Here is a 288,358-nt window from a genome sequence, read left to right as displayed (position 1 = left end):
AAGGGCCTGAGGAAGGAAAATCGTATAACGGAAGAGTGGTTTTAGCTTGCTTTATGTGGTTTTACTGGTGTGGATTTTATCATTGATTTTACCTTTGGTTTTATCCAGCGGTGTGTAGCCACTGGTGGTTTTAATTTACTCTTTCTGTCGCATGAGCATCAGGTCGGCTAATACGATCAGAGCAAAAACAAGAGACGGCTGGTGACCTTTCGGTCAATTTTAGAAACCCCTTTTATTTTGGCAAATTGGCAATTATGTCGAGCGCCAACATTTCCGGTTGGGTGGGAGACCGGGAAAATACCCTCCCCGCATGGTTGTTATTGGCGGCACCATGTGCCAAATGCATTAGCCAAATAAGGACTCGACCATCCGTTTCTACGCAAACGGAAGAGACCATCATTGTTACTCCAGTACGACTGCCCTCAGGCAGGCATGAGGGAGACAGTGAAAGTGCCGAGAAATGTCATGATTAAATTAAAGGATTCATAGAGAAGGCCCCTCTAGAATCTAGTTCTTTTAATAGTTGGACAATTTATAATTTGAATTTTAAAGGGCCCTTTAATTTTAGTCAAAACAGAATCAGAGAGCGAGAGAGAGAGAAGCGTTACCGAGAAAGATGAAATAGAAATAATAATAGAGTACCTGATAAATAATTTCATTTGTAAATTTCGTAACAACATTTATAATACAACAGGACTGTTTAGAAAACACTTAAATCAGTGTCAGGGGATAAAAGCACAAAGAGTTAAGTGTAGTCAATGCGGTTGGGAGGGGAGTCACCACTCAGTCACTTGTCACTATCCCAAATGTAACAGTAATGAAAGTAGGAATGAAGTAGATAAACTATTCCAATGTGAAATTTGGCCACTGAGATTTACAACAGCCATAGGTTTAGGGCAGCACGAGAGGCATGTGCACCCACATTTAAGGAATATTAAAATAAAGAAAGAAAAGAAAGGTAATTTGGAAAAGGTAGAGAATGGTAGTTAGTTCAACTCTGAAATAGAAATGTTAAAACGGTTAGAGCAGGAACTCACAGACTGTAAAAATATTCATAAACTTATTGCAGAAAAACTAAGAACTAAAACACCAAAACAAATCTCCAATAAAAGATTACTCAAAACGAAATCGGATTAGCGATAAGGAAGTGGGCACTAAGTCAAGAAATAGTCCCCATGAATGATAATAGAAATGAGGAGAATAGGGACATGGATTTCGATACTCCAATGGAAGGTGTAGTAATAGAAGGGAATAGTCATCAAGGAAATATTAATACTAAGGGGGAGTTCAGAATCTATAACTCGGCCACTAACAGAATTATTAGAGATGATGGAGGACAAGATAAGTAAAAGCAAACGTACAACAATAACTGACTATGATAGCATTATGGATATGGTAATTGGTAGATTAATGTGTAATAAAGCAAATAAAATGAAACAAAAAGGATTTAATTACTAAGCATATTAGACAAAGAGATAATACAAGATTAAACAATGCTAAGAGAAGATATAGTAGGAAAGAAGGAAAATTAAAGAGATTCAGGTTTTACACAAAAATAAAAGACAGTACCTCGCTAGAACTATGATGGGAGCTCCATCCAAATGTCAATGCCCACTCAGCAAGGAGGAGCTAGAAGATCATTTTTAAAATAGATTGTCTATTCCTAATGATAAAAGTTACTTAAGAGGCTTTGCCAAGTATAAAGGTCAACTTGTGGGGTCTGTGTGATATTCTGACCAGCCCAGTCACTGTGGAAGACGTCAATCAGGCCTTAAAGGTGATGGATGTTAAAACCACGGCCGGGCAGGATCAATGACACTCAGATGGGATTAAAATATTTAACAAAGATAATACGGTAATCCCCAGAATTTATACAATCTGTCTTAAAATAGGCAGTATCCCAGATGTATTAAAGATAAGCAGAACTGTATTAATCCCTAAAGTCAGTGATGAGGTCGGTTTAAAAGATATTAATAATTGGAGACCCATCACAATAGGCCCAATTTTGCTGAGAGTTTTTACAAAATATTTATAGCAAATAGGTTAAGTGATAAATTTAAATAAATGGCAAAAAGGTTTTTTGGCAGGGGTCGCAGGTTGTGAAGAAAACATCAACATACTTGAGAACATTATCAATGGAGCTGAGGAAAAGAAAATTGATTTAGCTGTGGTATTTGTCGACGTGGCGAAAGCTATGATACTTTTGGGCACAAATTGATAAGTAATGCCCTTAAAAGAATTCAACTTCCTCTAGATTTTACTAAATTAATTATAAGTTTATACAATAATCATTTTAATAGAATTCAAGGTTTTAATTGCAAAAGAAGGTTGATCAAAGTTTTAAAAGGAGTTAAACAGGATGACTCCTTGTCACGGATTCTTTTTAATAAAGTTATGGACCCCCCTCAAAAACACTATTGAAAATGGTTAAAAAGGAATTTCTTTAGGTCAGGATAGGGAGAGTTATTATTGTGTAACCCTAGCATTTGCGATGATACACCATTTATCAGCCAATCCTACGAAGGAATGGCTTACAATTTAAAACTGACAAAGATTTTGCAATAATACTGGCATGGAGGTTAACGTCAGAAAAACTAAAGGATTTTACTTTGCTTATAAAAATAAAACATTTATTTATAATAATAGGGCTAACTGGAAATTTAATGAGGGAGAGAGATATAGAACCTGGAAGCGCAAGTAAATACCTAGGTGCAAAAATTGATCCGTGGATTAGGAAAAACCAATCGCATTGGGAAGACCTGCTAGGAGACTGGATCGATAATCTTAAAAGATCTCTTAAAACCCATACAGAAATTGGAACTCTTGAAAGTATATTTTATCCCTAGACTTTATTATTATTAATTTTATCAGAAGCATCACTAAATAATCTTTATAGACTTGATAATATAATTGAAAGTGCGGTTAAAGAATTATTACGTCTCCCACAATCTATCGCAGATGGGTTTTTATATACTAGGACACGCGAGGGAGGCCTTGCACTAAATAAACTATCTACATTTATTCCAATTGCCATGTTAAGGAAATACGAAAAGTTATACAGATCAGAGGATGAAATTTTACATGCCTCATTTTCATTCGAGGGTTCGAGTATAAATGACAAAAATGCAAAAATTTAGTAAATTGAAACGTTAAAGGAAATCTGGAATCCAAATATAAATGGGCAATTGGAAGAAATGGTTCTTACTGATGAGGAGAACAATGGTATCGAAGAGTTTAGTAACAAGAACTATACCAACTGGAGGAATATAGAACATCAGAAATGGATGGCCTTGCCCTGTCAAGGGGGGGGACACCCTTCACTTCAAGAACAATACCATCTCCAATAACTGGTTGACAAAAATTCAGCATACGAAGACATCCAAAGTAATAAACTCTATTTTATTACAAACAAATTTATATCCTTCAAGGGCGTCGTTAACCTATGGAGGGCCATTTGACATCAATTGTCACCATTGTAATGAGACCTCAGCCAAGATCGCGCACATTTCAGGATAGTGTCCCTACGTAAAAAGTGAGAATTAAGAGACAATAGAATAGCGCAAGAATTAACAAAGTTTGTTAAGATGAGAGAATGGGTAATATATGTGGAACCACGCACTAAAGACAAAAAAGGGATATTATGGATCCCGGAATTAGTCTTTAAAAAGGAAAATCACATTTTGGTGGTAGACGTAACAATCAGAATGAACATGTAACCTAACTCACTTGAACAGGCTTGGGAGGAAAAGAAAAATATAAACATCTAGAGAGTGAAACTATTGCCCTCACAAAAGGAACAAGAGTATCCTTTTATGGATTCATGATGGGATCCCGAGGAAAATGGTTTGAGAAGAATAATGAATTAATGAAAGACCTCGGGATCGAGAAATTTAAAACCTTTGCCCAAATCATCACTAATCTAGTTTTATCTTTAACTCTTGAGCTTTTAAGAATTTTTATGGACTCATAGGATTCTCTATTTGACACAATTTAATAACATTAGAATATTTAAATGTTTAATTTTAATTGGGGTCATAGGTTAAATTTTATTTAGTGTTTTAACATTTTAATGTTTTAATAATAAAAGTAAATTATTTTAATTCACTAATTAAGGGTGGTGGGTAATACAGGTGTAATTTAATTAAAGTGCACTAAACACACAACAAATGATGAGCGGGAATATAACCGCACGGTTGAAAAGCCCAGCTCATTCCTCGCTTTAATCAGTGATTCTGGTTTACAATATTTTATCCCGTTCCCTTACGATCATCTGGCTGTGGTTAGCTCGATAGGGGTACACCTACGTCAACAAGCGACGATAAAACTCGGAAAGGACACGATCCATTCACATGGTGAGTGCATGAAATTAGCCGGGCTGGAAGGACATTCCAAAACGAGAAACCAGATGATGAGGGAAATTGGAAGATGACAGCATGGAACAGGGTGTATTTATTGTGGTCTAATAACAGCCTAAAGCTGAAGGCTTTCAACAAATGAAGCCATCTTTATGAATGGATGAGTGTGTTTTTTGTTTAAAAAGAGGGGAGGTGTGACAACACTAGGCCTGAAAATCAGTCCCCCAAAAAAATAACAAAATGCACCTCTTAAAACCAGAGGGAACAAGGTTTCTATTTGAATCCAATTAAATAAACAACTTGGTTGGCTTTATAAAGTTTGGAACAATAAAAGCAGCCTGAATGGGTGGGGTCAAGCTCCCCCACAGCCAGGATTGTTAAATTCAGTTCCTCGGTAGCAGTTGTTGCAGGGGTCTTGAAGCTGAGCTTGGAAGCTGCAGTTCATCTTTCCATCACCCAAATTTGTTTTCCTCCAGGACTGGAGAATTGCATATGAGATAATCTCTTACTGAATTTGCCTGTCAAAAGTATGTGATGTTACTATATTGGAACAGTTACAGTTTATTAATTAAAATTATAGTGTTAAGTTTTCCAATAGAATTATATACTCCACTTTCTTGTTTCTTTTGTTACATTTGAACGATGGAGAATGAATAAAGTTTGTTTTCCTTCAAGTCTGGCAGGTTGGCCATTTGGGGTCTAGTGTATCTTCACAATGTATGTTCAAGGGGTTTGGTCTGGTTCCTAACAGCGGTGTAAGAACTGTATGACTCAACTGCCTTTGTAAAAGGATGTGTTTATGGGATGCTGCCATTGCAGCAGCCTTTAACTGCTCAAGTGAAATAAAAGACAGGCAGGAGGCTGGAAGAACACATCGAGCCAGGTAGTGTCTGGGGGAGTCTACGTTTCAGGGGGTAACCCTTCTTGGGAGAGAACTTCTTCAAAGTGGGCATTCTTTGAAGAGACTTCACAGTGGAACAAACTTGGTTAGACACTAAAAAGACTGCAGATACTGGAAATACAACCCGTCAGGGAGGGAGGCTGGAAATATAGGCACAGCAACTGGAATAAACAGGGCATCAAAACTGGCCAAAATACAAAGCATGCTGGGAATACGTGAACCAAGACAAAAGACAATTCAGCCTCAGGGAAAAGTCAGTGCAAGATCTCAGCCCAGACAATTGCCAACTAGAGGCATCAGAACACATGAGGATGTGTGAAAGGGCAATTCAGCCCTTCCTGATGAACAAACACTCGACAGACCAGCTCCCAGTATCTGGGAAGGAGCTTCCGTTTCTAAAGAATCAGATCGTTCAAAATGAATAGTTAACAGTCTGAAGGTGAACTCTAAACCTTTGTTCAAATAAAGTTGTGACCTGGTTCCCTGCCTGTAGACTGGTGCAGTGTAGCCCCTTCCGAGCACACCCCATGGTGCCTGGGGAAGTTAATACTGTGTACATTGGTTAAGGTGTCCACAGGGTCTTTGAGACCCCCCCCCCCCCCACCCCGTTCCAGGTAATATTTTGGCTTCAGTACAAAGTGACCCTTTACGTCCTTTTAACCTGAACTGCCTTCCTTGCCAGTATCTTGCACGTTCAGCCTGAGCTGGTCTTGAAGGGAGCAGCTGCCCCACGTGAAGGCCAGGGTATAAACTGAACATGAGAAACACTGGCACTGACCATCCATGGAGCCTTAAACTGGGAAAGGCAAAGCACGGGCCGGGGGACTACACCGGATCCTCATTTTCCTTTTAACCGGATTGATTAAAGGATGACATAAACCTGTTAAAATGACAAGGGATCCCAATGGCACAAACAGCAGGACACCCTGAAGCAATATCTGTGTGAAATGGCCCAAAGGGGCAGCATGTGCCAGGGAGCCAGCCTGGCGTTGGGGTGAAGGTTCCCTGGTCCAGGAGCTGTGGGGAGAAGCCCATTGGGAAGTGGGGAAAAAAGCTATAAAGCTTATCCCAGTGATTGCTGCTGCCTGCAGCTGGGACAGACTCCCCAGGGGAAGGCAGCATGGGATCCAGGCATTCCCGAAATCAACTCCACTCTAGAACAGAGCAGAATGACAGGCTCAAGCTCTTCAACAAAGCAACAAGACTGAAAGTGACAGGAAAGCTTGATCCATGTGGAACAGTTCCAGCCACCATTTGGAAATGTTTATTCTAGTGAGGGGAGGGTCACTGGGGACCAAGAGACAGCCTTACTCTACATTGACAGATTGAAACAACATTACAGTCAGCTCCAAGGGACTGTACCGGTCTCCTCCAAGTCTGTAACATGGAGCGATACACATCTGACTCTAACACAGAACAAAGTCCCAGGAACAAATCCAGGCCCCAGGAGAAACCAGTCTCAGCCCAGAGCGGGCTAACGGGCACCTTTGGGGTTCTACCTGCCCATGGAGATAAGTGAGAGGTTCAACACTGACCCAGCCTCACCTGATCCACCTCTGCCCCATAGACAGGGAGCCCCACCATCTTTCCCCAGGGTGACTATGCCCCCAGCACCCACCCCCTGACCCATGTACCCAGAAGGAAAGACCCATGTCTGTTATTTGATGAAATCTATCTCCAGGCTGTCACACACTGATTGGACACTGAGGGTCACCTGCCTCAGGCCAGCAGGCCATTCAGACCCACCCTGAGAACCAGCAACTCAGGAGGGAGACCCTTGACACCAGGAACGGGGGTCCTCCCTGACATCGGGCAAGATAAGGCAGACCCCATCGAGGCTGCATTTGTCTAGCACCAATCAGGTGAACTCTCCAGCAACTTTGCCTGGAGACTGTGTCCAATATGTCTGTGATTTCAGGGATATGACCCACACCACACTAACCCACCAAGGCAGAAGCTGGGTCCACAGCTTTGTCTCCCATTACCTCAGAAAGGGTGAGGGAGGGGTCTGTGGAATTGTGGGTCATCCACAAATTGATCACTGTAGGAGGGAGGGACTTGACAACCGCCATCCAGGAAAGTAAGTGTAAGTGTGGTCCAGACTTCCTACCGCTCACCCCTCCAACTGGCAGGAATGGGAGAAGGGGCAGGAATATACCACAAAGCCCCTGATAGACCTCCCTCACCTCCAGAAAGAGACAGCACCTGCTCCCTTCCTCTGGACCTACCCCATGCGGCTGAATTGGAGACTTTGCCTGCGACTGTAGGGCGCCCAAAACCCAGTCATGGTCACGAGGAAGTTGGCAGCACCCTCTGTACCCAGGGCTTCCCCCTGGAAGGAGCTGTGTGGGTGACAGTCACAGTGACTGCCCCCCACCCCCCGCGTAGTGATTGGGACCAGGTGGATCTGGTGGACTATGAGCTCCTTGATGAGGGATGTTAATCTGGGCCAAATCAGGAAGCCCTGGCTGACCAGGATTACGTGGGTATTGAGAATCTCCTCAGTTCAGGAATCTGACTCGGAGCTGGCTGGTCACAGCCAGTGTACTCTGTCCAAGTAAATCAAGGGGAACATGGTGATAGGGTCTGGGGGCTCAGGTCCCAGATCGGGATGGATTTGGATCGATTTAAACAGACTTGGGGATTACTGTCAGAGACCTCAAAATAAATCTTTGGTGGAAAGAAACGGTTAGTTTTGGTTACTTGTGGTTGGTCAAATCAAAATCTGGGGGAAAATGGCTTTTAACATTGCAAAAACGTTCTGGGTTTGAACAAGCTTCCCAAATTTGCCGAGGAAGTTTAGAAAGATGGAAATAAAGAGAAACTTTCAGGATTAGCAGACAGGCTATTATTTCCAAATTACCAAAATTCAACAATAAAGACGTCAAAGGCTTTTTGAATTATTTTGAATAACTGGTGAGGCAGATGACTGGGCCAGAGACTGTGGGGGTAATGGTCGTTCCCCCCCAATGCTAGTTGGTAGGTGGGGCGAGTGAGGTGTTTGCAGTGCTGTCAGGTGGGGGTGTGAAGAGATTGTGAAGATGGTAAACAGGCTCTCGAGTGGCTACAAATGGATTTCAGAAACATAAAGGCAGGTCAGCAACAAAGGAAACAGGTCAGACATGTATCCGGTTTGAAAGAATTAAACATAACAATGTCCATAGGTAGGGGAGGGCATTAAAGATAGAAAAGACACAGGGATCGGAGAGAAATTATTTTGGAATTTAAAAACTCACTTCCAGAAATGGTAAGAACTCCGAGGAACAGAAAATTCAAACATTGGCGCAGTCATTTCTGTGGCCATGGGAGATCCTGCTGTCGAAGACTGGGCCCAGCATGCACAAAGAATGCAATATTTTTTCTGGGCAACTTGACACTGGGGCAGGTGAAAAGCAATGAGCAATCCTTCAGAATGCTTGCAGACCCACAGTATTTTCAGTCACAAGGGATTTAACTGTTCCCAGAGGCACCAGATACCAGAACCTTCCGAGAATTGACAGTTGTTTAAGGAATATTACGACCACAAACTATTTCTACTCTTAAGATGCCATTGGTTTTCTTCAGTTGTTAGAGGACCGGGGAATCCGTCGAGATTTTTGATGAGGTTGAGACGACTGGCAGAGGCATGTGGTTTTGGGTTAATACTGAAGGAGATCCTGAGAGACCGTTCTGAGGCATGGGAGACAAGGGGGTGGAGCCAGCTTTCCCATTGTTAGTCAGTACGTGGGGATGGGGGATTAATGACATAACCACACAGAAGGATCTAACGGCTGAAGCCCAACTGGACTTCAAACAGCTACTACACCTGGCTTTGTCATTAGAAACTGCAGCAAGTGCATCATGGGAGCTGTCAGGCCATCCCAATGGAAGGGGACACTCACCTGTCTGACTGAGCTTGGGCAGCACCATTTGAGTGTAGACAATCAGCCTCAAGCTGGGCATGTCCTGAACAGAGGGCCCTAAGGCCAGCCCTCAGCAGGACCTCAGAAAAGCCCAGCCTCGGCCATTGGCTGAGTGTGGAGTCAAGACAGCAAAGGATCCCACAAGGTCTGACCTGAGTAACAAACTTGTCGGCTGGTAACCAGGAGAGTGCCCATCTTGCAAAGCCCCCCTCCACGTGGGTTGGGACAATCCAATTGCTTAGCAATATCCATATCAGATGGTATTAAAAAGACTGTTTGGGTCAATGGTCTCCCAGTTCCCATGGAAGGGTCTGTTCTGGTATAAAACATCCTGGACACCCTTGCGGTCTCTCCTGACAATATCCGACTGTGGGCACAAAGATCCTGTCCTGGTGAAACAAACAGCTGGTGGGAATGGGGGAAAGGAGAAGGGCCATCACAACCAGGATTGAAACCTTTCCGATCCCAGCAAGACCAGATCACCGTCGAGGACGGCAGATTACTGTGTGGAGCAAGCGGGATTGTCCGAGTAAAGGTCATCACCAGATACTGACTGAACCCCACCAGGGTCATCCAGGGGTTTCCAAGATGAAGATACAAACAAGGAATTATGTCTGGTGGCTGGGATTGGATGCTAACACAGCTGTATTGGTGGGCAGTGCCCAGAGGGCCAACAAGGATAAAAATTACCACCAGCTGAGCTCCCAGATTTCTGGGAATGGCTCGGTTACACATCGACTATGCAGGTCCTTCCATGGGCACAATGGGCATTGACAATGACCAGGAACAAAGTGGTTGGATGCACAAAGTTAGTTCAGCAAACTCAGGGATGATAATGGATAAGCTGTGAGCATCCTTCACAATACACAGAGTCCAGGAAGCATCAGTCGTAGACAGTGGAGCATCATTGACTTCAGGAAATACTCACATTCTGTGGGAAAATGGCATAAGGACAGCTCCATGCCAACCATCGTCCAATGGTCTGGTGGAAAGAGTGTTCCAAATGTTGAAGGCAGGCTTAAAGCAGCAGCCTACAGCGTCACGTGATACCAAACTATCCCGGTTCCTGATCGATTCTGGGCCCAGCCCAGACACAACAACAGGATAGTTCCAGCAGAGTTGGTGATGGGGAGCAGACACTGCACCAGGTTAAACCTGATATTTCCCCAAACTGGGGGAGGGTTGTTGGGGTGAAACAGCAGCAGGATCACCAATGCCAGCCACATGCCTCCTCGAAGCGAGGGAGACCATTTCATTGAGGGGATGACGTTTGGTGCCAGAACCATGGAAATGGCTCTGTATGGGTACGAGGTGAGGTCGACGTGAGATCAGGTCCCGTGACTTACAAAGTTTGGGGAAAGTGAGACAGTCCTGAACCAACACGTGGATCACCTGAAAGCTGTTCCCTCACAAACAGGGCAGGAGCAAAACATACTAGGCCCCTGTCAACAACCAGAAGGTCTGTCAGAAACCATGGGCTCTCCCCTCTGGCTAGTGTTGAGGAAACCTCAGGGTCCAAGATGGATGCAGCCTCGATACCATTACCACTGGAAGGAGGAGGAAACTCTCGAGATGCTCCAGATACAGGGAGAGGAACTACAGTCCGGTACGGGCCGTGTCAGAGTCCGCATCAGAGGGACCGGAGCTGGGGTGGACACGTCACAGGAAAAAGGTACAAGAGGAGCTGACCCACACTCCCGGGCCAGTGGGGAGGGTGGGGGGATGCGTTTGCTACAAGATCCTTGATTGGCCTGGGCTTGAAAACCCCAATCAGGAGGCTCTGGTTAACAAATATAACCAGGACATTAGGAGTCCGGGTGTCCTTGGAGAAGGAGCACGCGGGTGTCCACTGACACCCTGGAGTTGTGACTGGCCACTTGAGTGTTTCCTTCCCTTCTGGAGAGATTGGACCATTTCTGTAAAAAAAAAGAAAAAAGAAAAAAAATAACCAGGACATTTTGAAGACCTCCTCGTGGGTCTGCTCCTGGGCCTGGCCAAACTGGCCATCAACAGGTCCAGGCAGCGGGCCATGGAGGGGGTCGTTAGGGCCGACTGCCTGCCCCTCTTCCGGGGTTACGTTAGAGCCCGGGTGTCCTTGGAGAAGGAGCACGCGGTGTCCACCAACACCCTGGAGTCGTTCAGGGAGAGGTGGGCGCCGCAGGGAGTAGAGCGTATTATTTCCCCCTCCAACTCTATTTTGATTTAGTCCCTACCTCCCCTTCACTGTTTTGATCACACAGCGTTGCCCTTTGATGTGAAGGGAACTGCTTGTCACTGGCCGCTCAGGTGTAAAAGAATAACCAGGAGATTGTAAGACCAGCCAGAATTAAGTCTCCTCAGTTTAGCGACTGACTCTGTCAGTATGTTAGTCTTGGTTTCTGTTTCCCTTCTTTTTTTGGATGGGGAAAGCCTGATTCCTGAACTGGCTGAATTATTTCGCCAGTTTGTTAACTGGCATTCCTTTTAGTGAGGACGGATTACTTGCATCAGGAGTCTAACAATGTGTTTCAGGTGTAACATAGTTCTCATTAGGGGGTTGTTATTTCACTGGCTGGTTACAGCCCATGTTTATCCTTTTCTCTTTTTGTGAAAAGGATAATGTTAATTTTGTGGTAGGGCTTAGCCCTTGGATTCTAGTTTCCTTGGTTTTTTTTTTAAATGTCTCCTCACTTTTTTGGTGTTTGGACTGAGCCCTTGTGAAAGACATGCATTTGACCAGAGGAGCTGTTCCTGTGGGGAGGCCTAGCCCTGGGACTGGGCCTCTGGGGACTGGGTGTGTCAGTGAGCACTTGCTGTATCCTGGAGTTTGTGAGAAGACCTTTCCTTCAGGAGTGGATCAAACCCCTGAGTTAACTGCACCTTTACAATATACTGTGTTCCTGTGAGTAGGCCTGGTTTTCCAAGGCTGGGCCAGGACTCCATGGAGACTGAACACCTGTGTGCTGTGCATTTGCTGCCTTTGGGAGCGGACTCTGCAATTTGGAGTTGACTCCACTTCTGACTATGCATGCTGTCAACTGGAGTGGACTCTGTTCCTGAGAATGGACTCCATATTTTTAAAGACACTATACCTGGACTGTGTGTACACCAGAAAGGACTCGTGTTTTTTGGTAATTAACTGTATTGTGTTGTTCGTTGATGTTATCACCTGCACTGTCTTGCATATCGCTGGGAGGCTCATGGGTCGTCCTGAAAGCTGTCACCCTGAGAGCCAGGAGGGTGGGTAGATCATCCTGTCAACCTGGAGGTGGGTAGGCCGCTCTGAGCGCTGTCGCTCCAAGAAGGGGTAATCGGGACAGGCTGTCCTAGAGGCGGTCAGAACGTGTCAGAGTAGCAGAGAGCCAGAAGCTGCGTGGGGGCAGGCTGAGATCCGGAAGGCTTGTGGGCTACCCTGCACACTCTCGTACCACGGAAGGGTTCGGGCTGTCAGAGGTGGCCGGAAAGTGTGCCAGGATAGCCCACTGGCCAGATGGCACATCGGGGGTGGGTGAGAGCCCAATGGTACTCAGGGGCAGACAGAGCCAGAAGGTGGGTAACCGTCCTGACTGCTGTCACCCCAGGCAGGTACCACTGCAGGCTGTCCTAGAGGTGGGCGAGAGGTGTGTCAGGGTGGACTGAGAGCCGGAAGGTGGGAGTTGCTGGGTCTGTATTGTCTGCACTGTTTTTATGTAACTGGATTGGCTTTTTATGTACAAATGTCATTGTCGCTGTCTTTTATGAGGAACTGGGATTTGAGGTTTATCCTCATCTCTCTGTAAACTGGTTGAACGGTAGAGTTTGGGGCCTGTCTTTGCTGCTCCTCTCCCTTGTTACATTGCTGTTGTATACAGCTGTAAAGGTTAATTTTGTAAACAGTTTTGTAATCGCTTAATAAAATAATAACCAGGAGATTTACGTTAGAGCCAGAGTATCTCTAGAGAAGGAGCACGCGGTGTCCACCACCACCCTGGAGTTGTTCAGGGAGAGGTGGGCGCCGCAGGGAGTGGAGTGCATTATTTCTCCCTCCATTTTGATTTAATCCCTGCACTGTTTGATGACTCCACATGACCCTGTGTTGAGAAGATCTCTGCTTGTCACTGGCCACTTGGGGTGTTTTCCTTTCAAGAGTTGGATCAGTGTGAGTGTTCAAGGACTCTTCTCCTTGACTGTCTGAGAGGAAGGGGACTGTCCCTGAACTAGCTGCCCCACCGAGAGCTAAAGGAAGGAAGGAGGAGGCAGAGGCAGAGGCAGAAGGTGGTGAGAGTTCTTTAACCTGGGCCTCCCCCAGGTCAAGGGAGTGTTGCTGCTGACCTGGGGCCGACTCCCACTGCTGGTCTCTGGGACCCTGCCCAGACCTGCCTCAGCTGTTGCAGCTTGGGGCCTGCCTCCCTGCTGCTGCCTGGGACTGGAGTTGGGGACACTCCCCAACAGGTCTGCCCCCACCGTTGCAACCAAAGGGCCTCCGTGAGACTTGCCAGAGGCCTACCTCAATGCTGCTGCTGCCTGAGGACCCACCCTGTGGAAAACAGCAAAGCATGGCGAGCCCAAAGGTCACAGGGCTCAGCCGTACCTACACCGGGGTAGCCACTGCCTTAGGCTTGGCTGCTCCAACCCCAGCAGCAACCACGATCCCCTTCAGGCCAACTGCCTGCCCCTCTGCGATTGTGTTAGAGCCTGGGTGCCTCTGGAGAAGGAGCACGCTGTGTCCACCAACACCCTGGAGTTGGTCAGGGAGAGGTGGGTGCCGCAGGGAGTGGAGTGCATTATTTCCCCCTCCGACTATTTTGATTTAATCCCTACCTTCCCCTTCACTGTTTGATCATTCAGCATTGCCCTTTGTGAAGGACAGGGCTCGTCACTGACCACGCGGGTGTTTTTCTTCCTGGTGGTGGAAACAGAATAAAGATTAGTGCCCCTTATGGTGTCTCACTGTCTCACACCTACACACACACCATAGGGGCTGGGAAATAAACAGGATTGTCAGATATCCTGTTCATTCGGAGAGCTGTCGCGGGGGGAACTGGATCAGTGTCCAGGACTATCCCTTTGTATCAGGGAGGGGACTGACTCAGATGGCTGCCCACATCCAGGGTGGACTGATGCTGTTGTTTACTGTGATTTTTGGGGTAAGCCCGATTCATGAACTGGCTGGTTTACAAAGACAGTTTTGTAAACTCATTCCTTTTTTTAAAATCGAGGACTGATTTCTAAACTGCCTGATCCACACAGCCAGTGTTTCAGGTGTAACTCAGGCTTCATTAGGGGATTGTTGTGGCACTGGCTGGTTCCAGCCTGTCTTACTCTTTTCTCTTTTACTTTGAGAAAAGGACAATGTTGATTTTGTGGCAGGGCTTAGCCCTTGCCCTCTAGTTTTCTTGGTTTTTTGTTTGTTTTTCACTTTTCTTTTTGGTGTTTGGACTGAGCCCTTGTGAGAAAATACATTTGAGCAGAGGAGCTGTTCCTGTGGGTAGGCCTAGCCCTGGGACTGGGCCTCAAGACTGAACATGTGTGTGTGTTGGGAGGTGAGTACTTGCTGTATCCTGGAGTTTGGGGGAAGACCTTTCCTTCAGGAGTGGACCAAACCCCTGAGTTAACTGCACCTTTACAGTATATTATGTTCCTGTGAGTGGGCCCAGTTCTCCAAGGCTGGGCCAGGACTCCATGGAGACTGAACACGTGTGTGCTGTGGGGTGTGCATTTGCTGCCTTCAGGAGTGGACCCCATTTCTGACAAGGTACTCTATACTGGAACAGTCTCTGATCCTTGGAATGGACTCTGTACCAGGAAGGACTCCTGTTTGGTGGTTGATAAGTGACTCATGTTGCCTGTTGTGTTTAGCACCTGCACAGTCTTGTGTCCATGGGTCTAGTCGGCCTCATCGAGCGCCGGAAGGTTCATAGGTCACCCCGAGAGCTGGAGGGTGGGTAGGCTTGTGTGTGAACCTGAAAGTTCACAGAAAAATAACCCAGGGGGAAAAAATAACCAAGGGACTGACCTGCACAGAGAATGTGCACTCGGGGAAATAAACACTACCGCAGTTAAACAGGAGGGTCAGAGGTTCTGTTCTGAGCTGGCTCTGAGGGAGCTGGACCAGTGACAGAGAAGGGAAGGACTCTGCTCTTTCAAGAGGAGACTGATTTTTGTTGTTGGCTCCTTTGCAGTAAGGAGGAGTTTATTTTGTGGGTGGGTGGTTGTTTTCTGGCTTTTTCTCTTTTTTGCTTATTTGAAGCAGTACTCAGCTGCACAGGCAGCTATTACTATCATTGCCGCTACTACAGTTTGGGCCTGCTCCCACTAATTGAGCCTGGACCTTGCCTGGCCTACCGATACCTGGGGCCTGCTCTGACCACTACTGCCTGGGCCTCACCCACACCCAGGCCTGCATCCACTGCTTTTCATTGGGGCCCCTTTCTGCTGCTGCTGGCTGGGTCCCACCTGCACCCAGGCCTACTTCTGCTGCTGGCTGGGCCCTATCTGTATCTGAGACTGCTGCTGATACCTGAGCCACAGGCACACCCAGGCCTACCTACATTGTTGCTGCCTGACCCCAAATCCTCTGCTGTCGCAAGGGCCCACTGGGACTCTGGACTGCCTCAGCCTCCTAGTCTCAAGATTACCATTGCCTGAGGCTCACGCAGAGGAAGAAAACCTGGGGTCACACAGGAAAACTCATGGAGAGACCAAGCACAACAGGCCCCAGCTGTACCTACACCAGGATAGCCGCTGCCTTAGACCAGCCCCAGCTACAACCCCGACCACCTTCAGCACCTCACCAAACGCTCCGTTGTCAAGGCCTACCTGCCACCTGGACATGACTATCGAGGCCTGCAGTAAGGCCATGGTTTGTGTGGGTCAGCCCACTGGCCATAGTTGCTGTAGCCAGGATGTACGGGAAGGCAGTATTCTTCCTAAAGAAAGAGCGGGTGGCTCACCTGGCGATGGAGAGGGGGCTCACTGTGGGCAGGACACAGCTGCCCTTTGGAGGTTACAGCCCAGAGGGTCGTGATTTCCAATGTCCTGCTCTTCATTCCCAGTGAGCAGCTTCTTCCCCACCTCAACACCTTGGGGGAGATCTGGTCAGGGATCCAACCGCACCTGCTCTGATCAGTGCCTGATCCCTGCCCTGCACATCCTGACCCCAGGCCCAACCCCTGCCCCTCCTGACCCCAGGCCCAACCCCTGCCCCATTACAGAATCCCCTGGGACATAGATGCCTGGTCCTGGTCCGGGGGGGGGGGGGGGGGAAAGAGAGGGAATGTGTGGGGCCAGGCAGCATGGAGACACAGGGTAATGGGTGTAAGATGCTGCTGGGGAAAAGATGTTGATCGTTCAGTGAGACCAACAGATCAATGGTGTGTCTTCTGCCAGCCTGGAAAGGACAGTAAGTGGGATGTGGGAGGGGAGATGATAAGCTAGAGGCAAGGGAAGGTTCACAATTTTTTAAAAAAAGGTGTTGAACTTCATATGAAGACCAGAAGATGAATGAGATAACCCCAGGAACTGGCCAATGGGCTGAACAGTCTCCTGTTCCAGTGGATTCCTCTACACATCAGTCTTATTCCAGGTAAAATATCGATGCGTTCCAACTCTTCACTGGACAGATACCAACATGTTCTAACACCATCCCACCACCCACCCAAATCCTGCTCCCCCTCCCCTCCCCTCCCCTCCCCCATTTAGTTTGCTTGCAGCCAGTTTGAGACATTCCAACATTAAGTCAGTTCACGTTCCTTTCACTGAGCAGTTGTAAATCGGGCTTTGACCCACAGCGAGAGCCTTTACTGAAATGTTAACATGTCTCTTGACTATCTTCATTCATTTAAAAATCAGAGACTTCATTCATTGGCTGAGATCTTCATATTTCAGTGAGATGTGTGTCAGAGAGAGTCTGGGCGGAGTTAGAAATTGGAACAAACAGAATGAGCATTAAGCTCAGGCTGGAGCCACACAGGCCTGTTCTGCCATTCACCAGGATAATGGCTGATCTGGTCACTCCACACTGCCATCATTACAAACCAACTCTTCATGATCAAAAACCTACCTCCACCTTCAAACAAAGACTCTGCTTCCCTTTTTTGATAAAGGCAGCTCCAGACCAATCTTCTGAACAACAAAATTCTCATCTATCTTCAATTGATGACTGTTTTAAAACAAACAGCAAATTCTGGTTTGAGGTTGTCCCAAACGAGAACAGCCTTTCCACATCCACAATGTCTTCCATTTCAGTTCAGCTTCCACTTACTTTCAACTCCCATGGACACTAAACCCTCACCTCGTTTGGATTTGGGGTTGTAATTGTGATGGGCAGTTGGTATTCAGGAGTTTGAAGAGCTGTCTGAATAAGGCATGACACTGGGACACATCCATTATACGTTAGAAACTGTCCACAGAAACCAAGTTGGAAATTCGAGAAGTTATTGAAACCCTCCAAGATGAAACTTGTTGCAGTGCCGTGTGAGGGGAGAGATTTGAAGAGCTTGGCAGACAATGGGATAGTAATCAGTGCAGGAAGTAGATGCAGTTCATCAATTTGACAGCCATTTTGAAGAGAAAGTGGACAAGCAGGAGGCTGGAGGAACACAGTAAGCCAGGGAGCATCAGGAGGGGGAGAGGTCAATGATTCAGGTAGGAGCCTTCTTCATTTTGAAGGGGAGTCAATTAGATACAGGCAAGGGGAGGGCAGGGTGGTGGGGAAGATGCTGATACAATGGCAGCGTCACTGGACTCTCAATCCAGCAGGCTCAGCTACTGCTCTAGGAACATGGGTTCAAATACTGTGTCCTGGCAGGCCAAGGGATTTTCAGCTGACCAGTCTGGAATGTAAAGCTAGTCTGAGGACCGGGGACTGAGACAACAATTGTTCAGCAAGCCTCTAGTTTACACACAGCTTTTCAGGGAAAACAATCTGCTGTCTCTACCTGGTCTGGGAGGTATGTGACTCCAGATCAAGAACAACATGGCTGACTCTGAACAGACTTCAACAGTGAACTGAGCAGCTTATTGGACAAGGGATATTAGGAGTGGTAACACACACACACACACACACACGTGTTCTCAATAATACCCACATCCCAGAAAAAGCAAACATTATTGATTACAAGAAATTAATTTGAAATTCAATCAAATCCTTCCACGAGGAAAGGCATTAAATGCAGATTGTTATAAAGTGGAATTGGTCTACAGACACCGTCACAAAACCCCATCCTGCACGGTCACTACTGAAGACCCCAGTGGCCCTGAATTAAGTACTTGGCCTCTCTCCACTCACTTTGAAGGCAGTCCCACTGGAGAGCAGACGACAGGATTTTAAACATGGTCACACTTGGCAGTCAGTGTGTATCTAATATTGTGATAGCTTAGAGGATGCTTTATTCAGAAAGCCATCTGCTTTGTATAACACAGGAGTGTTCCGTCAGTTTAATGAAATGAAGAGCAATGTTCCACCTGCATCTCCGTTATTTTCAGAGGGTGGTGCACTGATGGAATGAGCTGCCAGAGGGAGTGGGAGAGGCAGATACATCATTTAAAGACAGGTCCATGAATAGGGAACGCTCACAGGGATATGGGCCAAATGCAGGCCCGTGGGACAAGTTCAGATCGGGAAACCTGGTCAGTATGGACGGGTTAGACCGAAGGGTCAGTTTCTGTGCTGTCGGACTCAGACTGGAAACGACTCAGCAGCATCTCAGTGGTACATGAGAATTTACCCAGCATGCCGATCCCAGGGAATGGCCATCTCCTTGTCCTAGACTGACAGGTGAGGTGATGGTGGTATAATGGTAGTGTCACTGAACCAGTAATTCACAACTCCATGGAGCTCAAGCCCCTTCCCCATCCCAGGAGAAGGACCTTTGGAAAATATTGAAGAAAATTTAGGTACGGAATCAGTTCAGCAAATCAAACCCCTTGAGGGTGGTAGGGAGATTATTCAATGACCTACCTATACTCCAATATAGAAATTTAGAACAATTAACTCAGGCAGAAGAATTACTCAGTTAAAAAGGATCCAGAAACAAGAGAGCAGGGGCTGGGGCTCAGAACACGGAATCATTGACTCAAGGAGAAACAACTTCAGGGAAAGGGAGGAAAGCAGATCATGGAAGGAGGTCACAGAGGACTAGTAAGAGAAGGCAGAAAGAGGACACCAATAGTGTTGCCTGGAAACATTTGTCTAAAGCAATCCCATTAAAAAGAGATTCAAATACTGAACAACAATAGGAGATAATGTACCCAGTAAACTCTGGGGCACTGACTGTTCCCCCCTGTCCTCTCCCCAGTGAGGAGCTGGAAAGGGTATACAGTGGGGAATGATCCATTCCCAATCATGAAGCTGAGACATTAGTTCTAGCCACATACCATCAGGGGGAATGTCAAGCTCCTGATGAACCCCACAGAATGAAGTGAAATCAATACAGCGATTGAGGAGACCAATCGGAAACGTGTCCCAGGACTCAATGGGATGAACCTTGAGGACATTAACATTCAAAGAGTTACTACTCACCTCAAGGTTCTCTCTGGATCAGGAGCGGTACCCGATTCATTGAAATTAAAACAGTTCTATTTGTCAAAGACTGGATGACAAGGTCAGCCTTAAAGTAATTGATAACCAGAGACCTATTGATATTGGCCTGATTTTAGCAAGTCTTTTCCCTAAGAGTTTAAGCGATGAGACTCAAATCAGGCTGTTAGTTTGAATTTTAGACAGAATGGTTGTCATGTGACAACACTGGGCTGTAATGGAAATACAGCCTTCTTGCAAGAGATTATTCAAAAAGGAGCTCCGAGAAATAGAAAGGATCTTTCAGTTGTCTTGGAATTGGCTCCAGCCTTCAACTCCATCACAAACTGTACCTCATAATTCCTCTGGTAATGGCAGTGGGAGAGTGTACCTGTTTAACTCATGTCACTGGTTTTTAAGTTGGTTTTACTAGTCTTTGGACCAGAGTACTGGCTTTAGGTTTGTGGAACAGCCTGTTGGCTTGGTCTGGCTCGATCCACTGTTGACCCGTGTGGACTGTGGGCACTGCCATTGGACAGTGCTATTAAATAAATAATGGGAGATTTAATCAATCTCCCGAGTTCCGGATGGACAGATGCCTGGCCACACCCTGTAAGCTCACTTGTGCTGGGGGATTGTGACAAATATTAACCACACCAGAAAAATGACAACCATCTCAACACTAACTGACCGCTGGAGACCCCCAGATTTGTGTCTGTTGCTGATACCAGGTTGCAAGCCCATCGGGTCAGTGAATAGATCAGAGAGGGACATTAACCTCCAATAAAGGCTCATGATGTGATTGAAGTCTAATGGAGGTATTACTTCCACTGATCACCTGATGGAGCCAGTGAGTAGAGGAAATGGATGATCATTCGTGGGGTGGATCCCAGAACAGCAGCAGGACCCAATGGTATTGGGTTAAAGGAGAGAGTCCATTCCTAAGGATGATAGTACACGTCTGCCCAGGCTGGTTTCATTGTGGCTCCAAACTGGTGTTCTACCAGAAATGCTCGAGAATGGGAGGACAGTGCTAATCCCCAAGACCACCACTAACTGGCGACCAGTGACTATAGGGCCACTTCGGCTTCGTATATTTACAAAACGTATTGCAAAACGATTCAGCGAAGCAGTTGTACTTCCCCTGAGACAGGAAGGTTTCCTTGGGACAACCCAGGGTTGCAGTCTCAATGCTTTCACCGTCAGTAATGTTATTAATGGGACAAAGGGAAATGGGAGAGATTGGGCAGCTTTCATGGACTGAGCTCAGGCCTTTGATTTGATCAGGCACAAATTACTTTTAAATCATTACAGGGTAGCTGGAGGATTTTATACAATGATAAATCTTTGGACAAATAATATGACAGTGATGGAGACATTAATTTTGTGTTTATAAAGATAGCTTGTGGTGCTAAGTTGTTTGTTTAATATTGCTATGGATTGTTTTAGTACGTTGGGAGGGAAGTCAGGTGTTTTTATGAATTTTAAAGATGATCTTATCCACCGTGTGCCCCTGGCGTTTGCTGATGATACACCACTTCAGTGAAACTCACCTCAGGTAGGGGGTGTAATTTGAAGATTGTCCAAAATGGAGAATGCCAGACTGTCAATTAACAAAAACTGGAGGGTTCCATTTCTTTCATAAAATGAGACCTTACACCTACAGGTCAAAGGAACTGGAAGATTGACAAGAATCAGATCCAATCCATTGTCCTGGTGGAATTGACGAAGTATTTTAACACAACCATATCCATGAATTGGCACTGGGCGGGGTCAAGTCAGACAATAAGTTGCAAGAATAGACAAAGAATCTTACCATCAGCCTTATTCCTGACAAAGAATTGACATTCAGAAAAAAAAACTTGGATTACACTTATTCCAAAATTTCAGAAAGAAATTTTACATTTGCCACATTTTACCACCAATAGGGTTTTATACATACATTGGAGGGGCAAAGGATTAGGGATTCCTAAATTGGAAATACAAATCTCACAATAAATGAAGAAAACGTGAAAAACCAACTGATGATGTAATCCACGTTTCCTTTCAGTACAGCAAAGAAAGCAATACCAATGTTCTAAGGATGCTGGCAAAATGAAAGGTTCCTCAAGAAATATGACCAGAAGATGGTGTAGATGAGGTAGAACAAGATAATGGTGAGCCTATTTAGTAATAGCTCTAGACTATGGAGGCAAGTGAGATACTTCAAGGACAATGGAATCTCCAACATATGGAAAAAGACAGCAATCATAAGGAAGACCTCCAGATTTATATCCACTGGAACAACCCTTAGCCATGAAAGATCTATCCAAAGACAGGCTCGTCAGAGATGTTCTACCCCATATCAAACACTTGCACATACCCCCAGCTGGTGCCCTGCAGTTACAAATGAGAATTAAAATGGCATTAAAAGATAGTTGAGAAATTGTATGAACATGTCAGTAAATATGGTTGGAAAATATGTAGAAGCTTGGATAAGAGTGGAGGATGGAAGTCGGACATTATGTTCCAGGAAAGGTTTGGTGGTCATTGTCGATGTCACGGGTGTGTTGGAGAAGGTGTGCGATGAAAGTGTGGACAAACAAATATCTTCCCACACAGCTAATGGGATTAACAAGAGGAGTGACTCCATCTTTTTATGGGTCTGTGATGGGTCCTGGAGAAAAGTGGGTGAAGACAAAATGTTAGCAGTTTTGAATCCCCAAATGATTCACCAGTTTAAAGTTTTCTGCCAGCATGCATCTCAATTGGTTAGATCTTTGACTCTTGAACTTTTGCACATCTTTAATGATAGTTAATAATTTGTGTAGTGATTTGTTGATATTAATAAAGTTGATTTTAATTTAGTTCACTCGTCAGGGTGATGGGTAATTGGTGTCTTCTCAATTTCACACAACACAAATGACAGCTTTAGGTATGAGAACTAACCGAGCAGCTTATTGGACCCAGCTCAACGTCCCTCACTTGGCCAATTGTCATGTCAGTTATTATTTTGCCGTCTTGAACATCTAGCTGGCTTCACGATAGAAGTATCCAGAAAAGGTGTTGATGAGCAACAGTAAAACTCCATGATGGCACTATTTTGTCGTGTTTTAGTACAGAAAGAAGGGAGTGAAGCAGGGAGATTTCTCTCCAACAGTGTTGGATCCCTTGCTTTGCCGCCTTGGAGGAAGCTGATCATGGAGTTATACCTTTCCATGAGGATTAGATTAACTGCTCCACTTTGACCTTCAACAATAAAGCACTAAAGCAACTCAACAAGGGATAACCAGAAACCTGGAAACAGGTCAATGTTGAGATTGTACTGGCTTGGTCATTAAACATTAAAGACCAAGGAGTTCATTTGACCCCATGTGGAGAAAACATTTCTGGATGAGAGTTTGCTCGCTGAGCTGGGACGTTCGTTTTCATTCAGCTCAGTGAGCTAACTTACATCCAGATCCTCAACCTGAGTGAGGAATCTTCTCAAAACTCACCAAACATTAGTACAATTACTGAGATAATTGGTCATTCAGCTGGACTCCTGTTAATTCCATCCCCCAGTAGAGACAGAACTATTCAGGGGTATGGGTGGACCCTTGGGCAGGTCCACAGGAAGCAGGATGGGAAGAAACATTGCAAAAATCTGGGCTAATTTAAGATCAGCCGCAATGACACCAAAAAGGGGAGATTTTTATTTTAAACAATGGCACCCGACAGGTGTACCATCTGATATTAAATAGAAGCATCTCAAAATATTCAAATTATTGGTAATTTCACAAAAAACATCTATCATCTTGACCATTATACAACAGATGGGATCATCTGCAAAAGGAACAGGGATGGTGGACTTGGGGTGCTGAAACTGAATGACACATTCCCATTGCAATCATTAACCAGGAGAACCTGGAATCTCCCACGACCAGACTGGGCCAGGCCTCCTCTCATTTCTGTATAGAAAGGAATTTGGGAAAGTTAGAAGAGCTTCTTCAGGTGAAGGTTTTCAAAGAAGTTGGAATATGAGAGAAATCCCAGCACAACCCTCATACATCAGAGCAACAGGAATCCCTGGAACCCTGTACAGATTTGAACATCTGCTATTAACCATAAGATGTAGGAGGAAGTTAGAATCTGCCAAATGGGTTAATTTTAAAAGGCAGGGCTTTGGAATTGGTTACTTTAACAGAGACAAGATCTCCAAATCATCGACTGAAACAGCTTTTAAAGGGATATCCCAATTAAATCTCAAAAGCCTCTATTTATACCCCATGAGAACCACTGACTCAAGGCAGACCATGTTTGAAAGAGTAATGTTGACATCAAACACCAGTGGAGACTGTCCTACCTCTCTCAAAATGGAGTTTGTTTAAAAAAAGTGCACACAAGATCAAGAAACTACAGCATCACATTGGGAAGTACGGGGTAGCCCATCTTGGTCAAACCCCAGAGAAAGGGCAAAGAACAGAATGCCAGCTGGGTGGCACTAGAGTTCATCTACAAGGGAGCTATGGAACCATGAACACCCATCAGTTCCCCAATATCCTCCAAAGGGTATATTCCATCTCTGTCCAGTCTGGTAAAGACCGACTCCATTCTCACATCAAAATCACGAGCAGTCTGATATTGTTGAGATCAGTTAATGGTCTGAGAAACATGACTCAACATGAACTCATTAAGGGTCATCATGACAATATATAATTAGATAGACAGATGTCATTCTCCACATAATACACAACTAGATGTGATCACTGAGCAGTTTGAGCTGAGACTTCGAGGACAAACAGAATCCTCAGGTATTGTGGAAAGTGTTGCTTTATTTTTGTGGTCAAAGGGAGATCAATTAGTTCCGGCTTGTAGGTGGGTTACTGATGGGTGGTGGAGGACACAATGTGCAACATGACCCATGGAGGGCAATTACTGAAACTGCATTTAATAAACTTGGATATTCATGATCTTCAGCTTCCAACTGAGCCAAGACCACAAAGTCGAGCTGTCACAATCTTCATTTGTGTGGGTTATTATCCCAAGCTCATTGTTCACATGGAATTAATTGGTGCAGAGGTGATCAAGGGATTAAGCTCAGATGTGCATTTGTCAATCACTTTCATTAAGTGGGACTCATCAGGAGAGTCATAACCAGAGTGGACGAGTTCAACCTCCATGTCTCCGTGTTCAGACTGAATTAAGGAGCTTCACTGTAGATTGCACTATTCTAAATGGAGCCAACATTATGGAGCTGAGCGTTTGGGTATCGATAGCTTTAACTAAACACTGGCTTCAAGCAGAAAGCCAGTCCTAGTTCTGCTTTGTCTCAGTGAGACAGTGTGTCTCAATATAATTAACAGACACCTGGAGTAGTGGGGATCCATGATTAAGGCAGGGACGATCATTGAAGGGTTAACTGCTCAAATCAGAGCAAAAAACTCTAGGAGGAGATAGAACACCCTGGAGGTTTCAGGCTTGCTCTCACCACCTCTTTACCATCCCTTCCTCAGTCTCCTGCAGGTCTTGGGTGACTGGATCTATTCATCTCAAATCATTGATCATGGGACAGTGGTTAACACCACATTATGCAGTTACAATTCTGTGGTTTAATAAACCAGTGTAGCTGTTTAACAGTCACCGTATTGGCAGGGACAGCAAGTGAAGAGAGAATATCATGCAATTTCCCTGCTCTTCATGATAAACAACATGGTGAAATAATCCAGAGTGTTGGAATTCTGCATCAATCCAGCTCCCTATCCCAGTCATCGTACTCCCTGCTGTTTAATCCAGCTCCCTGTCCCAGTCACCGTACTCCCCCCTGTTTAATCCAGCTCCCTGTCCCAGTCACCGTACTCCCCCCTGTTTAATCCAGCTCCCTGTCCCAGTCACCGTACTCCCCCCTGTTTAATCCAGCTCCCTGTCCCAGTCACCGTACTCCCCCCTGTTTAATCCAGCTCCCTGTCCCAGTCACCGTACTCCCCCCTGTTTAATCCAGCTCCCTGTCCCAGTCACCGTACTCCCCCCTGTTTAATCCAGCTCCCTATCCCAGTCACCGTACTCCCCCCTGTTTAATCCAGCTCCCTATCCCAGTCACCGTACTCCCCCCTGTTTAATCCAGCTCCCTATCCCAGTCACCGTACTCCCCCCTGTTTAATCCAGCTCCCTGTCCCAGTCACCGTACTCCCCCCTGTTTAATCCAGCTCCCTATCCCAGTCACCGTACTCCCCCCTGTTTAATCCAGCTCCCTATCCCAGTCACCGTACTCCCCCCTGTTTAATCCAGCTCCCTGTCCCAGTCACCGTACTCCCCCCTGTTTAATCCAGCTCCCTATCCCAGTCACCGTACTCCCCGCTATTTAATCCAGCTCCCTGTCCCAGTCACCGTACTCCCCCCTGTTTAATCCAGCTCCCTGTCCCAGTCACCGTACTCCCCCCTGTTTAATCCAGCTCCCTGTCCCAGTCACCGTACTCCCCCCTGTTTAATCCAGCTCCCTGTCCCAGTCACCGTACTCCCCCCTGTTTAATCCAGCTCCCTATCCCAATCACCGTACTCCCCCCTGTTTAATCCAGCTCCCTGTCCCAGTCACCGTACTCCCCCCTGTTTAATCCAGCTCCCTATCCCAGTCACCGTACTCCCCCCTGTTTAATCCAGCTCCCTGTCCCAGTTACTCCACCCCCTGCTTTTCCAGCTCCACTCTAATCTAGACTCTGTTTCAGTGAAGGAGCCTCTGATCAATTCCTTCTGGAGCCTGGAGCCAGGCTGGTCGTGGTTTCCATCCCCACCCTCTCAGATGGTGCACACTCCAGAATCAGTTTAGTGCTGATTGTCAATTGTGGGTCAGTTTGTGTTTGGTTCCAGTGAGGGACAAGTCGGTGGTAACGACCATTTCTCAGAAATTAGCAGCTCTTCCCTACAATCCTGACTCCATCTTACAGTACAGTCTTTTACTTTCATAAAGCAATTCCTTTCCTCTCCCGATGGAGAGGGCTTTTTTCACTGGGAATTGGAGGATTGTTCAGAATGCAGAGGGACAGGAAAGGAGAAACATGTTTTGGAGTAGACCCCAGCTGTTGGCCAAGAACAAGCTGCTCCAACACCTTCCACTGGTTTCCCAGACTGAGGAAGGGCCTGAACATTTTCTTTGATGCTCAAACCCACATTGAGAAGGTTTCTCTTCTCACTGATCCCAGAGCAAGTTAGACTTGTATCTGTTAGCAATCCCCCTTCTCTGTATTAGTTGTCCTTATCCCTCACAGCTACAGAGAGGTATCTCTCCACACAGCCTCCCAAACTGAAAGGGCAGCTCCTGACCCACAGGATCTTTTAATAAGCTGCTAATCAGCCCCTTAGCTGCTTCAGCTGAGCAATCACTCAGTGAGAGATTGAGAACAAAGTGACCCTGAGGAGATGGAACAGACACAAAGAAACTATTTAAAGAGACAGCCTTGTAAAAATGGAAATTCCAGACTATAGAAGATAGCTGAGATACTGGGTGTGTGTTTATATATTAATGATCTATATTTTGTTAATGGGACAAGAACATTGTAATTTCTCATATCCTTGTTTTAATTTTGAGGAATTTTTGAAAGTGATAGTGTATAAGCTAAAACTTCCAATTGCAGAGCTTATATTTGAGATGAGACACAATCTCATGTGAGAGACTCAGAACAAGTCATTGGGTGGGGGGGGGAGAGAGAGAGAGAGAGAGAGAGAGAGAAATCTTTTCTTACTGAGTTCTGGATGGAATGTTTTTCTCTGTGAATATGAGCTGGTGTGTTTCTGTAGATTGCAACCAAGTGTATTTTGGAATTGTTTCCTGAAACAAGCTGTTGCTGTGAATAGAATCACAGTCTGGTTGTAGCACAGAAGGAGACCATTTGGCCCATCATGTGCACACAGCCCTCTGCGACATGAAGTTAGCCAGTCCCACTGGCCTATTCTTTGCCTGTAGTTTTCAAATGTTTTTCTCTTCAGGTAATGATCCCGTTCCCAATTGAATGTGATAATTGACTCTGCCTTCACTGCTCTATCACAGACAGGCTGGAGGCTGGAAGAACACAGCAAGCCAGGCAGCATCAGCAGCTACAGATAGGGCCCCCTTTGTTGGCCAGTACCTCCCAGGAGCTGAAAAACTACACCATGTTCTTCACAGCCTGCAGCACATTATTGGTGAGGATGAGCACCTTGCTAAGACCGTCCCCACGCCTCCATGTCTTGCCTTTAAACAACCACCAAACCTTAAACAGATCATTGCTCGCAGCAAACTGCCTGGTTTTCAGGACAGCACCATACTCCCTTGTCACACCTTGCTGCATGGTGTGTCAGAGTGTTGACACGATACCACCATGACAAGTCGGGACATCTCCCACCGTGTACACGGCAGGTACTCATGTGACTCGGCCAACAGTGTCTATCTCATACGCTGCAGGCGAGGATACCCTGAGACACGGTACGTTAGTGAGACCGAGCAGAGGCTACGACAATGAACAAATAGACACCGCACAACAATCAACAGACAGAGGGGTTCCCTCCCAGTCGGGGAACACTCCAGCGGTGAGGGACATTCGGCCTCGGACCTTCGGGTGACCATCCTCCAAGGTGGGCTTCAGGAGAGGCAACAACACAGAGTGGCCGAGCAGAGGCTGATAGCCAAGTTTGGTATCCATGGGGATGGTCTCAACCGGGACCTTGGGTTCATGTCACACGACAGGTCACCCACTGCACCACTCACACTCACACTCACACTCACAGTCACACTCTCTCACTCACACCTACAGAGCCATACACTCACGCAGACCCTCTCTCATCCATAAGATCTCTCTCATTCACTCACACATACAAACCCCCCCACACTCACACCCACACACGCACCCTCCCACAGACTTATACCCCATTACACTCCCACACGTACACACACACACACATCCCCCTGACACACCCACCCCTCTCCACCCCCCCTGCTACACACATACGTACACACATGTGCACACATACACATACATATGCGCACACACATGCGTGCACACGCATACACGCACGCACACACACATATAAATTTGGGGTTAAATTTGTTCTTGTACAATTACAATGATTTTGCTCAAAAACCATGTAAGATTCAGTAAATTGTTTTGTTTTTAAATAGTGTCAATCTGAACATTGGAACACAGACAGACAGACACCCTTTACCCCCACACCCTCGATGCACTATCTGAGCTGACATGACACCTATTGTATTAGTTCACTTGAGAATGTGACTTTTTAAAAAAAAGGTTCTGGGCTCTTCAATCTGAACGAACTGAAACCGAGGAGATCATTCTAAAAGATGAGAGACTGAACAAACAGCCCCAGGGCTTTCTCATCATATCATTCCTGTTACATCACACCGTAAACAGTTGTTATAAATTCTGGGTCTTACAATCTTGTTCTCCACAACCACCTGATGAAGGGGCAATGCTCCGAAAGCTAGTGCTTCCAAATAAACCTGTTGGACTGTAACCTGGTGTTGTGTGATTTTTAAATACAGCCGGGAGAGAGAGAAGACTGAATATTCAAATTTCAAAGTAGCACCAGGAGAATACAGCAGCAGTAGGGAGTATTTTAACGGGATCAGTGAGGCCCCGGGACGCCGGGAGGGGTGAGGCCCCGGGACGCCGGGAGGGGTGAGGCCCCGGGACGCCGGGAGCGGTGAGCCCCGGGACACCGGGAGCGGTGAGGCCCGGGACACCGGGAGCGGTGAGCCCCGGGTGGAGTCTGGTGTGAGGGAGACAATCCTGGCACTTACCTGGGAGCAGCTGAGTGCTGGTACAGAGCGGTCTGAGGCTTGGAGCGGGGGCAGGGATGGCTGTTGGACTGGGCTCTGGTGGGGATGGTCAGATCTCTTGTTTATTTCAAAAATAATCTTTATTCATAAAGTATTTTGATGATTTGTACAATTGGTCATGCCATACATACATAAACATTCCATTTCTTTGCAGACAGAGATCAGAATTGATCATTTGTATATACAGGTCTGTGTATTGATCAATCATATATCCATATATTTAGCTGAGGTGTCAGTGGGGCCCGATTACTGCGTGGGCCCCTGTTCTTCTTTAGGCAGGCAGATGTTACACGGTGGTCTTTCCCCACCGCGCCTTGGCAGCAGCTGCCCCAAGCTTCAGCGAGTCCCTCAATACGTAGTCTTGGAGCTTGGAATGTGCCAGTCCGCAAAACTCAGTTGGGATCAATTCCTTCAGCTGGAAGATCAACAGGTTTCGGGCCGCCCAGAGAGCGTCCTTCACCGAGTTGATGATCCTCCAGGCACAGTTGATGTTCGTCTCGGTGTGTGTCCCGGGGAACAGGCCGTAGAGCATGGAGTCCTGCGTCACGGCGCTGCTCAGGACGAACCTCGACAAACATCACTGCATTCCTCTCCAGACTTCTTCTGCGTAGGCACATTCCAGAAGGAGGTGTGTGACAGTCTCGTCCCCCCCGCAGCCGCTTCGAGGGCGGCGTGTGGTGCGGCTGAGAATCCAGGCGTGCATTAAGGATCTCACTGGCAGAGCCCTTCTCACCACCAGCCAGGCCATGTCTTGGTGCTTGTTGGAAAGTTCTGGTGATGAGGCATTCTGCCAAATGACTTTGACTGTCTGCTCAGGGAACCGCTCAACAGGATCCGCCCTCTCCTTTTCCCGAAGGGTCTCAAGGACACTACATGCTGACCACTTCCTGATGGACTTGTGGTCAAAGGTGTTTTTCTTCATAAACATCTCCACGAAGGACAGGTGATACGGAACGGTCCAACTACTCAGAGCATTCCGCGGCAGTGAGGCCAGGCCCATCCTTCACAACACCGGGGACAGGTATAACCTCAATACGTAGTGACACTTGGTGTTTGCATACCGGGGATCCACACACAGCTTGATGCAGCCACACACAAAGGTGGCCATCAGGGTGAGGGTGCCACTGGGTATTTTTTACCCTGTTGCCCAGATATTTATACATCGGGTCCCTTCGGATCCGGTCCATCTTTGACCTCCATATAAAATGGAAGATGGTCCGGGTGACTGCAGCGGCACAGGTTCTGGGAATAGGTCAGACCTGTGCCATGTACAACAGCAATGACAGTGCCTCACACCTAATGACCAGGTTTTTTCCCACGATGGAGAGCGACCTTAGCTTCCATCTGCTCAATTTCTGCCTCACTTTGCTGATACTGTCCTCCCAAGATTTGGCGCACGCCCCAGCTCCCCCCGAACCAAATACCCAGCACCTTCAGGTGGTCGGTCCTGACGGTGAAGGGGATCGAGGATTAGTCGGCCCAGTTCCCGAAGAGCATGGCCTCGCTCTTGCCTCGGTTTACCTTGGCCCCCGAGGCCTGCTCGAACTGGTCACATATACACATGAGTCTGTGCACGGACAGTGGATCCGAGCAGAAAACGGTGACATCATCCATGTACAGGGAGGCCTTAACCTGTAGGCCTCCGCTGCCAGGAATAGTCACCCCCCTCAGGCTCGCATCCTTCCTGATGGATTCGGCAAATGGCTCCATGCAACACACAAACAAGGCAGGAGAGAGAGGGCAGCCCTGCCTGACTCCAGATCTGACTGGGAAGCTATCTGATTCCCACCCATTGATTGAGACTGCACTGACAATGTTGGTGTAGAGCAGTCTGATCCAATTGCAGATTTCCTCCCCAAAGCCCATTTTGGAGAGAACATCTCTCATATACCTGTGTGATATCCTGTCAAAGGCTTTCTCCTGGTCCAGGCTGATGAGGCAGGTGTCCAACCCTCTGTCCTGCACGTAGGCGATCGTATCCCTGAGGAGTGCGAGACTCTCAGCGATCTTCCTGCCCGGTACAGCACAGGTTTGGTCAGGGTGAATCACTGACCCCAGAGCAGACCTGACCCGGTTGGCAATTACCTTTGACAGAATTTCGTAATCCGCATTCAACAGTGAGATTGGTCTCCAATGGCTGAGTTCCTCCCTCTCCCCCTTCCGCTTGTAGGTGAGGGTGATGATGCCTTCCCTCATGGATTCACTCATGGTACCTGCCCGAAACATACTGACATACACCTCCAGCAGGTCCTGGCCAATCAAGTCCCACAGAGCAGAACAGAGCTCGACCGGTAAGCCGTCGCTTCTGGAAGTTTTATTCTTTTCGAAGGACTCGAGGGTCTTGGTCAGTTCGTCCAGAGATAGCGGCTGGTCCAGCCTCTCCCGTGTTCTGTCGTCTAAGACCTCCGTGATAGAGGACAGGAACGACTGGGAGGCCGCGCTGTCGGTCGGCTTCGTGTCATACAGACTGGCATCGAAGGATTTACTGATCCTCATGATGTCAGCCTGAGATGACGTTATCGAGTCATCTTCCTCCTTCAGGCTGCTTTATTTCATTTCAAAAATCTACTTTATTCATAAAATAATTTGATCGTCTGTACAGTTGGTCATGCCATACATACATAAACATTTGCATAGAGAGATCAGAATTTATCATTCATATATACAGGTCTGTACATTTATCAATCATATATCCATATATTTAGCTGAGGTGTCAGCGGGGCCCGATTACTGCGTGGGCCCCCTGTTCTTCTTTAGGCTGGCAGATGTTACACGGTGGTCTTTCCCCACCACGCCTTGGCGGCAGCTGCCCTGAGTTTCAGCGCGTCCCTCAACACACAGTCCTGGACCTTGGAATGTTCCAGTCTGCAACACTCAGTTGGGGTCCACTCCTTCAACTGGAAAATCACCAGGTTTCAGCCCGCCCAGAGAGCGTCCTTCACCGAGTTGATGATCCTCCAGACACAGTTGATGTTAGTCTCAGTGTGCGTCCTGGGGAACAGACCGTCTGTTCCAGGAGTTTTATTCTTTTCGAAGGACTCGAGAGCCTTGGACAGCTTGTCCAGAGATAGCGGCTGGTCCAGCCCCTCCCATGGTCTTCTCACAGCCAGAGCCCTTCTCACCACCAGCTACAGAAAGAACTTCTGGAGCTTTTTGTTATAATTACTCAGGTTTGTGTTTCTTCTTCTTTCAGTTTGTACCAACAACCTTTCTGTGCAGCTGAACCAGTGCAAGTGCAGTTTCTCCATCCCTGGGACTGACTTGTCGCCTCTTCCTTCTACATTGTCCTCATTGTTTATTTTCTTTCCCTGAGGTCGCATTATCAGTTCAATCTGACAAATTACCTTTTGATAGCTTTGCTGACCAGACTGTGATAAGAGACCAGAGAATTACTGAACATTGATGACCAAGAAAGCAGATACTTGGTCAGTAAAGTTAAACGTATTCACTGCTGAAGCACAGGAGAGAACCAAGGGACCTTTAAATGTTCAGTCGATTGCTCTCCCAACTGAGCAAGGTGTGTGGTTCAGTGTGTGTCCCTGCCTGTGTTTCTGTGTGTGTGTGTGTGTGTGTCTGTCTGTGTGTCTGTGTGTGAGCCAATGTCTGTGTTTGTGTGTTTACATTTAACGTGTGCATATCTGTGTGTCTGGATTGCTGTGTATTTGGGGTTCTCTGCTGTTTCGGAGACGAATCCATTGAAAGGGGGAGGAGCCAAAGCCTGTACCCCACCCCAGCCCCACGAAGCGCCCACCCCCCTCCTCATCCCACCCCCCACCCCATTCCCTCAAAGCCCAAGCCCCAGCCCCAGCCCCAGCCCCAGCCCCAGCCCCACCCCCACCCAGCTCCCTACACAGCTCCCACCCCAGCTCCCATCCAAGCCCCACACAATCCCAACCCAGCTCCCCCCCCAGTCCCTCACAACCCCCACCCCTGTCCCTTACAGTCCCCAACCCACCCCCACCCCAGCCTCCACCCCAGTCCACACCCCAGTCCCTCACAGCCCCCACACCAGCCCCACGCAGTCCCCAATTCAGCTTCAACCCAGCCCCTACCCCTCACCCCTCACCCCTCACCCCTCACCCCTGTCCCTCACAGCCCCCACCCCAGTCCCCACCCCATCCCCCACCCCAGTCCCTCACAGCTCCCACCCCAGTCCCCACCCCAGCCCCCACCCCAGTCACTCACAGCCCCCACCCCAGTCCCTCACAGCCCCCACCCCAGTCCCTCACAGCCCCCACCCCAGCTCCCATCCCAGCCCCCACCCCAGCGAAGTCATTGCTAACTGCTGTTTAAGAAAAAACCATCTGCCTCACGAGGGTCCTCCAGGGAAGGAAATCTGCCATATTTACCCGGTCTGGCCTTTATGTGACTTCAGACCCACAGAAATGTGGTTTGCTCTTAACTACCGTTGTGGTTCTGTTCGCCGAGCTGGGAATTTGTGTTGCAGACGTTTCGTCTCCTGTCTAGGTGACATCCTCAGTGCTTGGGAGCCTCCTGTGAAGCGCTTCTGTGATGTTTCCTCCGGCATTTATAGTGGTTTGAATCTGCCGCTTCCGGTTGTCAGTTCCAGCTGTCCGCTGCAGTGGCCGGTATATTGGGTCCAGGTCGATGTGTTTGTTGATAGAGGCATGGCACTCATCCACAAAGTCTAAGAATTCCCTGACTGTTCTCTGTTTGGCTTGTCCTATAATAGTAGTGTTGTCCCAGTCGAACTCATGTTGCTTATCATCTGCGTGTGGCTACTTAGGATAGCTGGTCGTGTCGTTTTGTGGCTAGTTGGTGTTCGTGGAAACGGATCGATAGCTATCTTCCTGTGTGTCCTATGTAGTGTTTTGTGCAGTCCTTGCATGGGATTTTGTACACTAAAAAACTGCATGGGGTAATGTACAAAATCCCATGGGGTACTGCACAAAACACTACATAGGACACACAGGAAGACAGCTAACGATCCGCATCCATGAACACCAACTAGCCACAAAACGACATGACCAGCTATCCTTAGTAGCCACACACTCAGATGATAAGCAAAATGAATTCGACTGGGACAACACGACTATTATAGGACAAGCCAAACAGAGAACAGCCAGGGAATTCCTCGAGGCATGGCACTCATCCACAGATTCAATCAATAAGCACATCGACCTGGACCCAATATACCGGCCACTGCAGCGGACAGCTGGAACTGACAACCGGAAGCGACAGATTCAAACCACTATAAATGCCAGAGGAAAGATCACAGAAGCACTTCACAGGAGGCTCCCAAGCACTGAGGATGTCACCTAGACAGGGGACGAAACGTCTGCAACACAAATTCTCAGCTCGGCGAACACAACCACAACAACGAGCACCCAAGCTACAAATTTTCTCACAAACTTTGAGCTCTTAACTACCCCTCGAGATGACTTGGCAAACAGTTTAAGGGCAGCTAGGGAAAGGCAATAAATCCTGGCAAGCTAGTGATTTCCACCTCCCACAGGAGATTAAAACCAGTCGCTCCAAGTCAGAATACTGTGTGACTGAGAGGTAAGAACATAGAACATAGAACATAGAAGAATACAGCGCAGTACAGGCCCTTTGGCTCTTGATGTTGCGCCGATCCCAGCCCACCTAACCTACACTAGCCCACTATCCTCCATATGCCTATCCAATGCCCGTTTAAATGCCCATAAAGAGGGAGAGTCCACCACTGCTACTGGCAGGGCATTCCATGAACTCACGACTCGCTGAGTAAAGAATCAACCCCTAACATCTGTCCTATACCTACCCCCCCTTAATTTAAAGCTATGCCCCCTTGTAATAGCTGACTCCATACGTGGAAAAAGGTTCTCATGGTCAACCCTATCTAAACCCCTAATCATCTTGTACACCTCTATCAAGTCACCCCTAAACCTTCTTTTCTCCAATGAAAACAGCCCCAAGTGCCTCAGCCTTTCCTCATACGATCTTCCTACCATACCAGGCAACATCCTGGTAAACTTCCTCTGCACCCGTTCCAGTGCCTCCACATCCTTCCTATAGTATGGCGACCCAAACTGCACACAATACTCCAGATGCAGCTGCATCAGAGTCTTATACAACTGCAACATGACCTCAGGACTCCAGAACTCAATTCCTCTACCAATAAAAGCCAGTACGCCATATGCCTTCATCACCGCACTATTTACCTGGGTGGCAACTTTCAAAGATCTGTGTATATGGACACCAAGATCCCTCTGCTCATTCACACTACCAAGTATCCGACCATTAGCCCAGTACCCCATCTTTTTGTTACTCTTACCAAAGTGAATCACCTCACACTTAGCTACATTGAACTGCATTTGCCACCTTTCTGCCGAGCTCTGCAGCTTATCTATATCCCGCTGTAACCTGCCACATCCTTCCTCACTGTCAACAACTCCACCAACTTTTGTATCATCCACAAACTTGCTCACCCAACCATCTAGCCCCTCCTCCAGGTCATTTATAAAAATGACAAACAGCGGTGGTCCCAAAACAGATCCTTGCCGAACACCGCTAGTAACGGCACTCCAAGATGAACCTTTACCATCAACTACTACCCTCTGTCTTCTTAAGGGGCACTTGTAAGTGGCCGTATGCCTGTGATTCTGTGCCCATGTCCTTCTCGATGGTAGAATTTGAAGGTATGGAACATGCTGTCAAAGGAACGTTGGTGAGTTACTGGAGTAGATCCTGTAAATGGGACACACTGAGCTTCAGGAGTGAAGGGATTGAATGTTGAAGCTGGTGAGTGGGATACCATTCCAGAAAACGGTGTTACCCTGGATGGCTTTGAGTGTCTTGAATGTTGTTGAATACTGTCATCATTAAGGCAGGGACACAATCTTCCACTGCCCTTCTAACCTTTGCTGTGTCGATGCCTGATGGGATTCTGGAAAACACTTTCTGAAAGCCTTGACATCTTTTCTAACATCTGGTGCTCAGAATTGAAGGCAACCTTTCAGCTGAAGAAGTCAGTAATGTCGAAGGATTCCGGATAATCCCTTGATTTGCTGCTCCATGTCTCCATGAGTGAAGTTTTTTATAAGCAGCCTCATTAAAGTGCCCAGCTACATACAAAGATTTGTGTTCATGCACCCCCTGGTCATTCTGTTCCAAACTGTACAATGACGATTATTCTGTCTTATCTCATTCTTCCTTCCATGATTGCTGCTTGCCTGTGAATTACTGTTGGATGTTTTGAGGGTAGAACAGATTAGAGACCAGAATGAGAAAAGGACAGATTTTTTTCCAGGATACTATGTGTCGCAGGGAGATAAAATAGTGAAGAAGGCGTTTAGTATGCTTGCCTTAATTGGTCAGAGCATTCAGTACAGGAGTTGGGAGGTCATGTTGTGGCTGTACAGGACATTGGTCAGGCCACTTTTGGAATATTGTGTTCAATTCTGGTCTCCCTCCTATTGGAAAGATGTTGTGAAACTTGAAAGCATTCTGAAAAGATGTACAAGAATGTTGCCAGGGTTGGAGGATTTGAGCTATGGGGAGAGGCTGAACAGGCTGGGGTTGTTTTCCTTGAAGAGTTGGAGGCTGAGGGGTGACCTTATAGAGGTTTATAAAATCATGAAGGGCATGTATAGGATAAATAGATAAAGTCTTTTCCCTGGGTTTGGGAGTCCAGAACTAGAGGGCATAGGATCAGGGTGAGAGGGGAAAGATATAAAAGGGACATAAAGGGCAAGTTTTTTCACACAGAGGGCGATTTGAATTGAACTGAATGTATTGTCATGGGTACCGAGGCACAGTAAAAAGCTTTGTCTTGCGAGCAATACAGGCAGATCACAGAGTTAAGTAGCATAGATAGTAAATAATAGGTAAACAGCAGCAAAAACAAAAACACAGGTACAGGCGAATGTCAAGAGTTTGTGAGCCCATTCAGTATTCTAACAACAGTAGGATAGAAACTGTTTTGAAACCAGCTGGTGCGTGTGTTCAGACATCTGTACCTTCTCCCCGATGGTAGAGGTTGTAGAAAAACATTGCCAGGGTTGGATGGATCTTTGAGAATGCTGGCGGCCTTTCCTTGACAGTGGGCCTGGTAGACGGATTCTATAGATGGGAGGTTGGACTTTGTGATTGTCTGGGCCGGGTTCACCACTCTCTGTAACCATCTCCGATCTGGAATGGTACAGTTGCCATACCAGGTAGTGATACATCCAGACAGAATGCTCTCGATGGCGCATCTATAAAAGTTGACAAGGATATTCGGAGTCATGCCAAATTTCCTCAGCTGCCTGAGGAAGAGGAGACGTTGTTGGGCCTTTGTAACCAGTGCATCCACATGGAGAGTCCAAGAAAGCTTGTTGTGGATGACCACTCCCAGGAGCTTGACACTCTCCACTCGCTCCACCTCTGTGCTGTTAATGTGTAGGAGGGGGCATGAGTAACATCCTGCTGAAAGTCAGTAATGAGTTCCTTGGTTTTGCCGGTATGGAGAGCTAGGTTGTTCTCAGTACACCATGTTTCTAGGTCTTCCACCTCCCGTCTGTAGTCTGTTTCATCACCATCTGAGATTCGACCGACTATGGTGGTGTCATCAGTGAACTTGTAAATGGCATTAGTCTGGTATATGGCGATGCAGCCATGGGTATACAGTGAGTACAGTAGGGGGCTGAGTACACACCCTGGGGGGCTCCAGTGTTGAGTGTTAGTGAGGATGAAATATTGTCCCCAATCTTCACGGATTGTGGCCTGTGGGTCAGGAAACTGAGGATCCAGTTGCAGAGAGTGGGGCTTAGTCCGAGATCACTAAGTTTAGTAATCAGTCTCGAGGGGATCATAGTGTTGAAGGCTGGACTGTAGGCAATGAGTAGGATTCTTACTTGGCTGTTCTTGGTGTCAAGATGTTCTGGGGAGGAATGAAGGGCAAGTGATACGGCATCTGACATGGATCTGTTGGTCTGACAGGCAAATTAGAGTGGGTCAAGAGTAGTGGGGAGGCTGGGTTGATTAATGCCATGACCAGCCTTTCAAAGCACTTCATGATGACCGAAGTTAGGGCCACTGGGCGGGAGTCATTGAGACAGGCTGCATGAGCCTTCTTCGGCACAGGGATGATGTTGTCCCTCTTGGAACAGGCAGGGAGAGTGGCCTGCTGCAGGGAGAGGTTGGAGATGTCTGAGAGGACCTCTGACAGTTGATCTGCACATGCTCTGAGAGGACAGCCTGGTATTCCATCTGGTCCCATCACTTTCCTTGGATTCACACAAAGGAAAACTGATCTGACCTCTGATCCAGTGATTGTTGGGATAGGTTTGTCAGTAACCTTTATCCACTAAGCTGGCTTTGAGGATCAGAGGAGCTTCAAACCTGAGAGTTCAGATAAACCAGTTATTGGTAATTCTTTAAAAGGATACCATTATGTTTAAAGACTGTAGAACGATTGTCGAAAATAGGAAATTTAGATCTGCGCGTCGGAGTTCGCAAGGAATATCCCGGCGAAATATTCTTTAATCCACTCAGCACAGTCACTGCTCCCAGAACCACGGCTGCAGTTTTCTTGGGGCAATATTTGCTTTTCAGCTTCTGGCAACTAATGGCCACAAAAGGTGAAAGTGACGGTGAACCAGACGGAACAGTCAGTGGTTGCATAAAGCAGGATGGCGTGGATATTACACACTGGGATGGTCTCCAGGAAAACAAACTGCTCCTCATAAACAATTGGAATGTGTCTCAATATCAGATCAAGGATGATAACCAGGAGATCAGCTACTGCCAAGGCCACAGGTTGTATGGAACACATTGAGAGACCGCACTTACCCTGAGACAGTATCACAATCGTCACCATGTTAACTGTAACAAAGGGAATTAAACAAGGGTTATTCATCAGTTTGGATCAAAGATATTGATTTGGCTCATGATTTACTGTCTTTTTTTAATCTCTGTTACTCTGCCTGGTGATGTATTGAAACGATTGTACCTGCCACAGGATTATCTGCTTGAGACAGATTAACATTCAAAGAAAGCAATTATAAAATGCAAATTATAATTAGGGACAGAATGAAACATGAGGATGTTATAGAATATTGGATAAAAGTCACCGCGAAGCTGATATTTTCATTCCAGCTGTAGTAAAGAGATGAATGGGGGTAAAGAGCAGCAACAGAGCTGGTCTGAGAACACCAATGAGATTAGAGTAGAGAGTGTGGCAGAATAAAACCAAGACCAGCCACCAGAGTGAGAGGAAGCCTAATGGGGCAATTGAAGAGCACAGACAGAACAGGTTAGAGACCAGCAAATATGTCAATGTATCTAAAAAACTGTCAACGTGTCAATCTTGGAATGGATCACAATTTCTGTGTCTGTCCCATCAAAACCCTTGATCTTCCAAATGTCAATGTTTGAATGACCCAAGCTCCAGAGGGTTTACCTTTTGAAACACTCATACGATTTACATCTGCAGTAAATTCCTGAGTCCATTGCGTTTGCAGTTCGGCTGATCCATGGCTGACTCTCAATTTACTTGATAGTTTACAAAACTCTCACCTAATGGTGTTTATTGATGGGCAGTGAAGAGAAGGCCTAACATAAATAACATGAGACATTGGATAACAGAAGTACAACAATCTCTGCAACCATTGGGCAGCACGGTGGCACAGTGGTTAGCACTGCTGCCTCACAGCACCAGAGATCTGGGTTCAATTCCCACCTCGGGTGACTGACTGTGTGGAGTTTGCACATCCTCCCTGTGTCTGCGTGGGTTTCTTCCGGGTGCTCTGGTTTCCACCCACAGTCCAAAAATGTGCAAGTTAGGTGAATTGGCCACGCTAAATTGCCAGCAGTGTTAGGTGTAGGGGAATGGGTCTGGATGGGTTGCGCTTCAGCGGTTTGGTGCAGACTTGTTGGGCTGAAGGGCCTGTTTCCACACTGTAAGTAATCTAATCTAATCACTTTTAGAAGATCTTAAAATGTAGTTGGCAGGTAAATGGCACTTGACAGCATTTAATTCTGTTGTTTGCTTCATACATTTGTCTCATGACCATGCTGGTTTAAACTTTCTCCCTCCCTTTTCCCTCTTGATTTTCAACTGTTCTTGAATTATTTTCTCGATCTCAACAATAAGACCGATCTGAATGACATGCTCAAATTCTCTGCTATTTCCTTGTTTCCATCAGTGTCATATTCAATGGAACAAAGTCTCATTTTATCACCTCTTTTGTCTTTTCACAGACTTGAGGAAGTGTTTGGTGTGTATTTAATGAGCAGACAGACTCAGGAAAAGATGGAGATTGGTGACATAACAGATGTGGTTATTGGGGGTTTGGGATGGAGAAGTGAAGGGGGTTGGAATCAGCTTTGTGTACACGAGAACCCAAGGTTGTGACCATTCTGCTTCAACCTTAGCCTTTGGTCAAGGAAGGGGTTTGTATCAAGGCACAGGGAAGGGGTTTGTCATTGGAAATGAAGCAACTGGATACAGGCTTCACAAAATGTCAAGGACAGGAACAATAACACTTAAATATGGGTCATCAAGTCAATAACTAGTTAGAGAGACTTACCAGGGACACCGAGAATAGCCAGGATGGGATAGTAACCGACTTGAATAACCTGCAGTGTGTATCTGACCCACCATTCTAATGGGGTTCGATCGAGAGAAAGCATGTAGAGAGCTGAGTCTAATCCTTTGTCCATTGTTATAAATTCCAATCTATTCTCAGATTCCAATCTCTCCTTTCCCTCTGTCCAGAGGCCTGTTGCTGCTGGAAGGTGATGTTCCTGCTGATCCTGTGGGGTAATGCATTAAAAGGAACCTCCTTATTTATAAAAATCAGAAACCCTCCAGTGACACAGATAGGATCCATGGAGAGTGAGATCAGTCAGAATCACTGAACAACCAAGTCCAATTAACCTCTTCCAATCCAGCGCTTTATGTCCCCAATAAACTAAAACAGTTAGCCTGTCTGGGTGGGATGTAAGAGGGTTGCTGAGGGAATTTGGAGAAATTGCATAAAGGTCAGTCTGAAACATTCAATCCTTCTTGGGAAGTGGAACACCAGACAAGCAGGGGATGGTGTAAATGTTAGTCCTGTTTATAAAAGTAGAGATGGTTAAACCCTTTAATTACAGAACAGTCAGTCTAATGTCAATAAAATATATGCAGGGAGCTCTTAAAATTTATATCTTGGGACAATGTAATGTGGGGCTTAGAAAAGCCATGAGATAATATTTGACAAGTAGCAAACATACATGAAAGGCAAATCGCTTCTGACTCATTTTATGAGATTCTTTTGGTGAAGTAATCGAGAAGATGAGGAGGAGCTATTGGGGTTAATCCATTTGGTTGTTGAGGGGCTTTTAATTCACACACATTAAGAAACTGAAAACCGTTGATGAAAAAGGTGCAGTGAGAGTGTGGATAAGGCATTGGTTAAGGGACAGATTATAATGGGAATGGGTGAATGGTCATGGTTCAGATTGGAAGGGGAGAACACCGTGATATTGCCCTGGGGTCAGCATTGGCAGCACTGCCCTTTCCGAAACATACGATTGACCTTAACTGATCCATAATGGACATTACTTTCAAGGACACATTCACCACGAGAAGGATTTTAAAAGCTGAGGAGAAAAAAGGAAATTGTTTTCGGATGCAGAGAGTTGTTTAAATCTGGGAATCTCCTGCCTCAGGACTTGATGGAAACAGATTCAATCCTGCATTTCAAATGGAACAGGATAAATCATGTTGTGAGGAATTTTCAGTTCCAGCGAACATAGCAGGCAGGGTAGACAAAACAAAGCAATTCCTTTAAAGACAAAACCAAATAGGTTCCATCGGTTTTGTAAAAATCTCAGGTTTTGTGATTATGAAATCCAGCCAGTCTTCCCTTCGGTGTAATTGCTGATCAGGAGACTTTAGCGGGAAGCATGGTCATGTTCCTATCCATAATCAGGAGCATGAGGCTAATATTCCGGGAATATCAGTTCAAAGTTCATTGCAGCAAGTGATCAATAACATGGAGAATGAAAAACTTCCCTCATGGTGGCTACATGGCCATTATTGTGAAAATCCACTTGGTTCATAATGTACTTTTAGGGAAGGAAATCTCCCATTCTTGGCCAGTCTGGCTGACACGGGGCTCCAGATCAAGGTGATTGACTCTGACTCTTAATTGTTCTCCGAAATAAAACAAATCAGCTCAGGGCAATTAGCGACAGGCAACAAATGTTCACATCCCATCTCCAAATAAAAGCTTAGAATACGAAACTTGTCATGTCTTTTTCTTCTGACTAAGTGTACCCCCCTCCAACAGACCCTGAGGGAGCGACGGGCCCAGCTGGACAGTCACGTGACAGGCCAGAAGCTGCAGCAGGGTAGACAATGAGGGCCATTGTGTCCCACAGCCCAGCCTGCTGCCCCTGGCCCTCCCTGTGCATCTGGATGAAGTCCCTGATTGTCAACACAACAGGCTCCTCTCCTGCCTAGGCCTCAGCAGAGAAAAACATTCCATCCAGAACTCAGAGAAAAGAAATCTATGTCTGCCTGACTATCCAGGTCACTCCCTCTCAGTCTCAGTCTCAGTCTCATTCTCTAGGTGTGTCCCTCACTGTCTCTTTATCCAACCCATACATAGACAGACTGACAGACCGTCTCTGTCTGTCTCTCAGAATTTAGTTCCCTTTCTCTCCATCTCTCTCCCTCACCCAGTGACTTGTTCTGAGAACCTCACATGAGATTGTCCCATCTCAAAACGAAGCTCATACACTGTCGCTTTCAAAACATTCTTAAAGTTAAAACGTGATCATTAGAATGAACATTTTCTTGTCATATTAACAAAATATAGATCATTAATAAATACATACACATCAAGTATGTTTAGCCATCTCCTAGCTCAGTCATTTTCTATAGACTATAATTTCCATTTTTACAAGGCTGTCTCTTTAAATAGTTTCTTTGTGTCTGTTCCATCTCCTCAGGGTCACTTTGTTTTCAATCTCTCTCTGAGTGATTGCTCAGCTGAAGCAGCTCAGGGGCTGATTAGCAGCTTATTAAAAGATCCTGTGGGTCAGGAGCTGCCCTTTCAGTTTGGGAGGCTGTGTGGATAGACACCTCTCTGTAGCTGTGAGGGATAAGGACAACTAATATAGAGAAGGGGGATTGCTAACAGATACATGTCTAACTTGCTCTGGGGTCAGTGAGGGGAGAAACCTTCTCAATGTGGGTTTGAGCATCAAAGAAAATGTTCAGGCCCTTCCTCAGTCTGGGAAACCAGTAGAAGGTGTTGGAGCAGCTTGTTCCTGGCCAACAGCTGGGGTCTACTCCAAATCATGTTTCTCCTTTCCTGTCCCTCTGCATTCTGAACAATCCTCCAATTCCCAGTGAAAAAAGCCCTCTCCATCGGGAGAGGAAAGGAATTGCTTTATGAAAGTAAAAGACTGTACTGCAAGATGGAGTCAGGATTGTAGGGAAGAGCTGCTAATCTCTGAGAAATGGTCGTTACCACCGACTTGTCCCTCACTGGAACCAAACACAAACTGACCCACAATTGACAATCAGCCCTAAACTGATTCTGGAGTGTGCACCATCTGAGAGGGTTGGGGGTGGAAACCATGACCAGCCTGGCTCCAGGCTCCAGAAGGAATTGATCAGAGGCTCCTTCACTGGAACAGAGTCTAGATTAGAGTGGTGCTGGAAAAGCAGGGGGTGGAGTAACTGGGACAGGGAGCTGGATTAAACAGGGGGGAGTACGGTGACTGGGATAGGGAGCTGGATTAAACAGGGGGGAGTACGGTGACTGGGATAGGGAGCTGGATTAAACAGGGGGGAGTACGGTGACTGGGATAGGGAGCTGGATTAAACAGGGGGGAGTACGGTGACTGGGACAGGGAGCTGGATTGATGCAGAATTCCGACCCTCTGGCTGATCTCTCCATGTTGCTTGCCTCCTTGAAGTGTAGGGAATTTGCATGATATTCTCTCTTCACTTGTTGTCCCTGCCAATACGGAGACTGATAAGTCCTTTGTGTGGGGAATTAAACCGCTTCACTGACTTTAATAAACCACAGAACTGTAATTGCATAATGTGGTGAGTTAACCACTGTCCCATGATCCAGTCCCACAAGACCTGCAGGAGACTGAGGAAGGGATGGTAAAGAGGTGGTGAGAGCAAGCCTGAAACCTCCAGGGTGTTCTATCTCCTAGAGTTTTTTGCTCTGATTTGAGCAGTTAACCCTTCAATGATCGCCCCTGCCTTAATCATGGATCCCCACTACTCCAGGTGTCTGTTAATTATATTGAGGCACACTGTCTCACTGAGACAAAGCAGAACTAGGACTGGCTTTCTGCTTGAAGCCAGTGTTTAGTTAAAGCTATCGATACCCAAACGCTCAGCTCCATAATGTTGGCTCCATTTAGAATAGTGCAATCTACAGTGAAGCTCCTTAATTCAGTCTGAACACGGAGACATGGAGGTTGAACTAGTCCACTCTGGTTATGACTCTCCTGATGAGTCCCATTTTAATTGAAATGATTTGACAAATGCACATCTGAGCTTAATCACTTGATCACCTCTGCACCAATTAATTCCATGTGAACAATGAACTTGGGATAATAACGCGCACAAATGAAGATTGTTGACAGCTCGACTTTGTGGTCTTGGCTCAGTTGGAAGCTGAAGATCATGAATATCCAAGTTTTTTAAATGCAGTTTCAGTAAATGCCCTCCATGGGTCAAGTTGGACATTGTGTCCTCCACCACCCATCAGTAACCCACCTACAAGCCGGAACTAATTGGTCTCCCTTTTGACCACAAAAATAAAGCAACACTTTCCTCACTCCCTCAGGATTCTGTTTGTCCTTGGAGTCTCAGTTCAAATCAGTTCTGTGATCACATCTAGTCATGTATTTGGGGAATGAAGTCTGCCTATCTAATTATGTACTTGCCATGATGACCTTTTAATTAGTTCATGTTGTTTCATGTTTTTTCAGAACATCATTAACTGCTCTCCACAATTCATGATCAGACTGGTAGTGACTTTGAGAGAATGGAGTCAGTCTTTCCCAGACTGGACAGAGATGGAATATCCCCTTTGGAGGATATTGGGGAACTGATGGGTGTTCACGGTCCCATAACTCCCTTGTAGATGAACTCTAATGGCACCCAGCTGTTCTTTGCCCTTTAAATGGAGTTTGACAAATTCCTTTCCATTCGGAAATTGGAGGAGGCCAGGCCCACTCTGTTGGGAGATTCCAGGTTCTCCTGGTTAATGATTACAATGGGAATATGTCACTCAGTCTCTGCATCCCAAGGCTACCATCCCTGTCCCTTGTGCAGATGATCCCATCGGTTGTATCATGGGAAGATGATGGATCTCCTTTTGTAAAATTACTCATACTTTGACCAAGTTTTTGGATGTTTTGAGATGCTTCTATTTAAAATCAGATGGTACACTTGTGGGTGCCATTGTTTGAAAAAAATGACACTTGACATCAGAGCAGTTGAATTTTAAATTAGCCCAGGTTTTTGCAATTTTTCCTCCATCCCGGTTCCTGTGGACCTGCCCAAGGGTCAACCCATACCCCTGAATGGGTACCCCTGTCTCTACTGGGGAATGGAATTAACAGGAGTCCAGCTCAATGACCAATTATCTCAGTAATTGTACTAATGTTTGGTGAGTTTTGAGAAGATTTGTTACTCAGGTTGAGGTTCTGGATGTAAGTTTGCTCGCTGAATGAAAACTAACTAGCTGTGGACGGGGGGAAGATGTTTGCTTGAGCACATTTTCATTGCACACCTTCTCCAGTGAACTGTCGTCTTTCTCAAACACACCCGTGACATCGACAATGACCACCAAACCTTTTCTGGAGGATAATGTCCAACATTTCCATCATTCATCCTCAACTCTTCTCCAAACTTCTACGAATGTTTTCTAACGGTATTTACTGACATGTTCATACAATTTCTGAACTGTCTTTTAATGCCATTTAATTCCCCTTTAACCCAATACCATTGGGTCCTGCTGCTGTTCTGGGATCCACCCCACGAATGATCATCCATTTCCTCTACTCACTGGCTCCATCAGGTGGTCAGTGGAAGTAATACCTCCATTAGACTTCAATCACATCATGAGCCTTTGTTGGAGGTTAATGTCCCTCTCTGATCTATTCACTGACCCGATGGGCTTGCAACCTGGTATCAGCAACAGACACAAATCTGTGGGTCTCCAGCGGTCAGTTAGTGTTGAGATGGTTGTCATTTTTCTGGTGTGGTTAATATTTGTCACAATCCCCCAGCACAAGTGAGCTTACAGGGTGTGGCCAGGTATCTGTCCATCCAGAACTCAGGAGATTGACTGACTAAATCTCCCATTATTTATTTAATAGCACCGTCCAATGACAGTGCCCACAGTCCACACGGGTCAACAGTGGATCGAGCCAGACCAAGCCAACTGGCTGTTCCACAAACCTAAAGCCAGTGCTCTGGTCCAAAGACCAGTAAAACCAGCTTAAAAACAAGTGACATGACTTAAACAGGTTCACTCTCCCACTGCCATTACCAGGGGAACCAAGAGGTACAACCAAACATCGTGAGATAATCAGATCAAACACGCTGTCTCAATGGTGACTATACAAGCAAGGCTTCCGGGGAGACCCCATCCACAAATAAAACCACAGTCACATCCCCCTCCATTCCCAAAATGGGTTTAGCCTACTCTCCTTTTCGAGGGCAATTACTGAGTGATTTAGAATATAAATCAGCAGTTAGTTGAATAAATGACACAAACCTTCTGAAGTTTTTAACACCAGCAGTTTGTGATGGAGTTGAAGGCTGTAGCCAATTCCAAGACAACTGAAAGATCCTTTCTATTGCTCTGGGCTCTTTTTTTGAACAATATTTTGTAAGAAGGATGTATTTCCATTACAGCCCAGTGTTGCTACATTACAACCATTGTGTCCAAAATTCAAACTGAGTCCCCTCACTTAAACCCTTAGGGAAAAAACTTGCTAAAATCAGGCCAATAGTAATAGGTCTCTGGTTATCAATTACTTTTAAGGCTGTCCTGATCATCCAATCTTTTTGGAATTAAAACAGTTCGATTTGTTAATGAATCTGGTACCGCTCCTGATGATCCAGAGAGAACCTTGAGGTGAGTAGTAACTCTCTGAATGTTAATGTCCTCAAGGTTTATCCCATCGAGTCCTGGGACATGTTTCGGATTGATCTCCTCAATCGCTGTCTTGATTTCACTTCCTTCTGTGGGGTTCATCAGGAGCTTGACATTCCCCCTGATGGTATATGGCTAGAACTAATGTCTCAGCTTCATGATTGGGAATGGATCATTCCCCACTGTATACCCTTTCCAGCTCCTCACTGGGGAGAGGACAGAGGGGAACAGTCAGTGCCCCAGAGTTTACTGGGTACATTATCTCCTATTGTTATTCAGTATTTGAGTCTCTTTAATGGGATTTCTTAGCCAAATGTTTCCAGGCAACACTATTGATGTCCTCTTTCTGCCTTCTCTTACTAGTCCTCTGTGACCTCCTTCCGTGATCTGCTTTCCTCCCTTTCCCTGAAGTTGGTTCTCCTTGAGTCAATGATTCCGTGTTCTGAGCCCCAGACCCTGTTCTCTTGTTTCTGGATCCTTTTTAGCTGATTAATTCTTCTGCCTGAGTTAATTCTTCTTCAAGATCTGTATTAGACAAAAGTGAGGTAATTGAATAATCTCCTTAGCAACCTCAAGGAATGGCATTTAATCTTAAAACAGTGCAGACATTCTGTGAGAATTCTTTTCCCACTAATGCTGCCAAGCCCATTCTCTTGGTTGTGGTTTTGCTCGATAGTAGGCAGGGACGGTGGGAATCTCGTTCATCCATTCACGCACGTCACTAATTAGATGACCAAGCATTTAGTTACATTGAACACTCGCCTTCTCTTGTCCGGGTCGTGTCTGTTCAGCGTTTTATTGTCGTCTCTCGTCCATGTGAGACTGAACCCCAATCTCGTGTTGCCACAGGTTTAGATAGGCAACTCTCTAAAATATAATACTTTATGCCTACAATTAAATGTAAAATATTAAAATGTATTATACAAATATAATTGAGAATTTAAAATTTATAATTAAAGTTAGCGAGCTGATAAAAGTCCATAAAAATGTGAATTAACTGTTCGGGAAGTTGTAAGATGAATGATCTCTTGGGTAAATGTCTTGTCGTGTTTAATTCCTAATATCTCCATCAATTCATTGTTCTTCTTGTACCATCTACCCCCTCGCTCCTATCTCGAAGCCAGAAAAGGATCCATTGGCACCTTTTTAGGTGCAAACTCTCCCCCTTTCAATGTTGACCCTTCTTTACCTTCCCTTCCCAGACTAATTGCAAAGAATCATTTTCAAACCATTATAGTGATGCCCACCAATACTGCTCCATTAACCTTATGCTAGATTAGGTCAGGAATCCCCAGCGTCCCTTCCATCTTTTTTAAATGGGCTTTAATAAAGATTGTCCAACCATTTTCCTTTGTAAATTGAGTGAATGCTTTTACAATTTTGTTATGGCTCTTAATCCTCATGTTCTTGGGGCAACAATTTCGGGGCAGCACTATGGCTCAGTGGTTAGCACTGCTGCCTCACAGCATCAGGATCACAGGTTTGATTCCAGCCTTGGGTGACTGTGCAAACTCTACACATTCTCCCTGTGTCTGTGTGGGTTTGCTCCGGATTCGTCCCACAGTCCAAAGGTGTGCAGGCCAGGTGAATTGGCCATGGTAAATTGCCCATGGTGTTGTGCATTTAGTCAGGGAAATGAGTCTGGGTGGGTTACTCTTTGGAGGGCCGGTGTGGACTGGTTGGGCCGAAGGGCCTGTTTCCACACTGTAGGGAATCTAATCTAATTCTGAAATATGAGGAATAATTTGCAAGGCTACACTGCATCACCTACAATTCTTATTACTTCAGGATAGATTTGACCTTGTGGGATATGAGTTGGTTTTAAGTAGAAAAGTATTGATTACCTTCAATGTCTTCAATTATAACCATGATCTAGTCCAATTATTAGGCAATTATTTTTAAAGTAGTGGACGCCAGCCCCTTGACTGGGCAACACCATCCACTTCTCAACCTTTAATCCCCTCCATTTATCATAATTTTTACTCATGGTCTCCTCTCTCTTCACAATTATTTGTAAGCTGCGTAGTCCCGGATCCATCGGACTGGGTACTAATTCGAGGATTCCAGATGTCAGTAAGAATCTCGAGCTACTCAGTTCCCTAATTCTTTCCGATGTTTCAGATTCATTACATCGGAGTGAGGGATCTTGTCAGAGGATCTTGTAAACGCCTCATACTTTCATATTACTGCTGTTGGAATTAAAATCGCTAACTTAGTTAGTGCGAGTCCACCACCTCTATTACGGGCATGTAAAAAGCCATCCGTAATCGACTGACAGATGTAAACTCTCTTTAATAAAGCACTGAATTATATCACCATCTAATCTGGAAAGATAATTTAGTGAAGCTACTATGTGTTAAATAGTCGTATAATCTGGGAATAAAATGTTTGAAATAACTCTACTTTCTGTACCGGTTTCAGTCAGGATCTTTTTAAATTCCTTACCCAATGTTTGAATAGCCCTTCCCCATTGGCCATGTCTATACTCAGCCATGGATCTATTTTAGCTCTAAGATACTTTTCTACATTTCCAGGCTCGATGAACTTTAATATTACAGAATCCTATTATTCCTATTATTGTTTTATTTTTACAAATAAAATGTAACCCTTTAGTTTTCCTGACGTTTATGTCCAATTCTGTAATCGCTCAGACTTTCTGCTCTATTTTAAGGTGAAATGCCATTCCTTTGTACATATGACTTCCTGATGCAATGATAGTTATCCCCATTGGGATTTAAAAAAATCCCTTTTTTTTTTCTTTCTCTCTTCTCTTTTTTTCTTTTCTATTTTTTCTTTACTACCGCCTAACTGCGGTAGTGCTTTTTTTTTTCCCCAGCACCCATGGTGTGTGTATGCAGGTGTGAGACACAGTGAAAGACACAAAGTGCACGAATCTTTATTCAATTGCCACCACCAGGAAAATAGGAAAACACCCGAGTGGCCAGTGACAAGCACTGCCCTTCAAACCACAGGGCAGTGCTGTGTGATCAAAACAGTGAAGGGGAGGGTAGGGACTAAATCAAAATAGAGTTGGAGGGGGAAATGATGCACTCCACTCCCTGCGGCACCCACCTCTCCCTGAACGACTCCAGGGTGTTGGTGGACACCCCGTGCTCCTTCTCCAAGAACACCCGGGCTCTAACGTAACCCCGGAAGAGGGGCAGGCAGTCGGCCCTAACGACCCCCTCCATGGCCCGCTGCCTGGACCTGTTGATGGCCAGTTTGGCCAGGCCCAGGAGCAGACCCACGAGGAGGTCCTCGGACCTGCCCTCCCTCCTCCGTACCGGGTGCCCGAAGATCAGGAGCGTGGGACTGAAGTGCAGCCAGAAACAAAGGAGAAGGTTTTTGAGAAAATCAAAAAGGGAGTGCAAACGCCCCCACCCAATATATACATGGTCCACGGACTCCACAGCGCCACAGAACAAGCAGTTGGGCTGGGAGTCCGTGAACCACCGCAATCTGCGGTTCCAGGGGACTGCTGCGTGCAGCACCCTCCACCCCAGATCCCCGAGAGAAAGGGGGAGGACTCCCGCGTAGAGAGCCCTCCACTGGGGATCCCCACCGCCCGGTGGCAAATGGGCACGCCAAGGCGTGTCCGGACGGTGGATGAGGGAGAAGAGGTGGACGGTGTGCAGCAGCAGTCGATACAGGGCCTTCCTTTGTATATCCCTTAAGGGGACAAAATTTAAATTCCGGAGGCGGCTCAGGTTGTGGGGCACAGGCTCCCGCGGGAAGTATGGGACCTTGGGGCCAATGTGAAATTCCGTCCGGGCCGGGGTGAGCGCGGACGGGATCCCACCGCACACCTGAGCGTCCTCCAACTACGTCGGGTCCGAGCACCGCCGTTTTAAGGCGTCGGATGGCGGTGGCCACGTACCGGACGTCTACCGCTGCCCTGCTAGCTATGTCCTGCGGCAGCGTCCAGCCCAGGCCCCTGGCACCCAGCACGTCCCCGACCCTGGTCGCCCTCGCCGCCACGGCCCTCCCCTCCGACAGCCACTCGAACCCGCGAGTACGGAGGTGCGGATTCCTGAGCAACGGCTCCCTGACGACAGCCGCTACTCCAGCCGGAGGGTAGGCGCGACGCGATTCGACCATATTCCAAACAGTGATCAGGTCCTGGTAAAAGACAGGCAGCACCTTGAGGGCGACCTCCAAACCGTCGCGGTCGACGAACAGGAGCTGCGTGTCGTAGTTGAGGTTACGCACCTGGCGGAAAAAATACGTCGCCAGGGCGCACCACCTAGGAGGAGGCTCGACGTAAAGGTATCGCCGCAAGGTCTGAAGGCGGAACGTCGCGACCTGGGTGCGGACGCACACCAGCGACTGACCGCCCTCCTCGATAGGGAGACTCAGAACCTGCGCGGCGACCCAGTGCATCTTTTTGTCCCAGAAGAAGTCGACCAACGTTCTCTGGATGTCAGCGACAAAGCCAGGAGGAGGGACCAAAGTGACCAGCCGGTACCACAGCATGACGGCCACCAGCTGGTTTATGACCAGCACTCGACTCCTGTAAGATAGCACTCGGAGCAGTCCTGTCCAGCGGCCTAGGCGAGCCGAGACTTTGGCCTCCAGCTCCTGCCAGTTGGCCGGCCAGGATTCCTCAGCCGGGCTGAGGTAGACCCCCAGGTAGAGGAGATGGGTGGTACTCCAGCTGAACCCCCGTAACTCCTCCGGCAGAGAGTCCACCCGCCACGGACCGACCAGTAGTCCGGAACACTTGGCCCAGTTGATCCTGGCGGAAGACGCCGCCGAGTACACGGCCTGGCACTCGCGCATCCTCCCCAGGTCAGCCGGGTCGGTGAAAGTGAGGAGCACGTCGTCGGCGTAGGCCGAGAGGACCACCCCCGTGCCCGCGCCGCGCAGAACCAGCCCCGACAACCTCCTCCGCAAGAGGCGCAGGAAAGGCTGCACGCACAGGGAATACAGCTGGCCGGACAGGGGGCAGCCTTGACGCACTCCTCTCCCGAAGCGAAGGGGCGCCGTCAGGGACCCGTTAACTTTAACCAGACACTCTGCGGCGGCGTACAAAAGTCGGATCCGGGCGACGAACCGCGTCCCGAACCCGAACGCCCGCAGAGTCCCGAGCAGGTACTCGTGATCGACCCTGTCGAACGCCTTCTCCTGGTCGAGAGACAGGAAGGCGCTCGGCAGACCAGCCCGTCGACAGAAATGGATCAGGTCCCGGACCAGGTGGACGTTGTCGTGTATCCTCCGGCCCGGGACCGTGTAGGACTGGTCCGGGTGAATCACGTGGGCCAGCACGGAAGCCAGGCGAGAAGACAACACCCTGGCGAAGATTTTGTAGTCCGTGCTGAGGAGGGAGACCGGACGCCAGTTCTTCAGAGAACGAAGGTCCCCCTTCTTCGGCAGCAGGACGATGACCGCCCTGCGCCAAGAAAGGGGCAGCTGTCCGGCATTTAGACACTCCCCCAGGACCTGTGCGTAGTCGTTCCCCAGGACGTCCCAGAACGCCCTGAAGAACTCCAGTCAGCCCGTCCAGCCCCGGTGTTTTGCCCCTCGAGAGCCGGTCTTCTCTTCGTACACCCCGCGCAGGGCCGGGTCCGCGTCGGGCTGACCGAGGCGTGACTCCAGGTCGAGCATCTCCCTCTCCAACTCCGCGATCCTGGATTTCCGCCTCTTGGTCGACCCCCTCGCGTACTCCTGACAGAAGACGCGGACGTGAGCCTTGCCCACGTCCCACCATAGCCTCAGGGAGGGGAAGCTTCCCCGCTTCCTTCTCCAGCCGGCCCAGAAACGACGAAACGAGTCCCGGAACCGCTCGTCCTCCAGCAGCAGGTTGTTAAAGTGCCAGTACGCGGAGCCGAGCCTGGCGCCGAACGGAAGGAGTTCCGCCCACACCAGGTGATGGTCCGTGCACGACACCTGCCGCGTGGAGGCCTTCGGAAAACAGGAGGCGTACGCCCGCGAAACGTACAGGCGGTCGATTCTGGACGCTCCGACCCCAGGCCTCACGAAGGTGAAGGCGATGGAGTCGGGATGGAGAGTCCGCCAGACGTCCACCAGGTCGAAGGACTTGACCAAGTCCCCCAACCTCTTCCCCGACGCGCAGCCAGTGCGGGCACCGCCGTGGTCCCTGCCCTCGAGGACGCAGTTAAAATCTCCCCCGAGGACGACGCACTGGTTCTCGTCGATGGAAGCCAGATGAGCGGACAGTTCTTGAAAGAAGCTCGCTTGCCTCGGCCCGGCCAGGGGAGCGTATACGTTCACCAAGTGAAGCACCGCGCCCCCCAGCCGAACCGTCAGGTGAAGCAAACGGCCTGGCACCGGCTCCCTGACCCCCAAGATCTCGGGCTGAAAATGCGGGGCCAACAGGATAGCCACCCCGCCAGATCTGCGGGTGAGGTGACTCACGTAGACCCCCCCTCGCCACTCCAGGAGCCAGGTGGCTTCGTCTCCCGGGGCAGTGTGGGTTTCTTGCAGGAAGCACACCGCATACCTCCCGTCCCGAAGGACCGAGAGGGTCTGGAATCTGCGCTGTGACTCCCTGCTGCCGTTGATGTTGAGGCTGGCTATAGTAGTCTCCATGTCGGAAGCGTTGTGCTACCACCACCAGTACACAAAAACAAATACAGTTACTGGGAGGACGAGGGAGGGGCACAGGAGTCCCTCGCCCTCACCAGGAGTGCCCCCAGGAAGTTCCTGACTCGCTTTCGCTCGTTGACGCCGAGCCCAGGCGCCTGGTGAGCAGCGTGGGCCGACCAATAAACTTTCTCAAAAGAGCTCCAGCGGTCGAGCGCCAGTTGGGCTCTATCCCGGCGACCTCGAGTTTCCTCGACAAATTCCCGGAGTTCCTCGAGGGGGATGAGGGGGAGACCGGCGGGGGGCACCTGGGACTCAAAAACGTCACTGCAGACGGAGTCCGCGTCGTCCCCGGTGTCCGCCACCGACCCCGAACCCTCCTCCGGGAGGTCGCCCTCGGTCGCCGACCCCTCCCCCACCGAGAGGATGGGGGCTGGTCCGGCGCCGCCAACCGGCCTCGAACCCCCGGCGACCCCACCCCCAGGGTCACCGGCGGTACCTTCCTCGGCGCACCCCGTCCCGGAGCGCCCCGAGTTCGGGTCGTCGGGCGGCGGAGGCTCGGGGCCCCGCTCTCCTCCCGACACCGGGACGCCTGGCTCCTCGGGGAAAAGGTCATCCCCCAGGAAAAGGTCATCCCCCAGGGCCAAGGCACCCGGAAAAACAGTCTGGGAGGGAGGAGCGGGGATAACACCTACCTCCCCTCCGCCGCTCGGTGACCCAGTAAAGGGTCCATTGTCATCACCCGCACCGCGGCCCTCGTGGTTGTCAAAGTCCCCCCCAGGGGCCAGTGGAGTCGAGGCAGCAGGAAGCCCTGCTGCAGCCCCTGGGGGCTTTGGCAGGTCAGGCCGCGGTGCGGGATCGTTGGAGGGTCCCGTGGCCCCGTCCCCTGGAGAGGGGCAGCGCCGCCGGCGTGCTGCAGGACTGTCTCTCCCCTCCAAGGGCCAGCCCCTCTTCCCCAGAGAGACAGGGGGGGATTTATGGGCCTTTCCCTCCCCGCCCGCCTCGGTGGTCATGGGGCTTGAGGCCCCTCCCCCCAGCCTTTCCCGGAATACGATTGGCTGGGGGAAGGCAGGGGGCGTGGCCAGGGCGGGGAGGGTCAGCCGTGTCACTTCCTGCCCCGCCCCTGGTTTATCAGGTGATGGCGGGCGGGGCAGGGGCCCAGTTCCCTCTCCGGGGCCTGGAGACACGGTGGCTGCGGGAGGTCGAGCAGCGGTGGTCCCCCCGAGGTTAGTGCCAGGGTGTGGCTGGGCGGGGCAGGGCTCGGGCTCGGGCTCGGGGTCCCCGGGGCCAGGTGTTGCAGGGCCTGGGGCAGGCGTCGCAGCCCCAGGGGTTTCTCCGTCGGGGTGGGGGTCGGATGCGGGGTCAGTGGGGTCAGGGTCGGGTACGGGTTCGGGGGTTTGGGGGTCAGGGTTCCCGCGCCGGGGCGACGCTGGCACGGCCGCAGGGGCATTGTCGTGCCGGGGCGGGGCAGGACGTGGGCTGGGTGTCGGGGAAGGGGATAGGGTGGTCTCCCCGTGGGCGGGCCTGACGCGACGCGTCTTCCCGAGCGCCTTCCGGCCGGCTGGACGCTCACCCCCCTCCCTGCCGGAGGCTGGAGGATCGGGAGCCTCCGGCTCAGGCTCCGGTGTTGACTTTGGGGGAGGGGGAGTGGGTGCGGCGGCACCACCATCAGCCGTTGGCGCGGGCTGGGCAGCCTTCTGGGTGGGGCAGTTTCTTCTAATGTGCCCCACCTCGCGGCACAGGTGGCACCGCACGCCGTCCGCCGTCCAGAAGGCGCGGTAGGCCGCGCCCTCGTGGGCGAGGGTAAATGAGCCCTCGGTGACCTCCTCCCGGGCCAGGCAAATGAACACCTGGCGCCGGAAGGAGTAAATGTGCCGGAGGGCGGGGTCCTTCAGACCGAGCAGGAGCGGCTGGATCCCTGACCGGATTTCCCCCAAGGTGGTGAGGTGGGGGAGAAGGAGCTCGCTGGCAATAAAGGGCGGGACGTTGGAGATCACGACCCTCTGGGCCGTGACCTCCAGAGGGTCCACGGGCAAATGTGTCCCGCCCACAGCGAGCCCCCTCTCCACGGCCAGGTGGACCGCCTGCTCGGTCCTCAGGAAAAATACAGCCTTCCCGTACATCCGGGCCGCAGCGACTATGGCCAGTGGGCCGACCACACTAGCCATGGCCTTGCTGCAGGCCTCGATGGTCATATTGGGGTGGGGATAGGCCTTGACCCCCAGGCGTTTCGTCAGGTGCCTGAAGGGGGTGTGGTTTGCAGCCGGGGCTGGGCCAGCCGAGCCTAAGGCAGCGGCTACCCCGGCGTAGGTGCGGCTGGGCCCCGCGACCTTCGGGCTCGCCATCCTCTGCCGCCGGGTGGTGGAGGTTGCTGGGGGGGTCCCAGGCAACGACTGTGGAGACCTGCCTCAGGTGGCAACAGCGGTGGAGGCAGGCCTCAGGCGAGTCCCAGGTAGGCCCTCGGTCGCAGCGGTGTGGGGCAGACCTGTTGGGGAGGGTCCCCAAGGCAAGTCCCAGGCAGCCCCAAAATTGAGTCCCAGGCAGCAGATGTAGAGGCAGGCCTCAGGCAACAGCAGTGGTGGAAAGTAGGCCTCCGGCAAGTCCTGGGCAGGCCCTCGGTCGCAGCAGTTGTGGGGGGCAGGCCTGTCGGGGAGGGTCCCCAAGGCAAGTCCCCGGCAGCGATGGCGGAAGGCAGGCCTCTGGCAAGTCCCGGGCAGTTCCTCCAGTCACAGCAGTGGTGGGGGGGGGGGGGCGGCCTGTTGGGGAGGATCCCCAAGGAAAGTCCCAGGCAGCCCCAAAATCGAGCCCAAGGCAGCAGCGGTGGAGGTAGGCCTCAGGCAACAGCAACAGTGGTGGTGGAGGTCCCGGGGAGGGGCCCCAAGGCGAGTCCCAGGCAGCGCTGGTGGAGGTAGGCCTCGGGCAGCAGCAGTAGTGGAGGCAGGCCTCTTCGCAGGCCGCAGCAGCAGCAGTGGTGGTGGAGGTCCTGGGGAGGGGCCCCAAGGCAAGCCCCAGGCAGCAGCAGGGAGGCAGGCCCCAAGCAGCAACAGGGAGAGTCCTCGTACGTGTGCACACAGAGAGAGAGAGAGAGAGAGTTACAGTCCCACACTGATCCAATTCTCCACACAATGGGGGGAAAAACACCCGAGTGGCCAGTGACAAGCAGTGCCCCTTCGCATCAAAGGGCAATCAAATCTCCTGGTTATATTTGTTAACCAGAGCCTCCTGATTGGGGTTTCCAAGCCCAGGCCAATCAAGGATCTTGTAGCAAACGCATCCCCCCACCCTCCCCACTGTCCCGGGAGTGTGGGTCAGCTCCTCTTGTACCTTTTTTCTGTGACGTGTCCACCCCAGATCCGGTCCCTCTGATGCAGACTCTGACACGGCCTGTACCGGACTGTAGTTCCTCTCCCTGTATCTGGAGCATCTCGAGAGTTTCCTCCTCCTTCCAGCAGTAATGGTATCGAGGCTGCATCCATCTTGGACCCTGAGGTTTCCTCAACACCAGCCAGAGGGGAGAGCCCATGGTTTCTGACAGGCCTTCTGGTTGTTGACAGGGGCCTAGTATGTTTTGCTCCTGCCCTGTTTGTGAGGGAACAGCTTTCAGGTGACCCACGTGTTGGTTCAGGACTGTCTCACTTTCCCCAAACTTTGTCAGTCACGGGACCTGACCTCACGTCAACCTCACCTCGTACCCATACAGAGCCGTTTCCATGGTTCTGGCACCAAATGTCATCCCTTCAATGAAATGGTCTCCCTCGCTTGAAGGAGGCATGTGGCTGGCATTGGTGATCCTGCTGCTGTTTCACCCCAACAACCCTCCCCCAGTTTGGGGAAATATCAGGTTTAACCTGGTGCAGTGTCTGCTCCCCATCACCAACTCTGCTGGAACTATCCTGTTGTTGTGTGTGGGCTGGGCCCAGAATCAATCAGGAACCGGGACAGTTTGGTATCACGTGACGCTGTAGGCTGCTGCCTTAAGCCTGCCTTCAACATTTGGAACAGTCTTTCCACCAGACCACTGGATGATGGTTGCCATGGAGCTGTCCGTATGAGGAAAATGGCATTTTCCCACAGAATGTTAGAATTTCCTGAGGTCAATGATACTCCACGGTCTATGACTGATACTTCCCGGACTCTGTGTATCGTGAGCAATGCTTACAGCTTCTCCATCATTCTCATCACGGAGTTCGCTGAATAAACATTCTGCGCGTCCAACCACTTTGTTCCTGGTCATTGTCAACGTCCATTGTGCCCATGGAAGGACCTGTATAGTCGATGTGTAACCGAGCCATTCCCACAAATGTGGGAGCTCAGCTGGTGGTAATTTTTATCCTTGTTGGCCCTCTGGGCACTGCCCACCAATACAGCTGTGTTAGCATCCAATCCCGGCCACCAGACATAATTCCTTGTTTGTATCTTCATCTTGGAAACCCCTGGATGACCCTGGTGGGGTTCAGTCAGTATCTGGTGATGACCTTTACTCGGACAATCCCGCTTGCTCCACGTAGTAATCTGCCGTCCTCGACGGTGATCTGGTCTTGCTGGGATCGGAAAGGTTTCAATCCTGGTTGTGATGGCCCTTCTCCTTCCCCCATTCCCACCAGCTGTTTGTTTCACCAGGACAGGATCTTTGTGCCCACAGTCGGATATTGTCAGGAGAGACCGCAAGGGTGTCCAGGATGTTTTATACCAGAACGGACCCTTCCATGGGAACTGGGAGACCATTTACCCAAACAGTGTTTTTAATACCATCTGATTTGGATGTTGCTAAGCCATTGGATTGTCCCAACCCACGTGGAGGGGGGCTTTGCAAGGTGGGCACTCTCCTGGGTACCAGCCTACAAGTTTGTTACTCAGGTCAGACCTTGTGGGACCCTTTGCTGTCTTGAGTCCGCACACCAGCAGCAACTACAATGGCTGTCTGAGACATATCCTGAAGGACTCTTCAGCCAATGGCCGAGGCTGGGCTTTTTTGTGAGGTCCTGCTGAGGGCTGGCCTTCGGGCCCCTCTGTTCAGGACATACCCAGCTTGAGGCGGATTGTCTACACTCAAATGGTGCTGCCCAAGCTCAGACAGACAAGTGAGTGTCCCCTTCCATTGGGATGGCCCGACAGCTCCCATGATGCACTTGCTGCAGTTTCTAATGACAAAGCCGGGTGTAGTAGCTGTTTGAAGTCCAGTTGGGCTTCAGCCGGTAGATCCTTCTGTGTGGTTATGTCATTAATCCCACATCCCCACGTACTGACTAACAGTGGGAAAGCTGGCTCCACCCCCTTGTCCCCCTTGTCTCCCAGGCCTCAGAACGATCTCTCAGCATCTCCTTCAGTATTAACCCAAAACCACATGCCTCTGCCAGTCACCTCAACCTCATCAAAAATCTCGATGGATTCCCCGGTCCTCTAACTGCTGAAGAAAAGGAATGGCATCTTAGGAGTAAAGATGATTTGAGGTTGTAATATTCTTTCAGCAATTGTCAATTCTCGGAAGGTTCTGGTATCTGCTGCCTCTGGGAACATTTAAACCCCTTGTGACTGAAAATGCTGTGGGTCTGCAAGCATTCTGAAGGATTGTTCATTGCTCTTCACCTGCCCCAGTGTCAGTTGCCCAAAAAAAATTGCATTCTTTGTGCATGCTGGGCCCAGTCTTCGACAGCAGGATCTCCCATGGCCACAGAAATGACTGCGCCGATGTTTGAATTTTCTGTTCCTCAGAGTTCTTACCATCTCTGGAAGTGAGTTTTTAAATACCAGAATAATTTCTCTCCGATCCCTGTGTGTCTTTTCTATCTTTAATGCCCTCCCCTACCTATGGACATTGTTATGTTTAATTCTTTCAAACCGGATACATTTCTGACCTGGTTCCTTTGTTGCTGACCTGCTGCCTCTATGTTTCTGAAATCCATTTGTAGCCACTCGAGAGCCTGTTTACCATCTTCACAATCTCTTCACACCCCCACCTGACAGCACTGCAAACACCTCACTCGCCCCACCTACCAACTACCATTGGGGGGGAACGACCATTACCCCCACAGTCTCTGGCCCAGTCATCTGCCTCACCGCTTATTCAAAATAATTCCAAAAGGCTTCGACGTCTTTATTGTTGAATTTTGGTAATTTGGGAATAATAGCCTGTCTGTTAATCCTGAAAGTTTCTCTTTATTTCCATCTTTCTAAACTTCCTCGGCAAATTTGGGAAGTTTGTTCAAACCCAGAACGTTTTTTGCAACATTAAAAGCTATTTCCCCCACTTTTGATTTGATCAACCACAAGTAACCAAAAGTAACCGTATCTTTCCACCGAAGGTTTATTTTAACGTCTCGGACAGTAATTCCCAAGTCTGTTTAAATCGATCCAAATCCATCCCGATCTGGGACCTGAGCCCCCAGGCCCTGTCACCATGTCCCCCTTGATTTACTTGGACAGAGTACACTGGCTGTGACCAGCGAGCTCCGAGTCAGGTTCCTGAACTGAGGAGATTCTCAATCCCCGGGTAATCCTGGTCAGCCAGCGCTTCCTGATTTGGACCAGATTAACATCCCTCATCAAGGAGCTCATAGTCCACCAGATCCACCTGGTCCCAATCACTACAAGGGGGGGGTGAAGAGTCACTGTGACTGTCACCCACACAGCTCGGTACAGGGGGGTATTGCCCATGACTGCAGGGCTCGCCAAACCCCATCATGGTCACAAGGAATTTGGCAAATCTCCAATTCAGCCGCATGGGGTAGTTCTGGAGGAAGGGGGCCGGTGCTGTTTCTTTCTGGAGGCAGGTGAGATCTGTCAACTGTTACACTCCTGATCTGAACCCCATCTCTCTATGATCCCATGGATAACCCCCAAAAGGTCACTTCCATTGCTGGACTTGTCCACAAGTAAATTTAGAGTGACACTGCACACTGCTTAATGAAGAATCATAGTCATCAAGAACAGAGCTCTCTGTACAACTTTAAACAGCCTTTACTTGGCAGACATAGAAGGTGCAGCCATTGGTTCAGTGTGCAAGTGATCACCTTCCCCTCCAGACACTCCAACCCAGCTTTGAGAGAGAGTGGGTAACAGAAGGTGAAATTGGCAGGAAAAGAATGGTCATTAAAGATGGCAGTGACCAGCTCCAAGGGATTCTGGGCAGGGTTTGCTCTTTCAGAATATAATTTTTGAGAAGGAAATCATTCAAGTCATTTATTTACTGGAGTCTGATTGTGGGGTCTTTGTTCCAAATGAGACTGATTCTGGGGAAGACACTGTCTCACCTTCACAGACAGAATAGGCAGCCTGTGTATTAAAGCACATCTTTGCAAATGTGTATAGAGAGGATCAACATGTGCTTAGCACATTCAGAGAGAAACTTCAATCCTCAGAAAAGGTCCAACATTGGAAAGTCCATTCCCACCAAGTAGCTGATGAAAAACTACCCAGGGATAAAGATCTTTAAGTTTAACTTGGGTTTGTTTTATCACTTCCCGCTACCATCTCCATATCTCAGCGATTTCAACACAGGGGATATTAACTTGTTCCATCAGTCAGCCAGGGATAAACTGGAATGGTTTTTCAGTCAAAGCTGCCAAGAACAAACCATAGAGCTCCTGTGTACAGAGAGTGTCCCTCGGTAAATGTTAACGTGGAAAAGTTAAAACCAGCTTGACCCATTTAACCTCAGCAAGGAATGGTACAGTGTGACTCCCTCAGTGAGACGACAGGAAATAAAGTCCACCTACTAACAGGCACATAAGGCAATCAAGCTTTTCAGGTGGAAAATGAGAATCTTGTAGAAGATTTACAAAACTGTTACACTCAAACATCCAGTGTTCATCCCTAATTGACATCGTAGTGAGAGGCATTAATGAACAAAACAGCCTCTGTATTGCAGCAATGTTCAGAACTCCAAGGTCTTTAAATGATTAACTGTAGCAGAAAGTTTCCTGCAGCTAGTGACCTAACTATTGAAGAGGAAAGTCTAGAGAGAGAGAGAAAACAGGATATTTTGTTCCCTTTGTGAAGGAATCACCTACAGAATGAGGGTGGCTGTGTGAGTAGGTCTGCAGGAAGTTCCTGTTGACCCTGTTCCTGTAGTTATTTTATTGTCCATGATACAGTCAGACACTTTCACAGACTCTCCACACTGTCTCTCTCTCTCTCTGCATCTCAAGCCTCAACAACTGTGATAACAGAAAAAAACCTTCAGGGAAAGATATTCCTCGTGAGAGTTTGATCCAGGTGTGTTTTACCCGATGTGACAATGCTGATGTTTCCATGGTTACATTAGAAACTGGTTGTGGGCATGAGGGTATTGATTCCAAATGACATTTATTGCAGGCTGACTATTATATACAAAACATTGCATTGACAGGTCCACCAGTGATTGGGCTAACATTAACCACTGGGTTACAGCAGGAAGCAGCATTCTTCTATCCACATGTCATGTTCCAATTGTTCCTGGTGGTCTGATGGAGTCGGAGACCTCTCTACCCTCAGGCCATACACCACGATGATACCATGAGTATGTCTCTGTATTGTATACAGACACACCGCCCATGAGACATAACAGAACAAATCCCAACCCTAGAATCATGGTGCAATCTGTATTTCCTTGTCTCCAACCTTCTCTGTGGAACACCCTACATTCCCCTCTCCATCTGATTACATTCATCTCCAGGTCAAAGAGTAAAGCTGTGAGAAAGGACAGTGAGAATGTCACTACTTTGTCTTCCTTTCTAAAAGCTGTGTCTGTTTACAACCTGGACTCTTCTCCTGTAAATCCATTCTTTCTTGAGTGATTTTCACTGCTGCAGGCTCCTCTTCCTGAGTGTCACATCACGACAACCAGCCGCCATTCTCACCCACCATGACATCATTGCTCTGGGAATCGACAAGAGATCGTCTAGATCCTACACTTTCACAAAGCACACAGTGGGAGATTTGACCCTTGACCAAAATAGACTGATGAGCAGTGTGGGGATCAGAATAAACCAGTTCAGTGTTAATGACTGTATGGTCATGGTAAAAAAACATTAGGATTGAAGAACCCAGGGGAGGTGTAAATGGAAGGGAATTGGACCTTTTTTAATCTCAGTTTATCGTGTGTGTGTGTGTGTGTGTGTGTGGAGATGGATCTTTGTTATAGTGACATCTGAATGCATGGAATTGGAGTCTGGGCTGTAGGACTCCAGAAACTATAAAATCCTCCCTGTGCTGTCACCTCTGGAAATCAGTTTCCTCAATAAAACCTGTTGTCACTCCCTCACTCACTCACTCACTCACATGTATATCCCACTCCCAGTCTCACTGCCAGGAGGTTTGGGCTCAGTCTCCCCCTCCCAATTCGGTTCAGACATCAGGATCCTTACACCCAGGTGACATCCCAACCCTGACCATTAAATAAAGAGAGGGGTTGATGACATGGAGCTGACTGGCTTTATTAGAAAGTGGGAGCTCTGTGTGGAATTGATTTGTGACATTGGGTCCTGTTCATTTCCCAGTCACGGCGTGGACCCTGATCATTTTAAAATGATACTAATGCCCCTGACACAGACTCAGAACTAAATATTCCAAATAAAGAACAGAGGTGTCCAGTCAATCTGAGATGAACTGGACGGCCAGGAGCTCAGCTGGAGAGAGATCCCCATGTGTTACACACTCAGGGCCTGAGGCAAACTGCTGAACCACGTGCCTCTGGATGGGTGGAATCCCAGTCCCAATCCCAAAAGCTTTTCCTACTCCTCCTTCTCTTTCTCTCCTCTGGGGAAAGGCCATCTCTGTCTGGTGTGTGTTTGTTGCACATACCCCTCATGCCCTCTCCCTGCTTCAATGGGTCAATGTTATTGAAAGTGTGAATGGACATTAGGATCTGCCCATTGTCCAGTCACCCTGGGAACTTGGCCCACAACCAATCTTCTATCACCCCATTCCCAACCCATCTGCTGAACAGGACCCACTCCCAATCCTCCTCCTCCACACGAACAAAACCCCCTCCCAATCCTCCATCACCATGGGTATGAACCCCACTCTCGATCCCCTGTCCCTCTGGTGAACACGCCCCTCTCCCTCTAGAGGACACAGCATTTTCAGGAGCAAATTAACACTCTTGATTTTGAAAAAGGTAAAACAAGGAAAATCCCTTGATTTTTCCCAGTGGAAAGGAGTGTTTAGTGTCTTACACTTGGACGAGGGATGAGGTGAATGTTATGCCTACTCCAGTCACACAGGAAGGTGCTGTAAGCAGAATGGCTGAGGCGACTCCAGACGGAATAGACCCTTGGGAAGGCTGCAAGGGAAATGCAGGGCCAAGGTGTTTTGTGATGGTGTCACGTTAGAGTTGGGGCAAGAGATAATGCATTGAGTGTGGAGGAGGGAGGGAGGGAGGAAAACAACAAAGAGGGAGGGGAAGGGTTCTTACACTGTCAGGGGTCTTATCAAACATGGGGTTGGGGGAGTGTGAGAGAATCCTCATACAAGAAACAAGTAAAAGGACCTTCTAATGTGGAAGGCTATGCTCTCCCAACAGATATGAGGTACACCAATAAACTCAGAATGGAATGAATCCTTACAGAAAGAGCAGTCTGAGGATGGGTGGCTGAGCTCACTGGGGCAGTCAGTCAGCTCATAACGAGTATTCATTGGCTGCTTATCCCCAGAAATTGAAAGAGAAGTTGAAGAAGAGAAGGGAGGATTTGGAAATGGACCTGTTGAAGGGGAGAAGGATCAAAACTGGAAACGGTGACTGAAATGATCCAATCCATGTGACCATGAAGTGCACTGATCTAGCTATCAATGTACTGACAAAAAATCGAGTTGAGGGAGGGGGCCTCGCAGAATTAGATCAAGAAAAACTCAACATAACCAATAAAAAAAAAAGCTGGGGTCATTGTGGGGACACATTGCATTCCCCTTCAGTTGGTGGCAGTGAAATGAGGTAAAAGAGAAGCTGTTCAATGAGGAAATAAGTTTAGCCCCTGGGGAAGGGAGCAATGCTGGGTGGAGATTAATGATGCTACAGGCTTTTCTGTTGGCAGGTAGGAGTCATTTAGGAGTAGGAAATCCGAGAAACCATGTCCTTCCATCTCATCGCCATCAGGAACAGGCCCCACATTGATTGCACTATTGTGACAAGGCTGTGATTTTAAGACGTGGGTTTTGTCCTGGTTTCTTCTACAGAGATATTGGCCGACAGGTACAGAGCAGTCTATTGGAAGATAAATAACTTTTGTGAGGTCTTCATGTGTTTTTTAAAGTTGCAACAATTGAAGCAGCCTGAATGGGTGTGATCAAGCTGTTACAGAATTTTAGGTCACTTTCAGTAGTTGCTATTGGAGTCAAGAGGTTTGGAAGCAGCAGGAAATGTCTCCTCATGCTACTCTCGGAGTTATGCTTGATTTTTATTCTCTGCCGTTGGGTGGCATGTGGGAAAATCTGTTTTCTGAATTTGCCTTTTTACAAAAGGGTGTGTTTGTGGGTTGTTACTATATTGGAACAGTTAATTAGTAATTGCTACTGGATTTATTATTCTATGTTCCTCTTTTTATTTGTATTTTATCTGTCATGTTTGAATAAATTATATTTTGCTAACGTTGAGCAGTTTGACCAATTGAATTGCATCTGAAACGTAATACCACATCTAGGTTTTAAATAAGAAAAAGTTAGGGCCTAGGTTACCTTTCAAGGGGGTCTGTTCTGGTCCATAACATTATTCCCAGGGAGGGCAAATAGACCACCTATACCTTGTCATCACAGCAACAGCCTGGTCCCTCTTGGAAAGATGGAATATAATGAGAGAACGCTGGATACTCTCAACAATGGGTTATTCTGATCATCCAGTAGATTTAACAATTGATGTGAAGGGATATTTCAGTGCATTTTTCAGCTGTTCCCTGAACTTGGTTTGAGTAACAGCATAAATACAAGGGTTTGTGCAGCAACTCAGGAGCTGCAGCATGAAGCCACATTCCTGTACAAAACCATGTATATATACAGAGCGATAGCCCAGTAACCACATTCGCCTACAGATAGAAAACAGCATGAATGTTGCCCATAATAGGATGAAATTTGCTGAGATAACAAACAGTAAAATAATGGACTTCCTTCGATTCTCCATCTGTGTGTCTCTGGAACCCTGGCCACTGCTGGGAGTCTCCTGCGAGCTCTGCTGCTCAGTAAAATGTGTCTCACGGTGAAAACATTCAGCAGCAAAATCAGGACAAATGGGACAGCTGGGGTGAGAATATGATGGAGAAACTCTATTGTTACCCAGATTCAAGAAAACAGAGTCATGAGTGTTACATCACAAAACCAAGGATCATTCCTCAGTGAATATCGACCCATTAACATAAAGTACCAGAAAATATTCTTTAATACACTTAGCACAGTCACTGCTCCCAGAACCACGGCTACAGTTTTCTTGGTGCAATATTTGCTTTTCAGCTTCTGGCAACTAATGGCCACAAACCGATCAAAGGTGAAAGTGACAGTGAATCAGGCAGAACAGTCAGTGGCTGCATAAAGCAGGATGGCGTGGATATTACACACTGGGATGGTCTCCAGGAAAACAAACTGCTCCTCATAAACAATTGGAATGTGTCTCAATATCAGATCAAGGATGATAACCAGGAGATCAGCTACTGCCATGGCCACCAGGTTGTATGGAACGCATTAAGGGACCACACTTACCCTGAGACAGTATCACAATCGTTAGTATTTTAACTGTAAGGGAATTAAACAAGGGTTATTCATCAGGTTGGATCAAAGGTATTGGTTTGGCTCATGAATTACTGTGTTTTTCAGGTGTTACCAAGCCTGGAGATATATTGAAATGATTGAATGTTAATCTCTCAAGTAAATAATCCTATCACAGGTGCAAAGAAAGCAATTATAATTTTCACTTTATAATTAGGGATGGAATAGAACGTAAGGATGTTATAAAGGTCACTACGAAGCTGACATTTTCATTCCAAGTGCAGTAAAGAGATGAATGGGGGTAAAGAGCAGCAACAGAGCTGGTCTGAGAACACCAATGAGATTAGAGTAGAGAGAGACGGCTGAATAAAGAGTGCGGCAGAATAAAACCAAGACCAGCCACCAGAGTGAGAGTAAACCTAACGGGGCAATTGAAGAGCACAGAACAGGTTAGAGACCAGCAAATATGTCAATGTATCTAAAAAACAGTCAACGTGTCAATCTTGGAATGGATCACAAGTTGTGTCTATCCCATCAAAACCCTCTATCTTCTATATGTCAATGTTTGAATGACCCAAGCTCCAAAGGGTTTAGCGTTTGAAACGCTCATTCAATTTATTTCTGCAGTAAATTTGAGTCCATTTACGTTTAGTTTGGCTGATCCACAGCCGACTCTCAAACTATTTGAATCTTTTAGGTGAGTTTTGGAAATGATTTGATGTTTATTGATGAGTAGTGCAGATAAGCTTACGGCAACACAACAATATTTTTACCAGACCATAGGAGCTGCTCTCTCATTAAAGAGAGAAGCGACTGGTGGGAATTTAACCTGAGGACCACCAGAACATAGGCAAGGGAAGAGGTTCAGAAGGAGAGCCTTTCATGGTAACCACAAAGTGGTGATGGGAATTGAACCCACACTGCTCTGTAAACCAACCATCCAGCAACTGAGCTAAACCAATTCCCAACATAAACAACATGAGACATTGGATTACAGAAGATCTTAAAATGTGGTTGGCAGGTAAATGGCACTTGACAGCATTTAATTCTGTTGTTTGCTTCATACATTTGTCTCATGACCATGCTGGTTTAAACTTTCTCCCTCCCTTTTCCCTCTTGATTTTCAACTGTTCTTGAATTACTTGCTGTATCCCACCTGTAAGACAGATCCAAAGTACATGTTCAAAGTCTCTATTTCCTTGTTTCCCTCCAGTGTCCTATTCAATGGAGCAAAGTCTCACTTTACCAACTCTTTTGTCTTTTCACAGACTTGAGGAAGTGTTTGGTGTGTATTTATTGAGCAGACAGACTCAGGAAAAGATGGAGATTGGTGACATAACAGATGTGGTTATTGGGGGTTTGGGATGGAGAGGTGAAGGGGGTTGGAATCAGCTTTGTGTACACGAGAACCCAAGGTTGTGACCATTCTGCTTCAACCTTAGCCTTTGGTCAGGGAAGGGGTTTGTATCAAGGCACAGGGAATGGGATTTGTCATTGGAAATGAAGCAACTGGATACAGGCTTCACAAAATGTCAAGGACAAGAACAATAACAGAGTTAAATATGGGTCATCAAGTCAATAACTAGTTTAGAGAGACTTACCAGGGACACCAAGAATAGCCAGGATGGGATAGTAACCGACTTGAATAACCTGCAGTGTGTATCTGACCCACCATTCTAATGGGGTTCGATCGAGAGAAAGCGTGTAGAGAGCTGAGTCTAATCCTTTGTGCATTGTTATAAATTCCAATCTATTCTCAGATTCCAATCTCTCCTTTCCCTCTGTCCAGAGGCCTGTTGCTGCTGGAAGGTGATGTTCCTGCTGATCCTGTGGGGTAATGCATTAAAAGGAAACTCCTTATTAATAAAAGTCAGAAACCCTCCAGTGACACAGATAGGATCCATGGAGACTGAGATCAGTCAGAATCACTGAACAACCAAGTCCAATTAACCTCTTCCAATCCAGCGCTTTCTGTCCCCAATAAACTAAAACAGTTAGCCTGTCTGGGTGGGATGTAAGAGGGTTGCTGAGGGAATTTGGAGAAATGGCATAAAGGTTAGTCTGAAACACTCAATCCTTCTTGGGAAGGGGGTTACCAGACAAGCAGAGGATGGTAATGTTAGTCCTGTTTATAGTTAAAGGGTTTAGCCATCTCTACTTTTAAAGAAGTCAGTCTAACGTCAATAAAATATGTGCAGGGAGCTTTTAAATTTTACACTTTGGAACAATGTAATGGGGGGCTGAGAAAAAACCATGAGGTAATAATTGACAAGTAGCAAACATACACAAATGGAAAATCGCTTCTGACTCATTTTCTGAAATTCTTTGAAGTAATTCTATCTTAGCTATCTTCTATATTCTAGAATTTACACTTTTGCAAGGTTGTCTCTTTAAATATCTTCTGTGTGTCTGTTCTAGTCACTCAGGGACACTTTGTCCCTCACAGCTACAGAGAGGTGTCGATGCACACAGCCTCCCAAACTGAAAGGGCAGCCTCTGACCCACAGGATCTTTTAATAAGCTGTGAATCAGCCCCTTAGCTGCTTCAGCTGAGCAATCACTCAGTGAGAGATTGAAAACAAAGAGAGCTAGTAAAGAGAGGTGGGGTGGGATTGCTAACATATACAAGTCTAGCTTTCTCTTTGGGGGGGGGAAGAAACCTTCTCAATGTGGGTTTGAGCATCAAAGAAAATGTTCAGGCCCTTCCTCAGTCTGGGAAACCAGTGGAAGGTGTTGGAGCAGCTTGTTCCTGGCCAACAGCTGGGGTCTACTCCAAATCCTGTTTCTCCTTTCCTGTCCCTCTGCATTCTGAACAATCCTCCAATTCCCAGTGATAAAAGCCCTCTCTATCGGGAGAGGAAAGGAATTCTTTTATGAAAGTAAAAGACTGTACTGTAAGATGGAGTCAGGATTGTAGGGAAGAGCTGCTAAACTCTGAGAAATGGCATTACCACCGACTTGTCCCTCACTGGAACAAAACACAAACTGACCCACAAATGACAATCAACACTAAACTGATTCTGGAGTGTGCACCATCTGAGAGGGTGGGGATGGAAACCACGACCAGCCTGGCTCCAGGCTCCAGAAGGAATTGATCAGAGGCTCCTTCACTGGAACAGAGTCTAGATTAGAGTGGTACTGGAAAAGCAGGGGGTGGAGTAACTGGGACAGGGAGCTGGATTAAACAGGGGGGAGTACGGTGACTGGGATAGGGAGCTGGATTAAACAGCGGGGAGTATGGTGACTGGGACAGGGAGCTGGATTAAACAGGGGGGAGTACGGTGACTGGGACAGGGAGCTGGATTAAACAGGGGGGAGTACGGTGACTGGGATAGGGAGCTGGATTAAACAGCGGGGAGTATGGTGACTGGGACAGGGAGCTGGATTGATGTAGAATTCAGACTGTCTGGCTGACCTGTCCATATCGTTACGCTTTTTGAAGAGCAGGGAATTTGCATTGTATTTTCTTTTGCTGTCTCTGCTAATATAGTGAATGATAATGTACTTGTGCACAAAATTAAACTGGAACTATCACTGCAAATTTTGGTTAATTAATGATCAGTGATTGAAATGAATAGGTCCTGCCTTTATCATTGGTCCTCACTACTCCAGGTGTCTGTTAATTATATTGAGGCACACTGTCTCACTGAGACAAAGCAGAACTAGGACTGGCTTTCTGCTTGAAGCCAGTGTTTATTAAAGCTATCGATACCCAAACGCTCAGCTCCATAATGTTGGCTCCATTTAAAATAGTGCAATCTACAGTGAAGCTCCTTAATTCAGTCTGAACACGGAGACATGGAGGTTGAACTAGTCCACTCTGGATAAGACTCTCCTGATGAGTCCCACTTAATAGAAATGTTAGAAAAATGCACATCTGAGCTTAATCACTTGATCACATCAGCACCAATTAATTCCATGTGAACAATGAACTTGGGATAATAACCCACACAAATGAAGATTGTGACAGCTCAACTTTGTGGTCTTGGCTCAGTTGGAAGCTGAAGATCATGAATATCCAAGTTTATTAAACGCAGTTTCAGTAATTGCCCTCCATGGGTCATGTTGCACATTGTGTCCTCCACCACCCATCAGTAACCCACCTCCAAGCCGGAACTAATTGGTCTCCCTTTGACCACAAAAATAAGGCAACACTTTCCTCACTCCCTCAGGATTTTGTTTTTCCTGGGCGTCTCCGCTCAGAAACTGTTCAGTGATCACATCTATTCATGTCTTACGTGGAGAATGACGCCTGTGTATCTAATTATATACTTGTCATGATGACCCTTAATGAATTCATGTTGAGTCATGTTTTTCAGACCATTAACTGATCTCAACAATATCAGACTGGTAGTGATTTTGATGTGAGAATGGAGTCAGTCTTTACCAGACTGGACAGAGATGGAATATACCCTTTGGAGGATATTGGCGAACTGATGGGTGTTCATGGTTCCATAGCTCCCTTGTAGATGAACTCTAATGCCACCCAGCTGGCATTCTGTTCTTTGCCCTTTCAATGGGGTTCAACAAAGATGAGCTACCCTGTACTTCCCAGTGTGATGCTGTAGTTTCTTGCTGATCTTAAGCTTTTTAATCTGGGCATTCTGTAAAGACTCTTTTGAATCACCACTGGTGTTTGATGTCAACATTACTCTTTTCAAACATGGTCTGCCTTGAGTCAGTGGTTCTCATGGGGTATAAATTGAGTCTTTTGAGATTTGATTTGGAAGATCCCTTTAAAAGCTGTTTCAGTCTATGAATCGGAGACCTTGTCTCCCTTAAAGTAACCAATTCCAAAGCCCTGCCTTTTCAAATTAACTCAGTTGGCAGACTCTAACTCCCAGGAGAAAGTGAGGACTGTAGATCCTGGAGACCATAGTTGAAAAATGTGATGCTGGAAAAACACAGCAGGCCAGGGAGCAGAAGAATCGACGTTTCGGACATAAGCCCTTCTTCAGGGCTGAAGAAGGGCTTATGCCTGAGACTCTAACTCCCTCCTATATCTTATGGTTAATAGCAGATGATCAAATCTGTACACGGTTCCAGTTATTCATGTTGCTCCAATGTATGAGGGTTATGCTGGGATTTCTCTCATATTCCAACTTCTTTGAAAACCTTCATCTGAAGAAGCTCTTCTAACTTTCCCAAATTCCTTTCCATACAGAAATGGGAGGAGGCCTGGCCCACTCTGGTGGTGGGAGATCCCAGGTTCCCTTTTGTTTAATGGGGAAGATGATAGACCTCCTTTTCTAAAATTATAAATAATTTGATCGAGTTTTTTGGATGTTTTGAGATGTTTCTATTTAAAATCAGACTATATACTTAATTTTAAAATAAAAATCTCCCCTTTTTGGTGTCAGTGCGGCTGATCTTAAATTAGCCCAGATTTTTGCAATGTTTCTTCCCATCCTGCTTCCTGTGGACCTCCCCAAGGGTCAACCCATACCCCTGAATAGTTCTGTCTCTCCTGGGGGATGGAATTAACAGGAGTCCAGCTGAATGACCAATTATCTCAGTAATTGTACTAATGTTTGGTGAGTTTTGAGAAGATTCCTCACTCAGGTTGAGGATCTGGATGTAAGTTAGCTCACTGAGCTGAATGAAAACGAATGTCCCAGCTCAGCGAGCAAACTCTCATCCAGAAATGTTTTATCCACATGGGGTCAAATGAACTCCTTGGTCTTTAATGTTTAATGACCAAGCCAGTACCATCTCAACATTGACCTGTTTCCAGGTTTCTGGTTATCCCCTGCTGAGTTGCTTTAGTGCTTTATTGTTGAAGGTCAAAGTGGAGCAGTTAATCTAATCCTCATGGAAAGGTATAACTCCATGATCAGCTTCCTCCAAGGCTGCGAAGCAAAGGATCCAACACTGTTGGAGAGAAATCTCCCTGCTTCACTCCCCTCTTTCTGTACTAAAACACCACAAAATAGTGCCATCATGGAGTTTTACTGTTGCTCATTATCCCTTTCTGGATACTTCTATCACGAAGCCAGCTAGATGTTAGAGATGGCAAAATAATAACTGACATGACAATTGGCCAAGTGAGGGTCCAATAAGCTGCTCAGTTAGTTCTTATACCTAAAGCTGTCATTTGTGAAATTACCCATCATCCTGACGAGTGAACTAAATTACAATCAACTATATTAATATCAACAAATCACCATACTGAAATTACTAACTATGAAATCTCAAACCACATCACACAATCTAAACTATCGAACTATGTCTATAACACAAAATATCCAACATGAGCTATATCAAATATTCTGACGTGAGTTCAATAATCATTAAAGATCTGCAAAAGTTCAAGACCCAAAGATATAGCTAATCAAGATGATACACTCCGGGCTGAAGACTTTAAACTGGTGAATCACTTGGGGATTCAAAATTTTATCATTTGACTTCACCCACTTTCCTCCAGGACCCGTCACAAACCCATAAAAAGATGGAGTCACTCCTCTTGTTAATCCCATTAGCTGTGTGGGAAGATATTTGTTCGTCCACACTTTCATCGCACACCTTCTCCAACACACCCGTGACATCGACAATGACCACCAAACCTTTCCTGCAACATAATGTCCGACTTCCATCATCTTTTATCCTCTGCTCTTATCCAAGCTTCTACATATGTTTTCCAACCGTATTTACCAACATGTTCATATAATTTCCCAATTATCTTTTAATGCCATTTAATTCTCATTTTGTAACTGCATAGCACTAGCTGGGGGTATGTGGAAGCGTTTCATATGGGGCAGTACATCTCTGACGAGCCTGTCTTATAAATCTTTCATGGCTCATGGTTGTTCCAGGGGATATAAATTACAAAGCAGAAGAAGGATATTAATAAAGCTGGAGGGCTTACTAATTATTGTCTTTGTCTATGCATTGGCAATTCCATTGACTTTGAAGTATCTCTCAACTCTTGACATTAATGCCATCCACTTAAGTTTGATTTGCCTCCAATGTCTAATGTTATTGTGAAATAGGCTCACCAGCATCTTGATCTTCATCATCTCCTCCTTGCCATATTGCTTGAAGAGCCTTCCATTTTGCAAATATCCTTGGAATATTGATATTGCTTTCTTTGCTATATTGCAAGGAAACATGGATTACATTATCAGTTGGTTTTCCCAAGGCTTCACATTGTTGTGTCAGGTGCTACTACTCTAGGAATCCCCAATTCTCCCTCCCTACTGCATGGATATAAAGTTCATTGGTGTTAAAATGTGGCAAATGTAGATTTTATTTTTTGGAAACTTGGAATAAAAATTTAAAATAAAAGATTGAGGACTTGAAAACCAAATGATAACAAATCCTTCGGATTATCTAAGTTTTTTTTTCGTAGTGTCAATTTTTGTCAGGTTTTAGGCTGATGTTGTAAATTCTTTGTCCATTCTTTCAAGTTATCTTCCAAATTGACCCAGCCCAATGTCAATTCATGGATCTATTTGTGCATTGAAATATTTTGTCAATTCCCCCAGGACAATGGATTGGATTTGAATCTTGCCAATCTTTCGATCTTTCTACTATAATGGTCTTATTTTTATGCAAGAAATGGAACCCTCCAGTTTTTATGTTAATTGACAGTCTGGCATTCTCGAGTGTTGGTCAATCTTCAAATTACATGCCCTACCCGACTGAGTCTCACTGAGAAGTGCTGACTCATCAGCAAATGCCAGGGTCACATGGTGGATAAGATCATCTTTAAAATTCATAAAAACACCTGACTTCCCTCCCAGTGGATCCGTAGCAATATTAAAAAAACAATAGGGGACAAAAGATCACCCTGCTTTACACCACAAGCTATCTTTATAAACTGTCTTAAAATTATTGCCCTCCATAACTCTTGTATTCTTTTATGCAAAGATTTATCATTGTATAAAATCCTTGGGCTACTCTGTAATGATTTAAAGTTATTTGTGCCTGATCAAATCAAAGGCCTGAGTTCGGTCACTAAAATCAATCAGGAGAAAGTGAGGACTGCAGATGCTGGGGATCGGAGCTGAAAATGTGTTGCTGGAAAAGCGCAGCAGGTCAGGCAGTATCAAAGGAACAGGAGAATTGACGTTTCGGGCATAAGCCCTTCTTCAGGAATGTTTATGCCTGAAACGTCGATTCTCCTGCTCCTTTGCTGCCTGACCTGCGCTTTTCCAGCAACACATTTTTCGCACTAAAATCAATTGCCAAATCTCTCCCATTTCTCTTTGCCCCATTAATAACATTACTCAAAGTCTTAATATTTTCACTGCAACCCAGGGTTGCTCCAAGGAAACCTTTCTGTCTCAGGGTAGGTTTAACTGCTTCTGCTTCATATATTTACAAAAGATATTGCAAAATGACTCAGCAAAGTGGCCCTATAGTCACTGGTCGCCAGTTATTGGTGGTCTTGGGGATTAGCACTGTCCTCCCATTCTCTAGCATTTCTGGTAGAACATCCGTTTGGAGTCACAATGAAACCAGCCTGGGCAGACGAGGACTATTATCCAGGGAAAAGTGAGGACTGCAGATACTGGAGATCAGAGTCTAGATTAGAGTGGTGCTGGAAAGGTACAGCAGGTCAGGCAGCATCCGAGGAGCAGGAAAATCGACATTTCGGGGATGAGCCCTTCATATGAATGGACTCTCTCTCCTTTAACCCAATACCATTGGGTCCTGCTGCTGTTCTGGGATCCACCCGAATGATCATCCAGTTCCTCTACTCACTGGCTCCATCAGGTGATCAGTGGAAATCTTAAAGATTCCATAAATCTTTAATTGTATAATATGAGCCGCCTTACTTGGCACTGAGTTTATCCTGAAAAATCTTCTCGAATTGTGCTTAATTAAGAAAGCAAAAAACTACGAACAGGTGTCCCCATCATCTCTCTCGCTATTTGCTTATGTTTAGTTTGTACAAAAGCTGTGTTCTTTTAAAACGGGCTTTCTTCACATATCATCATTGCACCCCTTTATTATTACAATCTTTATTACTCTATCTGGTCTATATTGAGATCGTTAAGGGTGTGAGTGAAGATAAAACTAGGGAGATATATGTCTCTTTCAAATGTTCAGTATAACTGTTCATGAACAATAGACCTGGTCTCTGAGCTATAGAATTCCCATTACTAGCAAAGAATTCCTCTGCTTGCGTTAATAGCCCTTCTGGTTTCTGATGTTTTGGGATACAATCTGCATGTTCCACACAAGTACCAGGTATTTCTCCCTGGCACTGATCTTTAACTCTTCTAATTTCCTCAACTTCCTCAACCACAGACACGATTCAGACAGGCACAACTTCTTTCAGCCTGTTAAGAATCCTCCTTTTCCCCGATATTTGCTTTGGAGTTTTTACTGTTATCGTTCCAGGTATTTGCGTATTAATCTGATAACCTTGTCTAAATTACTTCGATCCTAAGAAGACGGGATGGATTTAAAAATCATGGGTGAATCTTTGCTGACATTCTGCTCGAAGGTTGTCTTATCTAAAATTTCACTGCCCACATCTTTATGTTTACTGCTGTCGAATATCAGAGTCTTCACCTCCCAACACAGGCTCACATATCAGTTTCCTCTATGACAGGGTTAATATCACACACTCTGATCTAATCACTGACCTTATGGACTTTCAACCTGGTGTCAGCAATAGACACAAATCTGGGGGTCTCCAGCGGTCAGTTAGTGTTGAGATGGTTGTCATTTTTCTGGTGTGGTTAATATTTGTCACAATCCCCCAGCACAAGTGAGCTTACAGGGTGTGGCCAGGTATCTGTCCATCCAGAACTCGGGAGATTGACTGACTAAATCTCCCATTATTTATTTAATAGCACCGTCCAATGACAGTGCCTACGCTCCACATGGGTCAACAGTGGATCGAGACAGACCAAGCCAACTGGCTGTACCACAAACCTAAAGCCAGTGCTCTGGTCCAAAGACCAGTAAAACCAGCTAAAAACAAGCAATAAGAGTTAAACAGGTACACCTGCCCACTGCCATTACCAGGGGAACCATGAGGTACAGTTTGCGATGGAGTTGAAGGCTGGAGCCAATTCCAAGACAACTGAAAGATCCTTTCTATTTCTCGGAGCTCCTTTTTTGAATAATCTCTTGCAAGAAGGCTGTATTTCCATTACAGTCCAGTGTTGTCACATGACAACCATTCTGTCTAAAATTCAAACTAACAGCCTGATTTGAGTCTCATCGCTTAAACCCTGAGGGAAAAGACTTGCTAAAATGAGGCCAATATTAATAGGTCTCTGGTTATCAATTACTTTAAGGCTGTCCTTGTCATCCAGACTTTGGAATTAAAACAGTTTGATTTGTCAATGAATCTGGTACCGCTCCTGATCCAGAGAGAACCTTGAGGTGAGTAGTAACTCTCTGAATGTTAATGTCCTCAAGGTTCATCCCATTGAGTCCTGGGACACGTTTCGGATTGATCTCCTCAATCACTGGCTTGATTTCACTTCCTTCTGTGGGGCTCATCAGGAGCTTGACATTCCCCCTGGTATATGGCTAGAACTAATGTCTCAGCTTCATGATTGGGAATGGATCATTCCCCACTGTATACCCTTTCCAGCTCCTCACTGGGGAGAGGACAGAGGGGAACAGTCAGTGCCCCAGAGTTTACTGGGTACATTATCTCCTATTGTTATTCATTATTTGAGTCTCTTTAATGGGATTTCTTAGCCAAATGTTTCCAGGCAACACTATTGGTGTCCTCTTTCTGCCTTCTCTTACTAGTCCTCTGTGACCTCCTTCCATGATCTGCTTTCCTCCCTTTCCCTGAAGTTGTTTCTCCTTGAGTCAATGATTCCGTGTTCTGAGCCCCAGCCCCCAGTCTCTTGTTTCTGGATCCTTTTTAACTGAGTAATTCTTCTGCCTGAGTTAATTGTTCTAAATATCTATATTGGAGTATAGGCAGGTCATTGAATAATCTCCGTACCACCCTCAAGTGGTTTGATTTGCTGAACTGATTCCGTACCTAAATTTTCTTCAATATTTTCCAAAGGTCCTTCTTCTGGGATGGGGAAGGGGCTTGAGCTCCATGGAGTTGTGAATGACTGGTTCAGTGACACTACCATTATACCACCATCATCTCACCTGTCAGTCTAGGACAAGGAGATGGCCATTCCCTGGGATTGGCATGCTGGGTAAATTCTCATGTACCACTGAGATGCTGCTGAGTCGTTTCCAGTCTGAGTCATACAGCACAGAAACTGACCCTTCGGTCCAACCCGTCCATACTGACCAGGTTTCCTGATCTGAACTTGTCCCACGGGCCTGCATTTGGCCCATATCCCTGTGAGCCTTCCCTATTCATGGACCTGTCTTTAAATGATGTATCTGCCTCTCCCACTCCCTCTGGCAGCTCATTCCATCAGTGCACCAGCCTCTGAAAATAACGGAGATGCAAGTGGAACATTGCTCTTCATTTCATTAAACTGATGGAACACACTCCCGTGTTATACAAAGCAGACGGCTTTCTGAATAAAGCATCCTCTAAGCTATCACAATATTAGACACACACTGACTACCAAGTGTGACCATGTTTAAAATCCTGTCGTCAGCTCTCCAGTGGGACTGCCTTCAAAGTGAGTGGAGAGAGGCCAAGTACTTAATTCAGGGCCATTGGGGTCTTCAGTAGTGACCGTGCAGGATGGGGTTTTGTGACTGTGTCTGTAGACCAATTCCACTTTATAACAATCTCCATGTAATGCCTTTCCTCGTGGAAGGATTTGAGATTAAATTTCAAATTAATTTCTTGCTTTTTTCTGGAACGTGGGTATTATTGTGAACACTGGTGTTTGTTACCACTCCTAATATTCCTCGTCCAGTAAGCTGCTCAGTTCAGAGTCAGCCATGTTGCTGTCGATCTGGAGTCACATACCAGACTAGACCAGGTGGAGACAGCAGATTGGTTTCCCTGGAAAGCTGTGTGTAAACGAGAGGCTTGTACAACAATTATTGTCTTGGTCAGCTTTATAATCTCTCCCCTCACACAGCACTGCAAGAAGTTTCATCTTGGAGTTCAATAACTTCTCGAATTTCCAACTTGGTTTCTGTGGACAGTTTCTAACGTATAATGGATGTGTCCCAGTGTCATGCCTTATTCAGACAGCTCTTCAAACTCCTGAATACCAACTGCCCATCACAATTACAACCCCAAATCCAAACGAGGTGAGGGTTTAGTGTCCACGGGAGTTGAAAGTAAGTGGAAGCTGAACTGAAATGGAAGACATTGTGGATGTGGAAAGACTGTTCTCTTTTGTTACAATTTTTTTTTTGTTTCCCTTCCTTGTCAAATTAGGAATTGATGAACTCCACCATCTACATGTGGAGATTCCTTGTCACTGATCCAGCTCCCTCCGAGCCAGCTCTAGTGAACAGAACCTCTGACACTCCTCGTTATCTTTTGTTTTCTTTCCCCCCCCACACTACCGCCTAACTGTGGGAGTGATTATTTTTCTCCCCAACACCCATGGTGTGTGTGTGTAGGTGTGAGATACAGTGAAAGGCACAAGGTGCACAAATCTTTATTCAAATTTCCACCACCAGGAAGAAAGGAAACACCCGAGTGGCCAGTGACAAGCCGTGTCCTTCACATCAAAGGGCAATGCTGTGTGATCAAACAGTGAAGGGGAGGGTGGGGGTTAAATCAAAATAGAGTTGGAGGGGGAAATAATACACTCCACTCCCTGTGGCGCCCACCTCTCCCTGAACAACTCCAGGGTGTTGGTGAACACCGCGTGCTCCTTCTCCAAGGACACCCGGGCTCTAACGTAACCGCGGAAGAGGGGCAGGCAGTCGGCCCTAACGACCCCCTCCACAGCCCACTGCCTGGACCTGTTTATGGCCAGTTTGGCCAGCAATCTCCTGGTTAATATCAGTTAACCAGGGCTTCCTGATTAGCCTGGGCTGGAAGCCACAAACAAGGATCTTGTGGCAAATGCATCCCCCCACCCTTCCCACTGGCCCGGGGCTGTGGGTCAGCTCCTCTTGTACCTTTTTCCTGTGACGTGTCCACCCCAGCTCCGGTCCCTCTGATGCAGACTCTGACACGGCCTGTACCGGACTGTAGTTCCTCTCCCTGTATCTGGAGCATCTCGAGAGTTTCCTCCTCCTTCCAGCGGTAATGGTATCGAGGCTGCATCCATCTTGGACCCTGAGTTTTCCTCGACACCAGCCAGAGGGGAGAGCCCATGGTTTCTGACAGACCTTCTGGTTGTTGACAGGGGCCTAGTATGTTTTGCTCCTGCCCTGTTTGTGAGGGAACAGCTTTCAGGTGACCCACGTGTTGGTTCAGGACTGTCTCACTTTCCCCAAACTTTGTAAGTCACGGGACCTGACCTCACGTCAACCTCACCTTGTACCCATACAGAGCTGTTTCCATGGTTCTGGCACCAAATGTCATCCCTTCAATGAAATGGTCTCCCTCGCTTGAAGGAGGCATGTGGCTGGCATTGGTGATCCTGCTGCTGTTTCACCCCAACAACCCTCCCCCAGTTTGGGGAAATATCAGGTTTAACCTGGTGCAGTGTCTGCTCCCCATCACCAACTCTGCTGGAACTATCCTGTTGTTGTGTCTGGGCAAATCAATCCAAATCCATCCCGATCTGGGATCTGAGTCCCCAGACCCTGTCACCATGTCCCCCTTGATTTACTTGGACAGAGTACACTGGCTGTGACCAGCCAGCTCCGAGTCAGGTTCCTGAACTGAGGAGATTCTCAATCCCTTGGTAATCCTGGTCAGCCAGGGCTTCCTGATTTGGCCCAGATTAACATTAAATGTCCTGCATTTGTTTCCCGTGAATATTTGAGATTTAAATCTGAACTGAAACTGTCTCTTCAATTTCTAAAGGGTAGGAAACATTGCTGTTTTCTTGCTGTTCCAGATTTTGGAAAAATATTTACCTGAGCTTTCACATTAGCCACGTATCAATTTGTCAAACGAAAATAATTTTGACTAACCTGAATGACGTTCCCTGAGGGTTTGATTTTAGGCCGTGGATTGTTGTTTGTAAATAAATTGTACTGACTAAACAATTCAGTTATCAAGTTTTATACAATCCATAAACTTCTAATGTCGTAAATGGTGAACAGTGTAACAGAGTTCAAGATGACTGAGAATGTTGATTACAATTTAGTGCAGGTAAATGTGTGACTGTTTTCATAACCACCTTGACAAGGAAGAAATGAGAGAGGAAATGCAGAGATACTTCCAGCAGCTGACAGTCTCTAGAGTTTCTCCATTCACAGGTAAAGCACGCCTTCGAACCATCGCCCAGCCCTCCACAACCTGATCCAACGGACTCAATCAGCCCCCCAGTCATCAGCACGAAAAGTCAAGAAGCTATCAACAGTGAAGAGGAGGTCTGCACGCTTTTTGTCAGTGGCCTTCCTCTGGGCGTTAAACCACCTGAACGTTACCCTCTCTTTCGATCATTGAAGGGATATGAAGGTTCACAGATCAAGCTCACCTCACAACAGCCAGTTAGCTTTGTGACATTTAACAGCAGAGTGGGGGTAGGCCCAGCAAAGAATGCTGTGTTCACTGAGCCTGGAGCTGCAGCTGTTACACTGCACACACACAGATGCTGGTATCCTCTGTCTGAAGCAGCTCTGCAAGTCTTGTCAGTTTTGTTAGGTATTTAACTGTCCTCGCCCAAGAATTCAGATTTCTCAGTGGAGTGCAAGGGCAGACGGGATTTTATTTTCAGGTTGGATTTTACTAAAGGAGATTTTGGAGAATTGGCTCATTTCCACTCAACTTGGAGGGGACAGAGTGGTCTCTGAGGACTGTGGATTTAAGAAATTTATTGGTGAACTTTGTCCACACATGGGAGAATTCTGCAAACTGGCTGTCAGTCTGATGAAAGCTGCTGGTGTCATCTGGGTAGTGATCATGGAATGATCAAAGGGTGGAACGTTATGTTTCAAGATTAAATTGGAATATCTCTGAACATTAATGAAATATTAAAGGGTTAAACTGCACTGATTTGAATATTCTGAAAGTGGGTGGGGACAACATTTATGCAAGAATGTGAATCATCTCGCCCCCCCCCCCCCTCCATTTAGACAGTTTAATTTGATAATGGTATGGGGAGTAATAGCAAATGACTATCATTCAATCTCTTCCATTCGGAAATGCTTCCTCGCCAGACCCTGAAGCTAGGTATGTCACACTTGCATTGTCTTGGGGAATCAGAGATATGAAATCATCTGCATAATGATTCCCCAGGATTAGGACATTTAGCACTTGCATTATCCCTGAGGAAGATCTCATCCTACCATTGTACCTGGGGTAACATGTGACTGTGAGGGCATGGCCAGAGTACCTGTGAACATTACAAAACTGACCTGTATAAAAAGGATGTGTTTTGTTCAGGGCTTCACTTTGACTTGACCTCGCATGCCCGTGAAGAGGGTCAAAAGTGGTCACCTTGCTTGTACAGGCTTTAATAAACTTCAACTGCTTGCAGAAGTTGGTGTGTGCCAATTGCATCTCGTGTGTGAAACCTCGGGGAAAAGAACTGAACAGATGGTAGCAGCAGTGGGACTCCAACATACACGGAACTTCCAGGTGAACTGAATAAGTGATTGTCTGAATGTTGGTTGTGTGAGACAGATGGGTCCACAATGTAAGCTTCACCGTGACCTCTCTCTAAACCTACCACTCAGTCAACTCCTCATCTGCTGGGACTTGGTGATAGAATCTTTTGAGAAACTCACTCACTAAGTTGTCCGTCTGTCCTCTGCAACTCCACTAATCATATTGCTATCTGCGAACTTACTAATTAGACCACCTATACCTTCCTTCAGATCAGTTATGTATATCACAAACACAGTGGTCCCAGATGGATCCCTGTGGAACACCACCGGTCATTGGTCTCCATTTTGAGACACTCCCTTCCACTAGTATTACTGTCTCCTGTTGCCCAGCCAGTTCTGCATCCACCTAGCTCAGACACCCTGGACCTCACTTTCTTGCTAAAGCTTAGCAAAATCCTTCCTGAAGTCCATGTCTATAACATCTACATCTCTTCTCCCATTAATCACCTTTTTCACTTCCTCAAACAATTCTATTAACTTGGTAAGATGTGACCTGCCCTGCACAAAACCAAGCTGCCTATCACTGATACACACATTTTCTTCCAAACGTAAATAGATCCTATCCCTCCGTATCTTCTCCAGCAGCTTCCCTCCCATTGATGTCAGGCTCACTGGTCTATAATTATCTCGATTATCTTTGCTACTCTCCTTAAACAAGGGGACAACATTAGGAACGCTCCAATCCCCTGGACCCTCACCTGTGTTCACGGATGCTGCAGAGATATCCGTCATGGCTGCATCTCTCTCGCTCTCTCTCGCTCTCTCACCGAACACTTCCTCCCTCCTTCTGCAGGCTTGATTTGACCTAGAGTGATCAAACATCTATCCCTAACCTCAACATCCGTCATATCCCTCTCCTCTGTGAATACCGATGCAAAGTACCCATTTTCTCTGGCTCCGTGCATAACTTCCTTCCTTTGTCCTTGAGTGGGCTAAAAATTTCTCTCGTTACCCTCTTGCTCCTTTTATACGAATAAAGGGCTATGGGATTTTCCTTAACCCTATTTGCTAAAGATATTTCATGATTCCTTTTAGCTCTTTTAATTCCCCATTCCAAATTGGTCTAACTTTCCCCATATTCTTCCAAACGTTTGTCTGGTTTCAATCACCTAGACCTTTATGTATGCTTCCTTTTTTCCTCTGAGCTAGTCTCTCAATTTCATCAGTCATCCCTCGTTCCCTAATCTCACCATTACTAGCCCTCATTTTCACAGGGTCATGTCTATCCCTTACTAATGATCATCTCTTTAAAAGCCTTCAACATATCAAATTTGGATTTACCTTCAAACAGCTGTTTCCAATCCATATTTTCCAGCTCCTGCTAAACTTTGCTATTCCGAGTCAGCGATGTACAGCATGAAACCAGACCCTTTGGTCCAACTCATCCACACCGACCAGATGTCCTCAATTAATCTAGTCCCATTTGCCAGCACTTGGCCCATATCCCTCTAAACCCTTCCTACTCATCTACCTATCCAGATGCTTTTTAGAGTCACAGTCATAGAGATATACAGCACGGAAACAGACCCTTCCATCCAACTCCATGTCACCCAGTTATTCCAGTCTAATCTAATCCTATTGTCCTATATCCCTCTTAAACCCTTCCTATCCATCTACCCATCCAGATACCTTTTAAATGCTGTAATTGTACCAGCCTCCACCATTTCCTCTGGCAGCTCATTCAAACATGCACCACTCTTTGCGTGATAAGGTTGTACCTTAGGTCCTTTTATATCTTTTCCCTCTTCCCCCTAAACCTATGCTCTCTAGTTCCTGACTCCCCCATCCCAGGGAAAAGACCTTGTCTGTTTATCATATCCATGCTCCTCATGACTTTATAAACTCCGCCTCTGACGCTCCGGGAAAACAGACCCAGCACATTCAGCCTCTTATACCGAAGGGTCTGTTTCCATGCTGTACATCTCTGATTCTGACCCTCCCTCTAGCTCAAATCCTCCAAACCTGGCAACTTCCTTGTAAATATTTTGAGCCCTTTCAAGTTTCACGACATCCTTCCTTCCAACAGGAAGGAGACCAGAATTGCACTCAATATTCCAAAAGTGGCCTAACCGATGTCCTGTACAGCCTCAGCATGACCTCCCAACTCCTATACTATTGTTGGCCTTCTCCCAATGTAGCAGTCTTCCTTTCAGACCACTCTTTTCTTTGTCCATGAGTATTCTAAAACTTATGGAATTCTGATCACTATTCCCAAAGTAACTCATGACAGAATGTTCAACAACCTGGCTGGGCTCATTTCCCATCACCAGGTCCAGACTGGCACCTTCCCAATTTTGGACTATTTACATACGGCTCTATAAAACCCCTCCTGGATGCTCCGGAGTGTTAGAGGTCTAAATGGAGCAGAATTTGTAAGTGAATCCCCCAGACAATGTTGGGAAAATTATAATCTCCCATCACTACCACCCTGTGGCTCCTAATTTTTCCATAATCTGTTTACATATTTGTACCTCCTCTCACGCTCACTGTAGGGAGGCCTGTAGTACAGCCCCAACATCGTTACTGCACCCTTCCTGTCTGGGCTCTGCCCACGTTGCCTCACTACTCGAGTCCTCCATAGTACCCTCCTTCAAGACAGCTGTGATATCCTCCCTGACCAGTAATGGAACTCCTCCTCCCGTTTTACCTCCCTCTCTACCTTCCACCTGAAGCATCGATATCCTGAGATATTTAGTTACCAATCTTGCCCTTCACTCAACCAAGTCTCAGTTATAGCAATAACATTGTACTCCCAGGTACTAATCCATGCCCGAAGTTCACTTGACTACTTACATCAAAACAAACGCATCTCAGACTGTCAATCCCTTTGTCGTCTTCATCTGGTCTCTGCCTACCCTTCCCCTTAGTCACGCTGAATTCATTTTCTCATTCCTTACAGGTTTTAGTTACTGCCTCCTTACTGTCCACTAACCACCACCTCATTTGGGTCCCATCCCCCAAACAGTGTTAACAAAAGCACCCCCTGGACATTGGATCCAGTCCAGCCCAGGTGTAGACCATCCGATTTGTAATAGTCCCACCTCCCCCAGAATCGGTCCCAATGTCCCAAAATCTGAACCCGTCCCTCCTCCACTAACTCTCAAGCCACTCATTCATCCTGCCTATTCTTTCATTTCTGCTCTGACTAGCCCGTGGCACTGGTAGAAATCCTGAGATGACTTCCTCTGAGGTCCTACTTTGTAACTTGGCTCCTAACTCCCTAAATTCTGCTTGTAGGACCTCATCCCATTCATTCCCTTCCTCATGTGGCCTACTTTATTACAAGGAAAACCGCTGAGCTTTCTTACTTCCCTTTCCCCTCATAGGTTTCCTCTTTATCCTGTGGTGAACTATCATTAATATCTTCAACAAGATGTCCCTTTTCCCTTACCACGTAAGGATTTCCATTTTCCCCAATTTCTATCCCCCTCAGATTCAAATTAATGTTGGAAGCTAAACTTTGATTTATGAACCAACTCATAATCATCTGCCTTTTCCACTGATAATCTTGCAATCTTAACTCGCTCTTCCAGGTGAGTTCTCGTTACTTCAGGAAGTGAATTTTGAACTCCTCCATGATAATTGTCTCTCTAAGATTGTCTGATCGATTTTCAATGCTCTTATCCACCGATCAAAGTTACTTTGTTTGATCCTTTCAAACTCTGTGACACCAGGCCCCTCCTAGGTTATAAAATGCCGATAAGCTTCTGGGTGGAGCTCATATACACTGAAGATGGCTTTTTTATCACCTGATACTCCCCAGATACCTCCTCTGATAATGACGCAAATACCTCACCAGCTCCACCTACCAATGTCACTTGGATCAACAATACCCACATAGTCACTGGCCATTTCATTTGTTTAGCCACTTTCTTCAATGAAATGAAAAAACTGTCTACTTATTTTGCAATCCATCACATTGTTTATGTTCTTGACAAATGGGTAACAGCTACAGTATAATGTCCAGTCACAGCAAAACATTCCTTATGTGATAGTCAAGAAACGGTACCTGGATGCTATGGAGATGATTTTCTGTTCAATATTATTTGGATGGAGGGCGCTTTGTTCTGTTTGTGACAGTCACTTGAAGGAAATAGTATAGAATGTAATCATTGGTCCAGTACCCTCTTTCTGATGCTATTAGTGATTTGTCATCACAATATCAGATTCCCAGTGGAGTGTCTGCTGATCACTGGTTTGAATTTGAGCACAGCAACTAATTGTGAAGAGCCTTTAACCCAACAGCTTAAACTTCACTCTAAATGTGCTATAATCAAAATAACATCTCAAATGATAGAAAGACTACAATGTAGAAGGAGTCTATTCAGCCTGTTCCTGTCTGTGCTGGCTCTCTGTATTAGCAAATCATCTGGGTCACGTCCCTTGTTCATATTCCCTGTTGCTCTGTAAATTGTTTCTCTCTTGGTAAATTTCCAGATTTTTTTTTTGAATGAATTAATCTGCCTCCATCACATCTTCAAGTAATAACCACCCACTAAACAAAATGTTTTCTCTTGTGTATTTAAATTTTCCACTTTTTCATTAATTTGGTTGAACCTTTGTCTGAAGAAGCACCAGTGATCTGAAACCACCATGTTCAATCCCTATACCGCCCTGTGTTGCCAAACCTCTTGGCCAACATTTTGCTTTGGACATGTAGACTTTTTTTGTCAGAGGTTTTGGGATTCCTGAATTAATTACTTTGCTCCCGTGACAAGCTCTGCTCGCCATTGATTCCACCTCATCCTGAGTAACTTTGAGTCTGAACCAGACTGTTCATGAGCTTGGTGCTCCGTTTGACCTGGAGTTGAACAGTCATCTCAATTATCTCCTCCACCAATGATTTGGAGATGCCGGTGTTGGACTGGGGTGTACAACGATAAAAAATCTCAACACCAGATTCATAGTCCAACAGGTTTAATTGGAAGCACACTAGCTTTCGGAGCGTCGCTCCTTCATCAGGTGGTCGTGGAGGGCTCAATCCTAACACACAGAATTTATAGCAAAGATTTACAGTGTGGTGTAACTGAAATTATACATTGAGACATTGATTGTGTTAAGCCTTTCATCTGTTAGAAACAGTGATAGTTTCACTACTTTCATGTGTAAATCACAAAATCACCTCCTTGTGAACCTCAATCCCATCTCGTTTAGTTGCCAGTATCTCTGTATTCTTGTCGACAACATTTGCCTGTGCATTGCAAATATCCCCTCACCCCAACCCTCCCCCGCTCCACAGGACACTGTCACCCCTTTGTTTCAGGTGTGGACCATCCTGTTTGTAGAGGTCCCTCCTACCCCAGAATGAGCCCCAATTATCCAGGAATCTGAATCCCTCCCTCCTGCATCATCCCTGATGCCACGTGTTCAACTCCTCTCTCTCCCTATTCCTCACCCCTCTCAAGCATGTGGCACAGACTACAAACCAGCTTTATCTTCCAGCTTAGCTCCTGAATTTCCGCATTACATCCCTATCCCTTTTCCTATTTACATTGTTGGTGCCAATGTGGACCACGACTTGGGGCTACTCCCCCTCCACCTCCCCCTCCCCCTCAAGGATCATGAAAACCCGATCTGAGACATTGGCACCTGGGAGGGTACACACCAACCGTGAGTCTCTCTTGTTCCCCCAAAACCTTTATCTGTTTTCTTAACTATGGAGTTCCCAATGACTAATGCTCTGCTCCTTTCCTTGTTTCATTCTGAGCAACACGGACAAACTCTGTGCCTGAGACCTGTGCCCCATTGCTTACCCCTGGTAAGTCATTTCCCCGTTTCCCCCCCCCCCCCCCCCCGACAGTATCCAAAATGGGTTCCTTGTTATTGAGGGGAACAGCCTCAGGGGATCCCTGCACTGCCTGCTGGTTCCCTTTCTGTCCCCTGACAGTAACCCATCTACCTCCTCCTTGTACCTGAGGTGTGACTACCTCCCTGTAACTCCTCTCAATAACCCCCTACACCTCCCGAATGATCCCAAGTTCATCCAGCTCCAGCTCCAGTTCCCTTACACAGTTCTCAAAGAGCTGGAGTTGGGTGCACTTCCCGCAGATGCAGTCAGCAGGGACATTAGTGGTGTCCCTTACCTCCCACATTCTCAGGAGGAACATTTAACTGCCCTCGGCCTCCATTCTCACTATTCCAAATTCCTAACAAGTCTACTGAAAAGTAAATAAAGAAAAGCAAGTTATCTTACCAGCCTGTCTCTCAGAACTTTTATTGATTGATTAGAGAATGAGGACGGGTGGGAGGCACTACTTAAGTAGTGTTTTGGTTAAAGTAACTGCCCAAATATGTCCCTTCACTTACCCAGCAGTCCTGAGTCTGCTCCTGCTCAGCGTGCACTCTGTCTATTCACGAGGTAAGTTTTAAAATCAGTATTCACCTTCCCGTAAGCCCCCTCCTAAACAGGAAGAACAAGAATTATTTGTTATAAGATTGCTGATATTGGACAAACTGGCCCTTGGGACCGACAGAGCTCTTACTGACTAGACCTTGTTGGTCAATATTAGTGAGGGAGGTAACTGCAGCCCCTCAATTCTGCTGTTGCCAGGGGCGATTGGTCAGTTTGAAAGCAGAGGGTGAGGTGGGGGCTGCTGGGAAGGTCAATTTCTCACCAAGGACTGACCTTGAGCATGAGCAGCCTTCATTTTACAGACAGCAGCAGAGCAAGAGGTGGCTGAAAGGACCAAGGGATTGCTGGGAATAGAAGCGAAGAAGGTTACCTCAGATTACAAAAGGATCTTGATCAGATGGGCCAATGGGCTGAGAAGTGGCAGATGGAGTTTAATTCAGGTAAATGCGAGGTGCTGCATTTTGGGAAAGCAACTTAATGGTAAGGTCCTCGGGAGTGTTGCTGAACAAAAGAGACCTTTGGAGTGTGGGTTCATAGCTCCTTGAAAGTGGAGTCGCAGGTAGATAGGATAGTGAATGGTTATTGCAGGTTTCAGGATTTAGATATTTCGAGAAGAATAGAAAATGGTAAAAGAGGGGGTGGTGTGGCATTATTAATCAAGCATAGTATTCTGTTTGCAGAAAGGATGTTTGAGGACTCATCTACTGAGGTAGTATGTGTTGAGATTAGAAACAGGAAAGAGGTTACCCTGTTGGGAATTTTCTATACAGTATGTATAGAATGTAGTATGTAGACAAGCCAACAAGGGTGCAAGGCCACATTAAGTTTGGTACCGTGTAATGGATCCAGCCAGGTGTTAGATTTGGAGGGAGGTGAGCACTTTGGTGATAGTGACCACAATTCGGTTATGTTTACTTTAGTGATGGAAAGGGATAAGTATATACCACAGAGCAAAAGTTATAGCTGGGGGAAAAGCAATTACGATGTGATTAGGCAAAATTTAGGATGCATAGGATGGAGAAGGAAACTGCAGGGGATGGGGACAAGTTAAATGTGGAGTTTGTTCAAGGAACAGCTACTGCGTGTCCTTGATCATTAGATACTGATCAGGCAGGGAGGAAGTTGCTGAGCACGGGAACCGTGGTTTACTAAGGAAGTTGAATCGCTTGTCAAGAGGAAGAAGACGACTTATGTTAGGGTGAGATGTGAAGGCTCAGTTAGGGTACATGAGAGTTACAAGTTAGCCAGGAAAGACCTAAAGAGAGATCTAAGAAGAGCCAGGAGGGAACATGAAGTTGTTGGTGGATAGGATCAAGAAAAACCCCAATGTTTTCTATAGGTTTATCAAGAATAAAAGAATGACCAGAGAGAGATTAGGGCCAGTCAAACATAATAGTGTGAAGTTGTACATGGAGTCAGAGGAGAGAGGGGAAGTACTAAATGAATACTTTTCATCAGTATTCACACCAGAAAAAGACAATGTTGTCGAAGAGAATACTGAGATACTGACTACTAAACTAGATGGGATTGAGGTGCATAAGGAAGAGGTGTTAGTAATTCTGGAAAGTGTAAAAGTAGCTAAGTCCCTTGGGCCAGATGGGATATATCCGAGGATTCTCTAGGAAGCCAGGGAGGAGATAGGAGAGCCTCTGGCTTTGATCTTTACATCGTTATTGTCTACAGGAATAGTGCCAGAAGACTGGAGGATAGCAAATGTTGTCCCCGTGATCGAGGAGGGGAGTAGAGACAACCCTGGTAAGTGTAGAGCTGTGAACCTTACTTCAGTTGTTGGTAAAGTGTTGGAAAGGGTTATAAGAGATCATCTAGAAAAGAATAAGGTGTTTAGGGATAGTCACCATGATTTTGTAAAGGGTAGGTCCTGCCTCACAAACCTTTTTGCGTTATTTGAGAAGGTGACCAAACAGGTTGATGAGGGTAAAGCAGTTGATGTGTTGTATCTGGATTTCAGTGAGGTGTTTGATAAGGTTCCCCACGGTAGGCTATTGCACAGAATATGGAGGCATGGGATAGAGGGTGATTTAGTGGTTTGGATAAAAATTGGCAAATTGAAACAAAACAGGGTGGTGGCTAACGGGAAATATTTATCCTGAAGTTCAGTTCCAATTGGGGTACCACAAGGATCCGTTTTGGGTCCACTGCTCTTTGTTATTTTTATAAAAGGATGAGGGCACAGAAGGATGGGTTAGTAAATTTGTGAATGGCGCCAAGGACATTATAGTTGTGGATTGTGCTGAAGGATGTTGCAGGTTACAGAGGGACATAGATAAGCTGCAGAGCTACGCTGAGAGGTGGCAAATGGAGTTTAATGTGGAAAAGTGAGGTGTTTCACTTTGGAAGAAGTAAGAGGAATACAGAGTACTGAGCTAATGGTAAGATTCTTGGTAGTGTTGATGAACAGAGAGATCTCACTGTCTCCAGGTACATAGATCCTTGAAAGTTGCCACCCAGGTTGATAGTGTTGTGAAGAAGGCATACAGTGTGTTAATATTTACTGATAGAGGATTTGAGTTTCAGAACCATGAGATTGGCCCCATTTGGAGTATTGTGTACATATCTGGTCACCGCATTATAGGAAGGGTGTGGAAGCTTAGGAAAGGGTTTTGAGGAGATTTACGAGGGTGTTGCCTGGTATGGAGGGAAGGTCTTATGAGGAAAGGCTGAGGGACTTGAGACTGTTTTCGTTAGAGGGAAGAAGGTTGAGAGGTGACTTAATTGAGACGTATAACATAATCCGAGTGTTAGATAGGGTGGACAGGGAGAGCCTTTTTCCTCGGATGGTGATGGCTATCATGAGGCATAGCTTTAAATTGAGGGGTGACAGATATAGGACAGACATCAGAAATAGTTTCTTTACTCAGAGTAGTAGGGGCATGGAATGCACTACCTGTGACAGGAGACTCGCCAACTTTAAGGGCATTTAAATGGTCATTGGATAGGCATATGGATGAGAATGGAATAGTGTAGGTTAGATGGGCTTCAGATTTATTCAACAGTTTGGCACAACATCGAGGGCTGAAGGGCCTGTACTGCGCTGTTAATGGTCTATGTTCTAACTTAGATTGAGTGAGTGGTCATATGTCGGGCAGATGGAATACAATGTTAATAAATGTGCAGTCATCCATTTCGGTCGGACTCACAGGAAAAGGGATTATTAATTGAACGGTAAAAAATTGCAATGTGCTGGGGAGGGACCTGGGTGTCTTTATGTGTGAATCACAGAGGGTTGGTCTGCAGGAACAACAGGGAATTAGGAAGGCAAATGGAATTTTGTCCATCATTGCGAAAGGGATTGAGTTTAAAAGCAGGGAGGTTATGTTGTAGCTGTACAAGGTGCTGGTGAGGCCACCCCTGGAGTACTGTATGCACTTTGGGTCTCCTCACTTGAGAAAGGATGTACTGGCACTAGGATTGGTGCAGAGGGGGGGGTCACTAGATTGATTCCGGAATTGAGGGGGTGGGGGTTGGGAGTTGGTTTATGAGGAGAGACTGAGTAAATTGGGATTATGTTTATTGGAATTCAGAAGAATGTGGGGTATGTCAGGGAATGGTTAAGATAGAAGTAGAGAGGATGTTTCCACTGGCCGGTGAAACTAGGACAAGAGGATATTGCCTCAACATTAGAGGGACCAGAGCTCGGACTGAATTGAGAAGGAACCTCTTCACCCAGAGAGTGTTAATCTATGGAATTCCTTGCCCAGGGAAGCAGTTGATGCTGGTTCAGTAAACATTTTTAAAGTGAAGGTAGATCATGTTTTGAAAACCTGAAGGAATTAAGGGATACGGTGAGAGTGTGGGTAAGTGGAGTTTGTACATTCTCTGTGCGTCTGCATGGGGCCCTCTGGGTGTTCTGGTTTCCTCCCACAGTCCAAAGATGCGAACGTGAGGTAGATTGGCAATGCAATTTGCTCACTCTATCCCCGGATATGTAAAATGGTTGGATTAGCCTATGGGGATTGTGTGGTTACAGGAATGGGGTGAGTCTGAGAGTGATGCTCTTCCAAAGGTCAGTGTGGACTCAATGGGCTGAAGGGCCTGCTTACACACTCTGCATATTCTATGATTCTGTACAACAATGAAACCCTCCTGTTCCCTCACCAGTATCCTCTCTATTCCACTCGTGTTGTGCTTCACAGTGGCATCAGACACGCAGTCTCCCATCTGATTTTTTTAATGATTCAGTGGCTTGGAAAGAATGCATTGTCCATCCCTTATGGTTGAGAGGGCTGTTCGGAGTAAACCACATTGCTGTGTGTCTGGACTCACATGTAGGTCAGAAACGGTAAGGATGGCAGTTTCCTTCCCGAAAGGAAGTTATTGAACTCTCAGGATATTATTTCCTGACAATCAGCAATGGGCAGCATTAGACCCTCAATTCCTGGGTTTTTAAACTGGATTTTGTTCACCATCTGTCACGAGGAGACTCAGACCCTGTAACTTGGAACATTTCCTGGGTCTTGAGTAATATTCCTTTGTTAATACCACTGGGCCACTACCCCCCCTTATGTGTCACTCAAAGGATGCTATCTGTCCTCCTAATTGGAGCATTACCAACCATGATCACTTTCATTGGTGCTCTCCCAGTCCAATGTCTTGGTTAACAACAGGACACTGCACAGTTTGATGGTACACTCTGCAGAGCACTTCCTCGTCTGCAGGGGCCATCTCTAAAATGGTGAGGGATAGTGTGAGCAATGTTAGAAACAGTAACTCCATTACTTTCCAACACAGTTACGGGTATGAATAATTACTCATTCTTAGATCAGACTTGTCCTGTTGTAATGCCTGGTTGACAGTCAAATTAGTTCCCTGTTCTAAATATATTTCAACATCAGGGAATTAACCCAGCTGCTGCATTCAGTTTATTCAAACATGACATCAGAAAGAGTGCTGTAACCTCCGATCCTGAGAGAGACCATGCAGGTGATATAAAAAGAGATTGTATCATATCAGAATATGATTTACGTTGACACCCTGACACTTGAAGGAATGTATCATTTCTGGTAGAAAATGCATCTTCCCATTGACACAGTCAGGAACATATTCTATCTGATCCTTGGTATAATTGGCCTTCCTGGTAAGTGACTATAACCGTTGGGGGTTCTGCATAATTCTGAGTGAGCTGGTTTCTGCCATTAAACTGTGATTGAGAATATCACTTGCTAATCTGATGGAACTGTTGGATGGACAGCTCGTCAACAAAATATTTTCGTTAATTCAAATATCTTCTGCTCTAAATATTCTGTATAAGCCTATATCAGAAAAGGAGAAGTTCAGGAATGACGATAGGTTGAGGATGTTAGAACTGTTCTCCGTGAAGGGACGGAGGCGGAGGTGAGATTTGATTGTGATTTCCAAAATCATGAGCCAGCTGTAAAGAACAGATATGAAGAAGCTGTTGCTGGTGACAAAAGAAAAATGAGAGGGGAACAATTTAATGTGTAATCCATTATATTTCCAGATACTTTACCCTAACTACTGGCCGTGTGAAAAATCTTGTCTTACAAATCAAAGTGTTCAAATGGGCAGGGGATCATTATTTGATTGAAATAGTGTGCGACATTCTGTAGAAGAAGCAGGGGATTGGTATCAGGGGAGGTTGCCCGTTTGAGTGGGCTGTGCAGACACAGCACTTCAATAGGAGGCTGTCACAGGATTGCAGAATTGGTACTGCACACGAGGAGACCATTCACCCCTCTATTAGCTGGAGAGGGTCAGACATTGCCTGTGGTTTTACTCTTGCTCCAACCCTCCTTATTTCACAGCAGTTTGGGAAGATTATGTGAGTCATCACAGTGCAGGGTTTGGTCCTGTTGAATGTGAAAGGACACTGTGAGGGAGAGTAAGACTGGGATCATCTTTCAGTGTAGAATATCACTGATCGTGTGTCATCATCATTGTAAGGGCATGTCAACAAATGTCCATGGGTTCATGGCATTAACTGCCCACTAACAATATCGGGAGTGAAGTAGAGTCCCTGGAATAGAACGCACCTCTGTGCCCTAGAGATAATTTATTAACTCCAGTAATTGGTATTGAATAATTATAGGCATTCTCCTCGATCGTCGTACCTTCTCTGCAAGCTCAGTTTGACTTAGACCGATCTGGGATTGATTACTAATCCTTCCTGAACAAGGCCATGAAGTCCTTTCCTTCGTGGGTAGACACAGCTTTACCAAGTATCCTTATGTGGAAGCACATCGATAATCATCAGATTTAATGTTATAGCAGATACAAAAACATTGGGAAAATACTGATTAAATATTCAAGCCAAGGAATTGCAGCACACAAACTGTTCATTCGGCAAAACTCTGCTCTGTCTATCTTGAAACCTCCTCCATGAATGGACTGTGTTCGTTGAAGGCTGAGGTGTGAACTGATGGAAGTATATATTATGAGAGACACCATTACAAATTATTTTGTGATTTTATGTGAGGTGGATAGTCACAATATCGTCTTCAGAGTGGAAATGTCAAAGGCTCGAGCACATAGTTTTACGCTGAAATGGTGAATCTCGAAAGGATCTGAGTGAACTAAATCACTTGTTTTTACAGAGAGGGTGCTCGGTGCCTGGAATGTGCTGCTGGGGAGGTGATAGAAATAGATAAGATAACAATGTTTAAGATGCATTTACACAGACACAGAGACAGGCAGATGGCAGAGGGTTATGGAGCATGTGCAGACAGTTGGGATTTGTTCAGAATTGCACCGTGGTTGCCCATAGATCCAGTTCCTGTGATCTACTCTATTGCAATTTCAGACATACCTTTCATTGGCTTGAGGAGTTATTCAATGGACACAATCCAGTTCAAGATTTCCAGCAATTTTTTTAAACGTCTCAGGCACGGTGTGATCATGATACCGAATACATGCTCCAAATGTCGATAGGAGAATGAGGTGAAGACAAGTATTGCATAATATAATCAAGGTTTGGGCTCCCCAAACTCTGTGTTACTGTGAAATTTTATTCTGTTTATTGATCGTCCTCTTGCATTGAAAACCAGTTCATGGAGCATACCTTCACAGGTGTTGGAAGTTTAATCTTAAACATTAATTATCTACACCCTTCTGTCTGTTATGCACCAATCATCGTGCAATGTCTGAGAAAGCCGAGGGCCTGAAGCCTGACTGTGTTGTACATAATTGGAAGGAAGGTTCCCTAATTCCAGAAATGATCCAAGAGGACGATGGTGACAACATCCCATCCCAAGGAGTTTGTTCAACCTCAGCAGGTGTCTCTCAGTGACCTGCTTTTGGTTTCTTCATCACACTGCAGCTCTGCCTCCTGGGAGCAGCTGATTGGATATCCCGTGTCAGATGTGTCAGACTGAGAGTTGCACACTTTGCAGTAATGTTGAGTTCATGTTTCAGAGTCAATAAATACTGCTCTGATCAGAGTTTGTGTGGCCTTCTAAATATTCATCAATTACTAAGAAACGGAATTGACTTTGATCAATAATTTCTAATCTCTATTCCCTTTTCTCTCTCTTATAGTGAATTTAGTGGCTATTCTGACCTTGTCCAAGGGAAAGTGTGGTGTTTCCACTTGTACCACACGCTATTTGGTGGCAATGGCAATGACAGATCTACTGTTCATTATACTTGAGATTATAATGTACCGATACAATAAGTACTTTTTCCCTTTGAATTTCCTGGACATTACCCCTGTTTGCTCTGTTCGCTCTGCCCTCCGCCGTGCAGTCACAGATTGCTCTGTCTGGTTTACTGTTGCCTTTACTTTTGACCGTTTTATCGCCATTTGTTGCTCGAAGCTGAGAGCAAAGTATTGCAATGAGAAAACTGCAGTTGTGGTTCTCGCAACTAGTGGCATTCTGCTCTCGCTGAAAAATATTCCAATCTACTTTAGATTTCGGCCTTCTAAGATTTTCAACAATTTACGCTGGGAATGTGTGAACACACGAGCTTATTATCATGATCCTGTATGGAGGGGATTCAAACGATTTGAAAAAGTTCTAACCCCAATGCTCCCATTCATTTTAATTTTGCTGTTGAACACTCTAACTATCAGACACATTGTTATGGCCAGTCGTGTTCGTAAAGTACTGATGGGTCAGAAACAGAGGCAGGATCACTCTGACACTGAGATGGAGAGCAGAAGGAAGGGTATGATTTTACTGTTCACCATATCTGGCAGCTTCATCATTCTGTGGCTGTGGTACCTCTTAGAATATTTTGGAGTTTTAGACCATTTGTTAGATGATGACTCTGAATATAGGTTTGAAAAAATTGCATACATGCTTCGCGATTTAGGTTCCTGCACAAATACTATTATTTACATAGTGACACTGTCCAAGTTTCGGGAGAAAATTAGGAACACGGTGAAAGTTCTTTTCTCCTAAGTTGTTCAATGGGACCTGTAGCAAAATCCATTAGGAGCAATGGGGGGCTCATGCTGATTGCTATAAACTGGTAAGAAAATGCGTGGAGGAGAACTAGAAAAGTATAATTATTGACTGTGTGAGCAGTTACGTTGGAATGGACAGTTGGAAATAAACTCACAGCATTAGCTGGATGTTGGAGAGAGCCCGTTATGAAATCTGACACCCGAGGCACCTCAAGTCAGTGAGGAGGAGAAAGATCAATAGGACAATCAAATACATTTAATCTTGTGACCTACAGGTACGAGAATGGCAGAAATTAGTCACGCAAAACATGGTGAGTGTCTTAAAAAAGCTCAGTTTTGAAGAAGTGATCAGCAAGTGTCCAGCAGGTGGGAATGACAGACCCTGCAGCACTGGGAGGGAATTCATGTGTACAGTCCGTCCTCCAACTGCAATGTTTGACTTGTCAGCTCCTCATCTCTATTCAGAAAGAACAACATATTCTTACAAAAGCAAATTCTGCTTGCTATCAGAGACCCTCTTGGGACAATTCTTGTTATCACCAGTGTTAGTATCATTCTTACTACTATAAGTATGATCATAATTACCACAGTTATGACTGTCATCATTCCTATCATTATTGGTATCATTTGTGTGTCATTGGCAGAATTCTAGGCCCTCAACTCATCATATTGGGACAATATTCATATATTGTGTGCAGTTCAGTGTTATGGAGTTGAAGGTATGTAGTTTACCTTTAAGAGAGAGTGACGTTTGCTTGGCAGTCAGAATGCACAGTGAACTGTCATGTAACTGACGAGCAGTCTCAGTGTATTAGAAATTTGAAAATATGTAACATTTGGCTGTGAAATGGATAATTCAGTTGTTTTTACCACCATTTGAACTTAACAAATCAGTTGAAATTATGCTCCAGGAAACTAAAACTCAATCCAATTTGCATGTTACTGTTTTAACACCAATCAATGATGTTTGGGACATAAATAAGTGGCATTTTGAAAGTTAGTCAGAGAGAGAGAGAGAGCACTAATGGCTATTGAGAGACTGCCTGAAGAACACATTATATCAAAGATACCTTTTTCATAAGAAATACCTTTGCAGCAGAAAACTGAAGATGACCCAGGGGTGATCTACAAACAGAGGAAGACCGACACTGGAGACCACAGCTGCTGTCTGGATTTGAAAATTAATTTCTTGTGATTTTAACAGGTGGATCAGTATTTTATTATAGGATGGGAGGTAAATAACAAGCACTTAATAGGAAGGAGGTGCAGAGTTGGAAATAGTTGTTGGTTAATGTTCTTTTTTGGAGTCAAAGAATAAAATGGAAAAGATTTTCCTTTAAATTGTGGAGTTTGGGGAGTTCTCTGACACTCCCCCTTTAACGGATTAGGATTCTTAGATTACTTACAGTGTGGAAACAGGCCCTTTGGCCCAACAAGTCTGCACTGACCCACCGAAGCGTAACCCACCCAGACCCATTCCCCTACATTTACCCCTACACCTAACACTACGGGCAATTTAGCATGGCCAATTCACCTAACCTGCACATTTTTGGATTGTGGAAGGAAACCGGAGCACCCGAGGAAACCCACACAACACGGGGAGAATGTGCAAACTCCACACAGAGAGTCGCCTGAGGCGGGAATTGAACCTGGGTCTCGGGCGCTGTGAGGCAGCAGTGCGAGGTGAGCTTTTCTGAGCATCCAGTTGAATTGGCAGGAGGGTTTCCCACCATGTCATATCGGTTTTGGGGATCTGGTCCATGATTTGGAGAGGTTTAGCCAGATCCAGTCTGAGATTTGGATGGATTTGAACAGATTTGGAGTAAAAGATCCCATCAGATTTAAACATATGCGGATCAGTGTCCGAGGTCTTAAAGTAAAATGTAGGTGAAACAATTAGTTTAATGTCAGTTACTTGTGGCTGGTTAAATTAAAAGTGAGAGAAATGACTCTTAAAATTACAAAAGAGGTTCTGGGTTTGATTCTCAAATTTGCCAAGAAAGTTTCGATTGAAAGAAATAAAGACCTTACTTTTCAAATTAGCAAAGAGGTTAGAATTGGGTTTAACAAAAGACAAAATAAAGCTGGAATTGAGAGTTTGTTACGAAAGTACGTAGGTGTGTCAGAGAAATAGACAAGTGCAGTGCAGTTAGAAAAACCTAACGCACAATTGAAGAAAATGTAGTTCGACAATAAACAAAGGGAGAGAGCAAGAGAGAGAGAAGAAAGATGGACACAGTAAAAAGAGATAGGAAAAGAAGAGAGACAGGAAAAAAGGGAGAGATGTCCTTAGCTGAGCAAAGAGAGAGAAGAAAGTGAGAAAGAAAACAGAAAGAAAAGAAAGAGAAAAGGAGAGAGAATTTGAACTTCAGAAGTTGTGACTTCGTCGGGAAAGTCAAGTGAACAGGATGGAGGTGAAATGAGGAGGTCGTGATATATATAAATATGTTAAAACTCTGTCACATTTTGATGAGAACGGTGTCGATGTTTCCTTCATTTCATTTGAAAAGTTGGCTCGGCAGATGGAGTGGTCAGAGGACTTGTGGGTAATGCTGGTTCAGACTGAGCTGGTCGGCAGAGCGAGTGAGGTACTTGCAGCACGGTCAGCTGAGGGGTCAAGAGATTACACAGATGTCAAACAAGCTGTTTTGAATGCTGAAGAATTGGTACCAGAAGCAAATACACAGTGATTCAGGAACACAAAGAAAGAACCAGGCCTGACCAATGTTGACTTCGAAAGCAATAAACATGGTAATTTTTGAAAATAGATAAGACTTATGAAGCTGTAAGAGAGATTATTCAGCAAGAGGAGTTTAAACGCTCCCTCCTGAGTTAATAAGAATTCATGTGGATGAACAGAAAGTTCAAGAATTGAGTAGAGCAGCAGAGATGGCGGATGAATATACATTGGTGCATAAGGCAATGTTTAGCTTCCAGCAAGAATTCCATCTGTGAGGGTGAGAAATTGGGAGAAGGGGAGGTCCTACACTCCAGCACACAGAGTAGAGAACACTGGGAATCGTTTACCACCGGTTAATAAAGAAGCCCAAGAGGGTGGAAAGGAGGTGAAAGGCCTCATGTGTTTCCACTGTGGTAACGTGGGACATAGCCAGTCACAGTGCTGGTCGGTAAAGAAAGGCATTGTGGGAAAAGAGGCTAAGGCAGTGGCATTAGTGAAAGGAGTAAAGGAAACTCAAAACAATTGAGGAGTGCAGGAGAGTGCACAGCCTACGCAGGGGCTGGGTATGGCGGTTGTACCTGATCTCTATAAAGGATTCACCTCAGTGGGTAAAGATTACTCAGGAAGATCGGGGGAGAAAGGAAAGAAGTTATAATTTTGAGAGATACAGGATTTAACCAGTCCCTAATATGAAGAGATGAACTTATTTGCACTCTGTCTGACCTGTTACCCAACAGAATGCTAAGTTGTGGTACAGATGGACAGAAATTTAGCATTTGTTGTGGAAGAATCACTCAATGTTGTATTTAAAAAATTACCAGGAAATGCAGAAAAACCTTCATGAAGTTAAACTTTAATCATGCAAAATCAAAGATGTGGGAGCCAGCAAAATGTTTTCCTGACTTCCCCCAATCTGTTTGATCTCCTGCAATTCATACAGTTATCCTTCCCGTGCCTATCTGAGAGCATTACCATCCCCAATCACACTGGCTTGCTTCACCTTTCTAACCTGATCATCGTCTGCCACACTAGTTCCCTCCATCACATTGAACCGATCACATTCTAACACCATCACCTTCAGCATGAGCTCATCTCCCAGGGATTTAACTAACCAATCACAATGCACTACCATTATCTGTTACTGGAGCCCTGGAACATGGTCCCGGGCATTCATTGTAACACTAAGTAACTACATAACTGCCAGAATAATGTCCATACCTTCCCCTATGTAAGATTAGGTTGGAGTGCCAACTCTAGACTGGGCAAGTTACAGTGGGAGTGATTGACAGAGCGTCAGTTCCAGGAATCCAGTTTGTTTTTGGGAACAATGTAGTAGGATCCAGGGTGGGAGTGAGATTCCTTGTTGTAGAGAAACCTAAGGAAGACCAGGGAACTGAGGAATTAAAAGAAAAACATCCTGGAATTTTCCCAGACTGTGGAGTAACAAGATCCCACTGTCATAAGTCACAGCACGAAGCAGAAACTAAAGAGCAAGATGAAGGAGTTGAGGTTCAGTTCGCAGACCCCCTGTTTGATGTAACGGTGCAGGACAAACCTGAACAGACAGAGGGTCAGGCAGAAGTGTTTGGTCCTGAAAGGCTAATGGACCTACAGCAGAAAGACAAGGCAATAAAAGATGATGCACACTCCGAAAAGGAGGCAGAGACTATTCCTGAGGGTAATTATCTTAAAGATGAAAATGGAGACCACGGCAGGTTAGTGTCGAGGAGGAATGGGCCGACGTGCACCAGATTGTGTTGTCAGGAGCATACAGACAGGAAGTGACACGGGTGGGGGGGAGGGGGGGGGAGGGGTAGCACATGAATGACCAGGAGGAGGTCACCCAGGTGTATGGGAGACTCAGGCTCAGGTACAAAACCATTTCTATTGGCCTGGAATGCACAAGGATGTGGGTAACTTTCGCTGTACGTGTCATACACGGCAAATGGGAGGGAAGCCACAGGCGGGAATAAACCCAGCGACTTTGTTGCCATTTCCCCCATCCCGAAGACCCTTTCACCCGGGTTATGGTGGATTGTGTAGGTCCCCTCCTGAGAACTAGATGAGGGAACCAGTACTTGCTCACTGTAATGGATGTGTGCACCAGATTTCCGGAGGCAATTCCATTATGGAGTAGGAACATAAAAAGGGTGGGAGAGGAGTTAGGAGCTTTCTTTGTGCAGTATGGATGACCCAGAGAGATTCAGTCAGACCAAGGGGCTGATCCACAAGCCCAACTATCCTGCCTGACCTGTCGTCTTGGCACCGACCTCGACTCCATCCTCTCCCCCTTAGTTCAGGCACTTCCCACTGACATCCGTGATTCCAACCATGTCCTTATTCTCTCCAGCAGCTTCCTGTTCCCCGGCCCCCAGCGCTTTATCTCCATTATGGACGTACAGTCCGTACATGCATCCAGACCCCACACGGAAGACCTCCACTTCCTCTGCTTTTTCCTCTCCAACAAACCCATCCAGTCCCCCTCCACCATGACCCTCCTCCACCTCGCTGAACTGGTCCCCACCCTCAAAACCCTTTCCTTCACCTCCTCCCATTGCCTTCAAATCAAGGGAGTGGCCATGGGCACCTGAATGGGCCCCACCTACACCTGCCTCTTTGTTGGTGATATCGAACAGTTCCTCTTCAGTACCTACACAGGCACTGGGCCCCAACTCCTCCACCGTTACATCGGTGACTGCATCGGTGCAGTGTCCTGTACCCAGGCTGAACCGGAGCAGCTCATCGACTTCACCCACACCTTTCACCCCACCCTCAAACTCACTCGGTCCATCTCAGACACCTCCCTCCCCTTTCTTCACCTCAACATTTCCATCTTCCGTGACAGACTCCGGTGACAAATCCATAGACTCCCATAACTCCCTGGAGTACTCCCCCCTCCCACCCAGTGTCCTCCATCCCATTCTCCAAATTCCTCTGTGTCTGCAGCACGTGCTCAGACGAGGAGACATTCCACACGTGAGCATCCCAGATATCCCCATATTTTGAACACAGTGATTTTCCTCCCTCCGTTATCCAGACAGTGCCCCTCCAAACCATCTCCATTCCCTGTCCCACTGGTCCAAACACCCCCTAGTGCAATAAAGACAGAGTCCCCCTTGTCCTCACCCACCATCCCACCAATCTCCACATCCAACGTATTATCCTTAAACAGTTCCGCCAACTCCACCTAGACCCCACCACCAAGCACATCTTCCCCTCCCCCACCCCTCTCTGCCTTCCACAAGGACCACTCACTTCAACAATCCTTGGTTTGTGCCCACTCTCCCCACCGACCCGCCCCCCCGAACCCCCAGGTACCTTCTCCTGCAATAGGAAAAAGATGCCAAACCAGTTGGCACACCATCCCCCTCACCTCCACCCAGGTCCACAAACACTCCTTCCAGGGAGACAGAGAGTCACCTGCCTCTCTTCCAGACTGGTTTACTGCATCAGGTGCTCCCAATGTGGTCCTCTCTACATTGGGGTGACTGAGTGTAAACTTAGGCATTCTGTTCACCGAGCATCACAGCCGGGCCCATAGGGGCCAACCGGACCTCCCAGTCACCACCATTTCAATTCCCCCAACCACTCCCTTTTGAACATGACCTCTTCCATTGCCACAATGAACCACGGCGCAAACTGGAGGAACAACACCTCATCTTCCACCGAGGCAGCCTACAGCCTGGAGGACTCAAAATTGAGTTCTCTAATTTCAAATAACCTCCCTTCCCATCCCCCAACTCCCTTCCCAGCCTCTCCCTTCCCTTCCAATGGTCCCTGCCCCCAACTGGATTCATTCCGCCCATTGACCAAACCAGGTCGTACCCTCTACCAGTCTTCACCTATCCCCACCTGCCACACCCTTTATCTGCAGCTCCTCCCACACCCACCCCCAGTCCTGAAGAAGAGTTATATCTGGAACACTGACTCTCCTCCTGCTGATGCTGCCTGGCTTGCTGTGTCCTTCCAGCCTCCTGCCTGTCTGTTTTGGATTCCAGCATCTGCAGAGTTTCTTTGTCTCTTTCTTTGTACACATGAGCAAAACCAATGTTGTGTTCAAAATCCCATGCAAGGACTGCACAAAACACTACATAGGATAAACAGGAAGACAGCTAACGGTCCGCATCCATGAACACCAACTAGCCACAAAACGACACGACCAGCTATCCTAAGTAGCCACACGCAGATGACAAGCAACATGAGTTCGACTGGGACAACACTACTATTATAGGACAAGCCAAACAGAGAACAGTCAGGGAATTCTTAGACTTTGTGGATGAGTGCCATGCCTCTATCAACAAACACATCGACCTGGACCCAATATACCGGCCACTGCAGCAGACAACTGGAATTGACAACCGGAACCGGCAGATTCAAACCACAAAAATTCCAGAGGAAAGATCACAGAAGCGCTTCGCAGGAGGCTCCCAAGCACTGAGGATGTCACCTAGACAGGGGACGAAACGTCTGCAACACAAATTCCCAGCTCTGCGAACAGAACCACAACAATGAGCACCTGAGCTACAAATCGTTTCAAAAACGATGTCCCAGGATACTAAATCCCAATCAATTTTGAATTTTGAATTGTTTTGACAGTATCAAACCACTGAGATGAATGATGTTTGCGGTATAAATAATCTGGCATTTTGTAAGTTAGTCAGAGAGAGAGAGCGAGAGAGAGAGAGAGAGAGAGAGAGAGCACCAACGGCTATTGAGAGACGACATGAAAAACACTCAAAGGTACCATTTTCATTAGAAATATCTGTGCAGCAGAAGAGTGAAGATGATTCAGGATGATCTCTAAACAGAGGAAGACAGACACTGGAGACCAGAGCCACTGTCTGGATTTGAAAATTAAGTTGTTGTAATTTTATTAGGGGCTTTTATTGGATCAGTCTATTATTATAGAGTGAGAGGTAATTAACAAACCTTTAAGAGAAAGGAGGTGGAAAGTTGTAAGTAGTTGTTGTTTAATGTTCATTAATAGAGTTAAAGATTAAAATTGACATTTTTTTCCATTCAACAGTGGAACTTGGGGAGTTCTCTGGATTTCACCAGTTTCCTAATTTCCCCTCACCCCCACCTCACCCCAGCTCCAACCTTCCAGCTCAGCACCGCCCTCATGACCCATCCCCCACCCCACCCCAGCTCCAACCTTCCAGCTCAGCACCGCCCTCATGACCCGTCCCCCACCTCACCCCAGCTCCAACCTTCCAGCTCAGCACCGCCCTCATGACCCGTCCCCCACCTCACCCCAGCTCCAACCTTCCAGCTCAGCACCGTCCTCATGACCCGTCCCCCACCTCACCCCAGCTCCAACCTTCCAGCTCAGCACCCCCCTCATGACCCATCCCCCACCTCACCCCAGTTCCAACCTTCCAGCTCAGCACCGCCCTCATGACCCGTCCCCCACCTCACCCCAGCTCTAACCTTCCAGCTCAGCACCACCCTCATGACCCGTCCCCCACCTCACCCCAGCTCCAACCTTCCAGCTCAGCACCACCCTCATGACCCATCCCCCACCTCACCCCAGCTCTAACCTTCCAGATCAGCACCGTCCTCATGACCCGTCCCCCACTTCACCCCAGCTCTAACCTTCCATCTCAGCACCACCCTCGTGACCTGTCCCCCACCTCACCCCAGCTCTAACCTTCCAGCTCAGCACCGCCCTCATGACCTGTCCCCCACCTCACCCCAGCTCCAACCTTCCAGCTCAGCACCGCCCTCGTGACCTGTCCCCCACCTCACCCCAGCTCCAACCTTCCAGCTCAGCACGGCCCTCATGACCCCTCACACCCACCTCACCCCAGCTCTAACCTTCCAGCTCAGTACCACCCTCATGACCCGTCCCCCACCTCACCCCAGCTCTAACCTTCCAGCTCAGCACCACCCTCATGACCCGTCCCCCACCTCACCCCAGCTCCAACCTTCCAGCTCAGCACCACCCTCATGACCCGTCCCCCACCTCACCCCAGCTCTAACCTTCCAGCTCAGCACCACCCTCATGACCCGTCCCCCACCTCACCCCAGCTCTAACCTTCCAGGTCAGCACCACCCTCATGACCTGTCCCCCACCTCACCCCAGCTCTAACCTTCCAGCTCAGCACCACCCTCGTGACCTGTCCCCCACCTCACCCCAGCTCCAACCTTCCAGCTCAGCACCGCCCTCATGACCCGTCCCCCACCTCACCCCAGCTCCAACCTTCCAGCTCAGCACCGCCCTCATGACCCGTCCCCCACCTCACCCCAGCTCCACCTTCCAGCTCAGCACCGCCCTCATGACCCGTCCCCCACCTCACCCCAGCTCTAACCTTCCAGCTCAGCACCGCCCTCATGACCCGTCCCCCACCTCACCCCAGCTCTAACCTTCCAGCTCAGCACGACCCTCATGACCCGTCCCCCACCTCACCCCAGCTCCACCTTCCAGCTCAGCACCGCCCTCATGACCTGTCCTACCTGCCTATTTTCCTTTCCACCTATCCACTCCACCCTCCTCTCTGACTTATCACCTCCATTCCGACCCCCACTCACCTACTGTACTCTATGATACTTTCTCCCCACCCCCACCCTCCTCTCATTTCTCTCTCCACTCTGCAGGCATCCTGCCTCTATTCCTGATGAAGGGCCTTTGCCCGAAACATCGATTTTCCTGCTCCTCGGATGCTGCCTGACCTGCTGTGCTTTTCCAACACCACTCTGATCTAGACTCTCGTTTCCAGTATCTGCAGTCCTTGTTTTTACCCAGTTCTCTGTCACTCGTACTTTAACAGATGAGGAGGCATGGTGAGCTTTTCTGTGTGTTTTGTTTAATTAGCAGAAGGGTTTCCTGTTGTGTGTAACATCAGTTTGTGACCAACGGTAATCCACTGGAGCTGGAGTTTGGAATATTGGGAGGAATCATTTCTGAAAGATAGAAGATTCTCAGGTGGAAGTGACAGAACTGGATCGTCTATCCACCAAAAGCTATCACACGATGGACACAAACAAAATCAGAGACACCCGACTATCACTCAGAATGAACAGTTATGTCCATACAGAAAGAAAACGGCACAAGACAAAATGACAAAGCTCACCAACAACAGAGAAGACAACACGACAGACACCTAGGGAAGAATGCCAGTTATCATGGACACGGCCGAATATATTCAGAGAGCAGAGAAATTACTTGCAGATACTGACACCTACCTCCAGAGGGAGTGTGACCCCACACCACAGTAACCAATAGAATAAACAACACACTATGGAACCCACAAAAAACAGACTCATAACCAGAATTGACCGACAAAGGATGAAACCAGAAAGCAATAACACCCCAAGATTTTCTGGATTACCCAAAGTCCACCAACCAGTCATCCCACTTAGACCCATTGAGGCACTCTCTCAAACTCCATCACATAAAATGGCAAAAGGACTTCAACAAAATCTGGAATAACTTATCAGCGGATGCAAATACTCCGTACAATCATCACAGGAATTCTGAAACAACATCAAGAACATAAACATAGACAAGAGCGAAGCAATAGTCTCATTGGATATAACGGCACTGTTCACTTCAACTGATATAATCCTAGCCAGAGAGATGCTGGAAAAGCACAGCAGGTCAGGCAGCATCCGAGGAGCAGGAGAATCGACGATTCGGGCAAAAGCCCCGACATCAGGATGAAGGGCTTTTGCCCGAAACGTCGATTTGCCTGCTCCTCGGATGCTGCCTGACCTGCTGTGCTTTCCCAGCACCACTCTAATCTAAACTCTGGTTTCCAGCATCTGCAGTCCTCACATCTGCCTTCTAGCCAGAGAGACAATAGCCAAACTCCTGGACAAACAGAACAGACAGAACGATGGGGAACCTATCAACAAGGATATCTGAGAGGCCCTATTCTCTCCCTTGTTACCCTTTGGTCCTTAATGTATTTGTAAAAACCCTTTGGATTCTCCTTAACTCTATTTGCCACAGCTATCTCATGTCCCCTTTTTGTCCTTCTGATTTCCCTCTTAAATATACTCTTACTACCTTAGTACTCTAAGGAATCACTCGATCTATCTTGGCTATACCTGAAGTATGCTTCCTTCTTTTTCTTAACCAAAGGTAGATGACAGTGGATGGTGATGGAGGGTTGTTTTTCAGACTGGAGGCCTGTGACCAGTGGAGTTCCACAAGGATCGGTGCTAGGTCCACTACGTTTCATCATTTACATAAATGATTTGGATGTGAGCATAAGAGGTATAGTTCGTAAGTTTGCTGATGACACCATAATTGGAGGTGTAGTGGACAGCGAAGAAGGTTACCTCAGATTACAACAGGATCTTGATCAGATGGGCCAATGGGCTGAGAAGTCGCTGATGCAGTTTAACTTAGATAAATGTGAGGTGCTGCATTTTGGGAAAGCAAATCTTAGCAGGACTTATACACTTAATGGGAAGGTCCGAGGAAGTATGACTGAATGAAGAGACCCTGAAGTGCAGGTTCATAGCTCCTTGAAAGTGGAGTCACAGGTAGATAGGATAGTGAAGAAGGTGTTTGGTATGCTTTCCTTTATTGGTCAGAGTATTGAGTACAGGAGTTGGGAGGTCATGTTGCGGCTGTACAAGACATTGGTAAGGCCACTGTTGGAATATTGCGTGCAATTCTGGTCTCCTTCCTATCGGAAAGATGTTGTTAAACTTGAAAGGGTTCAGAAAAGATTTACAAGGATGTTGCCAGGGTTGGAGGATTTGAACTACAGGGAGAGGCTGAACAGGCTGGGGCTGTTTTCCCTGGAGCGTCGGAGGCTGAGGGGTGACCTTATAGAGGCATGGATAGGATAAACAGACAAAGTCTTTTCCCTGGGGTGGGGGAATCCAGAATTAGAAGGCATAGGTTTAGGGTGAGAGGGGAGAGATGTAAAAGAGAGGCCTCAGGGGCAACCTTTTCACACAGAGGGTGGTTGGTGTGTGGAATGAGCTGCCAGACAATGTGGTGGAGGCTGGTACAAATACAACAGTTAAAAGGGATCTGGATGGGTATATAACTGGGAAGGGTTTGGAGGGATATGGGCCAGGTGCTGGCAGGTGGGACGAGATTTGGTTGGGATATCTGGTTGGCTTGGACGAGGTGGACCGAAAGGTCTGTTTCTGTGCTGTACAACTGTATGACTCTATGGTGCACACTCAAACTACTAGAGCTGTGCTTGATGACACACTTCACTTTCAACAACCAAATATCTGAACAGATCAATGGGACACCTCTGGGCTCACCCATCTCGGGGCTCACAGCAGAAGCAATGAGGCAAAGACTGGAACAAACAGCTCTCCAACAAATCCAGTCCAAATTGTTGATCAGATATGTGGACTGCATTTCAATTTTCATTAAGAGAACAGAAATCGAGAACCCACACCAGATTATACACATCATGTTCACAAGGATCAGATTTACGAGAGAGGGAAAAAACAAAAATCAACTCCCATTCCTGGATGTGATGTTAGAAAGAACACAGAACAGTGAATGCACCATAAACCTAGACAGGAAAGGCACACACACTGACCACGTCCTGAACTACAAACACAACCACCCGAACACACACAAACAAAGCTGCATTAGGACCCTCTTCAAAAGGGCTACAACATACTGCAGGGCTCCCCATCCACGAAGGGAAGAAGAAGAACACATCGACAGAGTGTTCCCCAAGAGCAGATATCCCTGTACCTTCTGTTACTACAAGGGATAGCCCCGCTCCGCCCCCCCCATTAAGGTAAATCTGTAACACCGAAATGATTTAATCCCGTGCTGTAATCTGTTAAACTTCGAGAGGCAAGGAACTATTCCCAAAAGTCACTATTTAAAGTAAAAATTAACAACTTTATTTTTTTAAAGTCTAACAGAGAATAATTAATTAACAACCAGTTACAACTCCTTTCTCGAACCCATCTTTTACCTTCCTCTCTACAATATTAATCCGATAAACCCCCGATTAAGATTTACCGGAAAATTCAAACTTCAAAACCAGCCAACAGCTGGATCTTCTCCTTGTACCTTCCTGTGTAGGTTTACTCTCCAGGTCAGTGTTGATATTTTTCTCTGTGCAAACTCCTTCTCTGGACAGGTCCTTCTCAGAGAGTTCTCACCAGCAGCCTCCATTTGTTGGTCTTTTGGCAGTTCTCCTCCAACTGTTCAATTTTTGTTACGGTTTGATACCCCAAAGTATCGGATCATTTCATTTGTGTTAATGTTGTCAAAATACTAAATTCAAAATTGATTGGTGTCGGACCTTGGCTCAATCTACTAACTTACTTTCTTCTATGTGTGAGCCAAGTCCTGCGTGTTCTTTAAATGAATCAATAGGAGAAGATATTCGGCCTCACACTTTTAAGTTTATTTTAGCAGTAAGTGGATAAAGCATTCAGAGCTCTGGGTCTAGACCTTTCTGTCCCTGACAAACAGCAGAGTGTGTCAGTTCATGAAGTCTGACCCCTATCCTGCCCTGACCCAGTCTTTTATACAGTACAAAACGTCATGTTATCACAGAACATTGTGCAAGCATTGAGGTGTGGTTGTCTTCTTGATTGACTGTTGACCTGACTCCATTCTCCACCTTTTCGCGTTCCTGGATATCTGACCCCATGTAACCTCCTTCTGCATGAGGTGGTGTGAAATAGTTCTTGTTTTTTACCACAGCTTACAACATGTCCTGCATCTGTACTCACAGGGCGGCAACACCCCCGCTGTCTGCTTCGCTCTCCCAGCCGCTACCAAGGCTGCCAGCACACACTGCTCTTTATTAAAAGTCATTCCTATTGTGGGTTTACATCAGCATATCTTTACAAGTCAGATGTACTCAGTACTTTACCACTGTCTGTTCGTACATACAAGGGTTACACTACACTGTGCTAGTTAATGGTTAAGTATAACATTGTATTATAAGTACTGAAACAAATATATCATTAAAGGCTTCTGAATGCCTCGAACTAAGCCATATATTTACATTGGAGATTGGTATTTTGGAGCATAGTTTAAATTGATTGCCGATTTTGTATTTTTTTTTGTCTCATGGCAACCGAGGTACTGCGAGCAGCTGGACCACATGTAACATTGTAAATTCTCCAGCAGTCTGTGTGTTTGCTAAGTCCTTCAACTCTCTTAAAGGTACAGTACCCCTTACACCTTCATAACACTTCATCCAAAGATGCTTAACAGACAAACAATGCATCAAGGCCATGAACTAACTCACTAGCCACGCTACCCTTTATAAAAACCACCTCAGCACTGTCAGCCAGAATTCTCCAACCACTCAGATTCATGACAGGGCATAAACTGACAGCCACACCCAATCAACAGCTCACGGACAAAGGAGCCTCTACCCATCATATGCAAGACAAATGTAACTTACAGAATTCTATGCCAAGCCTGCACACAACACTGTGTAGGACAAACAGGCAGAAAACTAGCAATCCACATCCACAAATGCCACCAAGCACTAAACGCCATGAATGCTGTCCCCAGTAACCAGACACACAGATGACAAACACAGCAAACTCGACTGCGATAACACAATGATCATAGGACAAGCTAAACAGAGGATAGCCAGAGAATTCCTAGAGGCATGGCACTCATCCATGAACTCCATCAACAAACACATAGACATCCACCCAATACACCGGCACTTCAATGAACAACAGGAACTGGCATCTGGAAGCTGCAGGAATGGAACCAAATAACTTCCAGAAGACACATGACAGCAGCACTTCACAGGAGACTCCAAAGCACTGAAAATGTCACCGAGACAGGGAAAGAAACATCTGCAAATCAACGTCCCAGCTCGGCGAACACACCCACAACCATGGCAACTGGCACCCGAGTTACAATTCTTTACACAAGCCATGAACAGGCTGGGATTGGCATCTAGTCACATACACAAACACTTGGAATCTCTCAGTTCAGATCAGCATTCACTCTCTCTGAAAGATATAGTACATACAGTGTCACAAAGTCACAGAGATGTACAGCATGGAAACAAACACTTCGGTCCAACTCGTCCATGCTGACCACATATCCCAACACAATCCAGACCCACCTACCAGTACTCGGCCCATATCCCTCCAAAACGTTCTTATTCATATAACCCTCCAGATGCCTTTTAAGTGTTGCAATTGTACCAGGCTCCACCACTTCCTCTGGTAGCTCATTCCATACACCTACCACCCTCTGCATGAAAAAGTTGCCCCTTAGGTCTCTTTTATATCTTTCCCCTCTCACCCTAAACCTTTGCCCTCTAGTTCTGGACTCCCCCACCCCAGGGAAGAGACTTTGTCTATTTATCCTATCCATGCCCCTCATGATTTTATAAAACTCTGTAAGGTCACCTCTGACACTCCAGGGAAAACAGTCCCAGCCTATTCAACCTCTGCCTGTAGCTCAAATCCTCCAATCCTGGAAACATCCTTGTAAATCTTTCCAGAATCCTTTCAAGTTTCACAACATCCTTCCAATAGGAAGGAGATCAGAATTGCACACATATTCCAAAAGTGCCCTAACCAGAGTTCTGTACATCTACAACATGATCTCCCAACTCCTGTACTCAGTAGTCTGGCCAAGCATACCAAACACTTTCCTCATCATCTGATCTATCTGCGATTCTACTTTCAAGGAGCTATGAACCTGCACCCCAAGGTCTCTTTGTTCAGAAACACTCCCTAGGACCTTACCATTAAGCCTATAAGTCCTGCTCTGATTTGCTTTCCCACATTGAAGCACCTCACATTTATCGAAGTTAAAATGCATCAGCCACTCTTCAGCCCATTGTCCCATCTTATCAAGATTCCATTGTAATCTGAGGTCGCCTTCTTTGCTGTCCACTACACCTCCAATTTTGGTGTCATCTGCAAAATTGCTAATGATACCTCATATGTTCACATCCAAATCATTTATATAAATGATGAAAAATAGTGGATCCAGCACCGATCCTTGTGGCAATCTGCTGGTCATAGGCTTCCAGTCTGAAAAACAACCTTCTACCATCACCCTTTGTCTTCTACATTTGAGCCAGTTCTGTATCCAAATGGCTAGTTCTCCCTGTTTTCCATGAGATCTACCCTTGCTAACCAGTCTCCCATGGGGGAACCTTCTTGAATGCCTTACTGAAGTCCATATAGTTCACATCTACCACTCTGCCCTCATCAATCCCCATTGTTGCTTCTTCAAAAAACTCAATCAAGTTCGTGAGACATCACTAATACCTTCAACTTCATAACACTGTGCAGCCTCAGAAAGATGTTGAGCAGACATTTTGCATCTGTACAGACAAGAGAATGGTGTTTTTGAACCAGAATAGATCATTTCTTGCAGTGAAAATGATAACCGTTTACTCAGCACTTGTCTCAAACTCTGTCACCACAGCATCCCTTTATAAACCCATCCACCTGGATGAAACTGCAGCTGTTTGCTTTCCTTTCTGACTGACCGACCCTACATTTCACTGGAGTGCTATTAGAACCAACTTCTTTGCCTACTCTGGCACAGCCGCGTCTGGTGATCTGCCTGTTTTGTATCGAATAGCATCCCGGAATAAATAATCGAAAACAATAAATCAGCAAAGTCACAAAGCCGACCCCTTTTTTCTAAACGCTGTTCCTTCTCTCAAGGATTTTGTGTCCTTGGTTTTTTCAGAGTGGTCATAAACAGCCCTGGTTCTAATTAGACTGTTTTTTTTACAGAGATTAAAGAGTATTGTGAGGTCTTTTTGTTTATGTGTAAACAGACGAGACTTCAGGCCAAAGTGGTCATGTTTTAGAAGTGACCTGTATAATGAAAGGGGCGTGGTCAGCTCTCGAACTGAGCAGTTTAATCCAGAACAAGTTAGGAGTTCAGTTGTGTGGAAACAGGCTGCAAACACTCTCTCTCTTTCTGCCCTCCTGTAAGCATTTGTTCTATTTTCACTGTTTTTTTAAGGGGATTTGCTTATTGGGACTGTTATGTATGTTGAGTCTAGTTTGGAGAGACTACGTTCTGAAGGGGTTCTTTATTCTGTTCTATGTGTTTCATTGTGTAATTTTGCAAATAAATGTTTGCCTGTTTTGAAACGTGGGAGTCAACATAGCTCCTTACTCCGGGTAATTTTCACTGTACACTTACCGAAACAAGTTACACAGTCTGGTCTGGATTGCCTGTTTCAGAATGTTTTGAGTGGTCTGGCCTAGTCCATACCAGTAACATGTACACACAGAATGGACCAAACTTCACATTGTTACCACTTCATCTGATGCTGAAGTAATAAGCACATGCCTCTAATATACAGTCATGTCCGAGCCCAGAGATCCTGAAAATGGGGCTGACAGTCACATGGAACATTGAACAAGAACAAGATGTCCTGACATGGTTTTAATAACATGGTTTTAACAAGACAGTGGGTGCAGTGGGAGAGTCGGTGGGCTTTTTTAGTTTTCTGCTGGACTGACCCCCAACCCCTCGTTCACCCAACAGCCCACCCCCACCCCACGGTGGCTCAGGAGCAACACGGTGGCTCAATGGTTAGCACCGCTGCCTCACGGGAACCTGGGTTCGATCTAACCCTAGAGGTGACTCTCTGTATGGAGTTTGTACGTTCCCTCCCCCCCCACCCCCCCACCCCCCGCCCCGATGTCTGCGTGGCTTTCCTCTGGGTGTTCCTGTTTCCTCCCACAGTCCAATGATGTGCAGGTTAGGGTGAATTATCCAAGCTAAATTGTCCCGTATTGTTCAGCGATGTGTAGTTGTGGTGTATTAGTCAGAGGGTAAATGTAGAGTAATAGGTTAGGAGAATGGGTCTGGGTGGGTTACTCTTCGGAGGGTCAGTGTGGACTTGTCGGGCCGAAGGGCCTGTTTCCACACTGTAGGGATTCTATGAGCTTTGCTCCCAGTGAGCACTGCAGCTCCTTGAGCCAAGGACTGACATGATCCACAGAAACCTCAGACCACAAGACCATCGGAGCAGAAGTTTGGCCATTCGGCCCATCGAGTCCACTCTGCCATTCGTTAGAGAGAAAGAAAATGACAGATGCTGGAATCCAAAGTAGACAAGCAGGAGACTGGGAGAACACAGCCAGCCAGGCAGCATCAGCAGGTGGAGAAGTTAGCGTTTCGGGTATTCCCCCTTCTTCAGGACTGAAGAACGATTCCATCTGAAATATTGATTTCTCTCTCATAACAGATTTACCAGGATGTTGCTGGGAGTTGGGAGTTGGAAGGTTTTCCCTGGAGCATTGGAGGCTGAGGGGTGAGCTCATAGAGGTTTATAACATAATGAGGGACATGGCTAGGTTAAATAGACAAGGTCTTTTCCCTGGGTGAGGGTGACCAGAACTAGAGGGCAAAAGTTTAGGGTGAGAGCGGAAAGATTTAAAAGGGACCTGAGGGATAACCTTGAATGCAGAGGGTAGTGCGTTGTATGGAATGAGGCTGCCAGAGGAAGTGGTGGAGGCTGGGACAATAAAAAGCATCTGGGTGGGTCTATGAATAGGAAGGGGTTCGAGAGATATGGGCCAAGTGCTGGCAAATGGAACTCGATGAGGTTAGGATATCTGTTCAGCATTGACGAGTTGGAACAAAGGGTCTGTTTCCATGCTGTATATCTCTATGATTCTTTGACTCTAATAAAGGGGAAAAAAAGACAGAAAAATACAGGATTGCACTGAGCCAGTCCTCTGACTTGGCAGGCTGTGATGAAAGTTTTCTTAAAAAAATCAAATTAGTGTGGGGTCATACTAGCACATAGCACAGGACAGCAAAAGGCCCTTCAGCCAATCATGTCTCTGCTGACAATAATTCAATGTTAATCTAATTCCATCAGGGCTGCACAGGACCCATTTCCCTCTATTCCAGCCTGGGCACATCCCCATCTAAATGACTCTCAGGTGTTACTATCACGTCTGCTATTATCACGGGACCTTCTAGGCATCTACCACACATTGCAGGAAAGAAACAGTTGCCTCACACACTTCCTTTAAACTTTCTCCCTCTCACCTTATCAATAAAACCTTGTATTTGACATTTCCATCCTCGAAACATGACTCCGACTCTGTACTTTATTCCTGCTTCTCATAATGTTCCACACGAAGCCTCCACGTCCTGCCTACCGTGTGATAACCAGAACAGCATTCCCTACTGCACTGGAACCGAACTGTTTACTTACAGCTGCCAACCGGCATGAGTTGCCAACTTTTATATACAATGTCCCAATGAATGAACACAGGCATGCCATACACCCTCTACAGCACCTTATCGACATGTACTTCCACTTTAGGGAGCTGTATCCTGTCACTCCGAGATCCCTCTGTAAATCAATACTCTGAAGGATCCTGCCATCGACTGTATTATTTCCTCTTGTATTTAACCTCCAAAAATAAACAAACAACATAGAACTGAAAAAACACAGGAATGGGCCCTTTAGCCCAGAAAGTTGTGTTAAACTTGATGCCAAATTAAACTAATCATTTCTGCCTGTCTTAGCCCTCCATTCCTTGCATATTCATGCATATTTATATCTAAAAGACCCTTAAACACCCCGATCATACCTACCTCCATCACAACTCCTGGCTGCACATTTAAGACTCCAACCACTCTCTGTGTAAAAAGATATTGAACTAACCCCCTCTCACCTTGAATGCATGCTCCCCAGTATTAGACATTTCAATTCAGAGGCAAATACTGTGACCATCAATCCTATCTGCATATCCCATAATCTTATGTATTTCTATCAAATCTCCCCTCAGCTTCCACCCCTCCAGAGAAAGCAACCTAAATTTTCTAATCTCCCTTTATAGTTCATCCCCTCTAAGCCAGACAGCATCCTGGCAAACCTCTTCTGCACTCTGTCCAAAGCCTCCACTTCCCTTTTGTAATGCGGCGTACAGAACTGAATGCAAAGCTCTAAGTGTGGCCTCTTCAGATACAACAGATGGGCTACAGTCTGATACACGCCCCTCACGTCTGAGTCAGAGACAGAAGAATTGGACCGGAGGTGAGAACATCCCAGGAGAAGCTACATGGTAAGGAACAGGCCTCCATCCCTGGGACTGGGGCCAGGTGGATTTCATTGATAATGAGATCTTTGCCTGCGCTTGTTCCCCTGGGCCAGAGAGCCCTGGCTAATAGGTACATCCAGGAGATTCAGAGAATCACCTCATTCTAGGGCCTGGCTCTGAGTGAGGGAGGCAGACTCCATGTCCCATACACGTGTAAAGGAAAGGTGACTTGGTGACTGGGTACCAGTCTCATTGGAGTTACTTCACCTGTCTAAATATTTATAATTATCAGGCACACCTATCATATTGATTCTTCAGTTCCCATTTTGTTGATCTCGTCCTACCTTTCTCATTGGTTAGCAACTCATCGTTCTTGCAAACGTGTGGAATATCTATTATGCAGAATAGTTGCACATTCTGACAAAAATGCATTCCATCGATATTCACAGATTATACACAATCTGTTTCTGACTTTGATTTGCAAAGGTATCGTTATCCATAAAGAAAGTTATTTCATGAACATTTCACTTCAACAATCTCGAATTATTTCCGTACAGATTCAGCCATGTTCATTTTCCATCTCCTGTCCACTCAAAAGAATTCTCACAGAGTCGAACATTGATCCTCAGCCGTACACAGGACGGAACAGAAATGAATGATCAAACCCACTAATCTGACAAGGGAGGAAGAAAACATCAATGAAATGAAAGACCACCCATTGGTGCTTTCCATATTTATAAAGAAACGCTCTTTCATCACCACAAATGTGTTCAGATGAAACTGGGGGAAAGACAAAGTCGTGAAGATTATAAAAGGGTGAAACACTGTTGGGTATATGTACCAACAAGTCTCTAAGCAGCATTGCATTGAGTGAGGCCTCTGGTCACTAATTTCACAAATGTTCATTCTCTGGATAGTCTCCAGTGTGTGACTCAGCTCGGGCCATGAATTCTGGGGCAACACGGCAACTTTGAGCCAAATGTGGAACTTCATTCAAGGCTTTTGAGGTTTTATTAAAGTTTTACAAAGCTCAATGCCTGAACCACTGAGGAGCATTACCGACCACAGAGTTAGTGTTCTGTCAAATCAAAGTCGTGTTTCATGATATCTCTGAAATGTATGATTTGGAGATGCCGGTGTTGGACTGAGGTGTTCAAAGTTAAAAATCTCACATCACCAGGTTATAGTCCAACAGGTTTAATTGGAAGCACACTAGCTTTTGGACCGTTGCTCCTTCCTACCACCTGATGAAGCTAGTGTGCTTCCAATTAAACCTGTTGGACTATAACCTGGTGCTGTGTGATTTTTCAATCTGAAATGTATTATAATTATCAAGGAATCACCATATAATTAAATACAATAAAATAAAGAACTGCAGATCCGGGGAGTCTGGATAGAAGAATAAAGGGAGACACAGCAGGTCTGGCAGCATCCTGAACAGGGACTGCATTAATGTTTCAGAGACAGTGATTCTGCATGGAGTATCTCATGGCCAACTCAGCAGATAGCTCACCATTATGCTGTAGTGCAGCACAAGGATTTTCCTGTTCCCCATATTGAGAAATGAAAAGGATTTTTTACTGAATGACATCAGTCAAAAACTACATGCAGTCTGAACAACTGAACGACTTTGATCTTCTTGGAATAAATATTTAAATCTATGTTTACATACCTTTCCTATTGATTATCTGATTGAATAATTTTGCCTCAGTCAGAGCTCAGTATCTCTTATGGATTAAGTCATTTCTACAAAGTCAGAATTCAGGAAAGTTTTACAGAGCGATTTAACGCAGCACAAGAATGAGATGTGAAGGATAGCATTTCAGGTGTAAGTGTTTTCTGCTGTAGCCCAATATACCTGAAGGATTTTAATGCCTGGGTTCTGACAACAACATGCCGACCGATTTTCTCAGGGAAGAAATTTCAAACGAAAAGAAGATCAGTTTCAGGATGTACAAAGTTAAAAATCACACAACACCAGGTTATATCCAACAGGTTTAATTGGAAGCACTAGCTTTCAGAGTGTCGCTCCTTCATCAGGTGGTTGTCATGATGAAGGAGCGATGCTCCAAAAGCTAGTGCTTCCAATTAAACCTGTTGGACTATAACCTGGTGTTGCGTGGTTTTTAACTTTGTACACCCCAGTCCAACACCGACATCTCCAAATCAGTTTCAGGATGGACGGTGACATGAGAGAAACACAGTCTGTAGCTGAAGTTCATGTCTTGTCTTGAGCTGAAAAGAAATATCAAAATGATTCAAGAAACAATCAAAACACAAACAGTGTAGGAAAGGTACAATACAGTCAGTTTGTGATTTGTGTTTTGGAGGACTCTATTGTGATGATTGAAAAAGGCTGAGTTTCAGAAACATGGGCACATTGTCCCATTTGGTGACCTGCCATATTTAATGACTATCAGGTCCGATGTACCCGGGTGGAATATATGAATGTAACGTCAGGCTATTTGGAATGGAACATCTCCAATTAACCAATTAGGTCATCAAAGAATATTCCAGCCCTCTTATACAGTTAGATAAGTTGGTTGTTAGCCAAACCTAGATCAAAGTTCAGATATTAATTGTTCATTACTCTTGTACTTTCTGTATTTTGATATGTTTTTGTTCATTTTCAAAAATGCACTTTCACATTCATTGCATGCCCAGACATATGCTCCACAGGAGATTTTCTTGACCGACGATCAATTACTTTCCAAATAGAAGATGGAATCATAGAATCCCTGCAGTGTGGAAACAGGCCATTCGGCCCAACACATCCACACCAGCTCTCTGAAGACTATCCGAATTAGGACCATTCCCTACCATACTACTCTCCATTTACCCCTGACTGATGCACCTAACCTACACATCCCTGAACACTCTGGGCAATGTTAGTGTGACCAATTCACCTAACCTGCACATCTTTGGATTGTGGCAGGAATCCGGAACACCTGGAGGAAACACACACACACACGGGGAGAGTGTACAAACTGCACACAGACACTATCCCGAGGCTGGAAACGATCCCAACTCCCTGGCGCTGTGAGACAGCAGGTGCTAAATACTGAGCCACTGTGCCTCCCAAGGCAGACTCTTGTCTAACTATGGCAATGCAGTATAGAATGGACAGGCCAGTCTGACACATATTGTTTCTTGCTGGAGTGTGGTTATCTGTCCATTTGATGCCAAGGAAACCCATCAACTCATCAACAACATCCTTCCCAGCATGCAATTCCTTCAGGAAGAAGAGAGCAACAACGCGGCTGGCCTGCTGGGTTGCTGGGGGTCTGTATTGGATGCACTGTTTTCTATGTAATTGGACTCTCTTGGATGTACAAATGTCATTGTTACCACTTTGTAATGATTGAAATGGGGATTTGAGGTTTGTCCTCATTTCTTTAAACTGGTTGAACGGTCGGGTTTGAGGCCTGACTTTGCTGCTCCTCTCCCTTGTAAATTTACTGTTTTTTTGGATACAGTGGTTAGTGTTGATTGTGTTGTAAACTGTATTGCTTAATAAAAGAAAAAATATAACCAGGAAAAATAAGACATCAACAACTGTTTCCCCTTCCTGGAGATTATGCTGGAACGCAAGGCCAGTGGGGAGCTCCAGACCAACGTATACTGGAAGGACACCCACACAGAGCAAGTATTCAACTACAACAGCAACCATCCCAACACCCACAAACAGAGCTGTATCAGCCCATTGTTTAAGTGAGTCCTAACACACTGCAGCACCGTGGAACTGTACAAAGGAGAAGAAGAACACCCACACAACGTCTACAGAAACAAGGTGCACCCAAAAAGAACACCAACATGACAGACCAGAACAGGAAGGTACAACACATCCGGACCCATTGGCTACATTGCCATACATTAATGACCCATCAGAAATGACCACCAGACCACTCCGATCTCTGGGTGTCATGGTGGCCCAGCAGCTACTGACAATGAGAAAGGATCCCATACCCACAAACAACAGGACCAGCATTCAAGACAAAATACCACATAAAGACTGTCAAAAGCACTACATAGGGCAAACAGGAAGGAAATTAACCACCAGGGTACACGAACACCAACCAGCCACCAAGAAGCATGACCAGTTATCACTTGGACATACACACAGGCAATGAAGGACCCCAATTCGACATAAGATATACATGTATTTGAAAAGAGAGGGTTTGATTCGGAGTCGGCAGCATGGTTTTGTGGGTGGGTGATCAAGCCTCACAAATTTGTTTGAGTTCTTTGATGAAGTGACCAGGAAAGTTGACGAGGGTAGGGCAGTAGAAGTAGTCTATATGGATCTCAGTAAGGCGTTTGATAAGGTTCCACATGGTAGGCTGCTCTGGAACGTTAGGTTACATGGAATCCAGTGGGAGCTGGCAAATTGGATACACAATTGGTTGGATGGTCAGAAGCAGAGGGTAATATTGGAAGGATGTTTGTCAGACTGGAGGCCTGTGACTAGCGGAATGCCTCAGGGGTCAGTGCTGGGCCCATTACTGTTTGTTATCTCCATCAATAATTTGAATGAGAATGTACTAGACATGATTAGTAAGGTTTCAGATGATAATATTATATCATCGACCATGAGGAAGGTTATCAGAAATTGCAGAAGGTTTTTGATCAGCTGGAGAAGTGGCCTGAGAAATGGCAAATGAAGTTTAATATAGATAAGTGTGAGGACTTGCATTTTGGAGAATAAAATCAAGGAAGGAGTTTCATGATGAATGGTAGGGCCATAAGGAGTGTAGTGGAACAGAGGGACCTTGGAGTTCAGGGACATGGTCCTCTGAAAGAGGAGTCCCAGGCAGACAGGGCAGGGAAAAAGGCTTTAGGCACACTGACCTTCATCAGTCAGGGCATTGAGTACTGAAGTTGGGAAGTTATATTGCAGTTTTGCAGGAGATTGGTGAGGCCGCACTTGGAGTATTGTGTTCAGATTTGGTCACCTTGCTGTCAGAAGGATGTTATGAAACAGGAAAGAGTACAGAACGAATTCACGAGGCTGTTGCCAAGATCCAATGGTCTGAGTTATAGAGAAAAGTTAGACAAGCTAGAACATTTTTCTTTGGAGTGTAGTAGAGTGAGGGGGGATCTTACAGAAGGATCTTATGGAGCATTATAAGAGGCATGGATAGAGTTAATGCATCAGGTTTTTTCCCCCAGGGTTGGGAATCGAGGACTAGAGGGCATCAGTTGAAGTTTTGAGGGGAAAGAATAAAAGGAACCTGAGGGACAACTTTTTTACACAGAGGGTATTACACATGTGGAATGGGTTACCAGCGGAATTGTGTGAGGTGGGTACTCTAACAACATTTAAAAGGCATTTGGTCAATAACATGGATAGGAAAGGATGAGATGGACAAGGGTCAAGTGCAGGGAAAGGGACTGAGTATTGATGAGAATTTTGGTCAGCATGACCCAGTTTAGACCAAAGGGTCTCTCTCCATTCTGTCGCTCTGTATGACTCTGTGACTGTATAACTGGAACAACGTATCCATCCTGTGACATGCCAGTTACATTCACGGGAATTCCTGGAAGCCTGGCACTGAACCCGGAACTCCATGAACAACCATGTCGAGTTGGATCCCATATACCAACCACAAGAAACAGAACCATCAGCAAAGCTGTAAATGACATGACCAACCCCAGCAGACCCAGACACTTAAACAGCAAACAGGACAGAACACCAATGCTTCACCGGAGGCTCACTGATTCTGTTCCCTAGAATGGTGAGGAAATGTCTGAGAATACACTTACCAGCTCAGTGAGCAAGTCAACAACCTCATCCACAACCTGAGATACAAATTCCCATGAATACAGTGATCTGGGATTATCTCGTGACTCTCCATCTAAACTAGAGAATGACTGTGAGGACATATTTCCTGCCACAGATGAGTCCAAAACAGGTTCCTGCTCCTCCCAGGGCACCATATTTACTACTTTTCCTTTCTGGAAACTTCAACACGAGGGATGGAATGACCTTGCAATTCTGGAAATGTCAGGAATAGCCAACATGGCTTTGTACCTGGGAAATCATGTCTCACAAACCTTATTGTGATTCTTGAAGAGGTGACCATGAAGATACATGAAGGCAGAGCGGTAGACATTGTTTACATGGGCTTTAGCAAGGTCTTCACCAAGGTTCTGCATGGCAGACTGGTTAGGAATGTTCAATCACATGGGGTCTATGGAGACGTAGGCAACTCTACACAAAATTGGTTTGCTGGTAGGAGACGGGGTGGTGGTAGAGGGTTTTGGTAAGACTGGAGACCTGCACCTAGCAGTGTGCTGCAAGGATCAACGCTGGGTCTACTGTTGTTTGTCATTTGGATAAATGATTTTATGAGAATTTTGGAGACGTGGTTAGTATGTTTGTGCATGGCACCAAAATTGATGATTTGGAGATACCGGTGTTGGACTGGGGTGTACAAAGTTAAAAATCACACAACACCAAGTTATAATCCAACAGGTTTAATTGGAAGCACTAGCTTTCGGAGCATCGCTCCTTCATCATGACAACCACCTGATGAAGGAGCGTCGCTCCGAAAGCTAGTGCTTCCAATTAAACCTGTTGGATATAACCTGGTGTTGTGTGATTTTTAACCAAAAATGATGGTATAGTGGACAGTGAAGAAGGTTACCTGAGCATATAACATTATCTTGATCAGCTGGTCTGGTGGGCCGATAAATAGCAGATGGAGTTTGATTTCGATAAATGTGAGGAGTTCCATTTTGCTCCGATAAACCAGGGTAGGTTTACACAGTTTCAGGAAGGGCCTTTGTCTTTAGGTGAGGGGGAAATATTTAAAACTGAACACGAGCTGCAATCTTTTCACACAGAAGTTGGTGCGTGTGTGGAATGAGCTACCAGAGGAGGTGGTGGAGACAGGTACAGTTACAACATTTAAAAGGCATCCAGATGGGGACATGGATAGGAAAGGTTAAGAGTGACATGGGCCAAACGCGGTCAAATGGGACTGCTGCACTTTATGAAATCTGGTCGGCATGGGCACGTTAGTCTGAAGAGTCTGTTTACGTGCTGTATAACTCTGTAATCTATCATCCAGATACTGACAGACAAACTCGTGGAAACAATGTATAAGGTTCCAGCAACTGAATACAATAATCCAAATGTCGTCTGACCAATGATTTGCCGGGGTGTAGTATTACTCCCTTGCTTTCATGTTCTATCCCTCTGTTTGTAAACCCAACGATCCGATAATCCTTATTACCTGCTCTTGCCACTTGCCGGATAATCTTCATAGAATTATGCACATGGTCCCCTCAGTCCCTCAGCTCCTGTATTCCCCTCAAAATTGTGACATTGAGCCTGTGGTTTCTGTCTGTATTTATTGGACCAAAATACACTCCCTCACATTTCTCAGCATTGACATTCATTTGCCAGGTATCTGTGCATTTTGACCAACTTGTCATGGACCAATGGAGTTGATCGGTTTCGATAAGTTCCTGGATAATAAAGCATTGGAGCAATATGGGCCTTAATATGGCAGGTGGAACTGGTTTAGTTTGGGAACATGGTCTGCATGGGCTGGGTGGGCTGAAGGGTCTGTTTCCATGCTGCATGACTCTATTCTCACGATTCACAATTCTCCCTATCGCGGTAACATCGACACATTTAGAGAGTTTGCAACAACACCCATCTCTCAATCAGATGAGGCAAGGATCTGAATACCAATCCCTGGAAAACACTCATTTCAACTCGTTTCCAAACTGGAAAATGCCCACCTACAGCTCCACCCTGTATCTTCTCATTTCACCAACTTCAATTCCGTGCTGCCGAGGACTCACCAATCCCAGACATTTCTAATTTGGGAACCATCCTGCTGTGTGGCATCAAATGCTATTTGAAAGTTCCAATATACAACATCCACAGGAGTACTCTCATTCTCTGCCTGTGTCACCTCATCAAAGAACTCAAGTTTCTTTCGAGACATGACCTGCTCTTGGCAAATCCATGTTATCTGTCTGGTATAAACTTATTTTTATCCAGTGGATATTTACCTTAGTCGGTATTATATTCTCTATCAGTTATCCCACTATTGATGCCAAGCTAACATGTATGTAGGTTCCTGTATTAACTTTTACTCCTTTCTGAAACAATGGTGTCCCATTTGCAATCCTCCAGTTCCCTGGCACTAATCCTGCGTTCAGAGAATCCTGGAGAATTTCTTTCAATGACCCTACAATTTGCTCCCTTCATTCCTTCAGCAATCCAGGCTGTATCCTGCCAGGGCCAGGTAATTTCTCACTGGGAGTGCTGCAGGCTTTTCAACTCCTCGACATTAGCTGTGACTATAAATCCCAGCTGCTCAACACTCATATTTTCAACAAGACCATTGTCACCATTTCACAATTAGTAACGAATTTGGGAAGGACAGATGTAATGACTTCCTTTAGTACCCTACCTCTTGCTTCAGTGAGCATCTTTGCTGTTTGTTCAGTATGGGCCCTGCCAGAGAATTGTCCAATTTCAAATGAAGCTCATACTCAGACCTTGTGAAATTGATATGCTTTTATATTTCACGGTATCGTGGGAAAGAGCCAAAGACCACTCACACACAGAATGGTCATCACTCTACACAGAGGAGTCTCAGCCTCTACCCCAAAGTACAAACATATCCAGGTTTTATTGGGATACAAGAGGTTGATAGCTGATTGTAAGACAATACAGTTTTAATTACAGTGGATAGTTTTACTGTATTGAAAGAGAGCTAACAATGTTTAACCAGTATCCATCAGTTAAACAATGGCAACAGGAGGTTCGCCCTGTCCACAGTCGGGTTCAGCTCATCCACATTGATTAGTTTGGTGACATTTTGTCTGCAGAAGTATTGTGTCAGTTGGGGTCCCATAGAGACAGAGAGAGTCTTCGGGGCTTCTGGAGGTGCTGTGTCATTGTGAGGGAGAGAATCTCATTAGCAGGTTGTTGAGAGAATGTGTTCCCTCTGATTTGGTAATGTCTCATTCACAGTCAGTTCCTGGGGATAGCTCATGTGAGCCATCAATAGCATTATGGGAAGGCCCTCTTTTAGCTGGGGACAAAATGGTCACGAGGCAAAATGTGTTCCCCTTCTTCACAATTCCCCCCTTTTTATAACCAGGACCTGCGGCAAAAGGGGGACTGTCACTAACGCCGGGGATTGTCTGGTGGGGGAGGCTCATTATCAGACGGGTAGCCCTGAGACTCAGACTGGTCGGACTCAATGTATTCTGTGTCTGGGTGCTCTGAATCTTGGCCAGAGTCATCATTCAGGTGAATCTTGGTGATCTGGGTGTTCAGTGGAGCAGGGGGGGCAGTAGCAGTGAACACAAGTGCACACACAGCACTGTTGATCAATCATAATGAGGATTGTGATAAGGGCAAGAATTACAATTTCGAAGGTGGGACCCTGGGGGGAGCAGTGAATAGAGGCATTTAATTTACAACCCAACAGGGCTGCTGGACAGGATAAGGATGCTATAGCTGTGTTAGGGACTGTCACCGACCTGACACTAAAGGGGGGACTGGATTGGAGAGTGGTTCTACCATGGATACTCCGGAGATACCCACAGTGTGGACATTTTGGGAACTGAGGGGGAGTTCTGCAGAGGGAGGTGCAGATGAGTGAGTGACTCTGGGGTCCACCAAAACTGAAATGAGACAACTCCCCACTTCCATATCCACCATTGGATTCTCCGACAGGGAGTGTGAGAGGTGTCTAGAGGCAGCCTCCCTCCCGTGGTAGCGCGAGGGTCTTAGGGAGTGGGGAAATGGCTCATTCACAGTGTAGGCTGCCTGCTGAGGCTGCCTCTGTGGAGGGGCACGGTGTCGCTGAGTCTGCCAGGGTAGTGTGTGGGTGGAAACATTCAGCTGCTGCTGAGGGGTCGCTGCCCAACATTCCCTTACCCAGTGACCCCACTTCCCACATCGGGAAAAACAATGACTGCAGATGCTGGAAACCAGATTCTGGATTAGTGGTGCTGGAAGAGCACAGCAGTTCAGGCAGCATCCAAGGAGCTTCGAAAACAGGTCAAAACTCCTTGGATGCTGCCTGAACTGCTGTGCTCTTCCAGCACCAATAATCCAGAATCCACTTCCCACATACCCGACATTAATCCCTATTCCTGCCCCGACTTCTCTGTGCCGGGCTCCGACTTGCTCCCTGGTATTCTGGCTGCACGAGCTGGGGGTATGCCTCCCTCTACTTCATAGTCTCAAACAGTCCCTATCTGTCCCAATTGTTTCAAGTGGTTCGTGTCTCCCCCCCCCCCCCCCCCCCACCCCCCACCCTCCCCCCGTCTGTCTGCCAGGTTAGGTTGTGTGATTTATAACCTTGAGTATGCCGGGGCAGCATGCAGTTCACAAGAGTCTGCATCACTAACTTTTCATTTTCTGATAAAGTGATGCCCACTGAGGACGCTCAGATATCCTTAAAGCCAGCAATAAAATCTGGGACAGACTTGTTTACCTTCTGCAGGTACTGGGGAACCTCCCCTGAAGTCAGCCTGTTGCCTTGTGGCTGCCTTAATGACGGTGTGACCAGGATTTTCGAACCAGTGATTGTGCTCATGTCGCTATTCCACTGTCCGGCTGGAAATTCAATAGACAGACGGGCAGGTGCCCAGTGACTCCTGTCAGCCAATTGCAGGAGAGTCTGGGCATCCTGAGGATCTGAGACATCCTGGGCCATACCCCAGACCTCTGTGTGTGTCCAGGGCTTGTCCAGAGGTGTAGTGCATATCATGATGTCGGGGTGTTGGTGGTCACGGGTCTGCGATCTCAAAGCTGCAGCCTCACGGTGTTTCCGTCTGGTGCTGGGAGTGGGGTCGGGTGCTGCCTGATCAGGGTGCTCTGTACCTGATGCCCACCCACCAATTGCCTCCTCCTGAACTACCTGAGGTGCCATAATGGGGAGGGTGTGTGATCACCTGGCAATGATTGCAGTGAGCTTGTTTCCCAGTGGGTCTGGCTCTGGGGTCAGGAGGGAAATCTTAGGGTACTGGGGGGGGGGTGTATGGCAGCAGGGCAGTGGGCAGTGAATCGGAGGATGGAGTTGGGTCTGAGGCCTGATGACACTCTGTAACTTCAGCGGGCTGATGTCCAGTCGCAACTTCCTTAAATTTGTCTCAGCACTGAAGCATCTACCCAGTGTCCCAGGATGGATCTCCATAACTGCCCACAATTTTTGTCCTCCCTTGGTCAATTTTGTCTGGTTTGAAGGAGCCTTGATATGGCTAATTCCTGAGGGACCAACTGTACAAATTGGTGCTAAAAGGGGGTTACATATCTCCTGTCCCCAGTTTCCTTCCATACCATGTGAGCTGGTGAGCCTGGTGTAACCAGAGGATCTCCTACCTTGTTCTTGCAGTACGCGGATTGATCATGGTGCTTCTGCATTTTCTGCGAGAGGGTCAGTGGCCGCGCACCACCCACCCCAGCAGGACAAGTTAGACCGGTCCTCCCAGGGGCAGTCCTTCTCTGGACAGTATCGAGTCCCACAATCCCATTTACCTGTGAGGAGTCACACTGGGAACAAAGTACAGAGTACAGCACGGATGAACACAGACAGGACAGGACAAGCAGGGAGGACACACAGACAGGACAGGACACTGAATAAATAAACAAGACAAGCACAGGCGGCCTGGTCAAGTTCCCATGGTCTCCCTACTCTGAACCTGAGAAATTTAAAGGATAGATCTCTCCAATCTTCCCTCTCTCTGGCCGTGCATTCTCTTACAGCACTAAATCACTGGCTCAGCTCAGTATCATGCTCAGAGCAGAATTATGAAAAATGTAGCAGGGATTAAATTGAGGTGATCTTTCCAGTCTACCTTCTTACCTCGTTGTCTGTCCTCTTACATTACAAGTACGCTGGTTCAGGTGAGGATCACGCAAGTGACCACATTTTGGGACAATTTTGTAAACTTAAAAATTTAGGCATCTTTGCTGTTTTCCTTCTTGCCTTGTCATGTGTCCTCTTCCAGTACAGGTACGCTGGCTGACGGGAGGATCACACAAATGGTAACATTTGTGAAATTTATGTCTGGTCCTGATCCCCATACTAAGTAATGGGACCTGCTAACTAACACCAAATTGTCAAAGAATTGTCCAATTTCAAATGAAGCTCGTACTCAGACCTTGTGAAATTGACACTCTCAAAGTTTGTAAGAAGATTTGTAGCTCGGGTGCTCGTTGTTGTGGTTCTGTTCCCCAAGCTGGGAATTTGTGTTGCAAACGTTTCGTCCCCTGTCTAGGTGACATCCTCAGTGCTTGGGAGCCTCCTGTGAAGTGCTTCTGTGATGTTTCCTCCAGCATTTATAGTGATACATTACAGAAGCGCTTAACAGGAGACTCCCAAGCACTGAGGATGTCACCGAGACAGGGGACAAAACGTCTGCAACACAAATTCCCAGCTCGGCGAACAGGACCACAACATTGACATGCTTTTTTAATTTCATGTTATCGTGAGAAGGAGCTAAAGACCGCTCTTACACAGAATGGTCATTCTACACAGAGGAGTCTCAGCCTATTCCCTGAAGTACAGGCATATCCAGGTTTTAGAGGGATACAAGAGGTTGATGGCTGATTGTAAGACAATACAGTTTTAATTACAGTGGATAGTTTTACTGTATTGAAAGAGAGCTAACAATGTTTAACCAGTATCCATCAGTTAAACAATGGCCACAGGAGGTTTGCTAATCAAAGACCATTGATTGACGATTCAGTATCACCCTGTCCACAGTGTCTCATAGGGCTCAGCTCATCCATAGTGATTAGTTTGGTGACATTTTGTCTGCGGAAGTATTGTGTCAGCTGGGATCTCATAGAGACAGAGAGAGTTTTTGGGGCTTCTGGAGGTGCTGTGACATTGTGAGGGAGAGAATCTCATTAGCGGGTTGTTTAGAGAATGTGTTCCCTCCAATTTGGTAATGTCCCATTCACAGTCAGTTCCTGGGTAGAGCTAACATGAGCCATCAATGGTATTATGGGAAGGCTCTCTTTTAGCTGGGGATAGACTGGCTTCTGTGAACAAAATGGTCATTAAGCAAAATGTTTTCCCCTTCTCTCTCACCCCCACTCTATCCTTCACTAATATTTTATTATTAAAATGGTTGAAGGACATTTTACTCTCTATGTTGAGAACAGCCCTCCATCCACACCTTATGCTTCCTCTGAGCCTTCCTTGTTGTAGCCTTAAGCTCTCTCCTGCATTTGAGATTCCCTTTCTGATATTTATTGCTATTTTCTATTCTGGTTTACATCATATACCTCATCATTCTTCTTCATATCCTTATCTATATCGTTAGTCATCCAGGGTCCTCTCGCTCTGGATAGCCAAGATTTATTTCTCATGGGTATGTACCTAGCTTGTACCCTTTTCAACCCTCTTTTGTAAGTCTCCCATTTGACGACCCATCAAAGAGATCATCCTTCCTCCCCACAATAACTGACGCCACAGCAGCCCTTCCACACTTGCATACAGGATTGTCCTCTTGTAGACCCTGTACCTCAGAATGGGAAGTCCCTATTCCTGATCCTCTCCAGACCATGTCTCCGTGATGGTAACTACATTGCAGTTCCATGTATAAATTCAAGCCCTTGGCATATTTCTATTAACTGTAATGCAGCAGCCAGTAAAGGAGAGGTTATTCAGCCTTGTCTAATACGTGTGAGAGGGATGAAGTATTAGGGAAATAATAGCTAAAATCCTCCACTTTGTATGTCTCCTTTTCACAGTAATTACTTGCCTTTTAAAATGGCCAAGCACAGTGACCATGAGAATGGAATTAGGAATGGATGAATCTTGGCATAATCAAGTAACTGCCTGTTTCCCAGACAGTCACTATAACGTAATACAGATTGTAACCTCGGTATTATCTCAGTGACACAATAACACCACATTTACAGAATTGTTTATTTTACATGCAAAACAACACTAGTGTATGAATTACCTCATGAGAATCTAATTAAAACGAGAAACATTATACAGTGGGAATTGGAGAAAAATGATATGATTGTGCACATTCAGGGTACAAATTATGCTGCCTCTCTCCTGAGAATTAGAGATAGCCTATCAGTCCTACCTGATTGATTACCTCGTCTTTTTGCCTATTAATCTCTCAGCTGGCTTGCTAACAATACAAGAGTGCTACTTTACAAACTCTGAGTGGTCCGAGAATTCCCAAGTTCCCATCTGGTGCCGTGACTCGGTTCCCAACATAGGGAACATTTCTCTAGGCTGATTAAACAACCGAAAGTTTGTGTCAGACTCAACCCTGTGGTGGGGTCCCTTAGGTATTTTACCTTCAGACCACTCCTTGTGTCCCAAGAGATGATCTGCCCCTTGCCGAGTGAGACTTGGCCCTGGAAGGGATAAAAAGGACCATTTGGTCCGTCAGTTTTAGGTAAATTTAAGTCAATTCTGTTTTTGTTTAATATCCTCTGTTGAAATTTGATATGTTTTGTTTAATATGGCCATTTGAAATGTGAGACTTTTTGTTAATATGTCCAGCTGAAATGTCTCTTTGTTTACTGTGGGGTGACCTTGGTGTTTCTGTGTTCCACACAGAGAACTGACTCTATCAGATATGGCCAGGAGAACCTTTTAGATCATTGAAAATGGAAGGGAGTCTCGGTAATTTTCTCACTCAGTTGTGTTAATATGGTCAGTGGAACTTATGAGATATTATACACTCCATTGTGTTAAAATGATCGGTTAAAGTTATGAGGTTATAGAGAAAGGTGGACAAGGCCGGTTGATTTTTATTTTGAAGAGCACGGAGTCATAAGCTACAACGGGACAGTCCCTCGATGCAGTTGGAAAGACTTCTCCCTTTCAGACTATGTATGAGATAATATCTGATCAGGAAAATGATTCCTAGTGTTTGGAAGCCCCACAGATAAATTCGACATTTTGTTAAATCCTTTCACATGAATTGAGCAACTTGCTAAATGTTAATTGACATTTTAAAGGACACTCTGTTTGAATCGTTGAATGATTGTGATAGTGTGCATGTGAGAGACAGGCATGGGGAAATGATTCCAAAACTATGACTTATTCCAAAAAAAGGGTGAAACGGACAGAATAAACTGAGAAGCCACTGCCACCTGAGATAGAGCCAGACAGAGAGAGACACAGAGAGAGAGAGAGACTTGCTTTGAAGTGTTAACTCTTTGTGGTCTGTTTTGAATGAACATTTTGTTCATTGAGTCATAGAGCCATAGAGATGTACAGCATGGAAACAAACCCTTCGGTCCAACCCGTCCATGCCGAGCAGATATCCCAACCCAATCTAGTCCCACCTGCCTACAACCGGCCCATATCCCTCCAAACCCTTCCTATTCATATACCCACCCAAATGCCTCTTAAATATTGCAATTGTACTAGCCTCCACCACTTCCTCTGGCAGCCCATTCCATACATGTACCACCCTCTGTGTGAAAAGGTTGCCCCTTAGGTCTCTTTTATATCTTTCCCCTCTCACCCAAAACCTATGCCCTCTCGTTCTGGACTCCCCGGTCCCAGGGAAGAGACGTTGTCTATTAATCCTCTCCATGCCCCTCATAATTCTCTAAACCTCTATAAGGTCACCCCTCAGCCTCCGACGCTCCAAGGAAAACAGCCCCAGCCTGTTCAGCATCTCCCTGTAGCTCAAATCCACCAACCCTGGCAACATTCTTGTAAATCTTTTCTGAACCCTTTCAAGTTTCACAACATCTTTCCAATAGGAAGGAGACCAGAACTGCATTTAATATTCCAACAGTGGCCTAACCAATGTCCTGTACAGCCACAAAACGACCTCCCAACTCCTGTACTCACTACTCTGACCAATAAAGGAAAGCACACCAAACGCCTTCTTCACTATCCTATCTACCTGTGACTCCACTTTCATGGAGCTATGAATCTACACTCCAAGGTCTCTTTGTTCAGCAAAACTCCCCTGGACCTTACCATTAAGTGTATAAATGCTGCTAAGATTTGATTTCCCAAAATGCAGCATCTCACATTTATCTGAATTAAACTCCATCTGCCACTTCTCAGCCCATTGGCCCATCTGGTCCAGATCCTGTTATAATCTGAAATAACCCTCTTCGCTGTCCACTACACCTGCAATTTTGGTGCCATCTACAAATTTACTAACTGTACCTCTTAAACTCACATCCAAACCATTTATATAAATGACAAAACGTGGAGGCCTTGGCAATGATCCTTGTGGCACTCCACTGGTCACAGGCCTTCAGTCTGAAAAACAACCCTCCACCACCACCCTCTGTCTTCTACCTTTGAACCAGTCCTGTATCCAAATGGCTAGTTCTCCATGTATTCCATGAGATCTAACCTTGCTAATCAGTCTCCCATGGGGAACCTTGTCGAATGCCTTACTGAAGTCCATATAGATCACATATACCACTCTGTCCTCATCAATCCTCTTTGTTACTTCTTCAAAAAACTCAATCAAGTTTGTGAGACTTGATTTCCCACGCACAAAGCCATGTTGACGACCCCAAATCAGTCCTTACCTTTCCAAATACATGTACATCCTGTCCCTCAGGATTCCCTCCAACAACTTGCCCACCACTGAGTTCAGGCTCACTGGTCTATAGTTCCCTGACTTGTCCTTACCACCCTTCTTAAACAGTGGCACCACGTTTGCCAATCTCTAATCTTCCGGCACCTCACCTGTGACTATCGATGATACAAGATCTCAGCAAGAGGCCCAGCAATCACTTCTCTAGCTTCCCGCAGAGTTCTCAGGTCCACCTGAGGATTTATCCACCTTTACCCATTTCAAGACATCCAGCACTTCCTCCTCTGTAATCTGTACATTTTGCAAAATGTCACCATATATTTCCCTACAGTCTGTAAATACTGATGCAAAATAATCATTTAGTGTCTCCCCCATTTTCTGCAGCTCCACACAAAGGCCACACAAATGATTACATATCGTCTGATGTAATCTTTGTTTTTTCTGTCCCCTGGAACTCCTGATCTGGGAATGTTTTGACTTAAGTCTATATTTTGGAAATCCTTGTTGATTTTAACATGTTGCCTGTGCCTTTTATAAGTTTTGATCGTGCATGTTTCATGTTTTTTTTCCCTTTTGAAGGGCTTTTCTGCACTAATTTACATCTGTATCTTTCAGGATTGGTTCAATAAAAGAGATTAGAGTGGAAACATTGGTTCAATTTATCTCTTGGAATTTGATTTTATCACATTTGGAATTTCATTTTCTGGCCAGAGTTAATTTCCAAATAGGATAAACTAATCTTTTATTTCCAGGAATGGAATCACTTTTGAACTAAATTTTGTTCCCATTTTTGACTTTCTGAGAAAGCTGTTGGAGATGTGGGGGTGAATTTGAACGATATTTGGATTTTGTGGGAGATGCAGGGACACCTGCCCTTGTATGTGCTGTTGGAGATCGATAATCAGTTATGCTTGTATTTTAAGAATCTCTACAGGATATACTTAAATAAAACTCTCCCTTCTCTGGAAATAACATGTCTTCTTCTGCTGTGGAATTAAGATGTCGACATTTCAGTCAGGATTCATGGTTAGAACATAGAACATGACAGGACAGTACAGGCCCTTCAGCACTTGATGTTGCACTGACCTGTGAGACCAATCTGAAGTCCATCTAACCTACAATTTAAAGTGATGTCCCCTAGTTCTAGCCATCACCATCTGAGGGAAAAGGCTCTCACTGTCCACCCTATCTAACCTTCTGATCATCTTATGTGTCTCAATTAAGTCACCTCTCAACCTTCTTCTCTCCAACGAAAACAGCATCACGTCCCTCAGCCTTTCCTCAGAAGCCCTTCCCTCCATACCAGGCAACATCCCAGTAAATCTCCACCGAACTCTTTCCAAAGCTTCCACATCCTTCCTATAATGCAGTGATCAGAACTGTGCGCAATACTCCAAATGCGGCTGCACCAGAATTTTCTATAACTGCAGGATGACCTCATGGTTCTGAAACTCAATCCCTCTACTCATAAAACATAACTCATAACACACTGTATGAATTCTTAACAACCCTATCAAACTGGGTAGCAACTTTCATGAATCTATGCACATGGACACCACAATCTCTCTGCTCATCTACACAGCCAAGAATCTTACCATTAGCCAACTACTCTGCATTCCTGTTACTCCTGAGTGAATCACCTCACACGTTTCCACAGTAAACTCTATTTGCCACCACTCAGTCCAGCTCTGCAGCTTATCTATGTCCCTCTGGAACCTACAACATCCATTGGCACTATCCACAACTCGACCAATCTTAGCGTCATCCACAAATTTCCGAACCCATCCTTCTCTCGCCTCATTCAGGTCATATATAAAACTGACAAACAGCAGTGGCCTCAAAACAGATCCTTGTGATACACCACTAGTAACTGAACTCCAGGATGAACATTCCTCATCAACCACCACCCTCTGCCTTCTTTCAGATTGCCTATTTCTGATCTAAACCACTAAATCACCCTCAATCCCATGCCTCTGTATCTTTTGCAGTAGCCTTCTGTGGGGAATCTTATCAAATACCTTACTGAAATCCATATACACCACATCAACCGGTTTACCCTCACCGACCCGTTTGGTCACCTTCTCAAAGAACTGAGTAACGTTCGTAACCTACCCTTCACAAAACTGTGTTGAGTATTCCTCACTAACTTATTCCTTTCTAGATGATTATAAATCCTAACTCTTATAACTTTTTCTAACACTTTACACACAACCGAAGTAATGCTCACTGCTCTATAATACCCAGGGTTGTCTCTACTGCCCTCCTTGAACAAGGGGACAACATTTGATACCCTCCAGTCTTCTGGCACCATTCCTGTGATATGGATGTTATTTTTTTTGCTTCTTGACCCTATTCCTGACCCTTTCAGATAGTTTCACCTGCAAATATGTCATTTATTCTAAATATTTAATTACGATTATAGCAGCCAATGAAGCAGCTATTTTGACTTTATTGTTATTTTTATACAATTCAGCTTCTGGAATGTACAGATTGACCTGATAATTCTAATCATTATCTGTTATATCACTTATTTAGTTTGTTTTCAAATTTCTTTGGTTAATGACACTTTTTCATTTTTGATTTTGTCCGTTTTTATTTTAAGAAATGACATGATTAATCTTTTCCCTGTAAGTTTACAACTTAGCTTGTTCTCACTGAAATTAATATATTCATTTTCTGTCTGGCCTTAACCTTTTGAATTTTTATTTCTAGGTTTTGTGTCTTTTAAAATCTGTGAGATTAATGAGGGATAAATTTGAATTCCAGTCGTTTAAATCTAACCTTCAGCGACTCCGTCTTTTCAGCATGATTTAAATTGCTTTCACTTGTTTATTGAATGCAGCGTCAAAGGCCACTTTGGGTGTGGACTGTTTTATTTCTGTCAACTCTGCTTTGGTCACTGTCGAGTTTCACACGGGATATTTTCATAGTTTTATCAACCAACTTGTCTGATGTTCATTGTCCACAGAAAGTTTTGCTCAAGTGTTTCAGATTAATTTTAACTTCTTTTACAGTTTTTAAAAATTGTTTTCTATTCGCTGGGTGGTATTTGAGTTATTTTGATCGAGACTGAATGTTAGTTAGTGTGCACTTATTAGGACAATCCAATTTTCTCAATACAAACCTAACCATATTATATTCATTTTGGGACATTTAGGTCTGTTTGTTATTTTTAATTGATAGTGCAATTTCTCAGCCATTTGTTCAACGCCGAACTCTCAATTATAGAACTTGGTTATTTTAGGGGTTTTTGTACCATTTTTATTATTCTTGAATTGCAAAATCAGAATGAATGACTTGACAAGTTTGATTGACTTTTATACAAACTGAGCTTTTTAACATCCATTTGGCATCAAAATTATAGCAACATGAGGGAAAGTGTAGGTAGCAGAGCAAGAGAAGAAACGTGAAGGGAAAGTGAGACTCTCTGTGTTCCTCATGCAAAGCCCTGGCACTGAAACTACAGGCTGAATAATCTTCTGTCCTGGAGCCATTTCTATTTTGACTTGAAAAGCTTGCCTCGGAGTAAGGCAAGTCTAATTGTTGGGATCATGTGCACTGCTCTCTCTGAGTAGTTTGGAGGCATGAGTTCACATAGATGTTCGAATGGAATGTATTACCGACATTTCAAAAAGGATTAATTTATTATAGTACAGCAAAAGTTACTAAAGTAAGGTCACTCTTTGGGAAATTGCATCATAGGGCAGCATTGTGGCTCAGTGGTTGGCACTGCTGCCTCACAGAGCCAGGGACCCGGGTTCGATTCCAACCTCGGCTGACTGTCTGTGTGGAGTTTGCACATTCTTCCCGTGTCTATGTGAGTTTCCTTCGTGTGCTCTGGTTTCCTCCCACAGTAATTACCCACAGTGTGCGGTACATTAGTCAGAGGTAAATGGGTCTGGGTGGGTTACCTTTCAGATGGTCAGAGTGGTCTTGTTGGGCCGTAGGTCTGTTTCCATACTGTAGGGAATCGAATCGTTGGGTATTAACAGACAGACCAACAGCCAAAATATCTGATGATGCTGTGGGTACTTATTAAATTTTAGAACATAACAAAAGCTGATTGACTCATTTCAGATTTTAGAAAATTTAATATGGACATTCGAGATATGTTGCTAATGACTGTAATTTTTTATTTAAACATTTTATTATACTATTTTTATGACATTTTAGTCTTGATTCTGTACCCTCTGTACTAGGGACCTGGGATGTGGCCTCATAGAATTCCTACAATGTGGAAACAGGCCCTTCGGCCCAACCAGCCCAATCTTCTTCCCGACCTCTCCGCCCACCCCCTCTCCAGCCTAAAAAAAAGCTAGGACAGACAGAGTTGTCATCTCTTGGTTGTTGCCGATGCCACGTGACAATGAGGCAAAGAATAGGGAGAGAGTGCAGTTGAACACGTGGCTGCAAGGATGGTGTAGGAGGGAGGGCTTCAGATATTTGGACAATTGGACTGCATTCTGGGGAAGGTGGGACCTGTATAAACAGGACGGGTTGCACCTGAACCAGAAGGGCACCAATATCCTTGGGGGGTAGGTTTGCTAGCACTCTTCGGGGGGGTTTAAACTAATTTGGCAGGGGGATGGGATCCGGACTTGTAGTCCAGCAAGTAAGCTAGCTGTGTGTCAGGATATCCAAGACTGTAGGGAGGCTGTGGAGAAGGTAGCACTGACAGGGACTACTTGCGGACACAGAGATGGGCTCAAGTGCGTATACTTCAATGCAAGGAGTATCAGAAATAAGGTGGGTGAACTTAAGGCGTGGATCGGTACTTGGGACTACGATGTTGTGGCCATCACGGAAACATGGACAGATGAGGGACAGGAATGGCTGTTGGAGGTTCCTGGTTACAGATGTTTCAGTAAGATTAGGGAGGGTGGTAAAAAAGGAGGGGGGGTGGCATTGCTAATTAGAAATGGTATAACGGCTGCAGAAAGGAAGTTTGAGGGGGATCTGCCTCTGGAGGTAGTATGGGCTGAAGTCAGAAATAGGGAAGGTGCAGTCACCTTGTTGGGTGTTTATTATAGGCCCCCCAATAGCAGCAGAGATGTGGAGAAACAGATTGGGAAACAGATTTTGGAAAGGTGCAGAAGCCACAGGGTCGTAGTCATGGGCGACTTCAACTTCCCAAATATTGATTGGAAGCTCTTTAGATCAAGTAGATTGGATGGGGCGGTGTTTGTGCAGTGTATCCAGGAAGCTTTTCTAACGCAGTATGTAGATTGTCCAACCAGAGGGGAGGCCATATTGGATTTGGTACTCGGTAATGAACCGGGACAAGTGGTGGGCTTGTTAGTGGGTGAACATTTTGGTGATGGTGACCACAATTCTGTGACTTTCACCTTGGTTATGGAGAGAGATAGGTGCGCACAACAAGGAAGTTTTTACAATTGGGGGAAGGGAAATTACGATGCTGTAAGACAGGATTTGAGGAGCATACGTTGGGAGCATAGGCTGTCAGGGAAGGATGTGGTGGAAATGTGGAACTTTTTCAAGGAGCAGATACGACGTATCCTTGATATGTATGTACCGATCAGGCAGGAAAGAAATGGTCGTGTGAGGGAGCCTTGATTGACGAGGGAGGTTGAATGTCTAGTAAAGAGGAAGAAGGAGGCTTACATAAGGTTGAGGAAACAAGGTTCAGACAGAGCAGTGGAGGGATACAGGATAGCCAGAAGGGACCTGAAGAAAGGGATTAGGAGAGCTAAGAGAGGGCATGAAAAATCCCTGGCGGATAGGATCAAGGATAACCCCAAGGCATTCTATGCATATGTGAGAAACCTGAGAATGACGAGAACGAGGGTAGGTCCGATCAAGGACAGTGGTGGGAGACTGTGTATTGAGTCGGAAGAGATAGGAGAGGTCTTGAACAAGTACTTCTCTTCAGTATTTACGAACGAGAGGGACCGTATTGTTGAAGAGGAGAGTGTGAAACGGACTGATAAGCTAGAAGAGATACTTGTTAGGAAGGAAGATGTGTTGGACATTTTGAACAACTTGAGGATAGACAAGTCCCCCGGGCCCGACGGGATATATCCTAGGATTATGTGGGAAGCAAGAGAGGAAATTGTAGTACCGTTGGCAATGATCTTCTCGTCTTCACTGGCAACGGGGGTGGTACCAGGGGACTGGAGAGTAGCGAATGTTGTGCCCCTGTTCAAAAAAGGGAATAGGGATAACCCCGGGAATTACAGGCCAGTTAGTCTTACTTCTGTGGTAGGCAAAGTAATGGAAAGGGTACTGAGGGATAGGATTTACGAGTATCTGGAAAGACACTGCTTGATTAGGGACAGCCAGCACGGATTTGTGAAGGGTAGGTCTTGCCTTACAAGTCTTATTGAATTCTTCGAGGAGGTGACCAAGCATGTGGATGAGGGTAGAGCAGTGGATGTAGTGTACATGGATTTTAGTAAGGCATTTGATAAGGTTCCCCATGGTAGGCTTATGCGGAAAGTCAGGAGGCATGGGATAGAGGGAAATTTGGCCAATTGGATAGAAAACTGGCTAACCGGTCGAAATCAGAGAGTGGTGGTAGATGGTAAATATTCAGCATGGAGTCCAGTTACAAGTGGAGTTCCGCAGGGATCAGTTCTGGGTCCTCTGCTGTTTGTAATTTTTATTAATGACTTAGATGAGGGAGTCGAAGGGTGGGTCAGTAAATTTGCAGATGATACAAAGATAGGTGGAGTTGTGGACAGTGAGGAGGGCTGTTGTCGGCTGCAGAGGGACTTAGATATGATGCAGAGCTGGGCTGAGGAGTGGCAGGTGGAGTTCAACCCTGCCAAGTGTGAGGTTGTCCATTTTGGAAGAACAAATAAGAATGCGGAATACAGGGTTAATGGTAGGGTTCTTGGTCAGGTGGAGGAACAGAGGGATCTTGGGGTCTATGTACATAGATCTTTGAAGGTTGCCACTCAGGTGGATAGAGTTTGTAACAAGGCCTATGGAGTATTATCGTTCATTAGCAGAGGGATTGAATTGAAGAGTCGTGAAGTGATGTTGCAGCTGTACAGGACTTTGGTAAGGCCACATTTGGAGTACTGTGTGCAGTTCTGGTCGCCTCACTTTAGGAAAGATGTGGAAGCTTTGGAGAGGGTGCAGAGAAGATTTACCAGGATGTTGCCTGGAATGGAGAGTCGGTCGTACGAGGATAGGTTGAGAGTTCTCGGCCTTTTCTCGTTGGAACGGCGAAGGATGAGGGGTGACTTGATAGAGGTTTATAAGATGATCAGAGGAATAGATAGAGTAGACAGTCAGAAACTTTTTCCCCGGGTACAACAGAGTGTTACAAGGGGACATAAATTTAAGGTGAAGGGTGGAAGGTATAGGGGAGATGTCAGGGGTGGGTTCTTTACCCAGAGAGTGGTGGGGGCATGGAATGCGCTGCCCGTGGGAGTGGTAGAGTCAGATTCATTGGCGACCTTTAAGCGGCATTTGGATAGGTACATGGATGGGTGCTTAATCTAGGATAGAAGTTCGGCACAACATCGTGGGCCGAAGGGCCTGTTCTGTGCTGTATTGTTCTATGTTCTATGTTCTATCACCCTCACCTTAACCTCCTTCCACCTCTCGCATTCCCAACGCCCCTCCCCCAAGTCCCTCCTCCATACCTTTTATCTTAGCCTCCTTGGCACACTTTCCTCATTTCTGAAGATGGGCTTATGCCCAAAACGTCGATTCTCCTGCTCCTTGGATGCTGCCTGACCTGCTGCACTTTTCCAGCAACACATTTTTCAGCTCTGATCTCCAGCATCTGCAATCCTCACTTTCTCCTGGCCATTTGGAGTGTTATGACATGGGGTAAACCCCGCCTGCTAATTTAAACCTGCAGCCCAGAAATTATTTAACCCGTGCTGTAATCTGTTAAAATTCGAGAAGCAAGGAATTATTCCCAAAAAGTCACTATTTAATGTAAAAATTAACAACTTTCTTTTTATTTAAATATCTCACAGAGAATAATGAACTGACAAGTATTTACAATTCCTTTCTCCAACATATCTTTTATATTCCAAAACTAGTCCAATAAAAACCATGATTATGATTTACCGGTTATTCAAATTTTAAAACCAGCCAGCTGTCGAATCTTCACTTTCTATCTTCCTCTGCAGATTTTCTTCTTAGGAATTATGTTTCACAGGTCATTGATAGATAAAGGTACCTTAAAGAGAGCTATTTCTCAGGCAGTCTGTACATGCTGGTATCTTAGCATTTCTCCTCCAACTGTTCACTTTGTTTAGTATTTATACTCCAGAGCATCGATTGTTTCATTGGTATTAATATTGTCAAAATACCAACTTCAAACTTGATTAGAGTTTAGTATCTTGGGGCATAATTTAAACTGATTGGCCAAATGTGAATTTTTTTTTGTCGCAAAGCAACGCAGGTACTGCCAGCTGCTGGACCAAATGTAACATTTTATATTTTCCAATACTACTGCGCTTGCTCTGTCTTTTAACTCTTCTTAAAGGTACAGTAGAGATCTACACCTTCATAACACCTCCCCCAAAGTTAAAAAAACAACCATCAGAATGAAATTAAAGGTTCTCTTTTCTCTATTCTTGAAACACATTCCCATAACATACAGAGAACTTTCATTTAAGTTCACCTTAAGTTCTTCCTATATACACACACATATATATACCATACAAAACACTGGATAAGTACAAATCTCATCCCAACATTATCAGTTAGATCAGTGATAATGCATCTGCAATTACATTCTTACAACCCGCAATATACAATTTTTAAGTTAAAAGTCTGTAAAACAAGACTCCAACGAAATACACTTATATTTTTGTCTTTAAAGTGTTCTGAGAAGGTAAGCAGATTGTGATCCGTGTACACAACCATCTCTAACACATTGTTCATGACATACACATTAAACTGTTGTGAGGTTAATATCAAACTCAATAGTTCCTTTTTGATAGTGGAATATTTCCTCTGGTGGATGTTGATCTTCTTCAAAAAGGAACCACCTGGCAGTTCAATCCCAACCTCATCTTCCTGTAGGGGAACAGCTCCAACTCCTATGTCACGAGCATCAATACTGACTTTGAGTCATAGAGATGTACAGCATGGAAACAGATCCTTCGGTCGAACCCATCCATGCCGACCAGATATCCCAACCCAATCTAGTCCCACCTGCCAGCACCCAGCCCATATCCCTCCAAATCCTTCTATTCATATACCCATCCAAATGCCTCTTAAATGTTGCAATTGTACGAGCCTATACCACATCCTCTGGCAGCTCATTCCATACACGTACCATCCTCTGTGTGAAAAAGTTGCCCCTTAGGTCTCTTTTATATCTTTCCCCTCTCACCCTAAACCTATGTCCGCTAGTTCTGTACTCCCTGAACTCAGGGAAAAAATTTGCCTATTTATCCTATCCATGTCCCTCATAATTCTCTAAACCTCTATAAGGTCACCCCTCAGCCTCCGACGCTCCAGGGAAAACAGCCCCAGCCTGTTCAGCTGCTCCCTGTGGCTCAGATCCTCCAACCCTGGCAACATTCTTGTAAATCTTTTCTGAACCCTTTCAAGTTTCACAACATCTTTCTGATAGGAAGGAGACCAGAATTGCATGCAATATTCCAACAGTGGCCTAATCAATGTCCTGTACAGCCGCAACATGATCTCCCAACTCCTGTACTCAATACTCTGACCAATAAAGGAAAGCATAAAGCATACCAAACACATTCTTCACTATCCTATCTACCTGCGACTCCACTTTCAAGGAGCTATGAACCTGCACTCCAAGGTCTCTTTGTTCAGCAACACCCTCAAGACCTTACCATTAAGTGTATAAGTGCTGCTAAGATTTGCTTTCCCAAAATGCAGCACCTCGCATTTATCTGAATTAAACTCCATCTGCCACTTCTCAGCCCATTCGCCCATCTGGTCCAGATCCTGTTGTAATCTGAGGTAACCCTCTTCGCTGTCCACTATACGTCCAAATTTGGTGTCATCTGTAAATTTACTAACTGTACCTTTTATGCTCGCATCCAAATCATTTATGTAAATAACAAAAAGTAGAGGACTCAGCACTGATCCTTGTGGCAATCCATTGGTCACACAGGCCTCCAGTCTGAAAAAACAACCTTCCACCACCACCCTCTATCTTCTAGCTTTGAGCCAGTTCTGTATCCAAATGATTAGTTCTCCCTGTATTCCATGAGATCTAACCTTGCTAATCAGTCTCCCATGGGGAACCTTGTCGAATGCCTTACTGAAGTCAATATAGATCACATCTACTGCTCTGCCCTCATCAATCTTCTTTGTTACTTCAAAAAACTCAATCAAGTTTGTGAGACATGATTTCCCCTCACAAAGCCATGTTGACTATCCCGAATCAGTCCTTGCCTTTCCAAATACATGTACGTCCTGTCCCTCAGGTTTCCCTCCAACAACTTGCCCACCACTGAGGTCAGGCTCACTGGTCTATAGTTCCCTGGCTTGTCTTTACCACCCTTCTTAAACAGTGGCACCACGTTAGCCAATCTCCAGTCTTCCGGCACCTCACCTGTAATTATCGATGACACAAATATCTCAGCAAGAGGCCCAGCAATCACTTCTCTAGCTTCCCACAGAGTTCTCGGGTACACCTGATCAGGTCCTGGGGATTTATCCACCTTTAACCATTTCAAGACATCCAGCACTTCCTCCTCTGTAATCTGGACATTTTGCAAGATGTCACCATCTATTTCCCTACAGTCTGTATCTTCCATATCCTTTTCCACAGTAAATACTGATGCAAAATATTCATTTAGTATCTCCTCCATTTTCAGTGGCTCCACACAAAGGCCGCCTTGCTGATCTTTGAGGGGCCCTATTCTCTCCCTAGGTACCCTTTTGTCCTTAATATATTTGTAAAAACCCTTTGGATTCTCCTTAATTTTATTTGCCAAAGCTATCTCATGTCCCCTTTTTGCCCTCCTGATTTCACTCTAAAGTATACTCCTACTGCCTTTATACTCTTCTAAGTTTTCACTCGATCTATCCTGTCTATACCTGATTTATGCTTTCTTATTTTTCTTAACCAAACTCTCAATTTCTTTAGTCATCCAGCATTCCCTACACCTACCCGTCTTCCCTTTCAGCCTGACAGGAATATACTTTCTCTGGATTCTCGTTATCTCATTTCTGGAGGCTTCCCATTTTCCAGCCGTCACTTTACCTGCGAACATCTGCCCCCAATCAGCTTTCAAAAGTTCTTGCCTAATACCGTCAAAATTGGCCTTTCTCCAATTTAGAACTTCAACTTTTAGATCTTGTCTATCCTTTTCCATCACTATTTTAAAACAAATAGAATTATGGTCGCTGGCCCCAAAGTGCTCCCCACTGACACCCTGCGTTATTTCCCAAGAGTAGGTCAAGTTTTGCACCTATTATAGTAGGTACATCCATATACTGAATCAGAAAATAATCTTGTATACACTTAAGAAATTCCTCTCCATCTCAACCTTTAACACTATGACAGTCCCAGCCGATGTTTGGAAAGTTAAAATCCCCCACCATAACCACCCTATTATTCTTATAAGATAGCTGAGATCTCCTTACAAGTTTGTTTCTCAATTTCCCTCTGACTGTTGGGGTGTCTATAATACAATCTCAATAAGGTGATCATCCCTTTCTTATTTCTCAGTTCCACCCAAATAATGTCTCTGGACGTATTTCCGGGGATATCTTCCCTCAGCACAGCTGTAATGCCACCCCTTATCAAAAATGCCACTCCCCCTCCTCTCTTGCCTCCCTTTCTATCCTTCCAGTAGCATTTGTATCCTGGAACATTAAGCTGCCAGTCCTGCCCATCCCTGAGCCATGTTTCTGTAATTGTTATGATATCCCAGTCCCATGTTCCTAACCATGCCCTGAGTTCATCTGCCTTCTCTGTTCGGCCCCTTGCATTGAAATAAATGCAGTTTAATTTATTAGTCCTATGTTGTAGAAACACAGAAACATTGAAAACTACAGCGCAGTACAACCCTTTGGCCCTCGATGTTGTGCCGATCCAAGCCCACCTAACCTACACTAGCCCACTATCCTCCACATGCTGATCCAATGCCCGTTTAAATGCCCATAAAGAGGGAGAGTCCACCACTGCTACTGGCAGGGCATTCCATGAACTCACGACTCACTGAGTAAAGAATCTACCCCTAACATCTGTCCTATACCTACCACCCCTTAATTTAACGCGATGCCCCCTCGTAATAGCTGACTCCATACGTGGAAAAAGGTTCACATGGTCAACCCGATCTAAACCCCTAATCATCTTGTACACCTCTATTAAATCACCCCTAAACCTTCTTTTCTCCAATGAAAACAGCCCCAAGTGCCTCAGCCTTTCCTCATACGATCTTCCTCCCATACCAGGCAACATCCTGGTAAACCTCCTCTGCACCCGTTCCAGTGCCTCCACATCCTTCCTATAGTATGGCGACCCAAACTGCACACAATACTCCAGATGCGGCCTGGAGGGACTGGCTCTGAGCTAGCTGGTCAGAGTCCATGTCCTTTGCATATGTAAACAAAGGGGGACTTGGTGATGGGATACTGACCTCCGTGGATTTATTTCAAACAGAAAACATGAATTTCAGAAGAGAAAAGTTCCAAAACAATAAACCAATAATTAAATTAACAAATAAATAATAAAAAATGGCCATGAAAAAGTGCCAAAGGAGAACTCAGATTTTTTTCCTTTCAATTAACAAGCAGATCTACAAAACGACCCCAGAATAGACCCAAGCCCTGATCACAAAGAAGGGGAAAGAGTGTAGCCAATGAGTTGGGCTATTTTACACTAATCTTTGTTCACTTTCGTTGATGCACACTCTGGGCTAGCCTTGGAAGTCGTCAAATGATACTGGGGGTTGAAAGTGGGTTAATTTGGGGTTTCTCCCCTGCTGTGTAGATCGGGTTTTTGAGAAGGGAGGAAGAGGAAGGAAAGGTTGTGAGTGCTTGGCTCACTCTAATTTTCAGGTTCACACACTTTTTCCTTCTCATCTGCACGTTCTTCCCTCTCCCTCCTTCCTTCTCACTCTCTTGCTCTCTCATTTCCATATACTGCCAAATTTCCTGTTCCTTCCTTTCTCCTCCTCCCAACACACATACACATATCCTTCCCTTTCTTGCACACACCCTTTCTCCCTCATCCATATACTCTCCGTCCATCACACATTCCCTCTCTCCTGCTCTCCCCTACTCACACACACATACTCTCTCACCCTCACTCCGACAGATATATTCTCTCTCTTCCTCACTCACTATCTCCCATATACACGAGGTCATGCTGGGAAATGCAAGCTTTACCTCTGCAACAGTATCCCCTAAACCCCCTAAACCCCCTGCCCTTCAGATCTGAGTAGATGGGATGGAAAGGGTGCTGATGTAGGAGGGAAACTATGATGCACTATGATGCAGAAATAAATAGGAGTGACAGTGCACACTTAATGGAAAATACAGTGGTTCAACACAGAGACTGAAGGGTGCAAACATAGAACTTAAATATTTTGAGTGGAAATAAATAAAATCACACAAATGGCCCATCACTATTTCTGGTTTCACCGATAGGGTTATAGCATACAAGATATATTGCAGAAAGTGTAACAATATTATGGATATCCCATTATGTACGTTTAAACTCTGATAGGTGTATAGATTTTTAAAGATGATGTCATTCCCATAAACTATTTTTGAAATATTGGGAGTTGTTCAATCAGAGCTGTAAAGGTTAGGAAAGATTTAATAAGGGTATTTAAAATTATGAACACTTTGTTCGGGTGAAGAGGTAAAGGCTGTTTCTTTCCTGAGTTAGATGGTAAGATATTCCCTTTTGAGTTCGGTGCTCAAACTGAGTTTCCCCAAGCTGCACTGTAAAGGGCAGTCACCAATCAATGGTCCAGAGGGGATGCTGACTGGACAGTGAAGGATGATGGCTGGGCTTTCGAAGCCTGAGGAACTGTGAGGTCTAGCAGTACAGAAATACTGGGTCAGTATGGGGGTGGCACGGTGGCTCAGTGGTTAGCACTGCTGCCTCACACCGCCAGGGACCTGGGTTCGATTCAACCCTCTGGTCACTCTCTGTGTAGAGTTTGCACATTCTCCACATGTCAGTGTGGGTTTCCTCTGATAATCCAAAGATGTGCAGGCTAGGTGGATTAGCCATGGGTAACGCAGGGTTCCAGGGATGGGGGTGGGTCTGAGTGGGATGCTTTTTGGAGGTTTGCGATGGGCTGAATGGCCTACTTCCACACTGTAGGGATTCTATGAGAAGGAGCTGCACCCTGCCATTGCCAATGTAAGGGAGAGACAGGTAGCTTCCTACTTGAAGCATTTTCTCAGCATTTATAGAAGATTTTATTGAAAGAAAATGGGCACAGCCAGCAGCTCAATATTGTGGAGGGAAACCTACAGGCACTGGGGCACCTCAGGCTTCCTGGATTGGCAATCTGCCACCTCCAGACCATCCCCAGACAGGCAGCTCAAACACTACCCATGCCCTCTGGGTAAGGGTGTGGGAAAGGGTGTGATAGAGAGTGACTGCACACAGACTGAAACATTTCTCTGAGGCTCCTCTGATCAATCCTTTTCCCTCTCCTTTTCGTTCCATTTCCTGCTTGCTGCTTCCGAACAGGTCGCCATTCCAGCCGTGACTCCGCCTTTCGGGAAGTGACTCAGGTTTAGGCTATTGCTGGAAAGATGGCCCATCACCTCAATGATGTGATAATAAACCCACACATTCACTTCTTTTCCCACTCCCATATCAGGGCCGAGTGTGAACAAAGGGGTCTCTTTACACAGAGGATTGTCAGGTTTTCACAGGGAGCAGATGAAGCTGAGAATGTTGTGTTTTAGAACATAGAACATCGAAAAGTACAGCACAGACCAGGCCCTTCACCCTACGATGCTGTGCCGAGGATTAATCCTAATGTGAAATAAAATAACCTGACCTATGCCCCCCTCAATTCACTGGTGTCCACGTGCATGTCCAGCAGGTGCTGAAATATCCCGACTGACTCTGCTTCCACCACCACCGCTAGCAACACATTCCACACATTCACAACTCTCTGCATAAAGAAACTACCTCGGACCTCTCTTCTATACCTTCCTCCTAATATCTTCAAACTATGGCCCCTCGGCCCAGTCAATCCTGCCCTGGGGAGAAGTCTCTGGCTATTGACTCTATCCATGCCTCTCATTAACATGTATACCTCGATCAGGTCACCTCTCTTCCTCCTTCTCTTCAGAGAGAAAAGTCTGAGCTTAGTCAAACTCTCTTCATAAGACAAGCCCTCCAGTCCAGGCAGCATCCTGGTAAACCTTTGTTTGCACCCTCTACAAAGACTCTGTATCTTTCCGACAGTAGGGCGACCAGAAATATTCCGAGTGTGGTCTCACCAGGGACTTGTAGAGCTGTAGCAAAACCTCGTGGCATTTAAACTCGATCCCCCTGTTAATGAAAGCCAAAACACCAGATGCTTTCTTAACAAACATATCCACTTGGGTGGCAACTTTGAGGAATCTATGTTCTTGAACACCAAGATCCCTCTGCTCCTCCACACTGCCAAGAATCCTGTCTTTAATCATATATTCAGCATTTGAGTTTGACCTTCCAAAATGCATCACTTTGCATTTATCCAGGTTGAACTCCATCTGCCATTTCTTAGCCCAGCTCTGCATCTTGTCAATGTCACACTATAGCCTGCAATAGCCCTCAATACTATCAACAGCACTTCCAACCTTTGTGTCATCGGCAGGTTTGGTAACGCACCCCTCAATCTCTTCCTCCATTTCATTTATAAAATCTACAAAGAGCAGAGGCCCGAGAATAGAGCCCAGAGGGACCCCACACAACACTGACCTCCAGGCAGAATACTTTCCATCTACAACCACTCTCTGCTTCCTGTATTCCTGACGAAGGGCTTTTGCCTGAAACGCCGATTTTACTGCTCCTCGGATGCTGCCTGAACTGCTGTGCTTTTCCAGCACCACTCTAAACGAGACTCTGCTTTCTGTCTGCCAACCAATTCTGAATCCAGATCACCAAATCTCCCTGTATCCCATACTTCCTGACTTTATGAATGAGCCTACCATAGGGAACCTTACCAAGTGCCTTGCTGAAGTCCATGTACACCACATCCACTGCTCGACCTTCGTCGACATGTCTTGTCATCTGCTCAAAGAACTCAATTAGATTAAATAGGCTCAACCTGCCCCTCACAAAGCCATGCTGACTCCCTTTAATCATGCTATGCTTTTCCAAATAGTCATAAATCCTATCCCTCAGAACTCCTTCAAAAATCTTGCTGACCAGATGTAAGATTGACTGGTCTGTAATTGCCAGGGATTTCCCTCTTACCCTTCTTGAAAAGAGGAACATTTGCCTCCCTCCAATCCTCCAGTATTACTGTGTGGAGAGTGAGGAAGCAAAGATCTTCACGAACGGCCTAGCAACCTCCTTTCTCACTTCCCAGAGCAACCGAGGTTAAATCTGGTCTGACCCTGGGGACTCATCAATCTTAATGTTCACCAAAATGTCCAACACATCAACTTCATCTATCTCGATCTGTTCAAGCCTATATCCTGGCTCCTCAAAGTTCTCATTCACAATAAGGTCCCTTTCTGTAGTGAAAACCAAAGCAAAAAACTAATTTAAGGTTTCCCTTTTCTGCTCATACTCCACGCACAAGTATCCTACACTGTCACTGATTGGCCCTCCCTTCTCCCTGATCATTCTCTTATTCCTCACGTAGGAGTTTTATGGAGAAGGAGGTTAAAGGTTGAGGCCAGGTTCAAGAGGTCACTCTGGCACGCTGCATGAGGGAGCTACAGCCACTTGAAAATGGCAATGGACACATTGTTTGGAAATATCTTTGATGGGTGTATGAATAGGAGCCATGTTAGGGGATTATTCCAGGGAAGTTACTGAGGATAATTACACATTTGTGCTGAAACGTAGCAGAGGACAGGTAGAATAAAAGGGAGACAATTTACAAGGAATTATGCCGAATGTACTGCACAGAAATAGGTCACATGACACAACTGACCAACGTCAATGTCCATGTTCCACATGAGCCTATTCCCACGCTCCTTCATCTCACCCGATCAATGTCTCCTTCTATTCCTTCTCCCTCATGTGTTGATCTAGCTTTCCTCTTAGATGCAGCAATGTTATTCACCTCATGTATCCCCTCTGGTAGTGAGTTCCACAAACTAACCGTTCTAAGTAAAGATGTTACATCAATAAAAATAAATGCAAGATCCGACGGCTTCATTGAGTTTCCAACTGCTCAGAAAACATAGCTTAAGGGAGGATGGAGTGGGTGTAAGAAGGATTATAATAAACCTACATCCATAAAAAAAGGTATGTGGTGTGACCTCAAAAATAATAGCATTGGCTTTCCATGTGATTTCACCTGCTCGAGACTTAAAACCCCCACAAACATCACAAAGGAACTCAAACCCCCAAATGAAACTGGAAATTAGGAAACAGAAATACTGTTTGTGATGAACATAAATGGGAGATAAAAAGGGCCAATATTGATTTTTTGTCACTGACTGGAAGGGTGTTTCTGAGGGATCTGTCGGTGTGGTCTGTAAGAGTGGGATTTTTTGGTACATTGAATGTCAAAGGCAGATCATTAAATTCCCTTTTGTTGAAGATTGGTACTCAGGTGATATAAATGTTACTTGACATTTATCAATCCAAGCCTTACAGATCACACACACAGATCCCTCATAAATATCCCGGGACATTGACCAAAAGCTGGGCCAGCCACATATATATCATAGCTCCAGGAGCAAGTTGGGAATTCGATCACAAGTGACTCACCTCTGACTCCCAATGTTACCACCATCAACAAGGCACATGTCGAGCATGTGTTTGAGTGCTATCTACTTCTCTTGATCAATGTAGCTGCAGCAACATTTAATAGCTTGGTACCTCAGGGCAAAGCAGATCATTTCATTGATAACCTATGCATCAACTTAAACTTTTATTCTCTCCACCATCAGCATAATCTGGCTGGAGTGTGTACCGTGTGCTTGATGCACTGCAACAGCTCTCCAAGCCTCTTCCTAGAAATACTTATGGAGCCCACAACCTCTGCATCCAAGAGGAACAAGAATTTATCCAGTTCTTGCTTCTTTGGCCATGACCTGCTTCAATGATGTGAATGGTGGTGAACATTGCACCAGCATCAGTGAACATCCCCACTTCTGACCTTATGATAGAGGGAAGATCATTGATGAAGCAGATGGTTGGTCCGAGGACAGTCGCAGAGGAACAGTCGCTGAGTGACAGCCAGCCATCACACCTCCAACCAGAGAAAGTTATCCCCTGATTCCTCCTGATTTCAGTTTGGACAGGGCACTTTGTGCCAGCTTTGTCAAATGGCACCTTGGCATCAACACAGTCACGCTCATGTCACATCCAGAACATTGGGGACTAGATTGGATTTGTCCTGCTTCCTGCAAATAAAAGGACAAGAAGATGGCCAATAATCCACATTGCCCAAATGGTGTGACAATTGAACCTATACTGAAAATTGTTCTGAATTAAACAATGTAGGATAATGTGTAAGTCTCGTTATGCTAATCAATACTACACAATATCAGTGATGCCTGTGAGAGGCGACATTTTCAAAATTCAGATTGAGTCTGCAAGACTTTAAGAATGTTGTTCCCTAATTATTGAAGCACAAAGTGTAAATAGTTAATAAATGTCGCTCACCAGAATGAGCAAAGACTTGTTTCTCCCTCCAACCTCAGTAATAATAGGTTTGTAGGATGATTACTAAACAAACAGATCTCACTACAAATGATATTCGATTAATCATTGCGAAGGCCTCATTTAAAGGTTTGATATGGTTTCTTTATTCTCTGCTGTTGTTTGTGAAGCCAAGATTCAAATTCTGTTTTTATAGAAAACCTTCTGACTTTGCCCCACAACCTGAAGTCTGAAAGTATTTCAGAATAAAGGTGTTCCTCACATGAAAGACCAAGGGAGCACGAGTCCCTATCCATGGGGGAGGGAGGGTACTCGATCAGGGGATATGCAGTGGGGCAGAGTGCCTGAAAGCAGGTTATGGTGATGGGAAGCCTGGAACAGAGAAAGGCTGGGTGGTATGATTTGGTGAGAGCAGGCTTGAAAGTGACCATGCAGGTAGGAGCTAGTGGTCTGACAGGAAGGCAGGAAGTGGGCCTGTGAAAGAAATGAAACGTTCTGAAAATGGAAAACATTTTAGAGGATGCTGCAGCTCCACCTTGGAAGGAATTTGAAAAATACTGCCTCCTGTAAAAGCAGCACTGAGAGAGAGAGAGAATAATTTGCATTTATCAGGCAACTTTCAGAACTATGTGAATATATTTGTTGTATAGTTATTGTTTTGGTGGAGGTAATAGGACGGTCAATTTGGGCAAAGCAATGTCCCCCAAACAGCAATGTAATCATTTGTTGGCTGAGAGCTTCCAGGTTCTTCTTTGAATAGCTCCATGGTAACCATTGCTTACCCAAGGGGAGATGAGATCTGGCTTTAACTTTCTTCTGAAAGACAGCAGTTCCAACAATCAGCACTCCCTCAGGTTTTTGAGCCTTGACTCTGTGCTCATATCTCTAGAGAGAGATTTGAACTCATGACCTTTTGGCTCAGAGATGTGAATTGTGTCTACTGGGGCCACAGCTACAAATACAAGATCACTACAGACAGTGGATACTTACAGAATTAAAATTCCAAGAGTGTAATTTATGTCATAGGTGTGCCCAATTTGTCACAGTTGGTGTGAGAAAGTGCACATCGATGCACCTGATGTGGAACTAATCCATCTCATGGAGCATTGCCACGTGAAATTAAATCCAAGTGTGGTCTTTAACTGAAGTCGGGTTATCAGTGAACTATAATTCACTCAAAGAATACAGATAGAATTCAGTCCCTACTCTGGGCCAGAGCCTTTTTCTGTGCTGTAGATCTCTATGTCTCGTTAAAGTCACAGGCAGGAGAGTATCATGATAGGGACAGGTTTGTGTTGACATTTTACATTGTAAATGTTGACATCAAAATTCCCAGGACAGTAGGTTTTCAGGAGAGCAGTGTTTCTGTGTCAAATATTATCAGGAAAATTAATCTCTCTACTATTGGGATCTGGAACCATTGAGAAAAGGATCTTAGGTCTGGCAGTGCCAGAACAAGAGATACAGGTTTCGTACTGTTTGGAGTGTCACGGTACAGATTCTCCAGAATGATACCAGGGCTTCAAGATGAACTTTGGTGCAGTTTAATCGAGGATAAGTATTTGAAGGAGGACTTCAAAACAATGGAGAATAATTTGAGGCTTGGAGCTCGGCCAGTGGGAACAGGTTCAAAGTTTGTGAGAAGATTTATAGCTCGGGTTTTCGTTGTTGTGGTTCTGTTCGCCAAGCTGGGCATTTGTGTTGCAGACGTTTCGTCCCCTGTCTAGGTGACATCCTCAGTGCTTGGGAGCCTCCTGTGAAGCGCTTCTGTGATCTTTACTCTGGCATTTGTAGTGATTTGTATCTGCCGCTTCCAGTTGTCAGTTCCAGCTGTCCGCTGCAGTGACCGGTATATTGGGTCCAGGTCGATGTGCTTATTGATTGAATCTGTGGATGAGTGCCATGCCTCTAGGAATTCCCTGGCTGTTCTCTGTTTGGCTTGCCCTATAATAGTAGTGTGTTGTCCCAGTCAAATTCATGTTGCTTGTCATCTGAGTGTGTGGCTACTAAGGATAGCTGGTCGTGTCGGTTCGTGGCTAGTTGGTGTTCATGGATGCGGATCGTTAGCTGTCTTCCTGTTTGTCCTATGTCGTGTTTTGTGCAGTCCTTGCTTGGGATTTTGTACACTACATTGGTTTTGCTCATGCTGGGTATCTGGTCCTTCGCCCTGGTGAGTTGTTGTCTGAGAGTGGCTGTTGGTTTGTGTGCTGTTATGAGTCCTCGTGGTCGCAGTAGTCTGGCTGTCAGTTTGGAAGTGCTCTTGATGTATGGTCATGTGGCTAGTCTTTTGGGTTGTGGCATGTCCTCATTCCATTGTCTTTCCCTTAGGCATCTGTTGATGAAATTGCGCAGGTATCCGTTTTTGGCGAATACATTGTATAGGTGTTCCTCTTCCTCTTTTTGCAGTTCTGGTGTACTGCAGTGTGTTGTGGCCCTTTTGAATAGTGTCTTGATGCAACTTCGTTTGTGTGTGTTGGGGTGGTTGCTTTCGTAGTTTAGGACTTGGTCTGTGTGTGTGTCTTTCCTGTATCCCTTTGTGGTGAATTCTCCGTTCGGTGTTCTCTGTACCATCACGTCTAGGAATGGGAGTTGGGTGTCCTTTTCTTCCTCTCTAGTGAATCGGATTCCTGTGAGTGTGGCGTTGATGATCTGGTGTGTGTTCTCTATTTCTGTGTTTTTAATGATTACAAAGGTGACAACCAAAGAGACAAACCACTATAAATGATGGAGGAAATATCACAGAAGCGTTTCACAGGAGGCTCCCAAGCACTGAGGATGTCACCGAGACAGGGGACAAAACGTGCGCAACACAAATTCCCAGCTCGGCGAACAGAACCACAATAGTGGGAAAAGGTTATGAATTTTCATACAGAGGAAGAGAAGAGAAATTCCCACAAGGTGCAGGATGTCAACTGAATTCTAAGACTTTGATTGGTTCATTTTTGTTAGTTAAAATTATTAAGGTATATGGTTCAAACACAAGGAAATAGAACTAAGATATACGTTAACCACAAAGTAACTGAAAGGAGATGAAAGACAGCCTTCTGTAGCCACATGCTTCAATGAAAACCAGAGTCGAGACTATGGTGCTGGAAAAGCCCAACAAGTCAGGCAGCATCCGAGGATCAGGAGAATTGACGTTTCAGGCATAAGCCCTTTATCAGGAATGAGACTTGTGGGCCGGAAGGGATGAGAGATAAATGGGAATGGGGAGGAGGCTGGGAGGAAGGCAGCTGGGAATGTGATTGGAAGATGAAGGTGGGGGTGAAAGATATTAGATTGGAGAGGAGGGTGGAGCGGATAGGTGGGAAGAAAGATGGACAGGTCTAGAGGGCGGTGCCGAATTGGAAGCTTGAGACTGGGATAAGGTGGGGGAGGGGAAATGAAGAAACTGGTGAAATCCACATTAATCCCATGTGGTTGCAGGGTCCCAAGTCGGAAGGTGAGGAGTTCTTCCTCCAGGTGTTGTGTGGTTAGGGTTTGGCAATGGAGGAGGCCCAGGACCGACATGTCCTTGGTGGAGTGGTAGGGGGAGTTAAAGTGTTGGGTCACAGGGCAGTGGGGGTGGTTTGAGTGTCCCAGAGATGTTCTCTGAAACATTCCACAATTTGGCGGCCTGTTTTCCCGATGTAGAGGAGACCACATCAGATGCAATGGATACAGTAGATGGTGTATGTGGAAGGTCCAGGTAAATTTCTGTTAGATGTGGAAGGCTTCTTTGGGGCCTTGAATGGAGGTGAGGGGGGAGGTGTGGACGCAGGTTTTGTACTTCTTGCATTGGCAGGGAAAGGTGCTGGGAGTGGGTACATTATTTTATGTCTGATATGGTGGAGAATGAGCATTTGTTGAGAGTGTGAATTCTCCTGAGGATGTAAAAGAGCAGAGGTCCTTTGCAGGTCTGGGAGAGTCTATAATTTCCAAGGCTGCCCCTACTCCCCTTATTGAACAAGGGAACGACATTTGCTGTAATCCAGTTTTCTGGCACTATTCCTGTAGACAATGATGACATAAAGATCAGTGCCAATCTCCACCCTGGCTTCCCAGAGAATCCTAGGATTAATCCCATCCAGCTCAGGGGTCTTACCTATTTTTACACTTTCCAGAACTGCTGACACCTCCTCCTTGTTAACCTCAATCCCATCCAATCTAGTCGTTAGGTCAATGGTGTGCTCCCCCTGCCAGACGTGGGAGATCAGGAAGCAGTCCAGTGGCCCTGACGACTATGTTTGCAGGAAGTGTGACCGGCTGCAGCTCCTCACAGACCACATTGTTCAGTTGGAGCAGCAGTTGGACACACTGAGGAGCATACAGTGGGCAGAGTGTGTGGTAGACCCTACTAACAGGTACACCATTTTGGATATTGTTGAGGAGGCTGGCCTCAGAGGGGAGTATAACAGCAGCAGACGGGTTTGTGGCACCACAACTGGCTCTGTTGTATATCAGGGTCAGTCAACATCCAGACAAGTGACAGTGATGGGAGACTCGCTAGTTGGGGCACACACGCGGGCATTTCTGTGGTCCCATTTGAGATTCCAGGATGGTATGTTCCCTCCTTGGTTCCAGGGTCAAGGACATCTCTGAATTGTTGCACAAAATTCTTACGGAGGAGGGTATGAAGCCAGAGGTCATTGTGCACATTGGTCCCAATGACATAGGTAAAAAGAGGGATGAGGTCCTGCAGAGTGAGTGCAGGAAGTTAGGAAAGAGCTGAAAAGCGTTATGTAATCAGGGATAGGAGAGTGTAGTTGTGCGTGAGACAGGTTGAGGGATCCAGGAGGTAGAGTTGCAGGAGCCTCAGCCCCTGTCCTTGTCAACCAGGTTCAAGATATTTGCTCCCTTTGAGTGGACGGGAATAGGGACTGCAGGGAGAATGAGCTGACTGCAGCACCACAGTGCAGGGAGCCATTCAAGTGGAGGAAGAGAAGAGAAATATTGTTGTAACTGGGGATAGTGTAGTTAAAGGCATAGACACTGTTCTCTGTGACCAGGATTGAGAGTCCCGATGGTTGTGTTCCCTGCCCAGAGCTTGGGTCCAGGATATCTCATCTGGGCTGCACAGTGGGCGGGTAAAGATCCAGTAGTTGTGGTCCATGTAGTATCAATGACATAGATAACACGAGGGCAGACAGTCTGCTAAGGGAGTATTAACAGCGAGGAGCGAAACTAAATAACAAGACCAAAAAGGTAGCAGTCTCTGGATTACTACCTGAGCCATGAGTTAATTAGCACAGGGTTGATAAGATTAAGCAGGTAGATGCATGGCTCAAAAATTGGTGTGGGAGAAATCTGGTTGAATTGAGACATTGACATCGGTATTGGGAAAGAAAGGACCTGGTCTGGAGGGATCAGAGACCAAGTGAATCACATAACTAGGGCTGTAGACAGGGTTTTAAACTCAACCATGAGGGCTGAAATGCTCTTTTCTTTAATCCTCAGCTGTTGTTTTCACCTTGTAGAATCTTGTCACAAGGTTATTCTGTCTGGTTCTCTAAAGTTCAGCTCTTTCAGTTGTGGTCTGTCTGCACCAGCAGCCTCCTTAAAGCTGAGCCTGAAGAAACCTTCAGCTCTCCACTACTGCCAGTGTGTAGGATTCCGCTAAATGGACTCCACACTGTTTGTCACCATGCTGTAAGTTAGTGGGGTGGGGTGGGGGGGTGGGAGCTCAGTTATAGGGCAAATTAGAGAACCCGAATCAAAGGAAGAGAGAAGAGTGCAGAACTCAGGATAGGTTATTAAAATCTCCAGCACAGACACAAACAGGACATGGTTTGGAGGTCCCTGTGTTGGACTGGGGTGTACAAAGTTAAAAATCACACAACACCAGGTTCTCGTCCAACAGGTTTAATTGGAAGCACTAGCTTTCGGAGCGTCGCTCCTTCATCAGGTGATTGTTGAGGACACAATTGTAAGGCACAGAATTTATAGCAAATATTTACAGTGTGATGTATCTGAAATACATTGAAACACACCTGGATTGTCTGTTGAGTCTTTCATCTGTTCGAATACAGTGATAGTTTCACTTCTTTCATGTGTAAATCACAAAACCTTTTTTTAAAAGTTGCATTCTCAGGTTAGCTGTTAGCAATGGTGTTAGCTAGACAATATGTTGAAGGTGTCGGTCCCCTGTGTTCTCTGTCTATAACAGGATGTTGAGATTGATTCTAATCTAAAAAGTGAGATAACAGAGTTTTACATAAATTCATGCAGTTTTTGAGCTCTGAGTTCTACATGAATGTGTGCAGTTTTTGAGCAAAATACAATGTAACTCTGCAAGTACAAATTCACCCCACAAAATATATGTGTGCATGTGGGTCTTTGTGTCTGTCTGTGTGTGTGTCTGGGGTGGGGGTTGTGAGTGTGAGAGAGAGTGTATACGTGTGTGTATTGAGCGTAGAGTGTCTTAAATCTGTGAGGGGGTGCATGTGTGGGTGTGGGAGTGTGTGTGTGTGTCTGGGGTGGGAAGTTGTGAGTGTCTGTGAGGGAGTGTATATATGTGTGTGCATGAGTGTAGAGTGGTCTAAGTCTCTGACAGGATGCCTGTGGGAGTGTGTGTGTCTGTAAGAGTGTGTGTGAGTATCTGTGTGCGTGTCTGTGTATATGTGTGTCCCTGTGTATGTGTGTGTATCGGAGTGCCTGTGTGTGTGTGTCTATAGTGCAATGGTGGTCACCTGTAACGTGCCATGAACCCAAGTTCCCGGTTGATGCCCTTCCTATGGGTACCGAACTTAGCTATCAGCATCTGCTCGGCCACTTTTCACTGCTGGCTGTCCCGAAGTCCACCTTGGAGGGTGGTCATCCGAAGGTCTGAGGTCGAATGTCCTGGACCACTGAAGTGTTCCCCAACTGGGAGGGAACCCTCCTGTCTGTTGATTGTTGTGCGATGCCCATTCATCCGTTGTCGTAGCCTTTGCTCGGTTTCCCCAATGTACCATGCCTCCGGGCATCCTTGCCTGCAACGTATAAGATAGACAACGTTGGCTGAGTCACATGAGTACCTGTCACATACAAGGTGGGAGGTGACCCCACGTGTAATGGTAGTATCTATGTCCACAATCTGACACGTCTTGCAGCGCCTTCCGTGACAGGGTTGTTTGGAGTTGTCCTGAGAGCCGGGCAGTTTGCTACGAACAATGATCTGTTTGAGGTTTGGCGGTTGTTTAAAGGTCAGCATTGGAGGTGTGGGGAAGGTCTTGGTGAGGTGCTCATCCTCATTGATAATGTGTTGCAGGTCACGAGGAACATGGTGTAGTTTTTCAGCTCCTGGGAATTACTGAACAACGAAGGGTACCCTGTCGGTTGCAGCACGTGTCTGTCTCCTGAGGAGGTCATTACGGTTCCTTGCTGTGGCACGTCAGAACTGGTGGTTGATGAGTTGGGCATCGTACCCCGTTCTTGTGCGGGCATCCCTGAGTACTTCCAGGTGACCGTCATGTTCCTTCTCATCTGAGCAAATCCGATGTATGCGTAGGGCTTGTCCATAGGGGATAGCTGTTTTAATATGTTTTGGGTGGAAGCTGGAGAAGTGTAGCATTGTGAGGTTGTCTGTGGGTTTGCGGGAGAGTGTGATACTGAGGTGTCCATCCTTGATGGAGATGCATGTGTCCAAGAATGAGACAGATAGTCGAGAGTAGTCCATGGTGAGTTTGATGGTGGGATGAAACTTGTTGATGTCACTGTGTAGTTTTATCAGTGACTCCTCACCATGGGTCCAGAGGAAGGAAATGTCATCAATGTACCTGGTGTACAATGTTGGTTGGAGATTCTGCGTAGAGAAGAAGTCTTGTTCAAACCTGTGCATGAAGATGTTGGCATATTGGGGTGCAAATGTGGTCCCCATGGCTGTTCCATGTATCTGGATGAAGAACTGGTTGTCAAAGGTGAAGACGTTGTGATTGAGGATAAAGTGGATGAGTTAGAGGATGGTGCTCGGAGATGAGCAGTTGTTGGTGTTGAGTACTGAGGCTGTTGCTGCGATACCATCATTGTGGGTGATGCTGGTGTAGAGTGCGGAAATGTCCATTGTGACGAGGAACGTTCCCGGTTCGACTGGTCCGTGGATTCTGAGTTTCCACAAAAAATCTGTGGTGTCATGACAGGAGCTAGGGATTTCCTGTACAATAGGTTTCAAGATGCCTTCAACATAGCCGGAGAGATTCTCACACAAGGTCCCATTACCCGATACAATGGGACGTCCTGGTGTGTTGGTTTTGTGCACCTTTGGAAGGCAGTATATTATGAACCATTATAATGAAAAGATTGTTTCATTTTCCCCTGATTCTTAACCCAATTACAATGAAATACATATAAAAATGTACAAAACATCAGTATTTGTTCAATCTTATCTATACTTTATCCGTTAAATTCTCGCTATTGTATCTGCTGTCACATTGTTACAACCCGCGACATGTACAATGTGGAAATTAAAAGTCTGCAACACAAGACCCCAATGAAATGGTCTCATTTGCTTGTCTTTAAATCATTCCAAGAATGTAAGAGGATTGTGATCTGTGTACCCAACCGTCTCCGACACATTGTCATGACATTAACATTAAAACTTTGTAAGGCCAGTACCAAACTCAATAATTCCTTTACAATCATTGAGTATTTTCTCTGGTGGGTGTTGTGTTTCTTTGAAAAGTAACTGACTGGCAGTTCAATACCATCCTCACCTTCCTGTATCAGTTCCAACTCCAATGTCACTAACATCGATTGCAGTTTGAAGGGTTTCAAAAAGGTTGGTGTCGCTGAAACTGGTGCGGTGGTTAATACTGTTTTCAAATAGTCCAATACCTCCTGGCATTGATCTGTCCACCAAAATGTTGTCTTCTCCTTCAGCAAATCTGTTAACGGTGAGACTACACTGGTGAAGGTTGGAACAAACTTCCAGGAAAATCCGCTTCATCCAAAAATCAAAGCATCTCTTTCTTCAAGGTTGGTTGTGGAAATTCCTCGGTATCCTTCATCTTTGTTTTCCTTCGGGTCAATCTTCCAATACCAATGTTCTGTCCCAAGAACATCACCTTTGCCTTCGCTCATCCTGTTTTCTGTAAGTTTATTATCAGTTTTGCTTCTGAGAACCGCTCAAAGAGCTCTGCCAACTGTACCATGTGATCGTTCCATGACTCACTAAAGATCACTACACCATCCAGACAGACTGTACAGTTTGTTAACCCACCTTTCCAACGTCTGTTCCTGAGTCTTTGGGATGTAGTGGGTACGTTCTTCATTCCAAAGGACATCACTTTGAATTGATGTAGCCCATGTGGGGTTACAAACGCAGAAATGTATTTCACTCTCACTGATAAAGATACCTGCTAATACCACGCAGTAAGTCTAACTTTGTGATGTAACTGGTTTGCCCAACTTTCTCTATGCTGTCCTCCAATCTTGGTTCTGGGTTTGAGTCTGATTTTGTTACAGCGTTGACCTTCCAATAATCCACATAGAATTGTTGAGTCCCGTCGGGTTTGGGAAGTTAGGCGATTGGTGAACTCCACTCACTCTGACTCAGTTCGATGATATCCTCATTGAGGATCACATGCACCTCCTTCTGGACCTGTGTGTCTTTGAAAGGATTAAGTCTGTAGGGGTGTTGTTTTATCGGAACAGCATTCCCTACATCTACCTCATGTACAATAGCATTAGTCCTCCCCATCTTATTCCTGCATGTGTCCTCATCCTGCAGCAACAAGCCTTTCAACTGGGTTCTTTGCTCCTAAGACACAGCTCACTAACCTATCCCACTCCTCAAGGACTCCCTCATTCTTGAATGTAATTTGAGACACATCAAACTCCACGACATCTGGATTGGATTCCGCACTCTGTGGGACAGTAACTAACACCTGTTCCTCCATTTCCTTCTCTCTATTATCATAAGGCTTCAACATCTTCACATGACAGACCAGATACAGATTTTTTTTTTTCGATCCGGCATCTTTCCCAGATAGTTTACCTGGCTCAGCTTTTGCTCAATTTGATCAGGATCGCTAAACCTTGCTTCGGAAGGATCTCTGATCACTCGTGATAATATTAATAAGTCATTGCAACGGGAAAACATTCAAATTCCAGAATGTTCACTGACACCTGCTTCATTCTACACTGGGCCCTCTTCAGGTGCTGTTGAGCTAACTCGCCAACCTGATTTCCTCTCTCCCTCACCTCTGATATATAATCCAAGTGTGAGATCTCGACTTTGTTCCTGTCAGTTTCTCTTTAATTAATTTCAAAGACCCTGTCACATCACATCCAAATATAAACTCAAAGGGTTTAAACTGAGTAGATTCATTTGGGGCATCTCGAATGGAGAACAATACAAATGGGATACCTTTATCGTAATCATTCAGGTCATCCTGACAGGATGGTCTTCCCATGATCTTCAGGGTGTGATGCCACCTTTCTACAGCTCCCTGGGATTCAGGGGGATACAATCTTGATTTAAAGTGCTATCTGCTGAAGCTATCCATGACTTCCTTAAGCAGCCTGAGAGACAAAGACACCCTGCAGATACTGGAATCCAAAACAGACAGGCAGGAGGCTCGAAGGACACAGCAAGCCAGGCAGCATCAGCAGGATTAGAGTCAGTGTTTCAGATATAACTCTTCTTCAGGACTGGGGGTGGGTGTGGGAGGAGCTGCATATAAAGGGTGTGGCAGGTGGGGATAGGTGAAGACAGGTAGAGGGTATGACCTAGTTTGGTCAATGGGCAGAATGAATCCAGTTGGGGGCAGAGACCATTGGAAGGGAAGGGAGAGGCTGGGAAGGGAGTTGGGGGATGGGAAGGGGGGGGGTTATTTGAAATTAGAGAACTCAATTTTGAGTCCTCCAGGCTGTAGGCTGCCTCGGTGGAAGATGAGGTGTTGTTCCTCCAGTTTGCGCCGTGGTTCATTGTGGCAATGGAAGAGGTCATGTTCAAAAGGGAGTGGTTGGGGGAATTGAAATGGTGGTGACTGGGGGGTCCGGTTGGCCCCTGTGGGCCCGGCTGTGATGCTCGGTGAACAGAATGCCTAAGTTTACATTCAGTCACCCCGATGTAGAGAGGACCACATCGGGAGCACCTGATGCAGTAAACCAGTCTGGAAGAGAGGCAGGTGACTCTCTGTCTCACCTGGAAGGAGTGTTTGTGGCCCTGGGTGGAGGGGAGGGGGATGGTGTGCCAACTGGTTTGGCATCTTTTTCCTATTGCAGGAGAAGTTACCTGGGGGTTCGGGGGGGGGGGGGGGGGGTCGGTGGGGAGAGTGGGCACAAACCAAGGATTGTTGAAGTGAGTGGTCCTTGTGGAAGGCAGAGAGGGGTGGGGGAGGGGAAGATGTGCTTGGTGGTGGGGTCTAGGTGGAGTTGGCGGAACTGTTTAAGGATAATACGTTGGATGTGGAGATTGGTGGGATGGTGGGTGAGGACAAGGGGGACTCTGTCTTTATTGCACTAGGGGGTGTTTGGACCAGTGGGACAGGGAATGGAGATGGTTTGGAGGGGCACTGTCTGGATAACGGAGGGAGGAAAATCACTGTGTTCAAAATATGGGGATATCTGGGATACTCACGTGTGGAATGTCTCCTCGTCCGAGCACGTGCTGCAGACACAGAGGAATTTGGAGAATGGGATGGAGGACACTGGGTGGGAGGGGGCAGTACTCCAGGTAGTTATGGGAGTCTGTGGGTTTGTCACCGGAGTCTGTCACGGAAGATGGAAATGGTGAGGTGAAGAAAGGGGAGGGAGGTGTCTGAGATGGACCGAGTGAGTTTGAGGGTGGGGTGGAAGGTGTGGGTGAAGTCGATGAGCTGCTCCGGTTCAGCCTGCGTGCAGGACACTGCACCGATGCAGTCACCGATGTAACGGTGGAAGAGTTGGGGCACAGTGCCTGTGTAGGTACTGAAGAGGAACTGTTCGATATCACCAACAAAGAGGCAGGTGTAGGCGGGGCCCATTCAGGTGCCCATGGCCACTCCCTTGATTTGAAGGCAATGGGAGGAGGTGAAGGAAAGGGTTTTGAGGGTGGGGACCAGTTCAGCGAGGTGGAGGAGGGTCATGGTGGAGGGGGACTGGATGGGTTTGTTGGGGAGGAAAAAGCAGAGGAATTGTAGCTCTTCCGTGTGGGGTCTGGATGCATGGACGGACTGTACGTCCATAATGGAGATAAAGCGCTGGGGGCCGGGGAACAGGAAGCTGCTGGAGAGAATAAGGACATGGTTGGAATCACGGATGTCAGTGGGAAGTGCCTGAACTAAGGGGGAGAGGATGGAGTCGAGGTCGGTGCCAAGACGACAGGTCAGGCAGGATCGTTGGGCTTGTGGATCAGCCCCTTGGTCTGACTGAATCTCTCTGGGTCATCCATACTGCACAAAGAAAGCTCCTAACTCCTCTCCCACCCTTTTTATGTTCATACTCCATAATGGAATTGCCTCCGGAAATCTGGTGCACACATCCATTACGGTGAGCAAGTACTGGTTCCCTCATCTAGTTCTCAGGAGGGGACCTACACAATCCACCATAACCCGGGTGAAAGGGTCTTCGGGATGGGGGAAATGGCAACAAAGTCGCTGGGTTTATTCCCGCCTGTGGCTTCCCTCCCATTTGCCATGTATGACACGTACAGCAAAAGTTACCCACATCCTTGTGCATTCCAGGCCAATAGAAATGGTTTTGTACCTGAGCCTGAGTCTCCCATACACCTGGGTGACCTCCTCCTTGTCATTCATGTGCTACCCCTCCCCCCCCTCCCCCCCACCCATGTCACTTCCTGTCTGTATGCTCCTGACAACACAATCTGGTGCACGTCGGCCCATTCCTCCTCGACACTAACCTGCCGTGGTCTCCATTTTCATCTTTAAGATAATTACCCTCAGGAATAGTCTCTGCCTCCTTTTCGGAGTGTGCCTCATCTTTTATTGCCTTGTCTTTCTGCTGTAGGTCCATTAGCCTTTCAGGACCAAACACTTCTGCCTGACCCTCTGTCTGTTCAGGTTTGTCCTGCACCGTTACATCAAACAGGGGGTCTGCTAACTGAACCTCAACTCCTTCATCTTGCTCTTTAGTTTCTGCTTCGTGCTGTGACTTATGACAGTGGGATATTGTTACTTCACAGTCTGGGAAAATTCCAGGATGTTTTTCTTGTAATTCCTCAGTTCCCTGGTCTTCCTTGGGTTTCTCTACAACAAGGAATCTCACTCCCACCCTGGATCCTACTACATTGTTCCCAAAAACAAACTGGATTCCTGGAACTGACGCTCTGTCAATCACTCCCACTGTAACTTGCCCAGTCTAGAGTTGGCACTCCAACCTGATCTTACATAGGGGAAGGTATGGACATTATTCTGGCAGTTATGTAGTTACTTAGTGTTACAATGTATGCCCGGGACCATGTTCCAGGGCTCCAGTAACAGATAATGGTAGTGCATTGTGATCGGTTAGTTAAATCCCTGGGAGATGAGCTCACGCTGAAGGTGATGGTGTTAGAATGTGATCGGTTCAATGTGATGGAGGGAACGAGTGTGGCAGACCATGATCAGGTTAGAAAGGTGAAGCAAGCCAGTGTGATTGGGGATGGTAATGCTCTCACACAGGCATGGGAAGGATAACTGTATGAATTGTAGGAGATCCAACAGATTGGGGGAAGTCAGGAAAACATTTTGCTGGCTCCCACATCTTTGATTTTGCAAGATTAAAGTTTAATTTCATGAAGGATTTTCTGCATTTCCTGGTAATTTTTTAAATACAACATTGAGTGATTCTTCCACAACAAACGCTAAATTTCTGTCCATCTATACCACTACTTAGCATTCTGTTGGGTAACAGGTCAGACAGAGTGCAAATAAGTTCATCTCTTCATATTAGGGACTGGTTAAATCCTGTATCTCTCAAAATTATAACTTCTTTCCTTTCTCCCCCGATCTTCCTGAGTAATCTTTACCCACTGAGGTGAATCCTTTATAGAGATCAGGTACAACCGCCATACCCAGCCCCTGCGTAGGCTGTGCACTCTCCTGCACTCCTCAATTGTTTTGAGTTTCCTTTACTCCTTTCACTAATGCCACTGCCTTAGCCTCTTTTCCCACAATGCCTTTCTTTACCGACCAGCACTGTGACTGGCTATGTCCCACGTTACCACAGTGGAAACACATGAGGCCTTTCACCTCCTTTCCACCCTCTTGGGCTTCTTTATTAACCGGTGGTAAACGATTCCCAGTGTTCTCTACTCTGCGTGTTGGAGTGTAGGACCTCCCCTTCTCCCAATTTCTCACCCTCACAGATGGAATTCTTGCTGGAAGCTAAACATTGCCTTATGCACCAATGTATATTCATCCGCCATCTCTGCTGCTGTCCTCAATTGTTGAACTTTCTGTTCATCCACGTGAATTCTTATTAACTCAGGAGGGAGCTTTTAAACTGATCTTGCTGAATAATCTCTCTTACAGCCTCATAAGTCTCATCTATTTTCAAAAATTACCATGTTTATTGCTTTCGAAGTCAATATAGGTCAGACCTGGTTCTTTCTTTGTGTTCCTGAATCACTGTGTATTTGCTTCTGGTACCAATTCTTAAGCATTCAAAACAGCTTGTTTGACATCTGTATAATCTCTTGACCCCTCAGCTGACCGTGCTGCAAGTGCCTCACTCGCTCTGCCGACCAGCTCAGTCTGAACCAGCATTACCCACAAGTCCGCTGACCACTCCATCTGCCGAGCCAACTTTTCAAATGAAATGAAGGAAACATCGACACCATTCTCATCAAAATGTGACAGAGTTTTAACATATTTATATATATCACGACCTCCTCATTTCACCTCCATCCTGTTCACTTGACTTTCCCGACGAAGTCACAACTTCTGAAGTTCAAATTCTCTCTCCCTTTCTCTTTCTTTTCTTTCTGTTTTCTTTCTCACTTTCTTCTCTCTCTTTGCTCTGCGAAGAACTTCTCACCTTTTTTCCTGTCTCTCTTCCTTTCCTCTCTCTTTTTACTCTGTCCCTCTTTCTTCTCTTTCTCTCTCTCCCTTTGTTTATTGTCGAACTACATTTTCTTCAATTGTGCGTTAGGTTTTTCTAACTGTACTGCACTTGTCTATTTCTCTGACACACCTACGTGCTTGAGTAACAAACTCTCAATTCCAGCTTTACTTTTGTCTTTGTTAAACCTAATTCTAAGCTCTTTGCTCATTTGAAAAGTAAGGTCTTTTTTTCTTTCACTCGAAACTTTCTTGGCAAATTTGGGAATCAAACCCAGAACCTCTTTAGTAATTTTAAGAGTCATTTCTCTCACTTTTAATTTAACCAGCCACAAGTAACTGACATTAAACTAATTGTTTCACCCACATTTTATTTAAAGACCTCGGACATTTAATCTGATGGGATCTTTTACTCCAAATCTGTTCAAATCCATCCAAATCTCAGACTGGATCTCGCTAAACCTCTCCAAATCATGGACCAGATCCCCAAAACCGATATGACATGGTGGGAAACCCTCCTGCCAATTCAAATCGATGCTCAGAAAAGCTCACCTCGCACTGCTGCCTCACAGCGCCCGAGACCCAGGTTCAATTCCCACCTCAGGCGACTCTCTGTGTGGAGTTTGCACATTCACCCCGTGTTGTGTGGTTTTCCTCAGGTGCTCCGGTTTCCTCCCACAATCCAAAAATGTGCAGGTTAGGTGAATTGGCCATGCTAAATTGCCCATAGTGTTAGGTGTAGGGGTAAATGTAGGGGAATGGGTCTGGGTGGGTTACGCTTCGGTGGGTCAGTGCGGACTGTTGGGCCGAAGGGCCTGTTTCCACACTGTAAGTAATCTAAGAATCCCAATTCGTTAAAGGGGGAGAGTCAGAGAACTCCCCAAACTCCACAACTGAAAGAAAAATCTTTTCCATTCTATTCTTTGACTCTAAAAAGAACATTAACCAACAACTATTTCCAACTCTGCACCTCCTTCCCATTAAAGACTTGTTATTTACCTCCCATCCTAGAATAAAATACTGATCCAATAACACCACCTGTTAAAATCACAAGAAATTAATTTTCAAATCCAGACAGCAGCTGTGGTCTCCAGTGTCGGTCTTCCTCTGTTTGTAGATCACCCCTGGGTCGTCTTCAGTTTTCTGCTGCAAAGGTATTTCTTATGAAAAAGGTATCTTTGATATAATGTGTTTTTCAGGCAGTCTCTCAATAGCCATTGGTCCTCTCTCTCTCTCTGACTAACTTTCAAAATGCCACTTATTTATGGCCCAAACATCATTGACTGGTGTTAAAACAGTAACATACAAATTGGATGGAGTTTTAGTTTCCTGGAGCATAATTTAAACTGATTTGTTAAGTTCAAATAGTGGTCAAAACAACTGAATTATCCATTTCACAGCCAAATGTTACATATTTTCAAATTTCTAATACACTGAGACTGCTCGTCAGTTACATGACAGTTCACTGTGCATTCTGACTGCCAAGCAAACGTCACTCTCTCTTAAAGGTACAGTACATACCTTCAACTCCATAACACTGAACTGCACGCAATATATGAATATTGTCCCAACATGATGGGTTTAGGGCCTAGAATTCTGCCAATGACACACAAATGATCCCAATAATGATAGGAATGATGACAGTCATAACTGTGGTAATTATGATCATAATAATGGTCGTAAGAATGATACGAACAATGGTGATAACAAGAATTGTCCCAAGAGGCTCTCTGATAGCGAGCAGAATTTGCTTTTGCAAGAATATGTTGTTCTTTCTGAATAGAGATGAGGAGCTGACAAGTCAAACATTGCAGTTGGAGGATGGACTGTACACATGAATTCCCTCCCAGTGCTGCAGGGTCTGTCATTCCCACCTGCTGGACTCTTTCTGATCACTTCTTCAAAACTTAGCTTTTTTAAGACACTCACCATGTTTTGCGTGACTAATCTCTACCATTCTCATACCTGTAGGTCACAAGATTAAATGTATTTGATTGTCCTATTGATCTTTCTCCTCCTCACTGACTTGAGGTGCCCCGGGTGTCAGATTTCATAACGGGCTCTCTCCAACATCCAGCTAATGCTGTGAGTTTATTTCCAACTGTCCATTCCAATGTAACTGCTCACACAGTCAATAATTATACTTTTCTAGTTCCTCCTCCAGGCATTTTCTTTCCGGTTTATAGCAATCAGCATTAGCCCCCCATTGCTCCCAATGGATTTTGCTGCAGGTCCCATTGAACAACTCAGGAGAAAAGAACTTTCACCGTGTTCCTAATTTTCTCCCGAAACTTGGACAGTGTCACTACGTAAATAATAGTATTTGTGCAGGAACCTAAATCCCGAAGCATGTATGAAATTTCTTCAAACCTATATTCAGAGTCATCATCTAACAAATGCTTTGAAACTCCAAAATAATCTAAGAGATACCACAGCCACAGAATGATGAAGCTGCCAGATATGGTGAACAGTAAAATCATACCCTTCCTCCTGCTCTCCATCTCAGTGTCAGAGTGATCCTGCCTCTGTTTCTGACCCATCAGTACTTTACGAACACGACTGGCTACAACAATGTGTCTGATAGTTAGAGTGTTCAACAGCAAAATTAAAATGAATGGGAGCATTGGGGTTAGAACCTTTTCAAATAGCCTAAATCCCCTCCATACAGGATCACGAGAATAAGCTCGTATGTTCACACATTCCCAGGGTATATTGTTGAAAATCTCATAAGGCCGAAATCTAAAGTAGATTGGAATATTTTTCAGCGAGAGCAGAATGCCACTAGTTGCGAGAACCACAACTGCAGTTTTCTCATTGCAATATTTTGTTCTCAGCTTCGAGCAACAAATGGCAATAAAAGGGTCAAAACTAATGGCAACAGTAAACCAGACAGAGCAATCTGTGACTGCACGGCGGAGGGCATAGCGAACAGAGCAAACAGGGGTAATGTCCAGGAAATTCCGAGGGAAAAAGTACTTATTGAATCGGGACATTATAATCTCAAGTATAATGAACAGTAGATCTGTCGTTGCCATTGCCACCAAATAGCGTGTGGTACAAGTGGAAACACCGCATTTTCCCTTGGACAAGATCAGAATAGCCACTAAATTCACTATAAGAGAGAGAAAAGGGAAAAGAGATTAGAAATTATTGATCAAAGTCAATTCCATTTCTTAGTAATTGATGAATGTTTAGAAGGCCACACAAACTCTGATCAGAGCAGTATTTATTGACTCTGAAACATGAACTCAACATTGCTACAAGGTGTTCAACTCTCAGTCTGAAACATCTGACACGGGATATCCAATCAGCTGCTCCCAGGAGGCAGAGCTGCAGTGTGATGAAGAAACCAAAGGCAGGTCACTGAGAGACACCTGCTGAGGTTGAACAAATTCCCTGGGATGGGATGGGATCACCATCGTCCTCTTGGATCATTTCTGGGATTAGGGAACCTTCCTTCCAATTATGGACAACACAGTCAGGCTTCAGGCCCTCGGCTTTCTCAGACATTGCACGATGATTGGTGCATAACAGATAGAAGGGTGTAGACAATTAATGTTTAAGATTAAACTTCCAATACCTGTGAAGGTATGCTCCAAGAACTAGTTTTCAATGCGAGAGGACGATCAATAAACAGAATGAAATTTCACAATAACACAGAGTTTGGGCAGCGCAAACCTTGATTATATTATGCAATACTTGTCTTCACCTCATAAAACTAATCGACGTTTGGAGCATGTATTCGGTATCATGATCACACCATGCCTGAGACGTTTAAAAAAATTGCTGGGAATCTTGAAGTGGATTGTGTCCATTGAATAACTCCTCAAGCCAATGACAGGTATGTCTGAAATTGAAATAGAGTAGATCACAGGAACTGGATCTATGGGCAACCACGGTGCAATTCTGAACAAATCCCAACTGTCTGCACATGCTCCATAACCCTCTGCCATCTGTCTGTCTCTGTGTCTATGTAAATGCATCTTAAACATTGTTATCTTATCTATTTCTATCACCTCCCCAGCAGCACATTCCAGGCACCGAGCACCCTCTCTGTAAAAACAAGTGATTTAGTTCACTCAGATCCTTTCGAGATCCACCATTTCAGCGTAAAACTATGTGCTCGAGCATTTGACATTTCCACCCTGGAGACGATATTGTGACGATCCACCTCACATAAAATCACAAAATAATTTGTAATGGTGTCTCTCATAATATATACTTCCATCAGGTCACACCTCAGCCTTCAACGAACACAGTCCATTCATGGAGGAGGTTTCAAGATAGACAGAGCAGAGTTTGGCCGAATGAACAGTTTGTGTGCTGCAATTCATTGGCTTGAATATTTAATCAGTATTTTCCCAATGTTTTTGTATCTGCTATCACATTAAATCTGATGATTATCGATGTGCTTCCACATAAGGATACTTGGTAAAGCTGTGTCTACCCATGAATGAAAGGATTTCATGGCCTTGTTCAGGAAGGATGAGTAATCAATCCCAGATAGGTCTAAGTCAAACTGAGCTTGCAGAGAAGGTACGACGAACGAGGAGAATGGCTATAATTATTCAATACCAATTACTGGAGTTAATAAATTATCTCTAGGGCACAGAGATGCGTTCTAATCCAGGGACTCTACTTCACTCCCGATACTGTTAGTGGGCAGTTAATGCCATGAACCCATGGACATTTGTTGACATGCCCTTACAATGATGATGACACACGATCAGTGATATTCTACACTGAAAGATGATCCCAGTCTTACTCTCCCTCACAGTGTCCTTTCACATTCAACAGGACAAAACACTGCACTGTGATGACTCACATAATCTTCCCAAACTGCTGTGAAATAAGGAGGGTTGGAGCAAGAGTAAAACCACAGGCAATGTATGACCCTCTCCAGCTAATAGAGGGGTGAATGGTCTCCTCGTGTGCAGTACCAATTCTGCAATCCTGTGACAGCCTCCTATTGAAGTGCTGTGTCTGCACAGCCCACTCAAACGGGCAACCTCCCCTGATACCAATCCCCTGCTTCTTCTACAGAATGTGGCACACTATTTCAATCAAATAATGATCCCCTGCCCCTTTGAACGCTTCGATTTTTAGGACAAGATTTTTCACACGGCCAGTAGTTAGGGTAAAATGTCTGGAAATATAATGGAAACATGTTCAATCGATCATAACCCACATTACACATTAAATTGTTCCCCTCTCATTTTTCTTTTGATGTCACCAACAACAGCTTCTTCATATCTGTTCTTTACAGCTGGCTCATGATTTTGGAAATCACAATCAAATCTCACCTCTGCCTCCTTCCCTTCACAGAGAACAGTTCTAACATCCTCAACCTTTCGTCATTACTGAACTTTTCCTTTTCTGATATAGGCTTATACAGAATATTTAGAGCAGAGGATATTTGAATTAATGAAAATGTTTTGTTGACGAGCTGTCCTTCCAACAGTTCCATCAGATTAACAAGTGATGTTCTCAATCACAGTTTAATGGCAGAAACCAGCTCACTCAGAATTATGCAGAACCCCCAACGGTTATAGTCACTTACCAGGACGGCCAATTATACCAAGGATCAGATAGAATATGTTCCTGACTGTGTCAATGGGAAGATGCATTTTCTACCAGAAATGATACACTCCTTCAAGTGTCAGGGTGTCAATGTAAATCATATTCTGATATGATATAATCTCTTTTTATATCACCTGCATGGTCTCTCTCAGGATTGGAGGTTACAGCACTCTTTCTGATGTAATGTTTGAATAAACAGAATGCAGCAGCTGGGTTAATTCCCTGATGTAGAAATATATTTAGAACAGGGAACTAATTTGACTGTCAACCAGGCGTTACAACAGGACAAGTCTGGTCTAAGAATGAGTAATTATTCATACCCGTAACTGTGTTGGAAAGTAATGGAGTTACTGTTTCTAACATTGCTCACACTATCCCTCACCATTTTAGAGATGGCCGCTGCAGACGAGGAAGTGCTCTGCAGAGTGTACCATCAAACTGTGCAGTGTCCTGTTGTTAACCAAGACATTGGACTGGGAGAGCACCAATGAAAGTGATAATGGTTGGTAATGCGATAATTAGGAGGACAGATAGCATCCTTTGAGTGACACATAAGGCGGGGTAGTGGCCCAATGGTATTATCAAAGGAGGATTACTCACGCGACCCAGGTAATGTTCCAAGTTTCAGGGTCTGAGTCTCCTCGTGACAGATGGTGAACAAAATCCAGTTTAAAAACCCTGGAATTAAGGGTCTAATGCTGCCCATTGCTGATTGTCAGGAAATAATATCCTGAGAGTTCAATAACTTCCTTTCGGGAAGGAAACTGCCATCCTTCCCGTTTCTGATCTACATGCGAGTCCAGACACACAGCACTGTGGTTTAATCCTAACAGCCCTCTCAGCAATAAAGGATGGACAATACATTCTTTCCAAGCCACTGAATCATTAAAAAATCAGATGGGAGACTGCGTGTCTGATGCCACTGTGAAGCACAACACGAGTGGAATAGAGAGGATACTGGTGAGGGAACAGGAGGGTTTCATTGTTGTACAGAATCATAGAATATGCAGAGTGTGTAAGCAGGCCCTTCAGCCCATTGAGTCCACACTGACCTTCAGAAGAGCATCACTCACAGACTCACCCCATTCCTGTAACCACACAATCCCCATAGGCTAATCCAACCATCTTACATATCCGGGGATACAGTGAGCAAATTAGCATTGCCAATCTACCTCACGTTCGCATCTTTGGACTGTGGGAGGAAACCAGAACACCCAGAGGGACCCATGCAGACACACGGAGAATGTACAAACTCCACACCCCTAAGGTTGGAATCGAATGCAGGATCCTAGCACTGTGAGGTACGACGGAGTCACCGTGCTATATCATGGTGTCTGTTAACACTAAATACATAGGCAGGAACAGGCAAGAGGTACTGTTTGGGGAATCTCAGTAATTAGGAACAAAATCTGTTTAAAAAGCACTTCAAGGAATGTAATCGCTGAATTATTACCAGAAAATGTGTAAAATGCTAAAGACGTGAGAAGATGAGGGAAGTGAACACATGGGTGAAGGAGTGATGTGGGAAAGAGGGATTCACATTCGTGGGGCATTGATGTCTTCATTGGGACAGTATGGGACTGCACCATTTGGACGGGCTCCACCTGAACTGATCTGGGACATAAAGGATGGAAGCACTAGGAGCAGGAGTAGGCCGTCCGGCCTTTCGAGCCTGCTCCAACATTTAATAAGGTCATGGCTGATCTATTCGTGGATTCAGAACCACTTACCCACACTCTCACCGTATCCCTTAATTCCTTCAGGTTTTCAAAACATGATCTACCTTCGCTTTAAAAAAGTTTACTCAACCAGCATCAACTTCGTCCCTGGGCAAGGAATTCCATAGATTAACACTCTCTGGGTGAAGAGGTTCCTTCTCAATTCAGTCCGAACTCTGCTCCCTCTCTTGTTGAGGCAATACCCTGTTGTCCTAGTTTCACCGGCCAGTGGAAACATCCTCTCCCCTTCTATCTTAACCATTCCCTAAGATACCCCGCATTCTTCTGAATTCCAATGAATATAATCCCAATTTACTCAGTCTCTCCTCATAAGACAACTTCCTCCCCCACCCAACTCCAGAATCAAACTAGTGACCCCCCTCTACACCAACCCCAGTGCCAGTACATCCTTTCTCAAGTAAGGAGACCCAAAGTGCACACAGTACTCCAGGGGTGGCCTCACCAGCACCTTGTACAGCTACAACATAACCTCCCTGCTTTTAAACTCAATCCCTTTCGCAATGATGGACAAAATTCCATTTGCCTTCCTAATTCCCTGTTGTACCTGCAGACCAACCGTCTGTGATTCACAGACAAAGACACCCAGGTCCCTCTGCACAGCAGCATGCTGCAATTTATTACCATTCAATTCATAATCCTTGTTCCTGTTCCTCCTCCCAAAATGGGTGACTGCACATTTATCAATATTGTATTCCATCTGCCAGATCTTTGCCCACTTACTGTATCTATGTTAGAAGATAGAACATTACCAGTGCAGTCCAGGCCCTTCGGCCCTCGATGTTTTGCCAACCTGTGGAACCAATCTGATGCCCATCTATCCTACACTATTCCATTCTCGTCCACATACCGATCGAATGACCATTTAAATGCCCTTAAAGTTGGCGAGTTTGGCTACTGTTGCAGGCAGTGCATTCCATGCCCCTACTAATCTGAGTATAGAACCTACCTTGGACATCTCACCGATATCTATCACCCCTCAATTTAAAGCTATGTCCCTTCATTCTAGCCCGCATAATCTGAGGAAAGAGACTCTCACTGTCCAAACTATCTAACCCTCTGATTATCTTATATGTCTCAATGAAGTCACCTCTTCACCTTCTTCTCTCTAACAAAAACAGCCTCAAAGTCCCTCAGGCAAAAGTGAAGACTGCAGATGCTGGAAACCAGAGTCTAGATTAGAGTGGTGCTGGAAAAACACAGCAGGTCAGGCAGCATCAAGGAGCAGGAAACTCAATGTTTTGGGCAAAAGCCCTTCATCAGGAATGAAGGCAGGGAGCCTCCAGGGTGGAGAGATAAACGGGAGGGGGTGGGGGTGGAGAGGAGATAGCAAAGAGCACAATAGGTGGATGGGGGTGGGGATGAAGGTGATAGGTCAGAGAGGAGGGTGGAGCGGATCGATGGGAAGGAAGATTGGCAGGTTGGACAGGTCATGAGGACGGTGCTGAGTTGGGTGCTATTGCTACTCCATCCACCTATTGTACTCTTTGCTACCTTCTCCCCACCCCCACCCCCCCTCCCGTTTATCTCTCCACCCTGGAGGCTCCCTGCCTTCATTCCTGATGAAGGGCTTTTGCCCAAAATGTCAAGTTTCCTGCTCTTCGGATGCTGCCTGGTCACAAGTCCCTCAGCCTTTTCTCGTAAGACCTTTCCTCCAGACTAGGCAGCATCTTAGTCAATCTCCTCTGAATCTTTTCCGAAGCTTCCACATCCTTCCAATAATGCGGTGACCAGAACTGTGCGCAATACTCCAAATGTGGCCGTACCAGAGTTTTGCACAGCTGCAACATGATCTCATGGTTCCAAACGTCAATCCCTCTGCCCATAAAAGATCACACACCGTATGCCTTCTTCATGATCCTCTCAACCTGGGTGGCAACATTCAGGGATCTGACTGCCTGGACACTGAGATCTTGCTGCTAATCTACACGACAAAGAATCTTACCATTAGCCCAGTCCTCTGCATTCCTGTTACTCCTTCCAAAGCGAATTACCTTACACTTTTTCACATTAAGCTCCATTTGCCACCTCTCAGCCGATCTCTGCAGCTTATCTATGTCCCTCAGTAACCTGCAACATCCTTCAGTACTATCCACAACTCGACTGACCTTTGTGTCATCTGCAGATTTACTAACCCATCCTTCTATGACATGGCTCCAGGTCATTTATAAAAATGACAAATGGCAGTGGCCCCAAAACAGATCCTTGCAGTACCTCACTACTAACTGAACTCCAGGATGAACATTTCCCATCGGTCCCAAACCGCTAAATCACCTCAATCCCATGCCTCCATATTCTGTGCAATAGCCTACCGTGGGGAACCTTATCAAACACCTGACTGAAATCCATATACAACACATCAACTGCTTTACCCTCATCAACCTGTTTGGTCACCTTCTCAAATAACGCAATAAGGTTTGTGAGGCAGGACCTACCCTTCACAAAATCATGTGACTATCCCTCATCAACTTATTCATTTCTAGCAGTTTATAAATCCTCTCCCTTATAAACTTTTCAACACTTTACCCACAACCGAAGTAAGGCTCACTGGTTTATAATTACCAGGGTTGTCTCTGTTCCCCTGCTTAAACAAGGGAACAACATTTCATATTTTTGAAGAAATAGCAAAGAAGATTGATGAGGACAGAGCAGTAGATGTGATCTATATGGACTTCAGTAAGACGTTCGACAAGGTTCCCCATGGGAGACTGATTAGCAAGGTTAGATCTCATGGAATAAAGGGGGAACTAGACATTTGGATACAGAACTGACTCAAAGGTAGAAGACAGAGGGTGGTGGTGGAGGGTTGTTTTCCAGACTGGAGGCCTGTGACCAGTGGAGCGCCACAAGGATCGGTGCTGGGCCCTCTACCTTTAGTCATTTCCATAAATGATTTGGATGTGAGCATAAGAGGCACAGTTAGTAAGTTTGCAGATGACACCAAAATTGGAGGTACAGTGGACAGCGAAGAGGGTTACCTCAGATTACAACAGGATCTGGACCAGATGGGCCAGTGGGCTGAGAAGTGGCAGGTGGAGTTTAATTCAGATAAATGCAAGGTGCTGCATTTTGGGAAAGCAAATCTTAGCAGCACTTATACACTTAATGGGAAGGTCCGAGGGAAAGTTGCTGAACAAAGAGACCTGGGAGTGCAGATTCATAGCTCCTTGAAAGTGGAGTCACAGGTAGATAGGATAGTGAAGAAGGTGTTTGGTATGCTTTCCTTTATTGGTCAAAGTATTGAGTACAAGAGTTGAGAGGTCATGTTGCGGCTGTACAGGACATTGGTTAGGCCACTGTTGGAATATTGCATGAAATTCTGGTCTCCTTCATATTGGAACGATGTTGTGAAACTTGAAAGGGTTCCAAAAATATTTACAAGGATGTTGCCAGGTTTGGAGGATTTGAGCGATAAGGAGGGGCTGAACAGGCAGGGGCTGTTTTCCCTGGAGCGTCGGAGGCTGAGGGGTGACCTTATAGAGGTTTATAAAATTATGAGGGGCATGGATAGGATAAATAGACAAAGTCTTTTCCCAGGATGTGTGAGTCCAGAACCAGGGGGCAGAGGTTTAGGGTGAGAGGGGAAAGAGACCGAAAAGAGACCTAAGAGGCAACTTTTTAACACAGAGGGTATTACACATATGGAATGAGTTACCAGACGATGTGGTGGAGGCTGGTACAATTGCAACATCTAAGAGGCATTTGGATGGGTATATGAATAGTAAGGGTTTGGAGGGATATGGGCCGGGTGCTGTCAGGTGGGACTAGATTGGGTTGGGATATCTGGTTGGGGTGGACAAGTTGGACTGAAGGGTCTGTTTCCATGCTGTACATCTCTATGACTCTATGACTCTATCCTCCAGTCTTCTGGCACTATTCCTGTAGACAATGATGATGTAAAGATCAAAGCCAGAGGCTCTCCTATCTCCTCCCTGGCTTCCTAGAGAATCCTCGGATAAATCCCATCTGGCCCAAGGGACTTAGCTACTTTTACACTTTCCAGAATTGCTAACACCTCTTCCTTATGCACCTCAATCCCATCTAGTTTAGTAATCAGTATCTCAGTATTCTCTTCGACAACATTGTCTTTTTCTGGTGTGAATACTGATGAAAAGTATTCATTTACTGCTTCCCCTCTCTCCTCTGACTCCATGCACAACCTCCCACTATTATGTTTGACTGGCCCTAATCTTTCTCTGGTCATTCTTTTATTCTTGATGAACCTATAGTAAATGATGGGGTTTTCCTTGATCCTATCCACCAATGACTTCTCCTGCCCCCTCCTGGCTCTTCTTAGATCTCTCTTTAGGTCCTTCCTCACTCACTTGTAACTCTCAAGCGCCCTAACTGAGCCTTCACGTCTCATCTGAACATTAGCCTTCTTCTTCCTCGTGACAAGAGATTCAACTTCCCGAGTAAACTCTGGCTCCCACGCTCAACAACTTCCTTCCTGCCTGACAGGTGCATACCTATCAAGGACACGTAGTAGCTGTTCCTTGAATAAGCTCCACATTTCAATTGTATCCATCCTCTGCCATTTCATTCCCATACAAAGCATCCTAAATCTTGCCTAATTGTATCATAATTGTTTTTCCCACATCTACAACTTTTGCCCTGTGGTATATACTTATCCCTTTCCATCACTAAAGTAAACATAACCGAATTGTGGTCACTATCACCAGAGTGCTCATCTATCTCCAAATCTAGCATCTGGCCGGGTTCATTACCCAATACCAGATCTATTGTGGCCTTGCCCCTTTTTGGCCTGTTGACATATTCTGTCACAAAATCCTCCTGCACACATTGGACAAAAACTGACCCATCTAAAGTACTTGAACGATAGTATTCCCAGTCAATATTTGGAAAGCTAAAGACCCCCCCTAACAACTACCCAGTCCTTCTCACTCCGATTGAGAGCGAGAGCTGACCATGTTGTTAGTCCCAACATGTACCACAACAACTGGATCCTCCCACCCCCACTCCAATATCCTTTCAAGCCGGTCAGCGATGTGCAGTACCCTGGCACCAGGCAGGGAACACACCATGTGGGACTCCCGATCCGGCTCACAAGGGATACTATCTATCCCCTAATAATAGAAGCCCCAATAACAAATACTTGTCTTTTTGCTACCCCCCTCTAGAATGGCCTTCTGCACCTTGGTGTCATGGTCAGCTGCCTCATCCTCCCCACTGTCCTTTTGCTCATCCACACAGGGAGCAAGCACCTCATATCTGTTGGATAATGTCAAAAGCTGAGACTCCTCCACTCCCGAGCTCAGGATCCCCCTATCTGCCTCACTTACAATCACACCCTGCTGTCCCTGATCACTGACTGAATGTGAATTACTGAATCTCCCAGGTGTGACTGCCTCCTGAAACAAAGTGTGCAGGTAACTCTGCCCCTCCCGGATGTGCCGCAGGGTTTGAAGCTCAGATTCCAGATCATCAACTCTGATACGGAGAACTTCCAGCATCCAGCATTTGCTGCAGATGTGGTCACTGCCGTTCACAATGGGATCAGTCAGCTCCCACATCATACAGCTACAGCACAGCACCTGCCCAGACACCTCGACTCAATTCATGTATTAATTTATACAAATTTATGAGTTAAATCATTTCTAGTACTTCTCTACTCTGGTCTTATTCAAACGAACAATTAATAGATAAATTAAAAAGTAGTAATTGTTTTAACTGAACACAAGATACAGCAGAAATGTAAATAGAAAAGCCTTACGTTACCAACCCACCAGAGAGCCCTTTGTTTTGGTTCGAGGAGGAGGGCGGGTGGGAGACACGGCACGTTTAGTGTCTCAGGTTCAGCCGCTGCCCAAATATATTCCCAGCAGCCCCTTGGTGCTTGCAGCCACCTCTCGCTCTGCTGCTGTCTATAAAATAAAGGCTGCTCACGCTCAAGGTCAGTCCTTGAAGTGGGAAATTGACCTTCCCAGCAGCCCCCACCTCACCCTCTGCTTTCAAACTGACCAATCTCCCCTGGTAACAGCAGAATTGGGGAGTGGGGGAGGGGGAGTGGAGCCAGGAACGTAAGTGACTGATTTAAAAACTTACCTCGAGTGTAGGGGCCCTGCACCTTTGTTTAGCAGCAGGAAGAGCAGGAGTGACGATTCAGGGCTGACGGGAAGGTGAATCATTGATTTAAAAACTTACCTCGTGAATAGGCGGAGCGCACGGTGAGCAGGAGCAGACTCGGGAATGCTGGGTAAGTGAAGGAACATATTTGGGTGGTTACTTTAACCAAAACACTACTCAGGTATCGTCTCCCACTCATCCTCACCCTCCAGAAAGGGAACCGGCAGGCAGTGCAGGGATCCCTGAGGCTGTTACCCTCAATAACAAGGAACCCATTTTGGATACTGATGGGGGGGTTGGGGGGGGGGGGAAGAGTGGGGAAATGACTTACCAGGGGTAAGCAATGGGGCACAGGTCTCAGGCAGAGTCTGTCCGTGTTGCTCAGAATGAAACAGAGAAAGGAGCAGAGCATTAGTCATTGGGAACTCCATAGTTAGGGAAACAGATAAAGGTTCAGGGGGAACAAGAGAGACTCACGGTTGGTGTGTACCCTCCCAGGTGCCAATGTCTCAGATCGGGTTTTCAGGATCCTTGAGGGGGAGGGGGAGGGGGAGCAGCCCCAATTCGTGGTCCACATTGGCACCAACAACGTAAGTAGGAAAAGGGATGGGAATGTAATGCGGAAATTCAGGAGCTAAGCTGGAAGATTAAAGCTGGTTTATTGTCTGTGCCACATGCTTGAGGGGGGTGAGGAATAGGGAGAGAGAGGAGTTGAACACGTGGCAACAGGGATGATGCAGGAGGGAGGGATTCAGATTCCTGGATAGTTGGGGCTCATTCTGGGGTAGGAGGGACCTCTACAAACAGGATGGTCCACACCTGAAACAAAGGGGTGACAATATCCTGGGGGGAAATTTGTCAATGTTGTCGAGGAGAATACTGAGATACAGGAAACTAAACGAGACAAGATTGAGGTTCACAGGAGGAGGTGTTAGCAATTCTGGAAATAATGAAAATAAATAAGTCCCTTGGTTTGGATGGGATATATCCTCGGATTCTCTGGGAAGCCAGCAAACAGATTATACAGCCTTTGGCTTTGATTTTTATGTCAAACTTGTTTACTGGAATAGTGCCAGAAGACTGGAAAGTAGCAAATGTGGTTCCCCCTGTTCAAGGAGGGGAGTAGAGACAACCCTGGGAATTATAGACCAGTGAGCATTACTTCCGCTGTGGGTAAAGTGGTGGAAAAGGTTATAAGGAGATAGGATTTTTAATCATTAGAAAGCAATAAGTTGATTAGGGACAATCAACATGGCCTTGTGAAGGGTAGATTGTGCCTCACAAACGTATGAAGTTATTTGAGAATGTGACCTTACAGGTGGATGAGAGTAAAGCGGTTGACTTGGTGTACATGGATTTCAGTAAAGTGTTTGATAACATTCCCCATGGTAGGCTACTGCACAAAATACAGAGGCATAGGATTGAGGGTGATCCAGTGGTTTCAATCAGAAATTGGTCAGTTGAAAGAAGATAGAGGACGGTGATTGATGGAAAATGTTCATGTTGGGGATCAGTGACTATTAGTGTCCCGCAAGGATCTGTTTTGGAGCCACTGCTGTTTGTCAGTTTGATAAATGACCTAGATGAGGGTTTAGAAGGATGGGTTAGTAAATGTGTGGATGACACTAAGGTCGGTAGAGTTGTGGATAGTGCGGAAGGATGTTGTACATTACAGAGAGACATAGATAAGCTGCAGAGCTGGGCTGAGAGGGGGCAAATTATGTTTAATGCAGAAAAGTGTGAGGTGTTTCACTTTGGAAGGAGCAACAGGAATAAAGAGCACTGGGCTAATGGTAAGATTCTTGGTCATGCAGATGAGCAGAGAGACCTCAGTGTCCCATGTATATAGCTTCCTGAAAGTTGCCACCCACATTGATAGGATTGTTTAGAAAGTATCGAGTGGTTTTATTGACAGAGAGATTGGTTTTGGAGCCTGGAGGTCATGGTGCAGCTGGTAAAATCTCTGGTGTGGCTGCATTTGGAGTATTATCGGAACAATGTGGAAACTTTGGGAAGGGTTGAGAGGACATTTACCAGGATGTTGCCTGGTCTGGAGGGAAGATCTTATGAGGAAAGGCTGAGGGACTTGAGGCTGTTTTTGTGAGTGATAAGGTTAAGAGGTGACTTAATAGCACCATGCAAGATGATCAGAAGGTTCGATAAGGTGGATAGTGAGAGCCTTTTTCCTCGGATGGTGATGGCTAGCGGGAGGGGAGATAGCTTTAAACTGAGGGGTGATAGAGAAAGGACAGATGTCAGAGGGAGGTTCTTTACTCGGAGAGCAGTAAGGGCATGAAATGCCTGGCCTACAACAGAAAAAGACTTGAGAACTTTAAGGGCGTTTACATGGTCATTGGATAAACATATGGATGAAAATGGAATAGTGTCGGTTAGATAGGCCTGAGATCAGTTCCACAGGTCGGTGCAACATCGAGGGCTGAAGGGCCTGTACTGTGCTGTAATGTTCCATATTCTCCATTCCATGTTTAAAGTCCCTGAAGATATTACCCAGCTCATTTAGATGGGGAGGCAGGGAGTGTACTGGTCCAAGGATAGTGTCGGTGTGCTCGGACGGCTATTGGGCTAGAGACTGTCGGCTGCAGTTGGCTCCTCCTCCTGCATCCACAGGACTCCAGCCCTCTGTACATCCCCCAGCATTTACACTCATGGGCCCCTTCCAGACAACACACTCAGGGTGCCATGAGGGGTTTCCGGTCCAGCTGCCTTGATCCAGCTATCTTCTTCTCCCCTCAAAGACCCAATAACAGAAATTGATGCTCAGGGGAGGCGTGGTAAGGTTTCAGTTGACTCAGGCATGACTATTTTATCTGTCCACCCCGTGTGTCTCCACTGTCAGTATACCCGGAATTCACATTGTGGAATCGTTCTCCCAACCTGCTCCCATTCAGATAGGTCAGCTCCAGGTCCAGGAGACATTTGTCATTGCCAAGAATCCAGCTGTTTCCCTGGTGGGTCACCAAGTCCTGTGTAAACTTGGTGCTTCGATCCACTGGTCTGATCAGGGCCTGTTCTTGGAGCTCCCTGATCACTCTGTGGTGTAGACCCTGAGTTTACTGTTGCAGTGCTCTCACCCTGTCACACAGGCACTGTTGTAGTGCTGGCAACTACAGAACAACCCAGTGAACCTCTCCTGTACCCCCTGATAGTGGATTTAGAAGGAAGCACCAATCCCTGCTTCAGCTTTATCCATCATCGTCTCCTGACACCCCGCTCTCCTGTAATTACCCATCGCACGGCCCTTTTTACTCACTCTCTGGTCCCTGATTGATATGCAAGCCTCATGACCCCCTTGGTTAGGCCAGTCAGGTCATTAGAGTAGAATGGGTGAGTTTATTTCAGTCCCGTGGGCCGAGCTGCTTCCATCCAGCTTGATACTGTCCAATCAGCTTTGTTCACATTGGGTCCCACCTTGGTGCCCCATGTCACTGTCTCTATTAAGTCCACGCATTAACCTGAGGAAATTGGTGCTATGATCCAATCCTTGTCTTGCAGTGAATCTCTTAGGGAGACCCATTGTGGGAACTCTCAGATTCCTGTATTTCCTGATGAGGCCAGTTGGGTCTGTCTATTGGCCAGTAATTTCACTCCAGTATTAGCCTCCCTCGCCCCATGACTATGTGTCCCACCGGTCCTCGCATCCACCTCCCCCCTCCCCCCCCCCCACCCCCCGTCCCTGAGGGCACTCCATAAAAATCATGTGGAGTTGGTGGTTACTTCTCCACTGCACCGTGTTCCTGTCCGTCCTGGTGCGGCCCTTCCTTGAGGATGTCTCTATAGACTGTCCCCTGATGCTGAAATAGACATTCACCCTTTATTGATGTTCTGCTCTCTCAGGGGGTGGTGTGTCCTACTCACAGTCCTGTCATAATCCCATTTTACCGATTCCCATACCGGGCAGGAACAATGAGTGATGGTTTGTTCAGGATTTGCGTGAAGTAAATCAGATTATTATCCCCATGGCACCGGTCGTCCCTGATACCAATGTGATCTTTTCCTCCCTCCCCCCTCCCCCGGATTCGGCTTGTCCCACTGTCATTGAGCACTGCTCAGTGTTTTGCCCCATTCCACTGCATGAGGATAGCCTTCACCTTTGGGAAGCCGGGCAGTGTGCGCTGTGACAGGGTCAAATGCACACCCTTCTAGACCAAGCCACTGAGTGGACTTTAAGTCTCTTTAAAAAGTGCTCTCTCCTTGTTGGGAGGGACCGTTAAAGGTTTTACTGACCACGTGAAACTGCTGTTAAATTGTCAGGACAGAAGGAGTGGGTGCACACAACCAGCTGTAACATCCAGAACCCACCAACTCAGCAACTACTAAAGTGAATGATGGGAAATCTGTGGATGTAAATCCTGGCCCTCTGCAGCCTGCAAACGACTGAACCGAGAGATGTACGGCCTTGTGGAGGGGCTACCAAAAGTACCCGTCAGTTCTGTAATGAAGACAGAATACAATGTGCATCACCCTCTAATGCTGTTTTGAGTCGGAATATACAAGGGATGGTCAGGGTCTGGGCAGCGTGAACCATCTTTCCTCCACTGCAGTGAGGGGTCAAAAAGGGGACCCGATACTTTGCAATGTTGGTTCTTGGAAGTGAAGCCTCCGCTTTCTGGTGGATTTCCCAGGATTCCCTTGTAGTGCTTCTGGGGGGTTGTGAAGGGAGGTCATGACCCACAAGGAATCTGCCCAGAATGCTTGCAGACAGCTTTAGGGACTTCCTTGATCCTATCTGCCAACGACTTCTCATCTCCCCTTTTCGCTCTTCTTCGCTCTCTCTTTAGGTCCTTCCTGGCTAACTCAGAACTCTCAAGTGCCCAAACTGAACCTTCACATCTCATCCCTACATAAGTCTCCTTCTCCTGACAAGAGATTCAACTTCTTTAGTAAATCACGACTCCCTCGCTCGACAACTCCCTCCCTGCCAGGTATATAATTATCAAGGACACACAGTCGCTTCTCCTTGAATAAGCTCCACATTTCAATCGTACCCATCTCCTGCAGTTTCCTTCCCCACCCTATGCATCTTACATCTTGCCTAATCACATCATAATTGCCTTTTCCCCATTCTAACTCTTGCCCTGCGGTATATACATTATCCCTCTCTATTGTTCAAGTAAGCATAACCGAATTGCGGTCACCATCACCAAAGTGCTAACCTACCTTCAAATCTAACACCTGACTGGGTTCATTACCCAGTATCAAATCCAGTGTGGCCTCGCCCCTTGTTGGTCTGTTTACAAACTGGGTCAAGAAACCTTCCTGAACAAATTGGACAAAAACTGACCCATCTAAAGTACTCAAACTATAGTATCCCCAGAGGTGAAAATGTGTTGCTGGAAAAGCACAGCAGGTCAGCCAGCATCCAAGAAGCAGGAGAATTGACATTTCGGGCATGAGCCCTTCTTCAGGAGGGTCCACGGTTATCGGGAACAACACCGTTTCTGCCGTCGCCGCAGCAACTTCCACCACCCGCCCCCCAGTGACATCACTCACCTGCACAATGACCACACCTAACCCCGCCCCCACGCCGATCTCCGTCACCACTCCTAACCCCGCCCCCACGCCGATCTCCGTCACCACACCTAACCCCGCCCCCACGCCGATCTCTGTCACCACACCTAACCCCGCCCCCACGCCGATCTCCGTCACCACACCTAACCCCACCCCCATGCTGATCTCCGTCACCACACCTAACCCCGCCCCCACGCCGATCTCCGTCACCACACCTAACCCCACCCCCATGCTGATCTCCGTCACCACACCTAACCCCGCCCCCACGCTGATCTCCATCACCACACCTAACCACACCCCCACGCCGATCTCCATCACATCACCTAACCCCGCTCCCACGCCGATCTCCGTCACCACACCTAACCCCACCCCCATGCTGATCTCCGTCACCACACCTAACCCCGCCCCCACGCTGATCTCCATCACCACACCTAACCACACCCCCACGCCGATCTCCGTCACCACACCTAACCCCGCCCCCACGCCGATCTCTGTCACCACACCTAACCCCGCCCCCACCCCGATCTCCATCACCACACCTAACCCCGCCCCCACGCCGATCTCCGTCACCACACCTAACCCCGCCCCCACGCCGATCTCCGTCATTCTCCTGCTCCTTGGATGCTGCCTGACCTGCTGTGCTTTTCCAGCAACACATTTTCAGCTCCGATCTCCAGCATCTGCAGTCCTCACTTTCTCCTATAGTATTTCCAGTCAATATTTGGAAAGTTAAAATCTCCCATAACAACTACCAAGTTAACCTCAGTCCTATCCAGAACCAGTTTTATAATCCTTGCCTCTACATCTCTGGAACTATTCAGAGACCCATAGAAAACTCCCACCAGGGTGACCTCTCCTGTTTCTAACCTCAGCCTGCACTACCTCAATAGTGGAGTCCTCATCAAACATCCTCTCTGCAACAGTAATACTGGTCTTGACTAACAATGTCACACCACCCCCTCTTTTACCATCTTCTCCACTCTTACCCAAACATCTAAACCCCAGAACCTGTAACAATCATTCCTGTCCCTGCTCTATCCATGTCTGTGAAATGGCCACAACATTGAAGGACCAAGTACCAATCCTTGCTGCAAGTTCACCCACCTTATTCCAGATGCTCCTGGTGTTGAAGTAGACACACGTTAAACCACCTTCCTACCTTATTTCTGACCTCACTGCTCTCAACCTCTTGGACACTGGAACTACAATTTCGATTCCCATCCCCCTGCTGAATTAGTTGAAGCTCTCCCAAAGAGCATTAGCAAATATCCTCCCCAGGAAATTGGGATCCCTCTGGTTCAAGTGGAAACAATCCTGTTTGTAGAGATCCAACCTACCCCAGGATGAACCCAATTATCCGGGTATCCAAAACCCTCCCTCCTGCACCCTCCCTGAAGCCAAGTATTCAGCTCCTCTCTCTCTGCCTATTCCTTACCTCACTAGCACGTTGTACAGGTAACAAACCAGAGACAATAACTCGGTTTGTTCGAGCTCTAAGCTTCCACCCTTGCTCCCTGAATTTCTGCCTTACATTCCTATCCCTTTTCCAACCTACGTCATTGGTGCCTCTGTGGACCACAACCTGAGACTGCACCCCCTCCCCCTTAAGGATTCCAAAAACACGATCTAAGACATCATGAACCCTGTTCTGGGAGTTAATACCCCAACCGTGAATCTCTCTCATTCCCACAGAACCTCCTATCTATCCCCCTAACTATGGAGTCCCCAGTGACTCATGCTCTGCTCCTCTCCCCCCTTTCCCTTCTGAGCAACAGGGACCTGTGCCAGAGACCTGTACCCCATAGCTTACCCCTGGTAAGTCATTCCCCACCAAACTCCCCCAATAGTATCTAAAACCTATACTTATTATTGAGGGGAATGGCCACAGGGGAAGCCTGCACTGCCTGCCGGTTCCCTTTCAGTCCCCTGACGGTAACCCAGCTACCTTTATCCTGTACATGAGGAGTGACTGCCTCCCTGTAACTCCTCTCAATAACCCCCTCCGCCTCCTGAATGATCCCAAGTTCATCCAGATCCAGCTCCAGCTCCAGTTCCCTAATGCAGTTCTTGAGGAGCTGGAGTTGGGTGCACGTCCCACAGATGTAGTCAGTAAGGACACGAGTGGTGACCCTTACCTCCCACGTTCTGCAGGAGGAACGTTCAAACGCCCTCACCTCCATTCCCACTATTCTCAATTCACACAGTGACTGCTGAAAAATAAAAAATAAAACCAGTAACCTTCCCAATCTGGCGTACAGAACCTATTTCTCGTCAGAGGAAGAGTAGGGCTGGGAGACACTGTCGAGGTCGTGTTTCAGGGACACACTGTGTTATGAAGGGATAGAAGTGTACTGTACCTTTCAGAGAGTGAAGGACGTGGAGAGAGACACTCACGGTGCTGGAGAAGTTACATCGGAACCTTTTAGTCCAGCAGCTAGAGTAGCTGGTTGCCTGGATACAAAAACATACTTGAATTTGACCAGTTTAAATTATACCCCAAAATTACCAAATGGACAAGTATTTTTGAAGGGAAAATGAACAATAAGTTAGAGGAAATAATTTGGGGGCTTTTGTCTGGGATTTGAACTGGTTTAGACAGATTTGAATAAATTTGGGGTGTGAGAAGCCCCAGCAGATTTAAACTCTTGCAGGTTAGTGTCCTCGACCTTTAAATAAATGGAGCTGAGACAGTGTGTTTACTTTCGGTGACATGTGGTTGGTTCCATTAAAAGTGAAAGAAATGGCTCGGAAAATTGCTGAAGAGGTTCTGGGGTTTGAAGATGATTCTCAAATTTGCCAAGGAAGTTTAGAAGGGAAGGGAAGAAAAAGGCCATACTTTTAGAATTAGCAAAGAAGTTAGATTTGGATTTCACCAAGGACAAAAATGAAGCTGAAATTGTTCGGGAGTTACTCAAACAATTAGGTGTCAGAGAAACAGATAAGTGCAGTGGGGTAGAAAAACTACAATTACAATTGAGGAAAACAGAGGTAGAAGATAAAAAGAGAGGGAGAGAGGTTCTTAGCTGAGCAAAAAGAGAGAGTGACTTTGAACTTAAGAAGTTGTTACTTAGTCAGCAAAGTCAAGTTAACAGGATAGAGATTGAAAGAAGGGAGTGAGTGATTTATACAAATATGGCAAAACTCTGCCACGTTTTGATGAGAAAGACGTTGAAGCCTTCTTTATTTCATTTGAAAAGTTGGCTCATCAGATAGAGTGGTCCAAGGGTTTGTGGGTAATGCTGGTTCAGACTGAGCTGGTAGGTAGAGCTAGTGAGATACTGACTGTGCTGTCAGATGAGGGGTCGAGAGATTATGACGAGGTGAAACAGCCTATTTTAAGTGCTTATGAATTGGTACCAGAAGCATATAGACAGTGGCTCAGAAACAAAGAAGGAACCAAGTCAGATTTATGTCGAGTTCCAAAAAATTAAAACATATTCATTTTGATAGACGACGCATGCTTTGAAAATTGATTGGACTTTTGAGTCTTCACGAGAGATTATTCTGCTGGAGGAGATTAAAAGCTAACTTCCAGAAATGGTAAGAATTCACGTGGAGGAACAGAAGGTTCAGGAAGTGAGAAGGGCAGCAGAAATGGCAGGTGAACACGTGTTGGTGCATAAGACAAGCTTCCAGCCAGAATTTTCTCCTGTTAGGGATAGGCGTTCGGAGAAGGGCAGATCCTACACTACGAAAGAAAGAATAGAGAACACTGGTACGAATTTCCCACAGGATAAAGAAGAAGCCGAAGAGGGTGGACAGGAGGTGAAAGGCCTCAGGTGTGTTTACTGTAATGGAGTGGGACACAGAACATGACAGTGCTGGTGGCTTCAGAAGGAAACTGGGAAAAGGTGTTTTCATGGCCAGAAGGTGGGACACAAGTCGCAGCGCTGGTCGTTAAAGAAAGGCATTGTGGGAAAAGATGTGGGAAAAGAAGCTAAGCCAGTGGCATTAGTGAAGGGAGTAAAGGAGACCCCAAGAAGAGTCGAGGAGCTGCAGGAGAGTGCACAGCCTCAGCAGGGGCTGGGTATGGAGTTAGTACCTGATCTCGACAAAGTATTCACCTCTGTGGGTAAAGTTTTCTCTGAAAGAACAAGGGGAGAAAGAAAAGAAGTTTAAATTTTGAGAGATACAGGATCTAACCAGTCACTGATAGTAAAGGATGAGCAAATATGCACTTGTTCTGATCTGTTACACGAGAGGTTGGTAATTTGGGGGACAGATGGACAGAACATTAACATTCCCCCATGTACGATCAGGTTGGAGTACCAACTCAAGACTGGGGAAGTTACAGGGGGAGTAACTGACAGTGTCAGTTCCAGGAATTTAGTTTGTTCTTGGGAATGATTTGGCTGGATCCAAGGTAGGAGTGACAACCCTTATTGTGGAGAAGCCCAAAGAAGACCAAGAAACTGGGGAGTTAAAACAGAAATATCCTGGTATTCTCCCAGACTGTGTAGTAACCGGATCCCACTATCATAAGTCGCAGAATGAAGAAGTGAGAAGTAAAAAGAAAGATGAAGGAGTGGAGGTTCAGTTAGTGTCGAGGAGAAATAGGCCGAAGTCAGGATTACCCGAATGATTGGGATAAACAACATTCATATTGTTTGCCATTAGTGATGCCCCAAATGAATCTCCTCAGTTCACTCCATTCAAGTTACTATTTGGGCATGAAGTAATTCGATCTTTGGTCGTCAATTTTCAAAATTAATTTCAAAGCTGGAGATCTCACACTTGGACTTTGTATTGGAGGTAAGGGAGAGACTAAATTGAGTCAGTGAGTTAACTAAACAACACCTAAAGAGGGCACAGTGTAGAATGAAGCAGGTGGCAGATAAAAGCTGAGACTCTGACGTTTTCCCGAGGGGATGATGTGTTAGTACTGTCACCTGTGATAGGAGATCCCTTCAACACCAGGTTTCATGGCCCCTATCAAATTGAGAAAAATTTCAATCCGCTGAACTATCCAGTAAAGATGCCAGATAGAAAAAAAAGTGTTGAGATGTCATGTGACCATGTTGGAACCATATTACACTCGAGAGAAAGAACTAGAGAAACAGGTGTTAGTTACTGTCCCACAGAGTGAGGGATCTAATCCAGATGGTGTGGATGTTGATGTGCTTCAAAATAGATTAAAAACTGAAGTCCTTGAGGAGTGGGACAGGTCAGTGAGCCATCTGCCTCAGGAGCATAGAACACAGTTGAAAGATTTGTTACTGCCCAATAAGGACATATATAAGAATCAGGTGGGGAGGAATAATGCTATTGTACATGAAGTAGACATAGGGAATACTGCTCCAATAAAACAACACCTCTATCGGCTTAATCCTTTCAAAGCCAGACAGGTCCAGATGGAGGTGAAGGCCATGCTCGACGAGGACTTCATTGAACCAAGCCAGAGCGAGTGGAGTTCGCCGACCATCTTAGTTCCCAAACTGGACAGGATTCAACAATTCTGCGTGGATCGGAAGGTCAATGCTCATATCCAATTCCTAGAGTGGAGGGGTGTATCTAGAAAGTCAGACAATCCAGTTACACCACCCAGTTGGACTTACTGTGTGGTTACTAGCAGGTAACCTTTACCAGAGTCAGTGAAAAAAATGTTTGTTTTTTAACCCAAATGGTCTATATCAATTTAAGGTGATGCCCCTGAGAATGAAGAACACACCCATCACATTCCAAAGACTCAGGGACAGGGTCGTGTCTGGGTTCACAAACTTTGCAGTCTATTTGGAGGATGTAGTGATGTTTAGTAAGTCCTGGAAAGATCACATGGTACAGTTAGCAGTGCTCTTGGAATGACTTCGAGAAGCAAAACTGGTGATAGACTTAAATAAAACTGAATTCACAAAAGCAAAGGTGACATTCTTGGGACATAACATCGGTCATGGAAGGATGATCCCATGGGATGCAAAGGCCAATGAGGAATTTCCATGACCAACCTCGAAGAAAGAGGTGCTTCGATTCTTGAGACTCACTGAATTCTGTTGGAAGTTTGTTCCAAACCTCAGCAGTGTATTAACTTCATTAACTGATTTGCTGAAGAACACCAAAGTTTCAGTGGATAGAACAATGCAGGAGGCATTCGCCCATTTGAAAGTAGTGTTAACCACCAAACCAGTTTTAGCTCGACCAAACTATTCAAAACCTTTTAAAGTCACCATCGATGCTCGTGGCATCGGAGTTGGAGCTGTTCCCCGACAGGAAGATGAGAATGGGATTGAACTGACAGTCGGTTACTTTTTGAAAAAAGATCAACATCCACCAAAGGAAAGACTCCGTGATTGAAAAGGAACGATCGAGTTTGGTGCTGACCTTGAGATTTTAATGTGTGCGTCACAAACAATGTGTCGGAGACGGTTGTGGACACTGACCTCAATCCGCTTACGTTCTGAGAAACCTTAAAGAATGAGACTATTTCGTTGGAGTCTTATGTTACAGACTTTTAATTTAAAACATCATATTTGCTGCAGGTCGTTAGAGAGAGTTTAGATGAGATTTGTATATATCTGCCACAGCAGCAAGTGTTCTCAATAAACTAACAATACAACACTTGGTTGAACATTCTAATTAGCTAGTTACTGGAGGACAAAACAAAATCAAATTCAGCCAGTTTAAATTATATCCCAAAATGCCAACCTCCAATCAAGTTTAAAATTGAGTATATTGTCAATCCTAAAAGCCAATGATACATCCATCTCAAGGTCAAAGAGCATCAAATTGTAAGAAGATAAAAAGAGGATTCAGAAGGAGGTGTTATTATTTAATATTCGGGCTGCTCTAACTTCATAGGGCCGTCAGCATTCATCCCAAGTATACTGGTGCTATGTAGTCAGTGAGGTGACAGGGTTCCTGGAGAGACAGACAGACAGGGAGCACCCCTGAGCCTTCAGGAGCTGCGATGTCATTGTGAGGCAATGAATTGCAGCAAAAGCTCAACATTTACAATTACCAGGAAAGCAATCAGCATTATTGGAGATTGGCAAAATTCAATTGCAAATCCAACAGCTTGAATTGGAGGCTTTGGCGAGGGATGAAGAGGAAGAAAGATTGTCCCAGGCAGAACAAAAATAAAGAGAAAAGGAAATGAAACAGTTTGAATTCCACTTAAAAACAGGAGAAACAAAAGGGAAGGATGGGCCTTACAGAAGAAAAGGAGAAAGAGAGAGCTCTTGTACTTCAGATGTTGGAACATGCAAACTCAAATGTGACTTAAAATGGCAGAGACTTAAGTGAAAGGATTGATGGGGACGGTGGAGAGTGATCACATCATAGCCAAGGGCTGGTGAGGATTGGGTTAAAATACAAGGAGGCAGCAAGGACTGTAGATGCTGGACAGAGTCGATAAAGTGTAGAGCGTCACATGGAATTCATCCGTTTCCAAACCTCCCCTCCCCACACCCCATCCCAGATCCAACTTGGCACTGCCCTCTTGACCTGACCTACGTGCCCATCTTCCTTCCCACTGACCAATCACAATCACACCCTACCTTAGCCCTCCTACCTTTCCCCTTGCCCCTAGCCCCATTTCTCAGCCCCCTTCCCTCTCCCCCAGTCCTGATGAAGGGTTATGCCTGAAACGTTGACTCTCTTGCTCCTCAGATGCTGCCTGACCTGCTGTGCCTTTTCCAGTGTCACACTTTATTGAATCTATTTAATTATGTTCAAGTGTTGCCTCAAGTTTGACAAGAAAAATGTAGGCGGTTTTTTCATTTCATTGAAGAAATGTGGGCGGCACTGTGGTTAGCACTGCTGCGTCACAGCGCCAGAGACCCAGGTTCAATTCCCGCCTCAGGCGACTGACTGTGTGGAGTTTGCACGTTCTCCCCGTGTCTGCGTGGGTTTCCTCCGGGTGCTCCGGTTTCCTCCCACAGTCCAAAGATGTGCAGGTCAGGTGAATTGGCCATGCTAAATTGCCCGTAGTGTTAGGTAAGGGGTAGATGTAGATGTAGGGGTATGGGTGGGTTACGCTTCGGCGGGGCGGTGTGGACTTGTTGGGCTGAAGGGCCTGTTTCCAGTCATCTAATCTAATCTAATCAAATGAAATGGCCAATGACTATGCGGGTATCGTTGATCCAAGTGAAGTTGGTAGGTGGAGCTGGTGAGGTATTTGCGTCATTATCAGAGGAGGTATCTGGGGAGTATCAGGTGATAAAAAAGCCATCTTCAGTGTATATGAGCTCCACCCAGAAGCTTCTAGGCATTTTAGAACCTAAGGAGGGGCCTGGTGTCACAGAGTTTGAAAGGATCAAACAAAGTAACTTTGATCGGTGGATAAGAGCATTGAAAATCGATCAGACAATCTTAGAGAGACAATTATCATGGAGGAGTTCAAAATTCACTTCCTGAAGTAACGAGAACTCACCTGGAAGATCGAGTTAAGATTACAAGATTATCAGTGGAAAAGGCAGATGATTATGAGTTGGTTTATAAATCAAAGTTTGGCTTCCAACATCAATTTCAATCTGAGAGGGATAGAAATTGGGGAAAAGTGGAAATCCTTGTGTGGTTAGGGAAAAAGGACATCTTGTAGAAGATATTAATGATATGGTTCACCACGGGGTATAGAGGAAACCTGAGGGGAAAGGGAAGCAAGAAACCTTAGATGTTTTCCCTATGGTAAAGTAGGCCACATGAGGAAGGGACTAAATGGGATGAGGTCCTACAAGCAGAATTTAGGGAGTTAGGAGCCAGGTTACAAAGTAGGACCTCAGAAGAAGTCATCTCAGGATCTCTAGAATGAACGTGGGAGCCATGTGGCAGTCAGAGTAGAAATGAAAGAATAGGCAGGATGAATAGGTAGCTTGAGAGATGCTGCAGGAGGAAGGGGTTCAGATAACTTTGGTCACTTTGTTTCCAGTTTTGATCCTTCTCCACTTCACCAGAACCATTTCTAAGTCTGCCCTCCCCAAACTTCACTTTCAATTTCTGGGAATGTGCAGCCAATGAAGACTCATAATGTACTGACAGGATTGGTACCAGCGCCATGTAACAGGCTAACCATGAGAATGCAATAAATTTTACCTCATTGGGATCAAACAATCCTGGGTCCATGCCCCTGGAGTACAGACAGTTTGACCCACCGGACACAGGCGAATAGGGGGATGGTGTGCTGTGGGGATGCCCCAATAAAAGTATCATGTTCGGGTGTAACAAATCAGCGAGCAGTGTACAAAAAAGGGAATGGAAGCTCAGGTGACTGTTACCGGAGTGTAGCAATCACGGGTGATTGGTGGGGATTCTTCAACAATGGGCATCCCCGATACGGAGGCTTACCAAGAGACCCAGAAAAGGGATTGGAACTCTGGCAGCGATATCCCAGGAAACTCAAAAGGGAAAGTTCATTGTATAAGAGATTAGGAATGGACTGAAACCAGCCGCAAAGGCACCCTAACCCTTTTGTCTTGGAGCCACATCCGGTTCACAAAACAGACGAGTTTAAAACTAATCGGAAAGTCCTGCATGATACCATCCCCATGAATTGGTATCTAAGATGGTGAATTTAGCAGGAACCCAACTGCCCAAATGGTGCTCCCCCCACCCCCCAACTTCAAACACTATGCCTCCCAGTGTCCCATCGATATTGTGGTTGTGTTCGCCGAGCTAGGAATTTGTGTTGCAGACGTTTCGTCCCCTGTCTAGGTGACATCCTCAGTGCTTGGGAGCCTCCTGTGAAGCGCTTGTGATCTTTCCTCCAGCATTTATAGTGGTTTGAATCTGCCGCTTCCGGTTATCAGTTCCAGCTGTCCGCTGCAGTGACCAGTATATTGGGTCCAGGTCGATGTGTTTGTTGATTGAATCTGTGGATGAGTGCCATGCCTCCAGGAATTCCCTGGCTGTTCTCTGTTTGGCTTGTCCTATAACAGTAGTGTTGTCCCAGTCGAACTCATGTTGCTTGTCATCTGAGTGTGCGGCTACTAAGGATAGCTGGTCGTGTCGTTTCGTGGCTAGTTGGTGTTCATGGATGCGGATCGTTAGCTGTCTTCCTGTTTGTCCTATGTAGTGTTTTGTGCAGTCCTTGCATGGGATTTTGTACACTACATTGGTTTTGCTCACGCTGGGTATTGGGTCCTTCGTTCTGGTGAGTTGTTGTCTGAGAGTGGCTGTTGGTTTGTGTGCTGTTATGAGTCCTAGTGGTCGCAGTAGTCTGGCTGTCAGTTCGGAAATGCTCTTGATGTATGGTAGTGTGGCTAGTCCTTTGGGTTGTGGCATGTCCTCATTCCGTTGTCTTTCCCTTAGGCATCTGTTGATGAAATTGCAGGGGTACCCTTTTTGGCGAGTTCATTGTATAGATGTTCTTCTTCCTCTTTTTGCAGTTCTGGTGTACTGCAGTGTGTTGTGGCCCTTTTGAACAGTGTCTTGATGCAACTTCTTGTGTATGTGTTGGGGTGGTTGCTTTCGTAGTTCAGGACTTGGTTTGTGTGTGTGGCTTTCCTATACAAATCTTTTCACAAACTTTATCCCATCGATAACTGGGACGAGAGATAGGGACAGATGACAGAAAGACCAAACCTGGGACAGAGATACAACATAAAAAGGGAAATATTGAATGACTTAGCGACAGCACATGGGGCAGGAGCATCAACCAGTCGTGCCCTTGATTTGGCCGACCAGGACAATAAGCTCAGAGTCCTGACCCAACAAGGGAAACAGACTTTGTACACTATTAATGAGTAAGATGCCAACGCGGAAATAGTTGGGAATAAAGCCGGCAGCCTTGTTGGGGGATGTGACTACAGATTGATTTGTTTGGTTGGTCTCCCAACTGTGCCTGTGTAGTCACCTTCGTAATCGTTTTTATGTATTTTTACCGGGTGCAAAGTTGGTCGAACCTCCACGTGGTTCCCCTGGAAACGGCCTGAGGGAGGAAACTCGATAACAGAAGATTGGTTTTAGCTTGCTTTATGTGGTTTTACTGATGTGGATTTGATCATTGATTTTACCTTTGGTTTTATCCAGCGGTGTGTAGCCACTGGTGGTTTTAATTTACTCTTTCTGTCGCATGAGCATCAGGTCGGCTAATACGATCAGAGCAAAAACAAGAGACGGCTGGTGACCTTTCAGTCAATTTTAGAAACCCTTTTATTTTGGCAAATTGGCAATTGTGTCGAGCGCCAACATTTCCGGTTGGATGGGAGACCAGAAAACTAACCGCCCCACATGGTTGCTATTGGTGGCACCGTGTGCCAAATGCATTAGCCAAATAAGGACTCGACCATCCGTTTCTACGCAAACGGAAGAGACCATCATTGTTACTCCAGTACGACTGCCCTCAGGCAGGCATGAGGGAGCCAGTGAAAGTGCCGAGAAATGTCATGATCGAATTAAAGGACTCATAGAGAAGGCCCCTCTAGAATCTAGTTCTTTTAATAGTTGGACAATTTATAATTTGAATTTTAAAGGGCCCTTTAATTTTAGTCAAAACGGCATCAGAGAGCGATAGAGAGAGAAGTGTTACTGAGAAAGATGAAATAGAAATAATAATAGAGTACCTGATAAATAATTTCATTTGTAAATTTTGTAACAACATTTATAATACAACAGGACTGTTTAGAAAACACTTAAATCAGTGTCAGGGGATAAAAGCACAAAGAGTTAAGTGTAGTCAATGCGGCTGGGAGGGGAGTTACCACTCAGTCACTTGTCACTATCCTCAATGTAACAGTAATGAAAGTAGTAATGAAGTAGATAAACTATTCCAATGTGAAATTTGGCCACTTAGATTTACAACAGCCATAGGTTTAGGGCAGCACGAGAGGCATGTGCACCCAAATTTAAGGAATATTAAAAGAAATAAAGAAAAGAAAGGTAATTTGGAAAAGGTAGAGAAAGGTAGGAGTTTGGTTCAACTCTGAAATAGAAATGTTAAAACGGTTAGAGAAGGAACTTACAGGCTGTAAAAAATATTCATAAACTTAGTTTTTCTGCAAGAAGAACCAAAACACCAAAACAAATCTCCGATAAAAGAAGATCACTCCTAAAACAAAATCGGACTAGCGATAAGGAAGTGGGCACTAAGTCAAGAAATAGTCCCCATGAATGATAATAGAAATGAGGAGAATAGGGACATGGATTTCGATACTCCAATGGAAGGTGTAGTAATAGAAGGGAAAAGTCATCAAGGAAATATTAATACTAAAGGGGAGGTCAGAATCTATAACTCGGCCACTAACAGAATTATTAGAGATGATGGAGGACAAGATAAGTAAAAGCAAACGTACAACAATAACTGACTATGATAGCATTATGGATATGGTAATTGGTAGATTAATGTGTAATAAAGCAAATAAAATGAAACAAAAAGGATTTAATTACCAAGCATAAGGATATTAGACAAAGAGATAATGCAAGATTAAACAATGCTAAGAGAAGATATAGTAGGAAAGAAGGAAAATATAAAGAGATTCAGGTTTTACACAAAAATAAAAGACAGTACCGAGCTAGAACTATGATGGGAGCTCCATCCAAATGTCAATGCCCACTCAGCAAGGAGGAGCTAGAAGATCATTTTTAAAATAGATTGTCTATTCCTAATGATAAAAGTAACTTAAGAGGCTTTGCCAAGTATAAAGGTCAACTTGTGGGGTCTGTGTGATACTCTGACCAGCCCAGTCACTGTGGAAGACGTCAATCAGGCCTTAAAGGCGATGGATGTTAAAACCACGGCCGGGCAGGATCAATGACACTCAGATGGGATTAAAATATTTAACAAAGATAATACGGTAATCCCCAGAATTTATACAATCTGTCTTAAAATAGGCAGTATCCCAGATGTATTAAAGATAAGCAGAACTGTATTAATCCCGAAAGTCAGTGATGAGGTCGGTTTAAAAGGATAATAATAATTGGAGACCCATCACAATAGGCCCAATTTTGCTGAGAGTTTTTACAAAAAATTTATAGCAAATAGGTGAAGTAATAATTTTAAATAAATGGCAAAAAGGTTTTTGGCAGGGGTCGCAGGTTGTGAGGAAAACATCAAAATACTTGAGAACATTATCAATGGAGCTAAGGAAAAGAAAATTGACTTAGCAGTGGTATTTGTGGACCTGGCTAAACCCTTGATACTTTTGGGCACAAATTGATCATTAATGCCCTTAAAAGAATTCAACTTCCTCCAGATTTTATTAAATTAATTATAAGTTTATACGATAATAATTTTACTAGAATTGAAGGTTTTAATTACAAAAAAAGTTTGATCAAAGTTTTAAAAGGAGTTAAACAGGACGACTCCTTGTCACCGATTCTTTTTAATAAAGTTATGGACCCCCTCAAACACTATTGAAAATGGTTAAAAAGGAATATCTTTAGGTCAGGATAGGGAGAGTTATTATTGTGCAACCCTAGGGTTTGCAATGATACAGCATTTATCAGTCAATCCTACGAAGGAATGGCTTACAATTTAAAAATGACAAAGATTTTGCAATAATACAGGCATGGAGGTTAACGTAAGAAAAACTAAAGGATTTTACTTTGCTTATAAAAATAAATCATTTATTTATAATAATAGGGCTAACTGGAAACTTAATGAGGGAGAGAGATATAGAACCTGGAAGTGCAAGTAAATACCTCGGTGCAAAAATTGATCCGTGGATTGGGATAAACCAATCGCATTGGGAAGACCTGTTAGGAGACTGCATAGATAATCTTAAAAGATCTCTTAAAGCCCGAACTGAATTTGGAACTCTTGAAAGTATATTTTATCCCTAAACTTTATTATTATTTAATTTTATCAGAAGCATCACTAAATTATCTTAATAGACTTGATCATATAATTGAAAGTGCGGTTAAAGAATTATTACATCTCCCACAAGCTATCGCAGATGGGTTTTTATATACTCGGACACACGAGGGAGGCATTGCGCTGAATAAACTATCTACATTTATTCCAATTGCCATTTTAAGGAAATACGAAAAGTTATACAGATCAGAGGATGACATTTTACATGCCACATTTTCATTCGAGGGTTCTAGTATAAATGACAAAAATGCAAAAATTTTGTAAATTGAAATGTTAAAGGAAATCAGGAATCCAAATATAAATGGGCAATTGGAAGAAATGGTTCTTACTGATGAGGAGAACAATGGTATCGAAGAGTTTAGTAACAAGAACTATACCAACTGGAGGAATATAGAACATCAGAAATGGATGGCCTTGCCCTGTCAAGGGGGGGACACCCTTCACTTCAAGAACAATACCAGCTCCAATAATTGGTTGACAAAAATTCAGCATACGAAGACATCCAAAGTAATAAACTCTATTTTATTACAGACAAATTTATATCCTACAAGGGTGTCGTTAACCTATGGAGGGCCATTTGACATCAATTGTCACCATTGTAATGAGACCTCAGCCACAATCGCACACATTTCAGGATAGTGTCCCTACGTAAAAAGTGAGAATTAAGAGACAATAGAATAGCGCAAGAATTAACAAAGTTTGTTAAGATGACAGGATGGGTAACATATGTGGAACCACGCACTAAAGACAAAACTGGGAAATTATGGATCCCGGAATTAGACTTTAAAAAGGAAAGTCACATTTTGATGGTAGACGTAACAATCAGAATGAACATGTAACCTAACTCACATGAACAGGCTTGGGAGGAAAAGAAAGAAAAATATAAACATCTAGAGAGTGAAACTATTGCCCTCACAAAAAGGAACAAGAGTATCCTTTTATGGATTCATGGCGGGATCCCGAGGAAAATGGTTTGAGAAGAACAATGAATTAATGAAAGACCTTGGGGATCGAGAAATTTAAAACCTTTGCCCAAAACATCACGAATCTAGTTTTATCTTTAACTCTTGAGCTTAAGGATTTTTATGCACTCTTAGGATTCTCTATTTGACATAATTTAATAACATTAGAATATTTAAATGTTTAATTTTAGATTAATTTTAATTAGGGTCAAAGGTTAAATTTTATTTAGTGTTTAACATTTTAATGTTTTAATAATAAAAGTAAATTATTTTAATTCACTAATTAAGGGTGGTGGGTATTACAGGTGTAATTTAATTAAAGTGCACTAAACACACAACAAATGATGAGCGGGAATATAACCACATGGTTGAAAAGCCCAGCTCATTCCTCCCTTTAATCAGTGATTCTGGTTTACAATATTTTATCCCGTTCCCTTTAAGATCACCTGGCTGTGGTTAGCTCGATAGGGGTACACCTACGTCAACAAGTGACGATAAAACTCGGAAAGGACACGATCCATTCACATGGTGAGTGCATGAAATTAGCTGGGCTGGAAGGACATTCCAAAACGATAAACCAGATGATGAGGGAAATTGGAAGGTGACAGCATGGAACAGAACTGGACCCTGTGCAATTCAGCCCTTCCTGATGAACAAACACTCGACAGACCAGCTCCCAGTATCTGGGAAGGAGCTTCAGTTTCTAAAGAATCAGATCGTTCAAAATAAATAGTTAACAGTCTGAAGGTGAACTCTAAACCTTTGTTCAAATAAAGTTGCGACCTGGTTCCCTGCCTGTAGACTGGTGCAGTGTAGCCCCTTCCCGAACACACCCCATGGTGCCTGGGGAAGTTAATACTGTGTACATTGGTTAAGGTGTCCACAGGGTCTTTGAGACACCCCCAAACCCCCCGCCCCCCCACCCCACCCTGTTCCAGATAACATTTTGGTTTCAGTACAAAGTGACCCTTTACGTCCTTTTAACCTGAACTGCCTACCTTGCCGGTATCTTGCACGTTCAGCCTGAGCTGGTCTTGAAGGGAGCAGCTGCCCCACGTGAAGGCCAGGGTATTAACTGAACATGAGAAACACTGGCACTGACCACCCATGGAGCCTTAAACTGGGACAGGCAAAGCACGGGCCGGGGGACTACACCGGATCCTCATTTTCCTTTTAACCGGATTGATTAAAGGACGACATAAACCTGTTAAAATGACAAGGAATCCCAATGGCACAAACAGCAGGACACCCTGAAACAATATCTGTGTGAAATGGCCCAAAGGGGCAGCATGTGCCAGAGAGCCAGCCTGGCGTTGGGGTGAAGGTTCCCTGGTCCAGGAGCTGTGGGGAGAAGCCCATTGGGAAGTGGGGAAAAAAGCTATAAAGCTTATCCCAGTGATTGGTGCTGCCTGCAGCTGGGACAGACTCCCCAGGGGAAGGCAGCATGGGATCCAGGCATTCCCGAAATCAACTCCACTCTAGAACAGAGCAGAATGACAGGCTCAAGCTCTTCAACAAAGCAACAAGACTGAAAGTGACAGGAAAGCTTGATCCATGTGGAACAGTTCCAGCCACCATTTGGAAATGTTTATTCTAGTGAGGGGAGGGTCACTGGGGACCAGGAGACAGCCTTCCTCTACATTGACAGATTGAAACAACATTACAGTCAGCTCCAAGGGACTGTACCGGTCTCCTCCAAGTCTGTAACATGGAGCGATACACATCTGACTCTAACACAGAACAAAGTCCCAGGAACAAATCCAGGCCCCAGGAGAAACCAGTCTCAGCCCAGAACGGGCTAAACGGGCACCTTTGGGGTTCTACCTCCCCATGGAGATAAGTGAGAGGTTCAACACTGACCCAGCCTCACCTGATCCACCTCTGCCCCACAGACAGGGAGCCCCACCATCTTTCCCCAGGGTGACTATGCCCCCAGCACCCACCCCCCGACCCATGTACCCAGAAGGAAAGACCCATGTCTGTTATTTGATGAAATCTATCTCCAGGCTGTCACACACTGATTGGACACTGAGGGTCACATGCCTCAGATCAGCAGGCCATTCAGACCCACCCTGAGAACCAGCAAATCAGGAGGGAGACCCTTGACACCAGGAACTGAGGTCCTCCCTGACATCGGGCAAGATGAGGCAGACCCCATCAAGGCGCTAGACAAATGCAGTCAATTAGGCGAACACTCCAGCAGCTTTGCCTGGAGAATCTGTCCAATATGTCTGTAGTTTCAGGGATATGACCCACACCACACTAACCCACCAAGGCAGAAGCTGGGTCCACAGCTCTGTCTCCCATTACCTCAGAAAGGGGGAGGGGGGGAGGGAGGGGGGGAGGGAGGGGTCTGTGGAATTGTGGGTCATCCACAAATTGATCGCTGTAGGAGAGAGGGACTTGACAACAGCCATCCAGGAAAGGAAGTGTAAGTGTGGCCCAGACTTCCTACCGCTCACCCCTCCAACTGGCAGGAATGGGAGAAGGGGCAGGAATGGGAGAAGGGGCAGGATTATACCACAAAGCCCCTGATAGACCTCACCTGCCTCCACCCACCCCCTTCCTCTGGACCTACCCCATGCGGCTGAATTGGAGACTTTGCCCGCGACTGTAGGGCACCTCAAACCCAGTCATGGTCACAAGGAAGTTGGCAGCATCCCTCTGTACCCAGGGCCTCCCCCTGGAAGGAGCTGTGGGGGTGACAGTCACAGTGACTGTCCCCCACCACCCCACACCGCGTAGTGATTGGGACCAGGTGGATCTGGTGGACTATGAGCTCCTTGATGAGGGATGTTAACCTGGGCCAAATCAGGAAGCCCTGGCTGACCAGGATTACCCAGGGATTGAGAATCTCCTCAGTTCAGGAACCTGACTTGGAGCTGGCTGGTCACAGCCAGTATACTCTGTCCAAGTAAATCAAGGGGGACATGGTGACAGGGTCTGGGGGCTCAGGTCCCAGATCGGGATGGATTTGGATCGATTTAAACAGACTTTGGGATTACTGTCCAAGACCTTAAAATAAACCTTTGGTGGAAATATACGGTTAGTTTTGGTTACTTGTGGTTGGTCAAATCAAAAAGGTGGGGGAAATGGCTTTTAACGTTGCAAAAAACGTTCTGGGTTTGAACAAACAAACAGCAGTGCTGTCAGGTGGGGGTGTGAAGAGATTGTGAAGATGGTAAACAGGCTCTCGAGTGGCTACAAATGGATTTCAGAAACATAGAGGCAGCAGGTCAGCAACAAAGGAACCAGGTCACACATGTATCCGGTTTGAAAGAATTAAACATAACAATGTCCATAGGTAGGGGAGGGCATTCAAGATAGAAAAGACACACAGGGATCGGAGAGAAATTATTCTGGAATTTAAAAACTCACTTCCAGAGATAGTAAGAACTCTGAGGAACAGATAATTCAAACATCGGCGCAGTCATTTCTGTGGCCATGGGAGATCCTGCTGTTGAAGACTGGGCCCAGCATGCACAAAGAATGCAATATTTTTTCTGGGCAACTGACACTGGGGCAGGTGAAAAGCAATGAGCAATCCTTCGGAATGCTTGCAGACCCACAGCATTTTCAGTCACAAGGCGTTTAAATGTTCCCAGAGTCACCAGATACCAGAACCTTCCGAGAATTGACAGTTGCTTAAGGAATATTACGACCACAAACCATCTCTACTCCTAAGATGCCATTGGTTTTCTTCAGCTGTTAGAGGCCCAGGGAATCAGTCGAGATTTTTGACGAGGTTGAGACGACTGGCAGAGGCATGTGGTTTTGGGTTAATACTGAAGGAGATGCTGAGAGACCGTTCTGAGGCATGGGGGACAAGGGGGTGGAGCCAGCTTTCCCACTGTTAGTCAGTACGTGGGGATGTGGGATTAATGACATAACCACACAGAAGGATCTACCGGCTGAAGCCCAACTGGACTTCAAACAGCTACTACACCTGGCTTTGTCATTAGAAACTGCAGTAAGTGCATCATGGGAGCTGTCGGGCCATCCCAATGGAAGGGGACACTCTCACCTGTCTGACTGAGCTTGGGCAGCACCATTTGGGTGTAGTCAATCCGCCTCAATCTAGGCATGTCCTGAACAGAGGGCCCGAAGGCCAGCCCTCAGCAGGACCTCAAAAAAAGCCCAGCCTCGGCCATTGGCTGAAGAGTCCTTCAGGATCTGGCTCAGACAGCCATTGTAGTTGCTGCTGGTGTGTGGACTCAAGACAGCAAAGGGTCCCACAAGGTCTGACCTGAGTAACAAACTTGTAGGCTGGTACCCAGGAGAGTACCCACCTTGCAAAACCCCCCTCCACGTGGGTTGGGACAATCCAATGGCTTAGCAACATCCAAATCAGTTGGTATTAAAAACACTGTTTGGGTAAATGGTCTCCCAGTTCCCATGGAAGGGTCCGTTCTGGTATAAAACATCCTGGACACCCTTGCGGTCACTCCTGACAATATCCGACTGTGGGCACAACGATCCTGTCCTGGTGAAACAAACAGCTGGTGGGAATGGGGGAAGGAGAAGGGCCATCACAACCAGGATTGAAACCTTTCCGATCCCAGCAAGACCAGATCACCGTCGAGGACGGCAGATTACTATGTGGAGCAAGTGGGATTGTCCGAGTAAAGGTCATCACCAGATACTGACTGAACCCCACCAGGATCATCCAGGGATTTCCAAGATGAAGATACAAACAAGGAATTATGTCTGGTGGCTGGGATTGGATGCCAACACAACTGTATTGGTGGGCAGTGCCCAGAGGGCCAACAAGGACAAAAATTACCACCATCTGAGCTCCCACATTTGTGGGAATGGCTCGGTTACACATCGACTATACAGGTCCTTCCATGGGCACAATGGGCGTTGACAATGACCAGGAACAAAGTGGTTGGATGCACAAAGTTAGTTCAGCAAACTCAGGGATGATAATGGATTTGCTGTGAGCATCCTTCACAATACACAGAGTCCAGGAAGCATCAGTCGTAGACAGTGGAGCATCATTGACATCAGGAAATACTCACATTCTGTGGGAAAATGGGATAAGGACAGCTCCATGGCAACCATCATCCAATGGTTGGGTGGAAAGACTGTTCCAAATGTTGAAGGCAGGCTTAAAGCAGCAGCCTACAGCGTCACTCGATACCAAACAGTCCCGGTTCCTGATCGATTCTGGGCCCAGCCCAGACACAACAACAGGATAGTTCCAGCAGAGTTGGTGATGGGGAGCAGACACTGCACCAGGTTAAACCTGATATTTCCCCAAACTGGGGGAGGGTTGTGGGGGTGAAACAGCAGCAGGATCACCAATGCCAGCCACATGCCTCCTCGAAGCGAGGGAGACCATTTCATTGAGGGGATGACATTTGGTGCCAGAACCATGGAAACGGCTCTGTATGGGTACGAGGTGAGGTTGATGTGAGGTCAGGTCCCGTGACTTACAAAGTTTGGGGAAAGTGAGACAGTCCTGAACCAACACATGGGTCACCTGAAAGCTGTTCCCTCACAAACAGGGCAGGAGCAAAACATACTAGGCCCCTGTCAACAACCAGAAGGCCTGTCAGAAACCATGGGCTCTCCCCTCTGGCTGGTGTCGAGGAAACCTCAAGGTCCAAGATGGATGCAGCCTCGATACCATTACCGCTGGAAGGAGGAGGAAACTCTCGAGATGCTCCAGATACAGGGAGAGGAACTACAGTCCGGTACAGGCCGTGTCAGAGTCTGCATCAGAGGGACCGGAGCTGGGGTGGACACGTCACAGGAAAAAGGTACAAGAGGAGCTGACCCACACTCCCGGGACAGTGGGGAGGGTGGGGGGATGCGTTTGCTACAAGATCCTTGATTGGCCTGGGCTTGGAAACCCCAATCAGGAGGCTCTGGTTAACAAATATAACCAGGAGATTTGATTGCCCTTTGATGTGAAGGGGCAGTGCTTGTCACTGGCCACTCGGGTGTTTTCCCTTTTGAGAATTGGACCATTTTGTGACTGACTGTGTGTGCAAGGACTCTCCCTGGTGCTGCTTGGGGCCTGCCTCCCTGCTGCTGCCTGGGACTTGCCTTGGGGCCCCTCCCCAGGACCTCCACCACTGCTGCTGCTGTGGCCTGAGGAGAGGCCTGTCTCCATTGCTGCTGCTGCCAGAGGCCAGTCTCTACCGTCGCTGCCTGGGACTCGCCTTGGGTGACTGGCCTTGGGCACATCCCCAGGATTTTCACCACTGCTGCTGCCAGAGGCCCACCTCCACCACTGCTGCCTGGGGCCTAACATCCAGCAGCAGAATATGGCGAGCCCAAAGGTCGCGGGGCCCAGTCGCACCTACGCCGGGGTAGCCGCTGCCTTAGGCTCGGCTGGCCCAGCCCCGGCTGCAAACCACACCCCCTTCAGGCACCTCACTAAACGCCTGGGGGTCAAGGCCTATCCCCACCCCAATATGACCATCGAGGCCTGCAGCAAGGCCATGGCTAGTGTGGTCGGCCCACTGGCCATAGTCGCTGCGGCCCGGATGTACGGGAAGGCCGTATTTTTCCTGAAGACCGAGCAGGCGGTCCACCTGGCCGTGGAGAGGGGGCTCGCTGTGGGCGGGACACATTTGCCCGTCGACCCTCTGGAGGTCACGGCCCAGAGGGTCGTGATCTCCAACGTCCCGCCCTTTATTGTCAGCGAGCTCCTTCTCCCCCACCTCACCACCTTGGGGGAGATCCGGTCGGGGATCCAGCCGCTCCTGCTCGGTCTGAAGGACCCCGCCCTCCGTCACATCTACTCCTTCCGTCGCCAGGTGTTTATTTGCCTGGCCCGGGAGGAGGTCACGGAGGGCTCGTTTACCCTCCTCCACGAGGGCGTGGCCTACCGCGCCTTCTGGACGGCGGACGGCGTGCGGTGCCACCTGTGCCGCGAGGTGGGGCACATCAGAAAAAACTGCCCCACCCAGAAGGCCACCCAGCCCTCGCCAACGGCTGCCGGTGGTGCCGCCGCGCCCACTCCCCCTCCCCCACAGTCAACACCGCAGGCCCCGGCACCGGAGCCTGAGCCGGAGGCTTCCGATCCTCCAGCCTCCGGCAGGGAGGGGGGTGAGCATCCAGCCGGCCGGAAGGCGCTCAGGAAGGCGCGACGCGTCAGGCCCGCCCACGGGGAGACCACCCTATCCCCATCCCCGACACCCAGCCCACGACCTGCCCCGCCCCGGCACGACAATGCCCCTGCGGCCGTGCCAGCGTCGCCCCGGCGCGGGAACCCTGACACCCAAACCCCCGAACCCGTACCCGAACCTGACCCCACATCTACCCCCCCCCCCGCTGGAGAAACCCCTGGGGCTGCGACGCCTGCCCCGGGCACTGCAACACCTGGCCCCGGGGAGCCCGAGCCCGAGCCCGAGCCCGAGCCTCGCCCAGCCACACCCTGGCACTAACCTGGGGGGGACCACTGCTGCCCAATCTCCCGCAGCGACCGTGTCTCCGGGCCCCGGAGAGGGAACTGGGCCCCTGCCCCGCCCGCCGTCACCTGATAAACCAGGGGCGGGGCAGGAAGTGACACGGTTGACCCTCCCCACCCTGGCCACACACCCTGCCTTCCCCCAGCCAATCGTATTCCGGGAAAGGCTGGGGGGAGGGGCCTCAGGCCCCACGACCACCAAGGCGGGCGGGGAGGGAAAGGCCCATAAATCCCCCCCTGTCTCTCTGGGGAAGAGGGGCTGGCCCTTGGAGGGGAGAGACAGTCCTGCAGCGCGCTGGCGGCGCTGCCCCTCTCCAGGGGACGGGCCCACGGGCCCCTCCAACGATCCCGCACCGCGGCCTGACCTGCCCAACAACAACGACGACGAGGGCCGCGGTGCGGGCGTCGACAAAGGACCCTTTACTGGGTCGCCGAGCGGCGGAGGGGAGGTAGGTGTTATCCCCGCTCCTCCCTCCCAGACTGTTTTTCCGGGGGCCTTGGCCCTGGGGGACGACCTTTTCCTAGGGGATGACCTTTTCCCCGAGGAGCCAGGCGTCCCGGTGTCGGGAGGAGAGCGGGGGCCCGAGCCTCCGCCGCCCGACGACCCGAACTCGGGGCGTTCCGGGACGGGGTGCGCCGAGGAAGGTACCGCCGGTGACCCTGGGGGTGGGGTCGCCGGGGGTTCGAGGCCTGTTGGCGGCGCCGGACCAGCCCCCATCCTCTCGGTGGGGGAGGGGTCGGTGACCGAGGGCGACCTCCCGGAGGAGGGTTCGGGATCGGTGGCGGACACCGGGGACGACGCGGACTCCGTCTGCAGTGACGTTTTTGAGTCCCAGGTGCCCCCCGCCGATCTCCCCCTCATCCCCCTCGAGGAACTCCGGGAATTTGTCGAGGAAACTCGAGGTCGCCGGGATAGAGCCCAACTGGCGCTCGACCGCTGGAGCTCATTTGAACAAGCTTATTGGTCGGCCCAACGAGCGAAAGCGAGTCAGGAACTTCCTGGGGGCACTCCTGGTGAGGGCGAGGGACACCTGTGCCCCTCCCTCGTCCTCCCAGTAATTGTACTTGTTTTTTAACTGTACTGGTGGTGGTAGCATAATGCTTCCGACATGGAGACTACTATAGCCAGCCTCAACATCAACGGCAGCAGGGAGTCACAGCGCAGATTCCAGACCCTCTCGGTCCTTCGGGACGGGAGGTATGCGGTGTGCTTCCTGCAAGAAACCCACACTACCCCGGGAGACGAAGCCACCTGGCTCCTGGAGTGGCGAGGGGGGGTCTACATGAGTCACCTCACCCGCAGATCTGGCGGGGTGGCTATCCTGTTGGCCCCGCATTTTCAGCCCGAGATCTTGGGGGTCAGGGAGCCGGTGCCAGGCCGTTTGCTTCACCTGACGGTTCGGCTGGGGGGCGCGGTGCTTCACTTGGTGAACGTATACGCTCCCCTGGCCGGGCCGAGGCAAGCGAGCTTCTTTCAAGAACTGTCCACTCATCTGGCTTCCATCGACGAGAACCAGTGCGTCGTCCTCGGGGGAGATTTTAACTGCGTCCTCGAGGGCAGGGACCACGGCGGTGCCCGCACTGGCTGTGCGTCGGGGAAGAGGTTGGGGGACTTGGTCAAGTCCTTCGACCTGGTGGACGTCTGGCGGACTCTCCATCCCGACTCCATCGCCTTCACCTTCGTGAGGCCTGGGGTCGGAGCGTCCAGAATCGACCGCCTGTACGTTTCGCGGGCGTACGCCTCCTGTTTTCCGAAGGCCTCCACGCGGCAGGTGTCGTGCACGGACCATCACCTGGTGTGGGCGGAACTCCTTCCGTTCGGCGCCAGGCTCGGCTCCGCGTACTGGCACTTTAACAACCTGCTGCTGGAGGACGAGCGGTTCCGGGATTCGTTTCGTCGTTTCTGGGCCGGCTGGAGAAGGAAGCGGGGAAGCTTCCCCTCCCTGAGGCTATGGTGGGACGTGGGCAAGGCTCACGTCCGCGTCTTCTGTCAGGAGTACGCGAGGGGGTCGACCAAGAGGCGGAAATCCAGGATCGTGGAGTTGGAGAGGGAGATGCTCGACCTGGAGTCTCGCCTCGGTCAGCCCGACGCGGACCCGGCCCTGCGCGGGGTGTACGAAGAGAAGAGGGCCGCGCTCCGGGACCTGCAGCTCGTCGGGGCTCGGGGCGCGTACGTGAGGTCACGGATCCAGCTCCTGCAGGACCTGGACCGCGGCTCCCCCTTCTTCTACTCGCTGGAAAAAAGGCGCGGCACCCGTCAGCAGCTCCTTGTGCTGCTGGCCAACGACGGGTCCCTCGTCTCGGATCCGGAGGGCGTCAGGGCCCACGTCCGAAACTATTACACGGCTCTGTTCTCTCCGGATCCGTCCAGCGAGGATGCTCGCAGAGTTCTGTGGGAGGACCTGCCGCAGCTCGGCCCGGAGGACGCCGGAAGGCTCGACGCTCCCGTCACTTTAGAGGAGCTGACCGGCGCCCTCTACCGGCTCTCGAGGGGCAAAACCCCGGGGCTGGACGGGCTGACTGTGGAGTTCTTCAGGGCGTTCTGGGACGTCCTGTGGAACGACTACGCACAGGTCCTGGGGGAGTGTCTAAATGCCGGACAGCTGCCCCTTTCTTGGCGCAGGGCGGTCATCGTCCTGCTGCCAAAGAAGGGGGACCTTCGTTCTTTGAAGAACTGGCGTCCGGTCTCCCTCCTCAGCACGGGTTACAAAATTTTCGCCAGGGTGTTGTCTTCTCGCCTGGCTTCCGTGCTGGCCCACATGATTCACCCGGACCAGTCCTACACGGTCCCGGGCCGGAGGATAAACTACAACGTCCACCTGGTCCGGGACTTGATCCATTTCTGTCGACGGGCTGGTCTGCCGAGCGCCTTCCTGTCTCTCGACCAGGAGAAGGCGTTCGACAGGGTCGATCACGAGTACCTGCTCGGGACTCTGCGGGCGTTCGGGTTCGGGACGCGGTTCGTCGCCCGGATCCGACTTTTGTACGCCGCCGCAGAGTGTCTGGTTAAAGTTAACGGGTCCCTGACGGCGCCCCTTCGCTTCGGGAGAGGAGTGCGTCAAGGCTGCCCCCTGTCCGGCCAGCTGTATTCCCTGTGCGTGGAGCCTTTCCTGCGCCTCTTGCGGAGGTGGTTGTCGGGGCTGGTTCTGCGCGGCGCGGGCACGGGGGTGGTCCTCTCGGCCTACGCCGACGACGTGCTCCTCACTTTCACCGACCCGGCTGACCTGGGGAGGATGCACGAGTGCCAGGCAGTGTACTCGGCGGCGTCTTCCGCCAGGATCACTGGGCCAAGTGTTCCGGACTACTGGTCGGTCCGTGGCGGGTGGACTCTCTGCCGGAGGAGTTACGGGGGTTCAGCTGGAGTACCACCCCTCTCCTCTACCTGGGGGTCTACCTCAGCCCGGCTGAGGAATCCTGGCCGGCCAACTGGCAGGAGCTGGAGGCCAAAGTCTCGGCTCGCCTAGGCCGCTGGACAGGACTGCTCCGAGTGCTATCTTACAGGAGTCGAGTGCTGGTCATAAACCAGCTAGTGGCCGCCATGCTGTGGTACCGGCTGGTCACTTTGGTCCCTCCTCCTGGCTTTGTCGCTGACATCCAGAGAACGTTGGTCGACTTCTTCTGGGACAAAAAGATGCACTGGGTCGCCGCGCAGGTTCTGAGTCTCCCTATCGAGGAGGGCGGTCAGTCGCTGGTGTGCGTCCGCACCCAGGTCGCGACGTTTCGCCTTCAGACCTTGCGGCGATACCTTTACGTCGAGCCTCCTCCTCGGTGGTGCGCCCTGGCGACGTATTTTTTCCGCCAGGTGCGTAACCTCAACTACGACACGCAGCTCCTGTTCGTCGACCGCGACGGTTTGGAGGTCGCCCTCAAGGTGCTGCCTGTCTTTTACCAGGACCTGATCACTGTCTGGAACATGGTCGAATCGCGTCGCGCCTACCCTCCGGCTGGAGTAGCGGCTGTCGTCAGGGAGCCGTTGCTCAGGAATCCGCACCTCCGTACTCGCGGGTTCGAGTGGCTGTCGGAGGGGAGGGCCGTGGCGGCGAGGGCGACCAGGGTCGGGGACGTGCTGGGTGCCGGGGGCCTGGGCTGGACGCTGCCGCAGGACATAGCTAGCAGGGCAGCGGTAGACGTCCGGTACGTGGCCACCGCCATCCGACGCCTTAAAACGGCGGTGCTCGGACCCGACGTAGTGCACCAGTTGGAGGACGCTCAGGTGTGCGGTGGGATCCCGTCCGCGCTCACCCCGGCCCGGACGGAATTTCACATTGGCCCCAAGGTCCCGTACTTCCCGCGGGAGCCTGTGCCCCACAACCTGAGCCGCCTCTGGAATTTTAATTTTGTTGCTTTTAGGGACATAAAAAGGAGGGCCCTGTATAGACTGCTGCTGCACACCGTCCACCTCTTCTCCCTCATCCACCGTCCGGACACGCCTTGGCGTGCCCATTTGCCACCGGGCGGTGGGGATCCCCAGTGGAGGGCTCTCTACGCGGGAGTCCTCCCCCTTTCTCTCGGGGATCTGGGGTGGAGGGTGCTGCACGCAGCAGTCCCCTGCAACCGCAGGTTGCGGTGGTTCACGGACTCCCAGCCCAACTGCTTGTTCTGTGGCGCTGTGGAGTCCGTGGACCATGTATATATTGGGTGGGGGCGTTTGCACTCCCTTTTTGATTTCCTCAAAAACCTTCTCCTCTGTTTCTGGCTGCACTTCAGTCCCACGCTCCTGATCTTCGGGCACCCGGTACGGAGGAGGGAGGGCAGGTCCGAGGACCTCCTCGTGGGTCTGCTCCTGGGCCTGGCCAAACTGGCCATCAACAGGTCCAGGCAGCGGGCCATGGAGGGGGTCGTTAGGGCCGACTGCCTGCCCCTCTTCCGGGGTTACGTTAGAGCCCGGGTGTCCTTGGAGAAGGAGCACGCGGTGTCCACCAACACCCTGGAGTCGTTCAGGGAGAGGTGGGCGCCACAGGGAGTGGAGTGTATTATTTCCCTGTACAACTCTATTTTGATTTAGTCCCTACCCTCCCCTTCACTGTTTTGCTCACACAGCATTGCCCTGTGGTTTGAAGGGCAGTGCTTGTCACTGCCCACTCGGGTGTTTTTCCTATCTTCCTGGTGGTGGAAATTGAATAAAGATTCGTGCACTTTGTGTCTTTTCACTGTAAAAAGGAAAAAAAATAAACAGGGGGTGTGTCATACATGATGTCACTGAGAGCTGGCTCTGAGGGAGTTGGATCAGTGTCAAGGACTTCCCACATACAAATAAAGGATGACTTGGTGAGGGAACACCATCCTTTGTGGAGTTAGTTCAGCCCCGTGTGACATTCTACTTTCCTGACCCAAGAAAAATGAAAAAACCCTTGATTATTATTACTGGCAGAATTCGTGAAAGTAATAGCAAGTTTATCGACTAATAGCACGAGAGTAGAAGATTTTTGATGTAAAACCAACAAAATTGATATTTTCCAAAAGGTATAAAGCAGGGAGATTCATTGTCACCTGTTCTTTTCAATCTCTCTTTTGATCCTCTTAAGCACAAGAGAATTGGGTAATAAAGGGATCTTTTTAAATCCCAATGGGGATAACTATCATTGCATCAGTAAGTCATATGTACAAAGGAATGACATTTCACCTTAAAATAGAGCAGAAAGTCTGAGCGATTACAGAATTGGACATAAACATCAGGAAAACTAAAGGGTTATATTTTATTTGTAAAAATAAAACAATAATAGGAATAATTGGATTCTGTAATATATTAAAGTTCATCGAGCCTAGAAAGGTAGAAAAGTATCTTGGAGCTAAAAAAGATCCATGGCTGAGTATAGACATGGCCAATCGGGAAGGGCTATTCAAACATTGGGTAAGGAATTTAAAAAGATCCTGACTGAAACCGGTGCAGAAAGTAGAATTATTTCAAACATTTTATCCCCAGATTATATGACTATTTAACACTTAGTAGCTTCACAAAATTATCTTTCCAGATTAGATGGTGATAATTCAGGGTTTTATTAAAGAGAGTTTACATCTGCCAGTCGATTACGGATGGTTTTTTACATGCCCGTAATAGAGGTGGTGGACTCGCGCTAACTAAGTTAGCGATTTTAATTCCAACAGCAGTAATATGAAAGTATGAGGCGTTTACAAGATCCTCTGACAAGATCCCTCACTCCGATGGAATGAATCTGAAATATCAGAAAGAATTAGGGAACTGAGTAGCTCGAGATTCTTACTGACATCTGGAATCCTTGAATTAGTACCCAGTCAGATGGATCCGGGACTACGCAGCTTACAAATAATTGTGAAGAGATAGAGGAGACCATGAGTAAAAATTATGATAAATGGAGAGGATTAGAGGTTGAGAAGTGGATGGTGTTGCCCAGTCAAGGGGCTGGCGTCCACTACTTTAAAAATGATCACCTAATAATTGGACTAGATCATGGTTATAATCGAAGACATTGAAGGTAATCAATACTTTTCTACTTAAAACCAACTCATATCCCACAAGGTCAACTCTATCCTTGAAGTAATAAGAATTGTAGGTGATGCCGTGTAGCCATGGAAACGCTTCGTCATATTGAGATTAGATTCGATTCCCTACAGTGTGGAAACAGGCCGTTCGGTCAAACCAGTCCACACTGGCCCTCCAAAGAGTGACCCACCCAGACCCATTTCTCTGACTAAATGCACGCAACACTATGGGCAATTTATCATGGCCAATTCACCTGGCCTGCACATCTTTGGACTGTGGGACGAATCCGGAGCAAACCCACGCAGGCACAGGGAGAATGCGAGCAATTAACTAAGCAGAGTTAGCTGGGCAGGTGATGTGCTGTAGCTGTATGATGTGGGAGCTGACTGATCCCATTGTGAACGGCAGTGACCACATCTGCAGCAAATGCTGGATGCTGGAAGTTCTCCGTATCAGAGTTGATGATCTGGAATCTGAGCTTCAAACCCTGCGGCACATCCGGGAGGGGCAGAGTTACCTGCACACTTTGTTTCAGGAGGCAGTCACACCTGGGAGATTCAGTAATTCACATTCAGTCAGTGATCAGGGACAGCAGGGTGTGACTGTAAGTGAGGCAGGTAGGGGGAACCTGAGCTCGGGAGTGGAGGAGTCTCAGACCTTGACCTTGTCCAACAGGTATGAGATTCTTGCTCCCTGCGGGGATGAGGAAAAGGGTTCTGGACAGGATGAGCCAGGTGACCACAGCACCATGGTGCTGAAGGCCATTCAAGAGGGGAGGAGCAAATAGACAAGTCGTGGTTATAGGGGATTCTATAAATAGGGGGACAGATAGTATCCTTTGCAGGCCAGATCAGGAGTCTCGCATGGTGTGTTGCCTGCCCGGTGCCAGGGTGCGGGACATCTCCGACCGGCTTGAAAGGATATTGGAGCGGGAGGGGGAGGATCCAGTTGTTGTGGTCCATGTTGGTACTAATAATATAGGCAATGCTAGGGTGGAGGACCTGTTTGGGGATTATGAAGCACTAGGAAGGAAATTGAAGTACAGGTCCTCAAGGGTCATAATCTCCAGATTACTGCCCGAGCCATGTGCCAATTGGCATAGGGATAAGAAAATTAGGGAAGTAAACACGTGGCTAAGGGATTGGTGTGGGAAAGAGATTCCATTTCATGGGGCATTGGCACCGATTAGGTACCAATGTTCTAGCAAAGAGGATAAATAGGGTGGTCAGTAGGACTTTAAACTTCTGAGTTGGGGGTGGGGGGGGTGGGGAGTGAAAGCGACAGGGAGTATGGAGTTAAATGGGAAGATAAGCAATAGGATAGCATATGTGCAGGTGGATTTAAACTCGAGGCAGACTGGGAATGCAGCAAAAAGGACTTCCAATATCTCTAATGATAAAGTTAGCATTAAGGCACTTTACCTGAATGCTTGTAGCATTCATAACAAAGCAGATTGGGATTATATTCATTGGAGTTTAGAAGATTAAAGGGGAGACTGAATACAAACTTAGAAGATAATACATGGCTTGGAAAGGGTGGACATTAGGAAATCGTTTCCGTTAGGCAAGGAGACTAGGACCCGTGGACACAGTCTTAGAATTAGAGGGGGTAAATTCAGAACAGAAATGCAGGGACATTTCTTCAGTCAGAGAGTGGTGGGCCTGTGGAATTCATTGCCACAGAGTGCAGTGGAGGCCGGGACGCTAAATGTCTTCAAGGCCAAGATTGATAGATTCTTGTCGTCACGAGGAATTAAGGGCTATGGGGAGAATGCTGATAAGTGGAGTTGAAATGCCCATCAGCCATGATTGAATGGCATAGTGGACTCAATGGGCGGAATAGCCTTACTTCCATTCCTGTCTTAAGGAGTTTACACAGTCACCAGAGGCTGGAATCGAACTTGTGACCCTGGTGCTGTGAGGCAGCAGTTCTAACCACTGAGACATGGTGCTGCCTCTAAATTGGTGCCCCAAGAACAACATGAGGATTAAGAGCCATAACAAAATTGTTGAAGCATTCACTCAATTTACAAAGGAAAATGGTTGGACAATCTTTATTGAAGCCCATTTAAAAAGAGATGGAAGGGACGCTGGGGATTCCTGACCTAATCCAGCATAAGGTTAATGGAGCAGTATTGGTGGGCATCACTATAATGGTTTGAAAATGATTCTTTGCAATTAGTCTGGGAAGGGAAGGTAAAGAAGGGTCAACATTGAAAGGGGGAGAGTTTGCACCTAAAAAGGTGCCAATGGATCCTTTTCTGGCTTCGAGATAGGAGCAAGGGGGTAGATGGTACAAGAAGAACAATGAATTGATGGAGATATTAGGAATTAAACACGACAAGACATTTACCCAAGAGATCATTCGTCTTACAACTTCCCTGAACAGTTAATTCACATTTTTATGGACTTTTATCAGCTCGCTAACTTCAATTATAAATTTTAAATTCTCAATTATATTTGTTTTAATACATATTAATATTTTACATTTAATTGTAGTCATAAAGTATTATATTTTAGAGAGTTGCATATCTAAAATCTGTGGCAACACGAGATTGGGGTTCGGTCTCACATGGACGAGAGACGACAATAAAACTCGGAACAGACACGACCCGGACAATAGATGGCGAGTGTTCAATGTAACTAAATGCCTGGTCATCTAATTAGTGACCTAAGTGAATGGATGAACGAGATTCCCACTGTCCCTGCCTATTATCGAGCAAAACCACAGCCAAGGGAAAGGGCTTGGCAGCATTAGTGGGAAAAGAAGAATTCTCACAGAATGTCTGCACTGTTTCAAGATTAAATGCCATTCCTTGAGGTTGCTAAGGAGATTATTCAATTACCTGCCTATTGTCTAATACAGATCTTGAAGAACAATTAACTCAGGCAGAAGAATTACTCAGTTAAAAAGGATCCAGAAACAAGAGAGCAGGGTCTGGGGCTCAGAACACGGAATCATTGACTCAAGGAGAAATAACTTCAGGGAAAGGGAGGAAAGCAGATCATGGAAGGAGGTCACAGAGGACTAGTAAGAGAAGGCAGAAAGAGGACACCAATAGTGTTGCCTGGAAACATTTGGCTAAGAAATCCCATTAAAGAGACTCAGATACTGAATAACAATAGGAGATAATGTACCCAGTAAACTCTTGGGCACTGACTGTTCCCCTCTGTCCTCTCCCCAGTGAGGAGCTGGAAAGGGTATACAGTGGGGAATGATCCATTCCCAATCATGAAGCTGGGACATTAGTTCTAGCCATATACCATCAGGGGGAATGTCAAGCTCCTGATGAGCCCCACAGAAGGAAGTGAAATCAAGCCAGCGATTGAGGAGATCAATCCGAAACGTGTCCCAGGACTCAATGGGATGAACCTGGAGGACATTAATATTCAGAGAGTTACTACTCACCTCAAGGTTCTCTCTGGATCAGGAGCGGGACCAGATTCATTGACAAATCGAACTGTTTTAATTCCAAAGATTGGATGACAAGGACAGCCTTAAAGTAATTGATAACCAGAGACCTATTACTATTGGCCTGATTTTAGCAAGTCTTTTCCCTAAGGGTTTAAGTGAGGGGACTCAGTTTGAATTTTGGACAGAATGGTTGTAATGTAGCAACACTGGGCTGTAATGGGGATACAGCCTTCTTACAAAATATTATTCAAAAAGGAGCCCAGAGCAATAGAAAGGATCTTTCAGTTGTCTTGGAATTGGCTACAGTCTTCAACTCCATCACAAACTGCTGGTGTTACAAACTTCAGAAGGTTTGTGTCATTTATTCTACTAACTGCTCATTTATATTCTAAATCACTCAGTAATTGCCCTCGAACAGGAGAATAGGCTAAACCCATTTTGGGAATGGCGGGGGATGTGACTGTGGCTTTAGTTGTGGATGGGGTCTCCCCGGAAGCCTTGCTTGTATAGTCACCGTTGAGAGAGTGTGTTTGATCCGATTATCTCACGATGTTTGGTTGTACCTCATGGTTCCCCTGGTAATGGCAGTGGGAGAGTGTACCTGTTTAACTCATGTCCCTTGTTTTTAAGTTGGTTTTACTAGTCTTTGGACCAGAGTACTGGCTTTAGGTTTGTGGAACAGCCAGTTGGCTTGGTCTGCCTCGATCCACTGTTGACCCGTGTGGACTGTGGGCACTGTCATTGGACGGTGCTATTAAATAAATAATGGGAGATTTAGTCAATCTCACGGGTTCTGGATGGACAGATACCTGGCCACACCCTGTAAGCTCACTTGTGCTAGGGGATTGTGACAAATATTAACCACACCAGAAAAATGACAACCATCTCAACACTAACTGACCGCTGGAGACCCCCATATTTGTGTCTGTTGCTGATACCAGGTTGCAAGCCCATCGGGTCAGTGAATAGATCAGAGAGTGACATTAACCTCCAATAAAGGCTCATGATGTGATTGAAGTCTAATGGAGGTATTACTTCCACTGACCACCTGATGGAGCCAGTGAGTAGAGGAAATGGATGATCATTCGTGGGGTGGATCCCAGAACAGCAGCAGGACCCAATGGTATTGGGTTAAAGGGGAATTAAATGGCATTAAAAGACAGTTCAGAAATTGTATCAACATGTCGGTAAATACTGTTAGAAAACATTCGTAGAAGTTTGGATAAGAGCTGAGGATGAAAGATGGAAATGTTGGACATTATCCTCCAGAAAAGGTTTGGTGGTCATTGTCGATGTCACGGGTGTGTTTGAGAAGGACGACAGTTCACTGGAGAAGGTGTGCAATGAAAACGTGCTCAAGCAAACATCTTCCCCCCCGCCCACAGCTAGTTAGTTTTCATTCAGTGAGCAAACTTACATCCAGAACCTCAACCTGAGTAACAGATCTTCTCAAAACTCACCAAACATTAGTACAATTACTGAGATAATTGGTCATTTAACTGGACTCCTGTTAATTCCATCCCCCAGTAGAGACAGGGGTACACATTCAGGGGTATGGGCAGGTCCACAGGAACCGGGATGGAGGAAAAATTGCAAAAACCTGGGCTAATTTAAAAATCAACTGCTCTAATGTCAAAAGTGTCATTTTTTTCAAACAATGGCCCCCACAAGTGTACCATCTGATTTTAAATAGAAGCAGCTCAATACATCCAAAAACTTGGTCAAAGTATTAGTAATTTTACAAAAGGAGATCCATCATCTTCCCATGATACAACCGATGGGATCATCTGCACAAGGAACAGGGATGGTGGCCTTGGGATGCTGAGACTGAGTGACACATTCCCATTGTAATCATTAACCAGGAGAACCTGGAATCTCCCACCAACAGAGTGGGCCTGGCCTCCTCCCATTTCCGAATGGAAAGGAATTTGTCAAACTCCATTTAAAGGGCAAAGAACAGCTGGGTGCCATTAGAGTTCATCTACAAGGGAGTTATGGAACCGTGAACACCCATCAGTTCCCTAATATCCTCCAAAGGGGATATTCCATCTCTGTCCAGTCTGGGAAAGACTGACTCCATTCTCTCAAAGTCACGACCAGTCTGATCATGAATTGTGGAGAGCAGTTAATGATGTTCTGAAAAAACATGAAACAACATGAACTAATTAAAAGGTCATCATGGCAAGTACATAATTAGATAGGCAGACTTCATTCCCCAAATACATGACTAGATGTGATCACAGAACTGATTTGAGCTGAGACTCCCAGGACAAACAGAATTCCTGGAGGGAGTGAGGAAAGTGTTGCCTTATATTTGTGGTCAAAAGGGAGATCAATTAGTTCCGGCTTGGAGGTGGGTTACTGATGGGTGCTGGAGGACACAATGTCCAACATGACCCATGGAGGACAATTACTGAAACTGCATTTAATAAACGTGGATATTCATGATCTTCAGCTTCCAACTGAGCCAAGACCCCAAAGTCGAGCTGTCAACAATCTTCATTTGTGCGGGTTATTATCCCAAGTTCATTGTTCACATGGAATTAATTGGTGCAGAGGTGATCAAGGGATTAAACTCAGATGTGCGTTTGTCAAATCATTTTCATTTAGTGGGACTCATCAGGAGAGTCATAACCAGAGTGGACTAGTTCAACCTCCATGTCTCCGTGTTCAGACTGAATTAAGGAGCTTCACTGGAGATTGCACTATTTTAAATGGAGCCAACATTATGGAGCTGAGCGTTTGGGTATCGATAGCTTTAACTAAACACTGGCTTCAAGCAGAAAGCCAGTCCTAGTTCTGCTTTGTCTCAGTGAGACAGTGTGTCTCAATATAATTAACAGACACCTGGAGTAGTGGGGATCCATGATTAAGGCAGGGACGATCATTGAAGGGTTAACTGCTCAAATCAGAGCAAAACTCTAGTCGGAGATAGAACACCCTGGAGGTTTCAGGCTTGCTCTCACCACCTCTTTACCATCCCTTCCTCAGTCTCCTGCAGGTCTTGGGTGACTGGATCATGGGACAGTGGTTAACTCACCACATTATGCAGTTACAGTTCTATGGTTTATTAAAGTCAGTGAAGCGGTTTAATTCCACACACAAAGGACTTATCAGTCTCCGTATTGGCAGGGACAGCAAGTGAAGAGGGAATATCATGCAAATTCCTTACACTTCAAGGAGGCAAGCAACATGGAGAGATCAGCCAGAGGGTCGGAATTCTGCATCAATCCAGCTCCCTATCCCAGTCACCGTACTCCCCCCTGTTTAATCCAGCTCCCTATCCCAGTCACCGTACTCCCCCCTGTTTAATCCAGCTCCCTGTCCCAGTCACCGTACTCCCCCCTGTTTAATCCAGCTCCCTATCCCAATCACCGTACTCCCCCCTGTTTAATCCAGCTCCCTGTCCCAGTTACTCCACCCCCTGCTTTTCCAGCACCACTCTAATCTAGACTCTGTTCCAGTGAAGAAGCCTCTGATCAATTCCTTCTGGAGCCTGGAGCCAGGCTGGTCGTGGTTTCCACCCCCACCCTCTCAGATGGTGCACACTCCAGAATCAGTTTAGTGTTGATTGTCAATTGTGGGTCAGTTTGTGTTTGGTTCCAGTGAGGGACAAGTCAGTGGTAACAACCATTTCTCAGAGATTAGCAGCTCTTCCCTACAATCCTGACTCCATCTTACAGTACAGTCTTTTACTTTCATAAAGCAATTCCTTTCCTCTCCCGATGGAGAGGGCTTTTTTTCACTGGGAATTGGAGGATTGTTCAGAATGCAGAGGGACAGGAAAGGAGAAACATGTTTTGGAGTAGACACCAGCTGTTGGCCAGGAACAAGCTGCTCCAACACCTTCCACTGGTTTCCCAGACTGAGGAATGGCCTGAACATTTTCTTTGATGCTCAAACCCACATTGAGAAGGTTTCTCCCCCCACCGACCCTGGAGCAAGCTAGACTTGTATCTGTTAGCAATCCCCCTTCTCTGTATTAATTGTCCTTCTCCCTCACAGCTACAGAGAGGTGTCTATCCACACAGCCTCTCTAACTGAAAAAGCAGCTTCTGCCCCACAGGATCTTTTAATAAGCTGCTAATCAGCCCCTTAGCTGCTTCAGCTGAGCAATCATTCAGTGAGAGATTGAAAACAAAGTGACCCTGAGGAGATGGAACAGACACAAAGAAACGATTTAAAGAGACAGCCTTGTAAAAATGGAAATTATAGTCTATAGAAAATGACTGAGCTAGGAGATGGCTAAACATACTTGATGTGTATGTATTTATTAATGATCTATATTTTGTTAATATGACAAGAAAATGTTCATTCTAATGATCACGTTTTAACTTTAAGAATGTTTTGAAAGCTACAGTGTATGAGCTAAGAGTTTCAATTGCAGAGCTTCGTTTTGAGATGGGACAATCTCATGTGAGGTTCTCAGAACATGTCACTGGGTGAGGGAGAGAGATGGAGAGAAAGGGAACTAAATTCTGAGAGACAGACAGAGACCGTCTGTCAGTCTGTCTATCTATGGGTTGGATAAAGAGACAGTGAGGGACACACCTAGAGAATGAGACTGAGACTGAGACTGAGAGGGAGTGACCTGGATAGTCAGACTGACAAAGATTTCTTTTCTCTGAGTTCTGGATGGAATGTTTTTCTCTGCTGAGGCCTAGGCAGGAGAGGAGCCTGTTGTGTTGACAATCAGGGACTTCATCCAGATGCACAGGGAGGGCCAGGGGCAGCAGGCTGGGCTGTGGGACACAATGGCCCTCATTGGCCAGAAGCTGCAGCTTCCGGCCTGTCATGTGACTGTCCAGCTGGGCCTGTGACTGTCCAGCTGGGCCCGTCGCTCCCTCAGGGTCTGTTGGAGGGGGGTACACTTAGTCAGAAGAGAAAGACATGACAAGTTTCGTATTCTAAGCTTTTATTCAGAGATGGGATGTGAACATTTGTTGCCTGTCCCTAATTGCCCTGAGCTGAGCTGTTTTATTTCGGAGAACAATTAAGAGTCAGAGTCAATTACCTTGATCTGGAGCCCCGTGTCAGCCAGACTTGCCAAGAATGGGAGATTTCCTTCCCTAAAAGTACATTATGAACCAAGTGGGTTTTCACAATAATGGCCACGTAGCCACCATGAGGGAAGCTTTTCATTCTCCATGTTATTGATCACTTGCTGCAATGAACTTTGAACTGATATTCCCGGAATATTAGCCTCATGCTCCTGATTATGGATAGGAACATGACCATGCTTCCCGCTAAAGTCTCCTGATCAGCAATTACACCGAAGGGAAGACTGGCTGGATTTCATAATCACAAAACCTGAGATTTTTACAAAACCAATGGAACCTATTTGGTTTTGTCTTTAAAGGAATTGCTTTGTTTTGTCTACCCTGCCTGCTATGTTCGCTGGAACTGAAAATTCCTCACAACATGATTTATCCTGTTCCATTTGAAACCCAGGATTGAATCTGTTTCCATCAAGTCCTGAGGCAGGAGATTCCCAGATTTAAACAACTCTCTGCATCTGAAAACATTTTCCTTTTTTCTCCTCAGTTTTTAAAATCCTTCTCGTGGTGAATGTGTCCTTGAAATAATGTCCATTATGTATCAGTTAAGGTCAATCGTATGTTTCGGAAAGGGCAGTGCTGCCAATGCTGACCCCAGGGCAATATCACGGTGTTCTCCCCTTCCAATCTGAACCATGACCATTCACCCATCCCATTATAATCTGTCCCTTAACCAATGCCTTATCCACACTCTCACTGCACCTTTTTCGTCAACGGTTTTCAGTTTCTTAATGTGTGTGAATTAAAAGCCCCTCAACAACCAAATGGATTAACCCCAATAGCTCCTCCTCATCTTCTCGATTACTTCACCAAAAGAATCTCATAAAATGAGTAAGAAGCGATTTTCCTTTCATGTATGTTTGCTACTTGTCAAATATTATCTCATGGTTTTTCTAAGCCCCACGTTAAATTGTTCCAAGATATAAATTTTAAGAGCTCCCTGCATATATTTTATTGACATTAGACTGACTGTTCTGTAATTAAAGGGTTTAACCATCTCTACTTTTACAAACAGGACTAACATTTACACAATCCTCTGCTTGTCTGGTAACCCCCTTCCCAAGAAGGATTGAATGTTTCAGACTGACCTTTATGCAATTTCTCCAAATTCCCTCAGCAACCCTCTTACATCCCACCCAGACAGGCTTACTGTTTTAGTTTATTGGGGACAGAAAGCGCTGGATTGGAAGAGGTTAATTGGACTTGGTTGTTCAGTGGTTCTGACTGATCTCAGTCTCCATGGATCCTATCTGTGTCACTGCAGGGTTTCTGATTTTTATTAATAAGGAGGTTCCTTTTAATGCATTACCCCACAGGATCAGCAGGAACATCACCTTCCAGCAGCAACAGGCCTCTGGACAGAGGGAAAGGAGAGATTGGAATCTGAGAATAGATTGGAATTTATAACAATGGACAAAGGATTAGACTCAGCTCTCTACATGCTTTCTCTAGATCGAACCCCATTAGAATGGTGGGTCAGATACACACTGCAGGTTATTCAAGTCAGTTACTATCCCATCCTGGCTATTCTTGGTGTCCCTGGTAAGTCTCTCTAACTAGTTATTGACTTGATGACCCATATTTAACTGTTCTTGTTCCTGTCCTTGACATTTTGTGAAGCCTGTATCCTGTTGCTTCATATCCAATGACAAATCCCATTCCCTGTGCCTTGATACAAACCCCTTCCCTGACTAAAGGCTAAGGTTGAAGCAGAATGGTCACAACCTTGGGTTCACGTGTAGACAAAGCTGATTCCAACCCCCTTCACCTCTCCATCCCAAACCCCCAATAACCACATCTGTTATGTCACCAATCTCCATCTTTTCCTGAGTCTGTCTGCTCAATAAATACACACCAAACACTTCCTCAAGTCTGTGAAAAGACAAAAGAGGTGGTAAAGTGAGACTTTGTTCTATTGAATATGACACTGATGGAAACAAGGAAATAGGAGAGAATTTGAGCATGTCATTCGGATCGGTCTTATTGTTGAGATCGAGAAAATAATTCAAGAACAGTTGAAAATCAAGATGGAAAAGGGAGGGAGAAAGTTTAAACCAGCATGGTCATGAGACAAATGTATGAAGCAAACAACAGAATTAAATGCTGTCAAGTGCCATTTACCTGCCAACCACATTTTAAGATCTTCTAAAAGTGATTAGATTAGATTACTTACAGAGTGGAAACAGGCCCTTCAGCCCAACAAGTCCGCACCAAATCGCCGAAGCGCAACCCATCCAGACCCATTCCCCTACACCTAACACTGCTGGCAATTTAGCGTGGCCAATTCACCTAACTTGCACATTTTTGGACTGTGGGTGGAAACCGGAGCACCCGGAGGAAACCTACGCAGACACAGGGAGAATGTGCAAACTCCACACAGTCAGTCGCCTGAGGTGGGAATTGAACCCAGGTCTCTGGTGCTGTGAGGCAGCAGTGCTAACCACTGAGCCACCGTGCTGCCCAATGGTTGCAGAGATTGTTGTACTTCTGTTATCCAATGTCTCATGTTATTTATGTTAAGCCTTCTCTTCACTGCCCATCAATAAACACCATTAGGTGAGAGTTTTGTAATCTATCTGAAGATTCAAATAAGTTGAGAGTCAGCCATGGATCAGCCGAACTGCAAACACAATGGACTCAGGAATTTACTGCAGATGTAAATTGTATGAGTGTTTCAAAGGTAAACCCTCTGGAGCTTGGGGTCATTCAAACATTGACATTTGGAAGATCGAGTGTTTTGATGGGATAGACACAGAAATTGTGATCCATTCCAAGATTGACACGTTGACAGTTTTTTAGATACATTGACATATTTGCTGGTCTCTAACCTGTTCTGTCTGTGCTCTTCAATTGCCCCGTTAGGCTTACTCTCACTCTGGTGGCTGGTCTTGGTTTTATTCTGCCGCACTCTTTATTCAGCCGTCTCTCTCTACTCTAATCTCATTGGTGTTCTCAGACCAGCTCTGTTGCTGCTCTTTACCCCCATTCATCTCTTTACTACAGCTGGAATGAAAATATCAGCTTCGCGGTGACTTTTATCCAATATTCTAAAACATCCTCATGTTTCATTCTGTCCCTAATTATAACTTGCATTTTATAATTGCTTTCTTTGAATGTTAATCTGTCTCAAGCAGATAATCCTGTGGCAGGTACAATCATTTCAATACATCACCAGGCAGAGTAACAGAGATTAAAAAAAAGACAGTAAATCATGAGCCAAATAAATGTCTTTGATCCAAACTGATGAATAACCCTTGTTTAATTCCCTTTGTTACAGTTAACATAGTGACGATACTGTCTCAGGGTAAGTGCGGTCTCTCAATGTGTTCCATACAACCTGTGGCCTTGGCAGCAGCGGATCTCCTGGTTATCATCCTTGATCTGATATTGAGGCACATTCCAATTGTTTATGAGGAGCAGTTTGTTTTCCTGGAGCCAATCCCAGTGTGTAATATCCACGCCATCCTGCTTTATGCAGCCCCTGACTGTTCCGTCTGGTTCACCGTCACTTTCACCTTTTGTGGCCATTAGTTGCCAGAAGCTGAAAAGCAAATATTGCCCCAAGAAAACTGCAGCCGTGGTTCTGGGAGCAGTGACTGTGCTGAGTGGATTAAAGAATATTTCGCCGGGATACTCCTTTCGAACTCCGGCGCGCAGATCTAAATTTCCTATTTTCGACAATCGTTCTACACTCTTTAAACATAATGGTATCCTTTTAAAGAATTACCAATAACTGGTTTATCTGAACTCTCAGGTTTGAAGCTCCTCTGATCCTCAAAGCCAGCTTACTGGATAAAGCTTACTGACAAACCTATCCCAACAGTCACTGGATCAGATGTCAGATCAGTTTTCCTTTGTGTGAATCCAAGGAAAGTGATGGACCAGATGGAATACCAGGCTGTCCTCTCAGAGCATGTGCAGATCAACTGTCAGAGGTCTTCTCAGACATCTCCAACCTCTCCCTGCAGCAGGCCACTCTCCCTGCCTGTTCCAAGAGGGACAACATCATCCCTGTACCTAAGAAGGCTCATGCAGCCTGTCTCAATGACTCCCGCCCAGTGGCCCTAACTTCGGTCATCATGAAGTGCTTTGAAAGGCTGGTCATGGCATTAATCAACCCAGCCTCCCCACTACTCTTGACCCACTCTAATTTGCCTGTCAGACCAACAGATCCATGCCAGATGCCGTATCACTGTCCCTTCATTCCTCCCCAGAACATCTTGACACCAAGAACAGCCAAGTAAGAATCCTACTCATTGCCTACAGTTCAGCCTTCAACACTATGATCCCCTCGAGACTGATTACTAAACTTAGTGATCTCGGACTAAGCCCCACTCTCTGCAACTGGATCCTCAGTTTCCTGACCCACAGGCCACAATCTGTGAAGATTGGGGACAATATTTCATCCTCACTAACACTCAACACTGGAGCCCCCCCGGGGTGTGTACTCAGCCCCCTACTGTACTCACTGTATACCCATGGCTGCATCGCCATATACCAGACTAATGCCATTTACAAGTTCACTGATGACACCACCATAGTCGGTCGAATCTCAGATGGTGATGAAACAGACTACAGACGGGAGGTGGAAGACCTAGAAACATGGTGTACTGAGAACAACCTAGCTCTCCAGACCGTCAAAACCAAGGAACTCATTACTGACTTTCAGCAGGATGTTCCTCATGCCCCCTCCTACACATTAACAGCACAGAGGTGGAGCGAGTGGAGAGTGTCAAGCTCCTGGGAGTGGTCATCCACAACAAGCTTTCTTGGACTCTCCATGTGGACGCACTGGTTACAAAGGCACGACAATGTTTCTTCTTCCTCAGGCAGCTGAGGAAATTTGGCATGACGGCAAATACCCTTGTCAACTTTTATAGATGCGCCATCGAGAGAATTCTGTCTGGATGTATCACTACCTGGTATGGCAACTGTACCATTCCAGATCGGAGATGGTTACAGAGAGTGGTGAACCCGGCCCTGACAATCATAAAGGCCAACCTCCCATCTATAGAATCCGTCTACCAGGCCCACTGTCAAGGAAAGGCCGCCAGCATTCTCAGAGATCCATCCCACCCTGGCAATGTTTTTCTACAAGCTCTACCATCGGGGAGAAGGTACAGATGTCTGAACACACGCACCAGCTGGTTTCAAAACAGTTCCTATCCGACTGTTGTTAGAATACTGAATGGGCTCACAAACTCTTAACATTCACCTGAACCTGTGTTTTTGTTTTTGCTGCTGTTTACCTATTATTTTCTATCTATGCTACTTAACTCTGTGATCTGCCTGTATTGCTCACAAGACAAAGCTTTTTACTGTGTCTCGGTACCCATGACAATAAATTCAGTTCAATTCAAACCGCCCTCTGTGTGAAAAAAACTTGCCCTTTATGTCCCTTTTATATCTTTCCCCTCTCACCCTGATCTTATGCCCTCTAGTTTAGATTACTTACAGTGTGGAAACAGGCCCTTCGGCCCAACAAGTCCACACCGCCCCGCCGAAGCGCAACCCACCCATACCCCTAACCAAACACTACGGGCAATTTAGCATGGCCAATTCACCTGACCTGCACATCTTTGGACTGTGGGAGGAAACCGGAGCACCCGGAGGAAACCCACACAGACACGGGGAGAATGTGCAAACTCCACACAGTCAGTCGACTGAGGCAGGAATCGAACCCAGGTCTCTGGCGCTGTGAGGCAGCAGTGCTAACCACTGTGCCACCGTGCCACCCACAAATAGATTAGATTCCTTACAGTGTGGAAACAGGCCCTTCGGCCCAACAAGTCCACACCGCCCCGCCGAAGCGTAACCCACCCATACCCCTTCATCTACATCTACATCTACATCTACCCCTTACCTAACACTACAGGCAATTTAGTATGGCCAATTCACCTGACCTGCACATCTTTGGACTGTGGGAGGAAACCGGAGCACCCGGAGGAAACCCACGCAGACACGGGGAGAATGTGCAAAATCCAGGTGGTCAGTCGCCTGAGGCGGGAATTGAACCTGGATCTCTGGCGCTGTGAGGCAGCAGTGCTAACCACTGTGCCACCGTGCCGCCCAGCTATTTATCCTATACATGCCCTTCATGATTTTATAAACCTCTATAAGGTCACCCCTCTGCCTCCAACTCTTCAAGGAAAACAATCCCAGCCTGTTCAGCCTCTCCCCATAGCTCAAATCCTCCAACCCTGGCAACATTCTTGGACATCTTTTCAGAATCTTTTCAAGTTTCACAACATCTTTCCAATAGGAGGGAGACCAGAATTGAACACAATATTCCAAAAGTGGCCTGACCAATGTCCTGTACAGGCACAACATGACCTCCCAACTCCTGTACTGAATGCCCTGACCAATTAAGGCAAGCATACTAAACGCCTTCTTCACTATTTTATCTCCCTGCGACACATAGTATCCTGGAAAAAAATCTGTCCTTTTCTCATTCTGGTCTCTAATCTGTTATACCCTCAAAACATCCGACAGTAATTCACAGGCAAGCAGCAATCATGGAAGGAAGAATGAGATAAGACAGAATAATCGTCATTGTACAGTTTGGAACAGAATGACCAGGGGCTGCATGAACACAAATCTTTGTATGTAGCTGGGCACTTTAATAAGGCTGCTTATAAAAAACTTCATTCATGGAGACATGGGGCAGCAAATCAAGGGATTATCCGGAATCCTTCGACATTACTGACTTCTTCAGCTGAAAGGTTGCCTTCAATTCTGAGCACCAGATGTTAGAAAAGATGTCAAGGCTTTCAGAAAGTGTTTTCCAGAATCCCATCAGGCATCTACACAGCAAAGGTTAGAAGCGCAGTGGAAGGTTGTGTCCCTGCCTTAATGATGACAGTATTCAACAACATTCAAGACACTCAAAGCCATCCAGGGAAACACCGTTTTCTGGAATGGTATCCCACTCACCAGCTTCAACATCCAATCCCTTCACTCCTGAAGCTCAGTGTGTCCCATTTACAGGATCTACTCCAGTAACTCACCAACGTTCCTTTGACAGCAGGTTCCATACCTTCAAATTCTACCATCGAGAAGGACACGGGCACAGAATCACAGGCATACAGCCACTTACAAGTGCCCCTTACTTCTCAGTCACACAGTATTCTGACTTGGAGCGACTGGTTTTAATCTCCTGTGGGAGGCGGAAATCACTAGCTTGCCAGGATTTATTGCCTTTCCCTAGCTGCCCTTAAACTGTTTGCCAAGTCATCTCGAGGGGTAGTTAAGAGCTCAAAGATTGTGAGAAGATTTGTAGCCTGGGTGCTCGTTGTTTTGGTTCTGTTCGCCAAGCTGGGAATTTGCTTTGCAGACGTTTCGTCCCCTGTCTCGGTGACATCCTCAGTGCTTGGGAGCCTCCTGTGAAGCGCTTCTGTGATCTTTCCTCCGGCATTTATAGTGGTTTGAATCTGCCGCTTCCGGTTGTCAGTTCCAGTTGTCTGTTGCAGTGGCTGGTATATTGGGTCCAGGTCGATGTGCTTATTGATTGAATCTGTGGATGAGTGCCATGCCTCTAGGAATTGCCTGGCTGTTCTCTGTTTGGCTTGTCCTATAATAGTAGTGTGTTGTCCCAGTCAAATTCATGTTGCTTGTCATCTCTGTGTGTGGCTACTAAGGATAGCTGGTCGTGTCGGTTCGTGGCTAGTTGGTGTTCATGGATGCGGATCGTTAGCTGTCTTCCTGTGTGTCCTATGTAGTGTTTTGTGCAGTCATTGCATGGGATTTTGTACACTAAAAAACTGCATGGGGTAGTGTACAAAATCCCATGGGGTACTGCACAAAACACTACATAGGACACACAGGAAGACAGCTAACGATCCGCATCCATGAACACCGATTAGCCACGAACCGACACGACCAGCTATCCTTAGTCACCACACGCAGATGACAAGCAACATGAGTTTGACTGGGACAACACTACTATTATAGGACAAGCCAAACAGAGAACAGCCAGGGAATTCCTAGAGGCATGGCACTCATCCACAGATTCAATCAATAAGCACATCGACCTGGACCCAATATACCGGCCACTGCAACAGACAACTGGAACTGACAACCGGAAGCGGCAGATTCAAATCACTATAAATGCCGGAGGAAAGATCACAGAAGCGCTTCACAGGAGGCTCCCAAGCACTGAGGATGTCACCTAGACAGGGGACGAAACGTCTGTGACACAAATTCCCAGCTTGGTGAACACAACCACAACGGTAGTTAAGTGCAAACCACATTTCTGTGGGTCTGAAGTCACATATAGGCCAGACCAGGTAAATATGGCAGATTTCCTTCCCTGGAGGACCCTCGTGAGGCAGATGGGTTTTTTTCCTTCACAGCAGTTGGCAATGACTTCGCTGGGGTGGGGGCTGGGGTGGGAGCTGGGGTGGGGGCTGTGAGGGACTGGGGTGAGGGGTGTGGGGTGAGGGGTGAGGGGTGAGGGGTGGGGGCAGGGATGAAGCTGAATTGGGGACTGCGTGGGGCTGGGGTGGGAGCTGGGTTGGGGGCTGTGCGGGACTGGGGTGGGAACTGGGGTGGGGCTGGGTTGGGAACTGGGGTGGGGGCTGGGTTGGGGACTGCGTGGGGTTGGGGTGGGAGCTGTGGTGCAGACTGGGGTGGGGACTGTGAGGGACTGGGGTGGGGGGCTGGGTTGGGGATTGCGTAGGGCTGGGGTAGGTGTGGGGCTGGGGACTGGGGTGGGAGCTGTGTTGGGAGCTGGGATAGGGGTGGGGGTGGGGTTGGGGCTGGGGATGGGGCTGGGGTGGGGGCCGTGAGGGACTGGGGTGGGGGCTGGGATGAGGAGGGGAGGTGGGGGCTTCTTGGGGCTGGGGTGGGGTACAGGCTTTGGCTCCTCCCCCTTTCAATGGATTCATCTCCGAAACAGCAGAGAACCCCAAATACACAGCAATCCAGACACACAGATATGCACACGTTAAATGCAAACACACAAACACAGACATTGGCTCACAGACAGACTGACACACACACACAGACACAGAAACACACAGAAACACAGGCAGGGACACACACTGAACCACACACCTTGCTCAGTTGGGAGAGCAATCGACTGAATATTTAAAGGTCCCTTGGTTCTCTCCTGTGCTTCAGCAGTGAATACGTTTAACTTTACTGACCAAGTATCTGCTTTCTTGGCCATCAATGTTCAGTAATTCTCTGGTCTCTTATCACAGTCCGGTCAGCAAAGCTATCAAAAGGTAATTTGTCAGATTGAACTGATAATGCAACCTCAGGAAAAGAAAATAAAGAGCTCGTGTTTGTGTAATTGGAATGTTGTTTCGAAATTTGTTCCCTGCCTTTCCTGGTACACCCCACCACCTGGAATTAATGGAGAGAATTACAATTTACAGATGGCATGGTCGTGATAGTGAAGGAGAAATCTGCAGACTGCAAGCTGATGGAAATCAATCAGTCAGTTGAGTAGCAAAGGGGAAAGTGTAACTCGATTCAGCAAATGTGATTTCATGCAAATAACGGAATTCACAACAAGTAACAAATTGCAATCCTAGCTGACTGTTTACAAATCTAAAGTTAAAAATCACACAACACCAGGTTATAGTCCAACAGGTTTAATTGAAAGCACTAGCTTTCGGAGCGCTGCTCCTTCATCAGGTGGTTGTGGAGGCCTCAATTCTAAGGCACAGAATTTATAGCAAAAGTTTACAGTGTGATGGAACTGAAATTATACATTGAAAAATACCTGGATTGTCTGTTGAGTCTTTCATCAGTTTGAATACCATGATAGTTTCACTTCTTTCATGTGTAAATCACAAAACCTTTATTTAAAAAGCTGCATTCTCAGGTTAGCTGTAACAATTGGTGTTAGCTCGACAATATGTTGAAGGTGTTTCATATGTTGAACAATGATCTGTTTGAAGGTTGTTTACAGGTGAGCAGTGTAGATGTGGGGAAGGTCTTGGTGAAGTGCTCATCCTCATTGATAATGTGTTGCAGGTCACAAAGAACATGGCGTAGTTTTTCAGCTCCTGGGAAATACTGAACAATGAAGGGTACCCTATCGGTCGCAGCATGTGTCTGTCTCTTGAGGAGGCCATTTTGGTTCCTTGCTGTGGCACATCGGATCTGGCGGTCGATGAGTTGAGCATCGTACCCCATTCTGGAAGGGCAGCTTGTGTATTCACAACTCTCGGGATCAGTGAGAGCATCGACTCTCCCTCAGAGTGCCAGCACAGACTCTATAGTGATGAGCGATCTTCACTCCACCCTTGGCTGGAACGCTCCTCCTGTTCACTGTCTGAGCAAGAACTTTCTGAGGAACTTCCCGGACCGCTCAATGTCTCTGTCTGTTTAACCCTGGCACTTTCTGAAAAACATTTTTCTGTCCCTAAACATGTTTACACAAAAATTGTGGAAATCTAGGTAACAAAATATTTTATTTGAAAATTGCAAAAGGAATCCAGTGGGAAGCGATTGTCTGTGATTCTTTGGCTGCAGTGAGATCAATGAGAGTGGGATGAGGCCGTGTTTTATGGGAAATGGTGGTGTGGTGGGAATGCTTCTGGGTTTGTAAAACAGAGAGGGCCAGGAGACAGGAGTTACAGGGTCAATCTCCCACCTGGGGGGGGGGGAGTTTCTCTGAAATATTAATGAATAGATGGGAACTGAGGAAACAGGAGCCTGAGGAGGGCAGTCACCGTCCTCTGCATCATTTCACTCAAACAGATTTGTTCTTCCATACCCTGCTATTTTCCCACGTGATGCTCAGCTTCCTTACAGGTTTCAGAATGAGAAACCGATCTCGTTTTGTCCGGCACATAGTCAGGAACTGAAGCCAAACAGCACTTGGGCAAAGAGACCTCCACAGAGAGGACATTGGCCCCAAGAAGGCATGTTATTTCTTTACATTGATTCCCTCTTTCCCTGGTCTTTATCCCCCTTTTCTAGGAGCCACTGAAATCGAGAAAATTGCAGCACGTTCAGTTCTGGTGAGCATGAAATTATTCTCAATTGGACTGAAGATCCGTTGGTTCATGGATCACTGTGTCTCAGGTCTCACTTGTGAATCCAGACCGACCCGAGTTGGTTAACTCTGACAGATCAGTGCAAAGCCCCAGCAAGCTATTCGGTTTTGGCAATAAGAATCAGTCCGGGTTGTTAGCTCCTCCTTCAGCCCACAATCAGTGAGATGGATAGTTTGAAACAGTCCCTGTCAGCTGGGAGAGAGTGGACAGCAGGTGGAAGGAGGAATATCAGGTCAACGTTGAAGTACACAAAAGCAGTTCAGGGGGTGGGGCTGTCGCGTTTAACCACAGGCTAACCCCACACGGATTGGAACAGCAAAGACCATGAATTTGAATTTTATAAAAAAGATTTCTGTCCATTCTGTGGAATCTCTTGGGTAGAGTATAAACAATGAAGAACTCACCCACAATGAGGACAATGTAGAAGGAAGAGGCGACAAGTCAGTCCCAGGGATGGAGAAACTGCACTTGCACTGGTTCAGCTGCACAGAAAGGTTGTTGGTACAAACTGAAAGAAGAAGAAACACAAACCTGAGTAATTATAACAAAAAGCTCCAAAATTTCTTTCTGTGGCTGGTGGTGAGAGGGGCTCTGGCTGTGAGAAGACCATGGGAGAGGCTGAACCAGCCACTATCTCTGGACAAGCTGTCCAAGGCTCTCGAGTCCTTTGAAAAGAATAAAACTCCCAGAATAGACGGTCTGTTCCCCAGGACGAACACTGAGACTAACATCAACTGTGACTGGAGGATCATCAACTCAGTGAAGGACGCTCTCTGGGCGGTCTGAAACCTGGTGATTTTCCAGTTGAAGGAGCTGACCCCAACTGAGTGTTGCAGACTGGAACATTCCAAGGTCCAGGACTGTGTGTTGAGGGACGCGCTGAAACTCAGGGCAGCTGCCGCCAAGGCGCGGTGGGGAAAGACCACCGTGTAACATCTGCCAGCCTACGAAGAACAGGGGGCCCACGCAGTAATCAGGCCCCGCTGACACCTCAGCTAAATATATGGATATATGATTGATAAATGTACAGACCTGTATATATGAATGATAAATTCTGATCTCTCTATGCAAATGTTTACGTATGTATGGCATGACCAACTGTACAGACCATCAAATTATTTTATGAATAAAGTAGATTTTTGAAATGAAATAAAGCAGCCTGAAGGAAGAAGATGACTCGATAACGTCATCTCAGGCTGACATCATGAGGATCAGTAAATCCTTCGATGCCAATCTGTATGACACGAAGCCGACCGACAGCGCAGTCTCCCAGTCGTTCCTGTCCTCTATCACGGAGGTCTTAGACAACAGAACACGGGAGAGGCTGGACCAGCCGCTATCTCTGGACGAACTGACCAAGGTCCTCGAGTCCATCGAAAAGATTAAAACTCCCAGAAGTGACGGCTTACCGGTCGAGCTCTGTTCTGCTCTGTGGGACTTGATTGGCCAGGACCTGCTGGAGGTGTATGTCAGTATGTTTCTGGAAGGTACCATGAGTGAATCCATGAGGGAAGGCATCATCACCCTCATCTACAAGCGGAAGGGGGAGAGGGAGGAACTCAGCCATTGGAGACCAATCTCACTGTTGAATGCGGATTACGAAATTCTGTCAAAGGTAATTGCCAACCGGGTCAGGTCTGCTCTGGGGTCGGTGATTCACCCCGACCAAACCTGTGCTGTACCAGGCAGGAAGATCGCTGAGAGTCTCACACTCCTCAGGGATACGATCACCTACGTGCAGCACAGAGGGTTGGACACCTGCCTCATCAGCCTGGACCAGGAGAAAGCCTTTGACAGGATATCACACAGGTATATGAGAGATGTTCTCTCCAAAATGGGCTTTGGGGAGGGAATCTGCAATTGGATCAGACTGCTCTACACCAACATTGTCCGTGCAGTCTCAATCAATGGGTGGGAATCAGATAGCTTCCCAGTCAGATCTGGAGTCAGGCAGGGCTGCCCTCTCTCTCCTGTCTTCTTTGTGTGCTGCATGGAGCCATTTGCCGAGTCCATTGGGAAAGATGCGAGCCTGAGAGGGGTGACTATTCCTGGCAGCGGGGGCCTGCAGGTTAAGGCCTCCCTGTACATGGATGATGTCACCGTTTTCTGCTTGGATCCACTGTCCGTGCACAGACTCATGTGTATATGTGACCAGTTCGAGCAGGCCTCGGGGGCCAAGGTAAACCGAGGCAAGAGCGAGGCCATGCTCTTCGGGAACTGGGCCGACTAATCCTCGATCCCCTTCACCGTCGGGACTGACCACCTGAAGGTGCTGGGTATTTGGTTCAGGGGGGCTGGGGCGTGCGCCAAATCTTGGGAGGACAGTATCAGCAAAGTGAGGCAGAAACTGAGCAGATGGAAGCTACGGTCGCTCTCCATCGCGGGAAAAAACCTGGTCATTAGGTGTGAGGCACTGTCATTGCTATTATACATGGCACAGGTCTGACCTATTCCCAGAACCTGTGTCGCTGCAGTCACCCGGACCATCTTCCATTTTATATGGAGGTCAAAGATGGACCGGAATCGAAGGGAACCGATGTATAAATATCTGGGCAACAGGGTAAAAAATACCCAGTGTCACCCTCACCCTGATGGCCACCTTTGTGTGTGGCTGCATCAAGCTGTGTGTGGATCCCCGCTATGCAAACACCAAGTGTCACTACGTATTGAGGTTATACCTGTCCCCGGTGTTGCGAAGGATGGGCCAGGCCTCACTGCCGCGGAATGCTCTGAGTAGTTGGACCGTTCCGTATCACCTGTCCTTCGTGGAGATGTTTATGAAGAAAAACACCTTTGACCACAAGTCCATCAGGAAGTGGTCAGCATGTAGTGTCCTTGAGACCCTTCGGGAAAAGGAGAGGGCGGATCCTGTCAAGCGGTTCCCTGAGCAGACAGTCAAAGCCATTTGGCAGAATGCCTCATCACCAGAACTTTCCAACAAGCACCAAGACATGGCCTGGCTGGTGGTGAGAAGGGCTCTGCCTGAGAGATCCTTAATGCATGCCTGGATTCTCAGCTGCACCACACGCTGCCCTCGAAGCGGCTGCGTGGGGGAACGAGACTGTCACACACTTCCTTCTGGAATGTGCCTACTCAGAAGAAGTCTGGAGAGGAATGCAGTGGTGTTTGTCGAGGTTCGTCCTGAGCAGCGCCATGACGCAGGACTCCATGCTCTACGGTCTTTTCCCCGGGACACACACCGAGACGAACATCAACTGTGCCTGGAGGATCATCAACTCGGTGAAGGACGCTCTCTGGGCGGTCCGAAACCTGTTGATCTTCCAACTGAAGGAGTTGACCCCGAGTGAGTGTTGCGGACTGGCACATTCCAAGCTCCAAGACTACGTATTGAGGGACTCGCTGAAGCTTGGGGCAGCTGCTGCCAAGGCGCGGTGGGGAAAGACCACCGTGTAACATCTGCCTTACTAAAGAAGAACAGGGGGCCCACGCAGTAATCGGGCCCCGCTGACACCTCAGCTAAATATATGGATATATGATTGATCAATACACAGACCTGTATATACAAATGATCAATTCTGATCTCTGCAAAGAAATGGAATGTTTATGTATGTATGGCATGACCAATTGTACAAATCATCAAAATACTTTATGAATAAAGTTTATTTTTGAAATAAACAAGAGGTCTGACCATCCCCACCAGAGCCCAGTCCAACAGCCGTCCCTGCCCCCGCTCCAAGCCTCAGACCGCTCTGTACCAGCACTCAGCTGCTCCCAGCTAAGTGCCAGGATTGTCTCCCTCACACCAGACTCCACCCGGGGCTCACTGCTCCGGTTGTTCGGGAATCACTGCAGATGGCTTTCTGAATAAAGCATCCTCTAAGCTATTGCAATATTAGACACACACTGACTACCAAGTGTGACCATGTTTAAAATCCTGTCGTCAGTTCTCCCGTGGGACTGACTTCAAAGTGAGTGGAGAGAGGCCAAGTATTTAATTCAGGGCCATTGGGGTCTTCAATCGTGACCATGCAGGATGGGGTTTTGTGACTGTGTCTGTAGACCAATTCCACTTTATAACACTCTCCATTTAACGCCTTTCCCAGTGGAAGGATTTGATTGAATTTCAAATTAATTTCTTGTAGCTAAGTGTTTGCTTTTTCTGGGATGTGGATGTTATTGAGAACACTGGGGTGTGTGTTACCACCCCTAATATCCCTTGTCCAATAAGCTGCTCAGTTCACTGTTGAAGTCTGTTCAGAGTCAGCCATGTTGCTCTTGATCTGGAGTCACATACCTACCAGACCAGGTAGAGACAGCAGATTGTTTTCCCTGGAAAGCTGTGTGTAAACTAGAGGCTTGCTGAACAATTGTTGTCTCGGTCCCCAGTCCTCAGACCAGCTTTACATTCCAGACTGGTCAGCTGAAAATCCCTTGGCCTGCCAGGACAGTGTTTGAACCCATGTTCCCAGAGCAGTAGCTGAGCCTGCTGGATTGAGTCCAGTGACGTTGCCATTGTATCAGCATCTTCCCCACCACCCTGCCCTCCCCTTGCCTGTATCTAATTGACTCCCCTTCAAAATGAAGAAGGCTCCTACCTGAATCACTGACCTCTTTCCCCCTCCTGATGCTCCCTGGCTTACTGTGTTCCTCCAGCCTCCTGCTTGTTCACTTTCTCTTCAAAATGGCTGTCAAATTGATGAACTGCATCTACTTCCTGCACTGATTACTATCCCATTGTCTGCCAAGCTCTTCAAATCTCTCCCCTCACACGGCACTGCAACAAGTTTCATCTTGGAGTTCAATAACTTCTCGAATTTCCAACTTGGTTTCTGTGGACAGTTTCTAACGTATAATGGATGTGTCCCAGTGTCATGCCTTATTCAGACAGCTCTTCAAACTCCTGAATACCAACTGTCCATCACAATTACAACCCCAAATCCAAACGAGGTGAGGGTTCAGTGTCCACGGGAGTTGAAAGTAAGTGGAAGCTGAACTGAAATGGAAGACATTGTGGATGTGGAAAGGCTGTTCTCTTTTGGGACAACCTCAAACCAGAATTTGCTGTTTGTTTTAAAACAGTCATCAACTGAAGACAGAAGAGAATGTTGTTGTTCAGAAGATTGGTCTGGAGCTGCCTTTATCAAACAAGGGAAGCAGAGTCTTTGTTTGAAGGTGGAGGTAGGTTTTTGATCATGAAGAGTTGGTTTGTAATGATGGCAGTGTGGAGTGACCAGATCAGCCATTATCCTGGTGAATGGCAGAACAGGCCTGTGTGGCTCCAGCCTGAGCTTAATGCTCATTCTGTTTGTTCCAATTTCTAACTCCGCCCAGACTCTCTCTGACACACATCTCACTGAAATATGAAGATCTCAGCCAATGAATGAAATCTCTGATTTTTAAATGAATGAAGATAGTCAAGAGGCATGTTAACATTTCAGCAAAGGCTCTCGCTGTGGGTCAAAGCCCGATTACAACTGCTCAGTGAAAGGAACGTGAATTGACTTCATGTCGTAATGTCTCAAACTGGCTACAAGCAAACTAAATGGGGGGAGGGGAGGGGGAGCAGGATTTGGGTGGATGGTGGGATGGTGTTAGAGCATGTTGGTGTCTGTTCAGTGAAGAGTTGGAACATATCGATATTTTACCTGGAATAAGACTGATGTGTAGAGGAATCCACTGGAACAGGAGACTGTTCAGCCCATTGGCCAGTTCCTGGGGTTATCTCATTCATCTTCTGGTCTTCATATGAAGTTCAACACCTTTGTTAAAAATTGTGAACCTTCCCATGCCTCTAGTTGATCATCTCCTCCCCTCCCCCATCCCACTTACTGTCCTTTCCAGGCTGGCAGAAGACACACCATTGATCTGTTGGTCTCACTTTCTGATCACAGAAGCTGAACGAGCAGCACCTTACACCCATTTACCCCCCCACCCCAAACTGCAGCATCATGACTGTCCCCTCCACACTTCACTTCAGCTCTGATGAAGAGCCATCCAGACTTGAACTGTGAGCTTACTGTCTCTCCATGGATGCTGCCTGAGCCCCCTGTGATCTCCAGCGTTTTTGTCTGACATGTGACTCCAGATCCAGAGCAATGTAGCTGACTCATTTTTCTTCTTGTCATCTGTGTGCAGGTGTCAGACACAATGAAGACCAACAAGTGTGTAAATTTAATTTATATTCCACCACCAGCAGGAAGAAAGGAAACACCCGAGTGGCCAGTGACAAGCAGTGCCCTTCACATCAAAGGGCAACGCTGGGTGACCAAACAGTGAAAGGGAGGGCAGGGATTAAATCACAATACAGTTGGAGGGGGAAATAATACACTCCACTCCCAATATGTACACAGTCCACGGACTCCACAGAACAATGCACTCCACTCCTTGGCAGGGTGGGGCAGGGACTGGGCTCAGGGACCTCCTCCCTCCGCCCTCCGCCCATCCCATCTTCTTTTCCCCAACCCCCCACCCAGGGCCAGGACCAGGCCCATGACCAGGCATCTATGCCCCAGGGGATTCTGTAACGTAGTAGGGGTTGGGCCTGGGGTCAGGAGGTGCAGGGCAGGGACCAGGCACTGATTTTTTGGGGCCGGGTGGGGGTCAGGGTTCCTGTGCTAGGGTGACACTGGCACAGCCACAGGGGCATTGTCGTGCCAGAGTGGGACAGATCAAGGGTCTGTTTTGGGGGAAGGTGACAGGGTGGTCTCCACGTGTGTGGGCCTGGCACATTGGGTCGTCTTTAGCATCTTCTGTCCAACCAGCCACTCACTCACTCACCCCCACCCCCCTCTCCCCGCTAGAGGCTGAGGAATTGAAAACCTCTACCTTAGCTCCCACTGCTGGTGCTTATGGTGTTGACTTTGGGGGAGGGGGAGTGGGTGCGGCTGTGCCACCCCTAGCCTTTGGTGTGGGCTGGGCAGCCTTCTGGGTGGGGCAGTTTTTTGTGCCCTACCTCACAGCACAAGTGGCTCCGCATGCCATCTGCTGTCCACAAGACACAGTAGGCTGCACCCTCATGGAGGGTAAACGAGCCCTCTCTGACCTCCTCCCGGGCCAGGCAAATGAACACCTGGTGTCGGAAGGAGTAAATGTTCTGGAGGGCAGGGTCTTTGAGACAGGAGCAGTTAGACACTTGACCGCATCTCCCCCAAGGTGTTGAGGTGGGGAAGAAGAAGCTCACTGGGAATGAAGAGCAGGAAGTTGGAAATCATGACCCTTGGAGGTTACGGCTCAGAGGGTCGATGGGCAGCTGTGTCCTGCCCACAGTGAGCCCCCTCTCCATGGCCAGGTGGGGCGCCTGCTCTTTCTTTAGGAAGAATACGGCCTTCCCGTACATCCTGGCTACAGCAACTATGGCCAGTGGGCCAACCCACACTAACCATGGCCTTACTGCAGGCCTCGATAGTCATGTCCAGGTGGCGGGTAGGCCTTGACAACGGGGCGTTTGGTGAAGTGCCTGAAGGTGGTCGGGGTTGTAGCTGGGGCTGAAGCGGCTGAGTCTAAGGCAGCGGCTATCCTCGTGTAGGTACGGCTGGGGCCTGCTGTGCTTGGTCTCTCCATGAGTTTTGCTGTGTGACCCCAAGTTTTCTTCCTCTGTGTGAGCCTCAGGCAATGGTAATCTTGAGACTAGGAGGCTGAGGCAATCGTACAGGCAGTCCAGAGTCCCAGTGGGCCCTAGCGACAACAGAGGATTTGGGTCCAGGTAGCAACAATGCAGGTAGGCCTGGGTGTGCCTGTGGCCCAGGTATCAGCAGCAGTCTCAGGTACAGATAGGTCCCAGCCAGCAGCAGAAGTAGGCCTGGGTGCAGGTGGGACCCAGCCAGCAGCAGCAGAATGGGGCCCCAAATGAAAAGCAGTAGATGCAGGCCTGGGTGTGGGTGAGGCCCAGGCAGTAGTGGTCAGAGCAGGGTCCAGGCTCCATTAGTGGGAGCAGGCCCAAACTGTAGTAGCAGCAATGATAGTAATAGCTGCCTGTGCAGCTGAGTACTGCTTCAAATAAGCAAAAAAGAGAAAAAGCCAGAAAACAACCACCCACCCACAAAATAAACTCCTCCTTACTGCAAAGGAGCCAACAACAAAAATCAGCCTCCTCTTCTCTTGAAAGAGCAGAGTCCTTCCCTTCTCTCTCACACTGGTCCAGCTCCCTCAGAGCCAGCTCAGAACAGAACCTCTGACCCTCCTGTTTAACTGCGGTCGTGTTTATTTTCCCCAGCGTGCACATTCTGTGCAGGTCAGTCCCTTGGTTATTTTTTCCCCCGGGTTATTTTTCTGTGAACCTTCAGGTTCACACAACAGCCTACCCACCCTCCAGCTCTCAGGGTGACCTATGAACCTTCTGACTCTCAATGACGCTGACTAGACCCATGGACACAAGACAGTGCAGGTGCTAAACACAACAGGCAACATGAGTCACTTATCAACCACCAAACAGGAGTCCTTCCTGGTACAGAGTCCATTCCTAGGATCGGAGACTGTTCCAGTATAGAGTACCTTGTCAGAAATGGGGTCCACTCCTGAAGGCAGCAAATGCACACCCCACAGCACACAGGTGTTCAGTCTCCATGGAGTCCTGGCCCAGCCTTGGAGAACTGGGCCCACTCACAGGAACACAGTATATTGTAAAAGGTGCAGTTAACTCACGGGGTTTGGTTCACTCCTGAAGGAAAGGTCTTCCCCCAAACTCCAGGATACAGCAAGTACTCACCTCCCAACACACACACATGTTCAGTCTTGAGGCCCAGTCCCAGGGCTAGGCCTCCCCACAGGAACAGCTCCTCTGCTCAGATGTATTTTCTCACAAGGGCTCAGTCCAAACACCAGAAAGAAAAGTGAAAAACAAACAAAAAACCAAGAAAACTAGAGGGCAAGGGCTAAGCCCCGCCACAAAATCAACATTGTCCTTTTCTCAAAGTAAAAGAGAAAAGAGTAAGACGGGCTGTAACCAGCCAGTGCCACAACAATCCCCTAATGAGGCCTGAGTTACACCTGAAACACTGGCTGTGTGGATCAGGCAGTTTAGAAATCAGTCCTCGATTTTAAAAAAAGAATGAGTTTACAAAACTGTCTTTGTAAACCAGCCAGTTCATGAATCGGGCTTACCCCAAAAATCACAGTAACCAACAGCATCAGTCCACCCTGGATGTGGGCAGCCATCTGAGTCAGTCCCCTCCCTGATACAAAGGGATAGTCCCGGACACTGATCCAGTTCCCCCTGAGGCAGCTCTCCGAATGAACAGGATATCTGACACTCCTGTTTATTTCCCAGCCCCTATGGTGTGTTTGTAGGTGTGAGACAATGAGAGACCATAAGGGGCACGAATCTTTATTCTGTTTCCACCACCAGGAAGAAAAACACCCGAGTGGCCAGTGACAAGCTGTGCCCTTCATGATCAAACAGTGAAGGGGAAGGCAGGGATTAAATCAAAATAGTTGGAGGGGGAAATAATGCACCCACCTCTCCCTGAATAATTCCAGGGTGTTGGTGGACACTGCGTGCTCCTTCTCCAGAGGCACCCAGGCTCTAACGCAACCGTGGAGGAGGGGCAGGCAGTTGGCCTGAAGGGGGTCGTTGTTGCTGCTGGGGTTGGAGCAGCCAAGCCTAAGGCAGTGGCTACCCCGGTGTAGATGCGGCTGGGCCCTGTGACCTTCAGGCTCACCATGCTTTGCTGTTTTCCACAGGGTGGGTCCTCAGGCAGCAGCAGCATTGAGGTAGGCCTCTGGCAAGTCTCACGGAGGCCCTTTGGTTGCAACGGTGGGGGCAGACCTGTTGGGGAGTGTCCCCGAGTCAAGTCCCAGGCAGCAGCAGTGAGGCAGGCCCCAAGCTGCAACAGCTGAGGCAGGTCTGGGCAGGGTCCCAGAGACCAGCAGTGGGAGTCGGCCCCAGGTCAGCAGCAACACTCCCTTGACCTGGGGGAGGCCCAGGTTAAAGAACTCTCACCACCTTCTGCCTCTGCCTCCTCCTTCCTTCCTTCAGCTCTCTCTGTGGGGCAGCTAGTTCAGGGACAGTCCCCTTCCTCTCAGACAGTCAAGGAGAAGAGTCCTTGAACACTCGAACTCTCACTCTCACTGATCCAACTCTTGAAAGGAAAACACCCCAAGTGTCAGTGACGAGCAGAGATCTTCTCAACACAGGGTCATGTGGAGTCATCAAACAGTGCAGGGATTAAATCAAAATGGAGGGGGAAATAATACACTCCACTCCCTGCGGCGCCCACCTCTCCCTGAACAACTCCAGGGGGTTGGTGGACACCGCGTGCTCCTTCTCTAGAGATACTCTGGCTCTAACGTAAATCTCCTGGTTATTATTTTATTAAGCAATTACAAAACTGTTTACAAAATTAACCTTTACAGCTGTATACAACAGCAATGTTACAAGGGAGAGGAGCAGCAAAGCCAGGCCCCAAACCCTACCGTTCAACCAGTTTACAGAGAGATGAGGATAAACCTCAAATCCCAGTTCCCCATAAAAGACAGCGACAATGACATTTGTACATAAAAAGTCAATCCAGTTACATAAAAACAGTGCAGACAATACAGACCCAGCAACTCCCACCTTCCGGCTCTCAGTCCACCCTGACACACCTCTCGCCCACCTCTAGGACAGCCCGCAGCGGTACCTGCCTGGGGTGACAGCAGTCAGGACAGTTACCCACCTTCTGGCTCTGTCTGCCCCTGAGTACCATTGGGCTCTCACCCACCCCCGATGTGCCATCTGGCCAGTGGGCTATCCTGGCACACTTTCCGGCCACCTCTGACAGCCCGAACCCTTCCGTGGTACGAGAGCGTGCCGGGTAGCCCACAAGCCTTCCGGATCTCAGCCTGCCCCCACGCAGCTTCTGGCTCTCTGCTGCTCTGACACCTTCCGACTACCTCTAGGACAGCCTGTCCCGATTTTACCCCTTCTTGGAGCGACAGCGCTCAGAGCAGCCTACCCACCTTCTGGCTCTTGGGACAGCCTACCAACCTTCAGGTTCACAGGATGGCCTACCCACCCTCCTGGCTCTCAGGGTGACAGCTTTCAGGACGACCCATGAGCCTCCCAGCTCACAGCAAGGCCTGCCAGACCCAGGGATATGCAAGACAGTGCAGGTGATAACACCAACGAACAACACAATACAGTTAATTACCAAAAAACACGAGTCCTTTCTGGTGTACACACAGTCCAGATATAGTGTCTTTAAAAATATGGAGTCCATTCTCAGGAACAGAGTCCACTCCAGTTGACCACATGCATGGTCAGAAGTGGAGTCAACTCCAAATTGCAGAGTCCGCTCCCAAAGGCAGCAAATGCACAGCACACAGGTGTTCAGTCTCCAGGGAGTCCTGGCCCAGCCTTGGAAAACCAGGCCTACTCACAGGAACACAGTATATTGTAAAAGGTGCAGTTAACTCACGGGGTTTGATCCACTCCTGAAGGAAAGGTCTTCTCCCAAACTCCAGGATACAGCAAGTGCTCACCTCCCAGCACACACAGGTGTTCAATCCTCAGAGGCCCAGTCCCAGGGGTAGGCCTCCCCACTCCTCTGGTCAAATGCATGTCTTTCACAAGGACTCAGTCCAAACACCAAAAAAGTGAGGAGACATAAAAAAACCCAAGGAAACTAGAGTCCAAGGGCTAAGCCCTACCACAAAATTAACATTATCCTTTTCTCAAAAAGAGAAAAGGATAAACACGGGCTGTAACCAGCCAGTGAAACAACAACCCCCTGATGAGAGAACCATGTTACACCTGAAACACATTGTTAGACTCCTGATGCACCTAATCCGTCCTCACTAAAAGTTATGCCAGTTAACAAACTGGCGAAATAATTCAGCCAGTTCAGGAATCAGGCTTTCCCCATCCAAAAAAAAGGGAAACAGAAACCAAGACTAACATACTGACAGAGTCAGTCGCTAAACTGAGGAGACTCAATTCTGGCTGGTCTTACAATCTCTTGGTTATTCTTTTTTACACCCGAGCGGCCAGTGACAAGCAGTTCCCTTCACATCAAAGGGCAATGCTGTGTGATCAAAACAGTGAAGGGGAAGGTAGGGACTAAATCAAAATAGTTGGACGGGAAAATAATACACTCCACTCCCTGCGACGTCCACCTCTCCCTGAACGACTCCAGGGTGTTGGTGGACACCGCGTGCTCCTTCTCCAAGGACACCCGGGCTCTAAGGTAACCCCGGAAGAGGGGCAGGCAGTCGGCCCTAACGACCCCCTCCACGGGCCGCTGCCTGGACCTGTTGATGGCCAGTTTGGCCAGGCCCAGGAGCAGACCCACGAGGAGGTCCTCGGACCTGCCCTCCCTCCTCCGTACCGGGTGCCCGAAGATCAGGAGCGTGGGACTGAAGTGCAGCCAGAAACAGAGGAGAAATGTTTTTGAGGAAATCAAAAAGGGAGTGCAAACGCCCCCACCCAATATATACATGGTCCACGGACTCCACAGCGCCACAGAACAAGCAGTTGGGCTGGGAGTCCGTGAACCACCGCAATCTGCGGTTGCAGGGGACTGCTGCGTGCAGCACCCTCCACCCCAGATCCCCGAGAGAAAGGGGGAGGACTCCCGCGTAGAGAGCCCTCCACTGGGGATCCCCACCGCCCGGTGGCAAATGGGCACGCCAAGGCGTGTCTGGACGGTGGATGAGGGAGAAGAGGTGGACGGTGTGCAGCAGCAGTCGATACAGGGCCTTCCTTTGTATATCCCTTAAGGGGACAAAATTAAAATTCCGGAGGCGGCTCAGGTTGTGGGGCACAGGCTCCCGCGGGAAGTACGGGACCTTGGGGCCAATGTGAAATTCCGTCCGGGCCGGGGTGAGCGCGGACGGGATCCCACCGCACACCTGAGCGTCCTCCAACTGGTGCACTACGTCGGGTCCGAGCACCGCCGTTTTAAGGCGTCGGATGGCGGTGGCCACGTACCGGACGTCTACCGCTGCCCTGCTAGCTATGTCCTGCGGCAGCGTCCAGCCCAGGCCCCCGGCACCCAGCACGTCCCCGACCCTGGTCGCCCTCGCCGCCACGGCCCTCCCCTCCGACAGCCACTCGAACCCGCGAGTACGGAGGTGCAGATTCCTGAGCAACGGCTCCCTGACGACAGCCGCTACTCCAGCCGGAGGGTAGGCGCGACGCGATTCGACCATGTTCCAGACAGTGATCAGGTCCTGGTAAAAGACAGGCAGCACCTTGAGGGCGACCTCCAAACCGTCACGGTCGACAAACAAAAGCTGCGTGCCGTAGTTGAGGTTACGCACCAGGCGGAAAAAATACGTCGCCAGAGCGTACCACCTAGGAGGAGGCTCGACGTAAAGGTATCGCCGCAAGGTCTGAAGGCGGAACGTCGCGGCCTGGGTGCGGACGCACACCAGCGACTGACCGCCCTCCTCAATAGGGAGACTTAGAACCTGCGCGGCGACCCAGTGCATCTTTTTGTCCCAGAAGAAGTCGACCAACGTTCTCTGGATGTCAGCGACAAAGCCAGGAGGAGGGACCAAAGTGACCAGCCGGTACCACAGCATGGCGGCCACCAGCTGGTTTATGACCAGCACTCGACTCCTAAAAGAGAACCCGGGAGACTACAGCAAAGGTAAGACAGTTTGTTTTAAAATTGCTTACCTGTAGCGGGCAGCGGTGTGTTTTTTCTCTCTCTCTCCACAGAAAGAGCGGGAGCTGCAGAGGAAGTGACGGCGAGCAGAGGGGCAGCCGGGAAGGAAAAATGAGTATATAAGTCCGGAAGGTGGCTTAACCCGAGATTCTACACCTGTAGTATCTCCCACCCACCCTCCTCCTCCTCCTCCTCTAACCTTATTAACTACTGTTTTTTCTTTTAAGGTAAGAATTTTTATTTCTTTACTGGGGACTAGTTAAAAAATTACTTCGCGTTTTTTTTTGTGTGTATACATCAAGTCCTTACTTAGGGTAAAAAAAACTATAGCAGAGAGGTATCAGAAGGTATTCTAACTCATACTTGTACAAAGTAAGTAATTAACTAACTAAGCAGAGATGGCTGGGCAGGTGATGTGCTGTTGCTGTATGATGTGGGAGCTGGCTGATCCCATTGTGAACGGCAGTGACCACATCTGCAGCAAGTGTTGGTTGCTGGAAGAACTCCGGCTCAGAGTTGATGATCTGGAATCTGAGCTTCAAACACTGCGGCATATCCAGGAGGGGCAGAGTTACCTGGACGCTTTGTTTCAGGAGGCAGTCACACCTGGGAGATTAATTAATCCCCACTCAGCTAATGATCAGGCACAAAAGAGTGTGACTGTAAGTGAGGCAGGTAGGGGGAACCAGAGTTCAGGAGTGGAGGAGCCTCAGCCCTTGACCTTGTCCAACAGGCACGAGATTCTTGCTCCCTGTTCGGATGAGGAAAAGGGCTCTGGATAGGATGAGCCAACTGACCAAGGCACCATGGTGCAGAAGGCCATTCAAGAGGGGTGAGTTAATAGAGAAGTAGTGGTTATAGGGGATTCTATAATTAGGGGGACAGATAGTATCCTTTGCAAGCCGGATCGGGAGTCTCGCATGGTGTGTTGCCTGCCCGGTGCCAGGGTGCGAGACATCTCCGACTGGCTTGAAAGGATATTGGAGCGGGAGGGGGAGGATCCAGTTGTTGTGGTCCACATTGGTACCAACAACATAGGCAAGATGATTAGATTAGATGATTAGATTACTTACAGTGTGGAAACAGGCCCTTCGGCCCAACAAGTCCACACCGCCCCGCCGAAGCGCAACCCACCCATACCCCTACATCTACCCCTTACCTACACTACGGGCAATTTAGGATGGCCAATTCACCTGACCGGCACATCTTTGGAATGTGGGAGGAAACCGGAGCACCCGGAGGAAACCCACGCAGACACGGGGAGAATGTGCAAACTCCACACAGTCAGTCACCTGAGGCAGGAATTGAACCCAGGTCTCTGGCACTGTGAGGCAGCAGTGCTAACCACTGTGCCACCCAAGACTAGGGTGGAGGACCTGTTTGGGCATTACGAAGCACTAGGCAGGAAATTGAAGCACAGGTCCTCAAGGGTCATAATCTCCAGATTACTGCCCGAGCCACATGCCAATTGGCATAGGGACAAGAAAATTAGGCAAGTAAACACGTGGCTAAGGGATTGGTGTGGGAAAGAGGGATTCCACTTCATGGGGCATTGGCATCAGTTTTGGAACAGGGGGGATCTGTACCGTTGGGACGGTCTCCACCTGAACCGATCAGGTACCAAAGTTCTAGCGAAGAGGATAAATAGGGTGGTCAGTAGGACTTTAAACTTCTGAGTTGGGGGGAAGGGAAAGTGAAAGCGACAGGGAGTATGGAGGTAAATGGAAAGATAAGCAGCAGGATAGCATGTTTCCAGGCGGATTTAAAATTGAGGCAGACTGAGAATGCAGAAAAAAGCAAGGATAACTTAGGACATATGACTTCCAACATCTCTAATGATAAGGAAGTTAGCATTAAGGCACTTTACCTGAATGCTCGTAGCATTCATAACAAAGCCGATGAACTAATGGCACAGATAATAGTGAATGATTATGATGTAGTAGGCATCACAGAGACTTGGTTACAGGGGGGTCAGGACTGGCAGTTAAACCTCCATGGTTTTTCAACTTATCGAAAAGACAGAGGTGGGCAGAGGGGGTGGGGTTGCCTTGTTAGTTAAGAACAAAATTAAATCTATGGTATTGAATGACATAGCGTCGGATGATGTGGAATCTGTGTGGGTGGAATTGAGGAACCACAAAGGCAAAAAAACCATAATTGGAGTTGTGTACAGACCTCCTAACAGTGGTCAGGACCAGGGACGCAACATGTACCGGGAAATAGAGAAGGCATGTCAGAAAGGCAAGGTTACATTGATCATGGGTGACTTCAATATGCAGGTGGACTGGGTAAATAATGTTGCTAGTGGATCTAAAGAAAGGGAATTCATGGAATGCTTACAGGATGGCTTTTTGGAACAGCTAGTCATGGAGCCCACAAGAGAGCAGGCTATTCTGGACCTAGTGCTTTGCAATGAACCAGACTCTATAAAAGATCTTAAAGTAAGGGAACCCTTAGGAAGTAGTGACCATAATATGGTAGAGTTCAGTCTGGAGTTTGAAAGGGAGAAGGCAAAATCTGATGTAATGGTGTTCCAGTTGAATAAAGGTAATTATGAAGGCATGAGAGAGGAACTGACTAAAATAGACTGGAAGCAGAGGCTAACCGGGAAGACACTAGAGCAAAAATGGCAGGAGTTTGTAGGTATAATTGAGGACACTGTACGGAGGTTCATTCCCAAGAAAAGAAAGATTAACCGGGGAGGGATTAGACAACCTTGGCTGACAAAGGAAGTCAGGAAATGTATTAAAGAAAAAGAGAGATCCTATAAAGTGGCTAAGAACAGTGGGAAATCAGAAGATTGGGAAGGATACAAAAGCCAACAGAGGATAACAGAGTGTAATAAGAAATGAGAGGATCAAATATGAAGGTAGGCTAGCCAGTAATATTAGAAATAATAGTAAAAGTTTCTTTCAGTACATAAGAAACAAACGACAGGCAAAAGTAGACATTGGACCACTTCAAACTGATGCAGGGAGCCTAGTGATGGGAGATAAGGAAATAGCAGGAGAACTTAACAAGTACTTTGCGTCAGTTTTCACAGTGGAAGACATGAGTAATATCCCAAAAATTAAAGGGCGTCACAGGGCTGAGTTGAGTATGGTTGCCATTACGAAGGAGAGAGTGCTAGAAAAGTTAAAAAGTCTTAAAATTGATAAATCTCCTGGCCCCGATGGGATACACCCTAGAGTTCTGAGAGGTTGCTGAGGAAATAGCAGAGGCATTAGTTGAGATCTTTCAAGAGTCACTGGAGTCAGGAAAGGTCCCGGATGATTGGAAGATGGCTGTAGTAACCCCCTTGTTCAAGAAAGGATCAAGGCAAAAGATGGAAAATTATAGGCCAATCAGCTTAACCTCGGTTGTTGGTAAAATTCTAGAATCCATCATTAAGGATGAGGTTTCTAAATTCTTGGAAGAGCAGAGTCTGATTAGAACAAGTCAGCATGGATTTAGTAAGGGGAGGTCCTGCCTGACAAACCTGTTGGAATTTTTTGAAGAGGTAACAAGTAGGTTAGACCAGGGAAACCCAGTGGATGTGGTCTATCTAGACTTTCAAAAGGCCTTTGATAAGGTGCCACACTGGAGGCTGCTGAGCAAGGTGAGGGCCCATGGTGTTCGAGGTGAGCTGCTGGGATGGATTGAGGATTGGCTGTCTAACAGAAGGCTGAGAGTTGGGATAAAAGGTTCTTTTTCAGAATGGCAGCCGGTGACGAGCGGTGTCCCGCAGGGTTCAGTGCTGGGGCCACAGCTGTTCGCATTATATATTAATGATTTGGATGAGGGAACCGGGGGCATTCTAGCGAAGTTTGCCGATGATACGAAGTTAGGTGGACAGGCAGGTAGTACTGAGGAAGTGGGGAGGCTACAGAAGGATCTAGACAGGTTGGGAGAGTGGTCCAGGAAATGGCTGATGGAATTTAACGTGAGCAAGTGCGAGGTCTTGCACTTTGGCAAAAAGAATAAAAGCATGGACTACTTTCTAAACGGTGAGAAAATTAATAAAGCCAAAGCACAAAGGGATCTGGGAGTGCTAGTCGAGGATTCTCTAAAGGTAAACATGCAGGTTGAGTCTGTGATTAAGAAAGCGAATGCAATGTTGTCTCTTATCTCAAGAGGGTTGGAATATAAAAGCAGAGATGTACTACTAAGACTTTATAAAGCTCTGGTTAGGCCCCATTTGGAGTACTGTGTCCAGTTTTGGTCCCCACACCTCAGGAAGGACATACTGGCACTGGAACGTGTCCAGCGGAGATTCACACGGATGATCCCTGGAATGACAGGTCTAGCATATGAGGAACGGCTGAGGATACTGGGATTGTATTCGTTGGAGTTTAGAAGATTAAGGGGAGATCTAATAGAGACGTACAAAATAATACATGGCTTTGAAAAGGTGGATGCTAGGAAATTGTTTCTGTTAGGCGAGGAGACTAGGACCCGTGGACACAGCCTTAGAATTAGAGGGGGTCATTTCAGAACAGAAATGCGGAGACATTTCTTCAGCCAGAGAGTGGTGGGCCTGTGGAATTCATTGCCGCAGAGTGCAGTGGAAGCCGGGACGCTAAATGTCTTCAAGGCCGAGATTGATAGGTTCTTGTTGTCGAGAGGAATTAAGGGCTACGGGGAGAATGCTGGTAAGTGGAGCTGAAATGCTCATCAGCCATGATTGAATGGCGGACTGGACTCGATGGGCCGAATGGCCTTACTTCCACTCCTATGTCTTATGGTAAGATAGCACTCGGAGCAGTCCTGTCCAGCGGCCTAGGCGAGCCGAGACTTTGGCCTCCAGCCCCTGCCAGTTGGCCGGCCAGGATTCCTCAGCCGGGCTGAGGTAGACCCCCAGGTAGAGGAGATGGGTGGTGCTCCAGCTGAACCCCCGTAACTCCTCCGGCAGAGAGTCCACCCGCCACGGACCGACCAGTAGTCCGGAACACTTGGCCCAGTTGATCCTGGCGGAAGACGCCGCAGAGTACACGGCCTGGCACTCGCACATCCTCCCCAGGTCAGCCGGGTCGGTGAAAGTGAGGAGCATGTCGTCGGCGTAGGCCGAGAGGACCACCCCCGTGCCCGCGCCACGCAGAACCAGCCCCGACAACCACCTCCGCAAGAGGCGCAGGAAAGGCTCCACGCACAGGGAATACAGTTGGCCGGACAGGGGGCAGCCTTGACGCACTCCTCTCCCGAAGCGAAGAGGGACCCATTGACTTTAACCAAACACTCTGCGGAAGCGTCCAAAAGTCGAATCGGGGGGACGAACCACGTCCCGAATGCCCGCAGAGTCCTGAGCAGGTACTCGTGATCGACCCTGTCGAACGCCTTCTCCTGGTCGAGAGACAGGAAGGCGCTCGGCAGACCAGCCCGTCGACAGAAATGGATCAGGTCCCGGACCAGGTGGACGTTGTCGTGTATCCTCCGGCCCGGGACCGTGTAGGACTGGTCCGGGTGAATCATGTGGGCCAGCACGGAAGCCAGGCGAGAAGACAACACCCTGGCGAAGACTTTGTAGTCCGTGCTGAGGAGGGAGACTGGACGCCAGTTCTTTAAAGAACGAAGGTCCTCCTTCTTCGGCAGCAGGACGATGACCGCCCTGCGCCAAGAAAGGGGCAGCTGTCCGGCATTTAGACATTCCCCCAGGACCTGTGCGTAGTCGTTCCCCAGGACGTCCCAGAACGCCCTGAAGAACTCCACAGTCAGCCCGTCCAGCCCCGGGGTTTTGCCCCTCGAGAGCCGGTCGAGGGCGCCGGTCAGCTCCTCTAAAGTGACGGGAGCGTCGAGCCTTCCGGCGCCCTCCGGGCCGAGCTGCGGCAGGTCCTCCCACAGAACTCTGCGAGCGTCCTCGCTGGACGGATCCGGAGAGAACAGAGCCGTGTAATAGTTTCGGACGTGGGCCCTGACGCCCTCCGGATCCGAGACGAGGGACCCGTCGTCGGCCAGCAGCACAAGGAGCTGCTGACGGGTGCCGCGCCTTTTTTCCAGCGAGTAGAAGAAGGGGGAGCCGCGGTCCAGGTCCTGGAGGAGCTGGATCCGCGACCTCACGTACGCGCCCCGAGCCCCGACGAGCTGCAGGTCCCGGAGCGCGGCCTTCTTCTCTTCGTACACCCCGCGCAGGGCCGGGTCCGCGTCGGGCTGACCGAGGCGTGACTCCAGGTCGAGCATCTCCCTCTCCAACTCCACGATCCTGGATTTCCGCCTCTTGGTCGACCCCCTCGCGTACTCCTGACAGAAGACGCGGACGTGAGCCTTGCCCACGTCCCACCATAGCCTCAGGGAGGGGAAGCTTCCCCGCTTCCTTCTCCAGCCGGCCCAGAAACGACGAAACGAGTCCCGGAACCGCTCGTCCTCCAGCAGCAGGTTGTTAAAGTGCCAGTACGCGGAGCCGAGCCTGGCGCCGAACGGAAGGAGTTCCGCCCACACCAGGTGATGGTCCGTGCACGACACCTGCCGCGTGGAGGCCTTCGGAAAACAGGAGGCGTACGACCGCGAAACGTACAGGCGGTCGATTCTGGACGCTCCGACCCCAGGCCTCACGAAGGTGAAGGCGATGGAGTCGGGATGGAGATTCCGCCAGACGTCCACCAGGTCGAAGGACTTGACCAAGTCCCCCAACCTCTTCCCCGATGCACAGCCAGTGCGGGCACCGCCGTGGTCCCTGCCCTCGAGGACGCAGTTAAAATCTCCCCCGAGGACGACGCACTGGTTCTCATCGATGGAAGCCAGATGAGCGGACAGTTCTTGAAAGAAGCTCGCTTGACTCGGCCCGGCCAGGGGAGCGTATACGTTCACCAAGTGAAGCACCGCGCCCCCCAGCCGAACCGTCAGGTGAAGCAAACTGCCTGGCACCGGCTCCCTGACCCCCAAGATCTCCGGCTGAAAATGCGGGGCCAACAGGATAGCCACCCCGCCAGATCTGCGGGTGAGGTGACTCACGTAGACCCCCCCCTCGCCACTCCAGGAGCCAGGTGGCTTCGTCTCCCGGGGTAGTGTGGGTTTCTTGCAGGAAGCACACCGCATACCTCCCATCCCGAAGGACCGAGAGGGTCTGGAATCTGCGCTGTGACTCCCTGCTGCCGTTGATGTTGAGGCTGGCTATAGTTGTCTCCATGTCAGAAGCGTTGTGCTACCACCACCAGTACAGTTAAAACCCAATTACTGGGAGGACGAGGGAGGGGCACAGGAGTCCCTCGCCCTCACCAGGAGTTCCCCCAGGAAGTTCCTGACTCGCTTTCGCTCGTTGATGTCGAGCCCAGGTGCCTGGCGAGCAGCGTGGGCCGACCAATAAACTTTCTCAAAAGAGCTCCAGCGGTCGAGCGCCAGTTGGGCTCTATCCCGGCGACCTCGAGTTTCCTCAACAAATTCCCGGAGCTCCTCGAGGGCGATGAGGGGGAGATCGGCGGGGGGTACCTGGGACTCAAATGTCACTGCAGACGGAGTCCGCGTCGTCCCCGGTGTCCACCACCGATCCCGAACCCTCCTCCGGGAGGTCACCCTAGGTCGCCGACCCCTCCCCCACCGAGGGGATGGGGGCTGGTCCGGCGCCACCAAACGGCCTCTAACCCCCGGCGACCCCACCCCCAGGGTCACCGGTGGTACCTTCCTCGGCGCACCCAGTCATTGGGCGGCGGAGACTTGGGGCCCCACTCCTCTCCCGACACCGGGACGCCCGGCTCCTCGGGGAAAAGGTTCCCGGAAAAACAGTCTGGGAGGGAGGAGCGGGGATAACACCTTCCTCCCCTCCGCCGCTCGGCGACCCAGTAAAGGGTCCTGTGTCGACGCCCGCACCGCGGCCCTCTTCGTTGTTATTGGGCAGGTCAGGCCGCGGTGCGGGATCGTTGGGGGGTACCGTGGGCCCGTCCCCTGGAGAGGGGCAGCGCCGCCGGCGCGCTGCAGGACTGTCTCTCCCCTCCAAGGGCCAGCCCCTCTTCCCCAGAGAGACGGGGGGGGATGTATGGGCCTTTCCCTCCCCGTCCGCCTTGGTGGTCATGGGGCCTGAGGCCCCTCCCCCAGCCTTTCCTGGAATATGATTGGCTGGGGGAAGGCAGGGGGTGTGGCCAGGGTGGGGAGGGTCAGCTGTGTCACTTCCTGTCCTGCCCCGCCCCTGGTTTGTCAGGTGATGGTGGGCGGGGCAGGGGCCCGGTTCCCTCTCCAGGGCCCGGGAACACGGTCACTGCAGGGGATTGGGCAGCGGTGGTCCCCCCGAGGTTAGTGCCAGGGCGGGGCTCGGGCTCGACAGGGCCAGGTGTTGCAGCGCCAGGGGTGGACGTCGAAGCCCTAGGGGTTTCTCTGTGGGCGTCAGGGGTAGAAGTGGGTTCAGTGGGGTGAGGGTCGGGTACGGGTTTGGGGGTCAGGGTTCCCACGCCGGGGCGATGCTGGCACGGCCGCAGGGGCATTGTCGTGCCGGGGCGGGGCAGGTCGTGGGCTGGGTGTCGGGGAAGGGGATAGGGTGGTTTCCCCGTGGGCGGGCCTGACGCGTCGCGCCTTCCCGAGCGCCTTCCGGCCGGCTGGACGCTCACCCCACTCCCTGCCGGAGGCTGGAGGATCGGAAGCCTCCCGCTCAGGCTCCGTTGCCGGGGCCTGTGGTGTTGACTGTGGGGGAGGGGGAGTGGTTGCGGCGGCACCACCGTCAGCCGTTGGCGAGGGCTGGGCGGCCTTCTGGGTGGGGCAGTTTCTTCTAATGTGCCCCACCTCGCGGCACAGGTGGCACCGCACGCCGTCCGCCGTCCAGAAGGCGCGGTAGGCCGCGCCCTCGTGGAGGAGGGTAAAGGAGCCCTCGGTGACCTCCTCCCGGGCCAGGCAAATAAACACCTGGCGACGGAAGGAGTAGACGTGCCGGAGGGCGGGGTCCTTTAGACCGAGCAGGAGCGGTTGGATCCCTGACCGGATCTCCCCCAAGGTGGTGAGGTGGGGGAGAAGGAGCTCGCTGACAATAAAGGGCGGGACGTTGGAGATCACGACCCTCTGGGCCGTAACCTCCAGAGGGTCCACGGGTAAATGTGTCCCGCCCACAGCGAGCCCCCTCTCCACGGCCAGGTGGACCGCCTGCTCGGTCCTCAGGAAAAATACAGCCTTCCCGTACATCCGGGCCGCAGCGACGATGGCCAGTGGGCCGACCACACTAGCCATGGCCCTGCTGCAGGCCTCGATGGTCATGTTCGGGTGGGGATAGGCCTTGACCCCCAGGCTTTTTGTCAAGTACCTGAAGGGGGTTTGGGTTGCGGCCAGTGTCGGGATAGCCGAGCCTAAGGCAGCGGCTACCCCGGCGTAGGTGCGGCTGGGCCCCGCGACCTTCGGGCTCGCCATCCTCTGCTGCTGGTGGTGGAGTCGGGCCTCTGGCAGCAGCAGTGGTGGAAGTTGCTGGGAGTGTCCCAAGCAGCGACGGTGAAGACCTGCCTCAGGTGACAACAGCGGTGGAGGCAGGCCTCAGGCGAGTCCCAGGTAGGCCCTCGGTCGCAGCGGTGTGGAGCAGACCTGTTGGGGAGGGTCCCCAAGGCAAGTCCCAGGCAGCCCCAAAATGGAGTCCCAGGCAGCGGTGGTGGAGGTGGGCCTCAGGCAACAGCAGCAGCAGTGGTGGAGTTCCTGGGGAGGGGCCCCAAGGCAAGTCCCAGGCAGCAGCAGTGAGGTAGGCCCCAAGCAGCAACAGGGAGAGTCCCCTTCAAGGAGGAGAGTCCTTGCACATACACACACACAGTCACAGTCACGCACTGATCCAAATCTCAAGATAGGCAAACACCCGAGTGGCCAGTGACAAGCATTTTCCTTCACATCAAAGGGCAATCAAATCCCCTGGTTATAATTGTTAACCAGGGCCTCCCAGGGGTGTGGGTCAGCTCCTCTTGGACCTTTTTCCTGTGACGTGTCCACCCCAGCTCCGGTCCCTCTGATGCAGACTATGACACGGCCTGTACCGGACTGTAGTTCCTCTCCCTGTATCTGGAGCATCTTGAGAGTTTCCTCCTCTTCCAGCGGTAATGGTATCGAGGGCTGCATCCATCTTGGACCCTGAGGTTTCCTCAACACCAGCCAGAGGGGAGAGCCCATGGTTTCTGACAGGCCTTCTGGTTGTTGACAGGGGCCTAGTATGTTTTGCTCCTGCCCTGTTTGTGAGGGAACAGCTTTCAGGTGATCCACATGTTGGTTCAGGACTGACTCACTTTCCCCAAACTTTGTCAGTCACGGGACCTGACCTCACATCAACCTCACATCGTACCCATACAGAGCCGTTTCCATGGTTCTGACACCAAACATCATGCCATCAATGATCTCCCTTGCTTCGAGGAGGCATGTGGCTGGCATTGGTGATCCTGCTGCTGTTTCACCACAACAACCCTCCCCCAGTTTGGGGAAATATCAGGTTTAACCTGGTGCAGTGTCTGCTCCCCATCACCAACTCTGCTGGAACTATCCTGTTGTTGTGTGTGGGCTGGGCCCAGAATCGATCAGGAACCGGGACTGTTTGGTATCACGTGACGCTGTAGGCTGCTGCTTTAAGCCTGCCTTCAACATTTGGAACACTCTTTCCACCAGACCATTGGACGATGGTTGCCATGGAGTTGTCCTTATGCCATTTTCCCACAGAATGAGTATTTTCTGAAGTCAATGATGCTCCTCTGTCTACAACTGATGCTTCCTGGACTCTGTGTATTGTGAACGATGCTCACAGCTTATCCAATATCATCCCTGAGTTTGCTGAACTAACTTTGTGCATCCAACCACTTTGTTCCTGGTCATTGTCAATGCCCATTGTGCCCATGGAAGGACCTGCATAATCGATGTGTAACCGAGCCATTCCCACAAATGTGGGAGCTCAGATGGTGGTAAGTTTTGTCCTTGTTGGCCCTCTGGGCACTGCCCACCAATACAGCTGTGTTAACATCCAATCCCAGCCACCAGACATAATTCCTTGTTTGTATCTTCATCTTGGAAACCCCTGGATGACCCTGGTGGGGTTCAGTCAGTATCTGGTGATGACCTTTACTCGGACAATCCCGCTTGCTCCACATAGTAATCTGCCGTCCTCGACGGTGATCTGGTCTTGCTGGGATCGGAAAGGTTTCAATCCTGGTTGTGATGGCCCTTCTCCTTCCCCCATTCCCACCAGCTGTTTGTTTCACCAGGACAGGATCGTTGTGCCCACAGTTGGATATTGTCAGGAGTGACCGCAAGGGTGTCCAGGATGTTTTATACCAGAACGGACCCTTCCATGGGAACTGGGAGACCATTTACCCAAACAGTGTTTTTAATACCATCTGATTTGGATGTTGCTAAGCCATTGGATTGTCCCAACCCACGTGGAGGGGGGCTTTGCAAGGTGGGCACTCTCCTGGGTACCAGCCTACAAGTTTGTTACTCAGGTCAGACCTTGTGGGACCCTTTGCTGTCTTGAGTCCACACTCAGTCAATGGCTGAGGCTGGGCTTTTTTGAGGTCCTGCTGAGGGCCCCTCTGTTCAGGACATGCCCAGCTTGAGGCTGATTGTCTACACTCAAATGGTGCTGCCCAAGCTCAATCAGACAGGTGAGTGTCCCCTTCCATTGGGATGGCCTGATAGCTCCCATGATGCACTTGCTGCAGTTTCTAATGACAAAGCCAGGTGTAGTAGCTGTTTGAAGTCCAGTTGGGATTCAGCCGGTAGATCCTTCTGTGTGGTTATGTCATTAATCCCACATCCCCACGAACTGACTAACAGTGGGAAAGCTGGCTCCACCCCCATGTCCCCCATGCCTCAGAACGGTCTCTCAGCATCTCCTTCAGTATTAACCCACAACTACCTGCCTCTGCCAGTCGCCTCAACCTCATCAAAAATCTCGATGGATTCCCCGGTCCTCTAACAACTGAAGAAAACCAATGGCATCTTCGGAATAGAAATAGTTTGTGGTCATAATATTCCTTAAGCAACTGTCAATTCTTGGAAGGTTCTGGTATCTGGTGCCTCTGGGATCATTTAAACCCCTTGTGACTGAAAATGCTGTGGGTCTGCAAGCATTCTGAAGGATTGTTCATTGCTTTTCACCTGCCCCAGTGTCAGTTGTCCAGAAAAAATATTGCATTCTTTGTGCATGCTGGGCCCAGTCTTCGACAGCAGGATCTCCCATGGCCACAGAAATGACTGCGCCAATGTTTGAATTTTCTGTTCCTCAGAGTTCTTATCTCTGGAAGTGAGTTTTTAAATTCCAGAATAATTTCTCTCCGATCCCTGTGTCTTTTCTATCTTTAATGCCCTCCCCTACCTATGGACATTGTTATGTTTAATTCTTTCACACCGGATACATGTCTGACCTGGTTCCTTTGTTGCTGACCTGGTGCCTCTATGTTTCTGAAATCCATTTGTAGCCACTCGAGAGCCTGTTTACCATCTTCACAATCTCTTCACACCCCCCCCTGACAGCACTGCAAACACCTCACTCGCCCCACCTACCAACTACCATTGGGGGGGGAACGACCATTACCCCCACAGTCTCTGGCCCAGTCATCTGCCTCACCGGTTATTCAAAATAATTCAAAAAGGCTTCGACGTCTTTATTGTTGAATTTTGGTAATTTGGAAATAATAGCCTGTCTGCTAATCCTGAAAGTTTCTCTTTATTTCCATCTTTCTAAACTTCCTCGGCAAATTTAGGAAGTTTGTTCAAACCCAGAACGTTTTTTGCAACGTTAAAACCCATTTCCCCCACTTTTGATTTGACCAACCACAAGTAACCAAAACTCTCCGTATCTTTCCACCGAAGATTTATTTTAAGGTCTCGGACAGTAATCCCCAAGTCTGTTTAAATCGATCCAAATCTATCCCGATCTGGGACCTGAGCCCCCAGACCCTCTCACCATGTCCCCCTTGATTTACTTGGACAGAGTACACTGGCTGTGACCAGGCAGCTCTGAGTCAGGTTCCTGAACTGAGGAGATTCTCAATCCCCGGGGTAATCCTGGTCAGCCAGGGCTTCCTGATTTGGCCCAGATTAACATCCCTCATCAAGGAGCTCATAGTCCACCAGATCCACCTGGTCCCAATCACTACACGGGGGGGGGGGGGGGCAGTCACTGTGACTGTCACCCACACAGCTCCTTCCAGGGGGGAGCCCTGGGTACAGAGGGATGCTGCCAACTTCCTCGTGACCATGACTGGGTTTAGGGTCCCCTGCAGTCGTGGGCAAAGTCTTCAATTCAGCTGCATGGGGTAGGTCCAGAGGAAGGGAGCGGGTGCTGTCTCTTTCTGGGGGTGAGTGAGGTCGATCAGGGGCTTTGTAGTATATTCCTGCCCCTTCTCCCATTCCTGCCCCTTCTCCCATTCCTGCCAGTTGGAGGGTTGAGCGGTAGGAAGTCTGGGCCACACTTACAGACTGACTTTCCTGGATGGCTGTTTGTGTCCTAAAGTCCCCCTCTCCTACAGCGATCAATTTGTGGATGACCCATAAGTCCACAGACCCCTGCCTCTCTTTCCTCCCCCCTCCCCCCCCCCCCCCGACATAATGGGAGACAAAGGTGTGGACCCAGCTTTATGCCTTTGTGGGATAGTGTGGTGCGGGTCATATCCCTGAAATCACGAACAAATTGGAGAGAGTCTCCAGGCAAAGCTGCTGGAGTGTTCGCCTGGTTGGCTGCATTTGTTTAGCGCCTCGATACGGTCTGTCTTATCTGGCCTGATGGCAGGGAGGACCTCAGTTCCTGGTGTCAACGGGCTCTCTCCTGATTTGCTGGTTCTCAGGGTGGGTCTGAATGGCCTGAGGTATGTGACCCTCAGTACCTGGAGATATTATTAATCAAATAACAGACATGGATCTTCCCTTCTGGGTACATGGGTCAGGGGGTGGGTGCTGGGGGCATAGTCACCCTGGGGAAAGATGGTGGGGCTCCCTGTCTATGGGGCAGAGGTGGATCAGATGAGGCTGGGTCAGTGTTGAACCTCTCACTTATCTCCATGGGGAGGTAGAACCCCAAAGGTGCCCGTTTAGCCCGTTCTGGGCTGAGACTGGTTTCTCCTGGGGCCTGGATTTGTTCCTGGGACTTTGTTCTGTGTTAGGGTCAGATGTGTATCGCTCCATGTTACAGACTTGGAGGAGACCGGTACAGTTCCTTGGAGCTGACTGTAATGTTGTTTCAATCTGTCAATGTAGAGTAAGGCTGTCTCCTGGTCCCCAGTGACCCTCCCCTCACTAGAATAAACATTTCCAAATGGTGGCTGGAACTGTTCCACATGGATCAAGCTTTCCTGTCACTTTCAGTCTTGTTGCTTTGTTGAAGAGCTTGAGCCTGTCATTCTGCTCTGTTCTAGAGTGGAGTTGATTTCAGGAATGCCTGGATCCCATGCTGCCTTCCCCTGGGGAGTCTGTCCCAGCTGCAGGAAGCAGCAATCACTGGGATAAGCTTTATAGCTTTCTTCCCCACTTCCCAATGGGCTTCTCCCCACAGCTCCTGGACCAGGGAACCTTCACCCCAACGCCAGGCTGGCTCCATGGCACATGCTGTCCCTTTGGGCCATTTCACACAGATATTGCTTCAGGGTGTCCTGCTGTTTGTGCCATTGGGATCCTTTGTCATTTTAACAGGTTTATGTCATCCTTTAATCAATCCAGTTAAAAGGAAAATGAGGATCCGGTGTAGTCCCCCGGCCCGTGCTTTGCCTGTCCCAGTTTAAGGCTCCATGGGTGGTCAGTGCCAGTGTTTCTCATGTTCAGTTTATACCCTGGCCTTCACGTGGGGCAGCTGCTCCCTTCAAGACCAGCTCAGGCTGAACGTGCAAGATACCGGCAAGGAAGGCAGTTCAGGTTAAAAGGACGTAAAGGGTCACTTTGTACTGAAGCCAAAATGTTATCTGGAATGAGTGGGGGGGTGGGGGGGTCTCGAAGACCCTGTGGACACCTTAACCAATGTACACAGTATTAACTTCCCCAGGCACCATGGGGTGTGTTCGGAAGGGGCTACACTGCACCAGTCTACAGACAGGGAACCAGGTCGCAACTTTATTTGAACAAAGGTTTAGAGTTCACCTTCAGACTGTTTAACTATTTATTTTGAACGATCTGATTCTTTAGAAACTGAAGCTCCTTCCCAGATACTGGGAGCTGGTCTGTCGAGTGTTTGTTCATCAGGAAGGGCTGAATTGCCCTTTCACACTTCCTCATGTGTTCTGATGCCTCTCTAATTGGCAATGGATCTTGCAATGACTTTTCTCTGAGGCTGAATTGTCTCTCTTGTCTTGGTTCACGTATTCCCAGCATGCTTTGTATTTTGGCCAGTTTTGATGCCCTGTTTATTCCAGTTGCTGTGCCTATATTTCCAGCCTCCCTTCCTGATGGGTTTTATTTCCAGTATCTGCAGTCTTTTTAATCTCTCACCAAGTTTGTTCCAATGTGAGGTCTTTTCAAAGAATGCCCACTTTGAAGAAGTTCTCTCCCAAGAAGGGTTACCCCCTGAAACGTAGACTCCCCCAGACACTACCTGGCTTGCTGTGTTCTTCCAGCCTCCTGCCTGTCTGTTTTATTTTACTTGAGCAGTTAAAGGCTGCTGCAATGGCAGCTTCCCATAAACACATCCTTTTACAAAGGCAGTTGAGTCATACAGTTCTTACACCGCTGTTAGGAACCAGACCAAACCCCTTGAACATACATTGTGAAGATACACTAGACCCCAAATGGCCAACCTGCCAGACTTGAAGCAAAACAAACTTCATTCATTCTCCATTGTTCAAATGTAACAAAAAAAACCAGAAAGTGGAGTATATAATTCTATTGGAAAACTTAACACTATAATTTTAATTAATAAACGCTAACTGTTCCAATATAGTAACATCACATACTTGTGACAGGCAAATTCAGTAAAAGAGATGATCTCATGTACAATGCTCCCAGTCCAGGAGGAAAAAAAAACATTGGGCGATGGAAAGATGAACTGTAGCTTCCAAGCTCAGCTTCAAGACCCCAGCAACAACTGTGACTGAGGAACTGAACTTAACAATCCTGGTTATGGGGGAGCTTGACCCCACCCATTCAGGCTGCTTCTATTGTTCCAAACTTTGTAAAGCCAACCTAGACCTCAAGTTGTTTATTTAATTGGATTCAAATAGACACCTTGTTCCCTCTGGTTTTAAGAGGTGCATTTTGTTATTTTTTGGGGGGACTGATTTTAAGACCTAGTGTTGTCACACCTCCCCTCTTTTTAAACAAAAAACACACTCATCCATTCACAAAGATGGCTTCATTTGTTGAAAGCCTTCAGCTTTAGGCTGTCAATAGACCACAATAAATACACCCTGACTGTAACTGTGCGGACATTCACCATTACAGACCATTTTGTCAGTTTTCTCCTGGTACTGAACACCTCCATCTCCCTCAAAGCTGCAGCAATACATCAGTATTTATGTTCTCTTGTCCTGCTATGTGTATAATCTTCAAACTGGCTGCAATAATAAACTCCATTTAAACAATCTGGAATTTTTGCCCTTAACCCTTGAAAGTCTTCGGGATAAATTATGATCAGTGTGTATACAATTATATCGAACACCTTACTGACAATAAAATTTTTGAAATGTTACAACACCAACTCTAAGCTCAAGGTCTCCTCAATCGTGGAATATTTATTGTGATTATTCAATTTTACGGACAAAATGGAATCAATCTATCTTATTGTCGTCTTGCAAGAAGACAGCACCGACACCCACATCACTCTCATTGATAGCCACCTTGAATGACTTTGTGCCTGACACTGAGGCAGTGGTAAGCACAGCTTTCAGGATGTCAAATACCTTCTGCCTGTCTGTCTTCATCCACTGAAAGTTTATGCACTTCAAGTCCGTCAATGAAGCAGCCACATTGTCAGCGGAAGGTCGTACGGTATTTTAACAATCAGACAGTCGCAGGAATCATGGTACTTCTCTCTTTGGAATTTAAAGCTCCCCAAAAACCTTTGTTTTCACATCCCATGGGGGAATGTGTGTGTACGATCACATGACCCAGGAATGTGACTTGTGCTTTTGCGAATTCACTCTTCACCGGGTTTATCACCAAGCCTGCTGCCCGAAGGCAATAAAATAATTCTGATCGATGCTTCAAATGAAAAAAAACCATGTTGAAGTTCATCAGAAATCAATGATTTTGGACAGACTCTCCCACCACAGTCCCTCCTCTTGATCCTGAACGAAGGTATGATGGATCACAAAATAGAAGACCAATCTCTGTCCGGTGGGTCAGAACATCGTATGCACAATGGTAACAAAGACTGATTTTAATTGGGTTTTATCAAATATCGACAAGGTTTCAATAGGCGGGGGGAGACCGGAAGTGGACGGAGGTCTCCAAATTCAGTTTGACAGTTTGTTCTTCCACTGGATAAATGTAACAGTGAGGACTGGTGATGTACACTGGGCTCATCAGAGTCAGTAACACACACGGTTATCACTGTCAGGAAGGCAGACACAGGGATGGATTTGTATGTTGGAGCCCCAGTCCCAGAAATCTTCCCACCAAGTCATTACTCGAGTCTCCTTTACCTGTTCATTGGTATCATGGGCCTGCTGTATCACCTTGGTGATGGTTCGATGGGCTGTGTCCAACCGGGCTTGAATCTGCTGTGACTCCTCCGGCAGGAGCAGGAGACTGGGATTATACTTCACTGGGTATTCCTCCACCATTTGCTGGAGTTTCTCACTCCCATGGAATTCCACCCTGTCCCTTTTGCGTCTATTTATCAGCTGAGTTTGGCCTATTCTGGCAGGGATGTGGGGCCTAATACAGAGGGTGGTGATGGTGCTGACATTGCATTGGGCTGTCCCATACTGATAAGGGTGAGGGGAGGTTGGGCAGTATTCCCTCCTCCCCTCTAGCCCCCCCCCCCCCCCCCCCCCCCCCCCCCCCAGTTATGTTGGTGTCCAGATTGCGAACCTTCTGGGGCAATTCAGGCTGATGTTTGTCTTGAAGCCACGCAGCGTGTGTGAATTTGAATAAATTGGGTACTGGCCTGTTATCACAGGATTAGTTTGGTGATATTTGAATGAGCTGGGCTTTTCAACCGTGCGGTTATATTCCCGCTCATCATTTGTTGTGTGTTTAGTGCACTTTAATTAAATTACACCTGTATTACTCACCACCCTTAATTAGTGAATTAAAATTATTTACTTTTATTATTAAAACATTAAAATGTTAAAACACGAAATAAAATTTAACCTATGACACTAATTAAAATTAATCTAAAATTGAACATTTAAATATTCTAATGTTATTAAATTATGTCAAATAAAGAATCCTATGAGTCCATAAAAATCCTTAAAAGCTCAAGCGTTAAAGATAAAACTAGATTCGTGATGTTTTGAACAAAGGTTTTAAATTTCTCAATCCCCAAGGTCTTTCATTAGTTCATTGTTCTTCTCAAACCATTTTCCTCGGGATCCCGTCATGAATCCATAAAAGGATACTCTTGTTCCTTTTGTGAGGGCAATAATTTCACTCTCTAGATGTTTATATTTTTCTTTCTTTTCCTCCCAAGCCTGTTTACCACCAAAATGTGATTTTCCTTTTTAAAGACTAATTCCGGGATCCACAATTTCCCATTTTTGTCTTTAGTGCGTGGTTCCACATATATTACCCATCCTCTCATCTAACAAACTTTGTTAATTCTTGCGCTATTCTATTGTCTCTTAATTCTCACTTTTTACGTAGGGACACTATCCTGAAATGTGTGCGATTGTGGCTGAGGTCTCATTACAATGGTGACAATTGATGTCAAATGGCCCTCCATAGGTTAACGACACCTTTGTAGGATATAAATGTGTTTGTAATAAAATAGAGTTTATTACTTTGGATGTCTTCGTATGCTGAATTTTTGTCAACCAGTTATTGGAGCTGGTATTGTTCTTGAAGTGAAGGGTGTCCCCCCCTTGACAGGGCAAGGCCATCCATTTCTGATGTTCTATATTCCTCCAGTTGGTATAGTTCTTGTTACTAAACTCCTCTGTACCATTGTTCTCCTCATCAGTAAGAACCATTTCTTCCAATTGCCCATTTATATTTGGATTCCAGATTTCCTTTAACGTTTCAATTTACTAAATTTTTGCATTTTTGTCATTTATACTAGAACCCTCGAATGAAAATGAGGCATGTAAAATGTCATCCTCTGATCTGTATAACTTTTCGTATTTCCTTAAAATGGCAATTGGAATAAATGTAGACAGTTTATTCAGCACAAGGCTTCCCTCGCATGTCCTAGTAGAGAAAAAACCCATCTGCGAGAGATTATGGGAGATGTAATAATTCTTTAACCGAACTTTCAATTATATTATCAAGTCTATAAAGATAATTTAGTGATGCTTCTGATAAAATTAAATAATAATAAAGTCTAGGGATAAAATATACTTTGAAGAGTTCCAATTTCTGTACGGGTTTTAAGAGATCTTTTAAGATTATCGATCCAGTCTCCTAGCAGGTCTTCCCAATGCGATTGGTTTTTCCCAATCCATGGATCAATTTTTGCACCTAGGTATTTACTTGCGCTTCCAGGTTCTATATCTCTCTCCCTCATTAAATTTCCAGTTAGCCCTATTATTATAAATAAATGTTTTATTTTTATAAGCAAAGTAAAATCCTTTAGTTTTTCTTACGTTAACCTCCATGCCAGTATTATTGCAAAATCTATGTCAGTTTTAAATTGTAAGCCATTCCTTCGTAGGATTGGCTGATAAATGCAGTATCATCGCAAACCCTCGTGTTGAACAATAATAACTCTCCCAATCCTGACCTAAAGATATTCCTTTTTAACCATTTTCAATAGTGTTTTTGAGGGGGTCCATAACTCTATTAAAAAGAATCAGTGACAAGGAGTCATCCTGTTCAACTCCTTTTAAAACTCTGATCAAACTTTTTTTGCAATTAAAACCTTCAATTCTAATAAAATTATTATTGTATAAACATAGAATTAATTTAATAAAATCTGGAGGAAGTTGAATTCTTTGCAGGGCATTAATTATCAATTTGTGCCCAAAAGTATCAAGGCTTTAGCCAGGTTGACAAATCCCACAGCTAAGTCAATTTTCTTTTCCTTAGCTCCATTGATAATGTTCTCAAGTATTTTGATGTTTTCTTCACAACCTGCGACCCCTGCCAAAAAACCTTTTTGCCATTTATTTAAATTTATTTAAATTTATTACTTAAATTTTTTGTAAAAACTCTCAGCAAAATTGGGCCTATTGTGATGGGTCTCCAATTATTAATATCTTTTAAACCGACCTCATCATTGACTTTAGGGATTAATACAGTTCTGCTTATCTTTAATACATCTGGGATACTGCCTATTTTAATCCAGATTGTATAAATTCTGGGGATTACCGTATTATCTTTGTTAAATATTTTAATCCCATCTGAGTGTCATTGATCCTGCCCGGCCGTGGTTTTAACATCCATCGCCTTTAAGGCCTGATTGACGTCTTCCACAGTGACTGGGCTGGTCAGAGTATCACACAGACCCCACAAGTTGACCTTTATACTTGGCAAAGCCTCTTAAGTTACTTTTATCATTAGGAATAGACAATCTATTTTAAAATGATCTTCGAGCTCCTCCTTGCTGAGTGGGCATTGACATTTGGATGGAGCTCCCATCATAGTTCTAGCTCGGTACTGTCTTTTATTTTTGTGTAAAACCTGAATCTCTTTAATTTTCCTTCTTTCCTACTATATCTTCTCTTAGCATTGTTTAATCTTGTATTATCTCTTTGTCTAATATCCTTATGCTTGGTAAATAAATCCTTTGTTTCATTTTATTCGCTTTATTACACATTAATCTACCAATTACCATATCCATAATGCGATCCTAGACAGTTATTGTTGTACGTTTGCTTTTACTTACCTTGTCCTCCATCATCTCTAATAATTCTGTTAGTGGCCGAGTTGTAGATTCTGACCTCCCTTTAGTATTAATATTTCCTTGATGACTATTCCCTTCTATTACTACACCTTCCATTGGAGTATCGAAATCCATGTCCCTATTCTCCTCATTTCTATTATCATTCACGGGGACTATTTCTTGACTTAGTGCCCACTTCCTTATCGCTAGTCCGATTTTGTTTTAGGAGTGATCTTCTTTTATCGGAGATTTGTTTTGGTGTTTTAGTTCTTATTGCAGAAAAACTAAGTTTATGAATATTTTTACAGCCTGAAAGTTCCTTCTCGAACTGTTTTAACATTTCTATTTCAGAGTTGAACCAAATTCCTACCTTTCTCTACCTTTTCCAAATTACCTTTCTTTCCTTTATTTCTTTTAATATTCCTTAAATTTGGGTGCACATGTCTCTCGTGCTGCCCTAAACCTATGGCTGTTGTAAATCTCAGTGGCCAAATTTCACATTGGAATAGTTTATCTACTTCATTCCTACTTTCATTACTGTTACATTGAGGATAGTGACAAATGACTGAGTGGTGACTCCCCTCCCAGCCGCATTGACTACACTTAACTCTTTGTGCTTTTATCCCCTGACACTGATTTAAGTGTTTTCTAAACAGTCCTGTTGTATTATAAATGTTGTTACAAAATTTACAAATGAAATGATTTATCAGGTACTCTATTATTATTTCTATTTCATCTTTCTCGGTAACACTTCTCTCTCTATCGCTCTCTGATTCTGTTTTGACTAAAATTAAAGGGCCCTTTAAAATTCGAATTATAAATTGTCCAACTATTAAAAGAACTAGATTCTAGAGGGGCCTTCTCTATGAATCCTTTAGTTCGATCATGACATTTCTTGGCTCTTTCACTGGCTCCCTCATGCCTGCCTGAGGGCAGTCGTACTGGAGTAACAATGATGGTCTCTTCCGTTTGCGTAGAAACGGATGGTCGAGTCCTTATTTGGCTAATGCATTTGGCACACGGTGCCGCCAATAGCAACCATGCGGGGAGACCGGGAAAATAACCTCCCACCCAACCGGAAATGTTGGCGCTCGACACAATTGCCAATTTGCCAATATAAAAGGGGTTTCTAAAATTGACCGAAAGGTCACCAGCCGTCTCTTGTTTTTGCTCTGATCGTATTAGCCGACCTGATGCTCATGCGACAGAAAGAGTAAATTAAAACCACCAGTGGCTACACACCCCTGGATAAAACCACAGGTAAAATCAATGATAAAATCCACACCAGTAAAACCACATAAAGCAAGCTAAAACCACTCTTCCGTTATCGAGATTCCTTCCTCAGGCCGTTTCCAGGGGAACTACGTGGAGGTTCGACCAACCTTTGCACCCGGTAAAAATACATAAAAATGATTATGAAGGTGACTACTCAGGCACAGTTGGGAGACCAACCAAACAAATCAATCTGTAGTCACATCCCCCAACAAGACTGCCAGCTTTATTCCCAACTATTTCCGCGTTGGCATCCCGCTCATTAATAGTGTCCAAAGTCTGTTTCCCTTGTTGGGTCAGGACTCTGAGCTTATTGTCCTGGTCGGCCAAATCAAGGGCACGACTGGTTGATGCTCCTGCCCCATGTGCTGTTGCTAAGTCATTCAATATTTCCCTTTTATGTTTTATCTCTGTCCCGGGTTTGGTCTTTCTGTCATCTGTTCCTATCTCTTGTCCCAGTAATCAGTGGGACACTGGGAAGCATAGTGTTTGAAGTTGGGGGGAGGGGGAGCACCATTCGGGCAGTTGGGTTCCTGCTAAATTCACCACCTTAGATACCAATTCATGGGGATGGTATCATGCAGGACTTTTCCAATTAGTTTTAAACTCGTCTGTTTTGTGAACCGGATGTGGCTTCAAAAGGGTTAGGGTGCCTTTGCGGCTGGTTTCAGGCCATTCCTAACCTCTTATACAATGAACTTTCCCTTTTGAGTTTCCTGGGATATCGCTGCCAGAGTTCCTATCCCTTTTCTGGGTCTCTTGGTAAGCCTCCATATCGGGGATGCCCATTGTTGAAGAATCCCCACCAATCACCCGTGATTGCTACACTCCGGTAACAGTCACCTGAGCTTCCATTCCCTTTTTTGTACACTGCTCGCTGATTTGTTACACCCGAACATGTTACTTTTATTGGGGCATCCCCACAGCACACCATCCTCCTATTCGCCTGCGTCTGGTCAAACCGTCTGTACCCCAGGGGCATGGACCCAGGTTTGTTTGATCCCAATGAGGTAAAATTTATTGCATTCTCATGGTTAGCCTGTTACATGGTGCTGGTACCAATCCTGTCAGTACATAATGAGTCTTCATTGGCTGCACATCCCCAGAAATTGAAAGAGAAGTTGGGGGTGGGGGCAGACTTGGAAATGGACCTGGGGAAGGGGAGAAGGATCAAAACTGGAAACAGTGACCTGAAGTTATCTGAACCCCTCCCTCCTGCAGCATCTCACAAGCTACCTATTCATCCTGCCTGTTCTTTCATTTCTACTCTGACTGCCACGTGGCACTGGTGGAAATCCTGAGATTACTTCCTCTGAGGTCCTACTTTGTAACTTGACTCCTAACTCCCTAAATTCTGCTTGTAGGACCTCATCCCATTTGTTCCCTTCCTCATGTGGCCAACATTACTATAGGGAAACCATCAAAGGTTTCTTACTTCCCTTTCCTCTCAGGTTTCCCCTCTACCCTGTGGTGAACCATATCATTAATATCTTCAACAAGATGTCCTTTTTCCTTTACCGTGTGAGGATTTCCATTTTCCCCCAATTTCTATCCCCCTCAGATTGAAATTGATGTTGGGAGCCAACTCATAATCATCTGCCTTTTCCGCTGATAATCTTACAATCTTAACTCGCTCTTCCAGGTGAGTTCTCGTTACTTCAGGAAGTGAATTTTGAACTCCTCCATGATAATTGTCTCTCTAAGATTGTCTGATCGATTTTCAATGCTCTTATCCACCGATCAAAGTTACTTTGTTTGATCCTTTCAAACTCTGTGACACCAGGCCCCTCCTTAGGTTCTAAAGTGCCTACAAGCTTCTGGGTGGAGCTCATATACACTGAAGATGGCTTTTTTATCACCTGATACTCCCCAGATCCCTCCTCTGATAATGACTCAAATACCTCACCAGCTCCACCTACCAACGTCACTTGGATCAACGATACCCACATAGTCACTGGCCATTTCATTTGTTTAGCCACTTTCTACAATGAAATGAAAAAACGGTCTACTTATTTTGCAATCCATCACATTGTTTTTGTTCTTGACAAATGGGGAACAGCTACAGTATAATGTCCAGCCACAGCAAAACATTCCCTCTGTGATAGTCAAGAAACGGTGCCTGGATGCTATGGAGATGATTTTCTGTTCAATATTATTTGGATGGAGGGGGCTTTGTTCTGTTTGTGACAGTCACTTGAAGGAAATAGTATAGAATGTAATCATTGGTCCAGTACCCTCTTTCTGATGCTATTAGTGATTTGTCAATACAATATCAGATTCCCAGTGGAGTGTCTGCTGATCACTGGTTTAAATTTGAGCACAGCAACTAATTGTGAAGAGCCTTTAACCCAACAGCTTAAACTTCACTCTAAGTGTGCTATAATCAAAATAACATCTCAAATGATAGAAAGACTACAATGAAGAAGGAGTCTATTCAGCCTGTTCCTGTCTGTGCTGGCTCTCTGTATTAGCAAATCATCTGGGTCACGTCCCTTGTTCATATTCCCTGTTGCTCTGTAAATTGTTTCTCTCTTGGTAAATGTCCAGTTTTTTTTTGAATGAATTAATCTGCCTCCATCACATCTTCAAGTAATAACCACCCACTAAACAAAATGTTTTCTCTTGTGTATTTACATTTTCCACTTTTTCATTAATTTGGTTGAACCTTTGTCTGAAGAAGCACCAGTGATCTGAAACCACCATGTTCAATCCCTATACCGCCCTGTGTTGCCAAACCTCTTGGCCAACATTTTGCTTTGGACATGTAGACTTTTTTTGTCAGAGGTTTTGGGATTCCTGAATTAATTACTTTGCTCCCGTGACAAGCTCTGCTCGCCACTGATTCCACCTCATCCTGAGTAACTTTGAGTCTGAACCAGACTGTTCATGAGCTTGGTGCTCCATTTGACCTGGAGTTGAACAGTCATCTCAATTATCTCCTCCACCAATGATTTGGAGATGCCGGTGTTGGACTGGGGTGTACAAAGTTAAAAAATCTCAACACCAGATTCATAGTCCAACAGGTTTAATTGGAAGCACACTCGCTTTAGGAGAATCGCTCCTTCATCAGGTGGTAGTGGAGGGCTCAATCCTAACACACAGAATTTATAGCAAAGATTTACAGTGTGATGTAACTGAAATTATACATTGAGACATTGATTGTGTTAAGCCTTTCATCTGTTAGAATACAGTGATAGTTTCACTACTTTCATGTGTAAATCACAAAACCTTTTTAAAAAAGTTGCATTCTTGAGTTAGCTTTAACAATGGTGATAACTAGACAATATGTTGAAGGTGTTGGCCCCCTGTGTTCTCTGTCTATGTCCTGATGTTTAGATTGATTCTAATCTAAAAAGTGAGATAACGGAGTTCTACATGAATTCATGCAATTTTTGAGCAAAGTACAATGTAACCCTGCAAGTTCAAATTCACCCCACAAAATATATGTGTGCACATGTGGGTCTTTGTCTGTCTGTCTGGGTGTGTGTGTGTGTCTGTCTGGGTTGGGGGTTGGGTGTTGGGGGTTGAGTGTGAGACTGTGTGTGTGTGTGTGTGTGTGTGTGTGTGTGTGTGTGTATGTGTATAGAGCAATGGTGCTCACCTGTAATCTGACATGAACCCCTCCCCCCGATGGGTTCCAAACTTAGTTATCAGCCTAAGTTTGTTAAAATTTAAGGCTTGTGTTCAAATCCTTCCAAAGTTTTGACTTCTTAATTCTTTAACCTCCTGTAGCCCTACAACTCGGTGAAAATTTTGATTTCCTTCAGTTTCTTCCTCTCCTGCATCCTACACCTTCTGTGCCCTATCACTGGTGGACATGCATTCAAGTTAAAATTTCAGCTCAAGAATTCCCTTCCCAAACCTTTAACACCTGAGTAAAGAAACTGCTTAAATCCTACTTCCTTAACCAAACATTTGGTCCACCTGTCCTAATATTTACCTGTTTGATTCAGTGTTAGCTTTTGTTGGATATTCCTAATGTGACGCATCCTGGGATGTTTTTACATTATTTCTCTCGAATTGCTAATACCCACCTCCTTGTGAACCTCAGTACCATCTCGTTTAGTTGCCAGTATCTCTGTATTCTTGTCGACAACATTTGCCTGTGCATTGCAAATATCCCCTCACCCCCGCTCCACAGGACACTGTCACCCCTTTGTTTCAGGTGTGGACCATCCTGTTTGTAGAGGTCCCTCCTACCCCAGAATGAGCCCCTATTATCCAGGAATCTGAATCCCTCCCTCCTGCATCATCCCTGTTGCCATGTGTTCAACTCCTCTCTCTCCCTATTCCTCACCCCCCTCAAGCATGTGGCACAGCCAACAAACCAGCTTTAATCTTCCAGTTTAGCTCCTGAATTTCCGCATTACATCCCCATCCCTTTTCCTATTTACGTTGTTGGTGCCAATGTGGACCACGACTTGGGGCTGCTCCCCCTCCCCCTCCCCCTCAAGGATCCTGAAAACCCGATCTGAGACATTGGCACCTGGGAGGGTACACACCAACCATGAGTCTCTCTTGTTCCCCCTGAACCTTTATCTGTTTCCCTAACTATGGAGTTCCCAATGACTAATGCTCTGCTCCTTTCCCTGTTTCATTCTGAGTAACACGGACAGACTCTGCCTGAGACCTGTGCCCCATTGCTTACCCCTGGTAAGTCATTTCCCCGCCCCCCCCCACCCCCCCAACAGTATCCAAAATGGTTTCCTTGTTATTGAGGGGAACAGCCTCAGGGGATCCCTGCACTGCCTGCTGGTTCCCTTTCTGTCCCCTGACAGTAACCCATCTCCCTCCTCCTTGTACCTGAGGAGTGACTATCTCCCTGTAACTCCTCTCAATAACCCCCTGCACCTCCTGAATGATCCCAAGTTCATCCAGCTCCAGCTCCAGTTCCCTTACACAGTTCTCGAGGAGCTGGAGTTGGGTGCACTTCCCACAGATGCAGTCAGCAGGGACATAAGTGGTGTCCCTTACCTCCCACATTCTCAGGAGGAACATTTAACTGCCCTCGCCTCCATTCTCACTATTCCAAATTCCTAACGAGTCTACTGAAAAGTAAATAAAGAATAGCAAGTTATCTTACCAGCCTGTGTCTCAGAACTTTTATTGATTGATTGGAGAATGAGGACGGGTGGGAGGCACTACTTAAGTCATGTTTTGGTTAAAGTAACCACCCAAATATGTTCCTTCACTTACCCAGCAGTCCCGAGTCTGCTCCTGATCAGCGTGTGCTCCGCCTATTCACGAGGTAAGTTTTAAAATCAGTGATTCACCTTCCCGTCAGCCCCCTGCTAAACAGGAAGAACAAGAATTGTTAGTTATAAGATTGCTGATATTGGACAAACTGGCCCTTGGGACCCACAGAGCTCTTCCTGACTAGACCTTGTTGGTCAATATTAGTGAGGGAGGTAACTGCAGTCCCTCAATTCTGCTGTTGCCAGGGGAGATTGGTCAGTTTGAAAGCAGAGGGTGAGGTGGGGGCTGCTGGGAAGGTCAATTTCTCACCAAGGACTGACCTTGAGCATGAGCGGCCTTCATTTTACAGACAGCAGCAGAGCGAGAGGTGGCTGAAAGGACCAAGGGATTGCTGGGAATAGAAGCGAAGAAGGTTACCTCAGATTACAAAAGGATCTTGATCAGATGGGCCAATGGGCTGAGAAGTGGCAGATGGAGTTTAATTCAGGTAAATGCGAGGTGCTGCATTTTGGGAAAGCAACTTAATGGTAAGGTCCTAGGGAGTGTTGCTGAACAAAAGAGACCTTTGGAGTGTGGGTTCATAGCTCCTTGAAAGTGGAGTCGCAGGTAGATAGGATAGTGAATGGTTATTGCAGGTTTCAGGATTTAGATATTTCGAGAAGAATAGAAAATGGTAAAAGAGGGGGTGGTGTGGCATTATTAGTCAAGGACAGTATTCTGTTTGCAGAAAGGATGTTTGAGGACTCATCTACTGAGGTAGTATGTGTTGAGATTAGAAACAGGAAAGAGGTTACCCTGTTGGGAATTTTCTATACAGTATGTATAGAATGTAGTATGTAGACAAGCCAACAAGGGGGCAAGGTCACATTAAGTTTGGTACGGTGTAATGGATCCAGCCAGGTGTTAGATTTGGAGGGAGGTGAGCACTTTGGTGATAGTGACCACAATTCGGTTATAAGTATATTCCACAGAGCAAAAGTTATAGCTGGGGGAAAAGCAATTATGATGTGATTAGGCAAAATTTAGGATGCATAGGATGGGGAAGGAAACTGCAGGGGATGGGGACAAGTTAAATGTGGAGTTTGTTCAAGGAACAGCTACTGCGTGTCCTTGATCATTATATACTGATCAGGCAGGGAGGAAGTTACTGAGCACGGGAACCGTGGTTTACTAAGGAAGTTGAATCTCTTGTCAAGAGGAAGAAGAAGCTTATGTTAGGTTGAGATGTGAAGGCTCAGTTAGGGTGCATGAGAGTTACATGTTAGCCAGGAAAGACCTAAAGAGAGATCTAAGAAGAGCCAGGAGGGAACATGAAGTTGTTGGTGGATAGGATCAAGAAAAACCCCAATGTTTTCTCTAGGTTTATCAAGAATAAAAGAATGACCATAGAAAGATTAGGGCCAGTCAAACATAACAGTGGAAAGTTGCGCATGGAGTCAGAGGAGAGAGGGGAAGCACTAAATGAATACTTTTCATCAGAATTCACACCAGAAAAAGACAATGTTGTCGAAGAGAATACTGAGATACTGACAACTAAATAGATGGGATTGAGGTGCATAAGGAAGAGGTGTTAGCAATTCTGGAAAGTGTAAAAGTAGCTAAGTCCCTTGGGCCAGATGGGATTTATCCGAGGATTCTCTAGGAAGCCAGGGAGGAGATTGGAGAGCCTCTGGCTTTGATCTTTACATTGTCATTGTCTACAGGAATAGTGCCAGAAGACTGGAGCATAGAGTCATAGAGTCATAGAGATGTACAGCATGGAAACAGACCCTTAGGTCCAACCTGTCCACCCTGACCAGATATCCCATCCAAATCTAGTCCCACCTGCCAGCACCTGGCCCATATCCCTCCAAACCCTTCCTATTCATATACCCATCCAAATGCCTCTGAGATGTTGCAATTGTACCAGCCTCCACCACATCCTCTGGCAACTCATTCCATATATGTACCACCCTCTGCGTGAAAAAGTTGCCCCTTACGTCTCTTTTAGGTCTCTTCCCCCTCTCGCCCTAAACCTATGCCCTCTAGTTCTGGACTCACACGTCCCAGGGAAAAGCCTTTTGTCTATTTATCCTATCCATGCCCCTCATAATTTTATAAACCTCTATAAGGTCACCCCTCAGCCTCCAATGCTCCAGGGAAAACAGCCCCAGCCTGTTCAGCCACTCCCTCAAGCTCAAATCCTCCAAACCTGGCAACATCCTTGAAAATCTTTTCTGAACCCTTTCAGGTATCACAACATCTTTCCAATAGGAAGGAGACCAGAATTGCATGCAATATTCCAACAGTGGCCTAATCAATGTCCTGTACAGCTGCAACATGACCTCCCAACTCTTGTACTCAATACTCTGACCAATAAAGCAAAGCATACCAAACGCCTTCTTCACTATCCTATGTTCCTGCGACTCCACTTTCCAAGAACTATGAACCTGCACTCCAAGGTCTCTTTGTCCAGCAAAACTCCCTAGGACCTTCCCATTAACTGTATAAGTCCTGCTAAGATTTGCTTTCCCAAAATGCAGCACCTCACATTTATCTGAATTAAACTCCATCTGCCACTTCTCAGCCCATTGGCCCATCTGGTCCAGATCCTGTTGTAATCTGAGGTAACCCTCTTCGCTGTCCACTATAACCTCCAATTTTGGTGTCATCTGCACACTTACTAACTGTACCTCTTATACTCGCATCCAAATCATTTCTGTAAATAACAAAAAGTAGAAGACCCAGCACCGATTCTTGTGGCGCTCCACTGGTCACAGGCCTCCAGTCTGAAAAACAACCCTCCACCACCACCCTCTGTCTTCTACCTTTAGCCAGTTCTGTATCCAAATGTCTAGTTCCCCTTTATTCCATGAGATCTAAACTTGTTAATCAGTCTCCCATTGGGAACCTTGCCGAATGCCTTACCGACGTCCACATAGATCACATCTACTGCTCTGTCCTCATCAATCTTCTTTGTTACTTCTTCAAAAATAGTAATTTTGTTCCCTTGTTTAAGCAGGGGAACAGAGACAACCCTGGTATTTATAGACCAGTCAGCCTTACTTCGGTTGTGTGTAAAGTGTTGAAAAGGTTATAAGGGATAGGATTTATAAACATCTAGAATTGAGTAAGTTGATGAGGGATAGTCAACATGATTTTGTGAAGGGTAGGTCCTGCCTCACAAACCTTATTGCGTTATTTGAGAAGGTGACCAAACAGGTTGGTGAGGGTAAAGCAGTTGATGTGTTGTATATGGATTTCAGTCAGGTGTTTGATAAGGTTCCCCACGGTAGGCTATTGCACAGAATATGGAGGCATGGGATTGAGGGTGATTTAGCGGTTTGGGACCGATGGGAAATGTTCATCCTGGAGTTCAGTTAGTAGTGGGGTACGGCAAGGATCTGTTTTGGGGCCACTGCCATTTGTCATTTTTATAAATGACCTGGAGCCATGGCATAGAAGGATGGGTTAGTAAATCTGTAGATGACACAAAGGTCAGTCGAGTTGTGGATAGTACTGAAGGATGTTGCAGGTTACTGAGGGACATAGATAAGCTGCAGAGATGGGCTGAGAGGTGGCAAATGGAGCTTAGTGCGAAAAAGTGTAAGATAATTCACTTTGGAAGGAGTAACAGGAATGCAGAGTACCGGGCTCATGGTAAGATTCTTGGTCGTGTAGATTAGCAGCAAGATCTCAGTGTCCAGGCAGACAGATCCCTGAATGTTGCCACCCAGGTTGAGAGGATCATGAAGAAGGCATACGGTGTGTGATCTTTTATTGGCAGAGGGATTGAGGTTTGGAACCATGAGATCATGTTGCAGCTATGTAAAACTCTGGTACAGCCACATTTGGAGTATTGCGCACAGTTCTGGTCACCGCATTATTGGAAGGATGTGGAAGCTTCGGAAAAGGTTCAGAGGAGATTTACTAAGATGCTGCCTGGTCTGGAGGAAATGTCTTACGAGAAAAGGCTGAGGGACTTGAGATCAGGCAGCATCCGAGGAGCAGGAAACTTGACATTTTGGGCAAAAACCCTTCATCAGGAATGAAGGCAGGGAACCTCCAGGGTGGAGAGATAAACGGGAGGGGGGTGGGGGTGGGGAGAAGGTAGCAAAGAGTACAATAGGTGGATAGAGTAGCAATAGCACCCAACTCAGCACCGTCCTCATGACCTGTCCTAACTGCCAATCTTCCTTCCCATCTATCCGCTCCACCCTCCTCTCTGAACTATCACCTTCATCCCCACCCCCATCCACCTATTGTACTCTTTGCTACCTTCTCCCCACCCCCCCTCCCGTTTATCTCTCCACCCGGAATGCTCCCTGCCTTCATTCCTGATGAAGGGCTTTTGCCCAAAACATCGATTTTCTTGCTCGTCGGATGCTGCCTGACCTGCTGTGTTTTTCCAGCACCACTCTAATCTAGACTCTGGTTTCCAGCATCTGCAGTCTTCACTTTTGCCTGAGGGACTTTGAGGCTGTTTTGTAAGAGAGAAGAAGGTTAAGAGGTAACTTCATTGAGACATATAAGATAATCAGTGGGTTAGATAGTTTGGACAGTGAGAGTCTCTTTCCTCAGATGACGCTGGCTAGAATGAAGGGACATAGCTTTAAATTGAGGGGTGATAGATATAGGTGAGATGTCCAAGGTAGGTTCTATACTCAGATTAGTTGGGGTATGGAATGCACTGCCTGCAACATCAGCCAAACTCGCCAACTTTAAGGGCATTTAAATGGTCATTCGATCGGCATGTGGACGAGAATGGAATAGTGTAGGAGAGATGGCATCAGATTGGTTCCACAGGTCAGCACAACATCGAGGGCCGAAGGGCCTGGACTGCACTGGTAATGTTCTATCTTCTAACATAGATACATTGAGTGAGTGGACAAAGATGTGGCAGATGGAATACAATATTGATAAATGTGCAGTCACCCATTTTGGGAGGAGGAACAGGAACAAGGATTATTAATTGAATGGTAATAAATTGCAGCATGCTGCTGTGCAGAGGGACCTGGGTGTCTTGTGTGTGAATCACAGAGGGTTGGTCTGCAGGTACAACAGGGAATTAGGAAGGCAAATGGAATTTTGTCCATCATTGCGAAAGGAATTGAGTTTAAAAGCAGGGAGGTTATGTTGCAGCTGTACAAGGTGCTGGTGAGGCCACCCCTGGAGTACTGTGTGCACTTTGGGTCTCCTTACTTGAGAAAGGATGTACTGGCACTGGGGTTGGTGCAGAGGGGGGTCACTAGGTTGATTCTGGAGTGGGGGGGGGGGGGGGGTTAGTTGGCTTATGAGAAGAGACTGAGTAAATTGGGAGTATATTTATTGGAATTCAGAAGAATGCGGGGTATCTTAGGGAATGGTTAAGATAGAAGTAGAGAGGAAGTTTCCACTGGCCGGTGAAACTAGGACAACAGGGTATTGCCTCAACATTAGAGGGAGCAGAGTTCGGACTGAATTGAGAAGGAACCTCTTCACCCAGAGAGTGTTAATCTATGGAATTCCTTGCCCAGGGAAGCAGTTGATGCTGGTTGAGTAAACATTTTTAAAGTGAAGGTAGATGATGTTTTGAAAACCTGAAGGAATTAAGGGATACGGTGAGAGTGTGGGTAAGTGGTTCTGAATCCACGAATAGATCAGCCATGACCTTATTAAATGTTGGAGCAGGCTCGAAGGGCCGGACGGCCTACTCCTGCTCCTAGTGCTTCCAACCTTTATGTCCCAGATCAGTTCAGGTGGAGCCTGTCCAAATGGTGCAGTCCCATACTGTCCCAATGAAGACATCAATGCCCCACGAATGTGAATCCCTCTTTCCCACATCACTCCTTCACCCATGTGTTCACTTCCCTCATCTTCTCACGTCTTTAGCATTTTACACATTTTCTGGTAATAATTCAGCGATTACTTTCCTTGAAGACCTTTTTAAACAGATTTTGTTCCTAATTACTGAGATTCCCCAAACAGGACCTCTTGCCTGTTCCTGCCTATGTATTTAGTGTTAACAGGCACCATGATACAGCACGGTGACTCCGTCGTGCCTCACAGCGCTAGGATCCTGCATTCGATTCCAACCTTAGGGGTGTGGAGTTTGTACATTCTCCGTGTGTCTGCATGGGTCCCTCTGGGTGTTCTGGTTTCCTCCCACAGTCCAAAGATGCGAACGTGAGGTAGATTGGCAATGCTAATTTGCTCACTCTATCCCCGGATATGTAAGATGGTTGGATTAGCCTATGGGGATTGTGTGGTTACAGGAATGGGGTGAGTCTGTGAGTGATGCTCTTCCGAAGGTCAGTGTGGACTCAATGGGCTGAAGGGCCTGCTTACACACTCTGCATATTATATGATTCTGTACAACAATGAAACCTTTCTGTTCCCTCACCAGTATCCTCTCTATTCCACTCGTGTTGTGCTTCACAGTGGCATCAGACACGCAGTCTCCCATCTGATTTTTTTAATGATTCAGTGGCTTGGAAAGAATGTATTGTCCATCCCTTATTGCTGAGAGGGCTGTTAGGAGTAAACCACATTGCTGTGTGTCTGGACTCGCACGTAGGTCAGAAACGGTAAGGATGGCAGTTTCCTTCCCAAAAGGAATTTATTGAACTCTCAGGATATTATTTCCTGACAATCAGCAATGGGCAGCATTAGACCCTTAATTCCAGGGTTTTTAAACTGGATTTTGTTCACCATCTGTCACGAGGAGACTCAGACCCTGAAACTTGGAACATTACCTGGGTCGCGAGAGTAATCCTCCTTTGATAATACCACTGGGCCACTACCCCCCTTATGTGTCACTCAAAGGATGCTATCTGTCCTCCTAATTATAGCATTACCAACCATGATCACTTTCATTGGTGCTCTCCCAGTCCAATGTCTTGGTTAACAACAGGACACTGCACAGTTTGATGGTACACTCTGCAGAGCACTTCCTCGTCTGCAGCGGCCATCTCTAAAATGGTGAGGGATAGTGTGAGCAATGTTAGAAACAGTAACTCCATTACTTTCCAACACAGTTACGGGTATGAATAATTACTCATTCTTAGATCAGACTTGTCCTGTTGTAATGCCTGGTTGACAGTCAAATTAGTTCCCTGTTCTAAATATATTTCAACATCAGGGAATTAACCCAGCTGCTGCATTCTGTTTATTCAAACATGACATCAGAAAGAGTGCTGTAACCTCCGATCCTGAGAGAGATCATGCAGGTGATATAAAAAGAGATTGTATCATTTCAGAATATGATTTACATTGACACCCTGACACTTGAAGGAATGTATCATTTCTGGTAGAAAATGCATTTTTCCATTGACACAGTCAGGAACATATTCTATCTGATCCTTGGTATAATTGGCCTTCCTGGTAAGTGACTATAACCATTGGGGGTTCTGCATAATTTTGAGTGAGCTGGTTTCTGCCATTTACCTGTGATTGAGAACGTCACTTGCTAATCTGATGGAACTGTTGGAAGGACAGCTCGTCAACAAAACATTTTCATTAATTCAAACATCTTCTGCTTGAAATGTTCTGTATAAGCCTATATCAGAAAAGGAAAAATTCAGGAATGACGATAGGTTGAGGATGTTAGAACTGTTCTCCGTGAAGGGAAGGAGGCGGAGGTGAGATTTGATTGTGATTTCCAAAATCATGAGCCAGCTGTAAAGAACAGATATGAAGAAGCTGTTGTTGGTGACATCAAAAGAAAAATGAGAGGGGAACAATTTAATGTGTAATGTAGGTTATGAGTGATTTGTAAGACAAGCTTTTTCACACGGCCAGTAGTTCGGGTAAAGTGTCTGGAAACATAATGGAAACATGTTCAATTGAAGCATTCAAAGGGGCAGGGGATCATTATTTGATTGAAATAGTGTGCCACATTCTGTAGAAGAAGCAGGGGATTGGTATCAGGGGAGGTTGCCCGTTTGAGTGGGCTGTGCAGACACAGCACTTCAATAGGAGACTGTCACAGGATTGCAGAATTGGTACTGCACACGAGGAGACCATTCACCCCTCTATTAGCTGGAGAGGGTCAGACATTGCCTGTGGTTTTACTCTTGCTCCAACCCTCCTTATTTCACAGCAGTTTGGGAAGATGATGTGAGTCATCACAGTGCAGGGTTTTGTCCTGTTGAATGTGAAAGGACACTGTGAGGGAGAGTAAGACTGGGATCATCTTTCAGTGTAGAATATCACTGATCGTGTATCATCATCATTGTAAGGGCATGTCAACAAATGTCCATGGGTTCATGGCATTAACTGCCCACTAACAATATCGGGAGTGAGGTAGAGTCCCTGGAATAGAACGCACCTCTGTGCCCGAGAGATGATGTATTAACTCCAGCAATTGGTATTGAATAATTATAGGCATTCTCCTCGATCGTCGTACCTTCTCTGCAAGTTCTGTTTGACTTAGACCTATTTGGGATTGATTACTCATCCTTCCTGAACAAGGCCATGAAGTACTTTCATTCGTGGGTAGACACAGCTTTACCAAGTATCCTTATGTGGAAGCACATCGATAATCATCAGATTTAATGTTATAGCAGATACAAAAACATTGGGAAAATACTGATTAAATATTCAAGCCAAGGAATTGCAGCACACAAACTGTTCATTCGGCAAAACTCTGCTCTGTCTATCTTGAAACCTCCTCCATGAATGGACTGTGTTCGTTGAAGGCTGAGGTGTGACCTGATGGAAGTATATATTATGAGAGACACCATTACAAATTATTTTATGATTTTATGTGAGGTGGATAGTCACAATATCGTCTCCAGGGTGGAAATGTCAAATGCTCGAGCACATAGTTTTACGCTGAAATGGTGAATCTCGAAAGGATCTGAGTGAACTAAATCACTTGTTTTTACAGAGAGGGTGTTCGGTGCCTGGAATGTGCTGCTGGGGAGGTGATAGAAATAGATAAGATAACAATGTTTAAGATGCATTTACACAGACACAGAGACAGGCAGATGGCAGAGGGTTATGGAGCATGTGCAGACAGTTGGGATTTGTTCAGAATTGCACCGTGGTTGCCCATAGATCCAGTTCCTGTGATCTACTCTATTGCAATTTCAGACATACCATTCATTGGCTTGAGGAGCTATTCAATCGACACAATCCACTTCAAGATTCCCAGCAATTTTTTTAAACGTCTCAGGCACGGTGTGATCATGATACCGAATACATGCTCCAAACGTCGATAGTTTTATGAGGTGAAGACAAGTATTGCATAATATAATCAATGTTTGTGCTCCCCAAACTCTGTGTTATTGTGAAATTTCATTCTGTTTATTGATCGTCCTCTCAAATTGAAAACCAGTTCTTGGAACATACCTTCACAGGTGTTGGAAGTTTCATCTTAAACATTAATTGTCTACACCCTTCTATCTGTTATGCACCAATCATCGTGCAATGTCTGAGAAAGCCGAGGGCCTGAAGTCTGACTGTGTTGTACATAATTGGAAGGAAGGTTCCCTAATCCCAGTAAATGATCCAAGAGGACGATGGTGATACCATCCCATCCCAGGGAATTTGTTCAACCTCAGCAGGTGTCTCTCAGTGACCTGCCTTTGGTTTCTTCATCACACTGCAGCTCTGCCTCCTGGGAGCAGCTGATTGGATATCCCGTGTCAGATGTTTCAGACTGAGAGTTGCACACCTTGTAACAGTGTTGAGTTCATGGTTCAGATTCAATAAATTCTGCTCTGATCAGAGTTTGTGTGGCTTTCTAAACATTCATTGAATTCTAAGAAATGGAATTGACTTTGATCAATAATTTCTAATCTCTTTTCCCTTTTCTCTCTCTTATAGTGAATTTAGTGGCTATTCTGATCTTGTCCAAGGGAAAGTGCGGTGTTTCCACTTGTACCACACGCTATTTGGTGGCAATGGCAACGACAGATCTACTGTTCATTATACTTGAGATTATAATGTCCCGATTCAATAAGTACTTTTTCCCTTGGAATTTCCTGGACATTACCCCTGTTTGCTCTGTTCGCTCTGCCCTCCGCCGTGCAGTCACTGATTGCTCTGTCTGGTTTACTGTCGCCTTTACTTTTGACCGTTTTATCGCCATTTGTTGCTCGAAGCTGAGATCAAAGTATTGCAATGAGAAAACCGCAGTTGTGGTTCTCTCAACTAGTGGCATTCTGCTCTCGCTGAAAAATATTCCAATCTACTTTAGATTTCAGCCTTCTGAGATTTTCAACAATATACCCTGGAAATGTGTGAACACACGAGCTTATTATCATGATCCTGTATGGAGTGTGTTTAGGCTATTTGAAAAGGTTCTAACCCCAATGCTCCCATTCATTTTAATTTTGCTGTTGAACACTCTAACTATCAGACACATTGTTATGGCCAGTCGTGTTCGTAAAGTACTGATGGGTCAGAAACAGAGGCAGGATCACTCTGACCATGAGATGGAGAGCAGGAGGAAGGGTATGATTTTACTGTTCACCATATCTGGCAGCTTCATCATTCTGTGGCTGTGGTACCTCTTAGATTATTTTGGAGTTTTAAAGCATTTGTTAGATGATGACTCTGAATATAGGTTTGAAGAAATTGCATATATGCTTCGGGATTTAGGTTCCTGCACAAATACTATTATTTACGTAGTGACACTGTCCAAGTTTCGGGAGAAAATTAGGAACACGGTGAAAGTTCTTTTCTCCTGAGTTGTTCAATGGGACCTGCAGCAAAATCCATTGGGAGCAATGGGGGACTAATGCTGATTGCTATAAACCGGAAAGAAAATGCCTGGAGGAGGAACTATAAAAGTATAATTATTGACTGTGTGAGCAGTTACATTGGAATGGACAGTTGGAGATAAACTCCCAGCATTAGCTGGATGTTGGAGAGAGCCCGTTATGAAATCTGACACCCGGGGCACCTCAAGTCAGTGAGGAGGAGAAAGATCAATAGGACAATCAAACACATTTAATCTTGTGACCTACAGGTACGAGAATGGCAGAAATTAGTCACGCAAAACATGGTGAGTGTCTTAAAAAAGCTAAGTTTTGAAGAAGTGATCAGAAAGAGTCCAGCAGGTGGGAATGACAGACCCTGCAGCACTGGGAGGGAATTCATGTGTACAGTCCATCCTCCAACTGCAATGTTTGACTTGTCAGCTCCTCATCTCGATTCAGAAAGAACAACATATTCTTGCAAAAGCAAATTCTGCTCGCTATCAGAGAGCCTTTTGGGACAATTCTTGTTATCACCATTGTTCGTATCATTCTTACTACCATTATTATGATCATAATTACCACAGTTATGACTGTCATTATTGGTATCATTTGTGTGTCATTGGCAGAATTCTAGGCCCTAAACTCATCATGTTGGGACAATATTCATATATTGCGCGCAGTTCAGTGTTATGGAGTTGAAGGTATGTACTGTACCTTTAAGAGAGAGTGACGTTTGCTTGGCAGTCAGAATGCACAGTGAACTGTCATGTAACTGACGAGCAGTCTCAGTGTATTAGAAATTTGAAAATATGTAACATTTGGCTGTGAAATGGATAATTCAGTTGTTTTGACCACTATTTGAACTTAACAAATCAGTTTAAATTATGCTCCAGGAAACTAAAACTCAATCCAATTTGCATGTTACTGTTTTAACGCCAGTCAATGATGTTTGGGGCATAAATAAGTGGCATTTTGAAAGTTAGTCAGAGAGAGAGAGAGGACCAACGGCTATTGAGAGACTGCCTGAAAAACACATTATATCAAAGATACCTCTTTCATATGAAATACCTTTGCAGCAGAAAACTGAAGACGACCCAGGGGTGATCTACAAACAGAAGAAGACCGACACTGGAGACCACAGCTGCTGTCTGGATTTGAAAATTAATTTCTTGTGATTTTAACAGGTGGTGTTATTGGATCAGTATTTTATTATAGGATGGGAGGTAAATAACAAGTCTTTCATGGGAAGGAGGTGCAGAGTTGGAAATAGTTGTTGGTTAATGTTCTTTTTAGAGTCAAAGAATAGAATGGAAAAGATTTTTCTTTCAGTTGTGGAGTATGGGGAGTTCTCTGACACTCCCCCTTGAACGAATTGGGATTCTTAGATTACTTACAGTGTGGAAACAGGCCCTTCGGCCCAACAGTCCGCACTGACCCACCGAAGCGTAACCCACCCAGACCCATTCCCCTACATTTACCCCTACACCTAACACTATGGGCAATTTAGCATGGCCAATTCACCTAACCTGCACATTTTTGGATTGTGGGAGGAAACCGGAGCACCTGAGGAAACCCACACAACACGGGGAGAATGTGCAAACTCCACACAGAGAGTCGCCTGAGGTGGGAATTGAACCTGGGTCTCGGGCACTGTGAGGCAGCAGTGCGAGGTGAGCTTTTCTGAGCTTCGATTTGAATTGGCAGGAGGGTTTCCCACCATGTCATATCGGTTTTGGGGGTCTGGTCCATGATTTGGAGAGGTTTAGCGAGATCCAGTCTGAGATTTGGATGGATTTGAACAGATTTGGAGTGAAAGATCCCATCAGATTAAATGTCCGAGGTCTTTAAATAAAATGTCGGTGAAACAATTAGTTTAATGTCAGTTACTTGTGGCTGGTTAAATTAAAAGTGAGAGAAATGACTCTTAAAATTACTAAAGAGGTTCTGGGTTTGATTCTGAAATTTGTCAAGAAAGTTTCGATTGAAAGAAAAAAAGACCTTACTTTTCAAATTAGCAAAGAGGTTAGAATTAGGTTTAACAAAGACAAAAGTAAAGCTGGAATTGAGAGTTTGTTACTCAAGCACGTAGGTGTGTCAGAGAAATAGACAAGTGCAGTACAGTTAGAAAAGCCTAACGCACAATTGAAGAAAATGTAGTTCGACAATAAACAAAGGGAGAGAGAGAAAGAGAAGAAAGAGGGACAGAGTAAAATGAGAGAGGAAAAGAAAGAGAGACAGGAAAAAAGGTGAGAAGTTCTTCGCAGAGCAAAGAGAGAGAAGAAAGTGAGAAAGAAAACAGAAAGAAAAGAAAGAGAAAGGGAGAGAGAATTTGAACTTCAGATGTGACTTCGTCGGGAAAGTCAAGTGAACAGGATGGAGGTGAAATGAGGAGGTCGTGATATATATAAATATGTTAAAACTCTGTCACATTTTGATGAGAATGGTGTCGATGTTTCCTTCATTTCATTTGAAAAGTTGGCTCGGCAGATGGAGTGGTCAGCGGACTTGTGGGTAATGCTGGTTCAGACTGAGCTGGTCGGCAGAGCGAGTGAGGCACTTGCAGCACGGTCAGCTGAGGGGTCAAGAGATTATACAGATGTCAAACAAGCTGTTTTGAATGCTTAAGAATTGGTACCAGAAGCAAATACACAGTGATTCAGGAACACAAAGAAAGAACCAAGTCTGACCTATATTGACTTCGAAAGCAATAAACATGGTATTTTTGAAAATAGATAAGACTTATGAGGCTGTAAGAGAGATTATTCAGCAAGAGGAGTTTAAAAGCTCCCTCCTGAGTTAATAAGAATTCACGTGGATGAACAGAAAGTTCAACAATTGAGGACAGCAGCAGAGATGGCGGATGAATATACATTGGTGCATAAGGCAATGTTTAGCTTCCAGCAAGAATTCCATCAGTGAGAGTGAGAAATTGGGAGAAGG

The sequence above is a fragment of the Chiloscyllium punctatum genome, chromosome 42, assembly GCF_047496795.1.
Source record: "Chiloscyllium punctatum isolate Juve2018m chromosome 42, sChiPun1.3, whole genome shotgun sequence".
Lineage (NCBI taxonomy): Eukaryota > Metazoa > Chordata > Chondrichthyes > Orectolobiformes > Hemiscylliidae > Chiloscyllium > Chiloscyllium punctatum.
The sequence above is the reverse complement of the archived record's forward strand: the minus strand, read 5'-3'. Positions refer to the sequence as shown.